Here is a 288,358-nt window from a genome sequence, read left to right on the forward strand (position 1 = left end):
CTCCCACAGCGGCCTGTTCACTCTGTAGCTCAGGAGAACATGGATTGGGTCACCCAGGGGCTGGTCAGTCAGGTAGCCCGGGCAAATGGTAGCACACACACAGAAACCACGTTGCCCCGAGCGATTCTTCTTTCTTCTGGTTAGTGTGGGTAAGGGGTTGTCAATCTTGTTAACTTTTTCAAACAGTTAACCCTTTAATTGGTTGATGTTGCATATTGTACTTTTAATCTCTATTTAAGTAATTTCACCCCAATCTTAGTTTGTTCATCTACTGGGTTTGGGACTTGCATCTTGTTTTTGTAGTACCTTAAGTTGCGCTATTAGAATTAATATGTGTACTTGTGGCTATAAAGCTTCCTCTTAGGCCCACCATGACTGTATTCCTGAGGCCCTAGTAGGTTGTTTTGTCATTTCCATTCATGTCTAGAAAAGTTTCAATTTATTTACTAATTTCTTCAATGGCTAACTATTGATTCAAAAATGGATTTTTCAGTCTCCAAATATTTGTATAGTTGCTGAAGTTTCTCTTGCTGTTGATTTCTAGTTGTATGCTACTGTAATCTGATACAATAAAAGGGATTATCTCATAGTTTTGCATTTGTCAAGGGTTGTTTTGTGGCCTATGATGTTTCCACCTTTGGAGAAGCCTCTGTGTGCTGCTGAGAAGAATGTGCATTACTTATCACTTGGGTGGAATATTTGGTAGGTACTTATTTAATCCAGCTAGTTTGTGGCATAATTTAGCTCTGAAGTATCTTTGTTGATTTTTAATTTGGAAGATGCAAATATATGAATGTCATATTGAAGTCTCCTACTATTACTGGGTTTGGACCTATGTAACTTTTAATATTTGTTTTATGAAGTTGGGAGCCCCAATATTTTGAGGTATGAATGTTTATAATTGTTATATCCTCTTGATGAATTGTTTCCGTTGTTAATATATAGTGCATCTCTTGGTTTCTTCTGATTGGCTTCGGCTTGAAGTCTACTTTATCAGACAGATATAGGAATAGCCATGCCTACTTGTCTTCTGCTTTCACTGGCCTGGTCAGTCTTTTGTACTGGTGCACTGAGGCCATTTACATTTACAGATATGATGGAGAAAGAAGGGCTTTCCCATGATCTTGCTGGGTGAAGGTTTGACTGGCTGGGTTGTTGGTTTTGGAAGTGTGCTGCTGTGGTACATATGAGCCTTTCATTTCCAGTGTTCTTTCGTTCCTCTGTTCCTTTCTTGGTGGGCACACTTGCACATGCTCAGAAGGGTGAGATTGTTAATCTTTTCCTTTCGATATGGTAATCCTTTAAGATTTCTCTGCAGTGCTGGATTTGTTGCTGTGAATTGCCTTAACCCATGTGTGTGTGTTTGCAAAATTTTTTATTTATTTCTTAATTTTAAAAGATGATTTTGCTGAGTCTAGCACACTTGGTTGGAAGTTGCTTACTTTAAGGTCCTGAAATATATCATTCCCTGCTTTTCTATCTTTTAGGGTTACTTAGAAAAGACCCGAAGTTATTCTGATGTTGTTGGCTAACTATGTAAGTTGGGAAATTTTACCTAAACTTTTAGTATCATTTCTCTACTTTATTATGTTTTTGTCTATTCTTGTCCTATGGAGAGGTTCTCCTCTGGTCATGCATGTTTGACTTTTTTTTTTTTTTCGAGGTAGGGTCTCACTCTAGCTCAGGCTGACCTGGAATTCACTATGTAGTCTCAGGATGGCCTCGAATTAATGGTGATTCTCCTACCTCTGCCTCTCGAGTACTGGGATTAAAGGCATATGCCACCATGCCCGGTTTATGTATGATTGACTTTTTGAGGTTTTTTTTTTTTTGTGCTGTGGGGGTGTTCTCCTCTGGTTGTGTATATTTGGGGCGTTGAAGCTTCCTCTATTGACTTCTCTCTGAGTTTGGGAACTTTTCTGCTATGATTTCATTGAATACCCCTTGAATTTCTCTACATGTTGTCTCAGCTCCTTCTACTGCCCTGTGAATTCTAATGTTTGTACTCTTAATGTATCTCAGACATCTTAGAACTAGTGTTCATGTTCCTTCACTTTTTCCTTTATATGTCTCTGTGTTAATTACTGCCTGGGCTGTCCTCCATCTCTGAAGTTAAATCTTCTGCATGGTCTTGCCATTGGTGATGCTCTCTGTTGTGTGCATTGAGCAATTCTCTCTTTCATTTCTAGAATGCCTGTGTGATTCCCTTTCACATTTAAATTTCCTTGTTGAATGTGTCCTTCATATTTTGGACCTTCTTTTCCAGTATTATTATTATTATTTTTTTATATTTTCTTTCCCTTTGGAGGTCCTAGCATATTTTTTTCTCAATTTTTTTTAAATTTTTTATTTCTTTATTTCAGAGCGACAGACACAGAGAGAAAGACAGATAGAGGGAGAGAGAGAGAATGGGCGCGCCAGGGCTTCCAGCCTCTGCAAACGAACTCCAGACGCATGCGCCCCCTTGTGCATCTGGCTAACGTGGGACCTGGGGAACTGAGCTTCGAACCGGGGTCCTTAGGCTTCACAGGCAGGCGCTTAACCACTAAGCCATCTCTCCAGCCCTTTTTCTCAATTTTTATTAACATTTTCTATGATTATTATAAGTATCCCATGGTAATACCCTCCCCCCACACTTTTCCCTTTGAAATTCCATTCTCCATCATATCCTCTCCCCATCTCAATCAGTCTCTCTTTTATTTTGATGTCATGATCTTTTCCTCCTCTTATGATGGTCTTGTGTAGGTAGTGTCAGGCACTATGAGGTCATGGATATCCAGGCCATTTTGTGTCTGGAGGAGGATGTTGTAAGGAGTCCTACCCTTCCTTTGGCTCTTACCTTCTTTCTACCACCTCTTCTGCATTAGACCCTGAGCCTGGGAAGGTGTGATCAAGATGTTACTCAGTAATCCAGGCACTTCTTTCTAGCACTATGTTACCTTCTGAGTCGTCCCAAGGTCACTGCCATCTGAAAAGAGAGGATTCTCTACCCAAAGTGAGAGTAGCATTAATATAAGTGTATGAATATTAAGAGAAGTGCTTACTGGGCAGTTTGATAAGCATAGTATATACATTTTTCCAGACATCAGCAGATGTTACACACCCAGGGCTCATGACTACCCCTGTTTTAAGTTTTAAGTATCAGGGATATATTCCCCCCCCATGGAGCAGGCCTCCAGTCCAATTGGAGGGCAGTTGGTTTCCACCTTGACAGACATGACACTATTGCACCCGTTGGCTCATTTGGCCTGGCCGGCCAATTATAAGTCTTGCAGTGTCCACTGTTGAGTATCTTCACTGGTGGTATCTCTTTCTCCAATTGAAGTACATGTCATGTAGAATGGCTTCTTCCAGCTTTCTGTCAGCTGGTCTACATGGAAGAGGTTATCAGCTCAGTTCCAGCAGGATTTCTCAGTGGCCTTGCAGCCCAAGTATGTGGAGTCTTCAGCAACAGGGTCTTACCATCTATTCCTGGTGGGAAACCAAGGGCCTCAGCAATGGCCTATAATGTTTTGGGGGCATCAGGGACCTCCCTGGCCAACAACTCACTGGAGGTATCCCATCCCTGGCACTGAAAATTTTCTAACAACGATCTATGGCTCCTGAGTGTTCCATGACCGATTCCATATGATTTATTTGCATCCTCTTAGATTTTGATTAGCCCTCCCTCCACCTTCCCTTTACTCAGTCTGTTCCCCTGACCTCACTTTGGGCCTTTTCACCCCCATTAATCTATTCTTCTACCTACATATATACAATACCAACCTATTAACAAGGCCTTTTCACTATTCTCTTAATGCTTACACTTTATTTATTTATTTATTATTATTATTATTTATTTATTAGAGACAGAGAGAGTTTGGAGTGCAGCAGTCAGTCATTTAGGGGCATTTTGAATGGACTCCGTAGTTGTCTGCCTGCCTTCTATGTGGTCATTGATCGTTTTTAGAGTTAGTATTCTCAATTCTTTTTCTGATATTTTCCCTGCTTGGTGGTTATGGTGTGAGGATGATAATAGGTTGAGATCTGTTGATCTCTAATATTCTTTATTTTTCTTTGCTATGTTTTTCATATTTACTCCAAATTTCACTTCCCTTTTTCAGTCCTGTTTCGTAGTTTGTTCTGGCTTTTATTTTTGGGACCTCCCCTCTATGGCCACTCTACTAACGAATACAGTGCTCACATTTTTTACCAGTCACTCTGATTGTGCTTAGCTGTAGATGATACTGTTATATTACCGTTTGTATTTAACAGAGGGAGATGACTGTGTTTCTCCTGCGTGGGACAGGTGGGTGGGCTGGGTGCCAAGGCCTTCCTTGCCCAGGTAGGGTGGTCTGGAATCCCCCTTGCTCACTGGTGCGGAGGCCTGCCTTCCCCTGCCTGCCCGCACAGGAGGAACCGCTGTGCTCACTGTGGTGGGGGCTCCAGGGGTCTGTGTGGCCCAGGGAGCCAGGCTGGGCTGCCTACTTCCTCTGCGTCCCAAAGGTCTGTGTGGACTAGGACGTGCAGGGGAAAAAGTCTTTAAAATATTTTGAATAGTTTTGAATATTTTGAAGTCATTCAGGAGCAAAAGAAAGAAAATAAAGGAAATAATTGAAGGTTACTTTGGGGTATGTTGTTTTGGTTTTGGGATAAGTAAATATATCTCATCTAAAAACTGAACATGTTTTGAGGGGCATTCAGGTCCAATGTTTGTGTTTTCCATGACATTCTAAAACCATTTCTACCCAGGTAAGGTGATCTTGGACTGGCATGCAGAAAATATTTCCAACTAATCATTGCATTTGCTGTCTTGAGTTCTCTGTGCAGAACCGGGAGTGGAAAGAAGGTCATGAGTGGATCTCTGAGTGTCTTGCAATGCATCACAGATGCTTATCAGAGCCACACAAGCTAGGAATCTGGGGTAGAAATCTAAGAATAACCAGTCTCACGAAATTTCCAGTCCCTCTTGTTTTTGGCAGAAACCAAAATTCTGTGGAGATGGCTCATGTTGCAAGACTTGTGTGTGGTGCTGGCCAGGCCCTGGGAAGGAGAGTGGCCCAGGAAAAGAAATCCAGACCAGGGTGGCTGCATGTTTTCACGCCTTTGAAAAGGTCTGGATCTGGCTCCAACCAGGAAAGAGCACTTGGGGTTTTTATTCTGTGCCAGCTTTTTCAAATGCCATTCACCTGACTCATGAGACACTGAACACCAGGAGGAAACAAGGGAGTGAATAAATTGTGAATATTCTTAGTGTTCAAACAAGTCTTTGAACAAGACTTCTTGCTGGGAGAGAGAACAGAATATCACTGGGGCAGGATATTCTCAGCTGCCCCTTGCTGAGGGACAGAGCAGTGGTCAGTTCACCGCTCATCAGTCCTCTAGGTACTAGTGATGTAGGAAAGATGAATATGAAAAGGGAGTTTTATATGGTTGAGCAAGGGCTGAAGGTTAGATCAAATTATCCAGTGGAATATTAGAATCCAATCAGTTCATTTAAAGAAAATAACATTTTGTTAATTTACAAGTAGGCAGCGAGAGAAAGAGATAATGAGTGTCCTAAGGCCTCTAGTCACTGCAAACAAACTCCAGAGACATGCACCACTTTGTGCATCTGGCTTTATGTGGGTACTGAGAAATAAAACCTGGGTTGTTAGGCATTGCAGGCAAGCGCCTTTAACTGCTGAGCCATCTGTCCAGCTCCAATCAATGTATTTTTTAATGGATGTTCATGTGTGTGTGTGTGTGCATATGCCTGTGTGTGTGCCTACAGGTGAAAGGCAAAAGACAACCCCAGATACCATCCTCAGGAATACTATCCATTTTTGTTTGGTGATAGTGTCTCTCATTGGCCTGGAACTCACCAATTTGGCTAGAGTGCAGTGAGCCCCGAGGATCTTACTCTCTCTACCACCCCAGCCTGGAGATCAGGTACATATGACCGCACAGACATTTTACATGCACTTATTAGGGATCAAACTCAGGTTCTCATGCTTGTGAGGCAAAACCTTTACTGACTGAGTCGCCTTCCCAAGTTTAGTGCCCTTCATTTTCAGAATAACTGGCATTTACTCTTCTTTTAAAAGATGTTTTATTTATTTACTTATTTATTTGTAAGAAGATGAGAGAGTGAAAGAAAGCCTCTTACCACTGCAGATGAACTCCAGGTGCATGTGCCTTTTTTATTTTTGTTTTTCGAGGTAGGGTCTCGCTCTAGCCCAGGCTGACCTGGAATTCACTATGCAGTCTCAGGGTGCCTTGAAGTCATGGCGATCCTCTTACCTCTGCCTCCCAAGTGCTGGGATTAAAGGCGTGCACCACCACGCCCAGCTTGCATGTGCCATTTTTGTGCATCTGGCTTTATGTGTGTACTGAGGACTTGGATTTGGGCTATCAGGCTTTGCAGGCAAGTGCCTTTAACTGCTGAGCTATAACTACAGCTACTCAGATGCACAAAGTGGTACATGTCTCTGGAGTTTGTTTGCAGTGACTAGAGGCCTTAGGACACTCATTATCTCTTTCTCTCGCTGCCTACTTGTAAATTAACAAAATGTTATTTTCTTTAAATGAACTGATTGGATTCTAATATTCCACTGGATAATTTGATCTAACCTTCAGCCCTTGCTCAACCATATAAAAATCCCTGTTCATATTCATCTCACCTACATCACTAGTAACTGGTGGACTGATGGAAACTACTCTGGAGTTTACTCTTCTAACATTGCATGTCTATCCTATTGTCTGAAATATTCTTCCACTTCTTACCTCTTAGGAGTTCCTCTTGTTGACTAAACTGAGCCCAAACACTCATCTTCATCTTGCCAAACACACTGAACTACTTCCTTATCTTTCTCATATATTTACATTATTGCATAGCCTACACAGTTATGTTCTTAGTGTATTGCCTATGATATTGAAGATACTTGATGAGTGGAAATGGACCACATGACACAATATGCAAATATTTCCCTTTTGGGGAGCTGGAGAGATGGTGCATCATTTGAAGTACTTGCTTGTAAAGCTTGACGGCCCCGGTTCAATTCCCCATTGTCCATGAAAGGTTAGATGAACAAAACAGAACTTGCATCTGAAGTTCATTTGCATGGCAAAGAGCCCTAGCACATTCATTCCTGTTCTCTCACTCTCTCTGCTTGCAAATACAATAAAGATATAGAAAGTGGTTTCCTTTCTGTACCATACGGTGCCCTCCATCAATACCAGGCTCGTCCGTACCTCTCAATCCCGTGTGAATAAATTACTTGTTACTGTCAGAATGACTCGTGTTCCAGAAGTTTTCACACACTTCATGTGCAATTATAAAATTTCAGCAAGTGGCCATGGGGTGAGTGCTTCCCATCAACAGTCTTTTTCTTAGGTGCTAATTTATAGAGATCTGAGCTTCTTAGTCCAGCATTGAATTATTTGATGGCTGATATATTATGGTAGCATTTGAAATGGAAATGCAGAAACCTTTCCCATGATGCTCTAACAGATGAGGATAATCTGATTTTGTTTAGTCTTAGCTTGCCAGTGGCTGGGGACTTCATCAGATTATATCATGAGCCCGCACTGAGGCAAAGGTCAGGGGTTCATGCTCTGTCTGCTCCAATCAACATGATTATTTGTCACATTCCCTCTTCTATTCCCCCCGACTTTAGCCAAGTTCCTATAATTCAAAGCACTTCAGCAGAAGGTGTTCAGGATGGAGAGCAGAGGAAGCTTAGTGAAAATCCACTCTTACTTTTGGAAAGCTCAGCTGATCATTTATGTATTGCAACTGTAGGTGTGCATGTTTGCACACACGGGTGCACAAAAGACACTTAAAGTGTGAATAAAAATAGCACATTTTTCTTGCAAGAAAGATTCAAAAGCGTTCATTGTTGCAGTCAGATGGAAGGATTAAGTTACTTAATGCTGGTATTTAATGTATATTATCACATTTATTACCATATCGGGACCAGATGTTTAGGATTTGGGCTGGAAACTTCACAACACAGACTGCTTGACCCCAGGGTCACCTACTGTCTCATGCTCACTACTCAGCTGTATTTTGTTACGGCTTTAATAGAGCAATAATGTGTTTCCACAAGTCTTAGTCTGGTATTAGACGACATGCGGGCTAATTTTGGTGGGCTGAGCAGACTGGTAGGGGGTTATACAAACCAGAGCAATTTGCTTTCCCAACAATAAGAAAGTATGTTAGGAATGACTGCCAATAGTCATCCACCTCTCTCACACACACTCTCTCTTTCTCTCTCTTTTGATGTCCCTTTCTTTCTGTCCTCTCTTCTCTCTCTCTCTTTCATTCTTTATCTTCCACTACTTTATTTAAAGTTTGCCATCATTTTATGGTCTCCAAATATCACTCAAGCTCCTTCCAGGAGCATCTATCTTTAGTTGTTTTCTTAGCTCAACAAATGCTACTTGAAACCTCCCACTTACATTTTGCTTTTCTTATATCACTTCTCTACTGATACGATACAAAGAAACTCATTTAGAAACTCATTTACATTCCTTATTAAAAATAATCATAATCAGTGAAATCTAGATACAATGACTAAGAGAAATTAAAGCCTTTATGGAACCTAGCCAACGACTCCTCTGTTTGTATTAATAGGTTCCAGCATTGGTACGCCAGGCACAGAAAGTCTGCTTGCCACTGCACTTAGCAAGCACATGAGCTTAAAAATAAACTTTGACAATGTAGATCTCTTTGTCCTTTTAGGAATGGAAAGCATTATGTACTTCAAAGCACACTAAGCCTGATTTGAAAATATAGTGGGGATTGTGTTACTGTGGCAATTGGGAGGGTCTTTAAACAGCACACAGCACATGGATGGTTTGGGCTCAAGTAGTATGCCAGCCACAAGCAAGCAAGAATGAGTGATGCCAGCAGCCTTGAGATCCTCACTCACAAGGAAGAAGCGCCTGTCTCTCAAGTTCTCTGGATCAACTTGGATATGATTTCTCATTTTAATCAGGAATTTCCTTCCTGGATCAAACCGTAAGAAAAGGGTTTGATTAGCCCATCTCACTAAAGAGCAGCGTTTGTTCATTTTGAGCGTTTTTGGACAGGAAATCGATCTACAGGATAACATTTTCAGAAAGGAAAACAGTATGGGACGATGGCTTGTTGGTACAAGTGACTCTGTTTGGGAAATTGTAAACACGAAACCTTGGAGGAAGAACAGTGTTCAAGATCAAAAGCATGATGACTCCCGATGAAAACACCACCAAATGATGAACCCACGAGCCAAGAGGAACTTCTACTGTAAGTCCCTTTGCAGTAATGTCTTCATTTGTTTTCAAAACTTCTAGAGCATGCTGAGTAGATTTTCAAACAGGTATTTGAGGTAGAGTTTTCATTATAGACAAGTCCATAATTAAACTGACTGCATGTTCCTGTGGAAGGTTAGTTTCTGGAGTGTTCTCCGTGACTTTGCAACAGTGGAATAAATTGCACATTAGCTTGGGAATGCTTTGCATGACAGGCGTGCTATATCAGGCTGTTGGTTATTGTGTGATATGTTACTTCTGGCAGTGCAAAACTGACCAACCTATGTATCTATGAACTCCATTGCTTTTGGATGCTGCTAAGTTAACTGTTTGCTTTGGTTTCATGAGGTTCATCCTCTAATCAAGATGCTCATGCACAGATGCACATGTGTGTTTATAAGTTAGAGAGACACTTAACTATTTCCTTAGTGAATCTTGCTGGCAATGTGCAGGGAGAGGAACTTTGATAACTTAAATGAAAATTTTGGGATTAAACCTGGGGTTCCTTTTGCATTTGCACAGTTTATTTCCATAGTTTCAAACAATTAATTTGTTTGAAAATTATGTATCTGTATAAGACTTCATACCACATACAAATATTGTTGTGGCCTTAGAAATGTCAGTTGAGCTTATCAAAAGCACTATCCTGCAAATATTAAAGATAGCAAGGTCTATTTTAGTGTGCAGCATTAATTAATTAATTAACTGGTATTTCTGAGTGCTGAATGGATTCAGCTGATGAGTAATAGGACAAAGATGGCTGCACAATCATCATTTTACATTAGGACTTTGCTTTTCACGTTTATCCATAGGTGTGACTGCCGTGCATGCACCTAAGGATGATGTGCTCTTGGAATTATGTTGCATTGCTTTTTTCAACAAGGAATTTCTTCAAAAGTCAAATTGTTAATTAATCTCTACTCTTGCTTTTGGAATTATGAGTTTATTTGGCTTATTGTTTACTTGGAAGGGCATAATATACTCTGGGGAGCAATTCAGTATATAAAACAGCCATCCAGTACCAGCTTGTTTCTGATTACTATGGTGTCCTCTTGAGCACTAGAATGTGGAGTTAGCCCTTTAGGAGCCCTCTTTGCTGAGGATGGACAGAGAGGCTGAGAGGCTGGCCATGTCCGCCACTGGAGAGATCATCTTTCAGGTGTTAGGAGCATGAACATACACCAAGAAATGAGCGAATGAAAAGACCCCTGGAGTCCAGTAGAATATTTCCACAGTGACAAGTGTGGCAGAGTGGGACAGCCTCAGAAAACTTATCAGTGACGCTGTCTCCTTCTTTCAATTGCCACATAGCACCATTCTACTGTGCCAACCTATCATCTGGAATACTTGGTACTTGGTACAGACCTTGTAGACTGACCTTGCCTTTCTCCTACCACAAGTAGGAAACAAGAATCCTGTGTGTGTGACTTCACTGCGCCTATTGAGAAGTGGTGGTGGGATCCTTTGTGTAGGAACTAACAGAAGCTGTAACCAAGCAGCAATTATCACCAAGGTACAATGCTTTGGGATAATTACATGTAGTTTTTGGGTAAGCTTAAATTATATCGTATAAAAATCATATGTAAAAATGGCATAAACTTTCCTTTTCACAGTTTAGTCAAGTCTTCTGCAGCTACTTTTTCCAGGCAGAGATTTTCACAAGAATAACAGCCTGTAGGAATTGCTTGGAATTTTTTTTTTAAGAATTAGAAGAGTGGTGGATATCATCTGCATGAAACTTTTTTAGGCTAAAATCATCTGGAAGAGTTAGACAGCATTCTGGGACCTCATTCAAAAATGATGTAACATTTGAGAAGTTCTAGCAGTATTTTATTTAAGAGAAAGGAAGATGTTAGGTGGCTACATGGGGGTCAAGAGAACAGCAGACGCAGAAGGATAACTGTGGGATTACTATATGGGAGACTGAGGCAGGAGGACCATGACCATGGATTCAGGACCAGTCTGGGCTACGTAGTGAGACCCTGTCTCAAAAAAAACAAAAAAGACACCCACCAATATTCAGGATGATCTGGAAAAATAGGTATATACTCAAGAACAAGTATAGGATCAAGATGTGGTTGCTGATAACAAAAGATATCTTGGCTTATTTATAGTTCATTTTAATTTTTTGTAATTAGTGATTTGGAATCCAAATATTTTTATCCAGAGCTATCCAAAAATTTGTTGTACTAGGGCTCCCTGCCACATACAGCAGGTCATAGACAAGAAGAAGGAAAAAGCAGGTGGTTTGAGGAAGAATTCGGACCCAGTACTCATCAATTGCAGCAAGACATCAAGAGAATTGTTGAAATGCTATCTCCTGCTCCCCACATGTGGGATGGGTTAATAAGCTTTCTTCTTATAACTATAAATATTAAATGAGATCATTATAATAGTTGTCTAGCATATAGTAAGTATGTGATAGGATGTTTAAAGACATAGCCTTTAGGGACCTCTTAATTGAAGTTCTAATAATTCCATATATTTAATCCAAAAATTTTATTATACTAAATATTATTATTATTATTATTTTTGTTTTTTATGTAAAAACAAAGAGCATTTATTCTGAAGAATCAGCCAGCATGTGGGGGTCAACCATTCATACAAAATGGCGACCTATACTAAATATTATTTAAAGATGGATAGCAATACCTAATCTATTCACACTGGAATGATAAGGCAATAGAATTATAAAACAAAGTTAAAAATATAATGAAAGAAAGAGTAAGATAGGCGTGCTGATTCAAGTTTGTAGTTCCAGAAATTGAAAGGCTGAGGCAGGAGGATGGCCTTTAGTTTAAGACCAGCCTGTGTTACATAGCAAGTTCCAAGATAGCTTGGGCTACCAAGAAGGTCTCTGTATTAGAAAGTTGAAACCAAACCATAAAACAATGAGTATAAAAATTAAGATACATCATTCAAAGTACTGAAGAGGTTTTCATGTGTTTAATTTTGCTGTGAGGGCATGAAGTAAGGAGTGTGATGTACGGAGTAGATATATGGTCTGAGGAGTGTGATGTATGTGGTGCTGGGGTGTGATGGAAGGGGTGTGATTAAGGAATGTGATGTAAGAGGTGTGATGTGAGGGGCTCAGATGTACCAAGGAGTCTAAATACACTTGATTAACTATTCTATGGGTCTTGATTATTAGGGCAGTACAGATGCTCAGTTAGCCAATGTGAGTTCATTTCTCTTTGCATTTTGTGTTTTTATTACTTGTGACTAATCATTTCAGAAAGACCCCTGTACCTAGCAAAGGCATTCGCAGCAGAAGTGGCTGAATTTTAAGAACTGCAAGTCTTCATCATCAAAATGTTTTCTATGACATCTTTCTGTGGTGTGCCTGCAAAAACCAAAGCTTTCTGTGGATGGTGTATCTTGATGATTTAACTTGCTGTATCTGTTTGTTCCATCACACATGCAATGCACCAGGGCGGAACCACCGTTCCTACGCTACTGCTCACACTCTCCATCACAGTAGAAAATTACCTATCCATGGGATCTTCTGCTGGCATTTGAGAGTATCAGCAGTGTCTATTAAAAATATTATCTTAGGGTTGGCGAGATGGCTCCCTGGTTACGAGCACTTTCCATGCAAGCATGAGGACCTGAAATGATTTGAGTTCAGTCCCCTGCACCCATGTAAACAGCTGTGCATGGCCAGGCATGCCTGACTCTCAGACCTACAGGGAATGGAAACCCAGGAGAATGGCTGAGGCTTTCAGCTCAGCCAGTCTGACTGAAAACTCCCGCTCTGGATTCAGTGAGAATCACAAAGTGTGAGAATGACAGAGAAGGACACCCATGTTCAGCTCTGGCTTCCACATGCATGCACATGGGCACAGGCACCTGTTTACACACACATGCATGCTGCAACATACACTCAGTGCACTGCACACATGCCAAAAATATTATCTTGCATCTATGTAGTATCATTTTTTTCTAAACATTTCCACATTTATGAGTTCATTTTTTTCTCACCTCTGTAGTGGAAACAGAAATTATATTCACTCAGTCTCCTGCATAGTGGGAATAACAATCCCTGAAATTGGAAATAATTGTCTCATCAGATGGCTGAGGATAAAGAAATGAAGCCTTGCATAATTTGTGTATAATTTGTTTAATGCCTTCATCATTATCTCTGATTTCCATCCAGGAACACATGATTCATCCACTCTGCTCACACATTAATAGGGTCTTAAACTTGAGCACTAGTTGACACTTAAGCAGCGTTGTACCATCCACAGAGGCCCAGCCAGTCAGGCATCAAGAAGAAACAGCGTATCAGGCTTCAGCCTGTCAGCTGCACACCAATGCCTGCATGTCTGGAGCTCTCTGTGTCCAGTCTCCCGAGGAGAGGAGATGTACGGCGGAGGAGACTTAAAGGTGTTCATATCTCTTCATGTAAGTTTCTTGTTTCAAGATAGTCAAAGGCTCTACTGTGCCATCTTCCCTGGCTGCTGCCATGATATGAAGATGAGAAGTGCGAAGTAAGGATTCAAATATGGAACCAGAGTGGCATCAGTGAAGGCTCCGTGCCATAGCTCCGCACTGGCTGATAAACCACCTCTTATGGACCACAGACTTCAAAGATCATGTATAGCCCTGAGGATTTCATACTACTAAATCAGATGCCTTCCTCAGAGTGGCTGAAGGTTCTGGACTGTGGGCAGCACAGTTTACAGATGCAAGAGTAAAACAGAAAACCGTACAACATTAGGGACCCCAACAGCTCTTATGAAGGGATTGAGAAATGGATAGCTTGACAGTTTCCTGCTAGTTGCTTTGCACCATCTATATCCTTGTATTTCAGTTCCTAATTCTCTTTCCATTTACAGGCTGAACTTAATATATCCTGTGCAGTGCTTTCAGTGGGCGGCACTCTTTTTCTTAAAAGAAGTCCTGGGCTAGAGGGGGTGGGGGCACTCTGCACTTCATGGAATGGACCTTGGAGAAGTCTTTCTCTGTGCTCATCTCTGAGTGTGCTGTCCTTGCCATTTCTCCCTCTCGTGAGACAAGCCAACTCCGAGCTTAGGCAAGTGTAGCAGAGCTGATGGAACTGTGGTTGAGGGTCACGAGACAGCACAGGATCTAAGTGTTTGCAGCTCCCATTATGCTATTTTTGTGCTTTTGAAATCCTCGAGGCCAAGGTGAATTGAGTACTAATGTAGAAAGCCATCCAGCAACTTTTTCGAGGTCTAAATAGTGAAAGACTAAACGATACATCGTTATTTCTTTTCCTGTATGCTTGTAAAGCCTACTTATTGCAAAAAGATATAAGTTCCCTGTTCTTTGGGGTGTGATATACATACATACATATATACATATATATACGTATACATACATATAAATATATATGTATGTATACGTATATATATGTATATATATATATGTATATATTTGTTGGAATACTTTTATTAGTCATTTTAAGTTCACTTACAAAATGATGTATTTCCTTATGTCATTTTCATAAATTCAGGTCACTATATGCTTTGATATTTAGAGTTGTAACCCCAACCACAATCTAGATATAGAACAGATTCTTCACCCAAAAATATTCTATCCTGTGATCAATCTCCTACATCTGTCCCCCGGGCCTACTTATCTGTTTTTTTTCTTTGTTCTTGCTTTTTCCAGAATGTCATATTCATGAAACCACATGGCCAACAATCCTTTGTGTCTGGTTTCTTTCACTTGGATGAGACATTTGTGGTTCATGTGTGTGTCGATAATTCACTTCTTTTTATCACCAAGAAGTATTTTATTACCTTAAAGTTTGTTGATTCATTCACCATGGAAGAGCATTCAGGGTGCTTTCCATTTTTGGTAACTCTTGTAAATAGAATGTGCACTAAGCACCGATATTTGGGTGAATAAAAGATTTTTTTCTGGGCTGGAGAGATGGCTTATCGGTTAAGGCATTTTCATGTAAAGCCAATGGATCCCAGTTAGGTTCTCCAGGACCCACATAAGCCAGATGCACAAGGGGGCACATGCATCAGGAGTTCATTTGCAGTGGCTGGAAGCCCTGTTGTGCCCATTATCTCTCTCTCTCCCTCCCTCTTTCTCTCTCTCAAATAAATAAATAAATAAATAAAATATATATTTTTTAAAAAAATATTTTTTCCCCTCTAGGATGAATATGTAGCAAGTAGGATTGTAGATCAAATGGCAAATGTGTATTCAACTTTGTAAGAAATTTCCTGTTTGTTCCAGAATGGCTTTGCCATTTTGTATCCCCACCAACAGTGTATGGGAGCCCTAGTTAGACTCTTGCTAAAGCCTGCTGTTGTGAAAGGTTTGCTTGTTTTTGCTTTTATTTCTGGGCTATTATGATGTGCGAGATGGCTTCTCATTTTAAGATGTTAAACATCTTTTCATGGGCTTATATGACATGTACATTTTTACTGAAATATCTGCTCAAATCTTTATTGGTTTGTTTAAAAATGGATTTTCTAATTGGTGGTTCTGAGAATTCTTTTTAAATTAAAGATATAGGAATTCTGGATTTGTGATGCACAGGCGTTGTCTGTAGGTGGTCTGATTCTCTTTGCTACCTTTTATAGAGAAAAATTCAGCTCTGGTGAAGCATGGTTGATTGGTTTTTTTCTTGTAGATCAGGTTCATCATATCTTATGTAAGAATAGTTTTCCTAACCCCAAATCATGGAAATTCTCTTGTTTTCTTTTTTTTAAAAAATAATATGTGTAATTTTATATTTTACATTTAGGCCCTTGAACTACTTCAAGATAATTTTTGTATAAGATATGAGATATGGGTTAAAATTTTACACACACACACCACATAGAGAGAGAGAGAGGGAGAGAGAGAGAGAGGGAGAGATTATATCCATTAAATTGCCCTGCATTTGTACTGAAAGTCTGTCTACCATGTTTCTATTGGTCTACTTCTAGGCTAGTTTGTTCTATTATTTTGCAAGTGTGACTTCACTCACACCATACTGCCATACTCTAGATAGCTCCAGGGTAATTCATGGAGTCAGATAGTGTGAGTTCTCTCAATTGTTCTTCTTTTTCAACATTGTTTTTCAGGTCATTTGCTTTCCACATAAAATTTAGAATTAGCCTAACATTTATTTACAAAATTCCTGCTGAGCTGTTGATTGGGATATGTTTTTTTTTTTTTTTTTTTTTTTTTTTTTTTTAGGTAGGGTCTCACTCTGGTCCAGGCTGACCTGGAATTAACTCTGTAGTCTCAGGGTGGCCTTGAACTCATGGCGATCCTCCTACCTCTGCCTCCCGAGTGCTGGGATAAAAGGCATGCGCCACCACGCCCAGCTCTGGGATATGTTTTGATTCCACCCATCAACTTGGGGACAGTTGGTAAGTTCAAAATTCTAGATCTCTGACTCACTTAGGTAGCTCCCCTTTCACTCCTCACTCCCATGTTTTGGGGTTCCAGCCTGTATGTTTGTTAGGTTCAACCTGGGGTGTATATAATATTTTAGAGCCATCGTAAATGGCTCCTTACATTATCTGTGTCCAGTGTTCATGGCTAGCATGCAGGTATGCTGCGTTGCTTCTTGTGCATAGACACATGCCTCACAGCTTTGCTCGCTCCTCACTTTCAGGGGCTTCTTTTGATAAGTCCCTCGGGGTAGTTTTGATGCAGACCAGGACCCTTGGGCACGGCAGCTTTGCCTCTGCTCCGAGCGCTCACGTGCTTGTCCTCCGGCACTGGCTGGAGCTCTGTACTCCACTGAGCAGGAGAGGAGAGTGGAGAGCCCTGCCTTCTTACTGATCCCTGTGGAAAAAATATAACAGTCTCCTTACTAAATATGGTGACAGTTTCAGATTCTTATATACGTACTCTACTAGGTTAAGGGAACTCTGTTCTGGCCCCGGTTTGCTGGGACTTTTATTATGGATAGACTTCAATGTTTCAAATGCTTTTCCTACATCCATTTGTAAGGTCATGTGTTTTCTCCCTCTAACATGTTAATAGGGAAAATTATATTGTTTGATTAAATTTTTGATCTTTCATAAGCCCTGCATTTCCAGCACTAATTCCATATTATCTGTGAGGCCTCTTTCTTCTTTGTTTGTGGTTGTATTAATTTTATTGAGGATTTTACACATAGGATCCCAAGAAGTACTTGTCTGTAACTTTCCTTCCTTGCACTTTCTTTCCCTCTGTTGCTCGGTGTCAGGATAATGCTGCCTCCAAAACTTAGAGAAGTTTTCCTTCCAAGGCCCTTATACTGCACTGATAGAAATAGCTTGTTTTATTTAAATCATAGAAATTAATCATCAGCTGTGGAAAATACCATTCCATCAAGAGGTGCTGCTCTAGAGAATGTCTAATAAAAAAAAAATCTGAATAAGACGCATATCTGATCGCATTCAACGGGTTGTCTCAGCAAACAGATTGGTTGGTAATGCTAACCCAGGTATGTGAGTTCAGAGGCTATGTCTGGCCAGGAGCACTGCTCATTTTAGCCTCTCTGCCACAAATGGTTTATTTATGCACAAAAGGCATCAGTTAGTTTCTCCATCAATTGACAAGTGTGTGGTCATCTGGCATTTCCTTTCCATCCTGAAGTGTGCTGCATATAAGCCCCACAGAGGGACTCATACTTGTCTCCCTGACCTATGGATGGTACAGATTTATGTTGCCTTTATGGCATTGTGGTACCAGAGAGGACCTCCAGGAAGGTGGCCTACATTCTGGAAGAAGAGCGACCTAGACTGCTAAGGTAGATTTAATGCCCTTCAACGGAGCACAATGTAAGAAGTCAGTGATTAAGGAAGTAGCCCTGCACGTGGATTGCTTGGCATGAACTTCTCAGTTGGATGGCTCAGGCCAACCATTTGCTTCCATTTGGTCTATTCAAAGTTTGCTAATTCAAACTTCCTTTCCATTTCTCTCCCTTCATACAGCATCTCAGGCATAAACTCTCAAGGGAGGGGCAGAGTCCTTGGAATATTTGGACTGTATTTGATTGTCTTACATTATATCCTCAAATTATTCTCCTTGCCATGAACAATTTCCTGCTTCAGTTCCTCCTGTGCCCTATGTTGTGATTGTCACTAGGGCCAGCTTTTGATTGCCTCAGTTCATATCCCATAGAAGTCCATGGTTCTAAACCATTTTTTTCTTTCTTTATAAAACCTCCCTCTCTGTGTGTATATGTCTGTGTGCATGTATGTGCACATTTGTGTGTGGGTGTGGTGCCTGAGTGTCACAGCACATATGTGGAGGTCACAGCACAATCTTGGTGTTGCCTTCACCTCTTTTTTAAAAAAGTTTTTTAAAAATTTTTTTGTTTATTTTTATTTACTTATTTGATAGTGACAGAGAGAGAAAGAGGCAGATAGGGAGAGAAGAGAGAGAATGGGCACGCCAGGGCCTCCAGCCACTGCAAACGAACTCCAGATGCTTGCGCCCCTTGTGCATCTGGCTAACGTGGGACCTGGGGAACCGAGCCTCAAACTGGGATCCTTAGGCTTCACAGGCAAACACTTAACTGCTAAGCCATCTCTCCAGCCCCCTTCACACCTCTTTTGAGACGGTCTCTCTTTGCTGTTTGACAGGCTAACTGGCTTGTTAGCTTCTGGCAATTCTTCTGTTTCTGCCTTACTGTGGGAAGCTGGGATTACAGAAGTGCACAGCTGTGTCTGATTTCCCATAGGTGCTGTGAACCTGAACTCAGCTCCTCATGCTTGTGTAGCAAGCACCTTCCTCCCTGAGTTATCCTCCCAACCCCCTAAACCATTTTCACACTAGATTTTAGCTTAATGTTTTGGGGATGCTATAAATTCATAGTTACAAATAGACTATACAGCTCTGGAATATTTGGCAGACAATGTCACATTCACTCATGACCTCGGGTGGATAACTCACTTCTGAAGGAGCTGCTGGTGAGCGTGTGGAAAGTTTCTCTCCTCCGTTTGAACCTTTGCAAAGGCCTGTGCTGCTGGTCATTTGACCTTGGAACTTCCAGGTTTCTTCTTTCTCTCCCTTTCTTTTTTCATTTAACCACCACTGCCTCTTTCTCTCTCAGAGACCTAGTTTTGAGGGGGGAGGTGGATCTGAATCAGTTGCCACAAAGATATTTAAGGTACTGATGGATTAGCATAGCTAGATAAGATCCAGTGGTAAATAACGTAGAAATAAACGTGCTATAAGCTGAAACTAGAACACTAAGGAAATGTAAGTGAGCTTGGAGACAAACGCACATACAGTGCTGAGTCCTGGCCTGCCTGCCTCTTAGCTGGGAGTGTCACCTCTAGGTGGCGCCGCTCACGGAAGCCAGCGTGCCTCCAGGTCAGCAGCTCTTGTCAGTTGGCACACAGCAGTCTTCTCAGCTCCAGGATCCAAATATGATCCAAATACAAAAGTGCGACTCAAACCTAACTCAAGGAAACACAGCACATGAGATGCAAAAGCAAACCAAAATTATTCTGCATGCCAGCTAAAACCAGACTAAAACTTGTGGAAACATTACTGCAACTATGAGTTGACCATCTACCAGTGAAAAATATAACCACTGAAGCACAAAGTTCAGCTCATAGATTGAAAAGTGGGGCTAGGGCTGGAGAGATGGCTTAGCGGTTAAGCGCTCGCCTGTGAAGCCTAAGGACCCCGGTTCAAGGCTCGGTTCCCCAGGTCCCACGTTAGCCAGATGCACAAGGGCGTGCACGCGTCTGGAGTTCGTTTGCAGAGGCTGGAAGCCCTGGTGCGCCCATTCTCTCTCTCTCCCTCTATCTGTCTTTCTCTCTGTCTCTGTCGCTCTCAAATAAATAAATAAAATATTTAAAAAAAAAAAAAAAAAAAGAAAAGTGGGGCTAGAGGGATGGCTTACCAGCTGAGGTATCCACCTACAAAACCTCACAACCCGGGTTTGATTCCTCAGTACCCACACAAAGCCAGATGCATAAAATGGCACATGTGTTTAAAGTTGGTTTGTAGTGGGTAGATGCCCTGGCATGCCCATTCTCTCTCTTGCTTACGCTGTCTCTGTCTCATTGCATATCACTTTTTCTCTCTCTCTCTGCTTGCAAATATATAGGCAAATAAAAAAATGTGCCAGGCATGGTGGTGCACGCCTTTAATCCCAGCACTCAGGAGGCAGAGGTAGGGGGATCACCATGAGTTCGAGGCTACCCTGAGACTACATAGTGAATTCCAGGTCAACCTGGGCCAGAGTAAGACCCTTCTTCAAAAAAATAAATAAATAAAAATAAAAATAAAATAAAAATAAATAAAAATGAGAAAAGTAAAAGAGCATTAACAGGTTAAAATATAACTCTAAAATTACTGCAGCTGGAGAGATTTCTCAGTGCCTAAGGCACTTGCCTGCAATACCTAATGACTTGGGTTCACTTGCCCAATATCCATGTAAAGCCAGATAAACAAAGTGGTGCATGCATCCAGCGTTTGTTTGCAGTGGCTAGAGGCCCTGGCATACTCATTCTCTCTCTCCCTCCTTCCCTTCTTCCCTCCCTCCCTCCCTTCCTCTTTCTCTCTATCTCTTCCTAAAATAACTAAAATATATTTTTAAAATTATTGAGAGTATGATGTGAAAAATACAAAAGAGTGGCAAGATGTGGAAAACACAATAAAAATATGATACAAAGGTGGAGTCAAAATATACTACAAAACTATAATAATCAAAACCACATGGAGCTGGGCATGGTGGTGGATGCTTATAATCCAAGCCCTTGGGAGAAAGGCAGGAGAATCAGAGAAGCCCAAGGTTATTCTCAGCTACAGGATGAGTTTAAGGGCATCCTGGAATATGTGAATTCTGTCTCAAAAGAAAGAAAGAAACAGTAGGGCATGGTGGTGCACACCTTTAATCCCCAGCACTCAGGATGCAGAGGTAGGAGGATTGCTGTGAGTTCAAGGCCACCCAGCAAACAAAGAGTGAATTCCAGGTCAGTCTGGGCTAGAGTGAGACCCTACCTCAAAAAACAAAGAAAAAAGGAAACAAACTAATGGAACCAGATAGCCCAGAAAGAAACCTGCCTATTCATGGTCATTTGAGGCACGACACAGTGGGACCAGGGCCTGCCTTTCACTGTTGGGTCTTAAGAAAATGGACATCTACATGTTAAAGAAATTAAACCTTCACACCATGTAAAATATCAATTCAGAATGGATTAAAGATGTCAACATAAAACTTGAAACTACAATCCATCAAGGAAAGCATAGAGTAAAAACTCCATGACATTGGCCTGTGCAATTATTTCTGAACAGGAAACAGAAACAGCATAGGAAACAAAAGCTAACCTAGTCAAAGCAGCACCATGTAAAACAAAAACTCCTGATCAGTGAAGGAAACAGCCAGTAGAGTGATGGACAGAATGGGAGCTGGCCAGGGTTCCAAGAAGGGATTAGTGTCCACCTAACTGCATAAGGAATTCATCCTAGTAGCAAGAAATAAACAATCCAATTAAAATGGGCAAAGGCCTGAGGGGATATATTCATTACTTTTATTGTTTCTATGACAGAATGCCTAACAAAATGAACTTAAGGAAAGAAGGGTTCAATTGGAATCACGGCAGGAGGAGCAGGGGACAGCTGGTCAATCACGTCCACACTCAGGACATAAAGACATGAATGTGAGTGCTGGTGCTCAGCTCTCTTGTTCCTTTTTATCCAGGACCCCAGTCGATGAGATGGTTCTTCCCACATTCAGAGTGGCTCTTTCCTCTCTAGTTAAATCTCTCTGGAAACACTCTCATAGACACAAGCAGAGGTGTGTCTACATGGTGACTCAAAATCTAGTCAAGTTAACAATAATTAGTCATTGCAATAGACATTTGCCAAAAAGGTGATGGACCACACATATGTGGAAAAATGCTCAACATGAGTCACCATTAGGGACATGCAAATCAAATCCATGAGATAAGAGTTTAGACCTATGAGAATGGCTATTAATGAAATGAGAAATAAGCATTAGTTATAATGTGGCAAAAGAAATGACACAGTGCTGGTGAGACTTTAAACTAATACAGAGTTTATGACTATAGAGCAGAAATTCTTCAAAATTTAAAACTAGCTATACCATATGATTGAGCAATCCCACCCCTAGTGATATACCCAGAAGGTTTAATATAAGCATGTGGAAAACATATCTACATTCCAAAAATTTTTTCAGCATTATTGCAATAGCTCAGATACAGTTAACCCATAAACGAAAGGGTAAAGAAAATGTAAAATACACATGTATATGAATATATACATACATATATATATTTCTACCATATGTAAATGTATGTACATGCATAGATATGATAGATACTCTTCAGCTTCAGGAAGAGGGAAATACTGGCATTTGTGGCAGTGTGAGTAGACTTGGAGGACATTAAGAAATAAACAGGCATGGAGGTTCACACCTTTAATCCCAGAACTCTGGACACAGAGGTAGGAGAATTGTTGTGAGTTCAAGGCCACTCTGAGACTACATAGAAAATCCCAGGTCAGCCTTGGATAGAGTGAAACCTACCTCAAAAAACTGGAAAAGAAAAATTAGTCTTGGGGCTGGAGAGATGGCCAAGTGCTCAAGCCACTTGTCTGTGAAACCCAAGGACCCAGGTTTGATTCTCTAGTACCCACATAAGTCATGATGCTCAAGCATCTGGAGTTTGTTTGCAGAGGCTAGAGGCCCTGGTGCACCCATTTAAAAAGAGAAAAAGAAAAAAGAAAAAGAAAAGAAATAAACAGGGCACAGAAATGCAAACACCACATGATTCCACTTATATGCACAATCTACAAACATCAAAGAAAAGCAGAAAATAGGGGCTGGGATTGTCAGACTCATGGAGAAGCTGGTGAAATAACAGAAAGTTTCAGTTAGGAAGAGTGAGTTTCTGAGATCTGATGCAGATCATGGTGACTGTCACTACCATCAAATCACCTAGAAAGTAGATCTAGATGTCCTCATTACAAGAAAGTAAGTATATGAGATGCTAGCTAATAATCTTTATTTTTATCACTCCACAATGCATATGTATCATACATGATATTATAAGTATATATAATTTTTCCTTTTATTATAATATATGAATAGTATCTAATAGATGAATTGTGAAATGAAAAAATAAAATTAAAAGGAAACTGTGGGGCACTTTTCATAATGAAACTTGTATTGAAGGTTCAGTTGGACCTTCAGTTTGTTTAGTCAGTGGAAGATATTATTTAAATAAGTAACGACTGGGAAATTTCCAGAAATAATAACTGCTATGTCACAACAGATGCAGAACACATTAAACAGGCCAATAAAAAGAAATACACACCTTTAAAATTTTGTAGTAAGTCTATAAAACATCAAAGATAAATTGAAGATCATAGGATCAGCCTGAGGGGGAAAATGATTACTTCCAAATTTTAGTTAGCTAATTTACATGTAAATATTTGGGAAATCAAATGATATTTTTTAAATATTTTATTTTTACTTACAGAAAGAGGAATAGAGAGGGAGAGAATGGGCACACCAGGGCATCCACCCATTGTAACCATACCCTAGACACATGTACCACCTTGTCCATCTGGCTTATCTGGATCCTGGGGAATCAAACCTAGGTCCTTAGGCCTTGAAGGCAAGTACCTTAACCACAAAGCCATCTCTACAGCTCTAGAAAACATTCTGCTATCTATTTTGTCAAAGGTGTAGGGAGACATGCTCATAAGTTAATTGGTGCAGCTAAAACTGGTGCAACTTTTATGAAACCTAACTTTGAATGTCTATAGATATTATAGGTATACACAGCCCCAGATCTAACCATTATGCTTCCAGTGGACAGCTTCAGGTATACTGAGATGAACTTCCAGAGCAGGCACAGTTATGGAGAAAGGGATTTTGAAGCTCACAGATCTAGAGATGGTTTAGTGGGCCATGGTGTATGCGTCATTATGTAGAAATTCGGAGTATTCATTGCATTACACCTTGGAGATACCTGCTGTGGCTTGAAAATGAAATAATGCACAGGTAATTCCCAGCTTGCTTCACTGGCTGGGAAAATTGCAGAGCTTTAGAAAGCAGAGCCTTGCTAGAAAAAGTGGGTTGTTGTGGGTGGTCCTTGAGGTCACATTGCTCCACCTCCTTCCTGCTCTCTGTTTGCTGACTGAGGGTGGTGTGACCAGCCAGCCGCTTGCTCTTGCTGCCAGTCAGTCCTTCCTAGATTGCCAGGGTAGAATGTGTACCCTTAAAAATGTAAGCTAGAATAAAACTTTCCTTCCTTGGAATTTCTTTTTTTCCTTTTCAGGGGTTTGGTTAGAGTAACATGATATGATCGTGTCTATGGGGGACATTGTACAGTCAAACCATAGGGCCTTAGGAGGGGACAGTGGGCCCTGGCTCATCCTCGCTCTCTCGCTTTCTGATACTCGTATAAGTAGTTGGGCTGCACTAGGGACTCTGCCAAGATGTTTTAGATAAACCAGGACCGTGGAACAGCTGCCATGGATTGCTGCTGGTGCAAGGTGGAATTTTCCCTGGGCTGCTTATGCCAGCTGAAGGGGCAGAATTAAAACCCAGGGACGGTAATCACTGGTTACAGATGGCGTACCTGAACTAAAGATGTTTCATGTTTGCCTGCTGATAATTGATTTTGCATTGGTCCAGTCTCTCCTTGTTATGCCTTTTTGCAATGAGAATGTTTATTCTGTGCCATTATGTCTTGGAAGTATGCAACCTGCGATTTGATTTATGCAGAGCTCACAGTGAAAAGACAGTCTCAGATGAGACGCGGGGCTTTTGATAAAGTTAAAGTTGATAAAGGTTGTGGGAGTCAATGACGGAATGAGGCTGTGTGAATGTAAATGCATGTCCTTCCTAGCCTGTTAAAGTTGATAAAGGTTGTGGGAGTCAATGACGGAATGAGGCTGTGTGAATGTAAATGCATGTCCTTCCTAGCCTGAGGCATTTGTGATTGAGCTGCACAGCCCTGCAGGAGGGTGTGTCACTAGGGAGTGAATCTCAAGTGCAGCCCTAAGGTGTGTAAAGAGCCAGTCTGAGCTCCAGCTTTCATGACGGCTGGCCGCTTGGTGGTGGTTCTGTGATATCCATCTACAAAAGTGAGCCAGCTTCTTCCACCATTGATGGCGTTTCTTCTGGATTCTGTAAACCTGAAATAACCTATTTCCTCCCCTAAGCTGCTTCTGGGCAGTTGTTTGTCCTAACATCAAGAAAGTAACTACGGGGCTGGAGAGATGGCTTAGCGGTTAAGCGCTTGCCTGTGAAGCCTAAGGACCCCAGTTCAAGGCTCGATTCCCCAGGACCCACGTTAGCCAGATGCACAAGGGGGCGCACATGTCTGGAGTTCGTTTGCAGAGGCTGGAAGCCCTGGCACGCCCATTCTTTCTTTCTCTCTCTCTCTCAGTCTCTCTCTCCTCCTCCTCTCTGTCACTCTCAAATAAATAAATAAATAAACAAAAAAATTTAAAAAAAAAAGAAAGTAACTGCGATAGACCTATTTTGAAGATTCAGAATGTTGAATAAAGTATACTTGTAACATGTATGTTATAGATACAAATGTATAGCTATTTCCAAGATACAGCCCCAGAGAGCTGGGCGTGTTGGTGCATGCCTTTAATCCTAGCACTTGGGAAGCAGAGGTAGGTAGATCACCATGAGTTCAATGCCACCCTGAGACTACATCATGAGTTCCAGGTCATCCTGAACTAGAGTAAGACTCTACCTCAAAAAAACCAAAAAAAAAAAAAAAAAAAAAAAAAAAAAAAAGATACAGCCCCTGAAAAGGTCTAGATCATTGTCAGCCACCCTATAGCACTGAAAATGTGTAGTCCTGAACTTAAGGTTTTGGTCATTTTTCCACTAAAACAAGCCAAGATATATTTGAGAACTAAATGGGCCCAAATGTAGGTCAAGATACTCCCAAGATGAGCTAGAGTATCGCATAAAGGCTGAGCATTTAATTTAATTATAATTTTAAAAACCGAAGCCAAATTGTTCCATTTTCTACAACACTTTGAGCCAATATGATACCACTAAGAGAAAACACAACATGTGACCTCATGTGCTAGGTCTCAGTTACAACAAACACACTAAACGAGATCAATAAAAATACCTTCAGACTATGTTATGAGCTATGTATAAAATATAAGTGAATTTTATATGTAGATTTGGACCCTTCCCCAAGATATCTCATTTTGTAAATGTAAATATTCCAAAATCTGAAAAAATTCCCCCCAAAATCCAATATTTAAACACTTTAGTCCCAAGTGCTTAAAGCAAATTAATACTTAATCTGTTTCAGATAGTTAAGAAGCTTTGGAGTTTAATAACAGAGCAAATCACTGGCTAATGAATATGGAACTGATTTTAAAGGCTACTATTATAAAAAATGGAGTGAAACCCATCAAATATTTACACCCATGAGTTCATAATTATAAAGAAAAAATAACTAAAGATTCAGGGATGTTTCTTTAAAAATGATAGTTGAGGCTGGAGGGATGGCTTAGCAGTTAAGGTGTTTGTCTGCAAAGCCAAAGGACCCAGGTTTTATTCCCCAGGACCCATGTTAGTCAGATGAACAAGGGGGCACACACATCTGGAATTTGTTTGCAGTGGCTGGAGGCCTTGGTGTGCCCATTCTTTCTCTCTCTCCCTCTTTCTCTGTCGAATAAATAAAAATAAAAAAATATTTAAAAAATGATAGTTGAGGGCTGGAGAGATGGCTTAGCGGTTAAAGTGCTTGCCTATGAAGCGTAAAGACCCAGGTTCGATTCTCCAGGCCCCACAAAAGCCAGATGCCCAAGGTGGCACATGTGTCTGGAATTCATTTGCAGTGGCTAGAGGCCTTGGTGTGCCTATTCTCTCTCTCTATCTCAAATAAAAATAAATAAATAAAATTAATTAAATAAATGATAGTTGAACTGAAATTGTAGGATAAAAGGGGAGGAGCCCAAAACCCTCACACAGAATGAATGCTCTCAACCAGGAGATGGCAGAGCTCATTTCTGTGTGGCCTGAGGACAGTGGAAAGGAGAGCTGCCATCGTGAGGTTGGGGAATTATGTAGTGCTGATGATTTCAGATCATGTAGTTATGCCAAGGAATCAGTTTTTCAATTTCAGGCACAAGGGTATCTTTATGAAAGGTTTTGTACAAGGAAAGGACATGCTTGGACTTGTATTACAAAAAAAAACAATTCCCTGTGGCTACTACTTGTTCCAAAAGCTAAGACAGAAAGATGAGGAAGAGAGGGAAGAGAGAGGAACAAGAGACAGAAAGAGGAGAGAGAGAGAGGAGAGTGGAAGGAGTGCTGGTTTGAAGCTACCTGGGCTCTGAAACACCTAGTGTATGCATCTGTCTCTCTCTCTCTCTCAAGGTAGAAAAAAGCCACCTAGCAAAGACGGCTGGCTCTCTAGAGCGATACTGTAACTCCTGCTGACTATATGAAGCCATGAGCCTGCTACTTTTGTTCTGCTAGTAAGCATTACTGGATGTGGCATAGTTCCTTCTAATGGAACCTAAATTCCATATAATTTTCTATTTATAAAAAAGCAGGAGGCCTCCCTCCTTTTATCATTTTTTTTTAAGACAGGTTCTCACTATATTGCCCAAGATACCCCTGGACCCGCACGCAGTCTCCAGTCTTCCTTCCTCAACTTCAGGGGTTGGACGTACGCGCAGGCCACTGTGCCTGGTTTAGGAGACCCTCTGCAATGCAGTGATCTCGTTTTCCTTTTAGTCTTTTGGACAAAATTTATTCATATTTATACTTGTTACTCTTTCTGAAGCATATGATTCTTTAAGACATAAGTTTAATAGATACTCTTTCTTATTGAGTGCATATGACAAGGGAATAAACACTTTGATGTGAGGCAGACATGATTTTTCTTTTGAAGACACCCATGAGTGGAGCTCACAGCTGAAACGGCCAGCAGAGCCACGGCAGTTTGGGGTAGGTGCCCTTTGGTCAACTCTGTTCTGATTGGTTGGTGCCCACGTACTAAAGTTTGTTAAATATTTAAAATAGCATAGCGAAATCAAATTTCCTGTCCTTGTTGGGAGCACATGTTTTAGGCAATTCACCTTCAATGTGGTGGGAATTGGAGGCTAAGGAGAGTTGACATTCAGGCATACTGCCACCCACCCTGATTCTTCTGGAAGCGTGAGGGAAGAGGCTTGCTGTAGAGCAGCATGGCGCGTGTGGCTGTCTTTTCACGCTGTCCGCTCATCACGCGAGACGGCTCTCCACAGAGCACCGGCTGTGTCACGTCTCCGCCTTTGCACACTTTATTGTGTGTGTGTGCACATGTGTGTGTGGTGGAAAGGCACAGGTAGATGCTTGTTTGCATGTAGGCGCGCATGTACATGTTTGCATGCAGGTAGAGACCAGAGGCAGACGTCGAGTGTCTTCCTCAGTTGCTGTTGCGGTCAGGTTCGTATTGCTGGCAGAAAACACCTGACCAGGAGTAGCTACGAGGAAGCTCCATGATGGCAAGGGAAAATGACGGCATGAGCACAGGGTGGACGTCACCTCCTGGCCAACATTAGATGGACAACAGCAACAGGAGAGTGCGCCCAACACTGACAAGAGGAAGCTGGCTCTAACACCCATAAGCCCACCCCTAACAATGCACTGCCTCCAGGAGTGCTTAATTCCCAAGTTGTCATCAGGTGGGGACCTAGCATTGAGAACTCCTAAGTTTATGGGGGGACACCAGAATCAAACCACTACAGCTGCTCTCCACCTGGTACTTTTTTAGACTGGCTCTTTCACTGAGCCTAGAGTTCAACAACTTAGCTAGACCAGCTAGCCAGCAATCCACAAGGAACCTCCAGTTTCTGCCTCACAGTGTGATCCTGTGAGCAGATTTTTTACGTACATGCTGAAGATGTGCTCAGGGCCTCCCGCTTTCAAGGCAAGCAGTTTACCAACGGAGCCATCTTCCAACCACTGTTGTTTTGTATTTATTAAGAATACCACAAGGGGCTGGAGAGATGGCTTAGCGGTTAAGCGCTTGCCTGTGAAGCCTAAGGACCCCGGTTCAAGGCTCAGTTCCCCAGGTCCCACGTTAGCCAGATGCACAAGGGGGCGCACGCGTCTGGAGTTCGTTTGCAGAGGCTGGAGGCCCTGGTGCGCCCATTCTCTCTCTCTCCCTCTGTCTGTCTTTCTCTCTGTGTCTGTCGCTCTCAGATAAATAAATTAAAAATTAAAAAAAAAGAATACCACAGGGTTTTTAAAATTTTTATTTATTTACTTATTTGAGAGAAAGAGAGAGAGAGAGAAAGGGCACGCCAGGGCCTCTAGCTACTGCAAACGAACTCCAGACATGTGCGCTCCCTTGTGCATCTGGCTAACATGGGTCCTAGGGAATAGAATCTGGGTCCTTTGGCTTTGTAGGCAGATACCTTAACTGCTAAGCCATCCCTCCAGCCCACAGGGTTTTTTGACTGTACTATGTTTAGGGAAAAAAAAAAATCTAGGCTAATTTAGTTTACCATTAGGTTTTATAGCCTGATCGCTCAAAATTTGCAGGGATTTTTTTTTTTGGCAGGTTTGTGGTAAACTTAATTTTTTATTAGCTATGTACACAGTGTATATAGTCATATTGGTACCATCATTAGCCTCCTCCATGTCCTCCCCCTCTGCAGGGACCCTCCTTGTTGGGGAATATGGGTTGTGCATTGTGGGGTTAGCCATCAGTGATGGGTAGGAGGCAGTGTCTCTGTTTCATGACTCAATGTGTGGCTCTGACATCCTTTTCTCCCCTTCTTCCTCAAAATTCCCTGAACCATGTTGGGTTTGTTTTAGGTCGGTTTCAGTGATGAGATCTTGGGAGCCCCTGTGTCTTTGGATCTCTGGTTTGGTAGGAGTTGAGTGTCCTCTGTGTCTATCTCCTTCACCCTTTTGATTACCCTTCCAACCATGTTCCAATGAGAATGCATTTTCTACATTTTGTCACCCTTTGGTAACTTGCTAGACACTGTTCAAAAGTGTGATGTTTTGGATATTTTCAGTGGGACAGTTCTGTAAAGATGGCTTTGTTCTGTGAACTCTGGTAATAATGTTTCTGACCAAATCTGTTGAGTAAATGTATCAAACTTGGGAGAATTATGAAAATAATTATGAAGATAAACTCTAACTACAAGGACATTTAGCCTGCTTTTTCTTGAATAGTCTGTAAATTGGACAAGACCTAGTGATAACACTTATTCCTCTCAGGGGCCTCATATACCATCTTAGAAACCAGATTCAAAAGATAGATGCTAACAATATTTCAACATCAGTGTTTTTGAAACTCAGTGGTTCCTCAGTGTGAGCTTTGAAGAATAATATTAATTTGGATGTGTCACTTCTAGAAAGTTTGTTTTGTGCTTTATGCTAAAGTTCCCACTAATTGTTCTTAGATACATCACTGGCAGTGTACAATGTCCAATTCAAGTATCCATGTAAGACAGTACCCCTGAATTTCATTTTATGAGTATTCAGGTCTACTTAATTCAAATCTTCTAGTGTAATAAAATAATTTTATATATTGTCTGGAAAATATAATCACTTCAATAATTTTCAGTGATTTTATATTTTGAAATAACCACAGAACATGTGCTTTCAGTGAGGCATGATGGTTGCTATCCAGATATGAAGAACCGTTTCTTTTAAATTTTATAGCAATTTTCATCTGTGATTCAACAGTGAAAAAAATTTACTTGAGGTAGTCATGAAAAATACTTATGATTCTCTTACAAATTCAACTGTTTCAGAAAAATGGCTTGATTTCCTGGAAAGTAGATTTAAGTTTTCTTTCAACTTTCCTATTCCACCTGGTAAAAATTTAATCTTGGTCACTGTACTTGTTAATGTTAGGGATCACTTTAATTGGGTTGTATGACACTCAGTTCAAAAGTGTTGCTTCTGGATATGTCTATGAAGGTGTCTTGGAAAGAGAGTGCTGTTTGAATCAAGGGGCTGGTAGGGAATGCCCACTGGTACCCATGGGTATGGGCACATCCTATGTGCTGAGGTTTAGTCAGGATGAAGCAGAAGGCAGAGGAAAGCTGAGGCTACTTTGTCTCTGGCAACGAGACAAACATCTTCTTCAGTCTTTTAAACACTGGGGCCTCCGGCTCAGAGGCTTACAACCATCTGCCCTCCAGTTCTCAGGCTATGAGCTTCAGACAGAATTATACCGGTGACCCTCAGGTTCTCTAGTCTCCAGATGCAGACTGAAGGTCAGCATTGGCTTCCTTGGCACTCCAATGATCATATGTCATACCATGGGACTCCTTAAACCTTAATACTCTCCCACGAGAAAGTTCTCGAGACACATAAGCTCCCCTCTCTGTCTCTTCCACATCTATCTATTATCTATCTATCAATCGTCTAGTCTTCTATCTCTATATCATCTGTTATCTATCTATATATCTAACTATCTATCTATCTATCAACTATCTATCTAATCTATCTAGTCTTCTTTCTATGTCTGTCTATCTATCTATCTATCTATCTATCTATCTATCTATCTATCTATCTATCTATCATCTATCTGTTGATTTATCTATCATCTTTCCAATTCTATTCTATTGGACGCTGGTTAGAAGATCCCTGACTGATGCAGCCATCTTGGGGTTCATCTTCCAGTGTTTTAGGTGGTTTACAAATCATTTTGTCTTCACACATCCCAGGTCAGCCTAGCCTCCATGGTCTCGGGCATTCAGAGCATCTGCTTAGATGACATTTGTGTGACAGTTTAGTCACTGAGCCCTGTTATTCTTGTCTTCCTTACTGGGTGTGTCATCTCTTCAAGGCAATTTCTGAGTCTCCCTCATGAGACAGCGTGTGGCTGTTCCCCTATGCAACACCGGCTCAACAGAGGATTTTCTGACAGTGTCACACACTTATTTTGGTTGGATACTGTAGCAGGCCATTGATATTCAATTACTATGTTGTGGCGAGGGACTTAGGATTTTTGGGGGGATTGCATTCTGTCACTAAGATGGGCTGAAGCAAGTTGAAGCCATAGTTCCTGTGCCATCCTCCCCATGCCTGACTTGGCCTAGGGCTGGGGGAAGGTGCAGGCACCTTTCTACCAAAGAACTAATACTTTAATTTAATTTTCTACCAAATCAGAGAGCCAGAGCCCCAGAGGCCCCCAACACCTCATCACTGAAGCAGACCAAAAATGAACCCAACATGGCTCAGGGAAATTTTGCAGAAAGAATGTCAGAGCTGCATGTTGGGGCTTGATATGCAGAGACATTTATTGTACCAATAACTGTGGGCTGACTCCACAATGCACGACCTATATACATCAACAAGGAGTGGCCAATGGGGAGGTGGTAGGCCACGGATGAGCCTAATTATGGTACCAAACTGCCTGTATATGTTGAATAGAAAACTAAAAAAAAAAAAAGAAAAAAAAAAGACAGTCTATTGGGATTGCCTCCAAATAAATAAATAAATAAATAACCTCACTGTTGCCATTTTCAGTTGTCTATTTCAGGTGTTTGTTCAGTGGTAGATAGCTGACCATCGCAGATGTGATGAAAATGTTCATAACAGATTATGCTGATGATTCTACAACTCTGTTAGTATGCTAACACTTCTGAATTTCCCACCTTAAACAAGTGAATTGTATCATAGGTGGATTATATCTCAATAAAAGTGTTAAAACAGTCCTATTTTAAAAATTACCCAATATAACTTAGTATTGAGAAGTTCACTTCTCTTAATCCCAAGAAAGTGTTATTGTTCAAAACAAATTAAAGATTTCTCTGTGAGAAATTTAAAAGTAGCATACTAGCCATGTTCATCTTGCAGAATGTAATCTCCTTAGCTTGCATATTTTGCCCCAAACATCTCTATGTCTGATGAATTTTTCAGTTTTGCTAGCTCAGTAGGAGGGATTTGACAATGTAAATATATCATTGGTGAAAGTTATAAGAGTGACTATTTTGAAATATTATAAAAAATACTTTTGCCTGTTGCTATTCAGAACCCAATTCATTTCCATGTATAAATATCATTTTGTTAACTCTCATACGCCCTGCATTTTTTTATTAAAACTAAGATATCTCAAACAAACATGCCTACTTTTAAAAATTATAACTTATAAAACAAGATGCTTGACAACATGTAATAAAAGTGCTATTTATATGCCATATTTAATATGGTTATGTCATACTTGTAGTTCCAATAAAGCATATAGAAAAAAATTAAATAACTTGAAAATATGTATATTCTATGTTGAATTTTGTCTTTATTTTTATTTTTTGCTACTGTTATTCTGGGGATATTTCCAGAAATAAAAGAAATAGAAGAAGATTTACATCTTTTTAATGTAGAAACACCTTGAGTATTTTGAATAATTAATACCAGTATAAATTTCATATGATTGTGGATCTCACAGCAACTAATGCATTGTAAAGTGAAATCGAATAAACTTTTGTTAGAGTCTAAAATGATTAATTTAATAAATGAGTCATTGTAGTCATGTAGTACAGTTAACTTACAAATAGTAAAAAATATATAATTCTAGGGTCTAACCATAGATTTTCTAATATACACTTATCAATTCTTTGGAGTTTTTTCCTGATACTGAATATTTTAATGTCAGTTATATTTTTACCATAAAAGCTTGCACAATGCCAAAATAATTTGAAAACATAATATATTTTATACTAATATACATGAGTTATTCATTTAAGTAAATATATAATTTATATCTTCTAAAAACAGCATATCTCTATATTTTTACTGTATTTTTTAATACAGGAGAAAAATCTCAGCATAATCATGGAAGAGTCAAATCACTCTAAAATAACTTTGATATCTTTATAAGTACTTCTCCATATCATTTACAGCCCTACATAACTAAGAAACCATTGATATGGTTTTTTTTTATTTATTTTTATTTTTTTTTTTTTTGAGGTAGGGTCTCACTCTGGTCCAGGCTGATCTGGAATTAATTCTGTAGTCTCAGGGTGGCCTTGAACTCACAGTGATCCTCCTACCTCTGCCTCCCGATTGCTGGGATTAAAGGCGTGTGCCACCACGCCTGGCACTGATATGTTTTCACTATTGAATTGTAAGCCTTTTCTAGGTAAAGATTATAAAGTAATTATTCTTTTTTGTCAGTGTTGTGTATTGAGAATTTTAGCATAACTAAAAAATCCACACGCCCCAAGAAGATCTAAATAAAACATAAAAATGAGTACATACATTCAGTGCACACTTTCCAGTTTTGGAAAATTAAATTAAGGTATTAGTACTTTGGCACTCTTCACAAGGATCTAATATCTCTCTTCTTGTTTTTCTCCTCTTCTAATCAAGATTATCCTTAGCTTTGTTTGTACTGGGAAAGAAAGGAAGATAACTACAGCTTTCAAACAGTGTTCTTTTCAACCTGATGTTTGTATAAGGACCAACTTTCAAGTCAATTACTTACTTATTTCTTAGTCTTTCCTCCCTGGGGTTCCTGAGCCTGTAAGGAGCATTATTAATTGGGGTGGGTCATGTGAGTTAAAAAGAATTGCTAGGAATGAAAAGAGAAATCACTGGGTTGTGCAATATCCAAGCCAGGACGGCCTGGATGTGAATGCTTGCATCTCCATAGCCTGCAGCTCTGGAGCTGGAAGGTGTGGCCAGACAGTGGCAGCTCTCCATCTGAGTGGATCCATCATCACTGTGGGAAGTGTGGAAATCCCTTCAGGAAAAATCTCTTCTTGCAGTTTAGCAACTTCCTCTAATGCTTAGTGGCTCTCCCCCATACGGTCAGATAGAAATACAAGTTTATTCTTAGAAAGACATGAGCTCTTTGGGCACCAGGCAGCCCTGTCCTGTAGACGCTTCCTGCCCGCCCTCCTGACAGGCGGGACTCTGCTGTGTGACCCAGCTGAGTGTCACCGAGTGCCAGCCCACTGACCCTTTTGTGAACCATCTTTTAAAATCTGTCCCCTGGCTAAACATATGTCAAGTTCAGCATCATTTTTTAGTTTGAATGGATCCCCATTGAAGCAGTTAGATAATGAAAAGGGATGGGAACATTTACATTAAATGACCACAAAGCAATCATGGCCAATATCTGAGTGAATGCCCTAGTTAGCAAGCCTGGCCATGCCACAGACAGATTTGTCATCTTGAGACGGTTACAACTCAGGTTCACCAAGCAGTGAGTATCTCATTAAGGAATACCTTCTTAAATATGGGTTGGTGTCTAGTTTAACCAACAATGGAAATGACCCAGCATCATTACTGCTTTTAAAAAAGTCTTTATTAGCAAAGCACTTTATTTTACAAAGTTAAAAAAAAAGAAAAGAAAGAAGTGGAGGCATGTCTTGACACTATGTTGATTTTGATGTGGTGGATGTCTTAGATACAACCACCCCGAGTTTTACATCACACTCTGTTTGGTTTGTGTTTTCTGCCATCTAATACCCATGGCTGCCTATGGCCTTCCTGTACTAGGAGGTAAGGGCCTGGATATTTCCCTAGCTTAACTGACAGAAGGTGGGAGGGTGAACGACTTAACAGCTACCAAGAAATGGGGAGATGAATAGAGACGTGGCCCCTATGTGGCTGGGGTCTTTATTTTCTGTCAGCAAGAAGATGGCATCAATCTACCACAAGTGCAGGAACCCAAATGGGACACGTGCTCTATAAGGAGTAGTGCTGCCCTCACACCCGCCGCTTCAATGGAGCCACCAGGCACCTATGAGAAAAAAGAGCCACCTGGGCTCTGGAAGTTTCTGGATGGGTCCTAGCCTAGATAAGGATTGTGAAGTTGGAGCCAAGGAAGGGGCGATGTCAGGGGTCAGGACCTCTCCTCAGAGTGTCTGTGAGAAGAGCCCCACGGTGGCAGCAGCCCTGTCCACAGTAACAGAGGGTCTGTTCTTTGTGGCATGCAGGACGGTAAGCCCCCACACTCTTCCTGTTTAGAAGTCCGTTTCCATGCAGAGGAGCTGACCTGAGCCATATGCTTCAGGAGACCCTGCGCTGTATTGCTCTGAGCCTTTCCCCCTTATTCCCCTGACTCCTCAAAACCTTTCTCATGTGCCTCTTCATAAAGGGTTCTGTGCCTACCTGCAATTCCTGTTGAATAAATGCTGCTTTAAGTTCAAAGAGGCCTAACCAAGAAAAACTTCAACAATTGATTGATTATTTTGGAGGGGGGGATACACTATGTAAGATAAGCTGCTTCTCAAATGTGTTTCAGGAATACATGAAAACTAAACAAATCAGGGACTAGAGATGTGGCTCAGTTGGTGGAGAGCTTGCTTGATACCCCATAAACCAGGTGTGGTGGGGCACACCTGTAATCCCAGCACTTGGGGCATGGAGACAAGATCAGGAACTTAAGGTCATCTGTGGTTATGTAACAAGTTTAAGGCCATCCCAAGATACAGGAAACCTTTTTTTCATATAAAAACAAAACAAAACATAAAAACCCTTCATTGTTTCTGTATTTATCCCCACCTTCCTAAGCTAAAAAAATCAGGCAGTTCATATTGAAGTATGATATAGTTGTATATATTTTAAGTATGCTATACATGCAGACATATATATGGGAGTTTATATTTTTTCCCTGATAACAAAACATACTGTATGCATTATATTCCAACTTACTTAGCTAATGCTCTATCCTAAATACAGACTGCCTAAAAGTTAATGTGTCTATTGATTATGGGTTAATGTTGCAGGGTGACCCCTCCTGAGTTCAAATTCAAGACCTAGAGCAGAGCTAAGTAATTGTGTAACTTTTAAAAGGTTACTTAACCTCTTACTTTTCTCCTTTGCTAAGTGCAGATAATAATAGTTGATGGGGTGGTGGGAAAGGTTAAATAAATGAGTGCAGGTAAAGTGCTGGGAACAGTGCATTGCAATCAAGGTTGTTATCCGTTCAAACCAGAAGATGTGCATGCACACAGACTTTCATACTTTTTTTTTTTTTTTTTCTTGAGGTAGGGTCTTATTCTAGCCCAGGCTGACCTGGAATTCACTCTGTAGTCTCAAGGTGGCCTTGAACTCACATCAGTCCTCCTACCTCCGCCTCCCAAGTGCTTAAAGGCATGAGCCACCACACCTGGCTCAGACTTTTATGCTTTTATGTGAGATTACTGGAATGATTTGTTGTGTGTTCCGTGCTTTCTTTTTTGTTTCTTTCTTTGTTCCTTACTCCCCCTCTTCTTTCATCTGTATTTGCCTCTCTTATTCCAACCACTTTACCCTGCAGCGCATGTTGCTGTGTGTAAACCTCTTGGCTAATGTACACGTGCTCTTCTGTACTGTCTCAAATGGTCACCGACTCGCATCTTACACATCCATGTACAATATATATCCATGCTGTTCTCTAAACACATGCGGGTATGTGCTCGTGGTTTGAACGTAAAACAGCCCTCATGGCTCATGCATCTGAACACTCTGTCCCCTGGCTGGTAGTTCTGTTCTGGAAGGCTGTGGAACCTTCAGGAAGTGAAGTGCGGGAGAGGTGGGTCACTGGGTGTGAGCCTTGACCTTATGTAGCTGGGCCGCATTCAGTGTTGGTCCTCTGCTTCTGGACTGGGGCTGAAATGTGACCCGGAAGTCTATCAGGCCTTCACCCTGAAACTTCCCCTAGAACCTGTAAGCTGAAAACAAACCCTTTTCTTTCCTCAAATTGAGGTGTTTTGCTCTAGCAACAAGAAAGCCAAGTGTTGGTCATTTCCCCACTATAAAAGTGATATCATATTGTGCATAATTTTCTTCTGCATCTTGTTTTTCACATTCAGTAATGACTTTTGTTAGTCTTTCCAGGTCAGCAGGTATGGCTGAAAAAGACTGAGGTTCTGCAGATTCACAAAATTTATCCTCTGCGTGCGCATCTTTGCCAGTCAGTACTCAGTGCAGTAATAAACATCTGGAGTCACACATTTTTGCTACTGCAGGGTGTTTTTCTGTGGTATATGTCCAGGAAGGAGATTGAAAAGGTTCCGAAGGCTTATGTATTTTTTCATCTTAATGAATGTCCCCAGACTGCTCTCTGAAAAAGCTTCACCAATACACATTTCTAACAACAATGCTTAAAATATTTTCCAGATATTCTCACTCACAGTATTAGTATTAGCCTATATATTTTTGCCAGCTATTAGATTTAATGACATTTTACTTCGGCTACTATTTTCCTGTTAGTAAATACATAGATAATATTTACATGTGTTTGCTGACCATGTGATTGGCCCATCAGTAAATTTCATATATATTGCTCATCTTTCTGTTAGGTTTCTGTCTGTCACTTATTAACTTGTAAAGCTTTCTCCACACAATTATAGCTTTTAAACCCTTATCTGTCATCTATATCATGAACATGTTTTCTGAATCTACCATTTGTTTAATATCTTTGTTTGTACCACCTTCTGCCACACAATGGTTATTTATGAGCATTTATCTAGGCCTTCCCAGCAATCCTAGTAAAATAACAATATTATCTTTATATTTAACAACTTGATCCATCTGGATGTTTGGCATCTGACATGAGACAGGATTATTATGTTGACTGCTTCAGGATGGACACCCAGTGCAGGGGAAATTTTGTTAAATGGATATCGTTTTTTCTCTTCAAAATTGGATTACACTCTGCTCATTGACCTCTCATGTGTACATTACCTCCTGGATCCTCTCAGCATGATCTACTTTTTTTTAAAATTTTTTTTTAAATATTTTTTTGTTCATTTTTTATTTATTTATTTGAGAGCGACAGACACAGAGAGAAAGACAGATAGAGGGAGAGGGAGAGAATGGGCGCGCCAGGGCTTCCAGCCTCTGCAAACGAACTCCAGACGCGTGCGCCCCCTTGTGCATCTGGCTAACGTGGGACCTGGGGAACCGAGCCTCCCTGGGGTCCTTAGGCTTCACAGACAAGCGCTTAACTGCTAAGCCATCTCTCCAGCCCAGTGATCTACTTTTTTACACCTATGCCATCTTCATATTATTTTTATTTCAGTAACCTTGTAGAATATTCTGATGTCTGATTAGGATAAAATTTTCCTCTTATTTTTGTTTTAGTTTATTCTTGGCTATTCTTATTCCATAGTAAAATTTAAGGTTTCATGAAATCTAAAACAATTTATACTACTATGACATACTATTATCATTACAATATATTGCTAATACTATTATCATATATGACATTAAACAAGAGACTCACATTTTATTGGGAATGGTACTGTCTCTGTGTGTGTGTGTGTGTGTGTGTGTGTGTGTGTGTGTGTGTGCAGTTACTAATGAATATAGACACTGTAGCTGTCAGCGTCCCATCACCGGGATGAGCCTCCATACCACAGGCAGTTTATGGGAGGAAGAAGGGATTTATCAGAAGCTTACAGATCGGGGGAATTCCATACTGGTGGAAGAAGTTGGCCCCCTCTTACAGGACCAAGCAGAGAGAGAGAGAAAAGCCACCACAAACACACCACCATAAGCAAGCACACTTAGGAATACCAGGCAAAGCCTCAGGCACTTTGCATATCTTTGGACTGGAATTCCAAATCCACCCCTGTACCTTAGGGCTGGACCCTAGGATCAGCTCTGTAGCACCTCTTCCAGACAGGTAGCTGGAGATCTAAATAACAAGCTTTAATAAAATCCTGACTATACTGGGGGACATCCATTCAAACTACCTTCTGTATATATTCTTACATCAGGTAAATTAATTTTTATATTAATTTATCCAATCTGTATTCACTTCAATAAAATTCATATTTATAGACTTCATGAATTAAAGCTTTTGTTATTTTAATTTACATTGTTATTTTAAAAGAGATTTTTTTCCTCTTTACTTTTGAAGTATATGTTTCCAGAGAAATAAAAATCTATTGGCTTACTGGGCTTAATTTACATCTGGTCATTCTATCAAATATTTTATCAGTATGAATAGTTTTCTTCTTTTTAAGCTCTTTAGTTTGTGCCAATAATGGTTTCATCTTTTCATTTCTATTGTTCACACCAACAATTTAATTTATTGATCTCATTGTTTTCACCACATTTCCTAAGTTAAAATAAAATAAACATGATTAAAATTCTCAGTCCTTGAAACCTCTTACCTGTCTTCCCTTTGTATAAAACTACCTTCTAATGAATGCCATGGGACTGAAGTTATACCTGTGTATTCTTTTGGTCTGGCTCTATCATCTAGCAAGAAGCTTTTAAGATTCACCCATAATGCAGCATCAGTCAGCTGAGTGGCACCAGCTGTTGCACAGGCATCTCATGGGTTGTTCATTCATTCTCCTGTTGAATGGCTTCCTGTTTGGGGAGATGATTAAAAAAATCTACTAGAGACCAGAAATTTTTGTTAAGAACTTGAGTTTTGGCCTGGAGAGATGGCTTAATGGTTAAGGTACTTGCTGGCACAGTCAAAGGACCCAGGTTTGATTCCAAATACCCATGTAAAGCCAGATGTACATGGTAGCACATATAACCTGAGTTTGTTTGCAGTGGCTATAGACCCTGGTGTGCCCATTCTCTCTCTATATATGTTTTTTTTCTCTCTCTGTCTAAAATAATTATTTATTTGAAAGTGACGGACAGAGAAAGAAAGGCAGATAGAGATAGAAGGTGGGGAGGGGAATGGGTGTGCCAGGGCCTCCAGCCACTGCAAATGAACTTCAGACATGTGCGCCCCCTTGTGCATCTTAACGTGGGTCCTGGGGAATTGAGTCTTGAACCGGGGTCCTTAGGCTTCACAGGCAAGCACTTAACTGCTAAGCCATCTCTCCAGCCCGAACTTGAGTTTTTATTTCAGTCATGTGGATACTTAGAAGTGATAGCACTGCTTTCTATGGTCAATTTTTGCTTACTTTAAATTTTTTGTTGTTTATTTTTATTTATTTATTTGGGAGTGACAGACAGACAGAGAGAAAGAGGGAGGAGGAGAGAAAGAGAGAGAGAGAGAGAGAGAGAGAGAGAGAGTGAGAGAGAGAGAGAAAGAGAGAGAGAGAGAGAGGAAGAGAGAGGGAGAGAATGGGCATGCCAGGACCTCCAGCTGCTGTAAATGAACTCCAGATGCATGTGCCAACTTGTGCATCTGGCTTACATGGGTCCTAGGGAATCAAGCTTCAAACTGGGGTCCTTAGGCTTCACAGGAAAGTGCTTAACTGCTAAGTCATCCCTCCAGCCCTTACCTTTACTTTTTAAAAACAGTCAGACTACTTTCTAATCTGAGTGCAGTTTGCATTCCGAGAAGCTGTGGATAAGAGTTCCTCTCCCTCCACCCCCTCGTCAGCATTGGTGTAGTTTTTATTTTTTATTGGTTTCAGTAATTCGTTATATATTCTGGACATATCTTTTGTGAGATACATGGAGAGTGAATTTTCTTTCCCTATTCGCTGATTGTCTCTTTGTTATCTGAGAAATGACCTTTAAAAACAGAAGGTTTTAATTTGTCTGAATTCCAATTATTAAATTTTGCAGTATTTGAGGGTGTAGTATGTGTGATCTTGTATGTATGTATATGTGGTGAGTGTGTGGTGTGCGCACATGTGTGAGTGGACATCCGAACCCCATGTGCTTATGCAAAGGCCAGAGGAGGACGTTGGGTGCCCTCCTCTATCACTCACCCACATTATTCCTGAGGCTTCTGCTTTCAACTAGACTTATTGACCAGTGAGCCCTAGTGAGTCTATGTTCTCCACTCCCCAGAGGGCTAGGGTGACATGCACACAGGGCTATACCCAGCTTTTTACTAGGGTGCTATGGAATAACTCAGGGACAATTAGACCCTTGTGGTTGCATGACAAGTGCTATCAATCACTGAGCCATCACCAAGCCCCAATTTATTAACTTTATTGTTAATGTCTATTGTGTAAAAATCTTTGTTTCAAGTTTGTGATGACATTTTCCTATGTTATGTTTTCTGGAAAATATTACATTTTAGTTTTGAGTCTGTTTTCAACCCAAGCTGATTTTTTGTGAGTGGTGAGATAAGAATCATGGTTCATTTGTTTTCCATATGGATAGTTTGTTGTTCCAGCACCATTTGTTGGAAAGACATTCCTTCTTCCTATTGAAATAGTTTTGGGCCTTTGTTGAAAAGCAGTTGTCTACATATGTGGAAATCCACATTTGGACTTTTAATTTTGTCCTATTGATCTATTTTCCATCTTTACATCAATATCACATTGTCTTAATAACAATAGTCTTTTAGAAATCATTAAATACTTGCTTTTCTTTTCCAATGGTATTCCTCTTTTTCAACATTGCCGTAGCTATTTTATAATTCTTCATAATGCTTGTTTAGATTTTAAAATGCATTGACTTAGATATATAGATCAATTTGTGGAGAACTTTAATCCAAAAGGATTGAATCTTATGATCCTTGAACACATGACAGTTTTTCCCTTAAGTCCTTTTTAAAATATCAACAATGTATTAAGTATTCAATGTATTAAAATTTTATTACTTATTTTATTAAATTTACCCTTTAACATTTTGTAGAATTTGATGCTATTATACATAGTATTGCCCTCTTAATTTAATTTTATAATTGCCTGTTGATAATGTATAAGAACAAAACTGGCTTTGAGTATTGATGTATTGACTATGTATCCTCTAGCCTTGGTCAACATACTCATTTTCTCTAATATTTGCTTTGCTTCTGGAATATGATCTGAATAGAGACTTGGTTTGCACTTTCTCATTCTCAATTCCTTTTGTTCTCCTTTTTCTTGTCTTACTGACTTTGCTAGGACTCTGGTTTAATAATAAATTGGTATAAACAGGTCTTCTGATCTTAGAAAGGCAAACAGGGCTGGGGATATAGCTAGGTGAAAGCGAGTTTACCTAGCTAGAATGCATTAAGTCTTTGCAAGGGGGAAAGGGCACACTCATCAATGGTTACTATTTCATTGTTACAAATACTGCTAGCCACAGGGCTTTGCTGTTTATTATTTTAGTTTTTGGTAGCCAACCTTTATTGAGTCCATAAATTTACTGAAGCATTTCCACTTTGAATGAGCATAGAAGTTTCAATTTTTTATTGAGAAGTTTAATATTTGAACATGCAGTAATTTAGTCATGTTCTTGTCTCATTATCCTCTTCTGTCCCTCTCTCTTGTTGACCCCATACCTCGAGGACCCTCTTCTTACAAGGTTCCTTTTGCCTTCCTCCATCTTCCATGTCAAAATGTTGATGAGCTTAGAACTGCGCTGGTCATATGGGGGTATAAACAACCTCTGTGAGGTCACGACTGTCTCGAGGACAGTGCCAAAAGTACACCTACACACCCCATGGCCCTTATATTCTTTCCATCCCCTCTTCCTCAATGTTTGTTGAGCCTTGGAGGCCATAATAGAAGTCTCCTTAATGTTGAGCTCTCAACAGCCCCTTGTTTTCTGCTTTGATGAGTTTTGAGTCTCCTCAGTGTCTGTCACCATCTCATAGAGAATGTCCTCTGGCTAGCAGTGCGAAGAACTCTAATATTCCTTCTGCCACTATCTCTGCCATGCTTCCTAAGCCTGGGTGGGTTACCCCATAGCTTACGTGCACTATTGCATCCTTGCGTACACTTGTCTGGCTGACTGATTGTGTAGCTTGTAGGATCCGCTGCTTGTTCAGACTGTAGATGACTTTTCTCCTCCAGAAGCTCATCCGGCACTGTGCAGCTCTGTGCTAGCTGTCCATCGGGGAACTGCTTTCCTTGTCAGTTCCGCGTGACTTCTCAGTGTCCTTCATGCAGCCTGTGCTGCCGTCAGCAGTGCGGTTCTACCACATAGCTCTGGTAGGTCACCAAGTGCTTTGACAACGGCTCACGTTGTTGAGGGGGCTTCATGGGCTTCCCTGCTGAGGGAAGGGAGGAGTGTGATCCATCTCCAGAACTGGAATTTAAAGGCAACAACTTATGGCTTCAAGGTAAAGCTTTATCCATTCCCAGTTATTTCCACCCAATCTCTCTGTATCTCTTTTTATAAATATGCATTCAAGTGAGCTAATGAAGTAGGCTTCCATGGTACTTATTCATCCATCCTTACACTTTGTACCCTTCCCCCCTTCCTCGACCTTCCCTCCCCCACTTGCCTGTCTACTATTCCCTAATTACTCCCCACTTCTCATCTATCCAAGCCTCAATGAATAAGTATACAATTTAATTTTGATAAAGTATTTTTCTGTCTCTTATGGTAATAATCACATGGTCTGAATTTTAACCATTTTTATTTTAATGTGGTGCATCAGGCTGATTGATTTTAGAATGTTAAGGCAATTTCATATTCCTTTGAATTTTTAAAATATTTTATATATTTATATAGTTTATGCATATTTTATTTTGCATAGCTATACATTTTACTTATTGTTTTTAAGGATTTATATGTCAAAGTTCATGCAGAATATTTATTTGCTCCTTCTTTTCTTCTTCTTTCCCTCCCTTTCTTCTTTCTTTCCTCCCTTTGTTCTTTCCTTCTTTCCTTCCTTCTCTCCCTCACTTCCTTCCTTTTCTTTCTTGGAACCAATGAGTTTATTGTGCATGGAGCATGGGTGATGGGTGCTCACAAAGTTGCATCACTGACAAGTCCCACCCAGCATTGATGAAGACTTCCCTATTACTACATAGATTGAGTCCACTTCCCCTTCCAGGTTCAGAATACTGCATCTACCAAGACCACATTCCCTGGGGTGAAACTACATACAGCTGACCTAGGTGGGTACAGGAAGTATGGTTGGGATCCCAGATGAGCAAGAGTCCTTAATAACCTTTGCCTCCTATGAGGGATTGTCAACAAACCAATCATTTTCCTTTCTGCTTTCCTCCCTTCCTCCCTCCCTTTCTTCCTTCTTTCCCCTCCCGCCTATCCTTCTCTCTCTTACTTCTCTTTCTCTTCCTAGATTTGTAATACCATTTCCAGATTTTTAGATTAAAGCCTGGATGAACTCTTAATGCATGTTTAAAAGAGCTTCCTGGGATAGAGAGATTGCTTAGTGGTTAAGGTGCTTGCCTGCAAAGCCAAAAGACCTAGGTTGGATGCCCTGGGACCTATGTAAACCATCTGGCACACAAGAGGGCACATGCATCTGGTGTTCATTTGCAGAGGCTAGAGGCCCTGGTGCACCCATTTTCCCTACCTGCCCATTTCTCTCTCAAATAAATAAATAAAAATAAAATTTGAAAATAAAAGTTTTTAAAATATTTCCTTTTCATTACTTTCTAAGATTATATTATCTCTTATTTAAATGTTTGGTAAAATTTGTTAATTAAGTTATTTTTACCTTATAAAAATTTTGCATGTGGGAAGTTTATAAGTTAAGAATTCAATTATTTGATAGTCAATATTAAAATATTAACATGATGAATATAGTAATCTGGTTTTATTATAAAATAGTATAAATTTCCCTGTTATTTTTGATCATTTATAGTACTCGGAAACCTAATCAATTTCATAAATTTAAAAAGTAAGCTCTTAATGTCTTCTTAACATTCGGAGAATCTGCTGTGGCCACCGTCACTACTACTTGTGGGCATTTGCGTCATCTCCTTTTCTTTTCTTTTAGTTGTTGTTTGAGAGGAACTCCAGGAGGTAGAAGGTAGCTGTGTGTACTCAGAGACGTAGATTGATTTTCCTCTTCTGAGATGGGGGAAGAAGCTTCCAGCCTCCCCATCTGCTTGCATTCTCCTAATCATGCTAGAGGGGAGATAATTCATTCCATGTATTCATAGGAATTAGATTTTTGACATTTTGCAGACCAGAGACCCTTCATCTTCCCAGGGACGTTACATGCACATTGACCTCATCCTGGCATTTGAGGATCTCTGAAGGCTAGCTTCCCTAGCATCTTTCTCCTTCATTCCTTTGCCTCTGGGCTGTCCTTGTTTTCCTCTGGGCTTAACTGGCTCACATGTTGAAGGTTCAGTCTTTAGCACTTGTCCCCTGGGCACACCTTGCTTGCTGGCTCAAGTAGTTGTGGGACCCTCCAGATATGGATGGTTGTAGTATGAATTAAGTGTGAATGCAAATACCATGTTCTCTTTTAGTATTTATTAATTTAATTGAGAAAGAAAGGCAGAGAGAGAGAGAGAGAGAGAGAGAGAGAAGAGGGAGAGGGAGAGGGAGAGAGAGAGGGAGAATGGGCATGACAGAACCTTTAGCCACTACAAACAAACTCCGGGTGCATGAGCCACCTTGGGTATCTGGCTTATGTGGGTACTGTGGAATCAAAACCAGGGTCCTGAGGCTTTGCAGACAAACCCCTTAATGGCTAAGGCATCTCTCCAGCCCTTAAACATGATGTTCTAAGGGAGAAATCCTTCCATTGTAGGACTCAAGCTTTAGCTTTTAAATTTACACTTACAGACATTGTCTGAAAAACTAACATAACATTCATAATATTGAAAATAAGTTGTGGAATCACCTTAGTTTTATCTACATGAATCTCATTTTGTCTCTAATAATTTGCAGATGAGGATAAAAACTGAATTAATTGATTGAACACTTAAAGAAAGTGATCCTATGCCTTTTATCCTCAGTAACTTTAAGGAAATGGTGTTTGTGAGCAATTCCTAGTCTAAAGGTATGCCTAGTTGAAATTCTCTCTCATTGTGCCACTTCTTTCAACATCACTGAAAAAACATTTTTTTCCCATCACTTCTGCTTTCTGAATGGCATTTTGCTTCTCTTCCTTCCCCCTTCCATCAGGTCATTTACATGAAAATGGTATCTGAAGAGGGTTTATCAATATTTTATGATTATTTTCACCTGCAGCAGAGAATCCTCACTTCTTTTGTAGTTGCCATGGAAACATTTATCCTACCAAAAAAAGAAGAGAGAATTAGGCTTTCAGGTAGGGTAGAAATTAGGTTGGACAGAAATGTTGAAAAGATCCAGGTTGTTTGTACCTTACAGCAAACAGGATATAAGCCATTCACCAGCCACTGTGTTTGGCGATGACAAGAATGCAGGTTCAAGTCCAGAGCTGCCTCTACATTTTGCTTCTACATTAAAGCCTGCCAGAGCGTCATTTTGTGCTGATGGTCTTCTGTTGACTCTCACCTGAGTATACCTCTGTTTTCACAAGCTTTCTAACAAACAGACCACAGCCTTTCCAGTTAAGTGGGCCAAGAATATCTTTCAATCAAGCTCACTTAAAGCATAAAAATTCTTTTGAAGGATACAGGGCAGCTCAGTCCGCCACTATTATGGATGCCACTGAGTTGTGTTGTGAATTCCCACATCTTCACTTGGGACATTACTTTTTCTTCAGTCTTAGTAGGCTACACCCATAGTTTTTATGTTTAGAAATAGAAATCAACCACTCAAATAATTCAGTGTTACATGTTGAAGAAACATGGTTTGAAGTTAAATGACTTTCTAAGTTGATAGAAATCAACTTAAATATAAAGGCAATCACATTTAAGCTGGAGAGGAGACAGTAGGAACCACTTAGAACATCAGATTTTTTTAAATTACTGCATGAAATAAGTATAGTTGTATCTAATGGAACCTGTACATCTCTTTAAACTCTCCTTCTGCAGTTTTTTTTTTCTGTTAAACTTTAGATTCATCAGTTCTTGGATCTTTGCCTTTTAATTATTTTTATTTACTCTCCAGAGGACTCTTCTACTTTGGGCATTCTGAAGTTTGGTGTTTGGGACAAGGAATGAATGAATAAATAAATGAAGGCATTTTCTATCATTTTTTACTGACTCCTAGTAAGGAAGATTGTGTCTAGTAGATTGTAATCAATCAGGAATGGAGCCATGCCACTGCATATGACAGTACCAAGTGTCATGCTCTGCATTTTTAGTAAGCCTGTTATCATAGATACTACCTTGCGTTGAGTTTTTATTGTAGATCAAACCTCATGTTAAGCACCTGAAACTACAGGACTATGGAGGTCAATGGCTTTTGAGTAATGAAATCGTCGGTTGAATCTGAACACCCCATTTACTGTGAGGGAATAGTAGACAATGACTTAACCTATTCTGACTTGTGATCTTATCTACTCAGGAAGTACTAATCCATCTCCCTTAGAGATTTGTTGTATGGTACAGAATTAGTGCTACAGAATACTCATGATTACCTATAATTCTTAAAATACCCTATAAGTAAAGTGTTATTTTATTACCATTTGCAGATAACAAAAAGATGGTTGGAAAGTTTATATAACATACCAGGGTCAGCCCTGCAATTTAATAGCAAAACTGAATTTTAGCCTAGGCCCTTTTGACTATAAATAAATACCTTATTCATATAAAAGACAAGCCTTGCTTCTAAGTAACTGTGGTGTTTGGAAGGATAGGTAAGCCATAACGCCCCAGTCTGCTCCTGAGGTTGAATGTGACTGGAGTATCAGTCAGGAAGTAGGAAAATTGTCTCTGGAAGGAAGGGTGATCTCTGTGAGCTGGCAGGAAGTGCTTTCAGGTTTTAGGCACAGTGTAGGTGCTTCTAGTTAGAATGTCCTGTGCGAATCAGTGTTCTGGTTTTCAATTAGAACTTAGCCAACAACCTTCCATTTCCATCAGTATGACACCAAGTCACAGTACAGCCCTGAAAGGCCACGAGGGGATTGGTTAGGGTGTTGTGTCTGACACTGCTTACCTGCATGGTGTCGGTGCTCTCCAGGAGCAAAGGGCCTTGCTCTGGGTGGATGGCTCTTTTGGACTCCCAGAGTCAGAGGCAGTCAAGTCAAATGAGTCTGAACAGGACCTCTGGGCCATGGATTGGAAGCACAGTGGCTCATCTTGACTCCCTTTTGCTTTCTCATGTCTCACTGCTGTTCTCTGGCATGACCTTCTCATTTCTAGCTAGAGTGAGGCATTCCATCAGATGCCCGGCATGAGCATGCCGTGTTTGGGGAATAAAGTATCAACTCGGTTATGCCTCGTCTCATCTGTCCCTTGCATCATATGCTCATAGCCTAAGTGACTTTGCTACTTCTGGGCAGTTTATTTTGAGTGAATTTCAGCTTTTTTGTCTGTTACCTGAGGAAAATAAAGCTAACTCCCAAAGTTATAAGTAAAGAGAATTAAACTGTAATGTTACAGATAAAGTGTTTAACAGAGTGCCCTGCTTACAGACTGTGCAATGTAGAAGTTGACCAGTTAGGAGAGATGACTGATAAATTGAGATAAAACTGCAATGTTGGGCTGGAGAGATGGCTTAGCGGTTAAGACACATGCCTGTGAAGCCTAAGGACCCCAGTTTGATTCTCCAGGTCCCACATTAGCCAGATGCACATGGTGGCACATGCATCTGGAGTTCGTTTGCAATGGCTAGAGGTCCTGGTGTGCCCATTCTCACTTTCTCTCTCTCCCCCTTCCTCTCTCTGCCTCTAATAAATAAATAAATAAAAGTAAAATCTAAAAAAACAAAAGTCCAGTGTTAAGTTTTCTCTTATAATTCAGATCCAAGTTGGTAGGAAAGGACAACTTTGAGTTTTCCTAAAATGAGAGTTGGAAATATCTTATGTCTCTGTGTACCACTAGGGAGGCAGAGGCAGGAGTTCAAGGCCAGCCTGAGATTACAGAGTGAGTTCTAAGTCAGCCTGGGCTAGAGTGAGACGCTGCCTTGTAAAATCATGCAAGCAAGCAAGCAAGCAAACAAAAAGAAAATCATAGCTAATCATAATTTAATGTTACTTTACTGAAAATGTTGGGATTTATACTTGGCTATTTGTCCATGAGTATGTGAGAAGTTTTTATGTGTGCCAGGAGAAGATTCACATCCTTCTCGCCCTTGGTGATTTTGGATCGCACCAAGGACTTGAGGGAGCAGAAGTCATGGTGGGCCACAGCTTGTCACAGCGTCCCGTCATGGACAACCCGGGTCTCAGATGAGATCCACTGCTACACTGGAGGAGCTGCTTCTCTTGGTCTTGTATCACTAAATACTCTTGTACGGAATGTCAAAAGGATCTAATCTCTTCTCTGAATATGACAATTTTCTGTCATAATCTATAATTTAAATAGAACTTTGATCTTGCTTTTCATCAAAGATGGTTTGTGAAGAATAATGAGAGAAGGACTTTTGAAAGGACATTTAAGTCTTGGATTTTTTTTTCTAAAAAATACTAAAATATCCCTAAATATACAGTGTTTTGCATCTGCAAGTTCTATCCTTGGATTATTATCTCCAAACCCTCATCTTCAATCTGTGTATAATCTGGCCTGGAGCACTTTTTAAAAAAATAAAACAATGTCTTTGGATAGTTATCCAAAGTATATGTATGTGTGTGAAGTAGGTATTGCAAAACTCTCACCTAGAAATAAAAATTTCCATTCTATTGCCCCCTAGTTTTGCCCTGCTTACAACTGCTTCTGGTGTGTGCAGTATGGAGGTGTTCCTGATGATGGTATTGCTACAGCTAACTTGTACTCATCATCTGCTGAAGGACCTGACACAGGAAGTCCATTATATTGTTATTATTTATTATGTTGTTAAAACAGCTCTAGAATATGCCATGTAGAATTCTACAGCTTTCTGTGGGACAGAAATGCACATCTAAGTAGTTCAAGTGATTATGGCAAATCTGACATAGCAAGAACGTGTTACAATAGGGGAGTCATTCATAAATATGAACCAAGAGGATACATTGTGAAGAAGGAGTTGAGTGAGAATGGGAAGGAGTCAGAGAGCGAAATGGGGGTTGGATATGGTCAAAATACATAATATTAAGTATGATATTGGCAAAATATAACAAATAGGAGGAGAAAAGCCCATGTTTTTGACTTCAGTGAGGCCAGTCTTGTTTTGCTGACTTGTCACCAGCTTTTGACCCAAGGAAATATTGGGAATGTTAATGCTTATGCAGTATGTGGGTCACTTTTGATTATGCATCTTATTAAAAGCAACTCTATCCATAAAAATGGGTTGCTGGACTAGAGAGATGACTTAGCAGTTAAGTGCTTGCCAATGAAGCCTAAGGACCCCAATTTGAGGCTCGATTCCTCAGGACCCACGTTAGCCAGAGATGCACAAGGGGGCATCTGGAGTTCATTTGCAGTGGCTGGCAGCCCTGGCATGTCCATTCTCTCTCTTTATCTGCCTCTTTCTCTCTGCCTGTCATTCTCAAATAGATAATAAATAAAAATAAACAAAAAAGATATTTAAAATGGATACTTGCCTTATGTGTTCTTCTGGGGTGATGAAATTTTCTAAACGCTACCTAAGACGATGAAGCCAAGCTGGGCTCCAGAACTTCTTAGACAGAAGACTGTTCCTCTCGCTACACTTCAAAGGAGGCATTTCACGACATTAAAATGTGCCCTGGGTTCAACTTGCAGAAAAGTGACATATAACTTAACCTTGTTATTGAAAAGATATTTTTTCTTCAGAAAATGGACAGATACATTAACACCAACTTTCTTAGTAATACTGGATTTGGGGTAACTTATATAAGAACATCTCATTGAGTACTGACTAAGCACTTTGCATAAAAAATTTTAAAGGCAGAATTCAGCAAGACGTTCTAGGTAGCAGTTAGAGCCATATTAGAAACCAGTCACCCTTCAGTTGACAAATGCTTGAGGCCCGAGCATGGACACATCCTTAGTGCAGACATTGGGAACAGTGCAGAACGAGTCACCAGTCAGCAAGCGGACAAATGAATGGAGAAACAGCAAAGTGGAGATGCAAACTAAAAGACTGAGGAAGATGTTAAGTACATAGAATATTAAACAATTTCTAACCTTTTTGAATTCTGTGGAAAGTGATGTTTCTCCACTTGAACTTAAATCACAACTGTAGCCAGAAAACTTGAGAAAACTGAATGGAAGTGTGAATGTTTGGCGTCTCTCCTATTCACTGTGTTTCGAGTTTATAATGGTGGAAGTAAAGTGTTAGATATTTTTTAATTGACATAAGAATTGTAAACATTTATGGGGCACAGTGGATGTTTTGTGACGTGCAGACAGCAGGTAATACTCAAACCAGACCAACTGATGTATCCATCGCTCCATTGACGTACCTTTGTGTTAGGAACATTCAGAATTCTCTCTTTAGCTATTGTGAAATGCACAATGAATGTTGTCTTCCCTAGTTATCCCATGGGCATCCTTCTTCCTGGAGCCAGGTGTGGTGGCACACACCCGTTGTATTGGCACTCAGGGGTGGAGGAGGATCTGGAGTCCGAGGCAGCCAGCCTCAACTACATCGCACTTGATGTCAGCATGGACGACATGATACCCACTCTCAGAAAACCAAGAAGAAAAGAATGCATTCTTCCCACCCACCTGTGCTCTCTTATTGCTAACCATATTTTGCAGTATCTGTCCATCCCGCCCAGTCCTCTCCAGCTCTGAAACCACTACTCTTATAGATCCATTTGACATAAGTATGAGCCTCTGCTGCTGTGACCTGATTTTGCTGTGGAAACTTTGAAGGCTGTCTATTCTTAGTTATCACAATGGGCTTCCACTTTAAACATGTGACAGCATAGATATTATAAGGGACAAGAGTATAATTTTTGAGCTGTGACTATAATTTTTGAGTTTGGTTCATTTTAGAAGTATTAACTCCATGACTAAAGAAAGGCATGGCTTTGATATTTCTCTCAGTTTGGAGTTGTCACTGTCACGGGCTTTGGTAGAAACTGTCAAAGGGAGTTTGGCGTCATTCTACTCCAAGTCAGAGAGGATTACACACAGATGTTTTCCACTGTTGTCTTTGCCTACTGAGGACCTTGGGCCAGGGTGAACACTGCTGAGAAGTCTCCAAGGCCACTTTGTTCCCATGCTCTCCCTGCACCAGGAACACATCACTTATCACTCAAGTGTCAAAGGTGCTATTTTCTGCTCAGTGTGGTTCCCAAAGACACCAAGCACACACTTGAAGTGGTTGATTCTCCCTGCGGCTGCTTCATAGACCCACCAGTGTCCTGAGCAGAGGTGGGGAGAAGCGGGAACAGCCTGAGTGTCAGCCTGCAGCGGGACAAGGGCAAGTGGAGTGTCAGGAAAGCCTGAGTGTCTTCCCATAAGTAGGAAGTGATACTGCAAGCCACAGATATCTACAGAGATAGGGAAATAGTCCCGGTTAGGTTCAGGACCCTAGCCCATGGAATGGGACTGCTCACAAGTAGACTATATCTTTCCACCTCAATTAAGATGATATAGAAATTCTGTCACAAACATGCCCAGAGATTTACTTCCTAGGTTATTCTAGGTCCAACCTAGTGGAAAGTTGAGAGTGGCCATCATATTGTCCTTGAACTCAGGTCTATGAATTTGAATGTATAGCACACAGTTCAAGTGTGAGATTACATATTTGAATTTTGAATATGAAGTTAAAATTTCATGATAGTTGGAGATTTCCGAGTTGTTGTCTATAATGGAGCCTGACTCTTAGGGTGTCTGTTTTCCCCTGTTCCTCACAGGATTAGTTGCACTGTATCCTCAGTGCTTCGATTTCAGATAAGCAGCACACGTTTCAGCTCCTTCTAGGTAGGAAAGAAGCTATGGGAATGAACTGTGCTAGGTTTTAAACAAGACATAGTAAGGCCTTTTCAAAACACTACTTGGGTAGTAATTTTTGGAAGCTTTTATAGGGTCCAGAAGAATGAGACATATTCTGTCTCCAGGTTGAAGCTTTCTCCATCTATTATGTGGAGGAAAAATTGGCGCCCAGCATCCTCTACAGCATGAAAACAGAGAAACACCATTCAATGCTTTCCTTACATGTCTTCTTCTCAGCCTCCATTCATTTCAGTTTAAATTCTTTGCCTCGGGCTGGAGAGATGGCATAGCGGTTAAGTGCTTGCCTGTGAAGCCTAAGGACCCCGGTTCGAGGCTCGGTTCCCCAGGTCCCACGTTAGCCAGATGCACAAGGGGGCGCACGCGTCTGGAGTTCGTTTGCAGTGGCTGGAAGCCCTGGCGCGCCCATTCTCTCTCTCACTCTCTATCTGCCTCTTTCTCTCTCTGTCACTCTCAAATAATCAAATAAATAAATAAAAATCTTTAAAAAAAAAATTCTTTGCCTCCAGATTGGGTTTCTGTACTTAGAAGGAATGCATGCTGGGATGATGGTATGAAGTGATATAGCTGATCAAGTCTGCATAAGAAATGTCTATGACCAACTGCTGTCAACTAAAAGTCCGGTGATCACACATAGTTAAGTTCTTGAAGCTCACTGTCTAGTGTCTGAGCAAATCACTAGAAATCTTGCTTTTGTACGTACAATGACTTGTGTGTTGCATGTCCTCAAACACAGACTTCAAACTTAAGATCACCTCAAAGGACAGAGGCCTAAAAAACAAAAATACAAGCAAGATAGCTGTAGGGATAAATTACTCTGTGTTTAATTTTTTAAAAATGTGTTTATACTACTCGAAGGAGGGACTTGTAAATGTACTTAAACATGGAAGACTAGGGGTCCTCTGTCATCTTTCTATGGACATCTACAGGTATTCATAGCTGTGATGGTTTATATTGATTGTCAATATCACCTAGGAAACTAGCCTCTGGACATGCCCCTGAGGGATTGCCCAGGGTAGGTTAATTGAGGTGAGAAGACACATCGTAACTGTGGGCGGTGCCGTTTTGCATGGACCGAGGAGTGGGGCAGCTGTACACAGGGAGAGAGGTGACTGGGCAGCGGCATTCACTGCCCTCGGGTTACTCGCTGTGGACACAACGCGGCCGGTTGCCTCCAGCTCCTGCCACTATGCCTTTGTGGCTATGAAGGATTGCGACCTCAAACTGTGAGCCAACAGAAACATTTCTTGTTTTAAGCTGCTCCTTGTCACTTATTTGGTCACAGTGATCATTAAACTAACTGACACACTAGTGTTACCAGAAATGCTGAATAATGATGAGGTTCTAATGTAGCGACCATCCCAAAACTTGTTTCCCAAAAGAAAAATGGGTTAAGATAATAATATCATAGTTTTCTAAATGTCTTAACATATAAAATTTGCAAATCCAGTATCCATATTATGCTTTCAAGGCAGGGGGTGGAAGTTCACTGAGGCTGGGGAGATGGCAGAATTATGTCCAAATTCCTGAAAATTTGTTGCTTTCCCAGGAACTTAACTGCCTCAGTTGAATAAGAATAACATTACTAATTGTCTAAAACATTTCTTGTAAGACCTTCATGTGGTCCAGCAGGGGCCATGTACGTTTATTACTTAATCCTATTACTGCTTTTAAGTTTGCACACCACTGCTAATTTCCTCACCCTGCCCCTAGCCATTTCCAATTATATTCATCACACAGCTGCATAACCCCGTCATTAGATTAAGCCTGCACTTAGAGCAACTGCAAACCAGAGGTGTGAATACTGCTTTCTGAATGGAGTCGAAACATGCCCATGACAGCTAATCTGCATTGTTGACTTGATTGGATTGAGAAGTGCCTGGAGATCAGTAAAGAGTATGAGTGTGTCTGTGAAGGCATTTGAGAAAGGACTCAATAAGTGGGAAGACCTGCCCAGACTGTGAGCAGCACTGTCCAATAGGCTAGAGGTCAGAATGGCATAAAAGGGAAAGACAAAAGCTTGGTGGAATAGGAATTCTCTCTAGTTCTCTATCTCCCTCCCTCCATCCTTCCCATCCGTTCCTTCACTTCCTCCTTCTTCTTCCTCTTTCTTTCATATCTCAGATATGAGATATCTGAAACCTTGGTTGAAAACAAATCCTTTCTTCCTTAGTTGTTACCGTAGATATTTCCTCCCTGGTGATAAAAGGCCTACACAATGCATGCTTAAGCATGGAGGTATTATAGGATAATCTTATTTTAAAACTTTTTTTTTTTTTTTTGCATTTTGGCTTAGTATTGCTTTTATTTGAATTATGTCTGGGAAGCAAAGTGGAGAGATGCAAGGTGATCTTTCAAGTGCATATAATCCTTGGGCATGTGACAAAAGCTCACAAATGCAGAGGGACAGGGTTTGAGGTCAGAGCAGCAAGAGCAGGGTGCACGCCCACAGCATAATGGAAAAAACCATGGCCCCTGTCCTGGTCCCTGTACGTCAGGAGCTGGGATTCTGGACACTGACAACCACAGCAACCTATTCTCCTCCCTATTTGTAGTAATATCGGATTTCATTGGTCAAAGCAAAATAGGAGACAGGGGCCAGGCCACGGTCCTCTGAATAGGCAGAAGAGCCAGTGCAAACAGAGGAAGAGAGTCAAGCGAGGGCGAGATAAGGAAACAGGGGGAGCATGAGGAGCGAGAAGGCAGTGAGGGTGAGCACGGGCAGCAGGTGACAGAGCGGTGACGGGCAGGATGAAGACGTGGGCTTCAGAATCAGATAAACCTGCTTCCACATCTTGGCTCTGATCCTTCCGGACCTGGAAACTTGGGCAAGAAAGTTAATCATAGCTTCCTCCCAGGAAGGTTGTAAGAAGTTATTCAGACTACAGATGAGTGCCAATAAATAAGATTAGTGCAACTGGAGTTTTAAGGCAAAAGCCCTGGCTGTGGCCGCCCCAAAGGCTTGGCACTCATCCCAGTGCACCAGTTAAAGAGACCAGTAAAGGTGAAGGGCAGAGAGGAGATTCAATAAACATGGGGAGAAGAACGGGGACCAATGACCCCAGGGTTGTCCTCAGGATGCTGATCTGAGCCTTTAGATTTAGATAGAGAGAGAATCGGGGTCAAATAATTAAGAGGTTCTAGTCAAGGTGTGGCTCCACCCACCACTGCCTCAGCTCCCGAGGTCCCGTCAATTTTCCTTCTGTTCATTGCTGTCACTGTCAAGGTGTCAGTCTGGTCCCTTACAAAATGCCTGCTCCACGGTGAACTGCCTCTTTCACAGATCATTGTGCTCATCTTGTGGAAGCTCTATCCTGAGTGCCATAACTTGCAGTTCCTGGAATCCAAAATGACTGCAGATTTAGGACAATGACTCCCTGTGCCCTCATCCTGGAAGGAGGTTGAGATAGGCTAGTGGCCGCTGTGTTCTTTTTTTTTTTAATTTTATTTATTTATTTGAGAGCGACAGACACAGAGAGAAAGACAGATAAAGGGGGAGAGAGAGAGAGAGAATGGGAGAGAGAGAATGGGCGTGCCAGGGCTTCCAGCCTCTGCAAACGAACTCCAGACGCGTGCGCCCCCTTTTGCATCTGGCTAACGTGGGACCTGGGGAACCGAGCCTCGAACCAGGGTCCTTAGGCTTCACAGGCAAGCGCTTAACCGCTAAGCCATCTCTCCAGCCCAGCCGCTGTGTTCTTAAAGTGACTCCCCTAGTGATTAACATGCACATACGGAGGTCTGTCCCAGCACGAAGAGACAGACACAGCGTGCAGGCAGAGATGCTCGGCTTGATCCTGCTTTCAGTTGCCATGCTCTTAGGAGAAGCTCGTTCATGTGCCAGGAGGAAGGTGGTGATGCTGAAAATGTTTTGACGATGATGAAGATACAATCAGAAATAAGATAAATGAAGAGAGAAGATGCTTGGGGTGTGGGGAGTGGAATAGAAGGATGTGAAGCATAAGAGGCAAGGTAAAGGTGAAAAGAACTTTTGTTATAAATGCCAGACACAACGCCCCCATGGCTCTGCCCTTGGCCGTCTTCCATGATGCTTTCTCTCCCCTAGCCATGCCCCAGGTGAGCTGATGCTTTATCCTTGGCCATGTCCTCTGGTGAGCCAGTGGTTTCTCTTGCCCTGGCCATGCTTACTGGTAAGCCGATGGTTTCTCTTCCCCTGGCCATGCCCCCTGGTGAACCTTTCCCTTAAGCACAGAGCCATTGCCTCTCCTGCTTCCTGTCTAGCAGAGAGAAGGTGGCTTTCACTTCTCAGCAGGAGCTGAAGCCTTGCTGAAGGCAGAGTCATTAGTCATGAGATGGGAAATGGATTCATGCTATCCTTTTCAATATTGCTTCTTGAAGAATACCTAAACCAATAAGCTATTTCTGATTCCTTTTTTGTCATAGCCATCAGAAAGTTCTATTCATCTTACTTCCCAAACTTTCACTGAATTCACTGCTCTATCACCGCTGCACGGATTCCTACAAAGAGCCTCAATTTTTGCCTTTTTCCATCTTTCTTCACAGATGAAGTCACTGGTCTCCTCCTCTCCACTAAACGTCCCCAGGGCTTTTCACGTGCAGGGCATGCGCACAATGCCCCCATAGCTGCCCCACCGGCCTTGGCAGAACTGTTCCTCTTTCTCTTGCCATTCACCCCGGAGCCACAGTGAAGATGCTGGCCTTTCTTCTTGATTTGCCAATGTTTGTTACTTTTCACTTTAAGGGCTTCTTGAAAGGATGTTTCTTTTCTTTCTTGTCTTCATATGCTAGGCCCTTTCTTACCTCTTGTCTTGTCTTGAGTGGCTTTAATTGAAAAGTCACCCTCCGAGGGACTCGAGATCTCACCGCTTTGTACAGAAGTCGCCCATGGTTTGGATCACAGAACAGCCTTGTTTCTCTACCTGGATGTTGCTCACTCCTGTTTTTCTGATGTGTATTTTTATCTACGTGTTTATGTCTCTCTGACCTGAAAATTTTGGCTGCAGAAGATAAAGGCTTTGCCTATTTCATTCACAAAAGCTTTCCCTAATGCCAAGAACTTTGTCCAGTACGTAATAGGAACTCAAAATGAGTGCTGCTTAATCAACAATTCAATTTCTGAATAAGACTCCTTGTTAGCAATTGATGTTTGAAATAAATAATTCAGCCAATGATTATGAAAGTCTTTCTAAGATTCCACCAATGTGGTTAGTCATGACCAGATTTTGCTAAGTCAATAGTGATAAAAATCACATTAAATTTAGAAAGTCTAGAATTTAGGAAACTTTTGATGATTTTTTAAATTACTTAATTAATATTAATTTAATATGCTACTTTCTTTGCAATGATTCTCCTAAGGTGCATGTCTTGAGATGAAGTTGGTATAAGATTGTAAAGGAAAGCAAAAAACATCACTTATATTATGACTTTTAAAACAGGATCATAAAACAAAACAGTGGCTTTTAAAAGGCAAAAAGAGGTTATTGGTATTTGTTGTGGGTCCCAGAGTCAGTTTCTATGTGGGAGGGCACAGTACTCAGTCTAATCCCACCCACCATGAGGAACTTATAATATTTCTGCCCCTTCTCCCGTAATGTTCCTTGAGCCTTGGTGGGCATGTTAGAAATCTGAATTCGTGTTGAATTCTCTGTGGTCTCTGGATCTCTGTTCTGATGTGATTTGCGTGACCACAGTGTCTGTCACCATCTCCCTGGAGCTGGGTTCCGGCTAGCAGTGAGAGCAGTCCTCATGCTGCCATGTCCTCCTCAGCGTCTCCTGGCACCCGCAGGTTTAGGAGAGGTGACCTAGCTTGTGGGAGGCAGCCGGCTGTCTTTTCTCGTGGTTGTGATGGATCCTGGATCTCCCCAGTATTCTTTGCCATCTGTAAGATAAAACAGATTCTCCAACCAAAAACCCCATGAGGACGGCCCTCAGAGTGGGATTGGGGAGAAAGGAGATAACAGCATAAACTTTTTAAAAATAAGATTTAATAAAAATAAACAAATACATTAATATAAAAAGAACCACAGCCTAGAAAGATTTCTCTGGAATTGTGTGAAGTATGTATATTCTTGGTATGAGTGAAGAGATGGTGAGAATTGTGGCCTATGTTCTTCCTGGCTTGATATCCTTCCCCCCCACCCCCAAAATAGCCTCTCTAACTTCCTAGCTTCCCTTGAGAAATGTTCTAACTTCTTCTTTTTTTTTATTTTTTATTTATTTATTTGAGAGCGATAGACACAGAGAGAACGACAGATAGAGGGAGAGAGAGAGAATGGGCGCGCCAGGGCCTCCAGCCTCTGCAAACGAACTCCAGACGCGTGCGCCCCCTTGTGCATCTGGCTAACGTGGGACCTGGGGAACCGAGCCTCAAACCGGGGTCCTTAGGCTTCACAGGCAAGCGCTTAACTGCTAAGCCATCTCTCCAGCCCTGTTCTAACTTCTTTAGGAAGATTAAAACTCACCGAAAACAAAACAAAAAGACAAATAGCCTGTCATGGTGACAAAGACCTTTAATGTAGCACTCAGTTGGCAGAGGTAGGAGGCTCACTGTGAATTTGAGGTCAGCCTAGGACTACATAGTGAATTCCAGGACAGTGTGGGTTAGAGTAAGACCCTACCTCAAACCCACCCACTGCCAAAAGGCAAAAAGATTGGTGAGAGAGAAAGGGTTGTCACAATGTTTATAGCTTGGGCTGGGGAGATGGCTCAGTTGGTTCTTACCTTGCAAGTGTGAGGATTGAGTTTGCACCCCAGAAGCTACGTAAGATCTTGGGCATGGTGGTGCTTGCCTGCAATCCCAGTAATGGGGAGGTGGAGTTAGGAAGACTCCTGGAACTTGCTGGCTAGCTAGCCTAACCTAGTTGGTGAGCTCCTGGCCAATGAGAGACTGCCTCAAAGAGAGGTAGAGGGTGTTCCTGAGGATATTTCCAAGGTTGTTCTCTGACCTGCGTATGCCCACATACACATACACTTGTGCACATGCATGTGCACCTGCATGCACATGTGTCCACACACATGCAAAGATGTGTACCCACATGCATGCTACATACACACATACTAAAAATGTCTAGAACTCTAGTTTAAAATGTTCTTCCTGACCAAGCTATGTCACAGAATTTTTCTTTATGGCTAATCTGTGAGAGACAGGAGAAGTACAAGGTGAGTCTTATGGGCTGAAACAACAGGGAGAAAGACAAGAGGAACAAAAAGAGGCAGAAAGGCTATACCCTGTGCCCAGTGCCAGCTGTGTGTGTTACTTCCACCTGGGTCACGGTGGCACTCTCTCTGGCACTTGCTCTTATACTGTGAGTCATCTCATGCAGGACGGTGTCAAGGCCGCAGGGAGGGTAGACTTGAGGGATCCCAAGAGCACAGTGCGTCTGGTGTCCACGCTGCAGTGGAAGCCTGCTTCTGCACCCCTGGAACACAGCTGCAGAGTAAGGCCCTGCAGTCCTACAGACTGGACAGACACTCCAAGAGTCCGCAGAGGTAGCCCACTGGAGATGAGAGGGGGCAGAATAAGGAGGGAGGATTAGTCGATAGCTCAACAGATAGAAAAGACTCCAAGCAAAGTGGCCAGAAAGGTCAAGAGTGTGTGCTAGGAGAATATTCCAGGCTGCTCCTAGTTGAGGGTCATCGTTAATGCCCATCAGAGGAGCCCATAGCCTCAGGCTCTGCCTTCCTGCTAATGGCAAGAGAGGCTGTGAAGATTCACTCACAGGCAGAGACTTTGAAAACACCCAGCAGAAAGGGGTGCAAACATTGCCAAACAATAGGAACACCTGGAATAAATTTGTTGTTATTCAAATGGACTTTTAAACTAACTAGACCCTATTTTCTTAAAAAAAAAAAAATCCACGCACGCCTTTAATCCCAGCACTCAGGAGGCAGAGGTAGGAGGGTTGCCATGAGTTCGAGGTCACCCTGAGACTCCATAGTGAATTCTAGGACAGCCTGGGCTAGAGTGAGACCCTACCTCGAAAAACCAAAAAAAAAAAAAAAAAAAAAAAAATCCATACCATGTAGCAGATGGGAGCTTTAAGGAAAATCAACTATTTTAAGCAAAATTTTGAATCTACATTTATGTACATATCATAAGCAAATAACAAATCTTGCAACTTATTGTGTAGCATGTAGGACCCTTGACAATTTCTCTGTGGATCCAATTCTGTCCCTCTAGGTGGGCTGCCGGGAGCCTGGGGAACAATCCTTCCTAAGCCATCGGATATGTACATTTCACAGCAGAGTATCATGCAATTTACCTTTGTAACCTCTTTTACAGTGTTGAGCTGATACTCCTTCATGACATCTTCAGTGTTCATTGAATGCAAATTACCTATCTTAGAGAATATTACATCAATAATGTTATCACATAATTTGATGATTAAAGGTCATTAATACATGTGTAGATATAAATATATGAAAGAATACATTTAGAAGCATATTTTGCTGAGTCCGATAAACATCAAAGAATATGTAATTGGGGAAAGAAGACATGGCTCAGCAGTTAAAGGTTTTTGATTGCAAAGCCTGGTGACCTGAATTTGATACCCCAGAACTCATGTAAAGCCAGATGCACAACCTGGTACGTGTGTTTGGAGTTCACTTGCAGTGGCAGGAGGCCCTAGCACACTCATAACTCACTGCCTGCCTTTTTCTCTTTGTCTCTCTCTCAAATAAATAAAAAATTAAAAAAAGAATATGTAATTGTACAACTACAAGGATTTATGTGTGTGTGTGTGTGTATGTGTATATATATGTGTATATATATATCCTTGTATATATTATACAAAGTACATATAATATACAAAATACATATATATATACATATATATATAATATACAAAATATACAAAATACATATACATATAAAATATACAAAATACAAATAATATACAAAATATATATATAACATACAAAATACATATATAATATAATATATAATATACAATATATGTATATAATATATAATATATAAAATACATATGCACTATGACTTTTTGACTGTAACTGATAATAGACATAAACGTAGAACTTTATTGTGTTGGCAATACTTCTGCTCATCCACAGAATGTTGTATCTATTCCCAGTCAGTCAAATAACGGCCACATGTGCTTATATGGCGATGGAGGATGGACGCTTAGACAGGCAGATGCTGCCATGCTCGGTCTACGAGGCGTTGTGGACCAGAGCTAGCGGTTTGTACACACTGGGCAAGCACTATACAGACTTGCTACACCTCCAACCCATTTTTAAGTTTTATTATTCTATTATCTACTGACTTAACAATTTTGCTTTCATATATGAATCACTTTAATACTTCAAATTACATAAAAACTAAAATTAAAAATTAAAGCCAAATCAAAACATTAAGTATGACTCCCAGTACACATTCCAATAAGCTCCTCTTGTAAAAACATTACTTTTTGGTTTTGATTTTGTTATAGTAAACTTTTCCACTACAAACCTTGATACAGCAAAGATGTCCCAAGGACAAGTGTAACAGGATTGATAAAATTCAAAATATGCCCTCACAGTAAAAACTAGCATAACATAAATAAAACTCTTTTTCTTTTACAAAAATAAAGTTTAATATTAATAGATTTGTCATTGTTACCTACTATCAACTCCAGACAATGTAGCATTTGCATATTTTCAAAAATATTTTTAAGTCATTTTTTCTTTCAGCTTCCATGGAAAAAGAATGAGATGTGGTATCTTTTAAAATTAGTTCTTACTATGAAGCTTTCTAGTACTTATGTTGCCCATTTCTCTAAATTTTATTCCAATATATACAAGAGGAAGGTTTTGCTTTTGGCTTGTATTTTATTTGCCTTTAATTCAGAAATAAGCTTGTCACCTGTTTCTACATTTAAAGCATAAACAAAGAAAAAGTGTTTGAATTGCTTTACTGGTATCATAATTTTATGGCTCAAATATTTTTCATTCAAATTAAAAAAAATTCTAAAGCTATTACAATCTATCTAATATGCAAATAGTCTTAGGGATTAGATGTTAATCAATTCACAAGCAGTAACTCTTGGAGCCTTCATATAAAAATACTTTAACAGTTACTGTGGCCAAACATGTGAATTTGAGAAGGAAGTAAATTTCTTTAAAAGGATTCCAGCAGTATTATTTTTCTCTAATAAAAACAGTTGTCCTTGGAATAAGTTTTAACGACTGAGGGGAAGCCTGAGACCCTGTGGCTCAGCTTTTCCTCCAGAGAGGATAAATTAGGAGACCAGTCAAGGGGGAGGTGGATCAAGGAAAATTGTCTGTGGATCTTACTGGTTTTATTTTTAAAAGAAAGACATCTTGGAGTTGGAGAAATTTTAATTAAAAACTCACTTTAATGTGCAAAATTATTAAATTATTAATAATTTATAACAATAGTTTAAAGAATTGTACACTCCAACCACTACCACCCTCCCAGGACATAATTATACTGGTAGCATGTTCCCTTTCTGCTCCAGCCAGGGATGGCTTTCACTGAATCCTACACAGGGCTCTGACTGAGTTAATTGCCTAAACCAATTCAAAAGGCCAGAAATTACTCTCAGGAAATAAAAATATATGCCTGAAACCAAAGGCACAGATAAGAGTTGGGCTTTAATTTGAAGAGATGAATGTTATGCAGCAAACAAAGACAGTCAGTCTTAGTTTGAATAGCTACAACATTATTTTTTTTTTTAGTGTACCACTTGGTATCAATTTAAACCCCTTGAAATATAAACACGGCATGCAGTGAGCTCTGAAGCCTGATGAATCCTGCAGTTCTCATAGCACTGGAGACTGACGTGTGCATGGTACTCACCCTGGCAGACACATAGGGTCAGCCTCCACGGCAGACAGCTGGAAGGGGCAAAAAGCCCTCGCTGGATGAGTAGAATGGGTGTATATCATCAGCCTGGTATGTATTCCTGGCACCTAGACTTGGACTAAAGTTTATCTTATCACTACTAAAAGAAATTTGGTTGGGCTACTGTGCTAATAAAATCATAGATCAAAGTTCCTCTTTACAGATCGCTGATTCTGTTTGAAGTTTTGGGATGGAATTCTGTCACTTTGTATTTATAAAAACTTTTGTGCTATGAATAACTCTATGCGGTGTGTGTGTGTGTGTGTGTGTGTGTGTGTGTGTGTGTGTGTGTGTGTTTCACAGGAGAACAACAAAAAAGCAACTATTCAAAGAGTTCAGAAAATATAGAAACGTCCAAGTTTTGGACCCAGGTGGTCGGATGCATTACCTTGGAGACAAGGTTGCAAAATGTGTGTGTGTGTGCATGTGTAGAACACTTTGCCTTCCCGGGTTATTACAGCAGGCTTGGACTTGCTCGGGATTTCCGAGGGCGCTCACCCTGACAGCACAGGACTGCTCCAGAGAGAGGTGGGTTACAGAACCCGTGGCCGCTGGCGCCTCTGCACGCTGGTCGGGGATGAAGGGGCAGCCCTCCTCAAGAGGCCCGTCTCCAGGGCGCTGAGGTCAGGCTCGCTCTCTGTTCGCCATCAAGACCACTCTTCATGCAGGGCAACTCTGTCTAATAGACAAGTACCAGGGTCAAGTCTTTCTCTCATGATGATGTTATTTGCACTTAAATTCCTTCATAACTTCCAAGAAGCACAATTTTCTCTTCTTAGCACACTCCCACCCCTCTTTATTTCTTGTTTCTAAGGCTGTTGCAGTATTGCAGCATTGTACATGTTAACTGTCTTTTGTCAAATGGTGTGATGGTTAATTTTGATCTCTAATTTGATGCATTAACAAATGCCTAGGAGGTCCGGAGAGGTGACTTAGTGGGTTAAGACACTTACCTACGAAGCCTAAGGACCGGAGTTCAACTTCCCAGAACCCACATAAGCCAGATGTACAAGATGGCACATGCATCTGGAGTTTGTTTTCAGTGGCTAGAGGCCCTGGTGTGCCAATTCTCTCTCTCTCTCTTTCTCTCTCTCTCTGTCAAATAAATAAATTAAAACAAAATATCCCAGGGAATAGAGAAACTTATCCCTGACTCTATCCTGTAAGGAGGGTGTTTAGAGAGACAATTAGATCACAGTACTCTGACCTAGGCAATGGAGTCATCTCTTGATGGATTCATCATATGATGTCCTTGGGCAGTATCTCACCCTGGCCGGTTGGCAAGAACCCTGTTTCTCTCACTCTCCTGTTGCCATGATGCTCTGCTTCAAAACGGGCTCATAAACATGGAGCCAAGTGGCCATGGATTGAACCCATGAAACACATGGATCACAACAGAACCTTCCTGCTTAAAGTTGTTTCAAAAATTTTTCCAATACACCATTTATTTAAAGTGGTTTTAAATTGAGAAATTAGATTATTAAGTCTTTTTTAAAAAAAATCCATACAAATTTATCTAAATACAGCAAGCATTTTTTAAAACCTTTTCAGTAAAGAGAATTTTGAAATTTTGAAAATGTAAGTATATTTTTATGGGCAATCCTAATTTGTACAATCCTCTATATAAATCCTCTTACAAATTTAAATGTTTTCCATTTGTTTTGTTTCTTTTCAAAGTAAATATCTTTAAATCCATACAGATGGAAACCAGATATTACAGGGGACTCATATTCTCTTTAAATTTCCCCAGATAACTTTTGATTTGTCTTCAGCCTTAGTGAAATTTACAGGAAGTAAAGAAAATCAAGAAATGGACATAAACATTACATTTATAAATTAAGTAATATAAAAATATTTATTGGACTATTTAAGATCATAAAACTAAAGGTTTTTCCTTCATAGTGGCCATCTGGTTACTTACTAAAGGTAAATTATGACTTCTTAATGTTTTAATTTCACAGTAAATGAGAATAAGTCTCCCAGAAGCCAAATGGTAAAAGGGAATTTGTCTAGACAAATGATTTTAGGAACTTGCTCATAAAATTAAGTAACAAGTTTCTCTTTCCAACTCACTAATTTGTTTTTACAAATAGTATACTTTTTTTTTTCTGGTAGCAAAATCTGGGCATCCTTCACTGGCAGTCTTTGCACTGGTTGCTCTGCTAAGCACAAGTTTTATGCCTTTGGAGGACAACTTGGGAAGAAAGGAAGGAAGGATAGCTCCTTGAAATTTCAAATCAATGATGCCCACACCCTTTTCCTGTGGCTTGTAGACTGTTTGGGTGTGGCTCTGAGGGCCACTGTGCATAGTGCAAGCTTTGTCTGATGCCCCTGAATCTGCCCATGGACGTTGCTTCAGTACGGTGGTCAGTGAGCTGACCAATGTGACCTGACACCCTGGGAGGAGATGACAGAGTCTCTTTCCCCCTCTTTTTGCCTTATATACATAGAACATTTTTTATTTTAACAACTTTAGGATAATTAGTAAATTTTAGAAGATACATATTTTTATTCCAATTTTTTGTTGTACATGTGTGTGTGTGTGTATGTATGTATATTTCTTAGTTCATGTGTGTGTGTATGTATGATGTGAATTTGTGGGACATCTATGTTGAGGCCAGTGATTGTGGTCCAATGCCTTTCTTGACCATGCTCCACCTTAATTATGGAGACAGGGTCTCTCACTTGAACTCACCACTTTCACTACCGTAGCCAGTGAGCCTGCTCTGTGGACCCTTCTTTCCACCTTCCTAGCGCTGGATTACATGCTGGCTACCATGCCTGACCACCAGTGACATGGTTTCTGGGGATCTGAACTCAGGTCTGCATTCTGTTTTTACTTATCTGTTTGTTTGAATAATTTTATTTGGAACTTTAACATATGAACACATGGCAAATTGGCCATCTTGCTGTTGGGTTATCCCTCTTTTGTACTCTCTTCAGCACCCTCAGTCCCCTCAGTGGGAGGATCAGCAATCGCTGTGCCGTGAACGCAGCTGTCAGGTCCTGTGGGCAGGACAAGGCCTTTCTGTCAGGTACTGGTAAGCCATGTTCCTAACTCTTACTGCAGTGTCACACCGAGAAATCTCTGCACGTTTCATCGTGACTGTCTAATCGTCACCACATAGATGGAGAAAGTTGAAAGGATTCCTATATTATGACACATTGTTTTACAGATTTTAAAACACATTATGTGTTTGTACTTCCAGAAAGACTCATTTACACTCACAGGAGGCTAGATGCCAACTCCAGGTGAGAGACAGGGAAGGCGGGAACAGGTGAGCTGGGATGAATTTGCTCTTTTTCAACAAAAAAAGGACAAACATCTATCTGAAGCAAATCTGACAAATGCTAGCATTTTTTATAATCAAGATTTGTGTTCCTTTCAGTTCAGTTACATACTTCTGAAACGAACTAACTTAACAATTAAAAATTTGTAAAACCAACTTACATTTTTCCAGGTTATCCATATTGCTGCAAGTGATGGAACTCCATTCTTTTTGTGGCTGAATAATATTTGATTGCATCTTTATACCACATTTTCTTCTTCCATTTGTTCCATTAATAAGTAAGTTTCTAGGACTGTTAAAATAGTTGAGTTAATTTCAGGAAGACTTTGTTGAGAATCTACCACAAGATTATCACACTCATTTTAGATACAACATTTCCTAAATAGAATGATTGAAGCTCTGTTGACTTTTTCCAAGAAAATTTTGAGGAATGTGGATCAGATTCACGGCAAAAAAGTTATATTTGTTGATTAAAAAATGACTTCATGATTAATACTTCCATTAGTTGTAAACAAAATAATCTTGAAGATAGACCTTCAAAATAATTTATTCGAATAATGATTATGTAGCTCAATAGATGTTCATTACATGGCTCCTTTCAAATTCACCTTTGTATTTCATTTTGGGTTTTTCGTGAACATCTGTTCTTTCACATGCAGTAATCAACATTTTAAAATAATGGACTTATTGCCCAATCTGGAGTGTGTAGTATAGTCCTATGTAAACAATATCAATGGTGAACATTTTATTGAATTCCCGCCATGTGTCAGGGTCAGAGACACCAGGACAGATGCCTGGAGTTGAGGTCTGTGTTGCCAGAATCATACAGCTGGAGCCTGAGAGTGCACGTGGCACAACCAAGATGGCCGGAGACACCCACTGCTGCAGGGAAGAAGCTCTGCCCTCAGTTACCAAGAGTCTCCAGTCAGTGTGGAATCTGAGCAATGCGCTGTTGGCTCTCCTTCCTGAGGAAATATCAATGGAAAGCACCAAACAAGTTGTTTTTTATTCTCCACCCAACTTTCATCCAAAGAAAAATCTCCACAGCATTTAGCATTCCACTGTTGTGGTAAATACAAAAACAGGAAAAAAAGAGTCTATCCTATTAATAGCTACGCTTAGTGGCTAACAGATTTTCACCAATTGTTAAAAATAGAACAGTAAATATTTGACCACTCCGTTCTAATTAAAATGAGCATAATGTGATAGTGAGGTGATAAGAGCGATCTGTGGCAGATCTACAAAGACAGCAAGAGCAGCACAAAGCACGAGCCTCAGTGGTGAGCACACCTCACACCTGCTGCCTCCTAGCCACCCAGCCGCCTCTGGGGTTTCATTATGTTTATATGCTGCTTGCATGTGTCGGGCCTCTTAGCAACCAACAGCTTGAGGTTTATAAAAGTTTTACTTTAACCAGATAATGTTTGTGGAAGAGTTTGATCTATTTCCAAAAAACCAATGTTGATAAAAAGTAAAAGGATATCTAGCAAATCTAGAAGATTGAAAGCAATTATAATCATAATTATAATTGAAAGGAGCTCGAAAGTAAGGTGGACACAAGGTAAGGGACAGTTTCAGAGAGCGACAAGTTAAAATGCTGGGGCCGCAGCCAAGGGGCATTCAAGTGGCTGCATGGCGAGGGTGATGACCACTCCCAGAATGCTGGGCACAGAACCCTGTGTATGGGGGAGCCCCTGCAGCCCACAGTCTCCTTTTCTGGGTGAGTTAGTGTGCATCTACCCACCCTCTGTATCCTGCCAATGATTCCTCTATGCCAGGGAGTGCTGCAAAGGCTTCCTGCCCAGGGAAGCGGCTCCCAGAGTTATAGACCTTTCTAGAACTCAGGGGCTAGTTTTCACTTCCTCTTTGGAAACCTGGACTATCTGATTATATCCGTTATCACAACTGCTTATTTGTTTCCTAATATGCTTCCAGGAACAAGCCCTAAAGTAAATTGGCCTCTTTGTGTTGTGTTGTATTGTGTTGTGTTGTGTTGTGTGTGTGTGTGTGTGTGTGTGTGTGCATGCGTGTGGAGGTCTAAAATGACATTGAGTGTCTTCCTCTGTGCTTCTTCACTTTACTTAAAGGTCAAAGTTTCTCTGAGCAGAGAGCTCTCTGGTTTGGCTTATCTAGCTACCAGCTTGCCCTGTCTTTGCCTCTAAGTGTTGGGGTTGTAGGCAGGCGACCAAGCTTGCTTTGTATTTCCCTGGGTTCTGGAGAGCCAGATTTTCCAGAAGTCCTCCTACTTTCTCTGGCAAGCACTTTCTCCACCGAGCCACCTCCACCACCATGGACTATCAGTAACAATGAGAAGTGAAAGCTTATTTCCCACCCATCTCCATTCTCCGTCCTAGCCCGAGCTGCCAGCGGTCATGGTGGTGGCTCACGTTTGCTGAGCTCTTCCTGCACTTCAGGTACTCTGAGACTTGTTTAAATATTAACTCTAATGTCTCATTAACAAACTGATAGATTTTTTATACCCATTCCACAGATGGGGTAGCTAAGGCACAGCAAACAACTGGTGGGGCCTGGATTTAAATCTGGAAAGCTCACAATCTTTACCCAGTAAGCTGTGCTGATTTTCACAAGAACCTGGCTTGGGGTAATGAAGAAGTGGGAAGAGACGCCTTGATTTCCACGTCTCCTAAGTGCTTTGCAGGGAGTTAAAATGCTTTCTGATGATGAATACCATGGGTACAATTGTGGTAAAAGGGGTGTGGTGCTGGGGTAAGGCCCCTCACAGAACAGAGAAGGCGGCTCCATGCCTGAAGAATGGGCACAGCCTCGGGGCCGGTGTGAGCTGAAGAAGGGGAGCTGGAGAAAAGAGAAGCAATGAGCCCTGTGCACAGGCTGGTCAGCGTCCTCCAGCCGGCATGCCCCTGCCTCCCCTGGGAGCCCTGCCATGCCTAGAGACAGGAGTCACCAATCATGGATTGCCAAATAGGAGCAACATGACAGTGTGTTGTTTTCATGGTAAAAAGTGGAAAACCCTGGAATCCGGGCTCGGGCTTTGAAAGGTTACTCCACCCGAGTCTTAGCCAGGTAATAAAGCTGTTTCCTTGGTCTTTATTCCATGACACAATGGGTTCCTTCTGAGGTTGGGGTAAGAGCTGATTTTGCGTATGTTGGACATGGTGGTGTTTTTTGACATCCACTCAGTAAATACTCAAATGCCCATAATATGTACTGAGATCACTAAAAAGAATTCGAAAGAGATTCTTGTCCTCAGCCCTCCTGTTAGCTTTGAGTCTAGCAGAGGAAGGCAGGGTCCACACAAGGGTAAACGTTTTGATGAGTGCATTTCAGAAACTGAGACATGGTGACCAGATTCATTAGATGTGAAGATCAGAGATAATTTCACAGAGTAATATACTCAGAATATGCTATCAGACAACTGACTGGAGTAACCGAATTGATAATGTACCTGTTTTTAAATCTCAAATTTGATATTTTTCATCCCCAAGTGTATGAAGCAGTAGCTGTCATAGGGTCAAGCTAAGCTCTTTTCATCACATTTTATTCCGAACCATGGTTTCTAGGATTTGATTGCAGTGATGTTTCTGTGCTAGTTCCAATCATTTTCCTAACGGGTGTTTGATTGAGTGTGATGTTGACATGTCGTGTGTTTCTCACATGGTCTGAGAGAGGCTTGTGACAACCCTGAATCAACAGTTGTGCCCTCAGCTATTACCAGCTCACACCCATTACCGGTGGAAGTGGGCAGCACGGTGACAGCTGAGAAAGCCTGCGTCCTGAGTGGCTGCTTAGGAAAGGTCAGAGTGCCTGCTGCCTCGGCGAGCCTCAGACCCTCCGGAGAGATTGCAAGCTGACTGCGGCATCTGCGTAAGAGCATCCGCGCCTCTGACTCCAGGAGCAGCTGCTGAAGGCTACTGGCACAGCCCCCTCGGGAGCACCTAGCAGTGTGGTGGACGTGAGTAGTGACCCAGCAGGAACTTGGGAGAAAACATTTAAGTTAAGGCAATGTTATCAGAATGGAGCACCACCAGCTTTTAGGAGAAGAGACTATCCATTGTTTCAGAGAAAGGAGATGAGAGGGGGAGCGTGCAGAAGCTGTGACTCCGCTCACAACAGTGACAGAGGGGCGTGTTTGGGTAGAGAAGGTTGGTTGAGCACGTCATTTGTGGCATCGTATTGAAGGTCCAGGAAGTGAAAACTGATGTAGTATAAAAACTCTGATCTCGAGCTGGAGAAAGGGCTTAGAGGTTAATTTAAGGCACTTGCCTCCCAAGCCAAAGGTTCGATTCCCAAGGACCCATGTAAGCTGGATGCACAGGAAGTGCCTGCATCTGGAGTTCGTTTGAAGCAGCTGAAGGCCCTGGCATGCCCATTCTCTCTCTATGTGCTTCTTTATCTCGCTAATAAATAAAATAAAAAAAAAAGATTTTTTTAAAAAAAGGTAGATCTCACAGACAGTGGACCATCCTCCAAGGGCCCAGGGAGTGAAGGTTTGGTCCCTAGAATGATACTATTTGGGAGATGAGGGAACCTTTAAAGGGTGGGGCTTTATTAGTGATCTTAGGTCATTGGAGGTATGCCCATGAAAGGAATAATGGGACTCTAGACTCTCCACTCCTCTCCCCCCACCTCGTGCTTCCTGATAGTGAAGGGAATGGTTCTGTTCCCCCCATGACAGACTCCCACAGGGCCCAGTCCATCATGGAGTCATGGACTTCAACATCCAAACCGTGAGACAAAATGAGCCCTTTGTATGTGTAAGGTGATTTTCCTCAGGTGTTCGTTTGAGCCAGGGAAGGCTCGCTCACGGTGAATAGCCGCAGAAGCCTGGTGAAGCTGGCAAGGGAGGCCAGCAGCCAGGTGGGGGCGGGAGGGGCCGCGGAGTAGGTGAGGGCTTGGATCCGATCTTTGCTTACTGTGAATCTTCGCCATTGATGAGGATTTTTCAAAATATCACATGTTTTGATGATTGTTTTGTGTTTTGTGCCAGAGGGAGACCTTAGCACTAGCCCTGAGTGATGGGGTCAAGGCGGGAAGTTTCGGGACGCTGTACCTCAGTACAGAGCTGCTGCATTTCCCTGGGGACGGGCCACGGGGCATCCGAGGTCATCTTTGCACAGAGGCTGCCGCCAGGTGGTTTAGGGACCATCTTTAGCCTGCAGATGTGTTTCTTATTTTCTTTTGGGTCAGGAACCTTGTTCATTTTGAAAACTAATTTACTTCTCCCATTTGAAAATTAGAAGATTTTCTTCTAAAAAAATTTGAATATCTGGCTTCTCCTGAAAGATTATAAAGCCTCCCACACAGGTTCTCATGACAAAAAGCTGCAAAAGCTGACTGGAAGATTTTCTCCAGTTCCTGGCACCGTTTTGTATACGCATGTACCTATGTGGTACTGCGGGCATTGAGATTTGGAGCCCTGATTAACTACAGAGTTTCTCTATCACATAGCTTGTGTGTGTGTGTGTGTGTGTGTGTGTGTGTTTACTCATTTAGCAAGCATTGATTTTTGTATTTACTATGCATAAGACCCCATGCTGAGAAATAAGATCACATGGTGGCTCCTTTTCTTTTGAGTTTAAATGTTATAGGCAATGTTATAGATTTAATCATATTTCACCACAATATTTTTTTTTAAAAAGTTGAAGTCCTAATTTTATTACCTGAGAATGTAAACTTACTGGGAAATAATGTCTTTGCAGAGGTAACTAAGTGAGGTCATTATTGTGGGTGTGATTAATATGACTAGGCTCCTTTCAAAAGTGAAAACTTGGTGGCTACGTAAATAGTGCAGATTGGTAAAACGCTCATCTTCCCAGTGTTAAGACCTGAGTTCAATCCCCAAAACTCATGTTAAAATGTTGGGCACGGTCATATACACCTGTAACAACACTAGGAAGTGGGACAGGTTGATTATTGGGGTTCACTAGCCAGCCAGGCTAGCCTTGTTGATGAGCTCTGGGTTAATGAAAACTGTCTCTAGCTTCCACGTGCACACATGTGTACACAGACCTGAATACACATGTGTTCCCATATTCAAACAAACATGGATACGCACACACACACACGCGCACACACACACATGGGGAAATTTTGTGCATAGAGGTAGACCCATCAGAAAGAACATGCTGTCTATCTACACCAGGAGAAGGCTGCCAGGGCGCAGACAGGATGCAGCCCCAAGCCAAGAAACACCACACAGCTGCCAGAGTTTGCCTCAAAGCTGGAAGCATCACAAGACTCACCCCTCAGGGCTGTGGTGGATCCATGGCCCTGGGACACCTTGGTTTCTGACCTCAGGTTGCCAGAACACAGACCACACATTTCTATTGTTTGTAGCCACCCAAGGATTTGGTCCACCAGGAACAGAGGAGGGTTTGGATAACTGTTTCATGATAACAAAGAGGCGGTGCTTGTAGGAGATTGGGGAGGGCCGTACGAGCTCATGACCAGTCGGTGGGCTGGACTGAAGCAGGTTTAGCTGAGGTCTGATGGATGCATTGGACAGCATGTCTTAGTAATGAAGGAGATAGGAACAGTCCTGGGTGGACTGGTGTGTGTGTGTGTGTGTGTGTGTGTGTGTGTGTGTGTGTGTGAAGGCTCTAAAGCTAGAAAGGCTCTAAAGCAAAAACTTGGAATTTAGTTGGTGGCTGAAATACATAGAGAAAACTGGTAAGCCTGGTAAAGTGGGTCCTATAGGTCAGAGATGTTAATGTCTCATAGATGTTATTTTGGGGAAAAAATTATTTAACTTCTGTGTACATAACAGTGTCTGCCTCATATAGTCCTAATGAGGATTAAATGAAGTGGTAAGTAAAAGGGTCTGGAGGGTCTGGTTCATAGTCAGCCCTTGGGAGATGTTGCCTAAGTTACATTTCTTCTTCTTCCTCTCATTGGTAGAACAAGGATACTCAGGACCCTGGGATGCTCCTTCCACTGTGGTCTGCCTTCTGAGTGTGACAGGAAATAAGAGCATGGTGAGGGTCTCAGATGTTACATTTTCAAAGTTTCGTGTGGCTGTGGTGTAGAAGCCAGTGAGGACAAGACCACTGGTGAAAGGCTCCGAGAAGATGACCAAGAAGGTGGGGCGGAAGCCTTGCCTTGGTCAGCTAGTAGAAAATGGGACAGATTCATAAGTGTTTTAACAGATCCTGAAATTCAATAGAAAGCAGTTTCTGGGGCTGGAGAGATGGCTTAGAGGTTTAGGTGCATGCCTGAGAAGCCTAAGGACCCAGGTTCGATTCTCCAGGTCCCACGTAAGCCAGATGCACATGGTAGTGCATGCGTTTGGAGTTTGTTGAGGCCCTGGCATGTGCATTCTCATACACACAATCTCTCTCTCCCTCTCTGTGTCTACTAAATAAATAAATTAAATAAAGCTTTAAAACTAAAAAAGAAAGAAAGTCATTTCTGTAGTTTGATCTTTTTATTTATTTTTTTCCTAGAACAAACATGGCCTAGGGTGATACGTGGAATTTTAATCTTAATCCTTCCATAAACCCAGCAAGCAGCCCTGGGCAAGTCCCCAGTGTGCTCATTCAATCACAGGTACCAAACGGTGCAAGAGAAAAGTAGACTGTCTAGGTGCTGCCATATCAGCATTTTTGATTTCTAGACACATCTCAATGTATTTATGTTAACAGAGTATCACTTTATAAGGCTTTCCTCTTTACAATGACCTTATTAAATGTCACATTCTCTGTGAGACAAAATCATATATGAACATTAGCTTATTTTCAATAATGAAACACAGCGTTTACGTTAATTAAACCATTGGTTTTTGTATGAAGTAAATGAAAGTTTTTGGCTTACATGTATTTTCAAAATTAAAATGAGATAGTGATGGAACATTATTATAAAGGGACCATATTGGACCATCATTATAAAAATGATTCTTGTTTGTGCAAAACCTATCTTTATATTCTGTATGTATCTGTCTTAAAGTAGGCAAACATATAAAGCCATCACATTACTGTGTTGCCAATTTTAGGATATGCTTTTATTTTGATGGTGTCGGCCAGCAAACTTTGATGAATTTTAGTTTTTCAGGGTGAAGTATTTTAATATGAAACCCTGTCAATAGCTCAGTGATATTTTACTGAATAGATAAGGACATTGTTTGTCTGCATTAGTTCTTTCTTTAGCATGTTGAAGTTTGACTTTACTACTATCTGCCTTCAAATGCTGGGGAGAGACATATCTTGTTATAGTAGGCATTTAATTAATTTTAGTTGGCTATTTCAATAACTGAATAAATCTACTTGTTGAATAATAATGGTCTAAATATGTATATTGTGTTGCAAATTGAAAAAAAACTTTGAACTTCATACCTTTGTTTTTGTGTGGTATGTGTAGTATATACATGTGTGCAGATGTGTATGTCTTGTGCACACATGTGCAAAGGCCAAAGGAGGATGTTGGTGTACTTCTCTATAATTTTTTACCTTAGTTCCTTGGGACAGACTCTCACTGAACATGGGACTGTTTTTACATTAGACTTGCTGACCAGTGAGTCCCAGCAATTTCCCTGTCTCTCAGCACCAGGTTTATAAGCATGTGTGACTACACCTGGATATTTTTAAAGTTTATTATTTTTATTTATTTATGAGAGAGACAGAGAAAGAGAAAGAGAGAGGGGGGGGAGGCACAGAGCGACAATGGGCATTCTAGGGCCTCAGCTACTGCAAATGAACTCCAGATGCATGTGCCACCTTGTGCATCTGGCTTATGTGGGTCCTGGGAAATTGAACCTAGGTTCTTTCACTTTGCAGGCAAGTGCCTTAACGACTAAACCATCTCTCCAGCCCACTCCTGTCTTTGTATGTGGGTGCTGGGGATCAAACTCAGGTTTCTATGCTTGCATAGTGAGTGCTCTTACATGTTAAGCAATCCCCTCAGCTCATGAAGTTGAGGATTGATGGTATGTCAGTGTCCACCATAATTTGCCAACTTTGTTGTCATTGAGCTCAATTTCTCACAGTGTGCTTTGAGTTACCACAGCAGGAAGATGGGGTTTGAATCCTGCTTGTTATTGAACGGTTCTCAAAGTGTCCTTGGATTAGTCATGTTGACCTTCTGTGGAGACTTGTTATTGGTGCCAATTCTCAGGCCCTGCCCTATACACAATGTGTCTGAAGGTCTGGGTGCAGATTCAGTAATCTGGGTTCTACCAAGTCCTCCAGCTGATTGTGGTGCCTGCTCAAGCTGAGACACTCTGCTGCTCACAGCTGGCGTAGATGCTGAGGGCATCCATCTCTGCTCCCTTCCTATTCTTCCAGTGCTTTCCACCTTCCCTTCTGATGGACACAGCATGTTTTTGATCATGTGAGTTCTTCACAATGAATGAATCATTCATTATTGTCTTTGAGGAGCTGTGTTTTTAAATTAATTTGCGCAGCTCAGTTCTGATTGACATGTTATGCTTGGGGGGATTTGACCTTTAGAGGCCATGGTAGTGTGTGTTCTTGCTGTGTAGCTGTCATCTCTGACAGTCCACCTCTATGAGCTCCCTAGATGTGTCCAAATGCTCTTCCAAAAATCTATGGACCTGGTTTCCTGCTGGGAAGGCTCTTCCCTTACATTATGTTTCTTCCTAATGCTCAAGGTCCAGCTTTAATGTCATTTTAATGGAGAAGTTTCCTCTGAGATTCCCACATAAAATAGTGCCTAGCAACTTAAGTAAGGAAAGGGTTTATTTTTGGCTTACACTTTTAAAGGAAAGTTTTCCTGTGGGGAAGGTGCGGTAGTGGGTGCATGAAGCAGAGCTGGTCACATTACAGTCAGAAAGCAGAGTGAGAACAGAAAGTGAAGTCAGGGTATGAAACCTCAAATCCTGCTCTCTGCTATCCACCCTTCTCAAATGGCACTACTAGCTGCGGATCAAGTGTTCAACATTGACAGTGATAGAACCTTACAATGATACTTTTCTAGCACTGACCCCGTCTAGACCAAATGGTTCTGAATGTATACTCTTTGCTCTACTATAGACATCCTGTTTGGCATTTAGTAGGTACTCAGTAAACATTTGATGAGTATGGCTTATGTTCCCTCATATCTGTGCAATGATGTTACCTAGAAGACTAAACAAATGGCAACATGCATTGTCCAGTTGGGATTTGTTGGTGATCTGGCTTGGTTAGGAGTTCCTTGACTTATGGGGTTAGGCTAAGCATAGGGGAGACTGAAGTTCTTTGGGAAATTATAATATTAAATATATGTATGCTGTAGTATTTGAATACAGAATATTTCCTGGAGGCAAGGTCCTCGATGTGGCAGAATTGGGAAATGCTATGAACCTTTAAGTGATGGGACCCAGTGGATGGTCCTTGGATCACTGGAGGCCTGGCCCCAAAGGGGACTGTGAGCACCTCACTGTCCAGGTTATCTCCTTTAATTCTCTGCCCGGGGTATAAGTGTCTTACTCTGCCATGCTCTTCCTCCATGGTGTGCTGCTTCTGCTTCAGTCTCATGTCAGCCTTTCCCCTTCTTAGGTTAGTTGCCTTGTTCCCATAACATGAAGCTGGTGCCTCACTCTGATTCTCCTAATACTCTCTTGTCAGGCCAGGGCATTATCTCTAGTTTTTAGATTAGGAAACTGATGGTCAAAAACATAAAGCTACTTCCTTTACTTCACACAGTTTGGAAGTGGTAGAAGCAGGATGTGAAGGATATGAGGAAGAAAATATTATATTTAGTATTTACTGAGATTTGTAGATATAGCAAGGAAATGGCTGTGGAGGTTGCTTAATGGGTAAAGTATTTGCTGTGGACGTGTGAGGTGAAGATGTGAGTTTAGATTCTCATAACCCACGTGGATGCTGGGCATGGTGGCATGCTCTACCATGTCATCCCAGCCCTCAGCAGACAGAGACAGAGAATCTCCTGGGCAAGGTGCTAGTTAGACTAGCTGAAAGTGTTCAATGAGATGCTGGGTTGTACAGGGAGACATCTGACCTTGGCCTCTGGCTTACACATGCACACACATGCATGTGCACACATACAAATGCACACCTGCACACATGCACATACAGAAATGTTTAAACAGATATGACATGGGCACAGAATTCCTTTGACATTGTCAAGAATAGTGGGAAAAGACAGAAGTATACTCATTTCTTTTCTATGGCAATTCGTTTTTTTTTTTTACTTTATTCATTTATTTGAGAAGGAGAGATGGAGAAAGAGAGTGAGAGAAAGAAAGACAGAGAGACAGAGAGAGAGAGAGAGAGAGAGAGAGAAAGAGAGAGAAAGAGAGAGAGAGAGGTGTGTTCTTAGGCTTTGCAGGTAGCGCCTTAACTGTTAACCCATCTCTCCAGTCCCCCTATGGCATTTTTCAGTAGGTCAAGGTCAAGGAAGCAAAATAAACATGAAAGTGAAGTTTGGTTGAGTTCATGATTCTACTGGGAATAGAAAAAAAGAAAGAAAGAAAGAAAGAAAGAAAGAAAGAAAGAAAGAAAGAAGAAAGAAAGAAAGAAAGAAAGAAAGAAAGAAAGAAAGAAAGAAAGAAAAAACAACCATTCTCAAAGTGCCAGAATGAGGAATCTTGGGAGCCTTTTCATTTTATATTTCAGATTACACAATCTATTAAAATAAAATTAAGGGATGCTGAGCACTCCTGCAGTGTGGAAGAGACAGAATATCCCTCCCTTCACGTCACACTTCTGATGAGATCTGTGAGTGTTGAGTGAGGTGGGCATAGAATTACACAGGATAAGCCACCCCGGTTCCTCCTCTGTCTCTCTGTGTCTCTCTCTGGTCTCAGTGCTACACAAGGGTTCTGCTCCCTCGTCACCCACTCAGTTCAAACACTGTTTGTGAGTGTCTGGTTTAAGAAGGCTCTTGCAGGAGGGAGCTATGTGGCTGGCATGGAAACAGGACTAGAGTCACTGGGCTGGGCTGAGGGCATTCTTGGTTCTTTTAAATCACTTGTGAGGCTTCGCTCTCAGCTTGTTGAAGGAAGTCCTGTTGGTCTGTTTTGGAATAGCTTTTCCTTTTGTCTTTTCTTATTTTATCCTGTCAGACACATGTACCCTCACCCCACCCAAGCACCATACCCACGTAGGACACCTAATGGAGGACAGCTCCTACCCATGAGTTGACAGGGAAAATGGCAATGTGGCATTTGGGATTGGGGGTGAGCCTCTTGTTTATGTATGGGCACCTCCAGACTGTGCGTCAAGGCCTCACTGTACTGTCTCTTATTCAACAGCGGGCACGTGCACGAACCTCCAGACAGGGGCAAGGGTCACCAAGGATTAAACGAAACAGGACAAGTAAAGAAAGGGAGGGAGAAGGAGGAAGGGAAGTTTGGTATCATTTCATCTGGGGAAAGAAGCCAGTCTCAGGTAGAAAATGACTTTGAAAATGGAGGCTGCCTTGTAAGCTGGCTGTACTTGTTCCCAATGCTTGGAGGGAGACCAAGTGCGTGACAAAACCGTCTGTTTAGCAGTCGGCCTTCATTCTGATACTCGCCCAACATGTATTCAGCACTTCTCACTAGATATTGAACAGACACTCACTCAGGGTTTAAACCCACCCTGAGCTCTTGTCCGACGTAGTCTGAAGACAGCTGGATGTGACACATACAAAGCTGACCTGTGAACGAGTGTCCTGCCATTCAACCAAGACTCTGGAAACTTCTGACAGCATGGAACCTTCTGCGTCTGGTTGGTCAGGGCACAGCGCAGTGATTTTGTCCCACAGAAATTTCGCAGGCGACTGTGAAGATACCCTACCCATGCTGCTAGCTCAGGGAGATCACTCCAGACTAGATCATGAAGGTGGCTCTCATCCAGTCCCTCAGGAGCAAATACTGAGGAGTTCTGGAAACAATGCAATTGTGCCTGACATCTAATGCATCAACTCTTGACTGAGTGTCTACCTACCTAAGCTGCTGTACTGAGTCCCAAGGGACCTGCCAGTCCCCATATTATGTGAGCTAATTCTCTAAAATGAATCCTTTATCGAGTGTGTGTGTGTGTGTGTGTGTGTGTGTGTGTGTGTGTGCGCGCGCGCGCGCGCACATGCATGCACATCTATACATGTGCATGTATGCATGCAAATCTGGCTAGAAACTGTGTTGATTCAATACTTTTAGTAATGGAAAGTGTAGGGACTGTGTATGGTTGGAGTGTAACCTAGACAATTTGGAAGAGTTGTAAATCTGGGAATGAGATGAGCTTTATATTGTAGGAATGACTTGTGTTTCTTTTAATGGCAGAAGTCAACAAAAACTTGCTTATATTTGAACAAATGAATATTAAAGAGTATTTTTTAGTAGAGGAAAGAGGCATTGACTCTTCTCGAATCTAAAATAAAACTTGACATTAAAAAAAAAGAAATCATTGATGGGGGGACAGTATTGCCAAAGGGTTACAAGGTTCATTTTCCAGTGTCCACTCGCAAAGGGGAAAATACCAGCGAAGCTGCCCTTGGGACTTAGGGCAAGTGCGGGGTGGAAAGGCTGTGGTCAGCAGGGAATTCCTGCCACAAAAGTGGTTCAGAAAGGAAAGTTTACAAACCCCACTGACGTCCTCCACATCACGTGTGTGGTGACAGGATTCCCCCGACTTCAAGGGCAGGATCTATACCTTTCTCCCTTCCGAACCCTAACCAGCTGACAGCTCAGATGCTCACAGCGCTGCCCTCATGGAGTCTGGGGGCGGGTAGGTATCTGCCCAACTTGGTTTCCCATGGTGGGTTGGGGGCGGAGAGCAAGCTGCGAGTTCAGCCTGAGGCCAAGGTCTCCCCTGGGCAGTGTTCAGCAAGTGTTTTGTCCCAGAGGACCCGGTCACTTTCCTCCATTCCCCTGCATCCCTAGCCCTCCTCGCTTCCCACGCCCGCTCCCAAGCCCCTCCTGGTTCAGAACTGCAGGTCCGAGTCCCGTCACCCCCGGGGCGCATGGAGGCTGCTGGTGACACGCGTGGAGTCTTCCCCCGCGGAGTGGCTATCAGAGGCCAGCTTCCTCTTGCTACCCCAAACCCAGGGGTCCCAGGGCCCCAGCGGGGTCTTGCTTTGATTGAACCCTGGTCTTGGTGGTTGGCGGGTGGTGGGGTGTCCTCCGTCGACAAGTGATCCCAAGCTGGGTCCCCACACCCGGACTTCAAAAGAGGTGGGATCTTCAAAAGAGGTGGGATGGAGGGAGCCTGGAGGAAGATGTTCGCCGGGCAGCAGGAGCGAGCGCGGAGGAGAAGGAGGTGGACGGGGCAGCCGGGTGGCCCGGCCGGCAGGTGAACCTCGGGGCCGTGCCCCTCTGTCGAGGACCCCGCGGGCACCGGGGAGGAGGAGGAGGAGGAGCGCGGACGGGGCGGGGCGGGGACCCCGCGCGTGGGGAGGGAGACCCGCCCGAGGGCCGCGGAGCCCGGCGAGCGGAGCCCACAGCGGAGGCCGGGCCGCGGGCACCCTCGGGGCCACACCCCCGCCGCCGCGGGGCGCCCGGCTCCCGCCCGCTCCGGGGTCCCCGCCGCCCGCCCGCCCGCCCGCCGTCCTCGCGGGGGACCCGGCCCGGGCGGCTGCAGGCGCGCGCGGCGCGGGCTGCGCGGGGGCGGCGGCGTCCGAGCACGACTCGGCCTCGCTCTGGCCTCGCCCTCGGCCCGGCCCGGCGGCGGCGGCGTCCCCTCCTTCCCGCGATCCCGTCTCTTCTCACGCTCCCCCCCCCCCCCCGGCCCTCCCGCCTCCAGCCCCGCGCTCCCCACCTTGTAAAACAAAGCCGGGGAAAATGCCCGCCCGTGCCGCCAGCAGCGCGCAGCCCGCCTCGGAATAAGGAGTGAGTACAATGGCCTGTTTGTGGAAAGAAAAAAAATAATAAGCGTCAAGTCCATCCTCTTTTTTTTTTTTTTTAATTTTTTCCTTCCCTAAAAATAAACGCATTTTCAATGCTGCATGCCTCATGCTTCCCGGCGCCTCGCGGGAGAGACGGCGGCGGAGCGGGAGGTGAGAGCCGGGACCGGGCGGCGCACGGCGCTCCCACCCGCCCTCGCCCCCCCCCCCCCGCCGGGCGGCCGCGATCCGGCCTCCGAGGCAGCCCCGTCCCAGGTCCGCGCGCTCGCGGCCAGCCGCGGCCCCCTGCCCGCTCTCCGCCGGCGCCCGGGGCTTTGCCCCCTCTCCCCCCGCCTCCCGGGTGTGGGTTTGGAACACCTCCGGAGAGTTTCCGAGGGAGGGAAAGGGTCAGCCCTGGAGAGTGGCCCACGGGTAGGTGGCCTGGTGACCCTGGTCACACTTGTTGCCCATTGCATGGTGGGACGCGCAGTGGTGCTGAAAAAAAAAAGCAAGCTTATTTCTACAGCGTCTGGTGGGTACTTGTGGCGGGATCCAGGACCTATCAGGGGTGTTGAGGGGGAGGGGTAAGGATGGTGCTGGTAGTGTGTGGCATGGTCAGCTTGGCGCCCTGACCTATTATCAAAGGGGGAGCTGGGAACCCAGAGGTTCCCATGTTAGATCAAAAGAAATGACTGGTTTTTATTTTTTTCTTGGTGTGTGTGTGTGTGTGTGTGTGTGTGTGTGTGTATCTCACCAGATTCTGTCCATTCTGTCTGCCAAATATGATATATATGCATCATATATATATATATATATATATATATATATATATATACACACACACATACATACACACATACATACATACATATGTGTATGTGTATATGTGTGTGTGTGTGTATGTATGTATGTATGTATATATATATATATCCTACTAATTAAAAATAAGGCAGCTGCTTGGAGGAATTAAACTCCTTCAGGAAATGTGTCTGCACAATGCACACATCATCTTCAGGTCTATCCTCTTCGCCCCAAAGCACAGGATGGCAATGCCTTAGAGGGATCTCAGGTTAGCATTCGGTCGCCTCACGGTAGACAGCATTGGTGCTGGCTTCCATTCTGCAGGGAAGAGAGCAGGGGCACTCTGAAATAGAGAAGCACACACAGGGAGCTCTCCTCAGGGACACGGCGTGGGACTCTCCGTGATGCTCTGCTTTTTAATTCAAAAGATGGCTAAACGTTGCAGCATTTTATTTTCCACTCTGTCGCTGAGCAGTTGGGGAGGTAGAGCAGGTAGCTAGAGCAGCAGGGAAGTGTGTGCTCGCTGTGGGGAGTGGGCTGAGCTCAGTGCGGGTGGCTGTGGGCTCTCCACTGGGGACCAGGTCCTCAAGACTGCTCGGGTTTCAGCTCTTCAAAGTCAGCCTGCTCTAAGCTTGCTGCCCTGGGGGCGCCCCTGCCCCCTCCCCATCTGCCATCATTTCACAACGCTACTTTCTTCTAGCGCTTCCAATAGCTTTGTTTGGAAAGCCTGCTTTTCATGGGCACCTGGAGACGTATTTTGTGAATTCAAGCTATGGTAGCCTGCATCTAACCCACAGTGTTAGGCAAGAGGGCAGGGAAAATGAACGCTTTTTATGAGCGTCTCCTCCTCAAGTAATTTTAGGTGGCTGTAGGATATTTGCACGTAATGCCATGGAGATTTCTTAATGCTCACCTAAAAGTATGTTTTAGGTTAAGTTATCAATTTATGAAACCTACACTATATACATGACACCAATTTGGCTTCTATCTACAGCAATGGCAGACTTCAATTTGATGATAGGAGTTGGTGTTTATGTCAGCTCTTTCATCAAGTCTATTAACCCCCTTTGGGTCAGTGCTTCCAGCCGAATGAATGTGCTGCCATACATGGTTTGTCTTTCCCTCCGCAAGTGGAAGTCTGGTTGGTGTTTCATGTTCTAAAAAGAAATCCATTAATGATAATTTTGAAGAACTGAGATAAATAATAAATGGACCCAGAGTCACCTCAGAGTAGCAGAGAGTTTAGAAGTGAACATAAAATACACTCTAATGGAGCAATTAGCTTTGTTCAGAGAGTGGAGGGTCTAAGGCATGAGCCAAGGTGCTAATTTTCTTCTTTTTTTCTTGATGTTTGCTGTTGACATGGAAGAAATTGTCTTTTCTTGACTGAACCTAGGATTGTGACCCAAGGGTTATCCAGAACTTGTTTTTAAAACTATTAGAGATTGAATAGCAATTTTTCCTCATGGTCCCACTTTGGAAAATAGATGAAAGCCATTAGACAGAGTAGTTTATCTACACCATGCTTTAAAACATAAAATTGTGAATAATTTCTTTTGAGCAACACTGGGTCACAGATCTTCTTATGCAATTATAATATAATTCCTTTACTATAATGAATTTTAAAGCCAAGAAATAGAGGAAGTTCATTTGATTGCTCGACTGCAACACATAGACTCCAGTGAACAGGAGGAGACCATGAGCCCTTTCCATGAACACGTATCTTACTCAGTACCATCAACTCTTAGGAGTTCAGCACATCTCTGTTAACACACACATGCCTAGAAATTAATTAGGAATCCCTTAGGCATTCTTTCATTTTGTTTCTTGGTTTGAATTCCAATTTTTTTCCCTTCCACTTGGACCTCCAATAGCAGCAGAGCGCAAAGGCCCACCCCCTTTTTGTTTAATCTATATATATGGTCCTGCACGTTCTCTAGAAAAGCCTCCTGGGCTGGTTCCTCTCCTAGTAGGAGAGAGCCCTGAACACAGCAACACAGCTAGCCTTTGCTGACCCTTTAAAGCAGCTAGCCTGTTTCCCTCAGTCTAACCTGTGTTCTCTGTTATGGCCAGTGGCAGCCCCTGACTTGCTGGATCCTAAATCTGCTGCTCAGAACTCCAAACCGAGGCTCTCGTTCTCCACGAAACCCACCGTGCTTGCTTCCCGGGTAGAGAGTGACACGGCCATTAATGTTATGAAATGGAAGACGGTCTCCACAATCTTTCTGGTGGTCGTCCTCTACCTGATCATCGGAGCCACCGTGTTCAAGGCACTGGAGCAACCCCAGGAGATCTCTCACAGGACCACCATTGTGATCCAGAAGCAAAGTTTCCTATCCCAGCATGCCTGTATCAACTCCTCCGAGCTGGACCAGCTCATCCAGGTAACGTCTCCAGTGCATCGCTACTGCTCCTTCTCCCAAAGGAAAGACAAGGTTAGGACAGGGGAGACCGCACGGCAGGCAGGGTCCTGGGTGTCCCTCTCAGCTGAACCCCCATCCCCAGTTTCTTCTCCTCTGTTCTGCTGGATTCCATCTTTCCTCACCTCTGCCATCTTGTCTCCTCTTCTTTTTTCTCCTTCTCATTCTCTCTGCTTCTGCTCATCTATATCCCTTCCTGTTTTCTTTTCTTTTCTTTTTCTTATTAGAACTGGCAGGGGCTTCCTCTTGTGGAGGCCCTCATAGTGGAGAGGCCATCTGAGTCCACTGGGAAGTTATGCTGGCATGAGAGGGAAAACAGGACTTTGCTGTTGGGGTGGTGTCCATGCTAGGAAGGTGGTGTGACCTTATGGAGCTGGGTTGCCCTCGTGTTTATTAAGCTGGTCAGTTCTATAATCTCCTGAAGGTATAGCTGCACGAACTAGCTAGTTACTGCTTCTCTGCACTTCAACTAAAAGCAGTTATTACTACACAAAAGCAGGGTTTTGTTGTTGTTGTTGTTGAGATAGGGTTTCACTCTGGTCCAGGCTGACCTGGAACTCACTATGTAGTCTCAGGGTGGCCTTGAACTCATGGTGATCCTCCTACCTCTGCCTCCCAAGTGCTGGGATTAAAGGCGTGCGCCACCACGCCTGGCACAAAAGTAGTTTTGAATAAAAACTAAGCCTTCATTTACTCTGACATAGAACGCTGACCCTGTTTTCAAACATTTTTGTTTTAAATATTAATTCCAATATGATTTGTAAGTTCCAGTTAACCTCCATAGACATGTCTGCATTTTCTTTTGTATAAAATAATTCATTGACCAAACCAAGAGTATGAGGTGAGAATAAAACCTTAGGCCTTTTCTTATAAGAAGAGGTCTGACTGGTTGTGAAGAACGTTTTAACTGTGCACACATTTATTTTCCTAGACAGCCAACTTTTCTTGCTTAGTTTAATTCAGATTGGACTGAAAATTCCCTGTGAGTCATCATCTGGATGTGCTCCTTCTCATTTCATGTTCGGTTTTATATCATTTGAATGAGCTGGGATAGTAGATTCATGGCATGATTATTATTGGATTTAATCCTGTTTTTTATTCTAGGCCCTTGACTCTAGTTTCTTCCTGTGCAGACACCTCTGCCAGCCACAGCTCTGTTCCTGGCGTACGTACGCAAGTCCTCATTCGCGCGTATTGACGGTTATCGGAGCTGGCATTGCTGATCCCTAATCTAGCTCCTATTCCATTCCCACCCTCAGGCATTTCTGTACCTCACACATTTGATTTAATTTTTTTTTCTAGGTAGGGTCTCACTGTAGCCCAGGCTGACCTGGAATTCACTATGGAATCTCAGGGTGGCCTCCAACTCACAGAGATCCTCCTTCCTCTGCCCCCCTCCTTGTGCTGGAACTAAAGCACACCTGGCTTAATTTAAATTTTTGATCAGTATAATTTTACCTTTTTTCGATACCTGAACTTAAATTTTGAAAATCCTCTTCATATGCTTATATATTAAGTTTCCTACTCCTTTTACATAATAATGATGTGTTGCATGTCGAACAGTCAAACTGTCAACTGATCTTACTGTCTCAGCTACCCCTTCCTTGGCCTTATGTAAGAGAATTTTCATCGCACCGGTTTCTTTGTGCCCCAGGAGCCTTGGTCCGCTTCTGCTGGGGTTTGGAGGCAGAGCTCTGTCTGGCTGGAGAAAGGATGGGCCGGGGTCAGACTGTCGCTCAGAGCCTGCTGGATGTGTTGATGTTCTTTCCCACAGGTGTCTTCTTAAACAGGCAGTGTACAAGCCACGTCTCTGGAATGAGGAAGTGCTTTCAGCCCAGAAGGGCTGTTTAAAAGCAGGGAGCTAATCCGCCTGCAGTCCCAGGGCGCTTAAGAAGGGCTGGGTTTGTTTGCTACTGGAATTTTTTCCCTCACTTAATTCTTTTGCTGGGTTGTAGCATTCACGGAGGCAACCACATCCTGAGCAGCTGGAGGAAAGGATTGATTTGGGGTGTGTGTGTGGGGAAACAGTGAAATTTCAGGATAGTGCTGGAGGAAGCTCCTCTGTGTGAATGTGAAAATGAACTCACTGTTCTAGCCTGCTCAGAACTCTGGAAATGACTTGAAGGTCATGGCAGGTACGGTAATTGAGTGATGGCTACTGATACTCACTTTTTGCTACATTGTGTTTGAAATGGGCCTAAACAGCTCAAAATATGACCTGATATTTTTTCATTTCTTTTCTGCCTATGGAGTCCATTTTAGCTTTTTATTTAATCTTATTATCGTTTGTTGGTGTTGATATGTGTTATGTAGGTGGGTAGGTAATGTGTGCATATGATGTTTGTGTATGTGTGTACATGGGAGTGGGTGTGTAATGGGTGTCTGTGGGGGTTCAGATGTCAACTTCTGGGTGTCAGTTTTCAACTGCTGTTTCCTTTGAGGCAGGTTCTATGTTGTCTTTGACTATTTTCCCCTGGATGGCCAGCCCTCAGGGTTCTGGTGGAGACTCCTTTCTCTGTCTCTCCTCACCCCTAGGCATTGCTGGGATTACAAATACCAGCCATAGCATCTGGTTCCATGCACACTCATAAATGTGTGGCAAGTACTTTAACGGCTGAGCCATGTACCCAGTCCCCATTTGAAGCTGACTAGTAATTATGGCTGATGATTTCTCGTCTAAAAATCTTTTTGTACGTGTTCAGTGATTTTCACCATAGACGTTGCCTGTTGTTTACTGCTGTGCCGCTTACTTTTGTAAACAGGTGGTTTTAGTGAATTAGTTTTCTTCTCCTTAAATATCATTTCTTTTGATATAAGAAACTAATGTCCTGGATTCAAGGATAAAGATCAGGGTGTAACAGCGAGAGGGGCAGATGAGCCAATAATTGTTTATGAAAACAGCATTTCATTCATATGATGGTGGTAAGTTTCCAAGTGCCTTCCCTGCACTTATTTCCCCATTTCTTCACTCCCAGAAGCCTCATGTGTAGGTCTACTGGGCGGTAGTGTCACACTGCTAAGGACTGGGAAACCAAGGCATAGAAAGTGCAGGTGACCTTCACCAACGGCATTAAAGGATGAGAGTTCTGGTCCCAGGTCAGACACAAGTCTCTTTGCTGAGCTGAGGTTTATGGAGCAGTGCGATTTTCAACTCTTGTGACATTTGAACTAAGGTGATGTCAGTACAGAAACATACATGGGAATGTATTTGCTTCAGTCCCCTAAATATTATCAACAATAGACAAAGCATAATGAGCACTTACTGTATGTGTGGCATTGTTCTAACCCTTCCCATGTGTGATCTCTCTTCATTCATTATTGCATGCGGCAGATAGATGCCTTCTATTCACAGTTAGCTTCTGTGGAAACTGAGGCAGGGGAAGGTTAATTCTCCAAGACTGTTCAGTGGAGTTGTTAACCAAAACCAACATGGACAGGCTCAGTTATTTGGGCGCTTAGATTCAGTATTCACTGCCTTTAAAGATACTTCGTATATGTTTTCTGTGAAGCCCTCTGTTAATTGCATTAATGTGTGATAAATATTAAATTATCACCCTTTGTACATAGTGATGTATGTAAGACACCTTTGTTTCTAACATGAAGAGAACATTATCTAGAGGCTAATGTTCGTCTGGACAACACATTATGCCTGTGTTCTGTTTGAACATGGCGACCAGCAGAGGCGAGGCTGCATTAGACACACATCATCTTCAATCCAGCTCTTTCCATGTTTGCTGAATCAATTGTGGGATTTAACAGATAGGGAAAAATATATGACCTATGCATTGGTAACAAATATATCTTATGCAATGTTTATTTTTCTTTTGTTTTCTAGTTTGAGCCCCATTCCACCTAAACTAGGGAGGGAAGATAGTCTGTCTGTTGGCATAAATAATCTATCAGGTTTATTCAAGGGCATCTGGTGGCCCAGGTCTAGATCTTTGGAGTCTTTCTGCTGATAGGATTAAGTTCTCTTTGCATTTCTCCTTTCTTAACTTTTGGTTCTTCTGGTGGCTTTTTATTTATTTGGTTTTCTTGAGGTAGAGTCTTGCTCTAGCCCAGGCTGACCCAGGATTCACTATGTAGTCTCAGGCTAGCCTTGAACTCACAAGGATCCTCCTACCTCTGCCTCCCAAGTGCTGGGATTAAAGGTGTGCACCACCACACCTGGCTGATAGCCTTTTGTGAAGATCTCCAATATGTTGGCTTCTCTGTGGGGATAATGAGCCAAGTAAAACAATGGAACTAACCCTCTATATAAATGCCCCCTCCAATGCAGTCAAGCAGGGCCACTTTAAACATGGTTGCCATGTAAATTCTTGCAGAGTGGAGTTGGGAGTGGTCACATTGGAAGAGGAAGAATTGATTTTAAGGAGCACCAAAGTGCTGTGGGGAGAGAAAAGGAGATCAGAGATCACACTGAGTGGCCCGTGGGAAGTAACACTTAGGCAGAGGGCTGAATGCATGCAGATCCCTGGCTGAGATGGAAGTTCCTGGCAAACAGAGTAGTGCTTGGAGGAAACTGGAAAAGATGGTGCATCCGGCACGTGATGGGCTGTACTGTATCTGAACTCGTAAGTTCAAAATGAGGAGTTTGGGGTTGGAGAGATTGCCCAATGGTTAAAGAGTTTGCTTGCAAAGCCTGACAGCCCAGGTTTGATTCCAAGTACCCATGTAAAGCCAGACCCACAAAGTGGTGCATGCATCTGGAGTTTGTTTGCAGGAGCAGCAAGTCCTAGAGGGCCCATTAATACCCCCCCCCCACTTGTCAGTAACAAATAAAAAACATTTTAAATAAGGAATTTGCCTTTTTGGTGCAAATACATACCTATCTCTGGGCATGTTTCAGTAGGATCACCCTGGCTACTTTTCTTAGAGCACATTGCACAAATGGGGACTGCATAATAAGATGGGGACCTCCATTTTATTGAGACAGGGAAGGGAGTAGAAACTGTGGGGACGGCTGATGGGGTCAGAAGTTTAGTTCTGGAAATAGCACTGATGGTGTCAGTCATTGAAGATTCACGAGATACTGAACAGTGTTTGTAGACCCATAGCTGATGGCAGGAAAATGATACCATACAGCTTAGCTAGGCAAGTGCTTCATGGCAGTAATGCACCTGGAGAGGTTGGGCACCAGCCAACTTGTCCTCCCTCCTCAAGGCCATATCAAGACACACTTCTGTCTTGGACCAGAAAACACTGATATACTTACTCCTGGACGCTTTTGTTAGCCAGGGCTCTTCGACAGTGCTGGTCACACACTTTCTTACGATGCCAGTCCTGAGAGAGAGCTTTGTGGTAGTCTCATCAAGGCCGGGAACAAGCCTCTACACCAGTATCCATGAGTAATGTGGCTAAGGTCATTCCAAGCTCTCTGAAGTTTCTCTAGCCATCTTTACAAAGCACCGTGCTTGATGAACAAGTCCTTTTGCCCCAGAGCAGAGCCGGGGTGGTACTCTGGCAAAGCAGCCCAGGCTGATCCCAGGCCAGCATGACCATAGTGACTTAGAGATGGTTATTGGGATATGCCAGTGGAGAAACTGCCAGTGAGTGAGAAGCGTGGAGAAGGTGCCGGCCTGAAAGTGCCTTTGTGGAACTCATGGTTATGTAGAAAGATCACAGCTGGGATGCCAGGTGAAATCTCCGTGAGGAGAAGTGCAAGTGGAGATGAACAGAGGTTTACTGAAACCCAGGACACTTTACGATCTACATGTTACTAAGGAACAGAATCCAAGGTGCAAGTGAACAGCTGATTTATGACCTAAGATATCAAAGAGACCTTTCGCTTTAGGGAATTGTACCACTCTATGTCCCAAGATCTCCACAAGTGTTACTTTCTTTTTTAAAACCTCAGACATGCATGCTGTAATTCATGTTTATAAAGCCAAGAAATTGAAGCAAAATGTCTTAGAAGGTGCATATTCATATTTCATAATTTTATATATGGACACAATAACACATTGGTCAGAAAATATCTCAAATCACTTACATTTCATACCAACAGTTTTGTTCCTTTTGTTTAAAGTTTTAAAAAATATTTTATTTATTTGAGAGAGAGAGAGAGAAAGGCAGATAGAGAGAGAGAGAGAGAGAGAGAGAGAGAGAGAAAATAAGCAGGCCAGGGCCTTCAGCCGCTGCAGACTCTAGACAGACGCATGCACCACCTTGTGCCTCAGGCTTATGTGGGTCCTGGGGAATTGAACCTGAGTCCTTTGGCTTGGCAGGCAAGCACCTCAATCACTGAACCATTTCTCCAGCCCTAATTTTTTTTTTTTATTCAGTAGAAACTTTGTATGGAGACTATGTATTGGTACCATCATTTCCCTCCTCCCTAGCCCCAGTCCACGGAGGGCCCTCATTAGTGGCATTGCTAGTGGTCACCATGTGGTCGTGGGTTATGAGTTGTGAGAACAGCAGGCAGTTATTATGGGTGGGGGCGGTGCCTCTGGATAGCCCCTCCCGCCCTGCGGCTCTTATATTCTTTCTGCCTCCTCTTCTGCAGAGTTCTCTGAGCTTTGCTGGGTGTGCTTTAAGTCTACTTTAGTGTTGAGCTCTCAGCAGTTTTTGGGTTTCTGCCTCAGTGTCTGTCTCCATCACGCCAGCACAGGTTGTCAGGTTCTCCATGGAAGCAGCACTCTTGCTCTTCCCACCAGTTCCTCTGTGGTTTCCCCTGGGTCCTCACTGCTGTGTGAGGGGCGGTTCATCTCCTGCCAGGGAGTCAGCTGTCCATTCTTGTCTTGTTGATAGATTTTGGTTGTCCTTGGTTCTAGCCGCTTTCTGAAAAAGAAAAACAGTTTCTCCAATGGAGAGTGAGATCAGAATATGTGAAAGGGGATAAGCATTGTTAATTTAGAGAAATTTTGATGGGTGTAGCCTCAGTTTTGGTCAAATACTAGTGAGAGTCTCTCACTGGAGTACATAATCCTGGTCTCTATAGGATTCGGACTTCATTCTAAGTACCAGGTATGGCTTCCTTTCCACTGAGTGGACCTCTTAGCCAATCAGAGAGCCATTGGTTACCTGCCCAGGCTACATGCCACTATTGCAAGTTGTGCCAGGCTGGTTGCCTGTGGATAGCTGTGGCCCCTACTTGCTCACAATGATGTGGTTGGACATTTTTACCCCGCAGCTCATGTCATGTTTTTCAGCACGATATGGGCTAACCATCTAGAAACTGGTTACCTTCAGGAGTCAACCAGATCTTTCTATGCTCTGTGTCAGCAGCATCTGGTGTATTCAGCAACAGGGTCTTACCTTCTCCCTCAGGTGGGTAGTTAAGTGCTGTTACAGAAGCCTGTCCCATTTTGGGGACTGTGTTGGTCTCTCCAATCAACAGCTCAATGAAGGTTGCAACCAATTTCTGATACTGCAATTTTGGATGAAAGGATATATTTCAGGACATAAAACATACCTTGCAAAGTGTTTTTTTTTAATATCCTTAGAATACTTTCTGTCCTCTGGTTAACTTTGGGAAATGCCATTTCAGGGACTCTCCTGGGTAAACCTTCCTGGGCACCTAGAACTTTCACTTGGTTTGACGGACTCCTTAGGAGCCACATGCTGACATGCTTCAAAGAGGAGGAGTAGGGCTAACAAATGGGGGCACAGAAGTTCTAGGGTTCCCCGGGACTCGCCTATGGGGCATGTTTTTAGTGGAATGACCCATTTTTGCAATAACTCCCTGTCCATGTGTTCATGCTGCGTGAGGGTATGACTGAGACATACACACTTTTCTTCGTGCACCAGGAAATAGTTGAGATATTTTCATATATTGGTTCCCAACAAGTCTTAGGTTTTGATGATAAAACATGAAAGTAGTTTGTTCAGGAAATGATTTTACCTATAAAGAATATATGATGGTTAGTTGCACAAAAATGGTAAGAACTAGAAATGTGTTACATGAGTGTCATGTACCAGTAAACTATCACTGAAACAGATGTAGCTAGAAAGGAATGTTATTTGGAAAAGTGGTTAGGAAGCTATTTGATAGATGAAATAGTTATTTGAGGATGAGGGGAACTATTTTGCATATACATTGTAACATATGTTAAAACCATTTTTGTCTATTTATAAAGTTGTAGCTAAAAATAAGTCTTGTGTGGAGTGCTCAGTCAAGTAGATGCGTTAGTATGAGAGTCCGTCTGTGTGGCTCTCAGTGACGACTGGGGTAAAGGCTCACGAGCTCCTACAAGTGCACACGATGTCTCTATCACATACACATACGTCACTTCCCACTTTAAGAAATGTTGCTTTGCTAATTTTCCCACATCCTCAGACATTCATATTGTACTTCATGTGTGTAAAGCCAGGAAGCCTAAGCAAAATGTCACATGGCTCAGAGAGAGGCAAAATGGTCCTGGGATCATATTGTCCATGGACCAACTCTAGTGATTTCCTGTCACACAGTGATGCAGGAATGTGGGCTGTCTAGTGTCTAGTTGGCTCTCATCTGTGAACTTCCCATTGCTTAAATGAAATTGTTCCATCAGGCCACTTAAGAAGAACAGAGGTTATGAGTTCTGAGAGCAGCATGGACAATACCAGCAATCCCACTGAGGGGGGACCTCAGTGGAATGGCGGAGCGGGGGAGGGAAATGATGGTACTAACACATGATGTGTCTATACAAAGTTTTGCTTAATTAAAAAATGGAAGAAGACGGGCATGGTGGCACATGACTTTAATCCCAGCACCTGGGAGGCAGAGGTAAGAATGAGGCTATACCTAAAAAAAAAAAAAAAAAAAAAGGAAGAACAGAGCAGAGGTTGTAGGTTCAGGGAATGTTCCTCTCATTTCTGGTGAGGCCTCTATGCTATACCAGATCATAGCAGGGAGCAGTCATATGTTTATGAGAGAGAAAAAGACAGCTGAGGGAAGAGAGAGAGAGAGAGATGGATGATCACTGGTAGAATAGAAAGCCAGCTAAAGCCAGAGAGGGTCAGGTTTCCTTGGGAGCAATAAAGAGGAAACCATCACACTTCCTCAGTCTGTTTTAAGGTCAGTGTCTCCAGTGGATTCCCCCACTGGACACTGGCTCTTACAGGCCCTTCTCTTGCCTTAACTCTGAGGACTGGGTCTTGAACACATGGACTCTGGAGGAAAACTCGAGACTGAGCCACAGCACTGCTCAGTAAACACTCAGCCCAAGACTATATCTTAGCAGTGCCTTTGTGAATGTTTGCTGTGGCTTGGTCAGGACATGGAGAGCTTTCCCAGCATTGTCCTCATGTTTCAGATGAGTAAACTGAGGCACCGCGTGTTTAACTCAAGCCACTGTGTCTTTTAAAGCCTCAGATGTGGAACGCGGCACAGCAAGGGTGAATGCTGTAGGTCTGCCGTTCAGGAGAGACTTGCGTGCTTTCTTCCCTGTGATCTTATTTTGCTGTGTTTTCTTACCCCGGGCTCCTCCTTCCTAACTCTACAACCAAATCAGGCTTAGGAGCTGTGTGTTCGGGACACACTCCCTTCATTTCACATGTCTGGAGGACTGTAAAGCCAGGACAGCCCGTGGAAGGCATCTGCATGCTTCCTGCTGCCCTGGCAGAGAGAATTAGCAAAGGTTCCAGCAGCTCTGCGGCCCTGTGGGAGATGTACACTCGTGGGACGCCCAGTGCCGTCGCAAGGCCACGAAAGGGCACCTGTGGCATTCTGTAAAGCTGGTGCGGCTCAGTTCTAGGCAAGCTGAAGCATGACCGTGACCGGGTGCTGGACAGCAGCCGAGGCAGTCGCAGCTGCGAGCTCGTTGCCCGGCCTCAGTTATAGGACTTTACACTTTTGCTTTCTAATGCTCATAAAGTAATCAGAGACTCTTGTTGAAAACTCAAAAGAGGCATAACCAACAAAGAAACACGCCATCCGAAAGCTGCTCCTGAACTGATCATGTCCTCTCTTTAGACACAAAAACCAAGCAGGCATACCAAGGAAGGTAAGGGTGTGTGTGCGTGTGTGTGTTGCATATTTCCACACATAATTTTGTACACAGGAGATCACGGCTGCATGCCATTTTGCTGTTTTCCACTTCCCACTACATATGGGATGATGCTGGAATATTCTAAGTCTCGCTTTTACTTATATTACGTGCTGGGTCTTGAACCTTTGCACATGATAAACAAGAGATTTTACCATGAAACTATCCCTGCCAGCCTTTAGGCTTTGATTTTAGATATACTGCTGTGAGCATTTTACCAGAGCAGACCTGAAGCAGAGGGTTCCAGCTCCTAAGAGACCCCAGGGGCCAGGGAAGGGTGCTGAGCCAGAAACCTCACACAGTAGCTCTAAGAAGGCCTCACAATGGGGTTACTTTGAATTTACATACTTTGATAGGCAACCCGATTGCAAACTGGCCATAAACTACAATGTACATTTTTGTGAAATACATTGGCGTAAAGTCAAACTAGAATATGGACCTTAGGATTTACTCAATTACACAGCTTCCTCATCAGATGTCCAGTGTTCCATCCATACTCCTGATTTCCTGTGCTGGTGGGGTCTATCAGAGCTCTCCTGGTCTATGAGCCTTGCCTCAACACTTTTAATCTTTGAAGATTAAAGAGAAAAGTTTATTTGGGTCACAGTTTTGGGGATTCCAGCCATGACTGATAGGCCCATTGCTTTAGGGACTGTGATGAGCCAGCTCGTCTTGGCAGGAAATGACAGAGAAGCAAAACTACTCACCTCATTGCCTTCCTTCCCCTCCTCTTTTTCCACTTCCTCTGTCCTCTCTTCTTTCTGTTTAAAGTAATGTTTAAACAGCCATTCTGCCATTGTCTATTTCTCTTCCTTTGGGGTGAATGTTTATCAAGAAAAGCGTGTTTCATTTATTTGACAGTATCTGAAATCACCACTGCCTTGCTGAGTTCTGGGGTTTCATTCTGGACAGGTGTAAGACCAAGACTGCACTCATTTCAATCTGACCGGGCTGTCTAATCCATGGAGGCTCGTGGACTTAAACAAAGTTCTGTAGATGGTATCGGTTCCTTTGTGAATGTGATTGGGATCGAGAAGGCTATTTATGCTAAATGTGTGTGCATGTGGTGTGGTGTGTGCATGCATAAGTCCATGCCCGTGCCGCCCCCGTGTGCTCCCCTGTAGAGGCCAGAGTGGAGAACCTGGTGTTCCTCTCCATGGCTGCTCCACCGGCTCTTCTTTGAACTGGAGTTGCCTACTCATTCCAGAGCTTACCATTTTTAAAGATTTTATTTATTTGTTTATTTATTATAGAGAGAGACAGCAAGTATGGGCATGCTAGGGCCTTCAGCCCCCTCAAATGAATTCCAGACGCATGTGCCACCTTATGTATCTGGCTTACGTGGGTCCTGGGGAATCAAACCTGTGTTCTTTGGCTTCGCAGGTGAAAGCCTTAACTGCTAAACCATCTCTCCAGCCCCAGAGCTATTACTATTTTACATGAGCTCTGGCACTTTTCAGGTCTCTGCTCCCCTGGGGTTACAGACACAGCTGATAATGCCCAGCTGTGTGTGTGGATTCTGGAGAACCCAGGCAATCTCTCGGGTGTCCTCAGGCCTTCCTGCTTGCACAGGAAGTGCTTTCAGTCTCTGAGCCATTGCTCCAGCCCACTCATGTGTGATTCATTGAAGTTCAGAATTTGATGACCAGTGAAATACAGTTAAATTACGTCATGGTCCCGTGATCCAAATGGCCTATTATAGTAAGCAATGTGGAGAGCAGTTGAACCCACTGCAGTGCAAAAGGGAGTTTCTGGCGAATGAGTGACAAAATGATAGCTTGTTTTTCACACGCTCTATCCGTAGGCATGACCAGGAGCTGTGGCTCATGTGTTAAAGGTGTGGTCCCTAGGTGGCGCCATTGAAAAGTGCTGGAACTTTCTATGGGTGGGGCCAATCATTAGTGATGTCCCTTTGAAAGAAACACTGGGACCTTAGGCTCTTTCTCTTTCTCCTTTGTTCTTGGAAATGAGGTGAGCAGTTTTACTTCTCTGTTCTGCCATAACATGCTACCCTACCACAGGCTGTAATGCAGTGGAGATCACCTGTCATGGAACTTCTGTCCTAAATAAAACTTTTTTTCTATACAAGTTGATTGGCTCTCATATGTGTTGCAGTGACACACACACACACACACACACACACACACACCCCAAAAAAAGACCCTGCCCACTCCTATTTTAGCATTGATTTGATTCCCTTGAAGTAAGGTAGCTTCTCTTTCAGTTATGAATCTGTCTGTCATTTTATGAACATGGGAAGAACGTTTCTGAGTCAAGAACAATAGTCCATCGAACTTGGCATTTTTGCCCTTAACACTGGTACCAAGAGACAAAGGACAGCGCCTTGGCTTTACAAGGGAATGCTGCACTCCAGACATGGTGATGCTATGAAAATTGTGACATGAGCCCAAGACTTGTGAACTTAGTTTACCTAATCACTTAGAACTGAGCTTCATTTCAGCCTGTTCTTTCTCCTGAGATAAATAACTCATTGTCCACTCAACCAAGTTTTCCATTTTCTTTGATCTTTTACAAGATGACATCTAAGTTGATGCAGTTTTTCTAGCGAGTTTTACAGTCATATAATTCACACTTAAAGTTAGGGACATTTCTTTTTAATATTTTTTCTCCCACTATATCTAAAATTTGTTCTTTAAACTTTTTTATAGCCCACAGTACTTTGTGTCTTGGATCTTCATTTTTTTTCTAGAACTTCTGTGTTTTAGCCACTTCCAGGCCAGGTGTGGTGTTCCTTGATTATTTTACTTTTTCTTGTTAGGATTACATTCTGTTCAATTAAAACTTGGTTCAGAGACACCAAGTGCAGTGGAGAGGGTTCCAAAGGAGGACCTATCATTGAGCAGGAGTGGCTGTTTCCTTCTTTTAAAAAAAAAAAAATATTTATTTGTTTGAGAGAGATACAAAAATAGGCAGGGAGGGGAGGAGAGAATGGGCAAGTCAGGGCCTCCAACCACTGCAAACGAGCTCCAGATGTGTGCGCCCCCTTGTGCATCTGGTTTATGTGGGTCCTGGGGAGTTGAACCTGGGACCTTTGGCTTTGTAGGCAAATGCCGTAACCACTGAGCCATCCCTCTAGCCTCTGCTGTTTCCTTCTTTAAAAAAATTTCTGTTATCTCTGGTTTTGCCTTGGTTTTCTGTGTGGTGCTGTTGACTGCTCCACAGATGGTCATGGAGTCTAAACCTTTCTTTTAGATGACCAAACTGACTATTTGACTTGGGTAGGCTAATTTTCTCCCAGATTTGCTCATTTTCACGTGGCCAGGATGAGCCTCAGCTCTTGTGTGTTGCTTCCTCCTGGGCTTGTGAAATTTTAAAGTTTCCTTGAGCATCGGGCATCCCACAGCCCTGGAGACACAGAAGTATTTCATGACTGGGATGGTTAGCTTGCTAATAGTAACTGAAAACTTGAGAGACTGGTATTCAAACATGCTTATTCGTTACATCTGATTTTTTTTTTTTTTTTTTTTTTTTGGCTGATGCTGGGATTGAACCCAGGTCCACATACCTGTTATACATCGTACTCTGCCACTGAGCTACAACCCAGCCTTGGATTAAACCCTTAAGATCCTGTCAAGCATGCTTATTACTACAAGGAAGCAACTTGTGTGTGTGTGGGCATGAGGGTGGTTGCGTGTGTACACACACGCATGGGTCTGTGTCTGCGTGTGCACGTTGGAAGCCGTAGGACAACCTTGGGTGTTGTTCCTCAGGAATATTATCCACCCTCTCTTTTTGAAATTGTTATTTATTTATTTATTTTGAGTAAAAATCTCCTACTGAGCTGCAGCTCACTAAGTAGGCCAGACAGGTTCCTCTGGACCCCGTCTCCCCAGTGCTGGGGTCACAGGCACACTCCACCATGCCTGGCATCTTTACATAGATTCTGGCAATTGACCTCGGCTCCTCATATTGGCAAGATGAGGACTTCCCCAGTGGAGCCATCTCCCTAGCCCCAAGGAATCGGTGTTCAGCGGGTGATCTTTTAGTGACCATTTGCATTTTGCAAATTGATTTTTCCCTGCCCCAGTTTACCCTCTCATATCATCTCTTTGGCCCCTGGACATGTCTTTTCTATTTATTTCCCTGAGGTCAGCTGGACTTGTGTCTGTGATCAAAAATGTGATTTTTTCTTTTTATTGATTTCACCCGGGTTTCTTTAGGATTTTCTGAGGAAGCTTCATACATTGCTGTAGGATTTATTGTTGTATGTAAGCAAGAAGGTCTACTTACCATGCCTGTATTGAATGAAAATGAAAATGCTAACATTTATGAAAATCTAGGTGAATTTTTTTATAAGTACCCAGGGCATCCGAATCTACCAGAGGTTTGTACAAGTGTGATGTATGATGTGCTCCCTGGTTTCTTCTCCATGAGGAAACCTTCAGCAAGTGAGTAACTGCACGTCACAGTGGAGGAACAGGGGAAACTCAGCCTACACCATCACAGGGCCATGTGGAACGACTTAAAGCACATTTTGGGGAAGAGTTTCTTAAATTCTTAAAGTGTCCTTTTTTTTAAGGTCCCAACCCAGTTTCTTAGCTCTTGTAAAGTTCCTGTTCTATAGTGCTATATCTGTTCTTATATTTTGTTAAGATCCTTGTGGAGGAAGGGGATTCATCAAGAACTCATAACTGCTGAGACAGGCCATGCTCCCTTGGATGGATGAGAAATTCTTCTTCCCATTTGCTATCGTTTAGGTGCTGTAAATATTCCACTGTCAGCAAGCTTGTTCTTCCTTGAATCTGACATGGCTTGTACTCCAGGATGTTCCTAATGGATCCAGGAAGTGGGCTCTGAGATCTGCAAGTAGATATGCATCAATGTGTGTGTGTCTTCTGAGACATTTGGCTGACAGCCCACAGAGCAGTCATCCTGTGTCCTCACACCTACTGGACAGGCCATCCAGAGCTTCTGTCTTGTTGACCCAAGAGTCCCCACACCAAGGCTGTTTGGTGGCATTATGGTCATGTTACCCAAACAGATTTCCTAGTCCCACAAGTCCAGAGGGACAAGATAGGAGAAGTAGGGTCATCACATGGTTCTACTCTGCCTATATTTTTATACCATAGGAAGTAAAAACAATGCCTTATTTTACTTAGAATAGCTACAAAAAGAGCTTGAAAATTATGTTTATCAGTGGGCAGCATTTTATTTATTTGCAAGCAGGGAGAGAGAGAGAGAGAAAGAAAGAGAGAGAGGAGACAGACAGAGAAGGAATGGGCATGCCAGGGCCTCTAGCCACTGGAAATGATCTCCAGACACATGTGCTACCTTGTGCATCTAGCTTACGTGGGTTCTGGGGAAATTGAATCTGGGTCCTTTGCAGGCAAGTGCCTTAACAGCGAAGCCATCTCTCCAGTCTCAAATACAAGGTTCCCCCCTCCCCCTGAGGTAGGGTCTCACTCTAGTCCAGGCTGAGCTGGAATTCACTATGTAGTCTCAGGGTGGCCTCGAACTAGAGGCGATCCTCCTACATCTGCTTCACAAGTGCTGGGATTAAAGGTATGCGTCACCACATCCGGCTTAGCATTATTTATTTATTTTTGTCTTGCTGCAGCATTTCATGTGTCCAGGACTCGGGCACTTCTTGGTCAAAGAAGCCCAGAAACATGGCAGAGGTCAGGCTGTCCTGACTTTGAAGGTCATGGCTGGGGTCAGGCTGCCCTGATATTGAAGGTCATGGCTGGGGTCAGGCTGCCCTGACTGAAGCTTGTGAGTGCTTCTGGTTCTTTCAGCTGAAATAAAACCCACAATGTTAATTGCATAATTGTTCACATAAAAACGTCAAGATTTCTGGGTATAATTTGAGCTTCCTGTCATCCTAGAGTTTGGTGATGGTTTCCCAGAGCACCTGTTCTAGTCTGCTACTCAGAAGGTGAGGCACGTGGCCGCTCTTTCTCCTCACACATGTATAACTGAACATAGATAAGTATTTCTAGTTATTGCCAAGTAAAATTTTGTAAATCAAAGTTACATTGAGTCATTGCTCAAAATAGCATCATTCATGTAAAAAAAGGAGGGATTGATTAGTATAATTTTGAGAAACTAAGTTTTTGGGGCATTTGGACAGACACTGACCATTTTCAGTTCTCTTTCTGAGCTCTCAGAAATATCTTCTGCATTTGTCTACCATGTTCAGATAGCACGTCAGCTGCTCTACAGACGTGAGGTGGGATATCTGGTGGCAACATCTACTTGCTGAAAGCCAGAAAGAACAGGAATACTCATTCACTCGTTCACGATGCATTTCTGTGTTCTGAAAGGCCTTATTGTAAGAGTGGAGTCTAACAGAATGAAACTGTGGTTCCCACGCAGCTGCTTTGCTACTGGGGAGCTACTAAAATTTAACATAAGTACCGGATCACACTCATTTCAAGAACTGCTATGGTTGTGAATGGCCCAGTGGGTTGGAATGGGAGTGGGAGGTGAGCTTCCTTTACATGGGCCAAGTTCTGAAAACTTTTCTCCCTGTGACTTTGGACTTGCAACTTGGAGAGAGAGAGGAAAGAGAGAGAGAGAGGAAAGAGAGAGAGAGAGTCATGTAACAATTCTCTGGGGGAGCATTCCAGGAAGAGAAGGAAGCCATAGCACCTTGGCACATTCTTGCCTTGCTTCAGGACCCGTACAAAGCTTATATGCTTTGGGCCACTGTCTGACCAGAGTAGGCCAGCAGAGAGGTGAGGGAGTTAGACCACAGCCTTACAGACTTTGGTAAATGGCCCATGTTTCAGGACAGTGGGAGGTAGATACAGAGAAATCTTCAGAAAGATACAGACACTTTACACTGTGATGGCTTCAGACAAACAGAATGTGGGCCATTGGGAATAATGGAATAAAACTAGAAAGACTAATTGGAGAAATTTTAATGAAAGTTTATTGTGTGAAGAATTTTTAAGTTGGGGGAGCTGCTGAGAGGGGATAGACAGGTTTGGGGCTAATCGGAGAGGAAAGAACTTTCTGGAAGAGGTATTAGAGGTGATGTGTCTTTCTGGGGAAGATTCAAAAACAAAGGAGACAGCTGGCGAAGGGCTCAGGAGCTGGTTGTAGATGTTGAGTTCATTTCCAAGATTTCTGAAGAACAAATAAGTTTTTATGAGCAGTGGATAATTACATAATCTTTTTTCTTTCTTTTCATGACTCTGGGTGGCAGAGTCTTTCCCACATTTTTATTTTCTCAAAATAAATTCTGACATCTGTTTTGGGATAAAAGATGCATATTTCACCTTCTAAGGTCATTTTTATTCAAATATCTCTACAGAATTAATACTTCTGGATATGCTAAAGCTTACAAACCACCAAAAGATGGCACATTATTTTAGCCTTAACAAATATACATTTATTTTCTCTGTTGATCAGGTTCCAAGGTTTCACACCAGTTCTCATTTCTAAATTTAATTTTTCAGAAAATGACATTTGGTTCTTGATGTGAGTAGGAAAATATCTATTTCATAAGGTTAATTTTAAATAATTTGGTTTAATTAAAATTGTAAATGATGTTATTTTACAATAATGATATTAATCCCAAGGCATATTTTTCCTAGGCAGCTGTTCTGTGTTACTGTGCTAGTTGGCAGTTTTTGACAGGACAAGAAGTGCTGCTCTCTTCTCTGTTACTCAGGACTCCGATGCCATATTATTTCCTGATCCACAGATGTTGGTGTGCATATGTGTGTGTGTGCATTTGTGTGTGCGTGCATTTGTGTGTGTCTGTCTCATTCACTTATCCCCTGATATAACACTGAGTCACTTCAGACAAGTTTTCATGAAGGAACCTAATGAGAATCCTTGTTCTGGAAGAAGACAGTCAGTTAATCTTAGGCATCCACAGCTGTTGGTGTGTGTGTGTGTGTGTGTGTGTGTGTGTCTGTCTCATTCACTTATCCCCTGATATAACACTGAGTCACTTCAGACAAGTTTTCATGAAGGAACCTAATGAGAATCCTTGTTCTGGAAGAAGACAGTCAGTTAATCTTAGGCATAAGCCAGGATGAAATGTGTGCCATTGAACTGAGAAGAAAATGTAAAACACAGGCAAAGATAGCATTTACATCTGAAAGGCAGATTGATAAGAAGAAAAAGAGCTTTTTAAGCAAGATTTTATTGTAAATATTTTGAGTTAATTGGATATGGCATTGGAAGAAGTATGTTTGAAATTTGGTATGTACAGTAAATATGACCTATTCAAACCCCGTCCCTTTATAATTGAGGAAACAAACACTGGGATGGTTTCCCCTTGAGCATGTAACTAGTGAGTGACAGGGGAAAAACAGATCCATCACTTTCAGTTTCCTAAGCTCGCTCTCTCCATTTCTCCTCTTTTTTTTTTTTTTCTGTCACAAATAGCATCATCATTCTAGGAGCTCAGATGGCTATTTCACATATCTTTTTCTTTGAATCAAGTAATTGGTACCTGTCATTCCTCCTTCTGAGAAGTAGTCTATCCCAAACTACACACAAATGGGACATGCTATGATTTATGATTTTTCTTGTCATGTTGCTTGCTACATTCTCTGTGTTGCTGATGGATGAATGAATGAAAGGCAGAGTCTTAGTATCCTGGGGAATCCCAAATCCCAAGAGAAGTAAAGATGTGTAGTATTTTAAAGAAGTGTCTTATTTCCAAATCACTAAATGAAGCTACAAACAGTTATTTTTTTAAAGACTTCATAAATTAAAGGAGATATTTATAAGTCAAATCTTATCATTTTATTTTTTAAATATTTTATTTATTCATTTATTTGAGAGTGAGAGAAAGAGGGAAGGAGAAGGAGAGAGAGAGAGAGAGACAGAGATAGAGAGAGAGAGGGAGGGAGAGAGAGGGAGAGAGAGAAAGAGGGAGAGAAAGGGCATGCCAGGGCCTCTAGCCACTGCAAATGAACTCCAGATACATGCACCACCTTGTGCATCTGACTTATATGGATCCTGGGGAATTGAACCTGGGTTTGCAGGCAAGTGCCTTAACCACTAGGCCATTTCTCCAGCCCCAAACCTTATCATTTTAGAGAAAAATTCACCATGCATTAGTAAAGAGAAGTGAGGCAACCTAGAAAGGTTTGTCTGGAAAATAAATGAAAATCTCATGAACTAAAGTGTTGTTGGCATAGATGGTGTACACTGGTCCTCTCAGCTCTCAAGACTGAGGCTGGAGGATCTTGAGTTCCCGGTCAGTCTGTGCTGTATAGTGATGTCCAGACACCCTGAGCTATATAATGAACCCCAGTCTAAAGAGAAAAAAAATCAGAGGCTGGGGACATAATCTGTGGGTACAACACTTGCCAAGCATGGTCAAGATCCTGGGTTTACTTGAGTCACTGTTACTAGGAAGGAAAAAAAAAAAAGTCTACATTTATACAATCTTTCTAATGGCTCTGTGGTAGGTCAGTAGGTAAAGGTACTAAATTTTTTCATAAAATAGTGGTCTTATTTAGACACAATAAATTTTAGAAAAATGTGATTGAAAACACCATAAGAGTTCAATCCTGTTAAGTATTCTTAAGACTGTGGTATAATATTATTATGTGCACACTGCTATATGGTAGATCTCTAAGCATTGTTTTTCACATTGCATGTACCTGCTCGTAGACCTATGGAACAGAAACTTCTCCATGTCTTCCTTCCCCCACATCTTCAAAACTGCCATTGTACTTTTGTGAATTCGATCATTTTGGGCATCTTGTATAAACCGTAGCAGCAGGGTGCACGTGACCTGGCTTCCTACTTTTGATGACTCAGGAGAATTCTATGCTATGCGTGCACTCCATCTTCTTCTCCCATCCACTAGTGGACGGTGATGTTATTTACACTTGCTTTGAGAGTTGTGAATCATGCTGCAGTGAACGCAAGACAGTGCATTCTTCTTTAAGAGCCTCTTAGTTCTTCTGAGCCAGCCTAGAGGAGCAGGATGTCATTGTCACATGGTATTGCTATCTGAAATTGATTGAGACAGCCATCCTCTTCTGCAGCAGCTGCTCCATTGACTTTCCCACCCACGGTGCACCCAGCTTCCGATTTCCAGTCCCCTTGCCAGCGCTGGTACTTGCCAAGGACAGCTGCGGGAGCTCTCCCGCAAGCGTCTCCTCGTGATGGTGACTCACGCTTTCCTGACGACTAGTGAGGCTGGACACGTGTTCATATTCCTTTGTCCATCCATGTCTTCTACGGAGACCACTTTTGTTCATACGAATAAAGCTTTATTTATTTATTTTGCTGTTGAGTTGTATGGGTTTCTCCTATACGGTGGATGTACAAGACTTAGCAAACATGTAATTTGCCAGTATTTTTATCCATTTTGTTTTAATTTTGTGATGATTCTTTTGTGGCTTTAGAAGCTTTGTCAGAGTTTGATGTTGTCCTCTTGTGTTTGCTTTCTGCCTGGGCTTTCGGAGTTATGTCCAAGAAAATTCTGTCAAGACTGTATGTTTTTATTTTAAGTTTTCTTTTAAAATTTTATGTCTTAAATATAACAGCATGCAAGAGAAGGGCATAACTTCATTCTTTTGCTTGTCGATACCCGTCTATTGAAGTGATTGCATGTTCTTCTGACAGATGCGTATGGGATTATTTGGGGGCTCTTGATTTTGCTTCTATCAGTTCATATGCCTATCTTTACATCAGTACACATAGTGTGATTGTTCTACAAATATTTATTGTTTTGTTCCATAAGGTATTTACTTTTTGGACTATTTAATAGACCTTAGATTTGAAATTTTGGTCATTTTGATGCTCATCTCAGACTAAGCAGAAGGGAAAAGATTTCCTTCAGAACCCTTGCCTTACATGGACATAGCCTCCTTCAAAGAACATGTTTACCATAATGGAGTCCATCAATGCATCTTTATTATTGAAAGTCCATTGCTTATATCAGATGATTCTGGTGAACAGCAATGGGTTCAGATAGGGTTCAGTGCCACATATCCCCCATGACACTGTCACACAGAAAAGTTTCACTGCCTTAAAATCCTCTGACTTGTCACTTCTCAGCACCCTTAATTCCTGGCAGCTGCTGATCTCTTTACATGTCCACATTTTGGCCTTTTCCAAAGTGTCATACAGTTGGCATCATACATGATGCAAGAGGCCTTTGCACTGTCTTCTTTCCTCTAGTAATAGGCACTTTGGTTTCCTTCATGTCTTTCCATGGCTGGACAGCTCATTTCTTTTCGTTGTTATTCCATTATGTGAATGTACCACAGTCTGTATATCCATTTACTTACTGAAGGACACTGTGCCCTCACATCTTGGAAATTATGAGTAAAGCTGCAAACTGTCTGTGTTTCCATTAGTATGTGAACATGATTTCCTCTCAGTAGAGCAAATATCAAGGAGTATGATCATTGGGTTTTATGGTAAAATTAAGCTTATTTTATAAGGAATTTCCAGCTAGTTTTCAAAGTGATGGTACCATCTTGCATGCACTCAGGTATGAACTAGATGCCTGTTTCCTCACACTCACCAACATTTGGTATTTCTGGGGTTTGGATTCAGGTGTGCAGTGGCTGCTCATTGTTACAATCTGAATTTCCCTGGTACATATTCTGAGGAGCATCTATTGTGTGTGCATCTCCACTGCTTTGATTACTAGAACTTTGCAACAGGTTGTGAAGTCAGGAAGCATGAAGCTTTTACCTGTCCCAGTTTCCAAAAATGCTTTGGTTACTTTTTGGTTCTTTGTGGCTCCATATGGATTTTCAGACTTTTTTGTTTCTGTAGAAGAAAAAAACATTGGGATATTTATGAAGATTGCATTGAATCTATAGATGATATAGACATTTTAATAATTTTAAGGCTCCTACATTATGAACATGAGCTATATTTTCATTTGTTTGTGTCATATTTACTTTCTGCCAGCAATGTTATATATTTCATTTTATACATTCACTTCTGGGTTTGAGTTTCTTCCTAAGCATTTAATTCAATACTTATATCAATAGGATGGTTTCCTTAATATCATTTTGGGTGCTCTTTATCAGAACAGCAGAAAAGAATAATTTTGCACATTTGCTTTATATCCTTTAGCTCTAGTGATTCATATATTGGTATTAACAGTAATTTTAAGAGCCTTTAGGGTTTTCTGTAAATGAGAGATCAAGAGTAGATGTTGCAGTCAGGTTCACATTGCTGGTAGAAATTACTTGGCCAAGAGCAACTTTTGGGAAAAAAAATGTTTATTTTGGCTTATAGATTCAAGGGAAAGCTCCATTATGGCAGAGGAAAACAATGGCATGAGCAGAGGGTGGACATTACCCCAGGCCAACATAAGGTGGACAATAGCAACATGAGAGTGTGCCAAACACTGGCAAGGGAAAAGTGGCTATAATACTAATGATGGTTTGATTCAGGTGTTCCCCCCTAAACTTAGGTGTTCTGAGTACTAGGTCCCCAGCTGATGGAGATTTGGAAATTAATGCTTCTTGGAGGTAGTGTATTGTTGGGGGCAGCCTTATGGGTGTTGTAGCCAGCTCCCCCTTGTTAGTGTTTGGCACACTCTCCTATTGCTGTTGTCCACCTGATGTTGGTGAGGAGGTGATGTCCACTCTCTGCTCATGTCATTTCCCCTGCCATTGTGGAGCTTCCCCCTCGAGTGTGTTGGCCAGAATAAACTGCTTTTACCCACAAGCTGCTCTTGGTTGGGTGATTTCTACCAGCAATATGAAGCTGACTCCAACAGTAATATTGGTACTGAGAATGGCATTGCTAAATATACCTAAATGTGTGGCTTTGGCTTTTTGGAGCTGATTTTCAAGAGGAATGTGGAAAGACTTGAAACCTTGGCCTAAGAGACACCTTACAGCGCTGTAAGTACAGCTTGATGGACTATTGTGGTCAGAGTTGAAAGACCTGAATGCAGTAAGAACTAAGGACTGTGAGGTTTGGCTCATGAGAGTGAAAAGGAGTTTTGTCTGGACTGGGCTAGAAGCAGTTTGTGTGAAAGGCTTGCTGTTATGCCTGAGAAGTTGTGCAGGGTTGCTTTGCATACAAAGAGTCTGATGTGAGCAGAGGGATATAGCACAAAAAAATTGAAATCTTTGGGTGAACTGATGCCCATTCAGCTGCAATTGAGAGATTACAAACTGAGATTGGGCCAGTTGACCCGCAGTGGGCAATAGGAAGAATGTAGATTCTTTTGAAGGGGCCTGAGTGCTCAAAGAGTGTCCTGTTCTTCAAAGTCCACTTTATTCCCCCTGGATTAACAAATTGGCACCCTACCTGGTATTGTGGAGTCTAAGAAATACAGGAAAGAGAGGGTCATTGAGTTTGCAACATGGTCTCATGTTTTGGAAATAGCCATGGGCAATGTGAAGCAGCATTGCCTGTATGGAGACCTGATGGTGCTGTGAGGATAAACTGTGGCTTGCAGTGGAGACCCAGTGGAGATGCCGGGACCACGAGATGGCTGCTGAGGAAAGCTGCCAGCCCAGAAGAAGTTTCCCAGGACTGTGAGTAGCCTAGCTGGAGGGGCGGAATTGGAACTCCAGAGATTTGTTGCTGGTTAGAATTATCAGACTTGGTGATTTGTCACTGAGCAGAGTTTGATGTTTGCTTTGGTTGTTTTAAATTGTGTATTGACTGAATATTTCTTTGCTGTACCCAGTGCCATATTTTGCAGTGTGATTGTTTTCTATGTCATTGTGGGATTTTTGAGGTTATTTTTTGATATTATGCCTCAGTTAAAAGACCTTGAACTATGTGGATGTATGAAAATCACTGGACTTGATTAAAAACTATGAAGACTTTTTTTAGGGGTTTGATAATATATTTGTATTTTATTTTATTTTTAAATATTTTTTTTCTTATTGACAGTTTCCATATTGTAAACAATATCCCATGGTAATTCCGTCCCTCCCCCCACTTTCCCCTTTGAAATTCCAATCTCCATCATATCCCCTCCCCCTCTCAATCAGTCTCTCTTTTATTTTGATGTCATGATCTTTTCCTCCTATTTTGATGGTCCTGTGTAGGTAGTGTCAGGCACTGTGAGGTCATGGATATCCAGGCCATTTGTGTCTTGAGGAGCACGTTGTAAGGAGTCCTACCCTTCCTTTGGCTCTTACATTCTTTCTGCCACCTCTTCTGAAGTGGACCCTGAGCATGGAAGGTGTTATAGACATATTTAAGTCCTGAACACTCCTCTGTCACTTCTTCTCAGCACCATGGTGCTTTCTGAGTCATCCTAAGGTCACTGCCATCTGAAAAGAGAAGCTTCTCTAATCAAAAGTGAGAGTAACATTAATATATGGGTATAGACATTAAGATAAGTGTCTACTGGGCAGTTTGGTGAGCATAGTATATACATTTAGCCAGACAGCAGCAAACGTTACACTCCTAGGACTCATGACTACCCCTGGTGTAGGTTTTCAGTCTCAGAGTTATATTCCCTCTCATGGAGCAGGCCTCTAGTCAAATAAGAGAATGGTTGGTTTCCCCTACAATAGACGAGCCACTATTGCACCCATTGGCTCATTTGGCCCAGCTGGCCAAATATAAGGCTTGCAGTGTCAGCTGCTGGGTATTTTCACTGGTGATTTCTCTGTCTCCCATTGAGCAGCATGCAGCATGGCTTTTTCCAGCTTTCTGTCAGCTGGTCTTCATGGAGGAGGTTTTCAGCTCAGCTCTAGCAGGGTTTCTCAGTGACCTTGGAGCCCAAGTATATGGAGTCATCAGCAATAGGGTGTTATCATCTATTCCTGGTGGGAAACCAAGGGCCTTGGCAGTAGCCTGTAATGTTTGGGGGGTGTTAAGGACTTACTTTGCCAACAACTCACTGGAAAGTATCCCATTCTTGGCTCCTGTGTGTTCCATTGTCTAAAAAAGTAGGTTTCCATATGACTTATTTATATCCTCTTAGATTTTGATTAGCCCTCTCTCCACCTTTCCTTACTCAAATGCTTCCTCTGACCTCACTTAGGCCTTTTCACTCCCATTAATCTGATCTTCTACTTACATATACACAATCCCAACCTATTAGGTCCCCTCTCCCACCCTTTCTATTGCCTTTATATCTCCTTTCTACCTTACTGGCCTATGAGTTGGATGAATGCATTGCCTTTTACATCATGTATGGTTATCAGTTTATGGGGGCCAGAGGCAGCATGATTCAAGTGTCCCCAATAAACTTAGGTGTTCTGAATGCTAGGTTCCCAATTGATGAAGATTTGGGAATTAATACCTCTTTGAAGCAGTGTATTGTTGGGGGTGGGATTATGGGTGCTATAGCCAGCTCTCCCTTGCTAGTGTTTGGTACACTCTCCTATTGCTGTTGTCCACTTGATGGTGCTGAGGGGGTGATGTCCACCCTCTGCTTATGCTGTCATTTTCCCTTGCCATCATGGAGCTTCCCCCTCGAGCCTGTAAGCCAAAATAAACCTTTTTTTCCTACAAGCTGCTGTTGGTCAATTGATTTCTGCCAGCAACATGAATCTGACTACAACAATACATGTAAGTCTGCCCCCAACTACATACTGCTTCCAGCAGCTCTCCTTAGCAGCCAGCTTGTGGTCACAGCATCTCTAGAGGGTCTTCACTACTACCCATGGTTCATCCTCATGGCCCTATGGGGTCTCCATGCAGGCATGCAGCAAACATGCTTCACAATGCCCATGGCCATTTTCAAAACACAAGACCGTGTTGCAAATTAAATGACCCTCTCTTTTCTGCTTTTGTTACACTCCATAATACTAGGTTGGGTGCCAATTTGTTAATCCAGGGAGGAATAGAGCAGACTTTGAATAACAGGGCACTCCTTTAGCTTTCAGACCCCTTCAAAAAAGTCTACATTCTTCCTGGTGCTCCAGTGCAGGTCAACTGGTCCAAACTAAAAAGTTGTAATCTCTCATATAATTGCAGCTGAATGGGCAGAAATATCAGGCCAAAGATTTAATTTCTGTGCCAAATCCCTCTGCTCACACAAGTCCATTTCTATGCAAAGCAGCCCTGTACAAGTTCTTAGGACACAGTCATAACAGCAAGCTTCTCACACAAACTGCTTCTTTCCCAGTCCAGGCAAAACTCTTTCTCACCATCATGAGCCAAACCTCACAGTCCATAGTTATTGCATTTAGGTCTTCCAACTCTGACTAGAATAGTCCATCAAGCTGTACTTACAGCACTGTAAGGCATCTCTTAGGCCAGGGTTTTAAATCCTTTCACATTCCTTTTGAAATCAGCTCCAAAAGGCTAAAGCTCCATAGTCAGGTGTCTAGTAGCAAATGACATCACACCTCAGTAACAACTGTACTGTTGCAGTCAGGTTTACATTGCTGGTAGAAATCACCCAACCCAGAGCAGCTTGTTGGAAAAAGGGTCTTTTAGGCTTATAGACTTGAGTAGAAGCTCCATGATGGGAAAATGACAGCATGAGCAGATAGTGGACATCACCTCCTGGACAACATCATGTGGATAAGAGGAATAGGAGATTGTGTCAAACACTGGCAGGAGGGAGCTGGCTGTAACATCCATAAGCCTGTTCCCAACAATATACTTCCTCCAGGAGGTGGTGATTCTCAAATCTCCATCAGCTAGGAACCTAGCATTCAGAACTCCTAAGTTTATGGGGTACACCTGGATCAAACCACCACTGTAGAAGTAGCTTTGCCATTTTATTTCTGATTTAGATATTTTACTTCCTTCTTCCATGATTTCTGTAGGTAGAGACTTCATTACTCTCTGAATATAAGCAGTAATGTAGTTAGCTTTGTATTGCTGGACAAACATCTGAACAAAAACACCTTATGGGAGGAAATGGTTTATTTCAGGCTTACAGAGTCCAGAGGAAGCTCCCTCAGTGGTGGAAGAAGCTGCCTCACTCCAGCATCCTCAGCAGAGTGAAACAGCTGCCAGCATCAGCAAGCTTATCAGCCAGAGCTCACAATTCCTCTTTATACACCTTATGGCTGGAATTAAACATCCACCCCCAAGTGACTCACCCTCCACCAGGCTTCTGGAGACTTAAGATCCAACTTAATCAAAACTACCTCTGGCTATGGGGACACATGTTCACACTGAAACCACCACAAGTGGTTAATAGTACGCCTCCTTGTCCTGTTCCTAATTTTAGTGGAAAAGCTTTTTTCCCCACTCTTTTGTTAAAAAAATTATTTTTGAGAAAGAGAAACAGAGACAGGAAGGAGAGGGAGAGGATGGTCATGCCAGGCCTTTCAGCCGCTGTGAATGAACGTCAGACCTTGTGCACATGTGCAGCATTACATACTCATGCCATTATGTGTCTGGCTGTAGGGACCTGGAGATTTGAACATGCAGTTTTAGGCCTCCCAGGCAAGCTGTCTCTCTAGGCCTTTTTTCCACTCTTGAGTATAATCTTGTCAGTTTTTCCCAGTGGCCTTATGTTGCATAATTCATCCTCTTGGTGTTTTCTCCTTTCTTCCTACACTGAGCATCTTTCCTCAGTTTCTCTCCATCTAATTTACCAAGTCACTTGAACAGATAACTCATGGATTTGGCTAGTTTAGCAAACAACAGTTTGCCCTGGGATCCCCAGTGTCCACTGAGTACTGAGATTACAGAAGGCAGCCATACTTGCTTGCCATTTATGTGGGTTCTGAGGATCGGACCTCAGGTTATCACAGCTGCCCAGCAAGTACTTTATCCAGAGTACCCTCTCCAGCCTCTTCATTTGAATCTTTCTCAGGTAATTAATATCTATCAGTTGCTTTAGCATCAGTTTCTGGCCATTTAGTGTGTGTATGGGGGGGGTATATGTGGGTATGTAGGGTGTGTATGCATGTGTGTGTTTAATTGAACCATGTTTCCCAATTTCTTTATATACTTTGTAACTTTATGATGACCCTACAAATTTGAAACATCAGTTACCTCAATTTTTAATGGCTTGGAAAGATTCTCTCATATAAGCCTACCTAGTGATTCTGGTGATTATTCACACCTTTTTAGTGGATACTTTTTTCTGTACTGGCATAAGTTACCAACTGGAGACTTCCCTCATGCCCACACCCCAGCTGGTAGTCTCTTGTTCCCTCTAGTGTCTGTCTGTAGGACTACAATTTCTCTGGCATCACTACATGTTAGGCCCAGCAGTCTTTTGTTCTCAGGGGGTCATCAAGCCTTTGGACTCCCTGCTGAGTCAGAGCTGGGTGAGAGAGAATCTAGTCCTGTCAGCTTCCTGAAAACTCAACATATACTTGAGTCTTCTCACTCTGTCCCCATGGAACAGTCTTTCTGTTAAGGCAATGCTGAGCTGGGAGTGTGTGTTTGGTGAGCCTTGGGAGACGAATATGCCAAATCGTCCTGCTGTCTTTGCTTCGTCTGGTTTCTTGTGTGACTGAAGTGCAGAATAGAGGCTCCTAGCTTGCTCCTGTTTTCAGCAAGGGAGTTGATGTGTGTTGTTGAGTCCATTTCTCTGTGAGGGGAAGAGAGAGCCTGAGGCTTCCTTTTCCACAGTCTTGCGGATACCACCCCACTTGATGCTTTGGTTGATAAAGCCATGTGCAACTCAGGTCATTTTTCTTATAATTATAGAACAACATATGAGTAATCTGATTACTAATAAATGCAAAAGACAATTTTAAATGATGCCTGTGTGTCTGTGGTGTATGTGCATGTGTGTGCATGCTCTCATTTGTGAGGAGGGCAGAGACAACCTTGAGTTTTAACTTCAGGAACACTGTCCATCTCTTATTTTAATATTTTTATTTTTATTTATTTGAGAAAGAAAGAGGCAGAGATAGGAGGAGGTTGGGAGAGAGAATGGGTGTGCCAGGGACTCTGGCCACTACAAATGAACTCCGACACATGTGCCACTTTGTGCCCGTAGCTTAGGTGGGTCCTGGGGAATCAATTCTGGGTCCTTTGGCTTTGCAGATAAGTGCCACTGCTAAGCCATCTCTCCAGTCCTATACTTTGAGAAAGGGTTTCTCATTGGCTTGGAGCTCACCAATTAGGCTAGACCATTTAGCTAGATCACCAGGGATTCATCCTCCTATCTCTGCTTCCCCAGTGCTGGGGTCACAGGCACCTTCCTCCATTCCTGGCATGTGCATGGTGCTGGAGATGGAACTCAGATCACCATTTTTGTGAGGTAAGCACTTTACCCACTAAGCTATTCACTCAGCATTCAAATCATTTTAAGCGTCTGACAAAAATAAATATGGGGCCTGGATACATGGCTTAGGGTTAAAGTGCTTGCCTGCAAAGCCCCTAAGGACCTATGTTTGACTCTCCAGGTCCCACGTTAGCCAGACACACAAGGTGATGCAAGCGTGCAAGATTGCACATGGGGACAAGATGATGCACATGTCTGGAGTTTGATTGCAGTGACTGGAGGCCCTGGAACACCAATTCTTTCTCTCAAAAAAAATAAATAAAAAGACTCTTGGGGGGCTGGAGAGATGGCGTAGTGGTTAAATGCTTGCCTGTGAAGCCTAGGGTCCCCAGTTCAAGGCTCGATTCCCCAGTACCCATGTTAGCCAGATGCACAATGGGGAGCATGCATCTGGAGTTCATTTGCAGTGGCTGGAGGCCCTGGTGCGCCCTCTCTCTCTCTCTCTCTCTATTGGCCTCATTCTCTCTCTGTCTGTCCCTCTCAAGTAAATAAGTAAAACAGAAAAAAAAATTAAAAAAAAAAAGACTCTTGGGCTTGCCGCAAAAATCAATCAATCAATCAATCAATAAATATGGGTTGTGTGTTCATCAGGGCCAGATCTTTTAAAGTGGCTGAGCAGACAGTTTAAATATTTTGGGCCAGATCTGAGCATCACAGTGGTCCTTGATCTCCTGGGGGCAGAGTCAGTTCTTGTAGTTTCCTGCTGTGTGTTCAAAGATGCTTAGACTAAGGAAGGCTATGAAAAGGTCATCTAGGTACTCTCGAGAGCAGTTCAGCACTTCAGGCCTCACTCCTTCAGGTGAGGCTTCTCATTATAAGTCAGAATGCTAGGACAATGAGAGGCCCACAAGGATCGGGGCAATCTTGTGGAAGAAGTTAGGCTGGGGAAGTGATAGTAACTTTGTCAAGGACAACTCCAGAGGAGAGGCAGGTTTCACCTCTGGGTGCTCAAGAGACCACACATTCTCTTGAGAATTTTCATCCTCCACTTTCACTCCACCCAGAATTTTTTATTAATATTTGAGAGAGAGAAAGAGAGAAGAAGAGAGAGAAAGAGAATGTGTGTGTGGGGGGGGGGGGGGGGAGAATGGGTGTGCCAGGGCCCTCAGCCATTGCAAATGAACTCCAGATACTTTCACCACCTAGTGGGTATGTGAAACCATGTGCTTGTCTCACCTTTGTGTGTCTGGCTTATGTGGGATCTGTAGAGTCAAACATTGGTCCTTAGGCTTCTCAGGCTAGTGTCCCAACCACTCAGCCATCTCTCCAGCCCTGTGAACAGTTTTGTAAGACTTTTTTTCCTCTTCTGCATAATGTAAGGAAGTTGTTAGCAGACGTCCTCTTTAGGGAATTGTTTGACTTGAAATTTGAAAACACAGAAATTTCTTGTATGCTTAGTAATGGCAATGAGTCAACTTAGTTAAAGTGCCCTAAAACAAGATGGGTTGATTAGAATATTATGGGAATGGTTTTGTGGTGCAATATTGTTTTTATTGATGATTAATTAGGATTTTGGGAAGCTTGTCGATTCAAAAACAATTTTATGTTAATAGGTCCCTTTGCTATTTGCATCTGTCTATATATATGTGGAATTTGAAAGTATGTAGTTTTTAGTTACATATTCAAGAATAGGCAACATCCAGTTTTTTAAACTTATAATGAGAAAAGATTGTTCTTTTGTAGAAATTTGAAGGTTTCCCCTATGATTATTTTTTATATTAAAAAGGACACTTGTTTGTTATTTAAACTTAAGTCTGCAGTAGATACAGTCTTAAGTGTATTGGAAAATCAAATGAGTACAGACCAGTGAATTTCCGTTGGAAAGAAATAAGATATTTTTCCAGATTTGAGAATACTGTGGATTTTAGTAACTGATGGAGCAAAACCCCCTTTGTCACAATTTAGCAACTGCTATTTCTTCCTCTTCCTCCCCTCCTCTTCCTCTTCCTTCTTTTCCCCTTTTCTTCCTCTTCTTCTCTTCTCAGACCTCCTCCTTTTCTTTTCCTTCCCCTGTCTTCCTTCTCCTCTTCTTCCTTCTCTTCCTCCTCCCCCTCCTTTTCCTTATTCTTTATCATGGAGCCCTGGAGGTTTTAAACTCATTGGGTAGCTCAGGATGGCCTCGAACTCCTTCCCTTAGTCTCGACCTCCCAAGCGCTGGCATTGCAGGCATGCACCACCACTCCCCATCATTTCTTACCATTTCTTACCAGTTTAGAAACTGAGGCTGTAGAAACATAATATGTGGATATATATTGGTTACTGTACCAGATGTTAGGTAAAATAGTATAAAAACGCTATCTTAGGTGCTGCCTCCTGATTTCATTTTCCGTTCTGCCCAAATCCTAGTTAAAGAGAGCCTCTTTTAAAGAAGCTCCTAGCTTAGTCCACTGATGACAGTGTGCTGTTATTCTTCTGAACTGTTTTTTTTTTCCTCTGTGCAATTTATGATTCTGTCTGTTTTCCTTCTACTTGTTCTTTCATGTTCCCACCCTCTTCCTCTATCTTCTTCTTGCTCTGTAGTTTTTGTTTCCTTATTAACTCCCACCACACACTCATGATGAGATAGGTGAGAGTTTTTCAGAAAGACAAAGATCATATTTTCTATAAAATTGTATTATCTTATGCAACCATGTGGTATTTGGACAAACTGAGGGACATGCACACGGGGGCAAGGTGGGGTGCAATGTACCTGCTCCACATGCATTTTTTTCTGGATCCTCCAGGCTCCCAAACACTCACAGTCTTGGCTGTATCTTAACCTTTCTATCTATGCTGTAATCCATTATTCATGCCCCAAGACGACAAGAATTTTAGTGGTCAAGTTCAACTCTGCAGATCGTCACTGGCGTGGGGAACCACTGAAGGACTGTCGTGGTGTTAGAGCGACACATGGGAAGTGTAGCGCAGGCTGGTGCTGAGCCAGTTACTGTGCTCATTGAGGTGGTGGCTCTGCTGGGGCGACGGCTCAGGGGATGAAGTCTCCCCAGAGCCCACGTGTAAAATGGGAGTGTTCTGGCATGCACTTTAAACTCCAGCACTGGGGAGCCAGAGATAGGTTGTTTCCCAGGCGGCCAGTCTAGCATAATTGGTGAATTATAGGCCAGTGAGAAACTCTGTCTCCAAAAAAGGTGGATGGCACCTGATGACTGACACGGGAGCTTGTCCTCTGCCAGATGTATGCATGCACACGTATGCGCATGTGCACTTGTGCACAAATATATACCTGTATGTGTGCAGTCACACACGTATGAATACACACACACACACACACCTTAGCACACATCTATGAACACACACATACACACATGCACCAAAAATTGGTGGCTCTGAAGACTTCAGAATGTCTAAGAACATGCTTATTCCTTGTACTGTGTGTCATACTTAAAGAAAGGTTTAAATACCCCTATTTGGTGTAGAGACTACGAGTGGTATTTTTCCTTTTAGCATTGTATTTTCTTATGCCCACTTAGATTTGTTTATTTCTGCTATTAAGTTGCATATGTCCAGGAAAGTCAGTTCAAATACCAGCAGTGTGCCTATTTCTTGTGGCCTTTTGATGCCAGCCACACCAAATTCTGTTGTCCCTGCTGACTTTTAATGTTTTGTTTCTACTTATAGGACATAAGTTTACACTTTCAAGAGAGCAAAAAGAAGCTGTATACTCTATTAGCTTGGGTAAAAATAGCTTTGACATGCAGCTGCATAATCCCAGAATAGAAGACAAGTGAGAAGGTGGGAAGAGTTTAGATGCCATTTATAAGGCCTGGTGTGCAGAGCCTTCATCCCCAAACAGACAGGACTCCTTGTAACTTACAAAAATTAGATTTCACTTTTCATAAAAGGATAGATCTTTATAAGAAGTGTACAATTAATGTGTGGTCACACCTAGGTCATGTCTTGCTTGATAGTATGCTCAAGGAATTTGAAAGCCTTTATAAGAAAGCACAAAATATCTTTGGCTCAGATTGTTTCTAACAAAAACAATAAATTAAAAACATTTTTGCAAGCTGGAGAGATGTCTTAGTGGTTAAGGTGCTTGCCTGTGAAGCCTAAGGACTCAGGTTGGATTCTCCAGATCCCACATAAGCCAGATGCACAAGGTGGCACATGTGTCTGGAATTTGGTTACAGTGGCTACAGGCCCTGGTGTGTCCATTCTCTCTCTCTAGCAGAGAAATAACTAAAGAAAATATTTTAACAAAAGTATGGGACTCATTTCTTATTTGTTTTTAAATTTATGTAGGTGCTTCTCTTTTCCCTGAGGTGAGTGGCTGGTTTGGCCAGGTCAGTGCCATGTGCACCTAGCTGTGCAATTTCTGAAATGCATACCTTTATTTTATTTTTATTTTTCGAGGCAGGGTCTCGCTGTAGCCCAGACCAACCTGGAATTCTCTATGTAGCCTCAGGGTGGCCTTGAACTCATGGTAATCCTCCTACCTTTGCTTCCTGAGTGCTGGGATTAAAGGTATGGCCACCATACCCGACTTGAAAAGCACACTTTTATGCAGTGAACTAGGGGTTCATTTCTGCCATTAAAGGCTAGAATGTATGTTAATTAGAATGGAACGGTTGATGTCAAGTCATGAATGTGCAATTTTATTTCTACAAACAGTTTGATTGTGTTAGATATCCAGGGTATCTGGGTTGCTCAGATATATGTATAAACATCAACACAATTTGAATTAACATATATTTAGAAAACAATATTCTCACAAAATGATGTTTAACTTTAATAAGTACATACTGTTCAAGCAAGATCATGACACATTGACTTGATGATGGTAATTTTCTGCTTATGGAAATTAGCTTTAATTCTATAGAGATGAATATCATAGCACTGTGAAATTTAGTGGTTATTTCACATTGCTCATTGAAACACAAATGTCACTCTTGTGTGTGTGTTGATATTAACTTGTAATTTTGTGTGTCAGAAATGTTCACATACTGACAATTTTTATATCTTTTCAACCTAGAATTATTAGCTGTGCTGATGGAAACCACAATGTCACTGATATTTGTAAATAACATTCCAGACCAGCTATGATGGTTTGAATGCAGGATATCATTAATAACATAGCCTCATGTGTTCATGATTGAAATCCTAGCCCATGGAGCAACTATGAGGTAGGGCCAGCAGAGGTCTGCCACTGGGGCTGGGTCTTGGGGTGCTGTAGCCCAGACTTGAAAAAGGTTTACATCACCTGCAATCAGATTATCATACTGTTAGCCAGATGTTAACACTGAGATGCAGATCAATTCTGTGTCCTCTGACAACTGTATCACACCTGATTGTGTGTTTGGGATAAGTGGTGATTATTTTTGTACTGCCTTGACAAATTGTAATGAGACCAACCGTCATCTTCTAAATGGTCCTTTGACACTGAATACATCATTTATTATTGTGCATTTCTTGTTTTGAAATTCTTTGTTTTTCAAAACATCCTTGCTTACAGGGTTGAAGTGGCCAGTTACAGTACTATAAACATGTGATTTGATTTCTTTTCTAAAGACTAGCCTCCTCTCAAGGTGGGACTGATTCCTCACAAGGAAATAGCTACAAATACAGATGTGTAATTATACCTTATAGAAATTTGCCAAGAGAAGGCATTTTACTCTTGAAGGAACAGTACAATTTTGTAGATTCAAGGATAATTATAACTGGATTGGAGCAGTGTAATAATTTATTGGAAATGATGGATTTATAGTAAAAGAACAAATCAGAGTACTCCTAAATATCTACTTAAGAACAGTTTCTGTTATCCATGTGCCATTGGTATAATTTAATAAGGTATCTAGGGTTTGGAATTGTTAAAAAATGACCTGAAGTGTTCAAATTATTAATGTGACCTTACCTTTAGTATTTTAGGCATAATAGTATATTTTAATGAAATATTGATTATGATATTTGCTGGAGGAATTCTCAGAAAGCTTCCAGAGCATTAAGAATTGTTTGAAGGGCTGGAGAGATGGCTTAGCGGTTAAGTGCTTGCCTGTGAAGCCTAATGACCCTGGTTCGAGGCTCGGTTCCCCAGGTCCCACGTTAGCCAGATGCACAAGGGGGCGCACGCGTCTGGAGTTCGTTTGCAGAGGCTGGAAGCCCTGGCGCGCCCATTCTCTCTCTCTCCCTCTATCTGTCTTTCTCTCTGTGTCTATCGCTCTCAAATAAATAAATAAAATTAAAAAAAAAAAGAATTGTTTGAAGCTGGGCGTGGTGGCCCACACCTTTAATCCTAGCACCCGGAAGGCAGAGATAGGAGGATCACCGTGAGTTCAAGGCCACCCTGAGACTACATAGTGAATTCCAGGTCAGCTTGAGCCAGAGTGAGACCCTACCTCAAAAAAAAAAAAAAATTGTTTGAGGGACACACACACATCTGAGTATAAGGGTGAAAAGAGATATCAGAGCCTCTCATGTCAATCGCATTTTCAGATCCAAATTAAAACAAGCCTAAATAAAATACATTCTTTGGGCTGTTGGCAAGTGGCTCAATGTTTAGTATCTTTTAGTAAAGAATAGTTATTCTAGCAAGTTTCTGGACTGTTGGTTCTTTCTCTGGATTTCAAGTCTGTGTTGACCTCATGGAATTGTCAAGACGAGTGTCTTAACGATGTTTGATGACATGGTGATATCACCCTTTTACAACTCAGGAATGGACGCATTCACACTAGAACTCTATGCACTTTGGTTCTAAAGCTGTTGTCATGGAAACTAAGATCTTCTGTCATTACATTTATGAGTAATTATGTTCAGCATCTGTGGCATATAAGCCTTGTAGAGTTCTGTTCATTAACTTTGGCTGTGACTCCTTAACCAGAACCTGTTGTGGTTTGAACGTAACGTGCCCCTCTCAGCTCATGTGTTGAGCACTTCGCCCCCAGCTGGTGGCGCTGTGTGAGAAGGCTGTAGAACCTTCAGGAGGTGGAGGCATGCTGGAGGAAGAGGGTCACTGGGGTGGCGGGAGGTTTTATAGCTAATCCCTATTTTCTGTTTGCTGTCTGTTTCCTTAGCGTGCTACAATATGCTTCCAGCCCCTGCCGTCTCTACCATGAATGGGCTCTATATAGCACCCTGGGGATATTAGCCAAATTAAATCCTTTTCTTCCTTAACTTGCTCCTGTATTTTTCCTAGCAATGAGAAAGGAATTAATACAAACTCTTTTAAAAAATATTTTACTAATTTAAGAGAGAGAGAGGGGGGCAGATAGAGAGACAATCACCACACCAGGGCCTTCAGCTGCTGCAAACTAACTCCAGACACATGCTCCACCCTGTGCATCTGGCTTTTTGTGGGTCCTGAGGAATCGAACATGGGTTCTTTGGTTTTGTAGGCAAGCACTTTAACTGGTAAGCCATCCCTCCATCCCCCAACTTTATTTTACTTCTTGCACATTCTAGACATTTGTGTAAACTGAAGAGAAAAAATGAAGTGTGAATCCAGTGAAGATTATCACTTAATATTTGGAGGTTTAAGTTTGGAAGACAATACTTCATTAATCCCACTTGTGCTCACATATTAGGATTAGAGACATACAGTGAGGTGTTCTCTTCATCTTACCCTACACAGTTTAGCCTATTCACAAATTGACAATAGGAGTTGATTTTCCATCAACGTTGTTCTTAGTGGAAATGTGAATTTTCTTATCCATAAACAGTCATGTCACTTTCACTCAACAGCATGAGTCCTAAGGAAGGTATTTGTTGAGTGCCTAGATGACCTGAATTGAGGATGAAATCACAGAGACTCAAAGATCTATGTCAGTGTGTTCAAGGGCACCCAGTTGTTTCCTGGCAATGTTGACCAACAGGCTTCGTGCAAGAATATTGATAAAATTTCCAGGATCTAGAGAAGAGGTTTCATGGAAGACTCATCCTCATAGTGATTTGTTATGTTTTCAGTTTGATCTCAAGCCTCTGCTTCAATGATCACAGCTCTGTGATTGCCAGACACTCCTCTTTCTGATTATACCTCAGCATTTGCTTCTTCTGAATTTACATAATTCATACAAGGGTCTGATTGACCTTAATATTGATAAGAAAAGAATAAAGTAAAATGATGGTGCTGATCATGAAGCATATATCACATGAATTGTTGGAGGAATTAGCTTGCTCTGGTCAATAAATTAACAAATATTATTTAACTGGATAAAATCTGAAGTCTTACTTTTTCTTCTGCATAACCATAGTACCTACATTTTTACTTTGCTATTGTATCTTTATTGGCTAGCACTACAAACTTAAAATTATTCTTTAAATAAATTGAAGAAATGTCTAGAAAAATAAATATATAACTTGTCTGTGATTGTAATGTATAAATCTCTTCCCTGTTTTTTTTTTTTAACTGAAAGTGTTATTTTTATGTGGGAGTTGCAAGCCTAGAATTCTTGTTGTCTATGCCTACAGTGCTGTGAGCTTGGGAATCAGTGTGGTAACCTGTGTTTATTCTCTGTAAAATATTCCCTCCTGAGTAGCCTACTGTGGGCCAGGTTATTAGTGGAAATGTTTTCACTGTAGCCCCAGCACGTCAGAGGTCGAGGCAGGAGGATTAGGCTCTCAGGGTCCAACCTTAGCTGCATGCTGAGACCAGTCTGGGCTGCATGACACCCTCTTGCAAACAGCAGTAACAACATAGTCTTCAGATTTATGATGTTCTGATTTTTTTTAAACTATACAGTCTTCGAGTTCGCTAGTGTTGAAGTATATGAACCAACAACTGCTTGTTTGACTTATGCTACCAAATATGTTACTAATAATAATCAATTTTAATTCATACAGTTTCTTTGTCATTACCACATTGTTATAATTAAGTGTAAATAACTAAAATGGAGAATAAAATGCTTAATTTATAAACCTATATGTATGTGTGTGTGTGTGTGTGTGTGTGTGTGTGTGTGTGTGTGTGTGTATGATACTATGGGTGTATATATGTGTATATGGGTAGACCCATATGTATGTATATTGCTGGGAGTAATACCTTAATGCATTAATAGGTTATCTCTGGATTCTGTAATTATATATAAGTTGAATTATCTTTTTAATGTCGTTCCTTATTTTCCTAATTTTTTGTAAGACACACATCAGTGATAAGGTAAATAAAAAACAATAAAGTTGACTTTGCACACAACTATTGAAGTTTCAAGTTATAGATTAAAACAAGTTAGAGAGGTATTCTAAGCGTCATCTTAGAAATGGGATTGGAAATTCCATTTCGGCTCCTGGTTGTCTGGTCCTTCCTATCTGCCTGTCATTCCCTGAGCAGGTCTTCATTTTCAAAATGTACATGCTCTCCATTTGACAATAAATTATGTTAACTTTAACAAGTCACTCTTCCCTTGTTGTTTAGTTTCCTTACCTAGAAAATAACATTCTTTTTTTTTTTTTCAAGGTAGGGTCTCACTCTGGTCCAGGCTGACTTGGAATTAATTATGTAGTCTCAGGGTGGCCTAGAACTCTCAGTGACCCTCCTGCCTCGGCCTCCCAAGTGCTGGAATTGAAGGTGTGCGCCACCACGCCCACCTTATGACATTCTTTCTCAGCTTTTAAAAGTCTGAAAATGAAGAGGTATAGATTTCTACAGTACATTTCCACCTGAAACCTGTTGACTTCTGTGTGCTTGTCCCTGACTGCTCATCTTTTATTGCAGTCTCATGTCTTTGTGGTTTCACATCTTCCTTTCATCTGATAGCTGAAAAGGGGATTGCAACATCATCTTTCAGCTATCCTCCCTACATGGAGAGCATGCAGATCCTGCGAGAACGCTGCAGATGACAATTTCTGGTGTTCTTCCTTGTTACAGAATTTACTAGAATCTGTAGCAGTTCTAAGTCTAAGGGGACTAGCTTCTGTCTGGCAATGAATTGCTGTGGTCTTTCTTTTATACCTTAATATATTTTGTTAAATATTTCTGATATATGCTGTCTTTTCCTATAGAAAATCCAGACTTGGATGTATATATTTAACATTTGAAATAATGAACACTGTGGATATACTTCAATGACACTGCTATGTATTGTTTGTTTAAACTGTATTATGTAACCTAATATTTAAATCTATAACCAATGTGGTATGCTTATTGGAGAGGCTTGCTACGCTTACTTAATTCAAATAGGCTACTGAATATTCAAATAGGGATTATATGAATATACAGTAGTTACTTCATGTCATTCCATTCTCTTGGATACTAAATAGAAATTTCTTATTAAGTGGTATCAAAATTTTCATTGTAAATTTCTAATCTATCTCATATTTTTAAGTAGAAAATCAAAACTTTAGAATTGAGTCTCTTTGTGTAATTCATCATCCTTAGGTGGGAGTTGAGATGTTTGATACCTACATATGATTGATATGTGCTGATAAATTTCTTTTTAAACTTGCAGCAAATAGTGGCAGCAATAAATGCAGGGATTCTACCCCTGGGAAACACCTCCAATCAAATCAGTCACTGGGACTTGGGAAGCTCCTTCTTCTTTGCTGGCACGGTTATCACCACCATAGGTAGGAGACAACCTCGATTTTTATTTTGGTATATTTCGTGACCTAAATTCATTTGTTTGAGTTCACTTGATATAGTTGGTCAAGATGGTCTGCTTAAGGAAGAAACTCACTTATAATAAGCTGATTTTGAAAAGGAGGCCTAAAATTTGGAATAGAAGAATGATAGTGAGTTAGCTATTGCTTCAGAGTGCACTTGCTTTACACACACACACACACACACACACACACACACATGCACAGTGTGTGTGCCACATGCACGCGTGTATATGTGTGTGTAGTTTTAGAGTAATATAGTGGGGTCATTTGTTGAATGGTAGTGTCAAAATCAACTTGAAATGATGATTTTCTTGTGTGGGAGTGTAGACTAATACCTGATTGCAACTGTAGTGTTTTTTTTTTTTTCACAATGTTTTTATTGGATAACACCTCTTCCGGTTTACAAATCTTTAAGTACATTTCACATGTTGTGCTCATGGACTATGATTACGTCTGGGTTTGTGTCTAGTGTGTTAAATTTTGGTGGTAAACAGTCACATAAAATGGTAACCATGCAGAATGAGGGTTACAAGAAGCAGGAAAGGCCCTTGATGTATTGCCTGATCCCATTGTCTGCTGTGAAGTGGGGCAGGGTGTCGTAATGCAGCCATCTGTCATGTGTGAGCTTGCCATGAGTGTGTTCAGTACCTCCTAGGCAGAATGGGTCCATGCAGATGTCCCTATAGCCATGAAGATGTCCCCCAGCCCGCCCTTTGATACTCATGACCTATCTCGGGGCAAACTCTACCGTGAAAGTCATGTTTGGCATTGTGTGAGACCTGCAAGGATAGCACTTCCTGTCACGCAGGTGGTACATCTCAAGCAGAAGTTTTAAGAAAGGGAAGGAAGTGGACTTGTCACAGGTGGAGAAAGTATACATGCAGAGGGGAGCTCTTCCCTTCCATGTAAGCTTGCAGTGAGATTTCCTCTTATGAGAGTGGTCTCTGGTTACTGGTTGGGCTAAGGTCTCATTTTTATTCTTCATTGTCATCAATAAATAACAATACATGTGGCATGTTATGCCACAGTCCTTAGATGACATGGGAATTCTGCGGATGAATTCTTGTTTAACGTTCTCCCTTGCACAGGAGGCCATAATGTCCTACCATGTGAATTCAGGCCAGTCTGTTTGTGCTGGAGCGCTGGCTGGCAAAATAAATATGTTCTTGTGTTGATTTTTGCCTTTGTTAGGAGGCCAAGGATTGATGTTTATACTTACATTTCCATTGCTGGTTCCAAAGTTCTGTGTGTGAAACTCTGGAAGAATGGCAACCTTGATTTCTAACCATAATAATAGGTTCACTCTGAGGCTTAGACATGTTGGCCTTTTCTATCATGGCAATCACTATGTATTGTATAAACTACTAAGGTCTGCAAGGGGAAAGAAGTACTCACAGACTGAGTGAGAGTGGTTTGTTTCTGCCCCAGGAAAACTCCCAAGTCCAGGTTATAACTCATCATGACCTCCACTCAATTGTTTTGCAGGAGAAATGTTCATTATACCCACAGATACTGCACCATATGTTTATAAACTGTCTCATTTTTTTGAGTTCCAAAATTCACTATTTCACAGACACATACTTCGTCACATGAAAAAAATAAACTATTATTACTAGCTTTACCCAAAATTATAGCCATTAAGCACAATAACTCATAATTTCTGCTCCCCAGGGAGGAAGCTGCCTTATGGCCTAGTCTCCTGTTGCCCCATCTCCCAGGTAGTCTTCGGGGTCTTAAGTCATCCTGACTCACTCACGTGGGGACCTTCCCTGGATGGCATTTTATTCTTCCAAACCTTGTGCCAGAGGAAGAGCTAGGACAAGGTGAAGCATCGGCCTCTCTCCTAAGTGTCCATGTGACATCCAAATTTGGAATCTGTATAATAAATCAAAGCCTTATTTGCTTTGTATATTTTATTTGTATAATAAATCAAAGCATTATTGTTGTTGCTGATGCTAATTGTTGTGTGAGCTTTCAGTATTAGCAACTAGGGACTTGTAACCCGCTGTCCATTGCTTTGGTCATTTTGAAAGCCCAACTTGTGAAAGTTTTGGGAAACTACATGCAATGACTTTTTGTTTTTTTATAGAGTGCTAGATATAGGCAGTACTTTGTTGCACTATGAAGGGTGTTGTTACCCAAAGATTTTCTACTTCATTTTATCTAAGGAACATCCATGATTCAATGTTATTAATCAGCAAGATGTTCAAGGGAGGTTGAGCTATATGATATAGCATATGAATATTTATATTACAATCAGATAATTGCTTCATAGAACTTCTCTCATCCTTCCAAATCTTCCAGAAATTTTACTCCATGGGTGCAAACACTGAAATCTATCCCTGGCCATTGTTAGTTTTTTTCATACCTTCCTTCCAATCCATCAGGCTCTGCTTTGAAGTCCATCCATACTTTCCCGTCCACCTTTCAAACTGAATCAGCTTCATCTCACATCAGCACCATAGAAGAGTCCTATTTAGAACTCCTCTGAGGTCTGCAACTCAGAACTAAGGCCTTTCAGGGTTCCTTGCCTGTCTCTGTAATTAAGATGTAAGCTCTATGAGGCTAGGGATTTTTATATTTCATTTTTCTATATCATCCAATGCCTGAATCATAGTAGGTGCTTAAGGATGGTTTGGGGAATTACAAAGCTGTCATTTAAAGTGGTCTGAGCTGTGGCATAGTGGACATTATTTACTACTAAATCGAGAGCCATGATGCTACATTTGGAGATCATTCGCTCGACTTCATTACCGGTGTGCTTGCTTGCTAATTTATTTGTTCAAGAGACACTCCAATCCTATTGCTATGCTCCCATGAAGACAAAAGCCAAATTCCTTGACCCTGGGTGGCATAGTGACCAGTCAGGGAGACTGGTGAGCAGACAGGCATTTTCAGTGCAGCGTGCTGGGTGCTGTAAGCCCAGAGCACTGATGGGAGCTTACAGGAGTGCTGCTTCCCACAGGTACTAGGGCCCACGGGTGGGGGCGGAAGGGGCAAAGGGCACTTACTTTTCATTAGTAGATGTCCTGAGCCTGCAAAGAGAATCAGTGACTTGTGGAACAAGAGCACTGGCTTGGGGAGGCCACAGGCCAGAGGAGGCATAGGAGGCCGCAGGGGCTGGTCAGGTACTGCGGCTGTCTGGATGGCTGCCAGCAGTGGGAGGGGCTCATCCTTAGGATCCTGTATGTCACTGTGGGAGTAGGTGGCTCTGGCTGGGTCATTGCTACTCTTGCCCCTGCAGGGAGTGTAAGGAAGTGAGGACATGGGCCCTGCCTGCAGTTTCGTTAAATAGAAATTTATGTATATAAGCAACTATAGAGCAAAAACAACAGTTCTCATATGGTCAAATATGGAAGTGTGATGTAAGTGTATTGAGAACTAGGAGAGGAGAAGAGAATAGGTGGGCCACGCTGAGTAGACTTTGAGATGAGGCGTGGCCGAGGTGACACTGGATCTGAACTGCGCTTTGAAGACTGTCTCATTTATGTGGATGGGGAACAACAACAAAAACAAAAATAAACACGGAAAAACAAAAAAAACCAATAGTCTTTGGAAGAACTAAGTAAAACTCCAAAGACAGTAATGATCTCGACCTGCTTAAGTGATAGAAAGGTAAACATTTGAGTGGGCCAGAGGGAAGGCACCACTTAAGGGTGTGGTTGGAGGCTTAACTGCATTAGGTGGGAAAAATGCAGTTGAATGATTTCTGAAGATTTTGCACCTGCTAGAATAAGACAGAATGTGGATGGTTTTCCCATTTTGAAAGTGAAAGGTTACCGTGACACTAGAAGGCGTATCTGGCTGTTGGTCAGCCAGAGAGCAACTAGGCGGCTGTGGTTGTGACCCCCAGGAGGAGTCACAAGAGTTACTTTGAGTGACAAGGTTTGGTATTAAAGGAAGTGAGGACGGCAAAATGTTGAAAGAATTAGATGCAGGAAGCACCAGTTTTGGTGACTAATAGACTGATGAGAGAGGAGTCAAAATGTTGAAAATGAAATGAATATTTAGGCAACATTCTTGAAACTCATTGGGAATGCCAGTTGAGCCTATTAAGAAAACTGAGTGAAAAAACCAGGCAAGGATTTTTATGTTGTGTTATTCCAGGAAGCTCTATTTTAGTGCCATTTGTTGCCCTTCCTCATTTCTTTTATTCGCTTACTCTTTGATTTACCTGGGCTCGTCATGCCCCTTACTGCAGTGTGCATTGGGAGGGGGTCCATGGCCAGCTCGAGCTTTAGCAAACAAGGCTGTGAATGGCTGCTGCAAGCGCTTCGGGACCAGCTGATGTGCAGCGATGGAGAGGAGCCGGAGCAGAGTGTGGGAGGTGTTCTAAAGAGGCTGTTGAAGCTCTTTCTGAGGGGGCGACATCTCACCTGAAGCCTCAAAGATGAAAAGAAATCAGCTAGCTAAAGAACGTGGAGAGATGAGTTCAACCAGAGGGCACAGCAGTGGCGCAGGTCCTGAGTGGGATGGGCTCCCGCGTGCTCCGGGAAGGCAGCGAGGCTGTGTCGCAGGCCCGGAGGCCTGGGGAAAGGGCGGCAGCATGCGTATGTGCGTGCCCAAGGCAGCAGGCGCTGGAGCACGGGAACTGGGAGCGTCCCCGTAACAGTCTGAATGCAGTGTGGAGCCACTGAAAGATCTCACCCCGTGAGCAGGGGCATGATGCCAGCTCCATTTGCAGGGAAAATGCAAGAAGCAAGGTGACCAATGAGAAATGTGGTCCCTTTTTTATGAGTTCTATGTGTTCCTCAAAGTTCATGTTAATGCCAGTGCAGCAGGACCTGGAAGAAATGATCAACCTTGCAGGCTTTCTAGCCTTCGCTTTCTGTCATCGGATGACTACGGAGCAGGGCCTTGATGTATGTCCAGAAGGTGTTCTTGCCACATTTCTGGGCTTCTGAGCTTCCAGTTCTTTGAGCCAAATAAAATTTTGTAAAATCACCCAATTAGTGATACTCTACTAAAGCAGTCCAGAGTAGAGTAAGATGGGTAATAGTAAAATATATTTGAGCTGTGTCCCAGTCTGGGCACAGAATTCCTAAAACCCTTAGGATTCTTGAATGCTAAGAGTGTCTTTGGTATCCATCTTGAAGTGTTTCAATCATACTATTTGTAACAATGAGATGACTGTCTATGGGTTTCTAGATAACTTTAACAGGGGGCTGCCAGGCAGGAGAAGTTCATGTGGTTTTTGGTGTTATAACAGTATAATTTATAACAGATAATTGATGAGCAATGTGACTCTTAGCTCTAGAGGCTTGGAGAGAAGTCTAAGGTCAAAGAATGTGTCTGGTGGTGGCTTTCATGATTGGTTATGCCATTTCAGAAACAACAGCAACAGGAGAGAGAGGGATGGAGGAGGAAGAGGAAGGGAAGCAGAAACAGTGTACGTGTGAGAATGCTGACCTCACCCATTTGTCAGGGGCTTATCTCCATCATGATGACAGTCCAGGGAAACAGAGTTCTCATGGTCTCGTCACTGGCTCACTGGGGACTAAGTTATCCACACATGAAGGCGGGAAGATGGATGCCCAACATAACAGAAAGCAATCATGTGCCTGGAGGTATAAATTTGAGTCCCTAGGTTTCCAGGGAGGGAAGAGTGTCCAATATTGAGTTCAGTCACTAGTGTTCAGATATTTAATCAAGCATTCCTATGTAATGGATTCTTCATGAAGTACTTTAAGCAGGGCTCAGAGAGCTCCTGGCTTAGATAATACAGTGAGGTGGGGAGAGGTGGTATGCGGGGGTCATGGGAATTCGAAAGTCCCTTTCCCCTACTCGTACTTCTGTGCCCAGCCTGGACATCTTCTCTGCGAGCTGTCCTCAACTTGTTTTCCTTATTACAAACCAGTCAGCAAGGGCAGAGCTTTCCTCTGTGGATCCATCCATCTCGAGAATCCGTACTTGGCAGAGCAGTTGTGTGGGCAGGCCGGGCATGTTATTTCCTGCTGGGTCTAATGTGAGACCAGTTCTGTGGGCTTGAGCCCTCAACCTGCATTTCTGGACCAACAACGTTGATTTGCTGGAAATCAGCTTGTGTCAGAGTCAGAGAGCTGGGTGGAGACACCAATAGGGATGCCATTACTGTCACATGTATTAGAGATGATGTTACTTAACTAGGAAGGTGGCATCAAGGAACATGAATGGTGGGCAAACAAATGAATTTTAAAACATTTACAGGTAGAGACAAGCTTATCTCTCAGAATACTGCCTTATAGGGGTTGGAGTTTAAAATTTAAGTTCTGGGGAGGTTAGTATTTTAAAATTCAAAGGTAATATGAAATCAATTAGACTTTTGGAAATACAGTTTGCAGAAATGATGTAATGGGCAAGACATGGTGGCACATGCCTGTAATTCTATCACTTGGGAGGCTGAGGCAGGAGGATCAAAAGTTTGTGTCTATCCTGGGCTACATAGAGAGTTCTTGTCTCATAAACAAACAAAACTGATAGAATTCCATATTAATATGCAATGAAAAGTTTATATTAATATTTGCTTATAATTAATGTAATTTAATACATCTGCAGCTAGGATACTAAACTTTTCCCCAGTTGGAAATAAAGTTGGATGCCAGGGTCAGTATTGCTTTTATGTCTCAGTTGTCATGACTTTTGGATGTCACAATGAAGATAGTGAGGACACCATCCTCTCTGCAGTGACTTTAAGGTCTGCAAGCATTCCTTGGGGTCACACTCATTCTTTGAGGTTGAGGTTTAATTCTGTTATAAAGCTTTGAGGCTTTTCTTCTGTTACTTTCACACCTTGGTCCCCTTTCTGGGTGTCTGTCTAAGCGTTTACACAGACTTGGAGTTGTCATGATAGTGGTCACAGAGTTATTGCAAACTTTCATTTTGTCTGTTTGGCATGATCGTTAATAGATAAAAAATGAGAAAAACTAAAGATTTGGAGTAATGTTAATAAATAATTCTAACTAAAAATCAATGCATTTTGGAAATGCAGAAAGTACATTTAGAGCTAAGCACCTGGAGCTTGTTTCCAGCAAAAAGCCCATTACCCTTTCTCCTGTGTGGTAGAAATAACAGAGCGGAAAAAAGCTAGCTTTGAGTGTTTCTGTTCAATGTTGTGCCCACAGGAGTCATTACCTTTACTCGGAGGGGAGGGACTTGAAGCCGTGGTGCAGAATTTGACAGAAGGCCTTTTCCCAGGGGCGATGTCCCCGTGGCCTTGGGTGTTGAGTGCTAACTTTCAAGTCTAATGCGTTAGTGTTCTGTGGCATTTCACGCGTGTCTTAGAAACCTGAATTTTGGAAACCTGTCTTATTTGTGTATATAGTCCAGTGCAGTGGTGCGTCTAGTGTGTGTATATATAATGCATGTTCACGTATGTACAGAGGCATGTGCACCACACATACATGTGCAGAGGCCAAAGGAGAACACTAGTGTGCTCCTCTACTGTTCTTCCACGTGGTTTCCTTGAGGTGGAGTCTCTCTCTGAACCCACAGCTGCTGTCTTCAGTGACTCTCCTGTTTCCGCCCCACCCCTCCCAAAGGACTGGGGTTACAGCTATGTATAGCCATGTCTGACTTAAAAAGTTGACTATCTTGGGTGTATATCATACTGGGGATCTAACCCAGGGTATTTATTTTATTTTATTTTTCTTAAACTTTTTTATTGACAACTTCCATAATTATATATAATAAATAATAATTCCTTCCCCTCCCCTGATTTCCCCTTCACAAATCTACTTTCCATCATATCACCTCCCTCTCAATTAATCTCTCTTTTATTTTGGTGTAATTGTCTTTTCTTCCTATTATGAGAGTCTTGTATAAGGAGTGCCAGGTATTGTGAGGTCGTGGATATCCAAGCTTTTTGTGTCTGGAAGATTGCATTGTAAGCAGTCCTACCCTTCCTTTGGCTCACATAAGCCTCTTGATGGGAGTGTACATCTTTAGGATGAAACTGTATGAGTTTGGCTGTTTTAGCTTGACTGATTTCTCCCTCAGTGCCCCAAACCTTGGGATAACGTTCATAAAAGATAAACACTTCAGAAAAGCATTGAAATTATCATCAAGTCAGTAAAAGATTTAGGTCCTGTAGGAAGGAGGCATACGTCGACATAAGAGCCCAATATGGTAAGTCTAAAACACAGGACCAAGAAAACTGGATGTCTGTATTCAAAGTCAAGCACTGATGCCTGTAGGCCAAAGTCTTGGTTACATTATAATACTTTTGGGTATACGCTGATCTCTGAGCATTTAAGAGCAAGGAGGTAGCCAGGATTAATCCGTGGCTCTAGGAGGACTCTCGGGACCTGGGAGCTTCTCCGTGACTCGCAGCGTTGGGCCGTCTGTCTGCACGCATCCGGGGCATGCTGACCACGAGGCTCCCTGGCAGCCTCTGCTTTGGCTCTTCTCTCACAGGTTGTGCCCTGCTTGGGGTTCAATTTCTGGTGTGCCCATGATCTCTCTGACAAGAGAACAGGGGACACCAGAGTCACTGGACAAGCGGGGGAGTGTCCCCTCTCCCGACAACCATTGCTATCACTAGACAGCTGTTTTTGAGGTTGGGGTCTCATGTTTCCTTCCTCCTCCACAGTGAAGTATTGACAGGCTCATGGGAATGCAGGCTGACACAGATGCTATGGAAATCAGTGTGGAGAATTCTCAAAAAGCTAAAAATAGAACTACCTTATATAGCCCAGTTAGACCATTCCTACACATATGCCCCCAAAGCTCTGCATTTTCATTAGAGATACTTGCCCAACTGTTTTTTTTTTTTTCCGTATTCACAATACGTAGGAAATGGAATAAGCCTACATGCCTATCAACTGACAAATGGATTATGAAGTTGTGGTACATATATATGATGGAGATTTATTCAACCGTAAATCATGCTTGGATTTTTACATAGGTACTAGGGATCAAACTTGGGCTCCCTCAGGGCCTCACGAGACCCCACACCTCCCAGAGTAGCTAATGACCAAATGCTTATACAGCAAGTGTTCTTCTTGAGCCTATCATTATGCCCTGAAATCCCACTTTAAATGCAAATTAAGTTTCTCTCAGGTAATCTAAGAGACAAATAATATAACAAACTGACTTCAAACTCTTGACACATTGCATTTCCCTTATATCAGTTTGTTAAACAAAATGGGTATTTTTATTTTGTTTTTTGAACTTTTTTGGGGGGGTGGTTCTCACTTCAGCTCAGGCTGACCTGGAATCCACTTATGGTGAGCTTCTTACCTCTGCCTCCCGAGTGCTGGGATTAAAGACATGCGCCACCATACTTGGCTCAAACTTTTTAAATTTTTTATTGACAAATACCATAAGTATAGATAATAAACCATGGAAGTTTCCTCCAACCACCCCAGTTTTTCCCTCCCAAGTCCTCCCTCCATTGAATCTACATGCCTGGTACTGAAGAACTAGTAAAAACCTATGGCTTAAAAGATGACTATTTAAAAAAATATTTTGTTCTAGTTTTGTTCAATTAAAATACAGAAGTTAAAGCTAAATGGTTTTTTGGTGTCTGATTTTATTACTTTGCCCATTGTGGTGATTTGATTCAGGTATCTCTCCTGCTGCTTTTGTCCACCTGATCTCCCACCTGGGAGGTGATGCCTAGCCTCTGCTCATGTAATGCTTTCCCTGCCGTTATGGAGCTTCCCCTCGAGTCTATAAGCTGAAATAAACCCTTTCTTCCCACAAGCTGCCCTTGGTAGGATGGTTTCTGCCAGAAACATGAAGCTATGTACAACAGTACTATGAGGTTTGGCTTATGAGAGGAAGAAAGAGCTATGTCCAGATTTGGCTAAAGGCAGTTTGTGTGAGAATCTTGCTATTATGCCTCTGCCCCAATAACATATGCATGGTTGCTTTGCATAGAAATGGACTAGTGTGTGCAGAAGGACATGGCAAGAATGAAATGAAATCTTTGGGCTGAAGCTGCTGCCTGTTCAGATGCAATTGTTTGAGAGATCACAACTATTGAGATTGGGCCAGCTAATCTGCACTGGGACAAGAGGAATAATGTCAACTCTTCTGAAGGGTCTGAATTCTGAAGGAGGGTCCTATTCTTTAAAGTATGCTTTATTCCCTGCTGGATTAACAGATTGGTATCCCACCTGGTACTATGGAGTATAACGAATGCAGGAAGGAGAGGGTCGTTGAATTTGTAACATGGTTTTGTATTTTGGATATAGCCACGGGCAGTGTGAGGCAAGCTTGTTGGATTACCTGCGTGGAGGCCTGATGGAGCCATGAGGAATGGCTGCCAAGGAGAATTGCTGGCCCAGGATGAAGTTTTCTGGGACTGTGAGTAGCCTAGCTGGAGGGGCTGGATTGGAACTCCAGAGACTCGTCACTGGTTAGAATAATTGGGTTTAGAGACTGAGTTGTCGGGTTTGGAGTTACAGAATTTAATGTTTTCTCTCTTTCTTTTAAATCTTGCATTGGTTCTATCTTTCTTTGGTATGTGGTGTGAATGTTTATTCTGTGTCCTTCCTCCCTCCCTTCCTTCCTTCCTTCCTTCCTTCCTTCCTTCCTTCCTTCCTTCCTTCCTTCCTTCCTTCCTTCCTTCCTTCCTTCCTCTCATATTACAGCTCAGTTAAAAGACCTTGAACTATGGAGGTATTTGAACAGCATTGGAACTGATAAAAACTATGGGGACTTTTAAAGTTGAACTGAATGCATTGCATTTTACATCACGGATGGTTATCAGTTTATGGGGGCTAGGGACGGAATGTGGTGGTTTGATTCAGGTGTCCCCCATGAACTTGTGTGTTGTGAATGCTAGGTACCCAGCTGGTGGCAATTTGAGAATTGAAGCCTCCTGGAGGTAATGTTTCATTGGGGGTAGGTTATGAGTGCTATAACCAGCTTCCCCTTGCTGGTGTTTGGCACATTCCCCTGCAGCTGTTGTCTACCTGATGCTGGCTGGGAGGTGATGTCCAGCCTCTGCTCATGCCATCATTTTCTCTTTCACTATGAAGTTTCCCCTTGATTCTGTAAGCTGAAACAAACCTTTTCCTCCCACAAGCTACTCTAGGTTGGGTATTTTCTGCTAGCCACACAATGCTAACTTCAACACTGGTACACCTAGATTAGTGAAAACAAAACTCATTCCACTATGTTTATATATGTTCCTGCCACTCAGAATCTGCAGGCTGATGCATTTTCTAAATAGAAATGTATTTGTTGCATACATACAATGCATACAAATGGTAGTTGTTTGAAGAGGACAGATTTACTGTGGCTGGACCATAATGCTGAATTGTTGCATAAATAATATGGTAGACCTAAGTAGTAATGGAGTTGATTAGACACTCTCTCTTCTCATTGCAGATATGTGACATCAGGCAAGAGGAGGCTCACATTGGAACACCTAGTGCTTGTCAGCTTATTGGTTACAAAGGGGTTTGGGAATGTTAGGGAGCAGTCTTGTAAGGAGCTAGCTCTTTTTGCTTTTGGTTACAGGCAAATATAAAATTGTTTAGTATAGATCTAACAGAAGTTCTAGCAAGAGGAGAACAGGTTATCATAGTCATTGATGGCTATGGTGTAAGTTGTGTTTGAATCAAGAATTGCTGGCATTCTTGAAACTAAACAGACTTTCCTTTACTTCTGCACACTTTTGCAAAGTCTTAACAGCATATTTCTAACATTCTGCAAAGACGATGCTGTAAATTGTTGTGATTTTGAAATTACCCAATAAATTGGAAACAGAGAATTGTCATGCCCTAGATGAACACTGGATCCATTTCTTCTTGTCCTTTCCCTTCTCTGCCTCTGAACCACAGAGCTGTGTGTCCTAGAACATCCTACAGACCATTTGATGAGCAGATATTTCTTGGGGTATGCTTAATACTAGAAGACTTGATTATGAACAAAATATTTTTCTTAAGGGTTTTCTTTTATATGGAAGCTCTGTCTTGGCTTGACTATTTTAAGTCAGTAATTAATGCTTTCTTTTTATTATTTTGGCTTTTTTTTAGACATGTGAAGTCTTACTCTGGCAAAATTGTTGTGTGGTACGTGAAGTATTGTATGATAGTTACCAAAGAGGTACCTATGCCAAATGAGGGTCATGTGTAACCATTGTGATTAAAGTGCATGAAAATTACAATGCAGAGATTCTGAGTGGAAAGGAACCACCCAGGCCCTGGCCCTAACACAGTGTTGGAGGGAGAGTGATACTGCAAACAGCCGAAGTCACAGGTCATGAAAGAATACATATCAATCACTAATCTTAAATCACTCGTTCTCTACAGTGTCCTTTTGAAAATGAACATATAGGCAGGCTTAGTTGCTATAGCATACCTTCCTGAGAATTCTAAGAAAAAGCATGATTATCAAAGACAAACAGCAAGGATGAAGAGGAGTGAGGAGGGTAAAGAAACAATGCCGACTTTCTCCCTTCTGCCCTCACAGCCCAGCAAAACCTCTCCACAGCACACAAGAGCTGTCTCCCCCTCACGCTAAGCAGTTTCCAGTGGGTGTCTGCTGGAGACACCCAGCAGGGTGTTCCCTACAATTCCCACCAGGAGTTCTGGTGCTGCCTACCTGGAGTTAAAGTCACATTTCACAAGTCAAGGACTCCGTTGTACAAGACCGCCCCCACTTCAGTCCAGCCTCCTCTACTTCTCACCTACTGGCCCTGAACTTGAGGTCTCCAAGAGCACTGGTACTCCCAGGACTCAGGGAAGCAGTTCCCACTTACCCGTTTATCACAGAGAATGTCACAGAAGGCAGCTCATGCAGTCAGATATACATGTACAAGCTTTATGGAAAGGAGTGTGATGCTTCTGTGGCCTGTATTCCACTCTCCAGGCACTGCCATATGGACATGGAAGCAACCAGAAGCTTCCAGAGCCCTGTTAGTCCATGGAATTTCACGGCGGCTTCATGGGTGTGCATGATTAGCTCAGTCTCCAACTTCTCTTCTCTGCCCAGAAGACAGGGACAGGGCTGCAGGTGCCTAGCTTCCCATCATGGGTCGGACACTGTGTGACCAGCCTCCGTTCAGGAGCCCCTCTAGAGCCTTCTTACTAGAATCAAACACGCTTCTGTCACCCAGGAAGTAACAGGCAACTGGGACTCTATGTCAGGAACCAGATCAAACTGCAAATCTTAAAATGAAAGATTCTCTGGGCAAGCTATTGCTTAAGAAATTAGAAGGGTTTGGGGGCCTTGGTGCTAGGAACCATAGATGAAGATATAACTTGGAAAATATTTCTTATTATAAATTTCAATATCATGAGGGGATGAAATAAGGCATAATCACTTAAATAGGTACTGTTCAGAGTGGATGTATTGGGGATAATTTCAGTGGTACCTGAGTCTAGGGTGTAATTTTATTTGATGCCTCAAAAGGAGTGTTGGCATGATCTCATTAACACCATACTACCACCCAGTACCGTGCTGCTCACATTGCAGACTACGTGTCCTTAGGCCAGTGCAAAACACATCCCTCTCCTCAAAGTGAAGAAACAACATTTGACTCTTAAGACAAACACAGGTGACCATGACCTGGAGCACAGATTCAGGCTGCCCTGAATAGCATGCTCCAGTGCAGGCGAAGGTTTGTGAAGCTGTGATGGTACCGGAACACGAGTCACAAATCCATGTGTTTCGCACATGCACTTGTGGGAACATGAGGTGGTCGGGCTGCTGCAAAGCAGGGGCGTCTCTGTTGAGTCTGCAGTACCATAGGGTGATGGTCTCAGGTGCTGGGTTCCTGAGAAGGAAGGGGAGAGCAGAGAGGAAAGAGGGAGAGTGAGTGAGAATGCCTACACTAGCAGCTTTCTCCTTGTTCTTTTTATTCCTGTTCCCCCAGTCTAGGGGTCGGCGCCATCCACATGCAGGGAAGTGTCCACACGGGGTGTGCATCACACACTCCCTAGCTGCTTCCCATCTGGTCAAGTTGATGCAACTAACCACGAGCCATGAGCGGGGTTAGACTCATTGGCTGAATAACTTCTATCTATAGTTAAGTCTTATTAAAAATGTAATTTTTGTGGCACCTCAAAACCTGAGAGAAGGTAGCATACTCAAAATAGCAGCTGTGTGCTAGGGAAGATGTTAGCTAACTGCAGCATTTCTGGGACAATGGCTCAGGAAGAAGCCATGTGGGCAAGTACCTCCTCGCAAGGAAGTCCTATTTCACTGAGCAGCTCTGAGGAATGAAGGGTTGGATATGTTTAGTGTTCACAGACTCCTGGAGTTTCTGAGATTTTTTTTTCTATAAGCATGATGGGAAATAGTATTTCATTTTTTTAAAAAAGAAAAGTATGGGCTGGAGAGATGGCTTAGCAGTTAAGCGCTTGCCTGTAAAGCCTAAGGACCCTGGTTCAAGGCTGGATTCCTTAGGACCCACATTAGCCAGGTGCACAAGGGGGTGCACGCATCTGGAGTTCGTTTGCAGTGGTTGAAGGCCCTGGTGTACCCATTCTCCCTCTCTCTCTGCCTCTTTCTCTGTCTGTCACTTTCAAATAAATAAATAAAAATAAACAAAAATAATTTAAGAAAACTAGAAGGCTGCTAATCTCAATCCACAAAATTTTTAGTTGAAAAAAAATCAGATTTGGGAAAAAAATAAAACTAAGTCTAAGTTCCAGAAAAAGAAGTCAGTGTATTCTTTTAGAGTTATTCAGGGGGTAGAAATTATAGATTTATTATAATAAAAGGGACCTTCTTATGACAGAAACACTGTCAATGATGGTATCAAAAAACAACATGAGGGTTGGAGAGATGGCTTAGCAGTTAGGGTGCTTGCCTGTGAGGCCTAAGGATCCAGGTTCAATTCCTGAGTACCCACATAAGATAGATGCACAGATGGCACATGTATATTTGCAGTGATGAGAGGTGCTGGCATGCCCATTCTCTCCCTGTCTATCTACCTCTCTTCCTTTCTCTCTCAAATAGATAAATAACTAAAATATATTTTAAAACAACATATATTTGTGATTATAAATTGTAATTTGTAAACTGACTTGTCACAGTGTCTTCTGGCTGATGTTTATAAATGTTTGCTGAAAGTTAAAAAATGTGGAGTGCTAACTGCTTTTGAAAATCCGTGCAAACGCTGGGAAGCACATATACATCCAGGCAACCAGCACAGATGTTTTGCTTTTGTCAGCACAGAAAGGAAATAACCTTTGTTGGCAGCACTGAGTGGGGTTAGTGGGGTACGCCACAAACAGAATTCTGTGCGCTCGAGTCTAAAACACAGACAGGGAACCTGGGGGCACTTTCCTATGCTGTCTTGTCATTGTTACTACCACAGCATAGTCACGGACATAGATAGGTATAAAATGAAAGCCTTCTTAGTCTGTGGATGTTAGAAACTTGGGCTTGTTGGCATATCCATCATTGGATGCTGTTCTTCTTTCAAAACAATAAAGAGAAAACAATCACTTAATGCTTTCATTCATTCGTGTGTGTGTGTGTGTGTGTGTGTGTGTGTATAGACACACATATATATGTCTATATAAAATTTATTTTCAAGCACAGAGAGTGAGAACAGAGACTGAGAGAATGGGTGCACCAGGACCTCCTCTAGCCTCTGCAAACAGACTTCAGATGTATGCACTAATTTTTGCATCTGGCTTTATGTATATATGTGGAATTGAACTTGGGTTGTTAGGCTTTTTAGGCAAGTGCCCTAACAGCTGAGCCATCCTTTCCAACCCTGCTTTCTTATTTTATTTATGTATTTATTAATTTTTTCCATGTATGTTTGTGGTTTGTGCACATGCATGTGGCCATGTGCACCCCATGTGTGTACCTGGGGTGGGGTGCACTTGCCCGCAGTGGCCAGGACAGGAGTTTGGGTCCAGCTCCATCATTCCTCTGTCAGTTCTTGTTTTTTATCTTCTTGATTGCCAACTTCCATAGATGGAAGCAATGTGCTGTGATCATAATCCCCTCACACAGCCCTCCCTTTTTCTTCTTTCAAGATCCCCCCCCTTTACTGAACCCCTTCTTCTTTCTAACTAGTTGCTCTTCCATTTCGGCATCATCAGCTTTTATTTCTCCCCTTTATAGAATGCAAATCTTGTGTAGGTAGAATCAGCCACTGTGAAGTCATGGGTCCACAGCCATTTTGTGTGTGGAAGACAGAATTGCAAGCACTTCCCATCCTTCCTTTGGCTCTGACATTCTTCCTGCCATTTCTTCCACAGTGGTCTCTGAGCCTTGGAAGGTGTGATGGAGATGTCTCATCTAGTGCTGAATACCCCATTGTCACTTCTTCTCAGCACTTTGGTGAGTTTTGAGTTCACCCCAGTGGTCACCACCATCTGAAAAGAGAAGCTTCTCTAATCAGAAGTGATGATAGCATTCATATATGGGCCTAAACCAAAGTACTTAGAAGCAGTGTGATGAGTGTAGCACTTTCATTTAGCCAGACAGCATGGAAGCGGCTCTCTCAGGGCTGCTGGCTCCCCTCCCCCCAGCCACAGGCTTCTCATTAGGGTTCAGTACCAGGCAGGAAGGCCTCAAGTCCAGTCAGAGAGCAGCTGGTTTCTCCCATAACAGACTTGCCAGCGTTGCACTAGTTGGTACATTTGGTCTGGCTGGCCAGCCATAAATCTTGCAGGGTCCACTGCTGGTTAACACCATTGATGATTTTTCTCCCACAGCAGCTGCATAAGTCTTTCCAGCACTGTGACAGCTAGTCACAATCAGCTTTAGCATGATTTCTCAGTGACCTGCAGCTCAGGCATGTGGAGTCTTCAGAAATAGGGTGTTACCATCTAATTCTGATGGGCAGCCTTAGCAATAGCCTGCAGTATCTTGGGAACATCAGGGACCACCCTGGCCAACAACTCACTGGCAAGTTTCCCACATTGGTACTGAATTTTTTCTAATGATAATATATGGCTTCTGGGTGTGACATATCCATATCCACAAGGTGCTTCTGTCCATACTTTCTCCTTTTTAACACACACACACACACACACACACACATCACTTAGGAAATTGGCCCAGTGTTAAAGGCAGTTGTTTGCTTCTGCTCATTCTTATTTGAGCCAGAGATTCTTACTGAGAAATTGCATCCAGGCCAACAGGCTTTGCCAGCAAGCAGCTTTGACCACTGAGCCATCTCTCCATTACAAACCTTGATGTTTCTTTTCCAGTTTTCTACATTAGCCATTTTCCCTTTGGATTTGCTTTTCTAAACTGTGGACATGAAGTTGAGTTGAGTCCTCAGAAGTCTCCCCCCACCCCCGTCAGTCTATAGAGTGGACAGGGTCCCTGGTGACATAGCACAGGAGAAATGCATTCCTGAATCATGCATGCTGGCGCACTGCCCACTTCGGAGTGGAAAATCCTCCCAGGTTGTCTCCTGATAGACTCTGAATGGTGATGAATGAGGGAAATCGCATTTTTCTTGGTATTGTTGTGAGCTGACTTCAGAGATTATCTTGTCTGCTCACTAAGGCCCCTAGTTTCAGGTTGAGGTTTTGAGAGGGCTAAGTTCAGAGTAAGGCACTTAACCTGAGGCGTTCTCATCATTTTGACCAGATTATGGACCGAGGAGGAATTCATCAGGAGTCTGCACTTAGGACAAGAGCAAGCTTTTTGTCATTCTCTTTTTTGAGCTTCCCCTCTGTTTCAAGGTTAAATGAGACATATGTAAGGAACAAGTTATGAGACAGGGGAGGTGTGACAGTGTGGTTCTCATACTCGTTCACTTCCCACCTTCCTGGAATCTTTTCTTTAAGTTAAAATATATCAATTTCTAACACATTTAAAGTAAGTTAGAGCCTCTCTCCCTCCCTCCCTCCCTCCCTCCCTCCCTCCCTCCCTCCCTCCCTCCCTCCCTCCCTCCCTCTCTCTCTCTCTCTCTCTCTCTCATGTGAGGATGGAGTTAACTTCTGTTTCCAGAGACAAGACTTTGATGTGAGACAGAGCTGCTTTTAAACCCTGGCTGTGCCACTTTTAAGTTTTTCTGAGCTTTGGTGTTATTTTAATTAACTGGGAAGCTAAACCCAAGGCGTGTAGCATACCACAGTGCCTTCCTCAGTGTAGATTCTCGCTGGTGTTCAGTCCCTTCTGCTCATTCTTCCAGAGCCAGTGTTCCCCATTAGAGCACGTGGGGTGGACATGTCTCCTGTCATCCTCTCCCAGTCCCAAGGCTTAAGCACCCATTCTACTCTCTGTGGGGAACTGAAGCAAAGAAATCCCTCACACATAAAAACTCTGACTTAGGCAGGGTAAAACCAATAATGTAGTTTATGATGTAATTGCCAATAGCCACCAACAGTTATTGGATGGATTATTTGTACTTTTTGATTGATCTTTGCTCAATAGAAGTACAAATACAGTATGTATAATACTAAAGGCTATAGAATCCAAGAGCCATTGGAAGGTCAAGAAAATCATAGCATCAGAATAAGAAATTTGCCTTTTGTATGGTCCCTTGTAATAATATATGCAGTTCATACTACGCGGTGCGTAATGCATGCCGGGGACTGTTTCATGCGTGTTACGTAACCAGTAGTCCCTTCTTACCTGTCTAAGGCCTGTCTTCCAGCAGCTTCTGTAACCAACCATGGTGTGAAACAATTAAATGGGATATCTCACACAATCAATGTGCAAGTTTTAAATAACTTTTATGGCAACACATTGTTCTAATTCTATTTTTGCTGTTAGATATTATTGTTAATTTCTTTATCATAGATATGTATATATTTATAGGAAATAGATTAGATAAGACTTGGATTAAGGCATAAACTGGGAAGAGGATCATGAAATGTATACCCTTTGTTTAGGGTGGTCTACTTTTTTTTTTTTTTAATTTGAGAGCAACAGACACAGAGAGAAAGACAGATAGAGGGAGAGAGAGAGAATGGGCGCACCAGGGCTTCCAGCCTCTGCAAACGAACTCCAGATGCGTGTGCCCCCTTGTGCATCAGGCTAACGTGGGACCTGGGAACCGAGCCTCGAACTGGGGTCCTTAGGCTTCACAGGCAAGTGCTTAACCGCTAAGCCATCTCTCCAGCCCCTAGGGTGGTCTACTTTATTAAAATATTTCATCCTTACAACAACTCTATGAGGTATTTATGCTATTATTGTCACAGTTTGATAATTAATCAAATTGAGGCATTGAGAGATTAAATAGCTTGCCTGAACCATGCAATGAGTATGTGATTGTGTCTGTTACCTTCCTTTTGCTGGGACAGAACACCTCACAAAAATCAGTGTAAGGGAGCAAGAGTTCCCTTAATGTATAATTTCAGGTCACAGACCATCCTGATGGGAAGGCATGCCAATAGGAGCTTGAGGCAGATGGCCATGATCAGTCCACAGTGAAGATGCAGAGAGAGATGAAGGTTCAGTTACCTTCCTTTTTACACAGTCCAGGGACCCAGCCCATGGGGGGGGGGTGCCACCCACAATTAGGGTGAGTCCTTCCACCTCAAGTAACCTAATCTAGAAAATCCCTCATAGACATGACCAGAGATTTGTTTCCATGGTGATTCTAAATCCTGTAAAGTTAACAACTAGAGATTGACCATCACAAATGGCATCATTTTAAGCCCTCGGGGCTTGGCTGTAATGCTGCTACTTGTAACCCCTTCCCTCTGCCTCTAGTAGCCAGGTAAGGCAGATCCATACTGCATCATGTGTAGTGAGGAGAAATGAAGAGGCATATGCTTTGAATGAAGTGACAGTGTTTATGTGTATCTTCTTCCAAACAGATTAGAGACTTGCTTCTGAACTGCCACCTTTCTAAGTAAAAGGGCTATTCTGTTTTGCATTTGGAAAATAGTTTCTACAAAACTGCTATCTTTTGAAAAATTATTTTCTACAAGTAATTGATAGAAATATGTATGCAAGGCACCAGATTATATCTCTGATATGTCTCTCAACACTCTTTTACTTGAAAATATTCATTGACATAAATATATTTGCATTTGCCATGTATGAGAAAATAATCCTATTGAAACTTAATGGCATTACTCTGTATCTAGTAACTAGAGTGCTTAATGTGTATGTAAGTGAATATAGGGCATAGCATATGAGAAACCAATAGGCTTTTTGCAAAAATTTAATTTATTAAAATCAAAGTAGATGGTGAGTCCAAGCTCATACCAGAGATAGATGCTAAAAACGCTAGTGGCTATTGTGCTTAAGCCGATCTTAGTGGGTTGTGCCCTTGATTACTTCAGTTATGTGCACCGTGTCTGAATGACTGAACTGCCATTGCTCTAGGTCAAGATCTGCTTAGTTACGCGTATACGTTAGTTACTTCTGACGCTGTGACCAGATCCCTGAGAGGAGCAATTGAAGGGAGGAGAGAATTTGTTTTCGCTCACGGTTTCCATCCCTCATGGTTGCTGGGTCTGCTGTGCTCCTGACATGGGAACTTCCAGTGTTGCTTGTTGGTGACGCCAAAGGAGATCTGGCACCAGGAGCAGGGCCAGGCTGTAACCCTGAAGGCCTGTCCTGGCAGATGATGTCTGTAAGGTAGGTCCTATGCCCCAAAGGTGCCCAATTGCCCATAAGACTGTAGTTGGCAGGTGCCATGTTACAGATACTGTGTTGTGGTCTGTGTTGAGCCCTGCATGCATGGCGCTCTGTACTCCTCAAGGGACCTGGGGTGGGAGTGTGTTTCATTTTTGGTAACTTTACTACTGACAGTTGCAGAGACTTGGGTTCTAGAGCCTGCATTGTGATATGTTACCTTCTATAAATGATCTCAAGTGTGTTTGCAATGGAGGAGCATTGGTGTCCATCAAAGTAGCATAGATTATTTACATTCATCATGTTCGAAGTTTCTTTTGTGTGTGTGTGCGTGTATGTATTCATATGTGTGTGGGCATGCATGTGCAGGCACATGTGGGTACACATGCAAGTACGTGTGTGTGTGCGTGTGGAGGCCAGAGACTGACATCAGGTGTATTACATTGTTCTTGGTTCTTCTCCACCTTATTTTTTTCAGAGTGGTTTCCACCAAGCTTGTAGCTTATCAATTAGACTAGACTAGCTGGCCAGCTAACTCCAGTCATCCTCCCACTGCCAACCCCAGTGCTGGGCGCTGGGCTCTTTTAGCTCCGTGCTGGGGATTCAAATCCAAGTCCTCATGCGGCACAGCAAGCACCTTTACTGACTGAGTCATCTCTCCAAGTTTCTGAAATGAGAATAATTAAAGGTTTGCATTTATTACTATCTAATGATTTTCAGGGCAAGTTGCAATCGTATCATTTTAATGTTTATAGGCAAAAAACTTTAATTGGCTTTATGGCTTATTGTTCAATGCTTAAGTCAGAATATGTCAAATTATTCTAAAGTTCCTGTAGGAAAAATCTTTTTATGATGTTTTTAAGTGGGACTTTGAGGAAATCCATTCTATGGAGGTTCAAATTCCTGATATAGGAAGCTCAAGCTATTCAAAGTTCTTGCTAACAGATACTTACCCATTTCCATGATGTTGTTGGATCATCTCCCCTCCTTGGATAAGATGAAAGTCAAGTCACTGGGCTTTTAAATAGCACATGCATTTAAGACCATTGATAGTGCAATTTTATTTCACTTGGAACAGATATCCATTTATTGGCTTGTGATTCAGACAGAGTGACTGGCCAGTAGTTAGAGTTCCTGTTTGATCCAAAGTACGGGTTGTTAAACAGAGAGTCCAATGTCAAGCAGCTGGATGCTCTTGCTGTGGAAGGCATGTGGGGACTGGGGACTCGGGAGCTATGGGCAGCGTCGCATATCCAGGAGATCAGTTAGGGACGTTAGCAAACAGTGTGCAGACAGGTAAGTGTTAATCTGTAGCAGACTTCCTTTGCAAGCGAGTTCCTTTAAACTTTATATTTTCTTCTTCTTATTGGCATGTGCATGTATGTATGTGGTATATGGGCATGTCCATATGTGTGTGAGCACACATGAGTGCACATGAATGAGGAGGCCAGAAGTGGATGTCACGTGTCTTCCTCAGGTACTCCCCACTATATTTCTTAGGTGGGTTCTCTCAGTTGGACCTAGAACTTGCTGCTTCAGCTGGTCTTGCTGGCTAGCCTGCGCTGGAGTCCTGCCTCCAGCTCTGAGCACTAGGAATGTAGGTGGGGCACCATGTTGGTCATTTGGGTGTTGAGGATCCAATAGTTTCTTATTCTTGTGTGATAAGTGTTTTATCCACTGGCCGTCTCCATGACCTCCTCAGCACTTATAACTACAGTTGTAGGCTGTGTAAACGTATCTTTTGCAAAATAAAATAAAATTTTTGGAAGAAAGGCTTACTAAAAAATAAAAAGAAGTTCCAGGCTTTCTGTAGATATGAAGCTTGAAATCATGGTTGAATTGTTATGTAAGTTGCACCTAAAAGTAGCAAGAGAGCCATCTTGTGAAATACTGTTTAAACTGTAGGCACCGGGCCTACAGGAAGTTTGGTGACAGTAAAATCACAACAGCCTTTGTCACACTGACACACTAACTCGTCAAGTTTCTTTAATTTTGGTGTGTGTGTGTGTGTGTGTGTGTGCACACGCGCATGTGTATGTGGTTCTCTGTGTGGTATATGCATGGTGTGTGTAAGGATATCTGCTAGCCATGAGCGTGCATACGGAGGAAGTATTAACTGGCTCTCCTTCCCGCTCACTCGTCTGACTCATTTCCCTAAGACAGAGTCTCTCACTGAACTTGGAGCCTCTCATTGAATTTGGAACTCCCTCTTTCTGGGTTAGCCTGGCTGACCGGGGAGCCGCAGCCCTCCTCCATGACCAGCTCAGGTCTGAATTGTGCACAGAGAGCGCTGTTACTTGCTGAGTCATCTCCCCAGCCATAATGCACTATTTTGGATGTGACTGTACATTCTTTCCCGTCTGGACCAATTTAAAACCCAGATGTTGGAAGCATAGCACATCAAGGTATGGATCTTTACCCTGTGATTACATAAAAAGAAAAACCTCAAACAGCCTCTGTGGCCGTACACACACGTCACACACACACAAACATAAATAATAATAATAATAATAATAATAATAATAATAATAGATGAGGTAGCTGGCTATGATGACATATATTTGCCTTCCCAGCATTTAGGAGGCAGAGGCTGGATGATCTTGAGTCCAAAGCCTCAGGTCAGCCTGGGCTGCACTGCGCACCTGACTTTGTCTCTCTTGCTCTCTCTAGATTGGTAATCAAGCTATATCAGAATTTGCCTGTTCTTCTCATCATTTCCATCTCTGCAATCTCGCTCTAAAGTGTCAATCTTAATTTTCTGTATCTAAAATGATTTATATTGCTGAGTATTCAAGTATTTATTTTGTTTTTATTTTTTCAAGGTAGGGTCTTACTCTAGTCCAGGCTAATTCACTTAAGTTCAGGGTGGCCTTGAACTCACCATAATTGTCCTACCTCTGCCTCCTGAGTGCTGGGATTAAAGGTGTGTGCACCACACTCAGCTCAGATAATATCTTATGTTAATTAATTAACTTATTTGTTTGAAAGAGAGAGAGAGGCATAGGGGTACCAGGACCTTTTGCTACTGCAAATGAAGTCCAGACACATATGACACTTTGTGCACCTGTCTTTATATGGGGTAATGGGTAATCAAACCCATGCCATCAGGTTTGGCAAGCAAGTGCCTTGAACTGCTGAATCATCACCCCAACCCCTTAAACAATATTTCATTCACTTTTAGCAGTGGTTGCCATAATTTGTATTTATCAAAACTTAGCTTTTTGTTGTTGACCCTGAGTAAGATAAAAACAGTAGAAATGATTGGGGCAGTAGAATTACCTGATTCATTTCGAGCCTTTTGCTGTAACAGAAATAAATAGCATTGATAAAAACCTGTTCCTCATGTTTGCTTGAATGTCATTGAGCATGTCCTCACATGCAAAGACAGTGACTGTAGCTAGCTGTGGCTCCAAGAAAGGATCAGCTAGAGGAAAAACATGGACATGCAGCCAAATGACAAGAATCTGGGGGGGCTAGAGAGATTGCCTAGTGGTTAAGGTAATTGCCTGCAAAGCCTAAGGACCCAGGATAGCCTCCTCAGAACCCACATAAGCCAGCTGCACACGGTGACTCATGTGTCTTGAGTTTATTTGCAATGTCTTGAGGCTCTGGCATGCCCATTTTCTCTATCACATTTAAATAAGTAAATGAAAACTTTTTAAATAAAAATAATCCAATGGGGCGATGCCAGCACATTGAAGGGAATTAGGCCATACTATAGTTATAGACTGAACATGACCCAATTTGTTCGTGTGTTTGAACATTTGGCCACCAGCTGGAGTTACTGTTTTAGAGCTTGTGGAACCTTTAAGAGGTGAAGCTTAGATGGAGAAAGTAGGTCCCTGGGGAGTGTGGAGCTCAGGAATTATAGACTGACACTGGCTGGAATTTGATCTCTTTCTGCTTCCTGACCACAGAGGTGATGTAGACAGTCACCTTGATCCCTCCCAGGGTCATGCATCCCAGCCATTATGGTCTGTGTCCCTTCAAACCATGGGCCAAAACAAACCTCTCTTCAAATGGATTCTTGTCATGTATTTGCACATAGCAATGAGGAAAATAATTAATACTTAATGTATAGGCTGGGTTTCGGGAAAGGAAGGCAGTTTTAAAGAACAGGTGAGATTTCAGCTTGGCAATGGAAGGCCCATGCTGTGCTAACTGGAAGGAGAAAATGGCATAAAAGGTCAAGGAATCAGGCTAGCTCAGTTTATTTTTCTCAGTGAGGAGTGATGGCTCTGGTATTACAGGAAGGGAGAGCAATTAATCAGGGTGTAATTACCTAGGTGTTGGGACAGAAATAGTGGTGACTTGTACTTCAAAATTGTGGAATACTTTGGAGTTTTGCAACTGCGGAATAATGAGACTGAAGCTGTGCTTTAGGAAGAGTTCTCTCTTCTGAGATGGGTTCGGGCTGGTTTGCAGTGCTAGGGAATGGCAAGGGGCTGTGGAGAGGGAGAGAGCTGAAGGCTGTGGTGCCAAGGGGCTCTGCTTCACTGCGGGCAAGGCCCTGTGGCCTCTGCTGACTGGTTTGTGTTTAACAGAACATGGTTGAGCCTGAGGGGAAAGCAGAGGGCGTTGCTCAGTGGACTGCAGAGTCCGAGGTGCTGGTGGGGACGTAGCTGCTGGAAATAGACAGCCTTTATGAGAAGGGTGACACCATCTGTGGACGTTGGCTTCATTTTCTCTGCCGATTAAAACATTCAAGGGCAGCAAAGGGTTTGGAAGAGTAAAGCTCACTTCATGGTAAGGGGCAAAGAAGCCCAGAGAATGGACTCCTCTGGGAGGAGGGGATTCCAGAGCTGGAAAGTCCCAGCCTGAATGGGAGGTGGACCTTTATGAAATGAGGGAAGCCAGCTCACCCAGGGCCCATCACTGGTTAGCTTGAATGAGGGAGAGGGTGCTGGTTGGTCCAGGGTGCAGCTAATACTGTGCTGGGCTCGGAAACTCACCACGCCAGCCCGAGAGTAGGAAAAGCTCACTCAGGCCAGAAAAAAAGAAGTGGTGACAAGCCCCCTGGCCGTCTTGAGTGAGACTGTAGCCATCTATCAAGGGCCCTTCTTCTCTGTCTAGCCAAGGAAACTGCCTATTTCCTGTAGTGTTTCAATAGTCCTTAGTGACAAAAAAGTGTTTTGCAGTCCAAGCCATGGGTAAAAGGTCACTAAAGGGCTCGGCAAGACAAAGTAAGTTACCGTTATCACTAGTGCTCACTAACGAGGAGACTTTCGAATGCCATACAAAGGGGTAATGGTTGCTTCTCAAGGAAATATACCCACCAGAAGTTTGTCAGTATACAGGGAAACAAGTGTATTTGTCCTTTGGTTTGTCTAATGATGCATGGAAAAGTCGGCAATGTCCCGCTCTTCCCTTTCTGCTCTCCCCCTGCTCCATCGCTTGCTACTCTACAGGAGCCCAAGCTATTCTCCGAAGCTCGTGCATATGTCTTGAGGCTTCTTCTATATTTATCTTAATGTTGTAAATAAGTATTTTTCTATTTCATTTAGCATGTCTAGGCGAATGTGAAAATATTCTAATGTGTTTGTTTCTTCATATTATCATGCATTCAGCTATTTTACTGAGTTTTCTTGATTTAAATTTTTTGAATAGTCTTTTGCATTTACAAGATATCTAATTCCACCCACAACTGATATATTTATCTTCTCTTTTATAGTAGTTTTTCCTTTTATTTCTGGCTGCCACTGCATCTGCTAGAATATTCAGAATGATAAATAATTGCTAGATATCATTTCCTTAATCCCAAGTTTTAAGGGAACTCTTCTCCTTTCTTTTAATATTAGGCATGATAATGAATGGATGAAATGGATATGCCTTGTCATGATGACAGTGATTTTATATTTCTAGTTTCTAAAGAAGTTTAGGAAATGTTACAGAATATTATCCCATGTCTTTTTGACCTGTTAATGCAATGCCTTTTTTCCTTGTAACTATCATGATATATTCTAGAAATGTAGAAGTTATATTGTGAAATATTCTAAATTTGTGGGAGATGGGGTACATCCACCTTTACCCAATCTTAACACTGCTTCGTGCTGATTTTGTTATTTTCATTAAATAAAAAGTGATGGAAAAAGTTGAAGATAGTCAGAATCTCAGCACACCACCTCAGTTCTCAGTACTGGGTCCTCAGTCCACAGTGCTGAGTCCTCGGTCCTCAATTCTCCCAGGTGCATTGACTAGTTATCTTCTTCCCACATGGGTTAGCTGTTGCTGTTTCCAGATGTGCTCAGGTCTGCTCCTGGGATCGCTATTACTTTGACTAATATCTGTCTCTATGTCTTAATTTCCTGCCTAGTACTATGTTATATAAATCATATACAATTTTAATATCTAGAGTTCAGCTTTATCCCATTTGAGACAAATCCTTCTGCCTCATTTGTTAAGTTTTCCAAATGTTTCTTAGCTATCATTGTTCTTTTAGCTCGAAAAGTGATTTCTGTATAGGTTGGCCAAGTTCTACTGCAAACCCTTTCAAATTCTTTGTTGCAGATACATTATAATTACATATAACTTTAGTAGAAATGGATATTTGTATATGTCTATTCTTTCCAGTCTTAGTTTGTGTTTTGTGTAACATTTTTGTAATTTTACCCATAAGGTACTGAGAAACCATCACATTTGTCATTAGAGATCTTTGTTGTTGTTGTGGATGGCCTTTGCTTTGTATCACGTCTACACTCTGGGAGTACAGAAGGTTTTTCTGTGGGAACACAGAGTCCAGACACTTTAGCCAACAGGCTTACTTAGAAATATCTACCTGAGATTGGGGAGATGGCTCAGTAGTTGAAGTGTTTCCTGAGTTCAGATATTCAGCACCACGTGCAATGCCAGGCACAGTGATATGCACCTGCAATGTCAGCACTGGAGAAACAGAACTAGGGTTCCCGGGGCTCATTGGCTAGCTGGTGTAGATGAATAAATGACCTCTAGGTTCAGGAAGAAATACTATCTCAAAGATGCCAACCTCTGGCCTCCACAGGTATGAGCCCCTGAACCCAGGTGCTCACCGCCCATGTTCCAGACATATGTGCATATGTACATGCAAAAATAACATAAATAACTCTTAATCTTGTACTCTTGTCTCTCTCAGTTCAGACTGTGCTGTGAAAGCATGTATCTACGGAGTGGATTCCTGCTGGAAGAGTGGGGTGTTTTACATTTTCTAGCACTTGATTTTTTCATAAAAATTGGTTAGAGCCTTGAGTAAGAAGGCTGTCATTCCACTCTTGTCTGAACCTCCCCTTATAATCTTGGTTTTGTGCAGAATTTCCTGGTGCAGTGCATTGAGACTGTGGTCCCATAAGACAACTATTCCAATGTTATGTTGGTCCTGTCCCATCAGTGGGTATGGTGGTCTGAATGCCAAAGCCCCCCACCAGCCTCAAGTGTTTATGTTTAAGCTTCCTTCTTGTACCCATCTGGTGGAGCCTTTAGGAGGTAGAGTCCTGCTGGACGACCCTGAGTGGATTTTGAGTTCAGCTCTACTGTGCATTGAGCCAGCTTGCTCTGGCTGTTGTTTGCTGTGATGTGTTGTGAATTGAGCGAGCTTCTTCCTCCACCAAGATGAAGATTTTCCTGGAAACTATAAGCCTGATATATATGTTCTTTCCTTCCCTAAGTTGTTTCTGGTACGTTACTTTTGTCCCAGCAAGGACAAGCTAACTGCTGCAGCATGTAAGTCCTGTACACTGAAACAGCTGTGGCCAGTGAGTAGATGCATGTTTACCTACTCTTAATGTAGGGGTAAATGATTATGTAAACAGAATAGAAAAAATAGATGGCCTGTGGCGGTGTGATTCAGGTATCCCCTATAAAATTAGGTGGCCTGAATGCTAGATCCCCAGCTGATGGAGATCTGGGAATTAACGCCTCCTGGAGGCAGTGTATTGTTAAAGGGCTTGTGGGTGTTATAGCCAGTTTTCCCATGCCAGTGTTTGGCACACTCTCCTGTTGCTTTTGTCCACGTGATGTTGGTAAGGGGGTGATGTCCACCCTCTGCTCATGCCGTTGTTTTCCCTGCCATCATGGAGCTTCCCATCAAGTCTGTAAACCAAAATAAACTATTCCCCCCCCCCCCCCCCGGCACAAGCTGCTCTTGGTTGGGTGATTTCTGCCAGCAATGTGAGCCTGATTGCAACATGGCCCTACCAGAAAATGCAGGACCCACACACTATGACTGACAGCAGAGAAATGCAAAACACATTTTTCGCACTGCCAACAAGTTAGCTCTTGCAGTTTGCAGATTAAAGTAAACATGGACTCTTGCTCTCCCAGCTGTTTGAGTGTGGCTGACGGCAGAGTTCCTACGCATAGCTGTCATTCTTGGCTTTGGGCAGCAAGTCTTTGTTGGTTTATCTGCCTTCCTTAATGATTCAAGAAAATCTGGTGGATGGCATACTTCATCTAGGTTTTAATAATGTGCAAACTTTTGGCATAGTGTTTTGTTCTTCTCTGTGTGCTCACCATATAACATTGATTTAGGAGTTTTGGGGCAAAAGCTGTAGCTCCTGGCTTCCCAATGGCCTAGGCTCACCCTTCCATCCCAGTATGCCAGTTGAAGATGGGTAATGGGGAAAAGCAGAGAGGAGATTTATTAAGTGTGAAAAGGAATGGGTGAAAGGGACTTAGTGACCCCCAAGCCCATCTTTGAGGCACTGATATAAAGTTTACTTAAACAAAGGAAGAGCTGAGCAGAAGACAGCCTAAGGGGGAAGGTTTTATTTTGGATCACAGCTCCAAGTGACAGTCCATCATGGTAGGTGAGGCATGACAGCAGGAAAACGAGGCAGCTGGTCACATTTGTCACTCGAGAAGCAGAGAGCAACGCAGGTTGCCACCAGGCCAGCTTTCTCCTCTTTTTGCAGCTCAGGATGCCTTGCCCATGGAATGGCATTGTCCACAGTTTGGTGGGTCTTCCTGCCTCAGTTAACCTAATACAGATCATCTCTCATAGATATGTCCAGAGATTTCTTTCTATGGTGGTTTTAAATCCCGACAAATTGATAAAATGAACCATCATAAGGAATGCTTGATTTCATCTTTCATATGCATAGCCTGTTTGGTTATCATATGAAAGTGATCACTGAAAATGTGTATTCTTGTCTTTGATTTGGTTTGTTTGTTTGCTTGCTAGCCTTTTAGTCAGTCTCCCCTTGTAGTTCAAGCTAAACTCCACCTCTTCATCCTCCTGAATGCTTGAAATCAGGTGTATCATGGCCTACTCTACTTTTTTGTTCTTGCCTTATTTTGTTCTGCTATGATTGTAGTATAGGCCTATATCCTAAATTTTGGGTCAGAATTGTTTAGTTACAATACAATCTCAATTTATTACAGCTTTAAACACTGCTGTTGCCAATAAATATAAAGTCCTTTTATATTAGAAGCTTTATATTAGAGACTTGAGACTTTCGTGGCCTGCTTATTAGTCAAGTAAAGTGGTCGACTCAGAACTCAGTGTGGTCAACAAGTGAACGCTTTTCCTATATTACCTCATTTCAGATGTCACTCACTGAGGTGGAGAGGCTATAGTGATCCAAAACCACATTTTTTTCCCCATGGAGGTGAGCTTTTTGCACAATTACACTAACTCAGAGGCTTTCTTTAATTAACTAATAATATATTCAGTGTTTACTGATTTATCATGATAAACATTTGAAATTTCCAAGGTACTTTCTATAATCTAAAATAGGGATCCAAGGTGGTGGTAGCTGTGGTAGATTGTTAAATCAAAAGAGCATTACCAGGGCAGTAATCCTTATCTTCCTTTAGTCTTCTCTTCAAAATTATTTTAGAGTGGTATTCTAAAATGTTCCTAAAACTATGGAATTTTATTAGAAAGTTAACATGTCTGTTAATTATTCAAGGAAAGATTTATTTTCCTAGGAATCTTCAGAGAAATATTGCATCTCTTCATATAGGTTTCCCTTCCATCCTTCTCCCTTTCTTTTTCTTTTTTGATTCTGGGCTCCTTACCCCTTCTCCAACTATTTGAGGTGTTTGCCTTGTGACAATCATGGAAGAAATACCTATTTGTTGTCAGTCATACACTAGTTAACCCATTCCTACTCAAGGAGGTTCTGATGCTTCCCACTTCTCTCCCATCTCTCTGTCTCCAATAATACTTGAGGTTCTCATGTTTAAGTAGGGAAGATAGATGCTAAAAGAAAGATGGGCAGTTGTTGCCAGTTATTCCGTAATTACAGGTGGACACAGTGCTTGGAGTCGTCTTCCCTTTTATTAAAAATAAGTTCTGAACAGAAAATGGCCTATGCCTTTGGAACTGTTCAGTTAACTGCAGCATATATGGCCTGGTGGGTGGTGATCCAGGTATGGTGAACTTACAGAATCTGTCCCTGAAAACCTCCCCTGAAGGTAGTGTGGAGAACACGTGGCTGCTGTTCTGCATGGTGTAGTCACAGAAGTGTTGAAGGTGACCTACAGGTTCTAGATTGGCTTCGGGTCAGATCTCTGCCTCCGAGGATCCCCAGTCCCTATTGTATTTTGGGCTGACTTGTATGCTGTGGTGTGAGTGTGACATGCCCCCTCCAGGCTGATGTGGACACTTGGTTCCTAGCTGGTAGCGCTGTTTGGGAAGACTGTGGAACCTTTGTGAGGTGGGGCCTTGCTGGGGGACAGGATACATGGATGGCTCTCGAGGCTTTACAGTCCTGCTCCATTTCTGTCTACTTGCTAATCCTGACTTTGGGTGTGATGTGTCAGCCACCACTTGCTCCTGCCACCATGTCTTCCCTGCCAAGATGGGCTTTTCACCCCGAAACTTCCAGCCGCAATGAACCCCTTCTTTACGTTGCTTCTTGTCATGCATTTGGTCACAGTGTCATGTAAAGTAACTAGTTCACTGAGCGACGGTAAAAGCACATACATTCCAGTGCTTGCCGGTTTCTGTGGTGAAAATATTCCCACTACGGACAGTTTTCAGGTGTCAATGTAAAATCAGCTGACTTAGCAATTTCTTAAAAATGTAACTGTTCTTGTCATAGGCAGTTCCGGTGTCCCGCAGAGCCTCGCTCCCCGCATTCCCGGGTGCTGTCCTCACCGCATCCCAGACCCCACCTGGTCACCCAGTCACCCGCCATCTGCCCCGTCTCCTGTGCTCTCTGGGAGCTGGGTAAACTGTCACCATTCACACTCTTATCAAGTCTCATGCCACACTGAAAACCTTTCCGCAAGGACACACTCTTCCCGGGATGCCGTACTTTAGGATTTAAAGCTAATTACTCTTGTTTTGTTGTTCTTTTGTCTTCTTCTGACAGTACTAGTTTACCCAGCGGCAGCAGCTGTACTGCTGAGCGATAAGGGGGAGGGCCAGAAGTGGAGGCAATCACAAATCAGGTATTTTCAGTTTAAGCTGCCTATAGCCAATGATGGCTTTCATCTGAAGCTCTTAAATCTACTAAGAGTACTTTATAGATTTGTCATTTAACTGGATTTTAGTCACTGGCTAGAACTTGTGGAAAAATCTGTGTGTGGGAGGATTGTTTTTATATCGTGCAGGGATGAGAAGGAAGAAGACCCCAGGTAACCTCCCAGGAACAATCACTTGATTCTGTCACCCAGGGAACTGTTTGGGGAGCTCTAGGCATGCTCATGTGTGAGGAAGCCATTAGGTCACTTTTTGTGTTTGCACACTGGGCTGTGGTCACCTGTGAGAGGTCCCTCCTTGTAGGCACAGACTCAGCCGTTGAACTCAGTATCATGATAGCTAGAGAAGGGTCTGGAAGGTGAAACATTGAGAGAAGGGTTGTATCAAGATGCCTCAGTCTTGTTCCTATGGGTCTGCCTTCTGTTGACGTTGTCACAGACACAATGAAACGGAAGTACAGAGGTGCCACATGGGACTGAATCATCTCATTTTCTATTAGGGAAGGTAGGTTGCCTTTTTCCCTTAGGATGTGTGAGCCATTTCATTGATTATGTAAGCAGACTTCATGAAGAAATCCTTACAGTTTCTCTTTCTTTTCTTTTGATGTGTGTGTGCTTTGCATGCACATGTGTATATGCATGTGTGTGGGTGCATGTGGGTATGGGTGCACTTGCATAAATATGCATGTGCATGTGGAGGCCAGAGGCGGATGTTGGGCGCCTTCCTGAATTCGTCTTCACCTTACTTTTTGGGACAGTCTCCCACTAAAGTCAAGGATCACAAATTCAGCTAGACTAATTAGCCAGCAAGCCCTGGGATCTCCTGTTTCTCTCTCCCCCATGCTGGGGGATTACAGGGACTGCCACTATGCCTGGCTGTTATGCATGCCTGGCTTTTACATGGGTGTTGGGGCATCTGAGCTCAAGTCCTCATGATTGTGTGGCAAGTACTTTATCCACTGAGCTATCTGCCCAGCCCCTTGCTGGCTCTTTTTCTTTAAGGCATGTGCCACCACTCCCAGCTTTGAGATGTGTTTTATTTTTGTTTTTATTTCTTGAGAGAAAGAGAGAAAGTGAGAGAGAGAGAGGAAGAATTGGCCCACCATGGCCGTAGCCGCTGAAATTGAACTCCAGGTGCTTGTGCCATTTAGAGAGCATGTGTGACCTTGCACTTGCCTCATCTTTGTGCATCTGGCTTACATGGGATCTAGAGTTGAACATGGGTCCTTAGGCTTCCCAGGCAAGTGCCTTAACTGCTTAGCCGTCTCTTCAGACCCCTTGCTGGATTATTTTTGACGATCTTCCATGAGAACCTCCAGATTGGGTCTGAGTTGCTGGCAGGGGATGACACAGAGCTGCCACATGGGCAGTTTATACATGTGTGGGGGTAGATGGTAGGTCTGAATAGCTCTGTGTTCATCCCACATAGTAAACCTACTGACAGTGACCCCCTCACCCAGCAAATCAAAAGCTAAAAGGTAATAGCTGCATTCTTTGTTTTTGTTGCCTCATATTCCCAGATATTGGTTAATTCTCTTTTAAAATTTTATTTTTATCTATTATATGAGAGACAGAGAGAAAAAAAGAGAGAGAGAGAATGGGTGTGCCAGGGCCTTCAGCTGCTAAAAATGAACTCCAGACACATGTGCCACTTTGTGCATCTGGCTTACATGGGTCCTGGGGAATCAAACTTAGGTCCGCAGGCTTCACAGGCAATGCCTTAACCACTAAGCCATCTCTCCAGCCCTGGTTAATTCTTATGAATAGAACTTTAAAGACATTGTGTTCTTATGCAAAGCAAGAGCAGGGGATGTTCTAGGAGAGCCAGGCGCCTGCCCTGCCCTACCCTGCCCTGCCCTGCCCCAGCCTAGACAGAGATGGCCCTTCCTGAGATTTTGTGGAATGTCCAGGGAACCATTTCAAAGTATTGCATGCTATAGACTCACGAGACCGTCACAATCTGGGTGCTCAGCTTATTGGTGCTAGAATCGTACGTGGGCAAGAAGTAGCTGGACCCCGTTTTTAGGTAGTGTACAAACGGGTGCAGTGTCCAGAGGTCACTTTAAACCGGCTTCGGCTTTCTACTCTGTGAGGTGCTCTTATTCCTCTTCAAATTCTTTTGTTGCAAGCTTTCTGGCCTTTTGTTGCTCTTGCTCCAAATGGATCTTTTACTCCATTTCTCTGCTCTAGTACATTCCATGGCCTTAGTAAGCAAGATTGAATGGGAGACATGAATTCAGTGCCTGGATCTGGACTCAGACCCTGCAATCCTAAGAGACCTCCTCGTGTTGTAACCACCATGGCAGACCTCAGTATTCCAGATGCATTCCAGGCTCCCCCCTCCCCCACTATTCTTAGAGTGAAGCAGAGCAGACCAGGCCCTCTGGTTCTTTGCAAATTGAGAAACAGTTTCTGCAGCTCCATCCCACCAAAGGGACCTTGGGTAGAGAACTCTTCTTGTTTCTGCCCTGAAGTCTTAATTCTCCCTTATAGGAGGAGCCTCCCTGAATCAGAAAAGGAGTGGTGCTGGGCCTCTTCGTTGTACAAAACTGGAAAAGCACACACACACGCACACATATATTATAAAGAATCCCCTTCTGTTATGTGTAGCATGTTCTGTGGTGTTTCGAGTGATTGTCTGGAATGTGTAATGCTTTTGTTTCATCTCCATCATGGTCTCTTTTCCAGCCCTGTGTGCGTGTTTGCTCATTCCTGATATACTGCTAGTGGGGAGCAGTGTGGGGGCAGAAGCCTGTGTATCCTACGAGCATTTCACCATACATCACTTATTGACTATAAAAGAAACTAATAGTGGCATCTTGATGGATGTGCTTAAGCAGCTGCTCATGCTCAATACCACCATTATTATAATAAAAGAACAGCATGTGGCTCTGGGTGTAATGTGTTTGAGAAGGCTGGGCTCTCCCTGCAAACAGTGCAGGACCTGACTCTGCTGGTGAGGCAAGGTCAGGCACAGTTAAACTGAAGAACATATTTAATATTCCTTAGCGGTTTTACTAATTTTTTTTTAAAAATGTTTTTATTATATTTGAGAAAGGCAAAATGTGGGTATGCCATGACCTCTTGCCACTACAAATGAACTCCAGATGCATGCGCTACTCTGTGTATCTGGTTTTACATGGGTGTTGGGAACTAAACCCAGGCTCTGCAAGCAAGTGAATTCTTTGTATTGAGGGTAATTTGATAAGAATCCCTTCCTGATAACTTCCTTTGTTTCCTCTTTCCAAGCCCTTCCACTGAACTCCCTCTTCTATCTAATTAGTTCCTCTTCTATTTGGTGACTCCCCCAACCACATCATCCATATCAAAATGGTGCACGTGCAGATGCAGAGTCTCCAGGGTGCATGGAGGCCAAAGGAGAATGATAGTGCCCCTCCCTTGCTCATCTGCTTGCTTCCTTGATGTGCAGTCTCTTCACCAACTCCAGAGCTTGCTTTGTTTGTGAATCATCCCAGGGATTCTCCAAGCTCTACTTCCTACAAGAATGGCTGGGGTTACAGCATGTGGCTGCTTCCCACAGACTGGAGTTGTAGGCATAAGTGGCCATGCCCAGCTATTTACATGGGTTCTGAAGAATCAAACCCAGCAGTCTCAGGCCCCCTCAGGGCCTTGTGCTTACCCTGGAAGCACCTTATCCACTGAGCAATATGTCCACAACCCTCTGAAATGATGTGATTATATTTGTCACCCTCTACTCGTGAGACTGGCTTTTCCTGTCAGCTTCCAGAAAGCATATGTAGTATCACCCTGTCAACCAAGCTCTGTGATAGGCTCTGGGTCTTGCTATACATTTCAAATGTTGGCTTTTGTCTTGGCCCTCTGTTCTTTGAAGCCTGCAATTTTTCTTGGGATATTTCATCTACTCCATAACCCAGGCCACCCAACTTGGGTCTCTGCACCATCTGCTCCTGGGGTCAACCTCATGCATGTACTGTGCAGTGGACTCTCCTCCAGCTATACTGCTGGCATTCAAAGTCAATGTGTTCCAGAGCTTTATTACCCTAGTGTCACAAAATATCTGAGAAAATTAATTTATAAAGAGAAAAGGTTTCTTAAGGCTCACAGTTTTGGAAGTTCCAGTCCAACATTGGATGGACATGCTACTTTGGACATCTGGTGTGGGTGGCAGATGATGATCTGTTAGGCCACCCTTCCTGAAGAGTCCACCAACTCCCTGTAGGCCTATCCTGATGATCACATCATCCCCTGGATCCTTGATGGACAGATATTTACCTAAGCCATTACACTTATTGTCCTTGACCCTGCCTTTGGTCTCTAAACCCAATCACGTTTCAGTTGTTCTATCTGCAAGAACTGTTCTCAAAATCACTATTATCCATTCCAGAATCTGAGTTTGACACTTTCCTTTTCGACACTTCTCCTTATAGGGAGCTATAAGCATCTGTGGTAGTTTCAATGTGCAGTGTCTCCCATGGCTCCTGTGTTTGTAACTAAGCCTCAGACTAAATCTCCAGCTGACAGAGGCTTTGGGAGATAGAGCCTTGCTGGTGGAGGCATGTCACTATAAGAACAGATTGTCCTTTGAACAAAGGAGGGTGTTTTGCTCAAGGTCACATAACTAATATGTGATGGGATAAGGAATGATAGTTCTGTATTGTTAAACTCAATTTTGACCCCGATGGACATATCTCTTAACAGGTTCATTTCAGATTTTGAAGGATCATGCTTTGCTTATCTTACTATAAACTTGTGTTTTTAAATGAGATAATCAATATTTAAGATCTTTAAAAATATTTATTTACTTATTTACTTGCAAGCAGAAAAAGAGAGGGAGAAGAGAGAATGATGAATGGGCACTCCAGGGCCTCTTGTGAATACAAATGAATATCAGAAACATGTGCCACTTTGTGCATCTGGCTGCACAATGGTACTGAGAAATTGAACCCAGGCAATCAGACTCTGTAAGAAAGCACATTTAACCACTGAACTATCTCTCCAGCCAGTATTTAAAAACTTAAGAGATAAGCCGGGCGTGGTGGCTCACGCCTTTAATCCCAGCACTTGGGAGGCAGAGGTAGGAGGATCACCGTGAGTTCGAGGCCACCCTGAGACTACATAGTAAATTCCAGGAGAGCCTGAGCTAGAGTGAAACCCTACCTTGAAAAATCAAAAAAAAAAAAAAAAAAAAAAAAACATTAAGAGATAATTATATCACAGATTACATTCCTAGTGTGATGTAAATATGCATTTATTTTATTTAAAAGAATGTTTATTCATTTATCTAGAGAGAAAGAGAGAGAGAGAGAGAGGCAGATAGCTAATGGGCATGCCAGGACCTCTAGCCACTGAAAATGAACTCCAGACACATGTGCCACCTTGTGCATCTGGCTTTACATAGGCACTGGGAAACTGATCAAGATTCCTTGGGCTTTGTAGGCAAGTGCCTTAACTGCTAAGCCATCTCTCCAGCCCAGCATGCATTTACTTATATCACCAAATCGTTACATGGAGATAGCCAAAAGCATAAAAAATATTTTTACAAAGATACTTTATTGTTTGCCTGAAAGCAAACATTAGGGTTCTCCAGAGGAACAGAAGCAATGTAGTATGTGTGTATATTACAAAAGAGATCATTACATTTGCATCAGGCATCCAATAATGACCAATGTCAGCAGGCTGGAAAGGTTAAGAATCTGGTAGCTACTGGATGCCTCAGCCTCCCCTCTGGTGCTGAAAGCCTGGAGGATCCCTGGAGATCACTGGTATTCAGGCCACATTGGAAGGTTGAAGAAGCTGGGTTCTAATGTTAGCCACAAGTAGATGCACTCACCAGCAAGACACAATGCAGACAGACAAAAACACTGCTTTTTCTTGGGGTCTTATATATAGGTTGCTGTCAGGCCACAATGTATAGGCCTGTCCACTCCAGGGGAGGGGCTTCCTCCCTCAGGTAGCCTGTCCTGGAAGGCCTCAGGCTCGCCCAAGAGGCATGCCTCTTACTTGATTCTTGATCTTGGCAGTTTGACAATCAGGCAAGGTGTTTTGCGGGAACTCCAGTGAGCATGGATTTGGGAAGGGTATAAAGAATATCTATTTAGATGATAGTGAAATCCTTTTGAGGCTAAGGGTCCTCATTTCCCATGGAAGCAAAATACAAGAGTCCAAATTGAATTTTCTCTTCTCAGGAAACCTCATAAAGTGGCTACAGTTAGAAGCAGAAGCAGATCTCTGGGCAGTCGGCCTGTGAATTAGTTAGTGTTCTGTGAAACTGATAATCAAAACATTTGCAGTAGCTATATCTAGTCATTGCCTCTGAATAAAGGGTTCCAAAGAGAGTTGTGTACAAGCTCTCTCAGAACACTGGGCCCAAGAAAGTAATGCGGCTGTGACTGGTGGCTGTCAGGAAGAACTGGAGTGTGCTCCTGAGAGTCCCCTGGTGGGAATACGTACATGGAAAGCCCACTACATGCCTGACCACTCTCCATGACCACCGAAACTACCTGAGCAACTTGAGCCAGGATCTTCCACAAGCTGTGGATCCTCCATAATTCTGAGGCCATAGAAGGCATCTCAGATATGAATACTAACCAATCTAGCATGACATCGGTTTGCATGTTTGAGTATATGACTAGGGATTTTTAACAACTTATAAGGAAGTAAAGGGCTTATCTCAAAGAACTGAACAATGAAGAAATGAGTATAATCAATTTCATGACATGAAATGGCTCATGGCAATGAGTCAAAATTGTTGAACATTAGAGATGTTTTAGAAAAATCCCTCAGTGGTTGAGTTTATTAGCAATGGATGGGAAACAGAGGATAACTTTGTCCTTGTCATTCAGGCTACACAAGGAGAGCTGTAACTTAGGAGGAAGATGGATAAGTGCTAGGGGAGATAGAAACCAAATACAATGCCATCTTATCCCCACAGAGATGTACCTTTTTTGTATCCAACAAGTACAATGTCTATAATCCCTTTTATTTTATTTTTTATCTTTAAAGGTTTTTGTAGACATTTGTGGTTATTTATGAGAGGGAGAATGAGAGAATATATGAATGAGTGTGCCAGGGATTCATGCTGTTACAAGCTCCAGGCACATGTGCCACTTTGTACATTTGGCTTTACATGGGTATTGGGAAATCAAAGCTAGGCCACAAGACTTTACAAGTAAGCACTTTTAACCACTGAGCCACCTCTCCCGCCCTATAATCCCTTTTAAATAACATTGAAAGGCTGGAGAATTGGCTCAGTGGGTGAAAGTGATTGCCATTCAAGCATGAAGTCCTAAGTTCAGATCCCCACATTAAATGCCTAGTGTGGATACCTGAGGACTTAACTTTGGACTCAGTGAAGGAAACAACAATAATAACAGAAAAATAAATAATGAGACAAATATAAAAATTTGTTATCCCATAAAAAAAATTTCAATAGATTTCAAAAGGCAAAAATCACACAGATCATGATCTTTAAGTTTAATAATAAAAAAGCTAGAAATTAGCCACAAAAAGTCAGCCATCAAGTATCTATTCACATTGTTGAGTAAGAGACATTTGGAACAAGACATTCTAGATTAATTACCTGGAAGATAGTGAAAAGAATGGATTGTCTGTCCAAGAGTTGCTCTGAGTCCGTCTGGGACTGTGTGTCCTTAACCTCAAGTGTGTATGGACAACCTGTCTCTGACTCTGCAACAGGTGACATCAACCTGCTTCATTCATAGCAGGTAGATTGCCTACAGTAAAGTGGGAAGCCTCAAAGTCTTTTGAACTTTAAGTTTGTTTTTAGTTCTTGTGTTTGGAGGGTATTTGAATTAAAAAGAATTAAACATTGCTATATATTTTTAGCCCTTAAGTAATGTGGGCATATCTGGACACCCCACGCTCTTCTCGGGGTAACCCAGGTGCTAGTTTTACAGTCAGTGGGACTGTCAGTGCCTGAGAGATGCAAGGAAATTTGGTGAAATACTGATGTTTGTCCAGGTGTTAGCACCTTACTCTCCATCACCTTATCAAAGTGTAATAAAAGCATTAGTTACATGTTGTATTCTAAGGGAATATTTACTTTCAGAGTTTTATAATACAACCCATGAAGAGTTACTATATAAAATGAGCCTTTCCTAGTTGTATTTAGTAATCCATATCTTATGATACTTAAAGATGTCTGGATTAATCTTGGAGTGAGATATTTTAAAGTATCAGTCATTTATAAACACCTGAAATTATTCCCTTTTGTCTTTCAGGGTTTGGAAACATCTCACCTCGCACAGAAGGTGGGAAAATCTTCTGCATCATCTATGCCTTACTGGGGATTCCCCTCTTTGGTTTTCTGCTGGCTGGAGTTGGAGATCAACTAGGAACCATCTTTGGAAAAGGAATTGCCAAAGTGGAAGATACCTTTATTGTGAGTAGCACAGACATCTACCTACAACTATTGATTGTTTAATTTTCAAAGTATATACCAACTTTGGCATATTAGAAATTTAGTTATTGTGGTTTCCATAACAATTTTATATGCATTATTAACACATGACTAACTGTATTTCAATTGTTTGTATAGTTATCTTTGTTTTAATTGTTTGTATACATACCTGAGAAAACCTCAGATTTACTGTGCAGAGAAAAAGAATTCCAACATTCTTGGGTTTCAGTTACAGATATATTTACTGCCTTCTTACTCTATTCTTTAACAGTAGTAATCTTCCCTACGAGCATCCATTTTCCTCTTTACATAACGTGAATAATGGTACCAGATGATCACTGTATGAGGTTGGTAGCAGAATTCTCTATCCTTACACTGGAAGAAAGTGGTTGACAAGAACACACACACACACACACACACACACACACACACACACACACACATATATATATATATAATTTGTTTTTTGAGGTAGGGTCTCACTCTAGCCCACGCTAACCTGGAATTCACTCTGTAGTTGCAGGGTGGCCTTGAACTCATGGTGATCCTCATACCTCTGCCTCCCAAGTGCTGGGATTAAAGGCGTGCACCACCACACCTGGCAATATATATATATATATATATATATATATATATTGAGGTAAGGTCTCACCGTAGTCCATGCTGACAGGCTAATCTGGAATTCACTGTGTACTCTCAGGCTGGCTTTGACCTCATTGTGATCCTCCTAAACCAGTCTCTAAGTACTGGGATTAAAGGCTTGTACCCCCAAACCCAGTCATTGATATCGTTCTTAATTGCTGTTGACATTGTTATCTTGGGGAAGATTGTAATAAAAAAATTGCGAACTCAAAAAGTGTGGCTGTCGCACCCACTTCGTGAGCAGTAGTGCAGAGCTTGCCCGTGGAGCGGAGTGCAGTGGGCCTGAGGTGGCGTCCACGACAGTGTCGTCCAAGAGCAAAACCAAAAAAAAAGATGCTTCAATGGAAGACTTAATTGAAAAGCGATCTATCTATGATTATAAGCTTGTATTCCTAAAAAATAAAAATTATGGGAGAGTGGGCTGGAGAGATGGCTTAGCGGTTAAGCGCTTGCCTGTGAAGCCTAAGGACCCCGGTTCGAGGCTCGGTTCCCCAGGTCCCACGTTAGCCAGATGCACAAGGGGACGCATGCGTCTGGAGTTCGTTTGCAGAGGCTGGAAGCCCTGGCGCACCCATTCTCTCTCTCTCCCTCTATCTGTCTTTCTCTCTGTGTCTGTCACTCTCAATTAAATAAATAAAAAAATAAAAATAAATAAAAAGAATGCCATGGTCATTTAAAAAAAAAAATTATGGGAGAGTAAAAGTACTGAACCATGGGATAGAGGTACACAGTTGATTGTGGGCCAAAAGCAACCTTGGAATATTAGATTAGGGTTTTTCTAATTAGAAATATTACAACACCAGCACTACAAATGCATCGTATTATATAGTAATGTTTTATGTTTTCACACAAATTTCAACAAGCTATGTATAGTTAACTCCAATGAGGAAATAACACAGGTGGATTTCATTACTTAGTTTCTGTTTAAATTTTAGCATTAATGATTTTTTATACTTAAGAAAATGATAGCTTTCAGATATTTTTACTATTATAGTGGAATAAGAAATAGCCATAATGACTTTTATTCTCTTTGTTGGTTTGACACTTTAATTAAACACATTTCAAAGTAGTTTGTACTATATTTATCAAGAAGGTAGGCTCATGGTATAAACTTGGCAATGCTGAATTGCTCAAACATGCAACAGAATTTTTGTTGCCTACTTGATGCTATGGACAGTTGATCATGCATTCATGTCAGACATTTAAATAAATCTCACACCCTTTTTGGTGATAACATTCCTGTGACTATGGCACGGCAGTTAGTACATGAGCGATGTCCCAGTCATGCATGAGATTCAGGTGTGGATGAGGGAGCCTCCAGTGGTCTGTACTGCGACTTTAGAAGCTCTCGCTCTGCGTTACTCTGCGACTTTCATGTGGCATGGGCTCTAGTCTGTGATCTTACAGTGCATAGGACAGAGGCAAGTGGTGAATAAAAACATGTGGCTAAGCCAGGTTTGGCACTTGGGAGGCTGAGGCAGGACGTGTGTGAAGTTTCATGTGACCCTATTGTAGTCAGCTCCGCACTGCTGGCAGAAATCACCTGACCAAGAGCAGCTTGTGGGAAAACAGATTTATTTGGGCTTACAGACCTGAGGGGAAGCTCCATGATGGCAGGGGGAAATGATGGTTTGAGCAGAAGGTGGGCATCACCCCCTGGCCAACATCAGGTGGACAACAGCCACAGGAGAGCACACCAAACACTGGCAAGGGGAAACAGGCTATAATACCCATAAGCCTGCTCCCAACAATGCACTGCTTCCAGGAGGTGTTAATTCCCAAATCTCCATCAGCTGAGAATCCAGCATTCAGAACCCCCTAAGTTTATGGGGGACATCTGAATCAAGCCACCACATTCTTCTCCTGGCCCCCATAAACTGATAACCATCCATGATGTAAAATACAGTGCATTCAGTCCAACATTAAAAGTCCTCATAGTTTTTATCAATCCCAGTGATGTTAAAACATCCCCATAATCCAAGGTCTTTTAACTGAGCCATAATACTAAACAATCCCCCCCAAAACCATAATGGCACAGAATAAACATTCACACTGCACAAAATGGCATTGGGCATAGCAAAGAAATATTTAACCAATACACAGTTTAGCCAGGGCAAACATCAAACTCTGTAGCTCCAAGTCCAGCAACTCTAGTCAGTGACAAATGTCCAAGTCCAATAATTCTAATCTGCAACAAGTCTTTGGTGTTCCAATTCCACCCCTCCAGCTAGGCTGCTGACAGTCCTGGAAAACATCACTGGGGCCAGCAGCTTTCCTTAACTGCCATCTCGTGGTCTGGGCATCTCCACTGGGTCTCCACTGCAATCCACAGTTCATCTTTATGGCTCCATGGGGTCTCCATGCAGGCATCCAGCAAACCTGCTTCACACTGCCCATGGCCATTTCCAAAACACAAGACCATGTTGCAAACTCAATGACCCTCTCTTTCCTGCATTTCTTGTACCCCATAATACCAGTTGGGGTGCCAATTTGTTATTCCAGGGGGGACTAAAGCAGACTTTGACATTCAGGCTCCTTCAAAAGAGTCTTCATTCTTCCTGTTGCCCCAATGTAGGTCAGCTGGCCCAATCTTAATGGTTGTAGTTTCTCATACAATTTTAGCTGGACAGGCAGCAGTTTTATTCAAAGATTTCATTTTTTATGTTCCATATCCCTTTGCTCATACCAGTCCATTTCTATGTAATGCAATCATGAACAAATTCTCAGGACAGACATAACACCAAGCCTCACACAAACTGCTTCTAGCCCAGTCTATGCAAAGCTCTTTCTTACTCTCATAAGCCAAACCTCATAGTCCATAGTTCTTACTGCATTCAGTTCTTTTGACTCTGACCAGAAGAGTCCATCAAGCTGTACTTACAGCACTGCAAGGTGTCTCTGAAGCCAAGACTTCAAATTCATCCACATTCCTCTTGAAAATCATCTCCAAAGGTCAAAGACACACAGTCAGGTGTTACACAGTAATGATATCACTCTCAGTACCAACTTTACTGTTGCAGTCAGGTTCGCATTGCTGGAAGAAACCACCTGACCAAGAGCTGCTTGTGGGGAAAAAGGCTTATTCAGCTTACAGACTCTAGGGGAAGTTCTATAATGGCCAGGGAAAATGATGGCATGAGCATAGTGTCGATATCACCTCCTAGCCAACATCAGGTGAACAACAGCAACAGGAGAGTGTGCCAAACACTGGCAAGGGGAAACTGGCTATAACACCCATAAGCCTGCCTCCAACAATTCACTGCCTCCAGGAGCCATTAATTCTCAAATCTCCATCAGCTGGGACACTAGCATTCAGAACACCTTAAGTAACCACTAAAAAAGTGAATATCATTTGAGAAAGACACCCAAAGTCACTCCCTGGCCTCCACATGCACACACACATATGTGCACACACACATATATGTGCACACACACGTCAACATACATATAAACACATACATGCTCATGCCAAAGTCAAAACAAAACACAAAATAAGAAGCATAATTATGACCAGACTGATAACATTGGCTGTTTCTTAACAGCTTATTTTTGCCTGGCAGTGTTTGGAATTTATCATTTGTTAATACCTATATACTTTAAAAGGCAGAAGAGGAAAGCATGTATATTGTTCACACATGCACACACATCATCATCATCATCACCATCAGAGAGAAGAAAACTATCAAACTGTCACCCACACTCGAGGTGGCAAGAGACGTAGACACTCCCCACTCCACACATTCCATTACAGTGGCTTCTTACTGGAGGACAATGTTGAAAACCCTACAGATTTTCTTTTTTTAAAATTTATTTATTTGTTTTATTTATTTGAGAGAGACAGCAGCAGATAGAAACAAGACCCTCATAGTAGGAGAAAAAAATGATGACATAAAATTAAAAGAGAAACTAATGGATAGAGGAGATATGATGAAGAGCAGAGTTATGAAGGGGAAAGTGGGAGAGGGGAAGGAAATACCATGGTTTATTATCTATAAGCATAGAAGTCATCAAACAAAGTATAGAAGTCGTCAAACACACACACACACACACACACACACACACACACACACACACACACACATATATATATATATATATATATACACACACACACAGACATACACACACACACACACACACATTTTTTTCCTAGCAATCAGAACACACACATACACACACATATTTTTAAAAAGAAAGAGAATGGGCACACCAGGGCCTTCAGCTGCTGCAAATGAAATCCAGAAACATGTGCCACCTTGTGCATCTGGCTTACGTGGGTACTGGGGAATTGAACCTGGGTCCTTTGGCTTTGTAGGCAAACACCTTAACTGCTAAGCCAGATTTTCTATTTGAGCTCTGCTCAAGCCTGTTAAATCTGCTTTGTATATACAAAACAAGGTCCAAAACTCTTGGGCTGATAGCCATAGTGTGTTTGAATTGACTTCCAATAAATCTAACTTCAAATAAAAAAAAGCACAGCCAACAGGTAGGCGCCCCCATGGCAGCTGTGATTTGGGGTGGCTGAAGACGCCACTCACTGTGGATCCTGCAGAGTCCTGTGTACTCTGAGAACACAGAAGGGACTGGTCACCTGACTCCTGTGGAGATCACGCTGCAACCTTTGTTGGTGCTGTGTCTTGGTCCATTGATCTAACTTTATCGTCAGTGTTTCCCAGTTCTCAGCTGTAAATAGTAATTGTTATTTCACTTTGGTCTGCTGTTGTATATTTCTAGATTGCATTTGGCCCTCAGTCAGCTTACAGCATTGAAACATTTCAGAAGTGTTTCAGGTAAATAAATGGTGGCACACATCTGCAATCATACTGTAAGAGCAAAGGTAATATAAATTTGACAACCATTTTCCCTGTTACGAGGTTATATAGTGAAAAGTAGCATTCTTTATGAACATTGGCTGCAGCGGTTTATAGTAAAGCAGACTTTCATAAGGGAAGCTGGTCGGATCTGGAGAAAGGAAGCAAGACGACATGCTCCTTGCAGAGAGCACGGTAGCTTAGCTTTATGAGCACACAGATAACCCGTCTCCCTCCCTCTCACCCCTAGAAGTGGAATGTCAGTCAGACCAAGACCCGCATCATCTCCACCATCATCTTCATCCTGTTCGGCTGCGTCCTCTTCGTGGCTCTTCCTGCGGTCATTTTCAAGCACATAGAAGGCTGGAGCGCCCTGGATGCCATCTACTTTGTGGTCATCACCCTGACAACCATTGGGTTTGGTGACTACGTGGCAGGTAAGCCTGCTGACTTAAGAGCAAGCTGCTCTCCTATCTGTGCACTTGTAGTTAAAGACACTTCACTCGGGTTTATAATGGGACTAATGACCGCGTGATCTTCCTGGGGTTGCCAAACTGAAGTACCACAGGCTGGGAAGCTTTTTTCTCAGATTCTGAAAATTGAGGTGTCAGTGGGACCACAGGCCCTTGGGACACTGGATAGAAATTTTATTTGCACCTTGCTAGGAAAGGGTGTCAGGTCCTACAACCTTTAGCTCTCAGCAGCATTATTCCTGCCTCTGCTTGCATGGTACACATGTTCTCCTCTGCCTGGATGGTACACATATTATCCTCTGCCTGGCTGGTACACATGCTCTCCTCTGCCTGGCTGGTACACATGCTCTCCTCTGCCTGGCTGGTACACATGTTCTTCTCTGCTTGGATGCTACACTTGCTCTCCTCTACCTGGCTGGTACACATGCTGTCCTCTGTCTGGCTGGTACACATGTTCTCCTCTGCTTGGCTGGAGCACATGTTCTCCTCTGCATGGATGGTACACATGCTCTCCTCTGCCTGGCTGGTACAAGCGTTCTCCTCTACCTAGCTTGTACACACGTCTCCCTCTGCCTGGCTGGTACAAGCGTTCTCCTCTACCTAGCTGGTCCATATGCTCCCCTCTGCCTAGATTTTGTACATGTTCTTCTCTAACTAGCTGGTACTAGTGTTCTACTCTGCTATATGGTACACGTGTTCTCCTCTGCCTGGCTGGTGGACATCTTCTTTGCCTGGTGAGCACACACATTCTCCTTGCATTTGTATATCCAAGACCAAATCCCCCTGTTTCTCCAAGGACACAGTCGTATGTACTTAGGAGCCCACTCCACTCATTTTACCTAGTGACACTTATAAGGACTGTGTTTCCAGGTAGGGTCACATTCTGTGGCAGTTGGGGTTCAACACATCCTTTTGGAGGACATCATCCAGCCCTCACAGTAGCATGGACAGGTTCTGCTTCCGTAATGCTGGAGGGAAACAGAAGAAGCAGTGAAAAAGAATAAAGATAATAAAGAATTTTACATTACCACTCTAATTTCAGAAACCAAATATCTACCTTTTAATTTTTCCCCCAGTGGCCAAAGTACTCAAGTTGAACTAATATTTTTATTTCTTTCTTTATTTCACCTTAGTTTTAGAAACAGTTACAAACTTGGATATTCTTGCCTGTTTAAAACCGTCTCTTGTCTATAACACTCATTTAATTTGTGGTTCTTAGCATAATATTTTTGACCTTAGCTAAAGTACATAATACAGTGTCTGAATTTGTCTAACTAATATTTTTGGTTTGTTATTTAATTTCTTTCTTTTCTGAGCGCACATATGGCATATGTATGTTTCCCTATGTAAGTGGGCGTGTGTGCATGTGTGGGTGTGGGTGTGGCCCAGGGGTTCATGCTGGAGGTCTTCTTTGACTGTGTTCCTCTTTAGTTTATTGAGGCAAGTCTCTCACCGGAGCCCAGAGCTCACTGCTTCCATTCCAGGGGCCTGGCTAGCCCGTTCGCCCATGGGCACTCCCTGTTCCTTCCTCCCTTGTGCTGGGGTTCCAGGCAGGTGGCCACACACCCAGGCTGCTGGGGTTTTGACCTCTGTCCTCAGGCCTGCACAGAGGGCGCCTTGTCCGCTGAGCCGTATCCGCCCCAGGCCTGGGTGTGCTCCGTCCTTCTGTTACTCTTAACTGATCCTTGCTTGCCTGTATCTCTCCCTTCCTTATCGACTCAAGCCTCACTTTTACCATTAGATTACTCAATGGTATTGTTCCGACTCCATCTTCAATAAACTATAATATTGGTGGAAAAATAGTGCATGGGTGGCCCATAAAGGATCATTTTGATCAGTTCTCCACTATTGTTTTTTAATTCTGTCTGAAGTAATAGAAACATGGTATGCATCTTAGGTCACCATAACGACAGGGCAACACACTGTAGTTAAACATTTCAGAATAAGTTAGCTTGTCAGCCTAGTTTAGTTTCAAGCTTCTGTTCATACTGGGCCTAAATATCTTACTTAAATATCTCCAGAGAAGCAGTCTGTTGTGCAGGTTTATAACATCTTGACAAGGGTTGGGAGTTAATCTCTTTCTGTTGATGGTTAATGAAGGTTGAATTTGTCAGAGCCTCCTTGGTGAGGAATGTGGAATATTCTTGAAAACCAAGGTCATTTTCAGAAATGTCATATACACAGCTATGTAGCAGGTTGAGAAGTTGGGAAGGGAGGCCACACCTCTCTAGTGGATATCTTTTAGTTTGTAGCTAATAAAAATGAAGGGAAGAATTCAGACATTTGCAAGTCCATATAAGAACACAGACTACTGTCCTAAAATACCCATTTTTCATACTTCCCTTTGAAGATGTAGCATTGACACAAACAGAAGTAGAAAGTGCTAACAAATAGAAAGTGAGGCCCAGTGATAACCACAAAAGAGACTTATGCATATTAATCATGGGTGGTCTTACAATTTTGTAGACATAAGTCACAAGGTCTAACAAAAAGGGAGGGATGGATAGGCATTGTGTGATGAGTCTTACATTTATAGGCCGACAGCCTCATATGGCATGGGTTATTTTAAAAAACCGACAGACTATGTCAATCTGGTATGTGGCCTTCATGGCCCAGAAGTCTTTAAAAATACAAAATTATAAATAAAGAAAACTGTGGGTGGAATCCTAAAACAACATTGTATTTGTGACCACTAGATAAACTGACTTAGGTTGGAAACCCCAAATATTACTTTATAGACTTGGAGAACATGAAAAAAAAGGTGTTTTTTTTTTTTTTTTTTTTTTTTTTTAAACTCACCTTAAGAGGTCAGTGCTGTGAAACTGGCAAGATCATGTGTGTTCCAGCGGGGACCTCAGTCCTGAGTTGTGGCAAGTGTGAAGGAAGAAGAAGGTGACTTCTGTGCCATAAATAATTTATGATACAACTTCATAGTTACTAAAATATTGTGGTATTGTACCCTTCATTAAATGCATTACTTAACATTGTACTTAAAATTTATTTATTTGTGAAAGAGAGAGAGAGAGATACAGAAATAGGCAGGGAGAGAGAGAGGGAGAGAGAGAGAATTGGTGCACCAGGGCCTCCAGCCATTACAAACAAATTCCAGATGCACACACCCTCTTGTACATCTGGTTTACATGGGTCCTGGGGAATTGAAGCTGGGTCCTTTGGCTTTGCAGGCAAGTCTCTTAACCGCTAAGCCATCTCTCCAGTCCCTCACTGTATTTTTATTTCATAGGGAAATTAATTTAAAATGGTAGAAATGTGTCCTGCTAATTATTGGCACTAACTTGAACAAGATTAAATTAGAATGAGCACGCTGAGTAGAATGGGGCGGGGAGAGGGCAGCCTGATGTTTTGCTGACTCATCGTGCTCCGAATTTGTGTTGCTCTTTGTGAAACTGCAGAACCCTGTCCCTGGGCCTGCCTCTTTGACACGCCAGGGCCTCATGTCCAGCAAGAAGTTTTGGAATGAGAATGTGGCCAAGGGGGCAGATGTGGTAAGGTTTGGGTAGGAAACTTGTACCCTTTATAAGAATATTTGGAAAAACACAAATTCTGAGTTTGTTTTTAAAGGATCTTGGAAAAGAATTGCCTCATATAATTCAGTAGAGTACACCAAATTAGCCTTGGCTTCTGGGGACTTGATGGTTATAAAATTAGCCGTTGAACTAGGGTGAGTTTCCTAACTGTCAACATTAGCTATTTACTTTGTGGAATCTTCCCTTCTTACTACTAGATGTCCTGGTAGATGGTGTTCTCACTGATTTATTTTTCTTTTCATGCAAAACATCAAGAGACGTTACTCTAGCCTAAGGTGGTCATTTTTCTGTTAGGACATCAATGTCAAAACCTGGCTTTACTGCCGCAGTGCACACCCAGGAGCCGGGACCCCTGCTGGAGCTGGAGCACCTGTTCTGAGGAGGATTCAGATTCAGTCATGTTGCCATCCTCACTCCCTCTGAAGATAGCTTAAACTCTGTTTTTTAAACTCATGTCAGTAACCCTAGTACTTTGGAGGTTGAGGCTCAGAGATTACTGTAGTCCCAGACCAATTTAGACCACACAGTGAGTTCCAGGACGGGCTGGGCTACAGTGTGAGATTCTCTCCAAAAGCGAAACAGAAGCAAGCATCTATTTATTAAAGAGAATGGGCGGGGCTAGAAAGTGATTCCAAGCGCTCAGGAGGCAGGGTGCGGTCTTTTCTTACTACTCACGTTGGAGTGCCTCAAGCAGGTGACGCTGGGGTGCGGGGGCCAGGCCCCTGGAGCCCAGTCCATCCCCAGGGAACGAGCAGAGCGCCTGTGCAGGTAGACTTCCCCAGGCAGAAAATACAGTTCTTATAATTTCCATGTACTTTCAGCTTTATGAGACAGGGTCTTGCTATGTAGCCCAGGCTGGCCTTGACCTTGACCCCTGCCTGCATCAACCTCCTTATTTGAAGGACTGCTGGCATGTGCCACCACACCAGACTTTCCGAGTACTTTTAAGGCCCATTCCTTGCATTTTAATTGTCCAGGTGGTCATGCTTGAGATAGACCACTTTAAAGAACCCTGAGCTTCTGATTCATGAATGAACAAGACTTGAGCTTCCTGTGCGTGGTGTTTTCCCATAGCTGGCCAAATTGCATCTACAGCATTTAACCTGGGTGTGGTGGCGCACACCAATAATTCTAAGATTTGGGAGGCTGAGGCAGAAAGATTGCCATGAGCTCTAGACCAGTCTGCCTTCAAGTAAGCTCCAGGCTAGTCTGTACAGTAGAATAAGACTCTGTATAACACAACCCCCACCTCCCCGCACTGTGTACAGAGAGACAGACTTCTAGGTGTGCGTGTTTCTAATCTCTTGTCAACTTGACAGCATTTAGGATCACCATGAGCACCAATCTCTGGTCACGTCTGTGAGGAATACAATTTTAGATTAGATTAGTTGAGGTGGAATTACCCACCCAGACTGTGGACATCTCATGGGCTGAGTTTTTGGACTGTATTAAAAAGGAGATGCACCCGTTGCTGCCCTGCTCCTCCCTGCGGACGGCTCTGGCTTCCTCCACGCTTTCTTTGCCATGATAGGCTTTTCCTTGGGACTTTAAGCCGAAAATATACCCTTTTCTTTCCTAAGATGCTTCTTCCGGTTAGGTATTTTCCCAGCTATGAGAAAGTAACTGACACAGCATGTGACTATATATAGTAATCCAGTTTTTCATCCTTTCTCTGCAGGAAAAGATATGCCAGCACATTTCACTTTTATATTTCTGTTTCTGTGCATATAAGGGGCACACTCTGTAGTGGCTTTTAGTAACCATGGTGATTGGTGTCTGATCTTCCTGCTGGTGTCCTCACCATTGCTTAGTGTCCTGGGGCTGAGAAGGTTGAAAAGGACCTGGAGGCCACAGGGTTTCACATAACACAAAAATAATTTGGCCCCCACTACTCAGGGTAGTAGTGCAGAGAAACTTCCTCCAAGTGAGAAGAGTTGAGAAAGGAAATGAATTAGGTGAGATATAGATGCTGTGTTTCTTATTGGAAGCGTCCATAATTTAGAGTGACATTTGTAAGGAAGTTAAAATAAATGGAAAAATTGTATTTAAGAATTCATGTTGATGTCTTTTCTTCTGATTCTTAACTCTTGTCTGTTGCTTTTCATTTCACTGGACACATGATGTTTGCTCGTGTCTGCCTTATACACTGAGAGTTAAATCAGTCTTTCTTCCTTAAAATCTAAACAGTCATATTAATCATATAGCAATGTACAAAAAGTGTCTTTTACTTATTCAGCCTTACTTTCACAACTTGTTTCCTTGGTCCATGACTGAAAAAGAAAATGACCAAAAATTAGTTGGCTGGGCTGGGGAGATAGCTCAGTCAATAAAGGGCTTGCCTGGCAAGCATGATAACCTGAGTTTGATCGCCAAAATCCATGTAAAAAGTTAGGTTTGGGGGCTGTAGAGATGACCCAGTGGTTAAAGGTGCTTGCTTGCTGACTAGAAAACTTAGTCAGTGATTCTCTCATAGTGAAGAAAAGCCAAACTAATATAACCCAGTTTAAATGAGTTTGACTCATTAGCACCCATGTTTAAAGCTGGAGGTGGCATGGCACTCCCACCAGAAGCTCACAAGCAGCAGAGGCCCAAAGACCTCATCTCAAGAGGGTGGAAAGGGAGAAGAATCACCCTGAGGTGGTCCTCTCTCTGACCACCACCCATGTGCACATATGCATGCCACACACACACACATTTACGCATACACACAAATGAAATTTTAACAAGTGACCTGCGTGCCGGCGCATGGGTATAATCCCAGAACTGGGAAAGCAGAGCCAGGCAAGGCCCTGTGAGCCCCAGGCCAGGGAGGGACCCTGCCTCAAGAAAGGTGGGTGGGGGTCCTGAGGCTCTCCTCTGACCACCTACCCCCACTCCCACACATACATAACAATAATAAATAGCAATTCTCTAGTAGTGAAAAAAAGCCAAACTCTTTCATCCCAATGTAAAATTACTTTTTTGTTGTATTTTTTAATTGTTTTTGTTTTGAGGTAAGCCCAATAGTCCGGCCCCCCTCTCTCTCTTTTCATGCGAGAGAAGAAGAGTGAGAGAGAGAAAGAGAGACAGAAGAGAATTGGAGCGCCAGGGCCTCCAGCCAGGGTCATTGAGCTCCAGACGTGTGTGCCGCCTTGTGCGCATGTGTGACCTTGTGAGCTTACGTCACCTCGTGTGCCTGCCTTATGTGGGATCTGGAGTAGAACGTGGGTCGTTAGGCTTCACAGGCAGGCGTGTTAACCACTGAGCCACCTCTCCAGCCCTAAAACTCCTTTTCAGCGACGGTGGCTTCTTGGGGAGCTGCTAGGCGTGGGGCACGCCGGCCGAGGCACGGGTTTCCGCGTGTGTTCAGCAGCTTCCACGTGAAGTCCTGGGAGACGCCTCTCTAATCAGCTTAGCTTGGCTCAGTGGATGCGGCCAGGGATGAGGAAAGACCCAGTCACTCGAGGGTTTAGCAGAGCAGTGGCCACACAGTCCACATTTTTCTAAAAACACCCAAGAGGTTTAGCTGAAAATTCAGGCATCACCGGGACTCCTCATGGCCGGTGCTCTAGAGACACATATTTATCTGACCAAAGCATGTTTCGGCATCTGAGCACATCTTCTTGGGGTTTTGAGCACTGAAACAGTGTATTTGGCTAAATGATGGAACTTGTGCACCACAAATATAGCTGCTGAGTGCTTGCTGGCTAAGTCAGGTATCTACGTGTGCTTTGTGTTTGGTTCCCCGTTATAGGAAACATAATTCGGGACGCCCCAGGTGGAATTCTTCTCCCTCTGACACATGTACCTTTACTACATTGTTTTCAAATTTTTGTTTCAAATTCTGCAATCTTTTGTTACAATTTTTTTTTTTTGACTTGGGAAAGACATTTGTATGTCTCTCTTACTAATAATTAAATTTTCCTGGAATTACGTTCTATTGGAAATGCAGTTTTTAGAAACCAGACGTTTCTTTCCTGTGTAACTGAACATGTGACACCCTCTGGGAAAGCTTGCTTAAAGATCGAGGGAAATTCTGTCACGAGAACGCACAAGCGTTGTTGACCAGCCAGGCAAGACTCTTGTTGTTCAGAGTAATGGCTGTAGTAGTTTTCTAAGAAACAGTGCCAGGAGTTTTGCAACTGTGTCAGAGGCCGGTCAGTAAAACTGCTACCATTGAGCCGATTGCCGAGAAACATGTTGCTGGGAATTGAACAGACATCAAAGCAAGCACCTGACAGGGAGGAAGCTACTGACCCAGGGTGACCACCACCATCCCAGGAAGAGCTCAGGAACCTGCTCTGATCAGAAGAAGAGAGTTCAAGTGTGTGCTGGAAAGACACACCATAGTGTCTGTTCGCTCATTCACTCACTCTCAGGTGGGCAGTGAGCTTACACTGCGTGGGAGATCCTGAGCTCAGCCCTGACTACCGTGGTATTTGGTCCCTATGCCAATGGGACAAAATGTGTGAACTCCAGGAAGCCGTCTTTCTGCTTTATACTGTACCTGTGTGGAGAGGAGAGTGGTGAATGCTCATCCCGCTTTAGCCAGCCACAAGAGACTTGCATGACTGATTGATGGAACTGGCCCAAGGGGTTCTGGAGAAGCCTAGAAGGTTCCTTCAGTGGTGGGGATGGGGGCATACGGAGCACTGTGAAGGAAGCACTGGGGAACCGCACAGGGGCCCCTTCAAGAGCGAAGATTTTGCTTCTGGAGCCGGCAGCAGGCAGCCCTACCTTCAGGGGGGCTCCGAGCTGCTGCCTGTGTTTAATGGGAATCCAAGGGATGTGGTGGTGCATGCCCTGCCCCTGCACACGGTCGCCTTTGCAGAGGACTCGACACAATGTGTTCTCCCCTCTTCATGATCAGGAGAGTCCCGGTCTCCTAATGGCAGCTTGCCTCATTTGATGCCAAGTGCCTGGAAGGAGATGGCTGATTTCTGATTCTAAATGCTGATATTTAAAACCCCAAAATATAGGTTCAAATGTTAGGAATGTTTAATGACCATGTTTTGTCCTTACATTTTTCTGACTCAATAGCATATGAGAAGTTTGTTTAGGTAGATGGGTTACTGTTGGACTGAAGTCATCTTTCTCCTTGTAGGAAAGAACAGAAAATTATAATATCATTGAAAGAGTACTTTAGTTCTTCAAGCAATTTACTATCACAAAAACTATATAAGAAAATAAAAACATACTGTCCCCAACGTATTAGATCCAGATAGATGTTAGAAAGAAACTAAAGTTAAAGCAAAAATTGAAACTAATGTTTGATATCTAAACTAAAATATAGGCCAAGTGCAAAAAATGTCCTACATTGCTAGGGTTTGGATGCATGTCTCCCAAAATGTGTCAGGACTGGGAGGAACTACCTCAGGCTTTTAGATGGAATAGTTCTACGTAGGTAATTAATAAGGCTTAGTTCTTTCTCCTCTCTCCCAACTGGGTTGTGTGTATTCTATAAATCGATTGAAAAGAGCATCTTGACTAGATAGTATGGGACTTCCAGGACCAGAAGGTGCCTGTCGGCCCCTCCCACCCTGGCCATTGGACTCTTAGTCAACGACTTTTAGGGACCCAGTAGGAGGGCGCTGTCTCACTAGCGGGTGCAGGGACTGTGTCTAGCAAAGTCACGTTATGAAGAGCATTGGTTCTCAGCAGTGCTGCGTGAACAACGTGAATTTCCCTGAGCTGCATTTGTATTTGTAGTACTCTGGTCTGCTAGACTAGGTTAGGCGACTGATGAGTTCCTTTTACAGACACCAGGAGAAGGGATCCACAGAGAGACGGCCCCAATGGAAAGCAGCTGCCCGAGTCTGGAAGAGACTCAGAAAGATCAAGTTTCTTTAAGTGTTTGGAAAAGTTTGTAAGATTCCCAACAACTACTTCTACCCTCTTTGCTATTTTTATTACTGTCTGTATGTCCTCTAATAATAAGCCAGAAAGCTCTTAAAGTGGAAAGAAGTTCTGTGTACATGTTTTTATGGAATCAGAGAAAAAGCAGCGGGGTAACTGTGTCTGCTAGCTAGTGGGGCTAATGGGGAACCCAGCAAGGGAGGGAGGTCGTAGCATCCTTCCTGTGGTCTGCAGCTCAGAAAAAAGAGAAATGGAAAAAGAAATAGACACTTAGGCGGATTCCATTTCCTAGCTACTGTGACTACAGCAGCAATAAATGTAAATGAGCAGTGAGGTGTGCTCCGTGGGACATATGTCTAGGAGTGGCATCGCTGAGTCACATGGTAGATCTATTTTTTAACTTTTTGAGAAATGCCCACGCTGATTTCTATAACAGCTGCACCACTTTCCACTTCTGCCAACAGCCCCTGCTAGCTTCTGGGTATGAAGTGGCCATGGCCTGGCCTTCGTGACCCTGCAGCAACTGTTGTTACCTGCCCCAGACCTGAGCAATATTGAGCCCAGCACATTTTGACTTTCATGAAAAAGGAGGGCCAAAACTGGCATTGAAATAACAGAGAGATTAGTTGGAAAGAAGGGGTTCAGTGGAGGGGTGTGAGTAGGGGAACAAAAGAAGGCAATGGGACAGGAATATAATCAAAATATTTTATGTACATGTATGAAAATGTTCATAAAAATGGAGTGGTTAAGACACTAGTGAGGATGACATAGGAACTCAATCTAGGATGGAGAAATTACTTTGTGCACCTGTTTATTCATTTATTGACAGAGTCTTACCACGCACTCTAGGCTGACACTGAACTCTCAATTCCCTTGCTTCAGCCTCTGGAGTACAAGAATCACAAAAAAAATTTCATTTATTTATTTGAGAGAGAGCAAGAAAGAGAGAGAAATAAAAAGAGGCAGAGGTGGGGGGAGAGGGAGAGAGAATGGGTGTGTCAGGCCTCTGGCCACTGCAAACGAATTGCAGACACATGCACCACCTTGTGTATCTAGTTTACATAGGTTCTTAGGCTTTGCAGGCAAACACCTTAACTGCTGAGTCATCTCTCCAGCTCTACCTTACTTTTCTAGTGAGAAAGAGCATCTATACAAACTTCCTAAACATAGAAAATTAGTACTTCTAAGAGTGAAGAATTAAAAAAATCATCTAATTTTAAGATAAAAGCTACATGCCAGTTTGGAAAAGATTCTTGGTTAAAGTGAATTGATTAGCGTGTAAATGAACTTGTAAGTTTTAGGTGTGAGCAAGTGGACAGGGTGTGAGTTGGTTAGAAATGCTCATTGCATACTAATGTCTCCTAGATTGTTTGGCTGCCAGTACTTCATTTTAAGACTGGCAAATAAAAAGGGAAAACTTTCTGCAGGGCTTAGAACCCATTAAAACTTGTAGGTTGAACACTTTACCCAAATACAAGCCTCTGAGTGATTAAGATAAGTCACTCTCTTCCAACTGTAGCATCCTGTTTATAAGAAAAAGACACACAGGGCTGGAGAGATGGCTTAGCGGTTAAGCGCTTGCCTGTGAAGCTAAGAACCCTGGTTCGAGGCTCGGTTCCCCAGGTCCCACGTTAGCCAGATGCACAAGGGGGCGCACGCGTCTGGAGTTCGTTTGCAGAGGCTGGAAGCCCTGGCGTGCCCATTCTCTCTGTCCCTCTATCTGTCTCTCTCTCTGTGTCTGTCGCTCTCAAATAAATAAATTTTTAAAAAAAAAAAAGAAAGAAAAAGACACACAAACCATCTTGCGCTTGATGAACTTTTCTACAATCAGCATCTTGGTGAACCTGGGTGTCAGTGAGTCACAACTTTTGGGAGGAAGTTTGTTTTTCTCAGTTTTGAAAGAGAAAGTGCTCAGAAAAAAGGTCCTTTTGGTTTCACTGAAATAGAAACATTTGAAAAGTGGAATTTGCTGGCAAGGCTTTCATAATATAGGATTTTATATGTCTAAGTGCAGTCAGTTCTGCGGCTGTGTTGAGCTGCACCCTGGGAGCCAAGTCTTAACCATCAGGACGATCTTCACACCCCTGTTCCCTCCAGTAATTGAATTTTTATATTTTAAAATATTTCATTTTTATTTATTGATTTACTTGAGAGAGAGGGAAAGTGGGGGGGAGAGAGAGAGGGAGGGAGAGAGAGAGAGACAGAGAGAGAGAGGGAGGGAGGGAGGGAGGGAGGGAGGGAGTGCTCCAGGACCTGCAACCATTGCAAATGAACTCCAGACACATGCACCACCTTGTGCATCTGGCCTATGTGGGTCCTGGGGAATTGAACCTGGGCCCTTTAACTGCTCAGCCATCTCTCCAGTGATTTTTTAAAATAAAATCATATGTAAGTTTAAAAAAAATCTTGCCGGGCATGGTGGCAAGCACATGCCTTTAATTCCAGCATTCTGGAGGCAGAGATAGGAGGATTGCCATGAATTCAAGGCCATCCTGGGAATACAGAGTGAATTCTAGGTCAGCCTGGGCTAGAGTGAGACCCTACCTTGGAAAAAAAAAATCTCAACATTTAGGAGGTAAAATTTTTCTCTTTGTATAAACTGTATTCTTAGAGTTATTACATTGCTCAAAAGAAAGCTAAACTTACTTCTATTCACATTATTTACCTGATAAAAAAGCCCTCTTCCATCTAAAAAAAAAAAGTCTTTGAATCTTGAAAATGTCATTGTGGACTATCCCAGGTCTAATTAATCAAAAGGAGTACGTGCTAAATATTTGATATTTTAATGTATCCATGATATTTATTAGCTCTTCTTCTCAGTGTATGGGTTGAAGTTTTGTGATGGAAGTAATCCTGAGTCCTGTATCTAGGCATGAGTGTGCCATCATGACAAGATGGTTTTCTCCCACTTGCCCTGTGTTGTGTGAGTCCAGCTGTGCTGCACCTTGTCTATCCCTTATCCCCTGTCTGGCCTTTCAGTTCCCAGTCTGAATAACTTCTCTTCATTTTGGACTCTATCTCATGCCTCCACCCCATTTAGTCACTATGTCATCGCCCAGGTGAGGGACAGTGGGCATCAGTACTTCCTGCTGCTGCTGCGTCAGTGCCCCTGCTGATACAGCATCTATGCCTCCCCTCTTTCCTATACCTTCCCTAACTCGGCACAATCATGTCCCAGCTGCTTCGGAATGAAAGCTACCCTTAGGACTTCTCACCACCCCATTCCTTCTCCACTTCTGAGATCCTTCTGATCAGAATCCCATGTACCAGTGAGTGCAGGACCTCTTTCCCTACCAATATGATCCCGTTCAGTTAGAATGTATTCTTTGATGTGATGCAACCTCGCTCTCTAGATTCCTGGCTCGGCCCACTTGCTCCCTGGCCTTCATGCTCATGGTTCCTAGTCTACTACCTGGATGATTTGTGTAGAACATGCATTTTCACATGAATTACTACACAACCTGAGACTCAGACTTAAACATCACTTTCTTCCTTCTCACTGCCCTCCTTTCTGAAGTAAAAGTCCTTTCTTCTCTGTTCTCTCACATTTTTTTTTCATTATTTTATTCTCTTTGCTGTTACTCAATATAGTCCCTGGTTAATTGTCTACATGAGGCTTTCTTGGGTTATTGCATGAATTTTCTCAGAGAAGGACTAATTTTCTTATTTGTAAAAATAGTAATAATTTCAGTGTAGAGTACCTGATAAACATCACAATTTGTTTGCACTGAAATGTGTGCAAAAGATTCTCACAGGTGTAGTGATTTATATAACATAGATGGAGAAGTATTTCAAGAATCAGACTGCCAGCTTATTTTTCTTGAGACCTAGGGGTTAAATTTGTGAGATATGTGGAGATTCCTGTGGGAAGTCAGAAGAGATTGAGCAATATCACCTACACATTGCCATCAGTTTTCTTTAGACCCATCATGGCTTTGTCTCTAGGTAGCAATCCATCACATTGATGACTTGACAGCTACAATCATTCTGGTCAGTTTTGATATTAACTCAATTGGGTAGCATGCATTGGCTGACCATAAGGTAAATATACAAAGTTAAATATAAAAATACAAAATACAAAGTTAAAATAAAATTATAATCTCTAACTTCTATCTTTTACAGTAGCGATGGAAAGAGACATTTGGTATTCATGGAATAAATAAGTATAAAGCTAAAACAGATTGTCATAGGAAAATTAGAGTCATGAAACAGGAAAACACCATGACCTGGAAAAGTCCCATTATTACATTTTTAACTTGCTCTTGAAAAACAGATAAGAATTACGTAAATGAAAATGAGAACTTCACTGTGGAGAGGAAACAATTGAATGGAAGAGATTATTGTATTTCTAGGTCATGCTAACCAAAATTCAGTGGATAATTTTAGAAAATATCTAGATCGTTTACTTTTGGGACTCTGAACTTCTGTCCTGCATTGCTTGCCTCTGGCAGGTGGATCAGACATCGAGTACCTGGACTTCTACAAGCCCGTGGTGTGGTTTTGGATCCTCGTAGGACTTGCTTACTTCGCCGCTGTTCTGAGCATGATTGGAGACTGGCTGCGGGTGATCTCTAAAAAGACGAAGGAGGAGGTGAGAACTAGGGGTACACAAGAGCGCCCGCAGTGGGGAATGCAGGACGGGGTTTTCAAACTAGGTTTTCATAATTTACAGTTCAAATATTCTAAAGTTACTTAACATTTTTAACAGTTGCATTAGGCATAAATCTGCTGTATGAGATAATGGGAAATCTCTGTCATATCAGCTATAATTCAGTCAATCACAACAATTACTAAAACTCAGTCACGCACTCTAAAAACTCAGGTTTTTACAGTGTTTTCAAATACAATTTGTTTTTGTTGATTTCCATCACTTCTATGAACCCTTGCCTTTCTTCCCTCATTCCTCCCCCTATATTTTTCTTCCTTCTGTTTACAGGTTTTAAATATCTTTTTGACCATCCTTCCCTGTCTTCCAGCTCAACTCTTTATATTCACTTTTGGTTACAATGTTTATGAAAAAGATACAAGTTAACGTATGTTTTTCATTATGTAACTTTTTCCTTTTTGTGCCATTTTTTTTAAGCTCAAGGGCACCAAGTGAAATTTATTCTGGAAAGAAAAATACAATAGAAAATATTTGTATCAAACTTACAGTAGCATGAAGTAGTTGTGTATTTTAATGAGTACTGTATATTTTCTCCTAATCTTGTCCACTTTTCTATTTCTTTAAAGGAATAACATAGCTGTAATATCTGCCCTGTGTGCTCATTATCTTCCTTTAATTACTGTCTCTATGATATTATCTGATGGTCACGGGCCAGTGTCAAGTCTTTGGTTGCTAGAAGAATAGGTTCTTCAATCGTATTTCCAAAAGAAATGAAATATGATAAAAAGTGATAGAATTAATTTCCCTACAAATGTAGTTTTTATTCTCAAACCTATCAAGTCATACTTTTTTTTTAATTGATACTCAAGGTTATTGTGGTAACTAGCAAGGGCATCAGTTTTCCACACTAGATTTTGTGAGTACTGTATTTCCATTCACACACTTGGTCTGCATGTGTTACTCTACATATTAATTATACCATAATACCAGAATATTTTTATCATGAGCAAATCATCAATTCATTATGCTTAATGTGCTAATATAAATTGAGTTAAATTCCCTTTTTAAATGGTATTTGAATGGCTTTTTCTCAGTGTTAGGCTCAATGTATGTGCTTGTGTGAGAAAGAGAGGTGGAGAGAGATAGTGGGGGAAAAAGAGAGAGAGAGAGAGAGAGAGAGAGAGGAAGAGAGAAAGATATAACTTCATGTTTACTTTTAAAGACTTTCCGATGTTATGGTAGAATTTAATGGGCCAGGAGGAGAGTGCGGTAGCTTGAATGTAGCATATCACCTATGTCCTCGTGTCCTTACCTGTGACTCAGCCTCGTGCTCAGCCCCCGCTGGTGGAGTGTCTGGAAGGAAAAGCCTGCTGGAGGAGGAGTTGCACTGGCGGTGGGTCTTGAAGTTGACTATCACAGCCCCCGGACATTCGCAGCTCACTCCCTACTCCCTGCCTGCCATGGGAAGGGATGTCTGCCCTGTCCACGCTTTCCCTGTATTGAGTAAACCTCCCCTTAAAAATGTAAGCCAGGGCTGCAGAGATGGTGTAGCAGTTAAGCGCTTGCCTGTGAAGCCTAGGGACCCCAGTTCGAGGCTTGATTCCCCAAGACCCACGTTAGCCAGATGCACAAGAGGGTGCACGCATCTGGAGTTCGTTTGCAGTGGCTGGAGGCCCTGGCGTGCCCATTCTCTCTCTCTCTCTCTCTATCTGCCTCTTTCTGTCTGTTGCTCTCAAATAAATAAAAAAATAAACAAAAAATTTTTTTTTAAATGTAAACCAGAATCAACCCTTTCCTTTCATAAATTGTTTCTTCTTGGATTTTTTTTTTTTGCAACAGTAGTAGCCAGATGGAAAAAAGAAAAGCAGTTTTATTGAATTATGAATCCACCCTTACGATTCCCGTAGTTGTCTTCTTAAAAGTCCTCTCTCCAAATCCAGTGGCCTTGAGAGTTAGGTCCTCAATGTAGAAATTCAGGGAGGACAGAGTGCAGGCCACAAAACTGCTTTTTAAAAGTAAATTTGTATCTTTGTGTAGAAAACAAGCTTGTGTGCCTTCCTGTGGATCTCCTGGGCTCAGAGCTGGAACTATACGTGTTTCAGGCTAATTAAACACGGAGAAGGAGAAAACGTCTTATTTTTCCCCTTACCTTCTGGTTTCTATTTACCATTTTGAGAAACATGGACTTTCTGGAAAGTTGCATCTGTAGAGATCTCACATGAGTCAGGCTGTGACCAGAAGTTCATCTGAGCCCTCTGGAGCTGCAGTTGCTCTGCATAGCTGAGCCAGTTGGAAAAGAATTGCCAATTTAAGCAAAATGTGTATTTTCTGATTTATAATGTAGTTTAAGAAAATGCAGAATAGAGTCATAAATTTCAGAAAATGTGGAAAAAAGAAAGGAGGGCAATGTATGATTTATCTGAACAATATCAGAAACCAGGCTTTTATAAATGAAATATTACTTAAGTGCCTATTGCAATGGGGAAAAGATTATTAGATAATTTTAATTTTGAAATAATTTACTAAAGGATATGATTAAACTAAAATCAATGAAATATATTTTAGTTGTCATCTTTAAGTATATGATCCAATGCCAGGGGACTGATCAATATGTGTTCCTTACTGTCTACACTCCAGCTATTCTATGTATTCCAACTTTTAAAATCTTCAAGGAAGATCAGAGTAAGTAATGCTACAACTGCTCTTCTCCCTTCTCTCCTCCCTCTTCTTTTCCATTCCTTTTCATGCTGGAGACATATCCAAAACACACATGTGAATTAAACCCCCATCCCAACAAAGTATTTTTAATATTTGATTTATTTATTTATTTATTTATGTGAGAGAGACAGAGGAAGAGGCAGAGAGAAAGACAGAATAGGCATGCCAGGTCCTCCAGCTACTGCAAACAAACTCCAGATGCATGCACCCCCTTGTGCATTTGACCTATGTGGATCCTGGGGAATCAAACTGGGATCTTTAGACTTTGCAGGCAAATGCCTTAGCTGCTAAGCCATTTTCCTAGTCCCAACAAAGTTAATTAAACAAAGTTTAATTTTTATGACTCATGAACAAAAGTGCCCAACACTTTTAGTAACTGAGATTCTTCTTCAAGAAAAATATTAATATAGAAAATAAATATAGAATCAAATATGGAGTCAGATTTGCAAGTGATAATACTAAACCATCCTACATCCCATGAGTAAAGATATAAGATTTTATCCAATAATAAATCCCGGGCTTATACTATTACTTTGAAATATGATTAAACCACATTGTTAAATATAGACATATTAAGACATATGTGGTCTTGTTTCATTTTTCAATATTAAAGCATATGCTATTTTCAATGGAGAATAATTTTCATGACATGTTGTTTGGAAATAAGGGAAATCGGTTTCCCTCAATATGCTGAAATGAAGATGCTGGTGAATCTAATCTCCTAGGATATTTGGCAATGAAAGGATTGGTTGGAACAATGGTATATTCTTTCAGAAATGTTGCCTGTGATTATTATAGATCCACACTTCTCAATGAAGGCAAGAATGAGCTCAATAATTGATCTTTGGAGATATATGCATGTGTGAAAAATGTTTGCTTATTTAATTAAGTTTTAAGTTCTAATGGAAAGTAGGCACATAACTTAACATTAAACATTACTATGACTAAATATCCAATTGACTGAGGAAACGATGCTTCCACGTAGGAAATAAAGATTGTTTAGACTTTCAGCATAAGGCAATGTGAATGCCACCTGAGGCAAGGGCACTCTATCTAATAAGCTGCTTCCATGACACCTAGGAGGTAAGATCTGTGCTTGCTTAGGAAACAAGCAGAGAAGAGTGTACCAGTGTCAGCTACCTTCTCATTGTTAGGGAAAATATCTAACCAGAAGCATCTTATGGAAGGAAGCATGTTTCATTTGGCCTATAGTTCCGGAAAGTAGAGTCCATCATGGCAATAAAGGCGTGGCAGGTGGGAAAGGGAAGGCTGCATCATGTCACACTGGCAGCCAGGAAGCAGAGAGAGCAGCAAGTGAGGCTGTGCTAGAAAACTTCGAGGCTGCCCTCAGTGACCCGCTTCCATCCATGCTCAGCCTTCTTAGGGTTCCACAACCTTCCCAAAGAGCACTATCAGCTGAGAATTAACTCTTTGAGCTTACAAGCCTGTGGGAAACATTTTACATTAAAACCAGTGATTCTATCCCATACTCAGAGGCTGCATGAGCCCATCATCACTTCATTGTGCAAAATGCATTCAGTCCCAGTTTTGTAGTCACCATAGTGTTTACCAGTTCCAACACTGTTCTGAAGTCCAAAGTCTCATCTGAGATTCAAAGTAGTCTGTTAATTGTGAGCCCAGTAAAATGAAAACACATGTTACATATTTCTAAAATTAGTGGCACAGAATAAACATTTGCATTCCAAAAGGGAGGAATAGGGGTATGGCAAGGAATCACTGGACCAAAGCAGGACCAAAACTCAGCAGGGCAAACACCAAATCCTGTAGCTCCATTCTCTGTATCTAGAATTACTGATGAAATCTTTGGAGGAAAGGTCTTAGGTAGCTCCACCCCTCAACTTCTGCTGCCTGCAGCCTCTCTCCTGAGCCCAATCCATCTTAGCAGGCAGCTTTCCATGACTGATGTCCCAGGGTCCCATTAGCCTCCAAAATGTGGGGTCTTCCTTCAGGGGTTGTCTTTATGGTTCAACACAGTGGCCTCTTGGGGCCTCCGTGCAGGGATGTTGACTGCATCACATCAGCTCACTAAAAGCATAATGAAATACACCATGACCCCTTCATCGTGCATTGTTCATGCCTCTAAAACCACATGGACCCATGTTGCCAAGTTCTGCTGCCAACTAGGGGGTAAACCTTGGCACCTGTGGCACACAGCCACAGCAGCCTCTGTATGCTGACTTTGGGGAGCAGGGACATCATTCAGCATTTTTCCTTCAGTCCCTTTCCTTGCAAAATAATTCACATTCTTTTAGCCAGAGCCTTCAATGTGTTGGGTAGTGCCCTCAGGGCATTCTTCAGTCCTATTCTTCAAATGCAGGACAGTAGATATGCTTTTAATGGCATTAATTTCCTTCATAGTTACAACTAAAGTGGCTGTAACCTGTGCCCAACACTTGAAACGTGTTTTCTTTCCATGCTAAACTTCACATTTACCCTATCTTCCTGCTGTATATTTTCCTGTCTTGAATAGGTAAGAGAAGCCATAGCAAAGAATCAATGATATTCTGCCTTGGAATTTCCTGACAAACACACTAGTCCATTCTTTTTAAATTTAGAGTCACTCAAGTTCTCAAGATCCAAGCATAATACAGCCAGCTTCATTGCCAGAATGTCACACAGGAACAGCCTCTAGCCCAATTCTCAACAGAATCCTGCTTCCCTTTGAAACTTCTTGAGCCCTCCCCCTCCATTGTCCTCATTTTCTGGGCCTTCTGGTCTTCCTTCTCGAAACTTCCAACAGAATGGCTCATTAAGTTCTGCTTACAGTGTTGAAAGGCTTCTCTAGTCCAGAGTTCCAAACTCTTCCACATTCTTCCTGCAAACCAGCTCCAAAAGACAAAGAACCATGTGGTCAGGTTTATTGTACCAACAGCTCCAAAAGACAAAGAACCATGTGGTCAGGTTTATTGTACCAACAGCCCCACTTGGTGCGAGTTTTCTGTATTGGTTGCTGTTTTGTTGCTGGGACAAAATATCTGACCAGAAGCATCTTATGGGGGTAAAGGGGTTTAACTCCTTTCATAGTTCCAGAGGGTAGGGTCCATAGTGGCCCACCTCCTAAAAGTTCCTTATCCTTCCTGAACAGTACCACCAGCCAGGTATTAAGTCTTCAAGTGCATGAGCTTATGGGTACCATTTTATAGTCAAACCACCACAGCATCCTTACACATGTAAATTACTTAGTCACTTACTATTTATATCTTGTACATGAATGCTGTGATTTCTATGCCTTCTTAGTACAATTGATATCAGTGTTAGGTAAATACCAGTGCTGACCCTACCATAGCATAGCAGTGTGGTTAAGACTTGTGGCAGTACAGCCAGCCATTGGGAATGCAGAGCCAAGCAACATCGCTTTGAAAATACCATTTATTTAATCTCTGTGATGTTTATGTAAACTAGAGGCACTTACTTTAATGAGTTGTCATTAAATCACTAATAAAACACCATCTTGGTAAGTCATTTCTGAAGTGGCTCCAGTATCAGGAGTGACCCAAGTATGTGGACGAAAGGGACTAAGTTTTTTCTGCTGCTCACCAGTGGCATCATCGTCCTCCTTTGCATTTCTTGAGGTGTGACAGTGAACCTTTCAATGAAGTAACTCAAGGGCTCGTTATTGTGGCTAAAAGTAGGCACTGAAGGAACAGGTGTAGGCTGAGTCCTGGGAATTTTTCACTAGAGCTTATTATCAGCATTTCTTGCATCAATGATTTTAACTTGAACAGTTTTAACATTCCATTTTATAGCAGTTTGGGCTTCATCCTGAAGACCTCAGGTAGCCATTGAAGGATTGTAAAATGTGAAATGAGTACTTTTGGCAACAGTTAGCAAGGTAGGTTAGAAGAGGAAGCTGAGAGACTGAATTTCGTGGAGATTGTTCCAGGTGCCACTGAGTAGAGGCCTGTGGTGACAGTGGAATGGAGACCAGAGAATGAGGCTAGAAGGAACTGAGCTGGGTAACCTCTTAGTTTGTGGGTAGAAAGGAGAGAATGGTATCTATGGCTATAACTTGGGTGAGTTTACCCAACACTGGGGAGAATAGAAAAAAATGAGAGAGGTTGAGTAGTTGGGACAAATGAGATAACTTTACTTTGACATGTTTTGATTGGCAGACTGATGGATATCTAGGTGATTACCTCAAGTCCTAGAAAATTGGATCTGCATGCCTGCACATCGGGAAAGTGGAAGCTGGGAAGGTGGTTTGAGGGTCATGGTGTTATATGTGATGCTAGGAGTTGTGAGTCGAGATGACTGTCCTTACAAATATTTGTAGAGTGAGCCAACCAGAGAGCTAGAGGTGGAGCCTGGAGCAGAACCTTCCTCTGAGGGCTGCTTAGCAAATCATGCTGTTCAATGAACCAGGTGGTGATGGGTTCTCGTGGAGAGAGGGAGTGAGTTTTCAGGGAATGGTCAAAGTGATGGGTCACATTGCCTGAAGACTGTGCTGAAGAAAACAGATCACAGGAGAGGCTGACGTAACCAAGATGAATAGTCAGTCATTCAGAGTCTCCCAAGGTTCTGTCCTGGGAATGTCACTTGTGTATATAGCACCCTATATTCTAAGACTAATCCTTGGGCATACCAGACTCAGTTCCAAAGGCAATAGTGACAATGCTTTTATGAAATGGGAACCCTTGAAACCCCACTACTGGAAACCTGAGCCCCGTGGGAAGTAGCAGTGAGCTCCTTGTTCCTAGGTGTTCTGGGATGCACGTGCGTGGTAGACAGGGATGGTGTAGGAGTGGGAGGTGAGTCGTGGGTGACAGAAGCACCGTGGCAGCAGGAAGGAGGCTGGAGCCAGTCAGGAAGCAGAATTGGGTAATGCTAATTCATTCCTAGTCATTGACTCCTTCATCCAGAAACATTTATTGAGCATTCAGGGCCGAATGAATGCTGTGTTGGATGTGGGAAAGTCCTGTGTCTGAGGTATTTGGGGCCATCTCCTGCTTGGAAGGTGTCTGTAGGTGGTCGTTTTCTTCCTGAAATTCATAGTATTTGCTTTGACTGATCTTTTAGAGATGGAAATGGATTTAGAAATGAGAAGACAATTAGTGTTTGATCAGTGCTCAGTTCTTAAAATAGACTTTTACATTTTGTGTTGTTTTTCTTTTTCCTTCTCATTCATCCTTGCCTACTCCCTACTTCCTTTCATCTATGGACTGTATTTCTGACTTTGTACCTATTAGTTTTATTTCTAGTGTATTATATGGGAAGGAAAATTTGTTTGTTTTTTTTTGTTGTTGTTGTTGTTTGTTTTTGTTTTTCAAGGTAGGATATCACCCTAGCCCAGGCTGACCTGGAATTTGCTATGTGGTCTCAGGCTGGCCTCAAATTCATACTGATCCTTCTGCTTTTGCTTCCCAAGTGTTGCGATTAAAGGTGTGTGCCACCATGCCTGGATGTTTCCCCCTCCCCCTCTTTTATTTCTGTTATTTTTCTCTTATGGAAAAACTAAAATACTTTAAGTGACCACTTGAAATTAGACTATAGACAATAATACAGAGTGGTCAGAGCAATTTTAAGAATAAAATAAAACAGGCAGGTAGTAATAGGCTCTTCAATTTTGTACTCAGAAATTTTCTGTGGTTCTAAGGATTGAACTCAGGTCCTCATGCCTACAAGGCACTTTACCACAGAACTATCTCCCCAGCCTCCAGAGGTATTTTTAAGTTCATTTGTACAAATTAGGAAAGTGAGTTAATAGCCTTTCTTCAACATTTTATGAGTAATTTCATTTTCATTAGTTAGAGATCACATTAAAGAATTTAGTGCATCAAAATATAATACTATTTGTCTGTTTTGATTGTTTAATAAGTGCCATTTATGCTGAGACTTTGTATTCAGAAAGTAGCCTCCATTAACTTTCAAAATTGCTTATGGACTTTCTTCATATAACCCCAAAATATTGTGTTTGCCTATATTCAGAGACAAAATTAACCACATTTCACATTTTAAAAATTAGCCCATGTTTGCTCAGAACATGGACATGAACGTTTTCCAAGGTGCACTGCCAATAAATGAACTGGGCATTTGTTCCTCATCCTGGCTAATTATTTCTAGATGAATATTTGTTTGTGGTTGATTGGTGCTATAAGTAGGAGGGACTGTGGATTAAAATTGTAATTATTTGATCATAATTTGTACAAACATATGGTGATCTGTTTAGTGTGCAGTGATTGGCATCCTAATTGTAGTAAGGGAATTTATCTTTTCCTATTTCAAATTTAATTTGAAATGAAAGTATAGCTTCCCATCAGTGATGTATGTGTGCATGCCTGCTTGTGCATTTGGTTGTGTGAGTGTGTTTTTATGTGTGTGTGTCTGTGTGTGTGCATATGTATACACATGAGTATGTGCTCACACAGACATCTCAAGTTTCAGGATTCCTGTTCCTTTTCCAGTAGGAATCTTGGGCACCAGTATTGTTAGTGAAGTATTTTCATTTGTCTTCCCTTTTAGGTAGATGTTAGGTCCTCATCTTCTCTTCCCCTTGTGGTTGGCAAGTCACAGGAATCAAGCCAGTCTGAGTGGGTAGAATGATGCAGGCCAATGGGAAGGTTTAATTTTTCCTCGGGCTCTCTGGTTTCACTTGTCTTTGATACAGTCATCACTGAGAGACTCAGTACCTGCCAGCTCAGGTCCCTGAGTAACTACAATGAACAGAAGCCCCTCCACAAGGAAAGAATTAAGACCATGATCATTGCTTGAACTATTTAGATGGCATGCGCCATGTTCACGTTGGTATTTGCACTGGGGCTCAGCTGTCTGACAAGGCTAGGGCGCAGTGTCTGCATTCACTGCCTTCAGAACTCAGTGCTGGTTTACTAAAATAGAAACGTCCAGATAAGATTGCAATGAAACAGACGGTCTTGCTTCTTACAGAAACCACAGGTGGGCCTTAAAGGGAATGGAGATTGGGTATTCTCATTGGTAAGGGACAGCCCTTCTTAGTTGTCCTACATCTATGACTGGCTGTGTCTGCCCAGTCTGTATGGACTCCAAGGGCACAAAATCTGTTTAGCATGTAAACTTTCTTTAAGAATTCTTGTGCCAATGTCTTACCAAAACATTGCAAAATAACAATGTAATCAGTTATAAAAGAATATGATAACTTCATATAATAGTTTTGAAGTGTATTAGGTTGAACTGCATTTTGTTGCCAACACAAAGTGTTTTTAATATAAAACATCATGGTTTTATATGATTCATCTTGAGAACTATATTTACAAATATTAAAAATTTCATGCTGGGAATGGTTATGCATGCCATCCAATTCAGCACTTGAGAGAGGCAGATGCAAGAAGGTCAGGAGTTGAAGGTCGTTCTAGGCTGTATAGCAAGTTCAGGGTAAGGGCGGGATAGATTGTAAGCTATTAGCAAAAAAAAAAAAAATAATAACAATAACATTTAGCAAGAAGTCTGTGCCATTTTTTATTTGCCAGTTGAGTAGAACTTTTCAGAAGGTCTGTTTGGGTTATATGCACCCGTGACCTGATTGTATCACCTCAACTAGAAGACAGGGTGACATGCCATTCTTACACAGCCCTCTCACGATTATAATCATCTCTGCCTGCAGCTTATTCCAGGTTCCCCTTTCTGCTCACCTGGCTGGTCAGAGCTGCTTCTCTTGAGCTAAAGCGCGCGCGCGCTCTCTCTCTCTACCTCCCTCCCTCTCTCTCTCTCTCTCTCTCTTGTCCACCACACCCCTCATGAGTGATTCTTCATGATTTCCCCCACAGCATAGTGAACATTAGACAGAACAACTACCATTTTGGAAGGCTTGAGGTACTCGAGGGAATTCCCATGTAGGAAAGGAAAGTGCCATGTGGGATAATCACAGCCCAATATCTTTTGCGTTCTTCCTAGCTCCTCAGCTATTAGGAATATAAATTTGAAGTTGCGTCTAAATATTTTACCTTACCACTAAACCCTAGGCTTCGGGATAAGTGTAGGTTCTATAAGTTGAAAGTCACTCATTCAAAGGTGTTGTTTTTGAAAGAACTTGCACAGCATCGAAACTCTAGAATTGGGCTGGAGAGCTGGCTTAGAGCTTAAGGCACTTGCCTGGGAAGCCTGAGTACCTATATTTGACTCTCCAGATCCAACACAAGCCAGACGCACAAGGTGATACAAGCGCACAAGTTCACACAGGTGCACAAGACAGCACACGCGTTTGGAGTTTATTGCAGTAGCTGGAGGCCCCAACATGCCCATTCTCTCTCACATGCATGTGCCATGGGTTCTCTCTCTCTCTCTCATAAAAAAATTACAAAAAAATATTTTTAAAAACCTCTAAAAATTTAATTTGGTAACTGCAGTTTTAATTATATTTCCTCTTGTCCATATGTGAGCCTACATTCATCCTTTGCTAGACATGGCTTATTGCAAACACCTTTAGACATATCTTTCTAAATATTTAATTAATTAATTTGACAGAGAAAGAGGGAGAGGGAGAGCGAGAGAGTGAGAGCAAGTGAGAGCAAGCGAGAGAGAATAGACACACTAGGGCCTCCAGCCACTGCAAACAAACTCCAGACACATGAGCTTCCTTGTGCATCTGGCTAACGTGGGTCCTGGTGAATCGAACTTGGTTCCTTTGGCTTTGCAGGCAAACACCTTAATTACTTAGCCATCCCTCAGCCCTAGATGCATCTTTCTATACTGCTGCCTATAAACTCTTTAGTGCTGCAGATGTGTTTCATTTGTCCCTGTTTGTCATCCACATGTAACATTATCATGTTTGATGTGTTACAGCTCTCAGCTCACAATTGTCCTCCACTAGAGAAAATGGTAGTTTGAAGAGATTTTTAGACTCTATGAACATTAATCTGTTATTTCAAATTTCTTTCTCCCTGTAACTTTTCACTCCCATTAGGCAAATTTCAAGACAACCGTCTTTCACATCTGAAGGAGGTTAGTGATATTATATGCCTAGAGATGCTAAAATCAAACACAGGCAAAATGTCCATCAATTCAACTCACTCCAAGCAGTGATTTCAGGTGAGAGAGAATAGAACAAAGCTGGGCTTATTTTCATCAATGCCAAATAAGTAGCAATAGATAGGAACAACAAGGTCCCAGAGAGATAATTGGATTTGTGATTTATCCTCTCAGCTTTCTCTCACCTTTCCGAATATCCCTTGCTCATGTTGTTCTCTAAATAATAATCCAGTTTTCATTAAATAAGCACAGAAAAGTATAACATAGACCTTTCATCACACAGCTCTCTGTTTTGTGGGCGCAAAAATAGGTAAAATTATGTTTTCCAAAGCATTACAGTGACACTTATGTATGATATAGGATTTGTCATGTTGAAGAAGATGGTAGTGGGTGTGAAGGGCTCCATCTTGGCACATCTATTTTCAAGGCATGTTGGTGGCTGCTGTGGACAGGTTGGGTTGCTCTTTGAGCTCTCATCATGTTATCTTTGAGATAACAGAGACATGTTCTTTGGAAGGATACACAGTACCCAAGCCTTTTGGCTTAGCACTCACAGTGGAAATATCATGCATACATACAGAGATATGTATGTATGTATATATTTATTAAGAACATACTTTGTATGGACACATCATATGTTGGTACCATCTTTTCTCTCCTCCCTGCCCCTATTCCACAGGGGGCCTCCTCAGTGGAGTCGCAGGTATTCCCCATGGGGTTGTGGGTTATGCATTGTGGGAACAGCAGTCAGTTATTGGAGGAAGGCAGTGCCCTGACTTGTGGCTCTAACAATCTTTCTGCCCCTCCTTCCACTAAATTCCTTGAGCCATGATGAGGGTGTTTTAAGTTACTTCAGTGATGAGCTCTTAGAAGCTTCTAGATTTATGCTTTGATATGTGCTAAGTATCCTCAGCGTCTGTCTCCTTCACCCTGGTGCTGATTGTCAGGAACCATGAAAGCAACATTCTTGCTCATCTTCCCACTTCCTCTGGGGTTTCAGCTGAGGCTTGACTGAGATGAGAGGGGTGGTTTATTTCCTCAGGTCTCACTACCTGGGAAAAACAGATTCTCCAGTGGAGGGGGAAGTCAGCATAGGGTAAAATGGATAAGTGTTACTAATTTAGGGAGAGTGTAGTGGACGTAGCCCCTCTTCTTGCCAAAGACTAGTGGGAGCTTCACACTGGAGAGCATAATCTCTGTCCCCATAGCATTCTGACCTGGTTGCCAGTTTCAGATATGCATTCCTCTCCACCGAGCAAATCTCCTAGCCAATTATAAAGCCACTGGTTACCACCAAGGCTGTGGGCCACCACTGCACTGGCGTGTACTTCCTGTCCGGCTGGTTACTTCTGAGCAGCTAAGACCCCTGCTTGCTCACACCGTTGTTGGTCACTTTCCCCCAGTAGCTCATGTAGCGCTTTCCAGCACCTGGTGGGCTAGCTGTCTGGACTGTTTCTCTTCCAGATTCCAGCAGGTCTCTCCATGTTCTGTATCAGCAGCATATGGTGTGTTCACTAATGGGGTCTACTTTTTACCTCAGGCAGGCAATCAAGTGCTGTGACAGAAGTCAATCTTATTTTGGGTTGGGCGTGGTGGTGCACACCTTTAATCCCAGCACTCAGGAGGCAGAGATAGGAGGATTTCTGTGAGTTGGAGGCCACCCTGAGACTCCATAGTGAATTCCAGGTCAGCCTGGGCTAGAGTGAGACCCTGCCTTGAAAACACAAAAGCAAACAAAACAAAGAAGTCAGTCTTACTTTGGATCGTGGGTCTCTGCAGTCAACAGCTCAATGGGGGTAGCACCTGTTTCTGGTACTGCAAGTTACAGGCCAGAGCCAAAACTTTTTAATGTTAGGCTTCATCCCATTATTCTCCAGGGTCCTTATTTTTGGGCACTCCCCATATACTCCTGTTGAGGCTTTTAGTCTACCTTCAAGGAGAAAGGTTTCTATGGTACCAGTACATTTTGGATTTAGTTTTGTGTTTACTTCCTCCCAGTTTTACCTCCTCCTTCCCCCAAACCCTTACATCCTTATTGTCTGGGCCTCAAGTTGCCTGTCTAGTATGCCAGCAACTCAAGTTGACCCAGGTTAGGAACCACAGATGAGTGAAAACGTGCAGCATTTGTCTTTCTGTGATTGTGTGTGTTCACTGAGTATGTTCTGTTCTAAGTCCATCCATGTTGCTACAAATTTCATTGTATCATTTTTTTCTTACCGCTGAGTAGAATTCCATTGTGTATATGTGCTACAACTTTGTATCCATCTCATCAATGATGGGCACTTCGGTAGATTCCAGTTCTTAGCTATTATGAATTGAGCATCTATAAACATTGCTGAAGAAATATCTTTGTAGTGAAGCACGAAGTGTTTAGAGTAAATGACCAGTAAAGGAATAACAAGGTCTGTTGGTATCTCTATATTCATCTTTTTCAAGAAGTCCCATAATGATTTCCATACTGGTTGTACAAGTTTCATTCTCATCAACACTGAATGAGGGTTCCTCTTAACCCACATCCTCACCAACATTTCTTGTCATTTGATTTTTATTTTTAATGATTGCCACCCTAACTGGAGTAAGATGTAATCTCCTAGTAGTTTTAATTTGTATTTTACTGATGGCTAGGGATGTTGAACTTTTTCTTAAGTGTGTGTTAGCCATTTGTATTTCTTCCTCTGAGAACTGCCTATTTAATTCTCTATTTCATTTTAAATTTTTCCTTATTTTGAGAAATGCCACTTTAATTAAGCAATAATCTCTTTTCACTTTTTCTTAATGACAATTTCCATAATTATAGACAATGAACCCATTTTTGAGTGGGTTTGATTTTTTTCTTTATTAGTTATGTACATACTGAGTATGTAAACAGCCATGTTGGTACCATTGTTATCCTCCTCCCTGTCCTCCTTCCTCTGAAAGGACCCTCTTTGTTGGGGATTGTGGGTTATGTATTGTGGGATAGCCATCAGTTATGGGTAGAGGCAATATGTCTGTGCATAATGTCCCCGATTGTGGCTCTAACAATCTTTCCACCCCGTCTTCCATGAATTTCCCTGAGCTATGTTGAGTTCATTTTAGGTCTACTTCAGTGATGTGGTCTTGGGAGCCTCTGTGTCTCTGGATATCTGGCTTGGTAGGAGTTGAGTGTTCTCTGTATCTATCTCCTTTGCCCTTGTGCTGATGCCAGGTTCACCAAGAAAGCAGCACGCTTACTCATGTCCCCAATTACTCTATGCTTTCAGCTGGGGCCCTGGTGAGGTGTGATGGGCTGATTCTGTCCTCAGGTTCTGCATCCATCTGAAAAAGAGAAGCAGATTCTTCAACAAAGAAAGTGAAATCAGCACTGGATAAATGGAATAACCATTATTATTTTAGAGGGAATTTAATAGATGTAGGCCCTCTTGTTTATTGTTTAATTTTTAGAGTTCTTTGGAGATTCTATATATATAGGCCTTTGTCAGTGGTATAGTTGGTAGAAATTTTCTACAATTCTGTGGGTAATCTACTGGATCTGCTTATGATATGTTTGTCTGCATTTTTTTTTTTACTTTAATAAGATCCCCTTGGTTGAGAGATTGTTTAATTTCCTGGGCTACTGGGGTATTGTTCAGAAAGCCCTTCCCCACTCCTGTATCCTGGAAAGTTCCTTCCATTTTTTTCTAAGAGTTGAAAAGTTTCAAGTCATATGTTGAGGTCTTTAATCCATTTGGAGTTGATTTTGTATACAGTGAGATGAATGGGTTTAGTTTCATTTTTTCTATATGTAATTATTCAATTTGCCCAGCACCTTTTGCTAAAGTTTTTTTCTCCACCTTAGTCAAAGATCAAGTAGCTATAGCTACTTGACCTAAGATCTGGGTCTTCAATTCAGTTCCATTGGTATATATTTCTGTTTTTATACCGGTGCCATGCTTTTTTTTGTTTGTTTGTTTGTTTTTGTTTTGTTACTATGGCTTTGTAATACAGCTTTAGGTCAGGTATGTTGATACCTCCAGAGGTGTTGCTTTTCCTGAGGATGTATTTGGATATCCAAGGCCTGCTGCCATTCCATATGAATTTTAAGATGATTTTTTTTTTATCTATGTGAAGAATGATGCTGGAATAGTTTTTATATTGCATTAAATATAAATTTTGCTTTTGGTAGCATGTCCATTTTCATAATATTAATTCTACCCATCCAGTAGCATGGGAGGACTTTCATCTGCTCAAGTCCTCCTCAGTTTCGTTCTTGAGTGTTCCTATGTTTTCATCATATAGGTCTTTCATATCACTGGTTAGTGTTATCCCAAGGTATTGAATTTTGGGGGTATTGAAAATGGAACAGCCTTGCTACTTTCTATGCATATTTTTCTTTGCATATAAAAAGGCTACTGATTTTTATGTGTTGATTTTGTATCCTGCCACTTTGCTGAAAGAATTGATCACCTTTAGAAGTTTTGAGATGGAGACTTTCAGTTCACTTATGTATAGGATCATGTTGTCTGCAAATTGGGGTAATTTGACTTTTTCTTTTCCGATTTGTATCCCTTATATTTCTTTCTCTTGTCTTATTGCTTGGGCTAGGTCTTCTAGTACTATGTTGAAGAGCAGCGTTGAGAGGGGGTGCCTATGTCTTATTCCTGATCTCAATGGAACTCCTTGAGTGTTTCCCCATTAAGTATTATTTTGGCTTGAGGTACTTTATATAAAGCTTTTTATTGTGTTAAGATATAAATTGTTCATTTTTATTCTCTCCAGAATTTTCATCATGAAGTGATGTTGTATTTTGTCAAAGGCCTTTTCTGCATCTATTGAAGTGATCATATGGTTCTTGTGATTAAGTTTATTTTTGTGGTGTTTCACACTGACTATTTCTGTATGTTGAGCCGTCCCTGCATACCTGGGATAAGCCTTGCTTGATCAAGGTGGACAAAGCTTCTGCTGTGATGTTGAATTCAGTTTGTGAGGACTTTGCTCAGGATCTTTGCTTCTAAGTTCATCAGGGACATAGGCCTATAATTTCCTTTTCTTTTTGCATCTCTGTCTGGTTTTAGTATTAGGGTGATGATAGCTTCATAAAAGGAGTTGAGAAGTATTCCTTGTTCTCAGATTGTGTGAAACAGTTTGAGAAAAAATGGTTTCAGTTCTTCCATGAAGGTTTGATAGAATTTGGCTGAGAAGCCATGCAGTCCTGGATTTTCTTTTTTGGGAGGTTTTTGATTACCTTTTCAATCTAGATGAATGAGGTAGGTTTGTTTAGGAGGTTAATCAACTCTGAGTTTCGTTTTGGTAGGTGGTTATGTGTCTAGAAATTCATTAATTTATTCTATATTTATCCATTTTTTTGGAGTAGAGGTTTTAGAAGTAGATTGTGATAACTCTTCCAATTTCATTGATGTCTGTGTGGCCTCTCCCTTTTCATTTCTGATTTTGTTAATTTGAGACTTTTCTGTTCAATTTGATCAAATTGGCCAAGGGTTTATCAATCTTTTATTTTTTTCAAAGAAGCAGCTCTTTGTTTCATTGATTTTCATAATTGTTTTCTTAATTACCAGTTCATTTATTTCTGATCTGATCTTGATTATTTCTTTCCATCTGGAGCTCTTAGGGTTGGATTCTTCTTTTCTTTCTAATGCCTTTAGGTGGATGGTTAGGTTATTAATTTGGGATCTCTCCATCTTTCTTATGCAGGCATTTACTGCTATGAATTTCACATTAGGACTGCCTTTATTGTGTCCTATAAGTTTGGGTAAGCTGTGTTTTCATTTTCATTCAATTATATAACTTTTACAATTTCTTCATTGATTTCTTTTATAACCCATTCATTGTTTAAAAGTGAGTTTTTTAGTGACCAGAAGCTGGTAGAATCCCTGATATGTCTTTTGTTGTTAATTTCGAGCTGTAAAGCATTGTGATCTGACATGATGCAGGAAATTATGTCAATTTTCTTGAGTTTATGGCCTAATGTATGATCCATTTCCAAGAAGATTCTATAGGCTGCTGAGAATAATGTGTATTCTGTAGAGTTGGGATGGAAAGTTCTGTAGATGTCCATTAAGTCCAGTCGATTATTGGTATTGTTGAGACCTGTTATTTCCTTGTTAATTTTATGCTTAGATGATGTGTCTAATGAAGTCTCCAACTATGATAGTATTGGTGGTTCTCTTTTGTTGTCAAGTAGGTTTTGTTTTATAAACTGTTGTGCACCCACGTTTGGTGCGTATACATTTATGATTGTGGTGTCCTCAGGTTTTATCATTCCCTTGATAAGAAGTGGCCATCTTTATACCTTTTGATTACTTTTGATTTGAAATGTATTTTATCATATATTTGTATAGCATCATCTGTTTGTTTCTTACTTCCAGTTGCTTGGAATATCATTTTCCATCCTTTCATTCTGAGGAAGTGTCTATCTTCAGTAGTGAGGTGTAGTTCTTGAAGACAGTGGATGGAAGGGTCCAGTTTTTTGATTGACCAACCAGTGTTTTGCATTGATATCTTTCCTTTAGCAGCCCCCTAAACTCTATTGTTAATTCTGAAAGTAACGTATTTTGTTTTACTTCCTTGTGTGGGCCCAACCTGATTATTTGAACGATGTTTGCTTTTGCTCCCTAGTATTTCAGGATCCTTTTCTAGTAAGTCACCTGTACGTTCAGGAAATGTGCCCATTAATTCCTATAATCATAAGTAATGTTTTCGGAACAATTGGTAAGGCATGAGACACAGCACTAGATGAAATATACATTTGTGGTGCTAAGAAACTTTGTATATTCAAACTTGCAGTTTCAGAATCCATAATCTGTTTACCTCTTTAAACATTAAAGCCTCAGAAATTTCTATAGAAACATTATTTTCCTGTTTAACTGTATAAACACATCTGAATTGGATTCCCCTATTATTACTGAGAAGGGGAAAATGAATGCAAAAATAAACAGTCATAAACTTATAATAATTCCAAAAATTTCAAGGAAAAGATAGCAATAGTGCAAACTGTCAGACAATAGGTACTCCAGGAGGGCACAGAAAGACTTCTTGGTCCTGCAAAAGAATGTCTGGGATGCCACAGCCCTGCGGAATGGTGTCCAATCAGCATCTCACTCCAGAGATGATCGTTGCTGCCATTTCATTTATGCGATTGTTGGGTTTTTGGTCTTTTGCTTTCACTTCAGCAATTCTCTGGATCAGGGTCACATAGCTTGTTGTGTTTTCCTTGTGGGTTTCAATTTCTGTTGTTTTCTGTGTAATTTCATTGCAGGCTTCCATTGTGGGGCTGGGCATCCTTGGTGGAGAACTCTCAGACTTTTGTTGTTTTTTATTTGCTTTGTGGTCTACCCATCTTGGGGTAAAAGTCTTATTTTATTGAGGAGGAAGCAAGTATTTGCCTTGTAGGATCTTCAGTGGGTGTTCTGTTTTAAATGTGAACCAGATTGGAATAGGATTGGGATAGAACCACAGATGCGCAAATTGTGGAGACAGCAAGTACATCAAAGGTACCTGCGGGAGATCGAGACCTGGGGGCTCTTGTCTACTCAGTCTGCTTCCATGCACCCTTCAGCACAGGCAATCTGAGGTTGGGGAACCAGGAGCCAGGAAGCTGGAGAGCCAGGGGTGAGGGTTCAGCTCCCACAGTGGCCCATGCACCCTCTGGCTCAGGGAAACAGGGAATTGGGGACCCAGCAGCTGGTCAGTCCGGAAGGTAGACCAAAAGGTGTGCCTCAGAAGTACACAGGCAGGGACCAGATCACCCCAAGCCAGCTGCAGAGGTACTAGGACCAGGGAACTGGGAAGTGGGGTGGGAGCTGGGAGCGCTGGCCTACGGACTGTGTACACACACCCTCTATAGTAGGGGGTCGGAGAGGTGGAGACCCAGGGGCCATTTAATCAGGAAGGTGGAGCAAGGGGCTTGCTTCAGCCACACCCATGCAGGGCCCAGATTGCCCCATATACATACAGTTAATTCCTTGTCCTGGTACCCCATATGACTACATAATGTCCTATATTCTATGGTTGTGTTCAAATGTGCTGCCCCTCAGTTTGGAACTTGCAAGCCGGTAGTGGGTGTGGCTTGGGGAAGGGTCAAGTACCCATCAGGCTCAGGGTATGTGTATCTCTCCCCTCCAGGGTGGGAAGCTAGCCCTGCCTTCTGTCACATCTGCCACACACCCATCACCTCTTATGATGTTCTGAGCCTTGTGCTTCCTTTCTCAGGCAGCCTCATTGCAGCTTAGCCAAGGTGATGGAGACAGGCTGCATGCTTGTTAGACAGAGTGCGTCCTGCGCGATATTTCTGGAAGGCCAATTTCGTAGTGCTATATTTGGTCTGGGAAGGCAGCTGTGAGCTTGGCTCAGTATGCCTGAGCTCTTCACCCCACTAGACCCTCTCTGTGGCTCTTCTTTGTTAAAGTAGGCTGTGGGGGGGGGGGCACTTCTGGGCATGCATTATTTTCTGAACATGTATATCCTCTTACTTTTCTTCTGTGTTCTTGATTATTTCTGATTAGTTTTACACATTCATAAAAGACAAAAGATAACTTGCTGTCACACAATTTAAAGGTGATGATGAAAGGCAGTATTGGAGACTGACACTTCATGAAGATAATTCATGAGGTAGTTATACAATATGCAAACACATATAGTGCATTCTATATCGTACATCATATACAATAACAGTAATGCATGTATTAATACTATTCTGTAGAATACTTACTGAATATATGTAAAATGCTATATATTAATATATGGCATATTTTAACACAGTTATTTTGTACAGTGTACTATATACACTATATACTGCTGTGTATAGGAGTATAAATATTCTATATCTATTTCTAATCTACATTCTCCATATATACATTCTATATCTATTTCTAATCTATGCCATGTGCTCTATTTCTGTTTGAAATTGTAGCATCATCAAAAAGTTTAAAAACAAAGTGAAACTCATTTTAATATCATTTTATTGATTCATCTGAAATGTTATCATTTTGACGTGAAAGGTCAATGAAAAAATAATGGCATTTTATGATGAGGTTTCAAATTTCAGTGTATTTCACACTTGGAACATACCTCCTAGCAGAGAAACCTCCAGGTTGGAGGGCCTGATGGCCATATGGTGGCCATGGCTGCCCAGCCACAGTCTGAGAACAGCATCCCAGCAGTGACCTGCCTTACATAACACTGCTTCTTCTGTGAGAAGCAGAGTCTGGGGCTGGGGAGATGGCTGAGTGGGCAAGAGTGCTTGCTGCATAAGCTGGAGGGCCTGAGTTGATCCCCAAGCACATGTAATGAAAGCCGGACATACACTCTTGGCAGCCCACTGTGAGATAGGTGGAGACTCGGATGCCTGGATCAGCCAATCTGACCAAGAAATGGGAGCTACCATTTTTGAGAGACTCTGGCTCAGGGAACTAGGGCAGAAGAGTGATAGAGTGGGCACCTGGCATTTTCCACTGTCTTCCACATGCATGGGCAGAGAGAGGTGTATGCATCTGCACACACTTGGATTCACCATACACATCACATTGATTTTTCAAATAAAATGCTACAAGTTGTGTTTTCCCCCTAGATATTCTTTTGTCCTTAATCTTATTTCAAAGGAGTGAGAAAGGGGAAGCACTTAGGACAGCGCAGAGTGTGAAGTATAGGTGAGGGCCTTCATCACATAATCCGGGGCGATTCCTGGGGAACACTGTTCTTCAGTCTCCCCAGCGCTGATTCTACCTCTGCATGTCATCCAGTGTCTGAGCAGACTTCCATGGTCATCAGTTATTATGGAAGATTCCTGTGATTGCCTGCCACACCTTTATACAGTTGTACCTGGAGAGTTTATTTTTAAGAGAAATTTCTGGAAGCAATTTCTTCTTTGAAAAGGAAGTTTGGAAAATGCCTTTTTATTTCTGGATCTGACTAGATCATATGAGTATTTTCTTCAGCATTCCACTATGCAAAGTTTGAGCGTGGCAAAATATTTTTGACCTAGCAGAGCATGTATTCTTAGAGGAACATACGAACTTCTGGGAACAGCAGCGGGATGGTGACTCGCTCTGTTCTTGCTTCCTTACTATTCACTTCTTGTCCTGCTTTCCACCCTCAGACTCTCCAGCTGCTCGTCTGTAATTTGCATTGACACTATTCTGGTAAAGTCCTTGATCAGAGACTAGTTTAGCCAGGAAAGCAGAAATAATTTTTCCTGTGACTTCCATAGAGAAAAGGAATGCATATCTGGCATTTCTTAGAATAGAATTTCCAATATGCTCATGTTTAGTGACTACAAACTTTATCTTATGGCTTTAAATTTTAAAATAATTCCCTATAGTGGATCTTTTGGTTTTTAAGGCAATGATATATGTGTTAAATTACTTTTCTCTTTGCTGTGGCAAAATATCTGACAGGAAGCTTAAAGGAAGAAGGTTTATCTGGGCTCATGGTTTGATGGATATCCTGATGGGGAAGGCATGGAATACGGTTCGCTTCTGTCTATGGTGGGGAAGGCTGTTTCCAACACATTTTATGCAGTCTGTGATCCCAGCCCATGAAATGATTCTCCCCACATTCAGGGTAGATAATCCCTCTTCACATAAACCTCTCTGCAAATACCATCATATATATGCCCAAAGCTTTGACTCCTAAGTCCAGTCAAGTTAGCAGTGAAGCTTATCACAAGATGTTTTATTTATAGGACAGTGTACATTCATGGTGAATTGTGAGTTGTGAATGGTGAATTAAAGGCAAAACAGTTAATTTCATCTATATAATGGTAGTCCGCTCTTTACTGTTCTATCACGTAGCCACTGTACTTTAGACTTTGGGATTGGTCTGGGTAATGGAAAGGTAAATGACACCCAATATCAGCCTGCAAAGTAACAAGGAGCAGGGCAGCCTAGAGAATTAGCCAGTGTATAATGCAATTAATACAATAGGGTTAAGTATGCCAATTGCATTCGAGTATAGGGAAAATGTATAGGATGCTGGCAGGACATAGAATTGATGCTTCATGTCAAATAGAGTAATGAAGAAGCAAAAACAGAGGTCACCCTGAGAAAGGTACACGTATGCCAAGCGTCAGTCATAGCACAGGATGATGGTGGTAAAACCAAAGATCATTTGTTCAAAGGGAAGAAGGCATCTTTGAATTTGCCTCCCAAACAAAGCTGTCCTTACTTTCCAGTGCCATTCGCAACATGTGCAAATAGTTTTGTTGAGCAAAAGAAAAGAAAAAAAATCCACCTCTACTGGTATTGAACTGTTGCTTTTAAGCTCAGACCATGCTCAGTATCTACTGAAATTTTAGTTTGAACTACTTTAAATAGTTTAAAGTCCTTCTCTCATGCTTACTAAGGATGACTTGCTAAGTTGAATCCTCGTTATTGGGACACATGTAACAATGACAACATTTTTAAACACACAGATTTATTTATTAAAATAAATCCTTCCAAACATACACCGAAAAATTGGACAGAAATTGTCATTGCTCCTACCTCTTAAGGAGGAAAATTAGGTGAGTTTCTATTTTATAAAAGACTGTCCACATAACACCCTTGGGAAGAAATTGTCATCACAGCTTTGTTTAGGAGGCAAATTCAAAGGTGCCTTCTTCCACTTGAATAAATGATCTTTTGTTTCACCACCACCATTCTGTGCTGTGACTGTGAGCCCTGCAGATACTTGGCCTGCCTGTGCCTTTGTCGGGATGACCTCTCTTTCACCATTGAAGTTTGAGAAAGAAGAATGCATAGGCGGTAATCAGTATGCCGAGATTGTCAGTGTGCTGGCATGTGAAACTTCATGCTCACATCCTATCTTACTAGTATGTGACAAAATTCCATTTAGAATTCTATTTGGTTTTATGAAACTGATCCCCCTGCCTGCTCATAGTCTTTGGCTCATATGTTGTGAGAGTAGCAGACTCAGATTTCTGCTCTTATACATGGATATGTGGGTTGACTAACTCCTTTTCCTCTTTTTAAAGATATATGTATTTATTTATTTGTGAGAGAGAGAAAAAAAAAGGCAGATATATATACATACACACACACAGAGAGAGAAAGAATGGACACATCAGGGCCTCCAGCCACTACAGAAGCCTGTGCCACCTCGTGCATCTGGCTCATGTGGGTCTTGGGGAATTGAACCTGAGCCCTTAGGCTTCACAGACAAGCGCCTTAACCACTAAGCCATCTCTTTATGTTGATCCTTAAGTTGTCTGAGGCTTGGCCAGTAGGAACCTTTTCTCACTGTCCTTTATGTCTTCCTAAAATTCCACACAATTCTCTGAGCAATTATTGACACACAGTTACAACAAGGTACTCCATAGTACATGCAGTGCTTCTCTGACCAGCCCTGGAATCTCGCCGTTCTTCAAGCGCAGTAGTTTCTCTTGCTGTAAGGGGATAGTGGCATTCGAGATAAAGACTTGGTATTGATGGAAATGTCTCTACTCCCTGGTACTCTTTGTAGACAATGGCAAGGTATACATTTTACAGTCATGTGTACACATAGTTTCATGTTTGTTTCCTAACTCTCTATCTTGAAAATCATATTCCAACCTAATACAACAGAATTGCTCCTAGTTTTATGCCTTTTAAATTTTTGTAACTTTCTTGTCTAGAGTGGATATCTGATGCTTTTACTCAGCTTACTACTGAACTGGTGTTTGTATGCAGATCATCTTGAATTGCCTGTGGTATCACTCCCTGCAGGGATACCCTTCCCACCCTACAAGGTCTTTAACACTGTTTCAGGGGCACCCTGCATGAGTTGCTTTTGTCTCTCCTCTCTGACTGTGACACCCCACACTGGACGACCCTGGGGTGAGCACTCCCTCCATGCAGTGAAGCCCAGGTACTTCCACAATCCCAGTGCACTGATGTCTGCCCATTTCTCTTGACTAGGGATGATATGTATATGAAAGGAAGCAGAAGAGGAAATGACACATGCAAAAAAACATTAGTGGTCTGGAGATATATATATTTTTTGTTTGTTTGTTTGTTTGATTTTCAAGGTAGGGTCTCACTCTAGCTCAGGCTGACCTGGAATTCACTATGTAGTGTCAGGGTGGCCTTGAACTCATGGCGATCCTCCTACCTCTGCCTCCTGAGTGCTGGGATTAAAGGCGTGCGCCACCACGCCTGGCCGGTCATATATATTTTAAGTGAACATGAAATGCCATTTGGTTTGGGGGCAATTATTAAATCTGCATTTCCAAAATGAGTTTTGAAATGTAGTCAAATGCTTTGACTTCATGACATAGCGAAGTGCTCTGAGTCCCTTCACCAACATTAAGGCAAGGGATATCAGGCAACTCAAGCTCACGCACGTAGGCCATCATTGGATCCAAACTTATGCCAACCAATCAAATAAACTCTTGGAACCTCTTTCAACTGCAGGAGCTGCAGGGTTAAATCTAAAATCTCCGCTCAATGTACCCATTTTAATAAATTCAGCCTGATCTAATCTTATATTCCTTCCACCATCATCCCACATCCTTAAAATCCATTCCCACAAATATTCCCCATGCTTCTGCTTTTACAAGTTAGAGAGCTCCTGAAGTTATTTAGGGGTATACCTCACCTCCTCCTGAATCACACTTTCTAGCTCACCTTCAGGGCCCTGCCTAGCCTTCCACCTTGTTATAGGTCTAGAGGCAAAGATGTGGGCACTGAGGAGCATCAGCACCTCCTGCAGGGAGGGCCACTGATGGTTCCTCAGACTAAGAAGGAGCCCTCCCTCAGGCAAGAATGGAGAGGGCAAGACTTCAGGGTGTGGGGTGGTTTCTTCGCCAGTTCACTCAAGGGCATCAGGAGCCCAAAGTGGCCAGTGGGGGAAGTCTTAGCTGCCAGTTCAATGGAATGTTTTCTGTGCCTCTTAGAGAAAGCATTCTCCCCTCTGGAACCAAGACCTCCAGGCAGAGCATAGTGAATCTATTTTGAGATAGGTGCCTGTAAGTTTCTGGCCACTCCCTCATTGGGTAATTGTTTTTTATTTATTTATTTACCTTTATTTATTTGAGAGAGAAAGAGGGAGGGAGAGAGAGAGAATGGGCAGAGAATGGACACACCAGGGCCTCCAGCTACTGCAAATGAACTCCATATACATGTGCCACCTTGTGCATCTGGTGTACATGTGTCCTGGGCAATTGAACCGAGGTCCATTGGCTTTGCAGGCAAACGTCTTAACAGCTAAGCCATCTCTCCAGCCTAGGTAATTGTTTGTGATAGTTCTTAAAAAATGAAGAAATGATTTTCATTCACCCCACCATGATACAGTTGTGTTTATAGATTTTTTGCAATGACTGATGTTGAACAAATACGTAGTGGCAACAAGCCAATCATGAAACTGTGTAGAACTTTATTCAAAGAATACACATTACTATAAAAATATTTCATTTATTTTCAACTAGAGAGATACACAGAGAGAAGGAGAAAGAGTATGTGCGTACGGGTGCCCCAGGGTCTCCAGCCACTGCAAATGACCTCCTGATGCATGCACCACTCTGTGGGTCTGGCTTACATGGGTACTTGGTATCTGAACCAAGAACTCAACCAAAGTCTTTAGGCTTTATAGTTTAGTGCCTGACCACTGAACAATCTCTCCAGCCCTGATCTCACTTTTGTTGTTTCTTATTTATTTCTTATTGGGGAGAAATAAAGAGAAATAATGAACTTACCAGGGTCTCCTATTGCACATGAACTCCAGATTCACATGCCAGTTCTTGCATTTGCCTTTACATGGGTTCTGAAGCATTGAACCTGGGCTGGCTGACTTTGCAAGCAAGTACCTTTAATTGCTGAGCCATCTTTCCTGCCCACTTTAATTATTTGGTAAAGTTCAAAATCCTAGCCTTTACAATATGATGTGATATAAGTTGGATGGATTCTCGAAAATAGACTCTTTTAACCCCAATTCCAGAGCAGTGGGTATTCACTAATTTTTAAAAATCCACACTATTGTTCTTAATGTTTACTTGTTAGGCTAATGAGTATTGCATTAAAAAGCTTGGGAAATGCTAACTAAAACAGTAGTTCAGGTTAAGGAGACTTTATGAATATTGCATATACTTTTTGAAAACCATAGAAAAACATCACATACTATTCTGTCAAGATAATTTGCCAGTTAAGTAATCCTTTTGGGTTTTTATTTCTTTAACCTGATTGGTAAAGAGAATAAGTTAAATTATTCTTTTTAACAGTGCAGTTTAAAAATAGAAGGAAGTGCCAATTCTACCTCAGAAGATGTATAAATGCTAATTGTTAGGAATTCAGTCTCGGAATTCTCTTAAAATGGAATGCAAAGTAGGATTGGGGTTATTTTTACACATTTAACCAGAAGAATGTTTTCAGCTCAGCCAACTGCTTTTAATACTTAACTTTCCTCGATACATTACTGTCCACGTGTCGCTGAGCAAAGTGGGTTAAGACCTCACTGTCTAAGGAACAGAAGGAAAGCCCTACCAGAGGAAGAGGCAAGCCTCGTTAGTGAAGGTTACACAGAGGTCGTTATCGCATCCTGAATGTTCAGTCGCTCTTCCTTCAGGTTTCCTTGAAGACCTCCCGCAGGTAAACGTCTCACCATCTGTGTTGCTCTGTCCACACCGAGGTCAGGGATCATCTCTGCAGTAAACAGTCTTTTGTTGTTCTTAAGGAAAAGGCAGAGGTGACGCAGATTACCCTATATTTAATTGGATGCTGGTAACTAAACAAATCTTAAAGTTTCACAGAGAAATTCTTTGTCTAGTGATTGTCAAACAGGGTTGGAGGGGCTTATTATCCTGTGTGGTGTGTTGCTACTTGTGGTGGAGGATTGTTGAAGAAAATGAATCCCATTAGGATGAAATCCAGGTAAGGCAGTGTAGGCTGTGTAGGAAGGAAGTGACCTGGGTATGATTCTAGGGATTCTAGGACTATTAAAGAAGAAAAGAAAAAGGGAATAAAGGGGTAAAAAAGAAAAGTCATGTTCTTGTATATGAAGTGAAAGTAAGAAGGGTGATTGGCTTCTGGAAGGGGCTTTGAGGGAAAGAAAGTAAAAATTGTTTTGTGACCAAAATCTCTGGAGGAGTTGCTCCTGCCCTGTTTCCAAACACCCCCAAAACTCCATCACACAGTGACTGACTGACTGTACGTCACATGCTGTCATGAGGTGCTCGTCTTTTGGAGATAGGACATTTAGATTATTAGCCAGTCTGGATTTTCACTCTTCTTGACTTAATCTAAATTTCAGTAGTGCATTGCAGAACTTCAAAGCCAGCAGACAGGTGAGGAAATATACTGGATGACAACATCAAGCATAGAATACTGGGCTTTCCAAGTCAATGGAAAGTCCTAGAAGGGCCAAGCTAAAGACTTGCTAGGGATCAGGGTGGAGGGTAGTCAAAGCTTTGGATGGCTGTGGAGGTCAAATGGAAATAGTCTAGGCAACTACTAAAAATGTAATATGAAGTAAGCTTTGAATTACTCAGCTGTTATTACCTACATAAGACATATTAGCAGGAAATTTTCTTTAGAATTATTATTAGTTTGAGGGATTTCTCAAATTAATCTAGATAAATTAGGCATCAGATTTAAAAGGAAGTCATCTTTAGTTTCTTGATGATTATCTGCTGAATGTTATGGGAAACAGGACTCACATAACCACATGTTCAAAATTGGAAAGAGACTGACCTTCAAACTTTTGTACAATAACCAAGGCTTATAGCCAACAGACGGATTTCAGGCAGTCTGCACTGGTGTGGGTGGAGGAGGTGTTATGACTTCTGCTATGTGAAGAATATTTTTTTGTCTGTTAAGTTTTCCTTAGAAACTATTCTCATGTCAACAGTATGGCAAGGCCTGGGTTTTATGGGATGGTTGTTGTTTAGTATAAGTAAGGCCTTGCCTAGCACTGAAGAAGAAAGAGGAGAGAAGAGGGATGTCCTGGTGAGAGTACTCTTCTTATCAGAGAAACATGGGTAAAAATCACACAAGAGGGGCAGGGGAGATGGTTTAGTAAATACCTGCCACAAAATGTGAGGATCTGAGCTCAGGTCTCCAGAATCCACATAAATGGTGGATGTGGTATTGTGTGGTTGTAATTCCAATGCTTAGGATCCAGAAGCAGGAAGATTCCAAGAGCAAGCTAGCTAGCTTAACTAGTGGAAACAGTGACCTCTGGGTTCAATGAATTAATATGCTTACCACAGGTATACATTTGTGAACAAAACAGCAACCCCAACATATCAAAAGTAAAAAGAATATTATAAGGAGATATCTTCAACTCAAGAATTTACTTTGTGTTCTTGGAAAACATATGCAGCTGGCATTTTATAGTTGTTTAGAAAAAAAACCACTCTGTTGAGAAATGTACTTAAGAAAGAACAAGCTCACTTAAAGTTAAGAAAAAAAATATTTTAAAGTAGCTTTCAATATAGAAGGACTAAAAATATGTCGAAGTTTTGTCAGACTTTCTACTACCCCAGTGAAGACCAGCCTGGAGTAGAATAAGGATACTTTCCAAAGTGGATCTGTAAACAAATGTAAAAGTCAGAATAAGGAGTTACCTTCATAGTACTTTGATATAAAGTGTAATAAATTGTTCTTTTGTAAATAAGGTTGAGTTATAACTTAAAAATGTAGACTCCTGTAGTTGGAGTCATCATTTATTTTCTTTATAACATTAAAATGAAAAAAGCTCTGAAGCAATATTTTTTACTTTGATATTTGGCAAGCAAGGATTCCAGTCTGATTCTAGTTACACCCCTATGCTTAGATTGTGTTGCACAAAGAAATATCCTTTGGAAACTCTGCCTGGCAAGATGTATTTAATGCTGTGGTGCTGTATTTTAAATTTTCCCAGATAATAACAGCAATAAGGGGAGAGATGGCAAAGATAAAATACCACCAGCAAATTTGTTTACTTTATAAAAGAAAACATTGATTGCAGAGCCTACCATATAATATATGCATAATTGTTAAAATCCATAATGTTCATTTTATACATATTTACTGTCCTTATTTATATCCATTATTTGTTGCTGATAGTTGTGATTAGCTACATGAAATATAATTTTATTTCCCTTATCACTTAATATAGTCATACTAGTAGTATATAGTTCCTAGAACTGATAAACTTCTCAAAACCTTGTGACATACTTACTTTTTCCTTTGCTAGAAATTCTTGGCCAGAGTAAGTTTCTATAAATTACTGAATTTTATTAGAGCAGGTTAATATTCTTGTTGTATTAATTTGGCTTGTAAATCTCTCTCTCACTCTCCTCACTCTGGGCTATACCAACACACATGGTACAGAAGTAATATATCAAAGGTCAGCTTCTTGAGATAGTTCCTGAGGGTGTTTTCATGGGAAGGTGGTATTGTCAGACAATAGTCAGAGTTTCTCACTAGTTATTCACTTTGCCACATTTGCTATTTTTATAAGAAGAATAAATAAACAGAATGCATAACCCCCTAAAATTAATGACCAGGGTGGGAAGCAGATGTATTTCATTGAGTTCCTACTTTTTATCCAACTGAGCTAAGCAGCCCCACTCTGAGCTCTTACTTTTCTATTTATTTATTTATTTAAGCGAGAGAGAGAGAGAGAGAGAGGGAGGGAGAGAGAGAGAGAGAAAGAAAGAAAGAAAGAAAGAAAGAAAGAAAGAAAGAAAGAAAGAAAGAAAGGGCACTCCAAGATCTCTAGCCACTGCAAACAGACTCCAGATACACATGCTGAAGGAAAAAAAACCCAGTAGGGGGTCCCCATGCTCTGCCCGGATATGGTGACACCCCAAATCACTCATGAGAAGTGGTCTTGATGCAAACTGCAAGAGGATTTTATTCCAAGCACGCTGGGGCCCACAGTAGTACACCTCACAGGGGTAGAGGACTGCAGAGCCCCGAATGCAGGAACAGGACAGTTTTTATAGGGTTTCTAACAAAGCCTGTGCATTAGACCAATCATTTTTTTAATATCAGGAGCCCGCAGGGTGTTAGCCAGTCAGTTTGTGCCACCCCATAGTTTCTGACCCAATTAGTTTAATTTGTTCAAGCCCCTCGTGGACCAATCATTCTCTTATGACCTTGGTGGTCAGCATTTGCGCAGGTCCTTGGATGGGAGTAGCAGAGTGTGGTACCAGTCTCCTGTGACCTTGGAGGTCAGCATTTGCGCAGTTCCTTAGGTGGGGGTAGCAGAGTATGGTATCAGCCTCCTATGACCTTGGTGGTCTGAGGCAGGCTGCTACAGCTTATGGTGCGAGCTACTAAGGCTTACAGTGTGGGCTATTAAGGCTTATGGTGCAGGCTATTTACAGAAACCAAATAAATGGTTCACTTCATTACTCATTTCCCATCCTTGAGGGCTATCTCATGCCCTTTTTACCTAGTTTTATATTAGGAGCGGGCTCTGATATAATGAGAAGAGGGATTCTTTACTTGCTTCCAACAGAGAGTAAAGCCTGGAGTTTGAGGTATGCAGGGGGCCCGCTTAAGCTCCCCTTGAAGCGTGATAATATTTCTGGGCTTCTGAATTCTTGGGCCTTTCAGTGCCACCATGTACATCTGGCTTAAGTGGGTAGTGGAGAATCAAACCTGGTTCTTTAGTTTAGGCTTTGCAGGCAAAAGTGTTAAGTGTTAAGCCATTTCTCCAGACCAGAGTTCTTACTTTTCAAACACAGTATAAGATATTATCATGTAGAGTACATGAAAAGTTGGGCTCAGTAAGAACTTTGGCTATGACCTTTACCCTCAGGGAATCTACCACAGAGTCGATCAGAGCCAATGGAGTGTCATATGCTCCTAGGATCATAAATGAGTTTACTGTAAATGTTCCAAATTTCAGACTTCCAGAGGAGTGAGCACTCACCCTTCTTACTCCACTGTATAAGTTATTTTGTTATTGCTGGGACAAAATACCCAAAGCTGACCAGACTGACCAGACTGATTTAGAGGGGATGTTTCATCATGCCAAGGAAGGCATTGCAGGAGTGAACAGGAAGACTGTGTCACATCTTTGCATTAGCAGGGAGAAAGTAATAGGAGCAAGCAGGGCTGGGCTGTAATACATCAAGGCCCCTCTCCAATGACACTTCCTCCAGCAAATCTCTACATATAAACAATTCCATAAACCTCCCAAACAGTGTCACTAACTAGAGCTTAAGTCTTTAAACTCATGTGTCTGTTGGGGACATTTTTTTTTTAATTTTTTATTTATTTATTTGAGAGCAACAGACACAGAGAGAAAGACAGATAGAGGGAGAGAGAGAGAATGGGCGCGCCAGGGCTTCCAGCCTCTGCAAACGAACTCCAGACACATGCACCCCCTTGTGCATCTGGCTAACGTGGGACCTGGGGAACCGAGCCTCGAACCGGGGTCCTTAGGCTTCACAGGCAAGCGCTTAACTGCTAAGCCATCTCTCCAGCCCCTGTTGGGGACATTTTACATTCAAGCCACCTCACCCACCTGATCAACCACGTGATTTATGAAAATTTGTCTGAAATGTTGAAATATAGCAAGTGATTATTGTAAAAGTATGTTCGTTGTCTCTGATACAGGTCCTTCCTACTGATATTTGTGGTAACATGAAGAACGAGAGGCTTAGGCCACTATTGGGGAGACAATCCTAGTAATTCAGGGGATCAGAAAATAACCCCATGAGGATGTCCATTTAAACATGAGCAGAGAATGTCCCAGAAAGAATGGGAAACATTATTCTGGACAGAGAAAATGACAAGTTGTGGAGGTGATAGCAAGGGTGGTATTTTTAGGGAAATAAAAGAAATGTGAAGGTTGACTCCTGAGAGTGCAGCGTGAGGGAGGAGGTGGTTAGAGTTTAGGCTAGATCAATAGATCCAGGCCCTGGATCCCACGAGCTTATTGGATGAGCTGGAATTTTATTACAGGCGAAGTGGGGATTGGACTGTTGTCTGCAGGGAAAGTACTTGGCTGGGTGGTATATGTGGCTGGCATGGTGGGTGTTTTGCAGAGAATGTTGGAAGGGAGGGGGAAATGTTGAGGTAATCTGGGCAGGACAGCACAGTAGATGGACCAAAGTGAAGGAACTGAGAAGAAATAGGTCAAATCTGCAAAGTTTTGGGGTGGGTCTGAGAGTCTTCAGGAAGTAGATGGAAATTAATACAGGTTGAAGAATGTGACGATCCAGGGATACAGAGGCCAGAGCCCTGAGGGACAGAGAATGGTAAGATGAGAGGAAAAGAAAACAAATTTGCAAAGTTGATGAAGAAAAAGTGAACTATAGAGCAGTAGCCATGACTTTAGATTTAGAAACTATGAACAAACACAGATTGGCAGGCAGACTGATAGAGGAGGACAGACAGACTGATGGGGAAAGACAGGCAGACTGATGGAGGAGGAAAGGCAGACTGATGGGGGAGGACAGACAGACTGATGGAGGACAGGCAGACTGATGGAGGAGGACAGGAAGAGACTGATGGGGAAGGGCAGGCAGACTGATGAGGAGGACAACAGACTGATGGAGGAAGCAAGACTGGCTTCAGTGCAGTTTGCAGCTGTGAAGCTCAGGTAAGCTAAGGTCAGGGGTCAGACCACTAATTTAGACAGGAGGGATAGTTTCTTCAATAGCCCCACGGCCCTTTACTTCCTTAATCTTCTTTTCAGATGCCTGGGAGAATAGGGCAAAAGCTAGGGGTATCTGAAATGCAGGGTAAGCTCTCTTTCTTCAGTAAAGTGTGTGAGCTGAGGAACATGTGTTGTGACCCACCAGAACCACTATTAGGTTTTCAGTTTTGTCACTAAATGAGGTAGATGACTTAATCATAGAGAGATGAAGTGCTACTTAAGTTTCTGATTACATTTTTAAATTAAAATACAATTAAACACAAATATTTTAATGCACAAGGATTAAGTTTAATTATTACAAAATAAAAATGTTACATGTCTATACATACGTATTTGTATGATATTCTCAGGAACTTATGTCTAAATTTTTTTAACTGCATTTTCATGAATTTATTTTGTTGCTATTATGAGGTGATTCTTTAGGATATTACATGTTATTTTATGATTCATGATACATTGCGGCAGACAACTGTACATAGTCAGGTATATTTATTTATTTATTTATTAGAGGTAGAGGGAGAGAGAGAGAGAATGAGAATGGGTACATCGGGGTCTTTAGCCACTGCAAATGAACTACAGATGAATGAGCCACCATGTGTATCTGGCTCATGTGGGTTCTGGGAAATTGAACCTGGGTCCTTAGGCTTCACAGGCAATTACTTTAACTGCTAAGCCATCTCTCCAGCCCAAGTTGGGTTATATTTTTTTAAAAAGAATTTGGAATAAATAATATATTTTTTTTGTGTTTGCCTGGGCTTGGTTTCCAAGGGACGTTTTTCTCCTTATTCTCAAACTTTGAGATTGAGTAGTTTTGTTCCTCAGGCCCAGTATCATGACCAGTGGAAAGACAGAGCAGCAGAGGGAAGACATCCTGCCCGGGTGTGAAAAGTGGCCAGGGATGGTGAGTCAGCTTCCAGCATCTTTAGGAGATGAAGGCCACACATCTTTAGCCAATAACAGAATGTGCTGTGAGAGAATTTCCATACAGTTTGAATGTGCTTTACCTCTAGAAGATACTTAGAAGTAATAAATAGCGGCCGTGCCCATGGACTCTATATTGACACTGGTCTAGTCATTTTAGAAATTGTGTGGTCTTTGATTTTAAAAACACATATGTGCATGTGCACATGCACACATCTTAAGTTTTCCTCCTAAAGTAATTGATTACCCTTATTTTATATTAATGAATCTGAGTGTTAAATGGTGGCCCATGTGTAAATAGAAAATGCTTACAAGGCTGGGTTATCACCCTATGTCCCTGCTCCATTGTTGACTATTTTCACCTCAGCTTTTACAGCCTTTGGTGTTTTGTTTTGTTTTGTTTTTCCCACTCCTGGAAATTCTACTGAAAAAGAACATTTCCCACAGTGTCCAGAGATACCTGTTTCTGCCACAAATTAAGTCAATTAAAGTCAAGATGTTAAAGAAACTTATGGCCTCCAGCAAGTCTGAACTTTGCTTGAGTTTGACCTTCTCCTAATTGGCAGAAACCACACACTTGTTTGAGCTCTCGGCTCTGCAGAGTTTTCTGTGTGCACAAGCAGCCTGTGACGTGTGGGAACTTTATGAAATTTACTTCTTGAGAAAATTCACACAAAGGCCAAACAATAAGGAACTGTGTGTTCTTTTCCAATTTATCACAGCCATTTCAGTGTTAAGAATAGTGAAGAGCGATTGAGTTGCCAAACATTTTGTAGGGTGCCAGTCATCAGGTCTATTTTGGCCATGGAAAAGCAGAACTTCCATGTGACTATTCAGAGAAGCAATACTGACAGCTGCCAGGAATTCTGAGTCTGAAAATAATTCTCAATGAGCACCCTTATTAAGGAGGGCTCACCTCATTAACACAGGTATGTGGTGGAACCATGTGAAATTCTGCATGTGCTCAGAGTTACTCTCTTAGAAATACTATCTCAGAGCTGGGAGGTAGCTTGGTGGAGAAAACACAAGCATTAGCTGAATCCACATCCCCACACCTGATGTCAGAGCAGAAGCTGCAACGCCAGCACAGCTGTGGTGAGATGGGAGACAGACAGAAGAGTCTCCCGGAAGCTTGTGGGCCAGCTAATCTAGGGAATGAAGCCATGGTAAATAATGAGAAAACTTGCCTCAAAAATTTAGATGGGGGGCTGGAGAGATGGCTTAGCGGTTAAGCGCTTGCCTGTGAAGCCTAAGGACCCCGGTTCGAGGCTCGGTTCCCCAGGTCCCACGTTAGCCAGATGCACAAGGGGGCGCACGCGTCTGGAGTTCGTTTGCAGAGGCTGGAGGCCCTGTCACGCCCATTCTCTCTCTCTCCCTCTATCTGTCTTTCTCTCTGTGTCTGTCGCTCTTAAATAAATAAATAAATTAAAAAAAAATTTAGATGGGGCCTGGAGGGATGGCTTAACGGTTAAAGTGCTTGCCTGCCAAGCCAAAGGACCCAGGTTCGCCTCCCCATTAGTCATGTTAGCCAGATGCACAAGAGGATGCATGGATCTGGAGTTCATTTGCAGTGGCTGGAGGCTTTGGTGCATTCTCTCTCTCTCTCTTTCTCTCTCTCTCTCTACCTGCCTATTTCTGTATCCCTCTCTCTCTCTCTCAAGTAAATAAATAAAAATATCAAAAAAAATAATAAGATGGAAGGAAATGGGAGACCATAAAGTTGGTTTCTGACCTCAATACACAAGCTGTGGCATGCACATACTGAGACACACACATGAGACCCCCACCAAATATTAACCGATTTGATCTGTAGAATAACTGTACTGAGGGGTAGATTCTATCATGTCCCCCAGCTCATGGAGATGTTGTGGTGACCATGTGGTAGGTCATGCTTCCAGGCTTGGAGATTGAGCTCCAGCTAGTCTGCTTCCCCAGTAAAATCAGACAGAAATTCTAGTGTCTGCAAAATTGGAAAATATTCATGTCATTTGTCTGCGTTTTCAATAACAGTAATGACTCAAAAACCTTAGCAAAGGCAAGAATATTCACTGGAGTGTTATTTCTAACAGCTCAAACATACCAAAATAAAGAAGAAAGAAAGAGGGAGGAAAGAAGGAAGAAGGAAGGAAGGAAGGAAGGAAGGAAGGAAGGAAGGGAGCCACTCAAATTCCAGCAAGAGGGGAATGATGAAATCATACTTACCCATCTTCCTATGGATGCTAGGAGCTTACAGACATCACAAAAGAGTAATGAGCACTAACATGGAGATAGGGCTAAAGTTGGATTTTAAAAATCCATTTTCCCTATCTGTTTAATATATAACCATTGCTTTGAAATATATTAATGATAATAATGATTATAGAACACAGTGAGATTATCAAATATTGAAAGAAAGAAAATCATTGGTAACACATAGGCTGTATAACTACTAACTGTTACCAGGGAGGTGTGAGAATACAAAGTTTCATTTTTTAGTGAGATATTCATTCATTTCATAGATATTATTGGAAATCTGAGGGTCATCCCTATATGGGACATCTATTTCGTTACCTCCTAAGGCCCAGGAAACGCTGACAAGGCGAGGCAGAAAGAATGTAAGAGCCAGAGGGTGGGAGGAATGCTGTGGAGCTCTCTCTTGGTGAAACTTGCTATGGGCATTGCACTCACAAACTCAGAGAGCCCTGGTCACCTGCACGAGATAGGACCTGCCAACATTTTGTCATGGCTAGGGAAGGGTCTTTGAATTCCCACTCTCCTTGAGGAGCTATTGGCAGTCAATGGCTGCTAAGACATCTTTTCAATGATATATCCATTAGTATGTGGAGGAAAGGAAAAGGGATTCCATTGGACTCAAAATGGGATAAAAGAGATAATTAGGAGTCTATATGATTGTGGAGGTTTGATTCAGGTGTCCCCCATAAACTTAGGTGTTCTGAATGCTAGGTTCCCAGATGATGGAAATTTGGAAATTAAGGCCTTTAGGAGGCAGTGTATTGTTTGGTGGCAGGCTTATGACTGTTATGGCCAATTTCCCCTTGCCAGTGTTTGGTATACTCTCCTGTTGTTATGGTACACCTTATGTTGGCCAGGGGGTGACTTCCATGATATGCTCATTCCATCATTTTCCCTGCCATCATGGAGCTCCCCCCTTGTGCCTGTAAGCCAAAATAAAACTCTTTTCTTTCCACAAGCTGCTGTTGGTTGGGTGATTTCTATCAGCAATGCAAACCTGACTGCAATAATGATCAATCTATAGCATGCATATATGTATGAAATTATTTTAAAAAGAAAAAGAGAAAAAGGTATGTTGCATATCAGGTACCTGATGCTGAGGACATGTATACAGAGAGAGAGTGAGCAGAATAACATTTGAATTTTGATAGGCAAAGTGCAACTGTTATAATAAAAATACTTTCTAAATAAGTATGCAAGAGGATGTGACCATTACCAAAGGAAAGGGCAGTAAGTCCTGGGAGGGACAGAAGCCTTTCTGCTCATAGAGGTTAAGGGTTAATGAAGAGGCTGGTAACTGAAATGAAGGCAATTGCAAGATTAAGTTATGAGTCCATCAGCGCAGACTTGAGGCATGACCAAGCAACTGGCAAGATGATGTCCTATAGGCAAGCAATTCTTTTTGGTTCACCATTTGTCTATAGATGTTATACCTGATTCTTGCATTTTTTCACAGACATTAAAACAAATATATACATTGTTCTTCTGTCTTTATTACATTAAACATACCACTAGGGAAAGTTCATAAAAGGAATTGTGAAATGAAATGAGTGGATATCTTTTCTTTACACAATCATCAGTAACATAAGGGTAAAGATCGTGAGTCCCTGGATCCTGGGGGCCACAGTTCCTCAGAGACGTTCAGGCAACTTGCAGAGCAGGGTCTTGAGCAATCATGAGTGTGAGGGAAGAAGTACCCAGAAATTAGCTTCTAACAGTTCAGTTACGTGTCAGGGCACTGAGTTTGTTTTTCTTTGTTTCTTTCTTTATTTTTTATTAATTAGTTTTGTACTCAGTGAATACAGTCAAGTTGGTACCATTGTTAGCCTTCTCCCTGTCCTCCCCTCTCCCCCTGGCCCCTCCTTGTTGCGGTATATGGGTCATGCATTGTGGAGTTAGCCCTTAGTTATGGGTAGGAGGAAATGTGTCTGTGTATCATGACCCAATGTGTGGCTCTGACATTCCTTCTGCCCCCTCTTCCTCACAGTTGAGAGAGAGTGGGAAGAGGATCCTAAGGGTACTGGTGTGTTCAAAGGTTGCTTGGCGATGCCTAGTTGGCATATAGGGATGTTCATTCCAGAACGTAGGGAGAGAATCAGGTGATATATGTAGTGTATCTATAGTGGCAAGAAAAGGTATGGGTTGCAAGAGGATGGGCTGTGTGAAGGCTGCTTGCTGATACCATATAAGGAGTTGGCAACTGGCCAAAGGTCACAGGGCTGTGAAGCCTAAGTCTTATCAGGACATCCAGGTGTCCCGGGCTTGGAGAGGGAGTGTCCCTACTTCCTGCTAATCTCAGGGCTCAAGATTTTTGTCTGGGGGTCCAGGCTCACTGCAACCCCTGAAAATGGGGGAGAGGAGCTCCCCTGCCATTCTGGTACCTTAAATGTATCCATCAGTTCAGGCTGCTGTGACTCCTCTGCAGCCGGCAACCCTTAGTCAGGTCTGGCAGTTTAGGCTTGCCTTAATCCAGGTCCCTGCCTGTATCCAACAAAAATTAGGTGGAACCCTTTTAATTTTCATTAGTAATTATTGTTATATAATAAACTTTATGTTTTGCATTGAGCCAGGCCTGGTGACACATGTCTGTAGTCAATCCAGCAATTGGGAATCTGATGCAGGATGAACCAAGTTCAAGGACAGCCTGGGTTATACAGTGAAATTTTTTTTTTTACACTGATTAGAATGAATGGCTTATAAAGTAAGCTAGAATAGTAACTAATTAACAGGTTGGAATTGATAACTATTTTATTTGAGACAATATTATTAAAATTTTAAATTTATCAGCAATTTTTAAACCTGTTTGCAGTTTAAGTCTTTAAAATCCAGGTGAAATTGACAAACAACTAAATCTCTTAACTTTTTGTGTTAAAAGTATTATTTCAAACCTTGTGGATGTGAGCTCACTGAATATAGTTCAATATGTTTCTCTTGTGCCAGACTTTAGATGCCTTAGATATGTGTATAGATGGTTGCTAATCTGAACCACTCATAGTTTGACCATAAATTCTATGTAGGAAAAAGAAAAATAGATATAAACTATGGAAGATGATTTTTAAGTGTGTTTGGGATTAGTAGGGAATCAAATCTGTGTGAATTGGTTTCTATTGCCACTGATAGGTAGTGCCTGTGTCTTCCTGACCTGAGAGTAAAGCAGGGTAAATGTTTGATCATCTGTTCTCACTGGCCAGGAAGCCTTACGAGAGGGAGCCCTCCCCAGGCTATCCTGCAGCGAGCAGAGCACCTCCCTACCTGCAGGTTGCCTCTGACTTGCTCCAAGAGGAGGATATGTCGGGCCACTCCAATGGCTATGCCACAAAGTTTTTGCCTTTCTAGCTTGCCTTTCCTCAGAGACAGACCCATATAATAAGCAACTACTTCTTGTTAGGATTTTAAAACGAAAAGTAGATCATCAAAGGTGTGTGTGATGCATGAAATTGAGTTGATGTGCCATGTACTCCCATTCCCCAGTTCAGGTGAAGAACCCATTCTGTTTTTTTGTTTTTGTTTTTGTTTTTTTGCACACATATATATTAACGCCTATAGCTAGATAACTATATGCATCCATTAGCTTGTAGTATATGTCCATATTTATTCCTCCTTATCAGTTAGATATGTATAGAAATTTATAACCCATCAGTTATTTTTCTTATGTCAAAGTTAAAAATACAGAAAGAATAAATTAAAAAACAAAACAAAACAGAGCTACTGTGACATTCTTGCCAGACAAGTGCAAGACAAAAGCACAATAAGCCATGACTTCATTGGCTTTTCCCAGACAGGATTCAAGAATGCTGGGGGAGATTATTCTAGACTATTACCCATGATCAAATCCTGGTTATGAACATTAATTGTAAAGTTCCTGGTCCTTTTTTAGTGTAGGATACAACAAATACATAATTTTCAAAGGCCCTCTAAGGGGCTTACATCATGGATCAAGTTCTTTGTTCTGTGACTTCTTGAAACCTGGAAATTTTCTTTAACCCTCAAAAGAGAATGACATGACATAGAATCCATTAGTTCTTGCAATTTATGGAGTCCGTCAATCCAACCAGGCTTCCATGGAAACACAGGCTCTACAACCCAAACCACAGGCCACACAGGGCAATCAACTCACTAATTGCACAGAAGCTCGCTGGGAAACTGCCTCAGACCTCTCCGTTGTCCAATGGGACCTCAAAATAGACTTGCCTGTTCTCATTTTAATTTTTTTGCTTTTCCTAAAAACAGAAACAAAATACTTTATTGCCCACCCCTCTGCTAGAGAAAAGCTAGAAAGATGGTTTCAGCAGTTAAGGCACTAACTTGTAAAGCCTCTTGGCCGCAGGTTCCATTCCCCACTGTCCACATAAAGAAAGACGCACAAAGTGGCATATACATCTGGAGTTCATTTGCAATGGCAAGAGGCCCTGATGTGCCCATGTTCTCCCCCCTCCCCACTAGAAAAAAATATTTTATTGCTCACTTAGGAACTCAGGAACTCCTAAATGGCCAACTTGAGACGGATCCGTTTCTGAGCCCCAAAGCCCATGCTCACACTTTGAATGAACAGCATCACAGCTATAGGAACCCACCCAGGCCACCTGGGTTCACATTCCAGAGCTTTCCTTCTGCCATTTCTCTCCACCTTGCCTCCAAACCAGGTCTTGAAACATTACATGGTTGAAAACAGCACAGATACTGCAAATGTTTTTGAAAACATGTAGATATTTCCCTTGTATGATGTCTGAAGTTTCTGACAGAATTCATGGGCTAAAAGCAAGCACAGCCAGTGCCTCTGAAATATAACTTGATTTCTACAGCTTATATGCATACTAGATTGGTTGTTTTGCATGTATGTGTATGTGTGCACACGAGTGTGCATGTGTTCAGGTTCCTGTGTGCCTGTGTGTGAGTGCATGGGTGTGCAGGTGTAGGTGGGGCCAGTGGGTGATGCCAGGCGTTTTCCTCCATCACTCTACTGAGGCAGGGTCTCACTTAGTCAAGAGCTTGTGGATTCAGTTACTTTGGCCAGCTGTTTTCCTCCAGTGATCCCTTCTCTGCTTCCTGAATGCTGGGCTTTTAGGGGCCCCACTATGACCATCCCATTTTTATACGGGTGCTGAGGATCTGAACACCAGTCCTCACACTTGTGAGGTAGGAGCTTTACCTACTCAGCCATCTGAGTTCATACTAGCTTTTAGAGCCACGTCTGCGCTAAATAGACTTGCCCCAAGCAAGCTCCCTAAGTACACAGCTGTCAGGCCCCGCCATCTCCTGGGGAGGAGCCTAACCCAAATGAACAGAAGCACACAGGTGCAGCCCCCCATGCTGATCTCTCCTCCTCTTCTTATCCGCCTCTGTGCTCCAGGTGGGAGAGTTTAGAGCACATGCTGCGGAGTGGACAGCCAACGTCACGGCCGAGTTTAAAGAAACCCGGAGGCGGCTGAGCGTGGAGATCTATGACAAATTCCAGCGTGCCACCTCTGTGAAGCGGAAGCTGTCTGCGGAGCTGGCTGGGAACCACAGCCAGGAGCTGACTCCTTGCAGGAGGACCCTGTCAGTGAACCATCTGACCAGCGAGAGGGACGTCTTGCCTCCCCTACTGAAGACGGAAAGCATCTATCTGAACGGTCTGACGCCACACTGTGCTGGAGAAGAGATAGCCGTGATCGAAAACATTAAGTAGCTCTTCTGTGGAAGAGCCTGAGGCACAGCCATAGGGGAGGACTTCTCTAGGCTCTCTGTGACTGTTGCTGGTAGCATTTAAACCTTGTGCATGAGCTGGAAAGGGAAAGCAGATAGACACTCCTCCCATCCTGGTCACCTGCCACCCAGGGTGTTGGAGTCCTAAGCCAGCACTCTCTCTGAGGAGGCTGTGAGACATCCACTTTATTACAAGTGGAAGGCTAAGCAATGTCTGATGCCTTTTTTTGTGCCCAGACTGTTTCCCTGCCCCCACCTTTTACCCTGATGTGCCACGAGGCCTCAGAATGAGTGATGGTGACTGTTTTTGATGACAGCGTAGCTTGGAGGGATCAGTCCTTGACTTTTCAGGGTTTACCTAGCTGAGCCTGGATACGGACCATTTATAGATGACAACATTTCTATTTGTAAATGGCCAAGAAATTCTTATGCAGCCTTTTACCTAAGAAATTTTCTGACAGTGCCTTACCTTATGAAGAAACAGAACTTTCTCCAGCTGACACGTGGTTTCTCCCTCCCCGCCCCTTCCCCGAGGTGCACCTCTGCCGACTTTGTCCCCCCCCCCCCCCCCGCCGGGAGCAGTGTGTAGCGTGAGTGAGGTGCTGTCGGCATAGCAGCGGAGGGAAGGCCCCTGAAGCACCGCGCAGAAGCTGGAGGTGGAGGCACTGCAGAGAGGCGCAGGGATGGCCCTCTGAGGATTTATTTGACTCAGGTACCCACGGTACAATTCTACATAAGTACATACATAGCATAATTGTTACCAGGCTGGTAACACTGGCTGCTCCCCAACAGATCCCTCTTTCCTGGCAGTATTGGGAATTCATCATTTATTAGTAACTGAACCTTTTAAAGACAGAAAAGGAAATAAAGCTCATATGTATGAATAATCAGAACAAAACCGTTGAAATCAGAATCGCTGGAGGTGGTTTAGACCGTTTGCATGGGTCTGTTCTGATGAAGGAAGAGTGGCAAAGTGCCAGGAGAAGTCGCTACTAAACCTTACACTGCCAGCTTCGGATTGTTTGTTTGATGTATGAAAGGCTTATTTCCCTTTCTTGAGTGACTTTTGCCAAATTGGGGACTGGGGTGATGCCCAGGGAGAGGGAAAGCAGGGCTCTAGCCACCCACAGGTCCCTTTGGAGTTGTTAGTAGGTGTGAGAGCAGAGGCTGAGATTGGGGCCACTGTGATTTTGCACACGGATACTTGTACACTGCAGGCAGAATTCATCTCTGGCATTATAGAAAACGCTGTTATAGCACAAGTTAAACCTTGAGAGTTATTTTTTTTAAGATATAAAAGGCTGATAATCCTTCTGAGTTTAAATTTATATCCTGTAATTCCTCGGATGTTTCTGAGACTCAGAAAAGTTTCAGTAAATGAACCCAGTAAATTGCTACCCTCTCCTTTATTTTCATACTTAGATCTGCTGTACATTGTATATATATATAATTTTTAAAATGCAGAAAGGAAATTATCTCCTTAAAAATAATTGCAAAACTGATTTCTTCTATCTTTTGGGAGAGTAGTAGGCATATTTGAAAAGATGGTATTCAGATTAGGTCTTAAGAAATAAATCCAGGACCTTTAAAACAGACTAATAGATTATTTTCCAAAATTAAGCTAGACATGTAAATATTCAGTTAACTTGCTGAAAGTACTTTTATAAACCTAAAGAATTCTAACCAAAATTTTAGAAAGTCAGGCTGTTTTTAGGAAGAAAGCTACACCCGTTTCCTGAGTAACTGTCCTGCAGGCTCATGTGGTGGAACGCACCATGTATAAACTGTGAACTGTATCAGAAAATAAAGTTTATAACTAAAGTCAGCATTTCCAAAGTCTCCTGCTTGTGTGAAAATTTAGATCTGATTCCGGCTGAACAAAAATGGCTCCTTTCTGCATTAATGTTCAAGAAGGTGGTTTTTGGTCATATTGGAGATTGTACCCAAGGGCTTTGCATCTTAGCCAAACACTGCCGTTAATGTTTGGTTTTTGAGGCAAGGTCTTGTTATGTAGTCCAGGCTGGTCTTCAAATTATGATCCTTCTGCCTCAGCTTCGCAGGGAGTTCTGGGATGACAGATGTAGGACATCATTCCTGGCTCCCCGTTCATTATTAAATAATTTAATTCTGAATGAGCATTTGAAAACTGCCCCTAATGTTGTCCCTGGGGTTGGAGAAAATTTAACACAGCCTGCATGTTATACAAACTGACCAAAACTTACTTCTCAACCTTTATTTGGCTTATTCTTCTAGTTAGATCATTGGTAAAGATTTTGAAATTGTCTTGAATTTTCTAGTGAGGTATTTTTCTTTCAGAATAAGTTGTTTTTTCTTGAATAATTTTTCTTGAAAGGGAACATTAAGTCCTAGAATTTCAAAGTATCAGGAACTTCCAAGCTCTTATCTCAGACATGTACTAGGTGATGCTCTTTCATAAAGAGATTCCCTCGAGGTTATTTCTGCTCATTTACAGATTTCTGTGGATTGCTCTATAGGGTATGGCAGTAGTGCTTCACTCTTGCAGGGCAGGAAGCCATGAATCCTATGCCTCAGCCTATAAAAGGTATGTGAGGCTGGCACAGTGGGCAAAGCTTGGTTTCTTACTCAGATTTCAATGAACACATTATTATAGAAGGGAAACCAAATCCCACCAGCTCTGTGACAAATCCATATAGCTATTTGGTTCTTGAGTCTGGAAGCTTAAAAAGATGAAGGGAAATTTCAGATGAAATTTCAAATACCAAAGTTAGACATGCTGAAGAGTGGAGACAGATACTCATGACTCAGGACTTTCTTTGCATTTTTTTGCTCTTCTGATAAAATTATAACTTATCTGTGATTTCAATTTAAGCAAGTATGCATACATTTCTATATGAAGATGCCTCTACTTGACTCTTATAATTCCATTAAAATTAGTATATTATTGTTGTGCTATCATGAGTTCACTGATATGTTATTTTTATAATGAAGTTTACTGACCTTGAACATACTCAGGTGTTAGTTGGAAGGTAACATAGCATAACGTGATTATTTTGGTAGTAACACTGTTATCTTTCTAAGACTTTTTTGATGACAATTTTTATATACAGTACATTTTGATCATAGCTCCATTACTTCCTTTTGTTCCTCTCTCCCATCCCTTTCTACTTAACCCCTTATTTCCAAGTAACCTGTCTTCTATTTTGATGTACCTTTTGAACTCTGCTATCAACCATAATGGAATGTCTACAAGCCCAGTGCTGTGCAGGTAACGACAGGCACTGTGTGGTCACGAAAGCAGTGGCTATGTCTTGTCCAGAAGACCATGTTCCACAGCGCTCCTCCCCACCCACTGGTCCCTGTGGTTCGGCAGTGTTCTGTGAGCCTTGAAGGGCATGGCACAGATGTCTCGTTGTAGCAGACAGATTTAGGTTCGCTGAGATAAACTTTCAGACCAGGCACAGTTATGGAGGAAGGGATTTATTGAAGCTTATAGATCCAGGGGAAGTTCCATAATGGCAGAAGAAGCTGGCCTGCCTTCACAGGTCCAAACAGAGAGAGAGAGAGAGAGAAGTACAAGTCTAAAGGTCAAAAGCCACAGCACACTTCAGGAACTCCAGCGAGGCACACTTTGCATATCTTTAGATTGAAATCTGAAACCCACCACCACAATTTAAGATCCACCCAGTGACATTGCCTCCAGCCAGGTAGCCAGCAGATGTAAACTACAGCAAACAACTGAATATTTTGGGGGCATCTATTCTGTCCAAACCACTGCACTTGTTTAGCTCTGAGAACTATTGTCAGCACTTGATGAGTTTAGAGTCCCCCCGTGGTCATTGCCAACTGCAAAAGAGGAGAGCAACACTGATCTATGGGAATAAACATAAATATTTAGAGTGAAATTTGATGGGCACCATATCCATTTAGCCAAGCAATAGTAGCAACTTCCTTGACAGGGCCTATTACATTCTCAGCCATGGGTGTTTAAGTAGGTTTTCAGTACCAGTTATGAATTCCCTCCCATGGAGCAAGACTGAAATCCAATCAGAGACTAGTTGGTTAGCCCCATAACAGACATGTCACCATTGCACCAGTGGTGACGTCTTGCCTGGCAGGTTGGTTGTGTAGCTCACAGGGTCTGCTGCAGGTTAAGACTCTCCATGATGTTTCTCCCCCACCAGGCTGCGGAGCACTTTCCAGCGCTATGACGGCTTGCCATTGGGAAGGAGGCTTCTAAAACAGCACTGGCTTGATTCCTCTCTGCCCTGCCACTGAAGCATGTGATGTCTTCAGCAACAGGGTCCTGCCACATAGTGCCAGGTTGCAGCCCAAAGCCTTGGTAATAGCCTGTATTATTTGGGGGTGTCTCAGGGTCTTTTGGACCAACAACTCACTGGGAAGTATCTCTTCCCTGGCACTAGGGTTTTCCCTGTAACAACCTGTGGCTTCTTGGCCCAGCATTATCCACCCTACAAGGTACTTCTGCCCAAACTGCCTTTTTTAAAAAAACATGTATATTTTTAATTAGCTAACAAAGAAGGTAATAGCCATATGGCTTTTTCATAACAATTTTAGTTTAGGTTTTCCCTCCCCTAACCCCTCTCCCAGCCCCTTGTCATCGTAACAGACAGAACCATAAACTCTACCTCTTTTCTTCACCCAACCTCCCTCCAACTTCCAATACTGATAGCTTTTGTTTCATGATTCTTCCCCACCTGTCAGTCAGCTACTCTTTCCTGAAAAGTGGGGATAGATTCCAAAGACTAGCAGTTTTGACTCTGGTCTTTTGCTTTGATGCAATGCTGTTTATTAAACTCCAGGCTTTAATATTTCTAGTATTCAAAAGCATGTATTTTCCCTAGTATCTATGCAGGATTTGGGGGTTCAGGAGGGTTTCCCCAAATTTATAAACCTCAAGTTTAAATTTTGTTCTACATTTAACAAATAATTGATAAATATGGACTCAAAAATGATAAATTATGAATTATTGGGTTTATTCAGGGAGAAATCACAAATTATGGGGTTATTTTAATGGAGCGTGGGATGTAGGAAGGAAGGCTGGAGCAGAGTCATAAACGCGTGGGATGTAGAAAACACACAGTTAGATAGAAGTTCATAAGGTTCATTTAAGAGAAATAGAAGTTTTTAACTATTTATTTATTTATTTTTATTTGACATAGAAAGAGGGAGGGAGAAAGAGAGAGAGAATAGGTGCTCCAGGGCCTCCAGCCACTGCAAACAAACTCCAGACACTTGTGCCCCCTTGAGCATCTGACTAATATGGGTTCTGGGGAATTGAACCCGGGTCCTTTGGTTTTGCAGGTAAATGCCTTAACTGCTAAGCCATCCCTGCAGTCCAGAGAAATAGAAGTTTTTAAGGAAAGACTGGAATAGAGCCACAAACATGTGAAGGATAATTTATAAAGCTCCCCTAAGAGAACTTGAAGCTTTCTAAGAAAGACTGGAGTAGAGCCATGGGCGCATGGAGGACAGGATGTAGGAGCCTGTGTAAGGAGATCGAAAAGGGACGCCGCGGCATCAGCCATGTGCTTTCCCCATGGAAGAAAGCTAAAAGAGCAAATGGTGGTGACTTAAGAAAGAATTGCAGTGAGAAAATACAAAACTATAGATGAAGAAATTCAGAGGATAAATGAGTATGAAGAGAGTTACGCTCATGGATATCCCGAGTTTAAAAAAAATCACACAGGTAGCAGGTCTGGAGTTAGTGAGAGCACCCACTTGGTAGATCGAGAGTGTAAAGGAAATGTGCACGTGGCAGATGCATGTATCAAAATGAGAAGTTACCCCAAATTGTAAAGCAGAAGCAAGCAGAAAAGTTCCTGCCTGGCTAGACTGACATGCATTCAAGCAGAGATGAGAAGGAATCCAGAGACAGCTCAGTAAAGAGGAAAAAGGCAAGGCAGGATGAAGATGAGACCCTTTATAATAAAGGGCAAGATCCCATTGGTTTGAAGATTTATAGGGTGGACCCCAGCGCCAGCCCATCTGGGCCTGCCCACCTCGGCCATCTGTCTAGGTAGCATGCTAGGCTGTTGGCAACAGAGGGCGCTGTAGAACAGTCTTAATCAGACATGACTTTCATTCCTGCCAAGAGATCCGTTCTTGTGTCAGGGTGGGGTGGCATGTGAGGTGGCATCTCTTGGTTCTGTCTGGGCCTCAGTCATAACTGAAGCTACCTAGATAGTGTTCTCCTATCTCCCTTCAGTATTAACTTCATAAGATATTTTCACTTTATCAGGCATAACTCAATTTACACTTTTTCTTTGATCTGGTATATATAAGCATGTCTGTACCACTTAAATCACTGTCTGGTCTTCATTCTGTTACTCTGCACTCGTAGTCTTGATTTTTTTTCCCCTCTGGGTTACGTATTCACTTAGCTTACTCATTGGATAGCTCTAATTTTTTCTTGCATGTGTATTTGTGTGTGGAGTGCATGCATGTGTGTATGTATGTTCATGTGTGTGGGTGCAAGTGTGTGTGCATGTGTATATGGATATCAGATGCTATCCTCAGTCAATCCCTGCAAGTTACAGGGGTCATCTTGTTTCTGCCACCGCAGTGCTGGGATGACAGGTGTGAGTCGCCACACCCAGCTCCTGCATGCGCCCTGGGGATGCAAACGAGATGCCCATGCTTGGGCGGCAGGTTCATTGCCCACTGTGCCATCGCTCATGCCTCCAGGTGGTTCTGCTTCTGAATGAGAACTCATGCCTAAGACTCCTTTCTCCTTCTCCTGCATGTGGCCCTCTTCGAGCACCTCTGGTTCAGCCAGTGCCTCGTGTCCAGCCAAGCCAGCCACCTGTGACATTTTCATCCTCGGCTTTGTACCTACCTGTCATCGCTTCTAGTGACGTGTAGCCCAAAGAAGCCATGGACGTGTGCCAAACACTGCTCTCAGCCTATCCATCTTCCTCTTCCTGTAACTGGCTTTAGATTGTTGGCTGATTTGTTGTCAATGGTGTAATGACCTTTATTAAAATATTTTATTTATTTATGAGAGAGGAAGAGAGAGAAGCAAATAAAGACAGAATGGCACACACGGAAAATGAACTCCAGACACATGTGCCAACTTGTGCATCTGGGTTTTGTGGGTCCTGGGCTAAGCCATCTCTCCAGCCCTTTAATGACATTTTAATGTGCAAATATACCCATATAACCCTCCAGGTTAAAACAATGACCTGTCTTTTATTAGTTTAGGAGTAAGGCCTGAACCCTCAGCCGGCCCATAAGGTCTTCTTGTAGTCCACTCTATTCCTTCTCCCTGTGCATATCCTCTCACGTCCACTGCCCTGCATCCTGCTCACTGAACAAGTCTGTTATGTCACAAGCTTCTTCAGATGACATTTTGTTTGTGTGGAATGTTCACTCTCTTTTATTCCTCAACCCTTTCACCTCACACATTTCTAAGAATCCCTCAGAACCCAGCTCAAGGACCACTTTCTCTGATAAACCTTCCCTGACACCATTTAAAATTTTGTTCCTTAAGATCAGTTATTCCATTTATTATTTGTATTTCTAGAATATAAATCATTTCCTTCTGCTTACTATTTCTCTCCCAGAATCTAGCATATTATACTTAGTAGACACTCATAAATACATGATAAATAATTAAAGATAAAAACAGGGATATCGGCTAGAGAGATGGCTTATTGGTTAAGACGTTTGCCTGTGAAGCCTAAGTACCCAGGTTCGATTCTCTAGGTCCCACGTAATCCCGATGTACGTGTCTGGAGTTCTTTTACAATGGCTAGAGGACCTGGCCCACCCATTCTCTCCCTCCATCTCTTGCTGTCTCTCTCTCCTTTTCTCTTTGTCTCAAAATAAAAACAAACAAACAAACTGAGTTACAAGAATTAGAGATTTAGGGCTGGAGAGATGGCTTGGTGGTTAAGCGCTTGCCTGTGAAGCCTAAGGACCCCGGTTCAAGGCTCAATTCCCTAGGACCCACATTAGCCAGATGCCCAAGGGGGTGCACGCGTCTGGAGTTTGTTTGCAGCAGCTTGAGGCCCTGGCATACCCATTCTCTCTATCCCTCTCTTTCTCTCTGTCCATCGCTTTCAAATAAATAAACAAAAACCTTTAATCCCAGCACTTGAGAGGCAGAGGTAGGAGGATCACCCTGAGACTACATAGTGAATTCCAGGTCAGCCTGGGCTAGAGTGAGACCTTACCTCGAAAAGCCAAAATAAATAAATAAATAAATAATTTTTAAAAAGGAATTAGAGATATAGCTCAGTGGTAGAACATTTGTCAAACAAGTGTGAAACCTGGAATTTGATTCTCAGCATCAAAAACATAAACAACCAAACAATGATGACAGTAAGACCACCCAAGGATTTTAATATTGTACTAGTTTGAAGCACCCAGCCCACGTTTATACCAATTTAGGTTTTTAGTACTCTAAAATTACTAATTTTCCCTCCTCTGTGGGCTTACTTGTAATTGATACAAGTAAAGTAATTTGCACATGTATACAAAAGCCAACTCTGCAACTAGAGAGACTTAAAATTTACTTGTTATTACCTGTTCTTACTCCTGTCAACAGGGTTTTATTATTTTCATTTCTATGTCACAGGAGGGTTTTCATTATAATTATTTTTTAAAATGTGTTTAGAAATTAACTTCAAAACATATTTCTAATACTAATAAATGGGTGCATTTTATTGATATTAGTTAAATGCACATTGATTATCCTTGCCAAATAGAATTCAATTTTTTTCATGCTTTAGACAACTTCATAAGCAGTCTGGGAATTAATCCAATATTTGGCACATTTAAACTCTTTCCAGTAGGGAATATTAGTCACTTGCATGGTATAATTTTTAAATTATTTTAGAATAAATATTATTTTTCACTAAGTAGATGACTGGCTTTTGTAAGCGTTGTCCCTTTTTACACTACAAAATAGTACTGTGTACATGGTTTTGTACCATCTACTTTGTTTAAAAACCACCTTAGACTTTTAAGTTATATTCCCATTAGGGTTCTTAAAAAAAACATTTTAAAACATTTTCTGGACCACACTGAAATATTAAGACTGTGTCTGAAGAGGTGGCTTAGGAGTTAAGGCACTTGCTGGTAAAGCCAAAGGACACAGGTTCAATTCTCTAGTAAAGCTAGATGTACAAGGAGGCAAACATGTCTGGAGTTTATTTGTAGTGGCTAGAGGCCCTGGCATGCCCATTCTCTCTCTGAAATAAACAATTAATGTTTTTAAAAAGTAAGAATGACAAAGTGTTCCAGAGTTGAGACAATATTGCATGTAAATATGGTCAAGATATTAAACAAGTCCATGTTTTTTTCTCCATCGGATGGGGGAAGTCTGTAAGCACACTGACCAAGTTGACCCTGACATCACCAAGGTCTCCAAGCACATGAGCCAAATATAGGAATCTCATCCATGGCTTCAAAGTGTGGGCTAAGTAAACAGTACTGTGGTCTTGTTGGTGCTTATTGAGAACCTTTAATGTGTCAATCTTCAGACGTTCTAGGCTGAGTGAATGTCCACTTTTAGGGAATAGCACGTCATGGAAAAGACAGAAGTGAAACTGAAGCACAAGGGTAAATGTTGCCGAGCAATGTGTGAAGAGCTGGCAGTGCCAGGCTTCGCCACCCCCACCCTGCCTACATTCTCCACTTGGCAAGGTTAACTTCTATGTGCATTTCCAGGACTCGTGCATTACACTGAAAAAGACAAACAAACAAGAGCTTCATGATGCCGGCAGACTGAGTTAGACCACCTTTGCTGGACTGTTGTCCCCATTACTAGCTGCTCAGTGTACTTCCGGAGGATGACAATTCAGGGCTGACCTCTTTCCTGGAGAGAGCCCTCTAAAGATCAGAAGCTACTTGGCCCTCACCTGCGTGTGGATAACCCACAGCCTCCTGACAGGTGGCTAATGAACCACAGGGAACTCTGACTTCCTGAGTCATGACCTCTGTGCCAGTAGCTTATGCTCCAGATGATTCTGTGGGATGAGAATGAGCTTAGGCTCCAGCTAAGGCCACATTCTTGCCCACGTCCTTCCTCTTCCCTCATCTCTTGCCATCACCCCTTTACTCCTTGATGCATACCCCCCAATATCACATCTACTGGAATCCCAGGCTAAGGTTCTATCTTTAAGACAACTGTAGATGTGGCATATTGGAACAAATGGTGGTCCATGGTGACGAAAATTAAACCATATTCTAGAAAACAGAGAAATGCTGTCTCAGTCATTTATGTGGCCCTTAGCTTTTGGACAGCCAAAGCATAACATTTGTCAATGACATAGTCCTCACTGGCCATGAAGAGGAAGGGTGTCCATGTCATCTAAAAGAAGAGCCACTCTAAGACAGAATCCTAGCAACCAATACAAACAGAGTGGTAATTGAGAACTACATGAAAGATTCTCAGAGAAAAATACCACAGTAGTTTCCACAACACTAGGTCCTAGGCCAGTTCTACACATATAGTCAAAGTATAGCACAAATTTAGCTTTGCAGAAGCCTTTCTGAATCAGAAACCTCAACACTGCATCTTTATAGCATCTGCCTTTGCAAAGCCCTAAATTTCCATGGTTCTATTTTGGAAGCTCTAGTGTCTCTAAGAAGACCAAATAATCAGTACATTTGAAATTTATGTAGAAATTTGTTAATCGTTCTTACTTTTGATTTATAATTAAAAATAAACTTTTAGGACCAGGGAGATGATTCAGAGGTCAAAGGCTCTTGCTTACAAAGCCTGCTGGCCTGAGTTCAATTCCCCAGCACCCACATAAAGCAAGATGGTACATGTGTGGCACACATGTGCCAATATTAACACATATAAATAAGTAAAAATAAAATAAATTTTCCTTTGAGAATGTTTGGTCCCTTTATATTTGGGAAAATTTATTTTTTGAGTATAATCCTCAAAAAAAAAAAAAAATACAAAATCCTCCAAAAGACACAGGCCATGTGGCATGCATCAAAGTGCTAGTTCTCTGACAGAAGCTGGACAGGCTTAAAGTTTTCTACTTACCTTACACATTTCAACAGTGGCTGCAAAGAGAAGCAAGCCAGAATAACCAATCACAGATAGCTAATGAAAATTAACCATGAGTTTATTGTGGCCATGGAAGAGTGACTAACAGTTAAATATGACATAAGACTTAGAAATGTATAACTTGTTTTAAAAAGTCAATTTCTCAACTTTTGTGCTGCTCTGAGCATCATAAAGGATTCAGTAGCACAAAGGATGTCTGCCTACTCTATATTAGTATTAGTATGATGGTTACTTTCATCAGCTTGATAGGATTTAGAATCAATATGAAAACATTTCTGCCATGTCTGTGAGGGATTATCTACCTTAGATTATTTAAGGTGTGAAGAACCAGCAGAAATGTAGGTGGTGACATTCTGTGAGCTGGGGTTATGGACTGTATAGAAAGGAGAAAGATCGCTGAGTGAAAGCATTCTTCTCTCTCTGCCTATTGCTGTATATGGATATGATTAGCCTCCTCATGATGCTGCCTCTGTGCCTTATCTGCCATGGTAGACTATAACATTGGGCGGTAAGCAAAAATAAACCCCTCTTTCCTTGAGATATTTTTGTCAAGTATTTTATTACAGCAACAAGGAAAGTAACTAGCATGACCCCCAAGCTATGGCAATCAAAAATATTTCCAGACATTGCTAAATGTCCCCAGCAGTGCAAAATAACTCATAGTTTAAAAAAAGATCATGGACTTACTTCCAGTCAAGATGGAAGATTTTTAACCAAGCTAAAACTCCAGGGGTGAAATAGGCAAGATTTAGGGGGCTCAAGTACTTTAAGAGGTATAGCAGACTCCTACTGGGTGAGTCCAGAACTTTCCACCACCATTCTACAGAATAAACATTCTTCTACCCACAGAACCTTCTCCAAAACTGACCATATATTAAGCCAGAAAGCATGCCTTAATACAGTCAGGAAAATTGACATAACTTCATGCATCATGTCAGATCACAATGCTTTAAAACTAGAAATAAACAACAAAAGGCACATAAAGAACTCCACCAGCTCATGGAGACTAAACAACACACTTTTTTAAAAATATTTTTTGTTCATTTTTTATTTATTTGAAAACGACAGACACAGAGAGAAAGACAGAGGGAGAGAAAGAATGGGCACACCAGGGCTTCCAGCCTCTGCAAACGAACTCCAGACGCGTGTGCCCCCTTGTGCATCTGGCTAACGTGGGACCTGGGGAACCGAGCCTCGAACCGGGGTCCTTAGGCTTCACAGGCAAGCGCTTAACCACTAAGCCATCTCTCCAGCCCTAAACAACACACTTTTAAACTATGAATAGATTATGTAAGAAATCAAAAAAGAAATTATAAAATTCCTAGAATTGAATGATGATGAAAACCCAACCTACCAAAACTTATGAGACAAAATGAAGGCAGCCCTATGTGGGAAATTCATAGCCCTAAATGCCTTCATTACAAAGACAGAGAGATCTCATGAAGCTAAAAATGTTTTCCACACATGAAGATACCATAAGCAGAGCCAATAGATTACCCATTGAATGGGAGCAAATCTTCACCAGCTATACCACTGACAGGAGCCTAATATCTAGAATCTACAAAGAACTCAAAAATCTAAACAATAGGACTGGAGAGATGGCTTAGCGGTTAAGCGCTTGCCTGTGAAGCCTAAGGACCCCAGTTCAAGGCTCGGTTCCCCAGGTCCCACGTTAGCCAGATGCACAAGGGGGCGCACGTGTCTGGAGTTTGTTTGCAGAGGCTGGAAGCCCTGGAGCGCCCATTCTCTCTCTCTCCCTCTATCTGTCTTTCTCTCTGTGTCTGGTGCTTTCAAACAAATAAATTTAAAAAAAAGAAATCAAAAAAGAAATTATAAAATTCCTAGAATTGAATGATGATGAAAACCCAATCTACCAAAACTTATGAGACAAAATGAAGGCAGCCCTAAGTGGGAAATTCATAGCCCTAAATGCCTTCATTACAAAGACAGAGAGATCTCATGAAGCTAAAAATGTTTTCCACACATGAAGATACCATAAGCAGAGCAGAATAGATTACCCACTGAATGGGAGCAAATCTTCACCAGCTATACCACTGACAGGAGCCAAATATCTAGAATCTACAAAGAACTCAAAAATCTAAACAATAGGGCTGAAGAGATGGCTTAGCGGTTAAGTGCTTGCCTGTGAAGCCTAAGGACCCCAGTTCAAGGCTCGGTTCCCGAGGACCCACGTTAGCCAGATGCACAAGGGGACGCACGTGTCTGGAGTTCGTTTGCAGTGGCTGGAGGCCCCGGCGTGCCCATTCTCTCTTTCTCTCTCTGCCTTTCTCTCTGTGTTTGTCTCAAATAGATAAATAAAAAAATTAAAAAAATATATATATATAAAATCTAAACCATAAAAATTCAAACAACCCACTTGAAAATCAGGACATAGAACTGAATAAGTTCTTAGAGGAAGAATTACAAATGGCTAACACACACTGAAGAAAATATTCAACACCCCTACCTTTAAGGAAATGCAAATTAAAACAACTATGAGATTCCACCTTACCCCAGTAAGGATATCAAACAACAAAAATATTAAATGAAAACAAATGTTGACAAGGATGTGGAGATATAGGATCCCTCATTCACTGTTGGTGGGAATGTAAGCTGGTACAACCACTATGGAAATCCATATGGAAAATCAATATGGAAACTACTAAAAGGGATGAATATAGAGCTACAAACAGACTCTATTATTCCTTCATTGGGCATTTACCCTAAAATCTCCACATCTCAGCTCACAGGTATTTGCTCACCCATTATTTATAGCTTCAGAATTCATAATAGCTAAGAACTGGAATCAACCCAGGTGCCTACAATTGGATGAATGGATAACCAAGATGTGGTATATCTACATGTTGGAATTCTATTCAGCAGTAAGAAAAAAATGACACAATGAAATTTGTAGAAAAATGCTTGAACTTGAAACAGATCATTCTAAGCAAATTCGCATAGTAAAGAATGACAACAGTCACATGGTCTCACTCCTCTGTGGTTCCTGACATGGATCAACCAGAGTTGCTAACCTACCTGAATGGCATCATGAGTCTTGGGCAATGAGGAGGGGAAGGCATGGGGGAAGTGAGAAGATGGGGAGGGAACACAAAACTGAACCCAAACTGAACTGGTACCATAGAATCCTGTATCCTGTAAGTTATACTAAAAGGAGGAACCCTTAAGAGGACCCTAGGGGGAGCAACTGAATTAAGGGGTGCTGGACAGGGTGAGATGAAACCTAACCTTAAATTTCTCCTGTTTCTTTCCTCTCTTTTTCTTTTTTCTTTTCCATTGGCACTAGCCTGTAATTCCTTGTACCAGGATGTCGTTTATATCCACAATGAGCTGTTGATTAGAGAGACCTCCCAAAACAAACAAGACATACTTCTGTCGAGCACTTGATTACCCACCAGAGCTTAATGGTAACACCCTACTGCTGAACAGACTGTTGGCATGGACCATGGAGAAACCTGGCTAGAATCCGGAAGAGAGCCAGTACTCAGACTGAATTAGCCCTCTAGTGCTTGAAGGCACTACATGAGCTACCATGGAAAAATGGCCAACATCTGTCTCAGCAACTCAAAGTCTAAACAATTCAGAAGCAAACAACCTGATGTGATGCTCACACAAGTGGAATAGTGGCAAACAGCCATGGTGGGAAAACAACTCCTCTTGGTTTGGCTAACAGATCCACTCAGTGGAAAGGAAACCATATCTGAAACTGGGAAACTAGTCAGAATCATATCAAGATCCTACTAACCTTGGCGTATAAGAGGGTACACACCCTTTAAATTCTCTCTAAATTAATAATAGTTATCTTATTTAACCAGTGATGATTTCACTCCCAATAGAAGATTCTGCATCTCCTTTGCAGATGGGAGAAGGATCTGAGGAAATAAATGACCCAGCGTACTTCAGCCTGGCCCCAACTGAAACCACAGAGGAACTGGGGAAATAAGCCAGATTGCTGCTTTCTTGGTGAACCTGATATTATCAACACAAGAGTGAAGGAGATAGACACTGAGGACACTCAACACCTACCAAAACAGATATCCAGAGGCTCCTAAAAGCCCATCACTGAAGTAGATTAAAAATGCACCCAGCATTGCTCAGGGAATTTTGCGGAAGAGGGGATGGAAAGATTGTTAGAGCCACAGGTTGAGACATTTTGCACAGAGACATCGCCTCTCCCCTAACTGACTGCTGTCCTCATAATGCATGATCCACAATCCCCAAAGGGGTTGACCTGCATCCCCAATGAGGAAGGCCTCTTCAGTAAAAGTGCAGGGAGGAGGGAAAGGATGGTACCAACATTTGTTTTTTGCATACTAAATATGTCTATATGTAATAAAAATAAATTTAAAAAACAGACAAACATAAGTCATGTCAAGAAGAAGTTGATTGAGGGACTGTCCTTTCTACAGAGACTAGTGGAAGTATCCATGACACCACCGTGAATACCAGTGACCCCACCAAGGAGAGCCCTCAGTAGAATGGGGAGGAGAAGAGGGGAGAGAGGAGGCTTATTATGCTCATACAATGACGTGCATAATTAATAAAAGAAAAAATTTAAAACAAAGAAAAAGAAATTAATAAGAGAAATAGAGAAAGTCCACCAGCTCCTGTATAGTGAACAACACACTATTCAAAAAAGAATGTATCATGGAAGAAATCAAAATGGAAATTTTAAATTTTCTATAGTTGAATGATAATGAAAACACTACATACCAAAACTTATGGGACACAATGAAGGCAAGTTCTAAGAGGAAAGTTTACAGCACTAAATGCCTTCATAACAAATACAAGGAAATCTCAAATTAGTAACTTAACTATCCACCTGAAGACACAAAAACAGACACATAGATAAATGGAACAGAATAGAGGACCCAAATATAAGTCCAGGAAGCTACAACAATCTGACTTTCAACAAAAATGCCAAAAATATTCATTGGCGAAAAGACAGCCTCTTCAACAAATGGTGGTGGAAAAACTGGATATCTATATGTAGAGGAATGAAAATAGATCCTTATATCTCTCATGCACAAGAATTAAGTCCAAATGGATCAAAGACCTTAATATCAGACATGAAACTCTGAAATTGCTAAAGGAAAAAGTAGCTGAAACCTTTCAACATATTGGCATAAGCAATCACTTTCTGAATAAAACCCTACTTGCTCAGGAAATAAAACCACTAATCAACTGCTGGGACCTCATGAAATTACAAACGTTGTGTACAGTAAAGGACACTGTGAAAAGAGCAAAGACCTACAGAATGGGAGTAAATCTTTGCCATCTGACAGATGACTAATATCCAGGATATGCAAAGGACTAAAAAAACTAAATAATAAGAAATCAAACAACCCAATTAAAAATAGACAGTTTGCAAAAGAAGAAGTACAGATGGCTTATAAGCATCTAAAAATGTTCTACATGCTTATCCATCAGGGTAACGCAAATTGAAACTACTTTGAGATTCCATCTCACTCTTGTCAGAATGGCTATCATCAAGAAAACAAATGATAATAAATGATGGTGCAGATGCAAACACAGAGGAACACTTCTACAGTGTTGGTGGGAATGTAGTCTGGTATAGTCATTGTGGAAATCAGTGTGGAGGTTCCTGAGACAGCTAAAAATAGATTTACTATATGATCCAGCTATACCACAACCTAGGGTTGTGGGCAATCTTTTGGCCCAGGTGAACCAGAAGACCAGCTGGTTGGTTAGGGCTAGAGACTGTCTCAGAAGAGAATATATTATGCTCACCATACTGCCTCTAAGCACTCTTTTTAACATGCATACCCATATATTAATGCTACTCTGATTTTTGGTTAAAGATGCTTCTCTTTTCAGATGGTGTTGACCATTGGGATGAGTCAAAGGGCATTTTAATGCCAAGAAGATGTGACAGAGAAGTATTCAGCACTGAAATATCTCTATTACACTTTTAAAAGCTCTATTGCAAACCAGGTGGTGGAAAGAATATAAGAGCCAAAGGAAGAGTAGGACTGTTTACAATGCAGTCTTTCAGTCATAATTTGGCCTTGATATCCATGACCTCACAGTGCCTAGTACTACCTACAGAAAGCTCTCATAATAGGAGGAGAAAGTGAGGACATCAAAATAATAGGGAGACTAATTGAGACGGGGAGGGTATATGATGGAGAGTGGATTTGTGAAGGGAAAAGTGGGGGAGGGGAGGGAATTATCATGGTTTATTGTCTGTTATTATGGAAGTTGTCAACATAAAATAGGAGCATACAAGCTGGGTGTGGTGGTGTATGCCTTTAGTCCCAGCACTCGGGAGGCAGAGGTAGGAGGATTGCTGTGAGTTCGAGGCCACTTTGAGAATACAGAGTGAATTCCAGGTCAGGCTAGACTAGAGTAAAGCCCTATCTAGAAAAAACAAAAAATAAAAAATATATAAATAAATAAAATAAAATAGGAGCATAAAAAATGGGGCAGAAACATAATGCTGAGAAGAAGGAACAGAGGAGTTTCCAGCACTGAAACATCTCACACCCTACAAGGCTCAGGAAGAGATTGTGGAAGAGGTGGCAGAGAGAATGTAAGAGCCAAAGGAAGGGTACCACTCCTTACATACAACTGTCTGAACAGCTTGGCTTCAATATCCAAGACTTCGCAGCGTGTAGCAATACCTACACTAGACCCTCATAATAGGAGAAAAAGATGATAACATCAAATTAAAAGAGAGACTAATGGAGAGAAGGAGGGGATATGATGGAGAGCAGAGTTATGAAAAGGAAGTGGGGAATGGGAGGAAAATAACATGGTTTGTTGTCTATAAGTACAGAAGTTGTTGGTAAAAATACATACAAAAATAACCCAAGAGGAAACAAACAAAGAACAGTGTTCAATGAAAAAAGCATATTAAATTCTATGTAGCTGCATTTGGATTAAATACTCAAATATTCACCTCTTAGAAATATATTATTTATGGATTCACACATACATGTATGCATATGGATATATATGTAGTAAATTTATTTTAAAAATGAAAAAAAGTACTAAACACACACAGACACACACACACAAAAAAAAAAAAAAACAACAAATGGGGCAGAGACCTAAATAGAGAATTCTCAAAGGAATAAATACAAATGGTTAGTACTTACCTAAAGGAATGTTCAATATCCTTAGCCATTAGGGAAACACAAATTAAAACATCTAGGAGATTCCACAATATTCCAGCAGGGACAGCAATCACTAAAACATCAAAATGACAGTAAGTGTTGGGAGGATGTGGGAAAAGAGGACCCTTTATTTACTGCTGGTAGGAGTTCAAGCTTGTCCACCCACTATGGAAATCAGTATGAGACTCCTGAAAGAGATGAAAACAGACCTGTCATCTGACCCGGCTATTCCTCTCCTGGGCATTTGTCCTCAACTCCACACTCTTCACTTCAGAGATACTTGTTCAACCATGCCTATAGCTGCTCTCTTTACAATAGCCAGGAATTGGCTCACCAATGCCCATCATCTGACAAGTGGACAATGAAGCTGTGGTACACATATGCAATGGAATTTTACTCAGCAGTAATGGAAAGTGAAGTAATGAAATGTGTAAGAAAATTAACAAACTTGGAACAAATCATACTAAGTGAAATCACACAAGCACAGAAAGAGAAATGTTGCATGTTCTCCCTCAAATGTGGTTCCTAACCTGGAGCAACTTGAGTTGCAGGCATACCTCACAGGCAACTCAAGGGATTGGTCATAGGGATGGAAGGGTTTGGGGAAAGGGGAATTTGAGGGTAGGAGAAGTTATACACAAAACTAAAGCCAAAGTGAATTAGTATCATAGAACCCTTTCTCCTGGCTGGTCGTGGTGGCGCATGCCTGTAATCCCAGCACTCAGGGGGCAAGGATATGTGGATCACCCCTAGTTCTAGGTCACCCTGGGATTACGTAATGAATTCCAGGTCAGCCTGTGCTACAGTAAGACCCTGCCTCAAAAAAAAAGAAAAGAAAAGAAAAAGAAACCTTTCTCCTGGATAGCAGAATTGGTGAGGTGAGCAAGAGTTCTGTTCTCAAGATCAGCCTGACAGCCTGCACCGTGTTGATGGCGATAGACGCTGAGAACACACAAAATACCCCGAAGCAGAAATCCAGAAGTTGCTGAGAGCTCCGCACTAGAGTGGGCTTACCACACTCCTGCCAAGGTGCAGAGAACATTGTGGAAGAGCTGACGGAAAGATTGTAAGAGCCACAAAGAGGGAAGGAATATCCAGAGACATTCCCCTCCCCCTACAATGACTAACTGCTGCTCTCACAACCCATAACAACTCCATGGGGATACCGTAACCCCACCGACAAGGGCTCTGGGTGGAATGGGGTCATGGAGAAGGGAAATGGTGCCAACACATGGTGTGCCCTACTAAGTTTCTACTTGATGAAAACAAAGACAGAAACAAAAAAAAATCCATAGACTCAATTGTGCATGCTGTCATAAGGAGTTCACTTATGTCCACCAAGAAGAAACTTCATGCTTTAGAGAAAAATGTTAATATCTAATTCAACACTTGCTTGAGAGATCCTCACTCACTCAGTAGAGAACAGCATGGGCCATTGTTTCAGAGGCAAGCCTCATTTACTCCAGGGGAATGAAACTGAGAAAGGAGAATGCTAGCTGAGCCACCTGCACTTGTATCTGAGCTGACTCAACTCAAGTGCTAAGTACAGAGCTGCTTGGACATGTTCAGATCTTGAGATCCTGTGGAATGAAAGCTCACTGGAGCCACTGTGGTTTGATATCTGTATGCTGCCCTCCACATACAGCCATGATAACCAAGAGAAGTGATCAGACTGTGAGCTGTCCCCTCTGCAATGTCTGCCATGTGCCTTGTACTGATTGATAGAATTGTAGAGGTAAGTGTCCTAGGAACAGACTTTGCTAAAAACCTTTTTATCCAGACAGACCTGTAGCTCTTCTCCAAGCCTTCCCTTTGTGTTCTCTGAATATATATGCTAGGATAAGTTTAAATTCTGAAAAGGTCTGAAATTTATCTAAATTCAAGCAGAGATTTTCTCCAGCAAAATGTCTTTTCAGGTTTCAGTGAAGGGAGGAAAGACATACCTCCTACTAGTGGGTAAGGCTCTGTCTGTGGTGGCCCTGAGTCACAGGAAGGCAGTGCTCATTTCTTACAGCCACACTATGCACACGGCAAACATCACAATAAAGTATACTGAATTTCATTATTTTGGCAATGTCCTTTTGTTTTTATTAAGTAGGAACGTTGTAAGGACACATCATGTGTTGGTACTATCATTTCCCTCCTCCCTGGCCCCATTCACTGAGGGCCCTTCTCAGTGGGATTTCTGGCAGTCACCGTGGGACTGTGGATTATGAGTTGTGAGAGCAGCAGTCAGTGCCTCTGGATATTCCCTCTTACTCTATGGCTCTGAGAATCCTTCCTCGTCCTCTTCCACAAAGTTTCCTGAGCCATGGTGGATGTATTTCAACTCTCCATTAGTGTTCAGCTCTTAGCAGCTTCTGGATTTCTGCTGTGGTACGTTTTGAGTATCCGCGTTGTCTGTCTCCATCACTGTGGTGCAGGTTGTCAGGCTCTCCATGGAGGCAGTGCTCTTGCTCATCTCACCAATTCCTCTGTGGTTTCACCTGGGCCTTAGCTAATGTGTAAGGGATGGTTCATCTCCTGCCAGAGAGTCAGCTATCTTTTCTTGTATTGATAAATTTTTGTTGTGCAGTGTCTTTTTAGCAGAAACATATCTACTTAATCAAATCTTGACAATTTTCTGTCAATTTGGTGCGGCCATGCGTGCTGCATGCTAGGGTGGGGGAAGCACCAAAGATCAGAAAAGTGGGACCATTTTTGACCTACGAGTCCTCTTTAGCTAAGGGTAGCTGGGCTTTTCAGGATGCCTCTACTTCTAGGAAATTGTTCCAAAGGAAGCAAGTATGGCTTCTCGTTGATATGACAGGAACTAAAGTGTCAAAATGCCATGGCTGTTGCTCCTGAAATTATTTAATGAAACATTATCCTTCAGTGTTCCTTAGGTAAAACAAAATGTTTCATGGTTGAAAAATATATAATGCATATAGCATATCCTTTCATCTTAAACACTCACGACAGCCTCAGTAAGTTTAAATTAGAAGTGAGGTCCTGTAGTGAAGTCTGTTGAGTGAGCCCAGACTGAAGGAACTTAAACAGACAGTTTTATCTCACAATGATTCTAAGGATTGTGGAATGAGGAGATTGCTCAGTAGTTAAAGGTGCTTGATTACCAAGTCTACTATTTGATTCCCCGGCAACCACGTAAAACTTGATGCACATAGCGGTGCAGGCATCTGGAGTTTGGAGCAGCAAGAGACCCTGGTGTATCCATATTCTCTCTTTCCTTCTCCCTTTCTCTTCGTGTGTGTGTGTGTGTGTGTGTTTAAAGTAATAGTAAAGGACTTTTATTTAAAAAAAAAAAAAAAAAGAAGATTCTAAGCAGGATCAGGGCTCTGGGAGTGACTTGGCTGCGATGTGCATATGACTGAGGTCTTTCATGAGGTTGCACAGGCACTGCTGGCCAGGACCTCTGCCACATGAAGGCTTACTTGGTATGAGACAGCCTCAAAGATAGTGCACCACATGGCTGTGGGAAAGAGGCTTACGTGCTTCACCATGTGGCTCTCCACAAGCGCCTGAGCAACTTGCAGCAGGACAGCTGTCTTCCTACCAATGAGTGACCTGAGAACAAGAAAGACAGGGAGCACAGTGCTTCCTGTGAGCTCGATTTGAAGTCTCATAGGGTCACTTCCACTTAAATTCAGTTCATGGAAAGTGAATCTCTAGGCCAAGCTGTATTCAAAGATCAGGGAAGTAGATGGCACACCAACGCAGGAATAGTGAAACTCTAAATCAAACCAACTAGCCTTTATTCTACATTTAAGAAAATCACAGTTAATTTCAGGCTTGATGATATTAGCTAATAAAATTACTTTTGGATAAATCACCACTCAAGCAGCTCACAACACTCCATCTGTTCCTTAAAATGAATGTCCTGTAAAAGAAAAAGAGAACTTGGTGTTAGAGGTATGAAGTTTATTAGTTTTCATAAATAAAATACATTCCATCTTGCCCCATACTGAAGTATGCTGGATTGCCTCCTATTTTTACCTTATCACCAGAAAATGTTTTCATAGAAATCATAGTTCCACAAAACTTTTGTGTCTAATATGACAGTGTGTTGGTGACCCATGATAGTTGGAAAGGGTTGCTATATACTACAAGCATATCTATCCACATGTTCATACTTGGTGCAAAGCTATCCATCAGTGATGTGTTATAGTGTATACCTAAGCTGACACCATTCTTTTGTTCTTAGGTGAGCATGCCACTCAAAGAACTACAAGCACAATTAAGTTCACTTTGTTTGGGTGAGATTGCTCACTTGGTGGACAGCAGTGTAAATGTCCCTATTTGCCAAGAAATACCCCTGACACACTGTGGGGTTCCATTCTGTTCATTTCACATGTTTGTGCAAACAACTAAGAAATGATGTGGAAGAACATGGATAGCGTAATGAAAACTACATGGCAAAGCAGGTCATACCTTCATTAGATGAGACCAGTGCATTATTTTAATAGAATATTTATATCCTTTTCAGTTCTTCAGTTTGTCTGAGAACATTGCAGTGCTGGGATTGAATCTAACCTCTGTAACTTATTTTGAAGAGTCTATAAATTCATCACCGAACAGTCTAATGAATCTACCACATCACATCACACCAAAGATTTAAACAGATAATTGCTCCTCAAGCTTAAATAGCTTCTCACCTCAGAATCCTTCATGCTCATGTATTTAAGAACAAAATGAAACTTGTGTAAGCTGGAAGCCTGAAGCATGAAGTACTGAGAAAAATGATGTTAAAGACTCTAGTATCAGTTTTGAATTAAAAATTAGAAGCTCATAAATGGAATTTCATTCATGTATACATTGGGAAGAACACATAGTGTGAGCAACACATGCCTCAGAGAAATGAAGACACTGCTGGATTAGCAGGAGAAAGGCCTTCACCTGAGGTCCACAGAAGACTTTGGTTCCTTCACGTGAGGTCCATAAAAGACTCCATGGGGCCTTCACATTGATTCCCCGGCTCCTCCACCTGAATTCCACAGAAGACTCTGTGGAAGAGCTGGTGTGGGAGATATAATCAGCAATGTTGTCATGATTTTGACATTAAGGGGAAGGTGATAATTTTTTGAACCTTTGATTCCATTCTCTTTTTCTGCCCCTACATCTATGCCAGGATGTGTTTATCTCCAAACCACAGGATAAGTCTCACTATTAAGATTTGCCTAGTCTCAGCTATAAAAGCAGGGTTAACTATGTAAGATATATTTATGGAAATATTTGAATTAATGTATCAGGCCTCCCACCACAAAGTATCACAAGATTAATTGTTTTAGGGCTGGAGAGATTGCTTAGCGGTTAAGCGCTTGCCTGTGAAGCCTAAGGACCCTGGTTCAAGGCTCGGTTCTCCAGGTCCCACATTAGCCAGATGCACAAGGGGGCACACGCGTCTGGAGTTCGTTTGCAGAGGCTGGAAGCCCTGGTGCACCCATTCTCTCTTTCTTCCTCTATCTGTCGTTCTCTCTGTGTCTGTTGCTCTCAAATAAATAAATAAATAATTTTAAAAAAAAAGATTAATTGTTTCAGACAACATACCTCTCAATGTTCTGGAGTCTGTATGTCTGAAGTCAAGATGCCATGTCCTCTAAGGATACGGTGGAAGACACTGCCTTCATTCTGTCTAGTTACTCCTAGCCATAGGCATTCTTGTATTTGTGGTGTTATAACTCCAATGTCTCTATCTTCACATGGACTTCTTTCCTTTGTGATTTCTAAATTTCTTTCTTATTATAAGACTAGCAGGAAGACTGGATTTAGGATCCATCTTGATTATGGAATCTTAACTCATTTTCATCTGCAGAGATGTAATTTCCAAATAGCTTCATATTTGCAGAACCCAGGGCATTAGAACGTCAATATATGTTGTTGGAAGATACAATCAAATTTATAACAAGACTTATGAAGATTAAAAGTGAGAGAAGAAGCATTTAAGAATATTCTTGTAGACAGCTTCACGTTGCTGGGATGAATATCCAAACCAGGCACACTTTAAGGGTGGAAGGAATTTATTTCAAACTTACAAATCCAGGAGAAGTTCTATCAATGGCAAAAGAAGCTGCTACCATACACCCAAGCAGAGGAAACCCCCTTCCTCATCATCAGCCAGAAAACACCAAAAGCAGTGATGCAGTCCGGTTCACATTGCTGGTAGAAATCACCCAACCAAGAGTAGCTTCTAGGAAAAAGAGGTTTATTTTGGCTTACAGGCTTGAGGGGAAGCTTCACGATGGCAGGGGAAAATGATGGCATGAGCAGAGGGTGGACATCACCCCCTGGCCAACATAAGATGGACCACAGCAACAGAAGGGTGTGCCAAACACTGGCAAGGGGAAAGTGGCTATAAAGCCCATAAGCCCGCTCCCAACAATACACTCCCTCCAGGAGACATTAATTCCCAAATATCCATCAGCTGGGAACCTAGCATTCAGAACACCTAAGTTTATGGGGGACACCTGAATCAAACCACCACAAGCAGCAAACACAAATGAGGAGCAAACAGCAGGGAAGCAGGCAGAATTCAAACTGATCTTCATGGCTTTGGGCTGGAAATCCATTGTGCCCCAAACACACCTTAGGTCTGGACCCCAGGATCTGCCCCCTAGTGATACTTCCTCTAGCCAGGCAGTTGGAGAGTCAAGTTACAAGCTTAAATAGAACACCTGAGTCTATGGGGGACAAAAATTCAAACTACTAAAATACTTTAAGGTACACTGTACTAAGATACTATAAAGGAAGGAAGGACAGATCAAGTAGAGAGAATGACAGATGTCAAGGCAGGGTGAAGGGGAATTTCCAGACAAAGATACCAGTGAAGGAGCTCCAAAGCAGGGAAGAAAATGCTCTAGTTTAAAAACCCCTTACATTTAGATGTTAGCTTGGAAAATCCGTCCCACACAAGCCCATGAAAGGAAGCAGGGTGTAGCCACTTCCCCATATACTCCTGGACAATAACTTGCCCATAATTCTTGTGGGCCTCCCTCGCTGTGAAGGAACTTAGAAGTAGGGTAAGAGGGCAACCTATGGCCCTCATTGCAAGAACTGATCTTGGGGCTACAACTGGCACTCATTGACTCCTCAATCTGCTGTTCGTATAGGCTTCCTTTCAGGGAGATCCAAACATTTATTCCAGGAGGTGCAAAATGCAAATGCTTGACAATTATCCCCATCTCTGTGTCCATTCCCAATCACGGTTGGGTAGGTAAACATCAAAAGACACCCATGCCTCACCTACGCTACACATCAATTGTGTATGCATGTGTGTGTGTGTGTGTGTGTGTGTGTGTGTGTGTGTACATTCATGTGTAAGAACAGGTATGCACATGCTATAGTAAGCAGGTGGAGAACAGAGGACACTCTTGGGTATTAGTTTTCCCTTCTTGCATGTTTGAGGTATAGTCTTTTGGATGTGTATGTGAGGTTCTCTGGGCCATGACCTACCAGATATTCTAATGTCTTCACCTTCCATCTCACCACAGGAGTACTGGGATTACAGGTGTGCTGCCACATCTGGTGTTTTCTGGGTTCAGATGATCTGAGCTCATGTACCCATGCTTGCATAGCAAGCATTTCACTCACTGAGAAATACACAGTCTTCATGCCTCCATTACATAAGGGCTAGCCAATGCTCCATTGTTGACTAGAATGACAAAATAATGCTTCCTGTTATTAGCTGATGGACCCTGCACCCAAAGAGCTCAAAGTGCTTGTGGGGGTTTGATTCAGGTGTCCCCCATAAACTTAGGTATTCTGAATGCTAGGTTCCCAGCTGATGGAGATTTGGGAATTAATGCCTCCTGGAGGGACTGTATTGTTGGGGGCGGGCTTAAGGGCTTTATTGCCAGTTTCCCCATGCCAGTGTTTGGCACACCCTCCTGTTGCTGTGTTCCACCTTACGTTGGCCAGGGGGTGATGTCCACCCTCTGCTCATGCCATCGTTTTTCCCTGCCATCGTGGAGCTTCCCCTTGAGCCTGTAAGCCAAAATAAATCTCTTTTTCCCAGAAGCTTCTCTTGGTTGGGTGATTTCTACCAGCAATGCGAACCGGACTGCAACAGTGCTCTAATACCAAACAAAGTCCAGTAGGAGGCTTGATGTGTGCCATTCAATGGCATGTCCCCCACCCCCATGGGAACTTGGAGGTGTGACTTGAAAGACCTCAGTAAGAAGCAGAACGCTTCTTATGCATTTGTGAAGATAGAAAATAGAACCTCAGTTCCCATCTCTTGGTTCCCTGAGTTACCTATCCTTCCTATTGGGGACCTAGAACTAAACACAGGGTTGTACAGGACATACTCTATATTCTGAAGAATAACACCTTATCCATGGAAAGTAATGCCTCTAAATTAGTTCTTTGGTTGTATTTTCAATGTTATTTATGAATGGGGCCATGTGTTATAGATGTGCATCTAAAGGTCGTGAAAGTGGACCTACTAACACACCTCCTTCACTGTGACATGGGTCCCTTGGCCAATGTTATGTGATTTAATAGTCTATGTTGGTGGGCTGGGCACTCCCTGAGCTGCACATGGAGATGCTTGCCAAGGTTCTGTTAATGGAAAATGCAAAGCCATGCCCGAAGGACACTGATGTCTACATAGACAAGCCCTGGGGATGACAAGCAAGGGTCTGAATCTAGTCAGTCTAAAACCAAGGGAATAATCGGACTTCTTGGCGCCTAGTGCCCAGGTATCAGTTACGTGTTTGTCCTTGTTACCTTCAGGGTCTCATCCCAACGCAGGATTAGCTGGGTTGACCCTTAGAGGGGAGCCCTCACATGAGGCTGCATGGGAGGAGTCCTGTCCTTAGCAAGCCTAGTCTGGTTCCTCTATGCCCACAACTCTACAGACATAGTCAAGTGCGAGTGGTGTGGTGGATCCAAGGTATATTGGTTAACCAGTGGCCCATTGGCTGTGTGTACTGTAGCAGGTGTCCTTGAGTGGAGATCTGAGTGTGCCTCCAGAGCTGCCACAGGCAGTCTGAGGGAACAGTGAAGAAATATGAGGTTTATATGGTTTCTTGTGTCTTGTTTTGTGGCAGTATTAGAGCAATGTATCTCAACACTGCCCATCCCCCCCTCTTTGCCCCATGCATTCTACAACAACAGATTTCTCTGTAAGCAGTGTGAGAGACTGCCAAACATTTCAACTAGTTTTATTTGCCCAGACCATCACTCACTAATAGTGCTGAGCACAGCAGACGTGACCACTGGGTCCTCATTCATATATGCACACAAAATTCAGCCAGTCTTATTCTCACCTCCCCTTAGTTATAATCCTACATAGACTCATGTCTCACTGTCAAGAGCCGAAGTAAATCTGTGATGAAGGGACCAGTCCGTGACATCCTGAGCCTGGGCTCTTTTGTCTTCATCCTGCTTACAGTTGTCATGGAATATTAATTATGGCTTCAGTGAAAGAGAATCACTTTACCACAGGCAAGAAATCATCACTTTAATATGAATCATGTCAGGAGTCTTATTTCTCTCAACTATTTCCCCCAAGAAAACTGGCTTTTTAAAAAAATCTCTCCCTTCTGGCCAGGTGTAGTGGAGCATGCCTTTAATCCTTACTTGTGAGGCAGATGTAGGAGGACCACTGTGAGTTCGAGGCAAGTCAGAGACTACATAGTAAATTTCAAGGTCTTCCTGGGCTAGGGCGTGACCCTACCTTGAAAAACCAAAAAAAAAAAAAAAAAAAAAAAAAAATCCCTTCTGTAGAAATAACACCTCATTCTCTAAAGATTTTAAGTGTGAAAAAGTATGCATGATTTCATACTTTCTATCTCTGTGTGTGTGTGTGTGTGTGTGTGTGACAAGTGTATGTGCAGCGTATGTACAGGCGCAGGCAGTTGCACACGTCCCATGCACACATGTGCGTTGGTGGAGGAGAGCGTCGGCAGCCCCGCTGTATCAACTCCTGCATAGTTTCCTTAGGGCTGACTCTCTCACTGAGCCTGAAGCTGCAGTCTGCAGTAGGACTGGCTGATCTTGATCCCCAACTCTTCTGTCTCCACCTGCGTAAGGCACGAATAGCCACAGCAAGCTTTCTCCATGGGTGCTGAGGATCAAACTCAGGACCTGATCAAATTCAAGCACTCCGACCTGCTGAGCCCTTTCTCAGGCCTCCATGACTCGCTTTCTTTATGTCATCTCAGTGGACATCTCTGTGGCTCTTTGTAGGGTTTTGCATCTGCTATCAAGAATCATTTCTTCAAGTAGACCTATTCTTGATTTTGTTGCCAATTTTGGAGAAGTGAATTGTTTTCCTTTAATATCCCAAGGGACTAGATTATTAGACAAAAAAAAAAAAAAACCAACTAAATGTGACATGACCCAAGGGTAAGGAAGATTCTGGAATAGCCTTGGGGTTATGTTGCAAATAAATGAAATATACCAGGCAATTGCCTATTAAATGAATATACATTCCTAATATCTCTTAAGCTAAATTAGATGCAATCATCTTAAATAGGTTGGTATAAGTGCAGCATATCCAATTACATTTGTTCAGAAACCATAGTTCTTTGGTCAGTTAAAGTGAGTGTGAAGAGATGTTAATGAGAGTGAGCTCTCTGAGGGCAAATTAGGAATGTGGAGATTTACAGAGCCTGTATTTGTGATTTCCAGAGTCTTATTTGCATTCAAATATTGTCCCCATTATTTTCCCAAAGGAAGCTGACTTTTAGAAATCCCATCAGATGCAAAATGTGTTTTGAAAGAGGCACAAATATTTCCCCAGGGTTTCCAACCTCAGAATCCTGAGAAGGAGCAGGCGCATCTTCCAGATGAGAGTCTCTTAGCTGTGTTACGTAACCAGACCTTCCCGAGGCAGCTGCACGTAACTAGAACTAAGGGGCTCCTCTGCTTGTTAAGAACACGGGGGCTGGGGGCTCGTCCTCACCTTCTAGTTCATGCTCTTTCCTCGGGTGTTCTTAGAGGTTCCGGAGGGCTCTACCAAGCGTCTACATGAAAGTTTGCTGGAGGGGCTGCCCTGGCTAGGCACTGCCCTCTCCTATCTCCTGTCGTTTATCTTGCTTTTAGGAAAGAGGCCACTGCCACTTAACCATGGCACTGTTGGAGGTGAATGATGCGAATATCTCCAGGAAATTTTGTTTCAAGACCTCAATCCTGAGAAACCGGATTTTTGCTTACAGTTCTTCACCTTGGGTACAGAAATGAGTCTGTGTGGCTGGACTAGGTACGTGTGGGCTTTAAATGGAAGCCACCATGCCAAACTTCAACTTACCATTCCTTCCTGGTCTTGGCATGTGGCTGCTATGCATCTGCTCAGCAAGCTGGGCCATAGTCTACCTAAGTTTCAGGTACGTTCAATGCTGAATCTCTGCTATGCTTTTCTTTTCCTTATCAAAAATGAGAAACAAGGTTAGGGAGATGGCTCCATGGTTAAAGGTGCTTACTTTGCAAGCCTGCCAGCCAAAGTATGATTCCCCAAAATGCAGGTAAAGCCAGATACAAAATGTTGCTTGAGTCTATAATCCCCTGTGCCATGGCAGTGGGAAACATAGTCAGGAGCTCATGAAGCTGGAGGGCCAACTTGTCTGCCAATTCCAGTTGCAAGCAGCAGCAAGAGACCCTAGCTCAGACAAAGGAGAAAGAGATGACTGATACCATGAAGCTGGCTTCTGACCTTCACGCATGCACCATGGCACATGCATGCCCATACACACCTCCCCACATACTGGAGAGATGGCTCAGTAGTTAAGGTACATGCCTGCAAAGCTTAGGGACTCAGGTTTGACTCTCCAAGTCCCACATGAGCCAGATGCACATGGTGGCACATGAGTCTGGAGTTCATTTACAGTGGCTATAGGCCTAGCATGACCATTGTCACTCTCCATCTCTCTCTCCCTCTCTCTGTCTCTAATAAATAAATAAAAATAAGTAAATCAAATTTAAAAATTACAAGAGAAAATATAATTAAATTATAATTCAAGCATATAAAAACATGGATTTGTACATATTCTAATTGTACCTCTATACTGTTTATGTTTTTAAATATTTTATTTATCTATTTATTTTAAAGCAGAGAGAGAGAATGAATGGGTGTACCAGAGCCTCTAGCAACTCAAACAAACTCCAGATCCCCATGTTACTTTGTGCATCTGGCTTTACATAGTTACTGGGGAATCAAACCTTGGTCATTAGGTTTCCAGGGAAACACCTTAAGCATCGACCCATCTCTCCAGCCCATTAAAAAGAAATCTTTTTATTTTAATATTTGTATTTACTTGCAAGGAGAAAGGGAGAGAGAGAGAGGATGAATGGGTGGGCAAGAACCTCCCTATCTGTTTTACTATTACCCAGCACTTCTCCTCTTCCTAGGGTGCTGGAATGTGCACCTCAAATGATGTCACAACAACTCACTCGGTTAAATATAGGAATCCTTGACTATGAAACTGAACCAGTGGAAATATTTATCAATGCCAACTAGATGTATGTCAGGTGCAGCCCTGGTGACCAGAATACAATGTTTAGAATAGGTTCAGGGTGTAATTTCTTTTCATGGCATGTTTTGAAATCACCATTTAGCAATCACACTTTACATGCAGAGATTACAATAAGGTTATATGAAAAATCAAATAGTGCTAATATCATGTACTTTCTCAAATCATGGTGTGAAGCAGAGAGAAACATATATAGTAACCTAGTGACATTTAAAAAATACAGCAAGAAGACCCAACTAGATTCCCAAAACAAAGGGAGAGTGATGGATTCTATATGTATGGAGGTAATTTAAGTCCGGAGAATGGGGGCTGGCTAAGGTGGGGCACAACGTGGTGTGGCCTCGGGCAGCAGAAATCTTGTCTTAGAAGGGAAAGCAACACAGGCTGTGATTTGTAGTGGAAGGAGGATATCACAAGGTATGTGAACCATTCTTTGGCTTTTCACTGGGCTAACCTGGATTACAGTAATTGTTTTGTCCTTGAGTATCTTAATGTAATGGCCTTAGGGCTAAAGCAAGTTTTTAAAGTTACATTGCATTTTGTGCTTGAGCTCACTTAAATTCTCACTTTCTCAAGGCTTTGATTTTTTTTTCCCTTCAAATACCTGTGTATTGATTACATTTGTACAACTTGAGGCAATTATGTAATTATATTTAATAAATGACATTAGAACTGCCTCAAAGGCCTGGTTTAAGTCACTCTTACCAATAAATGTTCATGTAAGATCAGAGACAAATCTTCTATCACCTAGAACAGCTCATCTCTGCACATCAAGTTCCAGAGTTGAAAGGTTCTCTGAAATTTTTCTGAAACATGAAGGAAAAACATGTCTGATCTAAAGCAGCTGAATGGAAGTATTGCTGGGCTGAAAATGTGTGCAGTGATGAAATGTTAGTGATTAAAATTTAAAGATGTGCCCATTAGAATGTTCCGAAGGAAGCCAGGACTGAGTAAATGTCTGTCCGTCTGTCTTTCTCCCCCCTTCCTTCCATTCTTCTTTTTCTTTCTTCTTTTATTTCTTTCATCTTTCTTTTCTGTTATCCTTTTCTTGGTGATGTTAAGGATTTAAGCCATCTAAGTGCTCTATTGCTAAGCTCTATCACGAGCTCTCTGTTCTTAATAATTATTCAGACCTCATCCAAAGAACAGAGCCAAGATTGAGTGGATGGCCTATGCATAAGCCATTGATCAGTTGTTTATATTAATGTACACAGAGATGAAAGGAAGTGGGACTTAGACCATAAAAATCTACTGAGGACTTGAAAGAATAGCTCCCAGTCTATTCAAAGAGAGCATATTTTCTTTTCTTGAGAATTCATGTATAATTCATATAATGCATATTTTCTTCAAGTGTTGAAGTAGAGCTCCTTGAAGAAAGGTTCTCTTTTATATCCATAATGCAAAAGATTTAAGCTTCTTCCACATGGACAATAATTTTGTGTGTGTATAAAAGATTGGGGTAGAAGAGAGGCAGGTGACTGTGATTTTTGTAGATTGAGATGCTTTGGGTGGGACTGTACCAGGGTATCTGGTTCTCTTATGCAAGTTGAGTTGAACACTTTTTTTTTCAAATTCCTGTTTCCTACTGGCATCAAATGGTACAGATTAGGTTTCTTCATTAACAATAGCCTGGTGTCTAGGCCATTGTCTCAGCACTAGGATTTTGTCCTTGCCAGCACATTAGTGGCCATCAAAGCAACAGTGACTCCCCAAGGTCTAAAATGCAGTAGAACAAGCCTATTCCCAAGTTGGGTCTGTCAGACTGCATCTGTGATGCATCTCCAGTGACTTTACTCGGGGTTCACAGCACCCTGCTGTAACTCACAGCCCCGGCGAATGCAGCAACACTGTCCTAGAGAGGTGCCGCCGAGAGTCCATCCACTGCCACCTTCACCTGAGCAAAGACTCCTGCTCTGTCTCCAGGGTACACAATACCCTTTATGAGTTCCAACAATGGGGCTGGAGAGATGGTTTAGCGGTTAAGGTGCTTGCCTTTGAAGCCTAAGGACTCAGGTTCAATTCTTCAGGTCCCACATAAGCCAAATACATGTATCAAATACACATGGTAGCACATGCGTCTGGAGTTCATGTGCAGTGGCTAAAGGCCTTGGCATGCCCATTCTCTCTCTCTTCTTCTCTCTCTCTCTCTCTTTGTCTCTAATAAATAAATAAAAATACATTTTTTTTTTTAAAGTTCCAATGCTGACAATCCTTCTCAAACTTCTTTAATCCTGTCCTTGGTCAGTGTATCAGTTATTTTCTCCTTGCTTGGACAAAGTAACTGACCAGAAGTTTCCTCATGGCAGGGAAATCACTTCAGGAGGAGGAAATTGAAAGAGCTTTAGCAAGTGGGGCTGGGCTGGAACTAACATCTCTGGACCTGCTCTGAGTGGCATAGTTCCTTCTGTAAGACTTCATCTCCTAAAGGTTCCACAGCCTTTCTGGACTCACCATCAGCTGGGAACCAAGTATTCAAGTGCATGAACCACTGAGGGACATTTTACAGGAAGAACCCTGACTTGAAACTGCAACATTAAATTCTGAGACTGTCCTCTCTTCTTTGCCCAGGTCCAGCTCATCACCTGGCACCAGAGCTGGCATTAGAGTTGCCATGGATTGCTGTTGCCAGAGCATGTATCTGGAACATGAAAGGGCGTATGTCTTTGATCCCATAAAGTCACTGTCACACCCATCCCAACCTTTCCTATACAAGCATGCTTTAACCACAATTATTAAAAAAAAAAAAAAAAAAAAAAAATGGAATCCTCCCTAGATTCTACATGTATTGGAGGTCAGAATAGCTAGATCTTTTGACTGCTACAAAAATATAAATGAGAAGGAAGAGTGACAAGATGGCGACCGCCTAGCTGCACTACAAACAACAAGGGGAAAAAAAGGTAAGTATTCAAGGGAAATTAGGAACTTTTTGAAGAGGGAGGGCACAGATCAGGGTCAAAGAGGGAAGCACACAACCCACGACCCACGCCCCGCCACCCCGCCCAAGCGCGCCCCTCCCCCCAAGCGCGCCCCACGCTCCCTATCCACACACAGAGGCACAGCCCAAGCGAACCGAAGCTTCCCGCCCCGGGCGACCAGGCCTGCCCCGCGCCCCCACGACCCCCCCCCCCCCGCAAGCCCCAGACCCCCCCCCCCGCGCCCCACCCTCGCGCGCCTCGAGACACCCCCGCCCCGCCCGCCCCAACCCCCGCGCGCCCCACCCCCCGCGCGCCCCACGCTCCCTATCCACACTCAGCAGGCGCGCCCCACGCTCCCTATCCACACTCAGCAGGCGCGCCCCACGCTCCCTATCCACACTCAGCAGGCGCGCCCCACGCCCCGGGCGCCCAGGAGTGCTCCGCACGCCTGCGCCCCCATGCGCCCTGAGACCCACGCGCCTCGAGCCCCCCCCACGCGCCCCGCCCCCGCCGCCCCAGCGCGCCCAAGGCTCCCTACCCACGCGCGGCAGGCGCGCTCCAAGCGCCCCTGAGCGTCCCGCGCCCCTGGCGCCCAGGTGTGCCCCGCGCCCCCCCGTGTGCCCCGAGACCCCCCGCGCCCCACCCCCGCGCTCCTCGAGCCCCCCGCCCCCGTGCGCCCCACCCCCGCGGCGCATCCAGAGTGCCCCGAGGTGTCCTGCAGCGTCCCCCAGAGTCCCACGCTCCATCTTACCTCAGCGTGCTCCACACCCCCTGCAAGACCCGCCACCCCCTTGACCCCCTCCCCCGCGCGACCCGCCCCTCCCCCGCCGCCCCCCCCACCCCCGCCGCCCCCCCCACCCCCGCGAGTCCAGAGCACCCCGCGGCTTCAGCGCCCCGCGCTCCTAGCCGTCCACCCTCCCCACGCGCTCTGCGCCCCCACCCCCACGTGCCCCAGAGCATCCGCCCCTGAGCCCCGTGAGCCCTGAATCGCTCCCTGCCCCCCCCCCCCCCCCCCCCCCGCGCCCTGCCCCGGCGCCTCCCGCCCCCCCACCCCGCAGGCCCCTCGTCCCCCCGCCGCACGCGGCCCAGGCGCCCCCGTAGTCCCAAGCGCGCCCCTGCGTGCCCAGGCGTGCCCCGTGCCCCCTGTGCCCCACCCCCACACGTCCTGCGCCCCTGAGTGCCTCAGCGTACCCCGCACCCCTTCACATCCCGCACCCGACACGCGACCCCCTCAACCCACCCCCGCAAGCCCCGCCCCCCCCCGCGCGTCCAGAGCACCCTGTGGCGTCCCTTGGCAACCCGCACCCCGGTGTGCCCCGCGCCCCCTCCCCCCACGTGCACCCTGCGGCCCCCTCGCACCCCCCAAGTGCCCTGTGCCCCTAGCCCCCCGCGCCTCCCACAAGCTTCTCCGCACCCCTTGCGCACCCCGTGACCCCCCGCGCCCCGCACTCCCCCCCCCCGCGCCTCCCAGGTGCCCCGCACCCTGCTGCGCCCTGCACACCCCCCCTGCATGCGCACCCCCCCCCCGCACCAACAGCGCGCCCCTTGCCCCCTAACTGATCAGAGCGCCCCACATCCCCCGCCCCTCCAGGGCACCCCACCCTGCGCCCCCTGAGCCCTGCCACCTCCCGCACACCCCACCCTGATTGCCCGGTGCCCCGGCGCACCCCGACCCCCTCCGCGCCGCGTGCCCCACTCGCTCCATACACACCATCGCACCCCGTGCCCCCTTCCGCCCACCCGCCCACGCACCCTCTGCACATCCCGCATGGCTGTGCTCTGATCGGGCACCCACCAGTCACGCCTGCCAGCCTGCTGCACTGAAGCTGAGACATCCTACCTCGCCCTTGTTCTCTGATCCTGCGAGTAGACCAGCCACGTGGTGCTTGGTTTGCAGGCCTGTGGGGACCACCCCTGCCGTGAATAGGTGGCTGCCAGATCCCCTGCTGCTGTGCTCACATCACTTGCCGCCGGTCAGCTTCTGCTGTGTCCTGATTCCGTACCCACATCATCTGCCTCTGCACTACAATTGCATGTGCAGCGGGCCCACCCCACAGCAAGAGCCACATAAGTCCACACTGAGTCACTAGCGCCAGCGCAGGTGCCATCCCCTACCTGTACATCGCCACCCAGCCCCCACTCCCCTGAGGCGGAAGAGCACAGACTGTTTACAGACCCCAGTGTACCCAGCCAGAATCTAGGCACCTTCAGGGCTTGCTACCTCAGTCTCCTTTCAAGCTCAAAGGCAGGCAGCTTAGGTGCATTACTGGGTGAGAATTCAGGCAACTTTGGTGCCCCTGCCAGGCTATAGGTAGGCGGCTTTAGCAAGACTGAGCAAAAACCCAGGCTGCTTACAACTGCCCCAGGCCGCCTTGGATTCGCATTAAGCTAGATCCCAGGCTGCTCCACCCACCTACCTGCCCATACACTGACATGGGTAGACCACAGCGCAAAAGAAATAACGTGAAAAATAAAATGCAAGAAAATCCAGACAGATCACCCAGTCCAACAAGGATCACAACCAACCAAAACATAGAAGAGTGTTTAGGATCAGAACATCAAGTGGAAGCAATGAACAATGCAACCCTGACCAAACTACTGCTAGAACTGACAGGAAAGCTACAAAGGATAGATAATCGTATGGATGCTACCATCACTAAGCTAGAGCAATATGATAAGACACTGGAAGGAATTCAAAGAGAGGTAAGAGAGTTGAGGGAGAGTGAATAAAAAGAGGACCTTAAAAATCAGCTGGCCACACTAAATGAAAACAAAGAAATGCAAGGATGATTTCCAAGAATCAGCAAGAAAATCAGAAAATGAGACAAAAAGGGAGCTGGACAAAGCGATGGAAGTGATACATAGGAAAGTAGTAGAAAATGCAAACTTAATTGAACAAGTCCAAAACTCACTAGAGGCTCTCAAGAATAGAGTCAGCGAAGTGGAAGATAGAAATTCTGATCTGGAAGACAGGATGGAAGAAACAGTTCGAGAATCCAAAAATTTCAGTAAGTTCAAAAGTTCCTGTGAACAGAACATGAGAGAATTGTGGGATACACTTAAACATCCTAATATCAGAATCATTGGAATACCAGAAGGAGAAGAATTTCAGACCAAAGGCATGGAGAACTTACTTAACACAATAATTGAAGAAAACTTCCCCCGTCTCTTAAAAGAAAGGCCCATCAAGATTCAAGAAGCAAACAGAACTCCTAACCGACTAGACCAAAGGAGAAACTCCCCAAGGCATATTATCATTAAGACTCTAAACATTGACACCAAGGAAAAAATCCTAAAAGCAGCTAGGGAAAAACAGCATACCACTTTCAAAGGAAACCCCATCAGAATTATTTCAGACTTCTCAATGGAAACCCTGAAAGCTAGAAGGGCCTGGAATGAAACTCTCCAAACTCTAAGAAACTATGGCTTTCAACCTAAACTACTCTACCCAGCAAAAGTCTCCCTTATAATAGATGGTGAAAGGAAAACTTTCCATGACAAACTCATCTTTACAATTATATGAACACAAAACCAAACCTACAGAAAGTACTCCAGGAAATTCTCCACAGAGAAGAAACAAATAACCAAACACAAATGCCTACAAGAAGAAGATCACAGAAACCAAACCCAGAGTAGATAGGAAAAAAAAAAAAAACCAAACAATTAAATTCCATGAAAATGCCAACACACCTCTACCACCACAACATGACAGGGATCAAAGCAAATCTCACAGTCATCACCCTAAACATTAATGGCCTTAATTCACCCATCAAGAGACATGGGCTAACAAGGTGGATCAAAAAATTAGACCCCTCAATCTGCTGCCTTCAAGAAACCCACCTTACCACTAAAGACAGAAACCTCCTCAGGGTGAAAGGGTGGAAAACAATATTCCAAGCAAATGGGAATAAGAAATAAGCAGGTGTAGCTATATTAATATCAAATAAAGTTGACTTCAAACCAAAAACAATCAAAAAAGACAAGGAAGGCTACTTCCTACTTGTAAAGGGAACATTCCATCAAGAGGATATTACAATCATAAATCTGTATGCACCAAACATAGGGGCACCGCAGTTCATAAAACAAAACCTACTTGACAATAAAACAGAAATAACCACCAACACCATCATAGCTGGGGACTTTAACACACCATTATCAGTAATAGACAGATCATCCAAACAGAAGCTCAACAGGGAAGTAAGAGAGCTCAACAAAACCATAGAGCACTTAGACCTAACAGACATCTACAGAACTTTCCATCCCAAATCCACAGACTACACATTCTTCTCAGCAGCCCATGGAACATTCTCTAAAATAGACCATATACTGAGTCACAAAGATAGCCTCCACATGTTTAGGAAAATCGACATAATTCCCTGCATGATATCAGATCATAATGCTATAGTCCTAGAAATCAACAACAAAAAAGCCAACAAGAGCCCCAACGGCAACTGAAAACTGAATAGCACACTCTTAAACAATAAATGGATAGTGGATGAAATAAAAAATGAAATTGCAAAATTCCTGGAATTGAATGACAATGAGAACACATCATACCAAAACTTGTGGGACACAATGAAGGCAGTCCTCAGGGGAAAATTCATAGCACTCAATGCCTTCATAAAAAAGACAGAAAGATCCCAAATCAATAGCCTAACCATCCACCTAAAGGCATTGGAAAAACAAGAAAAATCCAACCCAAAGAGCTCCAGAAGGAAATAAATAATTAAAATCAGAGCAGAAATTAATGAATTGGAAACCAAGGAAACAATTAAGGCAATTGACAAAACAAAGAGCTGGTTCTTTGAAAAAATAAACAAGATTGACAAACCTCTGGCCAATTTGATCAAGCAAAAAAAAGAGAGACTCCAAATTAACAAAATTCAAAATGGAAAAGGAGAGATCACAACAGACATCAGTGAAATTGGCAGAATCATCAGAACTTATTTCAAAAACCTCTACTCCACAAAACTGGAAAATGTGGAGGAGATGGATAAATTCCTGGATGCATATCATCTACCAAAACTAAACTCAGAGCAGATCAACCACCTCAATGAACCCATCACGCTCATGGAGATTGAAAAAGTAATAAAAAACCTCCCAAAAAAGAAGAGTCCAGGACCAGATGGATTCCCAGCCGAATTTTATCAAACCTTCATGGAAGAACTCAAACCAATCTTCCTAAAACTATGCCACACAATTGAAGAACAGGGAAAACTACCCAACTCCTTCTATGAAGCTAGTATCACCCTAATCCCAAAACCAGGCAGAGATGCCACAAGAAAAGAAAACTATTGGCCTATTTCCCTAATGAACATAGACGCAAAGATCCTCAACAAAATTCTCGCAAACCGAATCCAACAACACATCAAAAGCATTATCCACCTTGACCAAGTGGGATTTATCCCAGGAACACAAGGGTGGTTCAACATACGAAAATCTGTCAATGTAATACACCACATAAACAAGCTTAAACATAAAAATCACATGATCATTTCGATAGATGCAGAAAAGGCCTTTGACAAGATAGATGCAGATCCTAAGAAGAGAGCTGCCCCAACATACCTCAAAAGGGGCCCAACTGAAACTAAGGACAACTGGCGAAATAAGCAAGGGTGATGTTTTCCTGTGAACCGGATACCAGCACAAAGGGAAGGAGATCAACGCAGAGAAAAATCAACTCCTACCAAATCAGAGAGCCAAAGCCTCAGAGGCCCCCAACACCTCAGCACTGAAGCAGACCAAAAATGAACCCAACATGGCTCAGGGAAATCTTGCGGAAGAGGGGGTGGAAAGAATGTCAGAGTTACATGTTGGGTCATGATTTGCAGAGACATTTATCATACTAATAACTGGGGGCTAACTCCACAATGCACGACCCATTTTCATTAACAAGGAGGGTCTAATGGGAGGGGGTAGATCACAGATGAGCCTAAATAATGGTACCAAACTGCCTGTATTCACTGAAATGAAAACTAATAAATTAAATTAAAAAAATATATATATAAATGAATTGGTTCCTCAAACTAAAATATCATCAATCCAACATCTAAGTAAACCAACTGTTTACTCTTCACTGCATATTAACCAAAACTCTTATTGTGTGTGTGAATACATCTCACTCATGATGGCTTAGCAAGTTAACACATTATTAATTTTTGGTTGATAAATGTTTCTGAACATTAATGTGTTGCAAGAGGCTTCTGATCTAAAAAGTATTTTGACTCATCAACACATTGTAAAGACATGGAATGAAACTGGAACAAGTTCAGTGTCTTCCTGTACAGTAAACCAACTCCCAGATCTCCTGGTGGGCAAGAACAAATCATTCCCGAAAGTTCAACAAGGTGTTTACTTCCCACTGTTCCTGAAATACTGACATTCGAGTGATATTCATTAAATGTTGACTTAAGGACCTCTTGGGAAAATACTACTTCCTTAGGTTAGGAAATGTCCCTAGTGGTAATCGTTGCTGGAATCTGTCACACTAGAAAATAATTCTTAAACTGACCTTAGAACTATTCATATTGGAATGGAACATGCCCTAGTCTTGATGACAGTCCTTAAACTGTCACTGTGAGATGTCTGGTAAGTTCTCCCAGCTTATAATCAAAATGCTGGGGCTGAACACTCTCTGTAAGTTAAAATTTTCTGACGCTGTTAGTTAGCTCTTCAAGGTCAAGGTACCTTCCTTTTTAATCTCACAAGCCTTAGACAGCCATCTACCATGATGAGAAGTAGAAACAGGAATGGAAAAGGACCAAGGGCTGAGTGGCTGAGCCATGTGGACACGCTGCGTCTCCAGCAGAAGAGAAGGTGCCGGGCTGACCCAGTGCAGGGGGCTCTGCTTTCACTTGCTGCCCCTTTTCATCCCACCAGAATCCTGCTCTTCAAGACTGTGAGAGGAAAGTCCGGGGCACCCCAGCTGTCGACATGTGGGACAAAAGATGCTGTGGCCTATGTTCTGTGCGGGGAGGTATTTTGCTGGGTGGGGATTGTCAACATGTTTAGCATGCCTTAATTGTCACTTTGCTTCGGTGGAGTTTTAGACAGTATACTGGCAAGCTGCCACATAGGATATTTGTGTCTCTAATTTCTCACAGTAGCTATTCATCTATCTCCAAGGCAATCTGAACTGTAATGTCTCACAAGCATTAGAGGCATAGAAGCAGAAAAGAATGAGGGCCCTGTTGGAGCCATGTCATCAAAGGCCAGCAGAGAGTAAACATGAGCCAGAGCAAAGCAGATGAGAGACCTAACATCAGCTGAATAGAGGTGAATGGCTCCTCATGTTTTGCTTATTAAAATAATTTTTTCCCAGAATATACATCTCACAGTTAACTGTTGAAACTCTGTAGTGATTGCTTGGAAAGTGAACTTGAATTTTGAAATCTCGTGTTTCCAGTAAAGAATGTCCTGAGAAATAACAGTAATGTAGGTTAACAGCTTTGTAGAAAATACATGTTGATTGCTATTTTCCTAATCTTTTAATTCATAATCCAAATTTAGCTTACATTTAAGAATGTTAAAGAAGCTCACAGTCTCAGACACATCTGTAGAAATGTAAATTACCAAGATTCAAGTCCACACAGAAACAAATTTCTGATTAGGTTTCATGCTTGAAAATCTTACTGGTTTGAGCAATTTTATGTATGTGTGATTTCCAGGAAATATCTGGAGACACTGGGATGTGTTTAACTGCTTCTCTGTATACAGAAGGAAGCTGTACGTGTTATTGGACACTTACATAATAGGCACCACCAGGAGCTTTGCAAATAGACATTTAATCATCCCAGGGGCCCAAGAAGGTAGTTCATATTACTTTCATTTTTCACATAAGGAAGCTGTAACTATTAGGCACAACAAATGACTTATGAAATACGAGAGAGAATTCAGACCTTTGTTCTATATAAAATGCATCCTCCTCCCATTCCTGCCCAAATCAAATATAAGGGTTGAGGATTGACTGAGGTAGGAATATGTTAATAACATAACTACCTATAAGTTAATATAAATTTCATTTTCTCAATTGTTCTTATTTCATATGTATATATTATAAATTAACCTAAAACCTCATCCTTTTAATTTCATTCTTTAGCAGAAGAGACGTAGACGATGACACATTCATGACATGGGCTTGCTTAAGTTCCATTCTTGGATATATGATGTCAATTTTTAGTCTTCTATAGTTGATCCTGTATAAGGTCTATGCAAGCTCACAGATGTGGTCTGGAGAGATTTGTCAATGGATAAAGCCTGATGGCTCAGGTTCGATTTCCCAGTACCCACATAAAGCCAGAAGCACAAAGTGGTGGATGTGGCTGGACTTTGTTAGAAGTAACAAGAGACCCCAATGAACAAATAAACTCTTTCACAAGAAAGGTCACCAGGTCAGCAACGCCCCATCACAACAGACATGCTGTGTTGAACTCGCCTTACAGTCAGCCTATCTGTTTTTCACACTTCGGTTTTATTAGAGGCCAACCTTACGATGAGAACAACCTCAGCGTGGATTTGGAAAGATCGAGTTGAAGCTACTGCTAAGTGTCCCATGTTTGGGCCGCATATTCCACAGGCAGCCTCAGAGCATTGCTCTTGGGATGGTGTTTCTGGGTGTAACTGAAGCCATCAGAGTGACGTTCCCTAAGTTTGTTCTGGCTGAACCCCGTGGTGGTGACTCTCGTAGCCTGAACCAAGAATGTCTTTAACCCAAGTGTGTGGTCTGTTTAGAGCAGGTGAAGATATGCGTTACTGCACTTCTTGTGGCTTGCCTTTCGCCCTTTACAAATGATACAATCAGCATCTGTGGAGAAATCTTTATTGAAGAGCAGAATGAAGAATAAATAGCAATTTGGGCTGGAGAAATGGCTTAGTGGTTAAGTTGCTTGCCAGCAAAGCCAAAGGTCCCAGGTTCGATATCCAGGACCCATGTAAGCCAGACGTACAAGGTGGCACCTGGATCTGGAGTTTGTTTGCAGTGGCTAAATGCCCTGGCATGCCCTTTCTCTCTCTGCCTCTTTCTTTCTCAAATAAATAAAAATAAAATACTAAAAAAGAATAAATAGTAATTAGTGTCCTGACCCTTCAACAAAGGTGTGGCTTCTAAAGAGCTGATCAACTGTAACATGGGAAGGTGTCCTTATGGGGACATCCCCAGTTTAGGCACCATGAGCAGTGTTAGAAACACAGTGTTGTTACAGTCGCTGATGTTTTCTTAAAATATCACTTCAAAGAGAAAGAAAACTGATTATATATGTCTGTATCCATGATTGAATGCATGATTATAACTTAATCTAAAAAGCATTTAAAGTTACACATTAAACAGACATGCAGAATAAACTATTATACTCTGATACTAGCATTGCAGTTTTCCTTATTTGAACTTATTCACACATAATTGCCCATCTTTAGCATTTTGGAAGCTCTCGGAAGACTTATTGTTGGCATGTGCTCAGATGCCCAGACTTCCAGACAGACAGACCCTCTTTCACAGCTATGTTGAGCCGGGTCTGGCTCTGGAGGGGGCGAGATGTGTCCCTGCTTTCCTCTGCCTGTAGATGTTTACTCTCTCAAAAGCACCTGAGTCTGTAAGGTCTACACTTACTGCTGCTTGTGTTCTGTGCATCCAGGTGCCCTGCAACACCATCCAGAATGAACCAAAGCAGCTGAAGTCTTTGCCGCAACCTTGTGTGAAATGCCACAGGAATGACTTTGACTTTCACTTTCACGTCTGCCTTGAAGCAAAGCTCTGTAAAACCTTTCCATCTGCACGCTTCCTCTTTGCTCTCCTTAGCAGAAGTCTCCCACCTCCACATCTTCTCCTAACTGTTCCCAGTATGGCTGTTTTGGGCTCCTCTGCTCCAGCTTGTTTTCCTTCTCTGAGTGGCTTCCCTACTTTTCCTTCTGGAAAGCATTGCATACTTCCTAAGGCTTTGCATGAGCAGGAGTCAGTCAGCAGGCAAAACAAGAGTGGACTAGGAAAAATGTTGATGTCTAAAGGTGTGGAAACAAGAGGACTTTAAGATATCAAAGCATGTCGTAGAGTTACACTGGATATAGCCACTGTCCTGTGAAGAATCTACACACCTCAGTGAAGAAAACTTCCTGGTATGGCTCTCACAGAATGACAGACAAATAGCTATAGAATGTATACAGAAGAAACATGTGTCTTTATCCTATTTATTTCAAATTTATAATCTACGCTTAGACAATCATATGGCTAGAGCCTAACATAGAACCAGGTGTCAAAGGGGAAATGTCACACACATCCTCACAAAGTAGGTTGGGCATGTATGTATCTGTAATTGAGGCAAAATGACAATGTATTCTCCTTTGCCTACTTACAACAAATGCAGTCTTTTACAGACACAATGACACTTATATTAGGCAACAAAATGTGTATGTATGCCCATGATGATGTATTTATGGTTATTAAAAATGAAGATGTCATGTCCTTCTCCCACAATGAGAGTTCCACATTTTTAATAGATTTATTTTTAGTAGTTTTAAAAGTTTTTAACAGATTTTAATAGATTGTCATTTAATGTACTCATACTACTGTCAAAATATTGTTACCTTAAGATAACAGTACAATTAACACCCAGCAAAGCTTATCAAAATAATAATGAAAGGAAAATACTGAATCTATGCAAAAACACTTATAAACAAGCACACAAACAAAATGCAGGAGAAAGTTGCTTTTTCCAGGCATTTTGTCACAAGTGGAAAGTAACTAATGTAGAAATGGACCGAAGGTCATCCTGTTTTTCCTTTGAGATTCTACAGGCCTTGCAACCTGGAGGGGGCAGATCCATTGTCTTTCACCACATTTATCCCCCACTCATGATGAAGTATCTCATGAACTTGGGCTCTGTTTAGCAAAAGGATGTCAACATAATAGAATAACGTGGCTGTACATGAAAATTTCAAGGCCATTGGCCTCTTTGGTGAGTTTTTAAAAAGCAGGGCAAAGGTAGCATAGCCCCAAAGAAAGAGTGCTAATGCCTGCTGCTAGGCCTCCTGGGAAGAAAAGCAAATTAGTACCCAGGCGTGAAATTCAGCATGAAGAACAAAAGCATGAGTCCAGAGGGTCACTGCCCTCACTACTGTGCGCTGCTGGTGATGGTGGCTTGCCTTCACTTGCTTCCATAAAGATGCTACATATAAACTCAGTATGGTATAATCCCAGCACTTTGCAGGTGGATGCAGGAGGATCCCAAGTTAGAAGCCAGCCTGAAAGAACAGTCAGTCCCTGCTTACAGGGAATGTTCAGAGCCAGACTTGGACTGCATCCCACTGAGTGTTGGGTCAGAGAGGTCTGTGAGGTCCCCCAAGCAATACAAGCTCTGCCAAAGCTCTTTGTTGCCCACCAGGGCTAGATGGCAAGAACCTATTGCTAAAGATGCCACATGTTGCCACATACTCCCAACACAATGATGCTCTGCCCAAGTACTAGGGGCTGACCGAGGGAACTCTTCGGAATAATGGGACAAATAAATCCTTCCTTACATTGCTATGTCAGGTATTTGTTTACAGCCACATAGGGCTAACTAGTATAACATCCAATTGATAACATGGTTACAGTGGAGTAAATAATAGCAATCTTCATAACATTTTCTAAGAGAGCATTTCCATTGTAAACGCAACCATGTGAGGTGATCAATTAATCTATTGTAGTAATAATTTCAGTGTGCAATACCTATTTCAAAACTTTATCTTTTATACTATATGCACAATTTTAATTTGGGAATTATACCTCAATAAAACTGGACAAAATCCAGCCATGGTGGTGCACCCATTTAATCCGAGCACCCGGGGGACAGAGGTGGGAGGATCACTGTGAGTTCAAGGCCACCCTGAGACTGCAGAGTGAATTCCAGGTCAGCCTGAGCTAGAGAAATACCTGCTCTAAAAAGAAAAAAAGAAGAATAAAGCTGCAGAAAAATAAAAATAAACATCAAAGCACCTGTGCCATCAATTTACCTTTATGGCAAATACACCATCAAGTCAGGTGGTTTCTCTTTTCATTTGCTTTCAAAAGACTGAAGTACTTTTCCACAGGACTAAGCTCCTGAATAGCATAGTGGAAGAATTACTTTTGAACTCTTTTGGTAACAGAGTTGGAAGATGAGCACAGAGTTTGCATAGAAGACCACTCCCACATTCTTATCTCCTTCGGGTTCCTTCTACCTCATACTACTTCTGAGTCAAACTCCTTCCATCTTTATAGAATTAAACATAAGACTTGGCTGAGTCTAAAGTTTAGCTGATACAACAAAAATCCTGCTTAGAGTAAGTTCCAGTTTTATGGACTAACCGATTAAATGTAGAATATTTTGAAGTTGCACTGACATTAATATATTATACCTCATGCTATTTTATATTCCCTTGTATTTGTTCTAATTTCCCTTTATAATGGACTCCCAAACAATTTTTAGGCTTTTGTCAATATAATTTTCAAACTCTTTAGGAATATGAACTCATTCTTTCTGAGTTGGAGTATATGTTTGACCTTTGGAACTGATTTAATTCTGTTTGTAAGTCAGAGTAGCAGCAAGGCCAGTCTTGAGCAGAACACTTATTCTCAAAGCAAACAGCCTAGCCTTGGCCAGACACTTGCAAAGTAACTAGGCTTGCAAAGAGAAGGCCTGCATTCGCACACATAGGCACTCAGCTCTTATTTTCTGGGAAGGCACAGAGTGGCTTGGCACTGGGATTGCCAGCTTCATCTGAATCCAAGCTGATAGATCCTTTTCAGTTTCTGAGCTTCACTCCTTATTACCAGTGCCTTAATTTTCTTGTGAGATATTTAGTGAGGTTATGCATTCAATGCATACTATAATTCTGAAACCTGCACACAAGGTTTTGAGTCTAGGAGATGCAGTGAGGGTTGCTGTAGAAATTTTGTGTGGGTCTCACCATAACTTGAGCTGAGACTTTTAAAACTTGTGTTTATGATTTTCACTCTGTAGATATGGGAATTTCAAATGCCTTTGAGAGCAATGGAGCCTTTCTCAGCTTTTGGCTGGGCAGCAACTCGAGAGCTAAGGCCCCCGTAGACCACAATGCAGAGTTTATACTCAGTGGTCTTTCATGGTTCTTGTCTTATGAATTTGATAAATTAAATCCACAGACCAGAAGACAAGGTACAGAAAGATTTTCTTATTAGCTTAGTTTTAGGAGGAAGAGCTTTAAGAGAGAAGCTTAAGAGAAAGATTAATTCAGAGCATTTGCTCAAGAATGGGGTAAGAAGGGGTCCCCAGAAAATGAAAAACCCACCTAGAGGCCAGATTGAGGTCTTTTATGGGACTTTTAGTCAGGTTCTGATGTCAGATGTCTGGAGTAAGGTTTTCTGGGAAAGTACATGCTTCCTAAAAGTCTTAATCCTTTAGGAAGGACTTTCTCAGGAGGTGGATGATAATCTCATAAAGTGGAAGAACTCCCCAGGAGGACAGAGATAAGGATGGCCCAGACCCTTCTGACATCTCTGGCCCGTAGCAATGTGGGATGACATAGAATCTGCCCAACAGGCTCAGGAATCCTGACTTTTACTTTGGTTGGGAAGCTGTTACCCCTTGACTTCCTCAATTCCATCTGCTCCCCAATGAACTCGACAGCAGAAATCCAGCAAGGGTGTATGAATATTCATAGTGTGGGTCCATCTAGCTTCTGACGGGGCATCTCTGAGGAGTTCAGTGGAGATGTGAATAGTTACTGTATGAGTCCATGCAAGCTGTGACCGAGCCTTCTCCTTGGGCTGCTATGGAGATGTGAATAGTCATCGTTTAAGTCCATCTAGCTTCTTATAGGGCCATCTTCTAGGGATGTGGTGGGAATTTGATAAGTAAATGCTTGTAAGAATCCATCCTATATGATAGTCTGTGTAGTTTCTTTACTGCCTGTAACGTCAAGTAAAATAGCTGTTGAGGGTCTGGAGAAATTGCTCAGTGGTTAAGGTGCTTGCCTGCAAAGCCCAGCAACCTGGATTTGGTTCCCCAGAACCCACATAAAGCCAAATGCACAGGGTGGTGCATGCATCTGGAGTTTGTTTGCAGTGGCTAGAGGCTACCTGGCATGGCATTCTCTCTCTCTGCTTGCAAATGTGTTGAGTTCCCAAGACTCTTACTTCAGTAGACTCTCTACTGCAATTGATGAGAGTTAAGGTGATGATTGGCTAATTATTATGCAACTACATGCCATTAGTTATTAGTATGTTTTGTATAATTGGTAAGGAACCATCACTGTGTCACTCTCCAGGGTATGACCAAAAAATTCTCCAAATAGATGTGGGAATTTGTTCCTTGAAAACCTCTGTAGCCAGTTCCTTTGTAAGGGATTATTCAGGAGATAAATTCAGCAGTAGCTATTCGAACCAAGAAAAATCATAAAGAAGGGCTGGAGAGATGGTTAAGCACTTGCCTGTGAAGCCTAAGGACCCCAGTTCGAGGCTCGGTTCCCCAGGTCCCATGTTAGCCAGATGCACAGGGGGGCGCACACGTCTGGAGTTTGTTTGCAGAGGCTGGAAGCCCTGGCGCGCCCATTCTCTCTCTCTCCCTCTATCTGTCTTTCTCTCTGTGTCTGTCGCTCTCAAATAAATAAATAAATAAATTTTTAAAAAAATCATAACGAATTGTTAACTAGTTATAAAGTTCTTAATAAATGAGGGAAAACATAGCAAAAGGCCTACAAGACATCTAAGGTAGCAACTACAGGAAGTGGTTATGAGGGGAGGTGGGCATTATGAAATCTTAGAAGTTCTAAGTTACAGATACTCAGGGGGAGGAGGGGCTAGGAACACTGGCTCATCTGGTGCCAGTGTTGCTGAGGGACCTGTGCACTTGGAATCCACAACCCTGGAGAGGGTACCCAGACAGTTGATACTGGTGTTGATGGATAGAAAGACAATGAAGATGGTTCGACAAGTGTAGAAAAAATAACTACAAACGAATTTCAGCTGCTGGGGTCAACAGACACACATATGCACATGCATGCACACACACATGGGCTCTATTTATGTCTGTATATCTATATCATCTATATCTACATTATCTATTTATCATCTATCTATCTATGGTGAAGAAAACAATTCACAGTTTTGAAGGGCACTACTGCTGTGGTCTCTGCCCTCATTAACCAGTGAGTGCCTTGTTTCTTCTGAGCCAGGAGGTGCTGGGATGAAGGACTGTGCTGCATAGTATCTGCACTGTGGGGCAGGGTTTGGAGCTGGGACCATGGCTTAATAACCTGGCTTTTCCTGCTTCTGCTCTTATTCCCTTTTCTTTATCCAAATAGACCCTTCTAAGGGATCTACTCAGAAGGTCAACCAAGAGAGAAGCACTGTAGTAACATGACATTCTCTTCTCTATAGCTCGGATCTTAAGTGTCTTCCACATGCAGATATATTAAAAGCTAGTCTCCAACATGGTGCCCTTAAATCAGAGGGAAAACAAAAATTTCAAACCAACTTGGAGGTCTTTAGTTACTACCTGAAGGGGACGTGTCTTTGAAGGGAATGGTGGGATTGCAGCCACTCCCTCTGTTATTCGTGGCCAGGAAGTAGACAGGTTTGCTCCACCGCATTTCCCTACTAAGATGTGCCACCAGAGTGCCCCAGACAACAGCACTGGAACCTCCAACCCTGTGAGCCAGAGCAGACCTTTTCTCTGTCCGTGTTGATCTCAGTTGACTTGATACAGTAGTGAATATTTCACTAGCACACTATTTCAAATAATAAAACCATGTTGTTTCCATTCCAGATGCATTCAACATACTTGGAACCTCTCTACACTTGCTTTGGTGGCACCTCTGTCCCTGGCTTTTCTGCGGCTTCTCTGGTGGCTCCATCTTTGGACTCTTTGGAAGATTTTTAACCATCTTTTCCCCAAGCCTATCCATTCTTGTGTATTCTTTATCTCAATAAAAAACATTGTTTTGCAAATAGTTACCTACGTTAGGAACTGATGAGTCACTGTAACATCCCCATCTCACCCAGCCAGCCCCTCCAAATGGAGACTGCAATGTGTGCATCCTAACTCTAATCCATCATCTTTTGTATTTCACTCATTTCCTCCCATCCTCTTCCTACCTTGACTTGCATTCTCATTATTACCAATTATTACCAACCAGTCCTCTCTGTTTCTGTCAGGGCTCTCCTCTTCCAAATACCACATCACTCTGTGGAAACCCCCTCCTATCTCTTCAGACCCATGGCCTTCAAACAACACAGCACTTCTAGCCCCAGAGGATCCTTTAACAATGCTGAGGCCTGAAACCCACCACTCTAGTTACATGGACAAATCCCCTTGTGTACTTTTTAAACACTCCTCACCTGACTCTCCTATTAAGCCAGGGCAGAAGCCACTGTCTGTGCCTCATGATGCACATTATTTCTTATGATATGTCTCATTTCTGGGTTTCTAATGACCTCTCCAGTGTCTTTCTCCAAACCTTCCATGTGCCCTAATTATACTGAACCATCTGATTTATTGTCTTAAATGTCCTTCTTATTTGTTCTACTCCTAAAAAATTCAGTCATTCTCAAATCCTTAACATAGGCACCAATCCAGGAAGTGAGTAGGTCCCAACTTTGAAGCTACTGTGTATTGAATTACTAAGAGAACAGGTTTTTGAATCTGAAAGTTTTAATCTTAAACCTATTGTGTAAAATAGTTTTATGGTGTTGAGGATGTAGCTCAGTGGTAGAAAACTTGCCAGTATAGAAGATACTTGCAGTAAATCCCAACCATTACCAAAAGAAAGAAATAAAAGGGCTTTGTGAGCTTGAGTTGGTTGGCTTAGTTAAGGTTTACATCTGTATATAACACCTCAGAAGGTAAATACACAAATAAATACTCGTATTACCTAGAAGTTCCTGGCAGTAGATGTTATCTCATAATCATTAGCACCATAACCTTATACATGTCTTCCTTCCTATCTTTTCTCTTCTCCTCTTGCTTCCTTCCCTCATCCATCCCTTCCTTCCTCCCTTCCACACATGCATGTGTTATGTGCGCATGTGAGTGGAGGTCAAAGGACAACCTAGAGTGTCTTTTGGGAGACAAGGACTCTCATTGGTGTGGAGATAACTAGGACAGATTGGCTAGCCTCCCAGGATTTGTCTATTTCTGCCTCCCAGCACTGGACTTACAGCAACAGAAAGATAACAGTGAGACAAGGGATGTGGGACTGGGCCAGAAAAGTCCAAGACCCGCCCCTGGTGACCTACTTCCTTCAGCACAGTTTCATTTCTAAAGACTGCACAACTTTGCCAGTCAACATCATTGTGCTGAGAACCAGATGATCAACCACGTGAACCTGTAGGAAACATGTCACATTCAGACAACATGATGATGCAAGCCCATTCTACAAACTTTTACTGATTCTACATGGTATTGAAGATGGACAGTGATCACCTGTGAATCTTCTCATCTCCCAGATGACTCACCTGTACATCTTCACATCACCCAGAGGACTCACCTGTACATCACATCCTCCAGAGGGCTCACCTGTACATCTTCTCATCATCCAGAAGACTCACCTGAACATCTTCTCATCATCCAGAGGACTCATCTGTACATCTGCTTATTCTCCAGAGGGTCACCTGTACATCTGCTTATTCTCCAGAGGCCTCATCTGTACATCTTATTCTCCAGAGGACTCACCTGTACATCTTCTTATTCTCCAGAGGGCTCACCTGTACATCTGCTTATTCTCCAGAGGGTCACCTGTACATCTGCTTATTCTCCAGAGGCCTCATCTGTACATCTTCTTATTCTCCAGAGGCCTCACCTGTACATCTGCTTATTCTCCAGAGGGCTCATCTGTACATCTTATTCTCCAGAGGACTCACCTGTACATCTTCTCATCCCCTATGTTGCTCCCTCATTCACATTCTCATCCTCTGGAAGGCTCACCTGTTCATCTTCACATCCTCTACAGGTACAACTGACCCATACATTTTTACATCCTTCAAAGGGCTTATTCACATATCTGAATATTCCTCCCTTATGCATAACTCGATATATATGATAGTTATCCAACCACTATTTCTCAAAGCTATGATGTATATATCATTATGGGAAGGTTTCTTTTAAAATCACATAATTTCTTGCCCCTACATTCATTTGCTAGAATTCCTTTACGGCAGTCAATATGGTCACCACAGTCATTTTTTGTCATATAGAACTAACATTGTTATGATCAGAGAACCAAAACTGGGAAATATCAATTTCTTTTCTTAAACTTAATTAGAAAATACACAATCACAATGACACTTATCTTTAAAACTTCTGCAGCAAAGGTAGAGAAATGCCATAAAAATTATAACCTATTTCTGAAACCCCAGTTTCCTGTGAGTCACCCTCAGGGAAATGGGAAATGACAGGAGTCAGCATGGAGTGCAGATGGAAAGGCTCCTTGTGCCGCCCTCAGACCTGCACGAGGATGTTCCCTGCACTCACTTGTAATTCAGGAGTTGACACTGGCTCTAGTTACGGAACGTGTGATCAAGTCTTCCCTGACCCAAGTTCTCTAATCTCAAGTGCTTACTTTAAATTTGCCTAAAGAAGAGAACTGGGGGAGGTTACAGGGTTCAGTAGCCAACTCTGAGAACCTTCAAGTCACTTCAAGTCACTTATTTGAATTGGGAATAGATGGCCAGTCTTGTTGGCTAGTCTTGTTTTAATTTTTATGTACTCCCAACCAGAAGTAATGTGTGATGTTGTAATTAACATAAGCTGCACATTTGACTGAATATGAGTTAATACATTTAGAGTGTGACAAGTTGGTAGAAATGTGAATTATTTTTAATATTCCTAAGCAATTGTGGGTAAAACTTTATGTGATCAGGTTCAGTAAGTTAGTACGCTTGATGTTAGGAGTTATCTGGGTTAACTGTGGTTGCTTGGCCAAGTTTTCAACTCTTAAAAAAATCTGTTTCTCTCATCTATGTTTCTAACCTTTAATTTTGTATATTGGATTTATTCAAACTTAAAAAACCAGTATCTTGAGCTGAGGTGGACAAAATGTTTTAGCCCAACCATATTTACACAGCAGGCACTTCTGTCAGAATGGTGGTGAGAGCTGCTTGGGTAGAATCCTGACAGCTGATGACTGACTCCTGGCTGGGGGGGAATACTAACTGAGACTAGACTTCAGAGGTGGCCCACAGTGCAGATGGAAACCATCAAGAGTCCACTGCCACAGGAGGACAGAAGGCAGCTGCATCTCACTGCTGACCATAAGCTACTCAGGGGACACATGGGAACAAATGAGAACATGGCAGAAAGAATTGGACTTTCATATGGCCTCCGTTTTGCAGCACCATGGGCTATCTTCTTTGTTCGTAGTCATGACGTCTGTCAGTGAGTCCTGTTGTTGTGAATATGCTTAATTTTTACTGATAGAATAACTTGGATAGGAAGAGATGTTTGGTTTTCTAACAGTATTGCTTGGAGTCATGACTTTAAATGGACATCAATAATAGGTGATAAAAGAGTAGGATTCAATGCATAGGCATACTGCAAATGTTCCTAGTAAATGAAGATGCTGGAAGAACTTCACTATTTTGATAATGGTGTTTGGTCTTTTTGAGGGTGCAAAAATCACCATGGTGCTGTAAGGCAGGACAGACTTCTTGGTGTGTCTTAAGTTTTAGGACATAAACATGCACAAACCCAAAATAGTTACTTAGCAACCATGATCTTGAATATAGAATCTGTTATGGAACAGTGAATGCTCCAGGCTGCATGCTGGTCCATGGAGCTGCACAGTCCACAACATAAAGACTTTGTTCTCTTCTAGAGTTCTCCTCAAGCATTTTATTTACCAGTGTCTTGTATATTTGGAAGATCCCGGAATTATTACACACATCCATAGAATCGTTGGCAAAGCCTATAATATGATTCTTTCCCTGTTCAAAATTCCACGCAAATTAAAACCAGGAGTATGTGTGTTTTTCCAACCAAAATTAACTTTGCAACTGTGTTGTCCAGATGTACAAGGTCCTTGACAGCTGTTTGTGGACTGTTCACAAGTATGGCTTGGGGAAAGAGAGCTGTTGTTTTGGCAGCTGACTGTCAATATGCTGGGGAAGATGTTTATGGGGCTTTACTGGAAATTGGAACATCTGACTGACTCAGACGATGGATTCGTTTGGTTCTCAGCCAATCACTTTACTCTGAAACCTGCAAGGTCGCACATTCAGCTCAGTTTTCTGTTGTGGTCTGCTAATATACAGCTCTAGTTCAGAGGACTATTATTGTCTTTCAAATTATGTTCTTTAAGAATGGAATGTTCAAGAGAGTTGTCTATGATTCTCTACATTATTCAAAGTTTATATGATTATCTTGCATATAGAAGGAGAAATGTGTTTCCCATGATTTTTTTGCAGTTATGAGTTTGTCAATTGCATCTAAAGTCGGTTAAAGCCATCTTATTTTACTAGACTATACCTGCAATAGTGTATAATTCATAACAAGATATGCCTTCATATTCCCAAAATTTTAGTAAAATTGTACTTTAGAAAGCCAATCTGAGTCTGTATCTTTACAGAGAAAGTATGAGTGTTATGAGTGGAGATAAATAACTTATTCTAAAGTTTCATTTAAAAAATTTTCCCAGTTTTTTTTAGAAGAAGCAGCTATTGAAAAATACATGGGCAGAGTGGCTTAAAGAACATAACTGCCCTCCCCCCCCCCCCGCCTATTCTGGAGGATAGAGAGCCAAGAGAAAGGTGAAGTAGGGCTGGGTTTTCCTGAGGACCACCTTCATGACTGGCTGGTCTCCCAGTGGGGGTGAGGGGAAGGGGAGGTATGGAGACTGACAGAGGGCAGGACTAAGCTGTCCTCATGACCACCCGTCTCATACTCATGGTGAGGGTGTCAAGTGCAGTGTGCAGAATCACATGGGCAGAGCTACCGTCGTACCTGGCCTGTCTCACAGTGACGGTGAGGGTGTGAGGTGAGGTGTGGAGAATGACATAGGCAGAGAAAGAGCACTGCCTCTGTCTGTTTCTCCATAAGGGCAGGGACCACATGCTGAGGGCCCCTCTCTTCTGATGTCCCCTGAACTTAATACATTCCCAAAAGTCCCATCTCCAAGCACCCACCACGTGAGGAGTTGAAGCTTCCATGTAGGAGTTTGCAGGGGTTCATGACGCAGCCTAAAGTAGCCTGCTTTGCCACTGTGCCTGGAAGTCAGTGCGTCTTCCTCTGGATATATATGTTTTAAAATATAAAACATTTACACTCCAGATTCTCAGTTTTTTCAGTTATGTGATATTGATGTGATTTTATTTTAAATTAAATTATTAAATGATGTACAGTATGGCGACACTGAGAAACTAGCAAGGCACATACAGCCTATAAAATAATACATTAAGAATTACAAGTGAAATAAAAGGAATTATCAGTGAATTCAAAATAAGAAAAGACTTAAACAAAAATATGACATTCTCGCTTCAAAAAGTGGAGTGATTGCTACAAAGAAAGCCAAATCATTTGATTATTTGGGGACTGAACCTCATGAGCTGGAGGATTAACAGATCATGGATTTTTAGCTCAGTAGTGAGTGGAATTTACAATTAGGCTAATTCTACAGTGGTGGTTCAAGCAAGCCCATGCTAGATGTCTGTTGTATGCTGGCATTCTGGAAGCAGAACACCTGCATACCAACTTCAAGGAGCCCTGTGAAGAACCACCCATGCCTCCCTCAGTGCCCTCTTCCAGCTGGGCAAGGACAATGGAGAGAGCATGTTGCAACTCAGCTCTGTTGGAAATCCAGTCCCTGATTTCTCCTAAAAGCCAGTCTGGCAGATCATGATGGTTGACAGTACTCTTTGAACAACTCTTTGGCTTGTGTACAAGAAATACTTAGGATATGAGACCAGGGGAGTTTTCCAGAGGCATTCAGATATGTCATTGTACCTATCTCACAGAGAGTGACTAAGTGCTATGAACTGTAAGTACCCAAACATCTGCTGACTCATAGTTACCTGGGTTACGGAGACTGGTTTCAATATAAGCTTCCACTTCTCATAGTATTTAGACCCTTCCTTTGTGTGATCATGTATATTGATTGTCAACTTAACAGGGCTAGATTCACCTGTGAGGGATTATTTTGATTAGTTTAACTGGGGAGAGGTCTGAGCTGTATAAAGAGGAGAGAGCTGGCTGAGCAGCAGCACTCATCACTCTGCTCCCTGGCTAGTGACTGCATGTGAGCAGCTGCTGCAAGCTCCTACTGCCGTGCCTTCTCCTAACCCTCTCTGTCTTAGATTGATTTGTGTCAGGTAGTTTCAGGTATTTTATCCACCAATGAGAAGCAGCTCTTACTGTGGGACGATTTTGCTCAACTCCAGATCCTACTGCTCATGTACATATCACTTCTCTGAAGATCATGTAACTTTATGATTCTCATTTATTAATTATTGCTAGTTACTTTTTTTTTTTGGTTTTTCAAGGTAGGGTCTCACTCTGGTCCAGGCTGACCTGGAATTAACTCTGTCATCTCAGGGTGGCCTTGAACTCATGGCAATCCTCCCGAGTGCTGGGATTAAAGGCGTGCACCACCACACCCAGCTGCTAGTTACATTTTTAATTTGCTAGAGACTTGCTAGTTTCTGGGCAGAGTAGTAGAGTGCATATGATTTAACCCAATGTGTTAGTCATTACTTTTTAAATAACTCTAAGAGCAAAAATACCAGGCTTGCAGCATTAAGTATTATATGAAATATTTGATTTCAATTGAGTCAACCAGTTCATTCAACAGGAGTTTTATTTTCCATTAATATACCCTTCACTTACTGTAACAAGTAAGTCAACCTACTATCTTAGCTATATGTAGACACAATATACAGAATGAAATATACCTTGGAATATTCTACAGGCAAGAATATGTCCTCTATCCTGTGAAATTTTATTCACTTACATATGAATCCTTGATATTTAAATATGTGCCTTTTGATAGAATCACAATACCAACATCATATAGGAACTTGTTAGAAATGCAAACTTTGTGTGGGAGAGATAGTTGAGCAGTTAAGAACATTTCCCATACTATCTATCATGAGGGCCTGAGGAGGTATGAGAAACTGCTCGTGTTTTCTCCTCAGGACCCATACAAACAGCAGGGCATGGCCACCAGTGTCTATAATCCCAATCCCAGGATGCAGAGACCTGAGGATTCAGAGCTCATAAAAAAAAAAATAAAATAAAAAACAAATAAATAAAAGCTCCAGGATCAGTAAAAAACTCCAGCTCAAATAAGAACAGTTTGAAAAGTGGTGGAGTGAGACACACTATGTTTTCTTCCAGCCAGGTGAGGCGAGACTGTCCTGTTTCATGCACAGGTAAGTGTATAAAACGCCCCATGGACTCACACATATGCATATACCACACCACACACATTAAAGACACCAAGAAGAGAAATACGAAGAAGTCCCGCTCCAACCAAAACTATTAATTCAGTTACTTCTGGAGGGGAGCATAATAATGGTGTGAACTTGAGCAATCCTTCCAGGCTATTCTGATAAATGCTAATGTTGAATAGCACTGTCCTGGAATGTACGCTTCATGGAGATGATGGACAATATGTTTCCTGTTCATCCTAGCACCTACAATCAGTGCTTGCATTTTTCATAAACAGTCACTGGAGAAATGAATGAGTCATTTGGTCAATTAGAGAGAAAACTATGATGAAGTGCCTTTAATTGGCAAAGAAAAAGTGGGAGGAAAAAACACACATAATGGATGAGGATATATAAAATATACTAACTAATATAAAATGATATATAATGACCTTCAAGGATAGCCTGATAAATCTAGCAACAATAAATGCAACATGGCTAAGCATCAATTGCCATATTGTGTAAGGCAAAGAAACACTCTTCTTAGACACAAAGTCTAATATGTATTATGTAAGAAAATAATTTGGTTCTATTTTGTTTTCATTTTTGTTAATGGAGGTTAGCAGACAATTTAATGAGTTTGATCAGGGTGTCTTCATACATTTATGTCAGATTTTGCTCATTTGTTCTCTTCCCTAATGTCCTCCCTGCATCCCCTCCTTCCTCTAGCTGGTTCCCTTACTTAGCCCACTTAGATGCACTTTTGTATGAGCTGAGAGTGGGAGCCTTTGGGAAAAAGATGCACCTGTAACCAGAGCCTATATTTGAGGAGGTAGGACTATCTATTCTGAACGGGGAATACCCCCATCCTTAAACTACAGAATTTGCTCTGGAAAGGAAGAGACATACTTCAAACATTAGGAGGGGACTAAGTGGGACACACCCATTTATCTATTAGATTAGAAAGAACAGTTGAAGTGCTGGAAACCAGAAAAAGGCACCTGGGAAACAGGGATGGGAAGTCGCTGTCACTGACTGAAAGCTGCTCGCTAACAGGGCAGCCGTTAGGGCAGGGCAGCCCAGGCCTGTCGAGCAGTCTTCTGCAAAAGTACCATGATCAAGATAAGGAAGCCCTGGGGCTTAGGGAGACAACAGGTCTAAAAGTGCACTGTTTGGAAATGCCAAATTAGAGAAGAGTAGACACACTTATAGCTACTGTAAAATATTTGAAATGCTTTCAGAAGGAAGGAGGTTGAGCTCTTATCTTTAAGGGTCAGATGTGGTATATGTGGCATATGCCCCTGCAAATGAACTCCAGATGCATTCACCATTTTGTGAATGTGGGTACTGGGGAAACAAACCTGGGCTGTCAGGCTTTACAAGTAAGTGCCTTTAACCACTGTCCCATCTCTCCAAAACCTCCACCTTACGTTAAAGACCTTTTAAATGCCTTTAGACTGTGCTCCCCTAGTAATCCTAAACTCTACAGGGTGAGGAAAAAGAAGTTATGCAAAATAAGCTTGCAGGTAAGAGGGGAGAGGGTTGAACAGTGGAACTAAAGTGCAGAGAAAAGTTCATGATGGAGAGAGAGGTAATAGGTTCAGATTTAGGAGAATCTAGACTACTATATAAATCATACTAAAGAGTTCAATAATCTTGAGTGAGACTTTAGGGAGACTATGCTACCAGTCTAGATAGATGATAGATAGATAGATAGATAGATAGATAGATAGATAGATAGATAGATAGATAGTTAATAGATATATGGATGAATAGATAGGTGATAGATAGATAATAGATACATGAATAGATGATAGATAGATACATAGATAATGGATACATGAATGGATAGATAGATAGATGATAGATACATGATAAATACATGATAGATAATGATTGATGATAGATTGATAAATAGATAGATGGATAAATATCTACTGATAACAGATAGATAGATACATAGATAGATGGATAGGTAGATGGATGTATAGATAGATGATAGATGGAGAGTTCCAGTGCTCTCTCCTTTCTATTCAACCTGGGGCCCAAGCCCATGAAGGTGCCACCCACAGTTAGGAGGGTTCTTCCTCATCTCACTTAACCTAATCTGGAAACTCCCTCACAGTCATGCCAAGAGATTTGCATGATTTGCTGATTCTGACCCTTTATGTCATGTTAATAACATGAACCAGTACAGGCTCACATAGCGACAGCATCAGCCATGCATTCTCTTTGAGGTGTGTGCATGTCTGGATGCACTCTCATCAGGACTGGCATATCTGTGATGCTGTTTTGAGAACATGTCTGGCTTATTCGTGTTTATCTGTCACAGGGACAGTCTGTGGTGATCAGCATAGCACAGATCACATCGTTCTCTTGTGGTCATTGCCTTTTCCTACCAATCATGCAGCACTTTCCTAAGTTTATTTCACCATGTGAGGGCATGCATGTGCTGGCTTCTAGCTTTCTGCTTCTCCAGCAACTAATGTAGTTTATTCATTCCACATTTTTGGTTTTTTGTTTCTTTCATTTAATTTTATTTTATACATAATACGTCATACTCTTTTATCCAACGGTATTGGCTCTTATGACACTGTGGGCCCTCCCCAGCAGGGTTATGATATTCACTGTAGGGTCATGAAGGCCTCAGTTAGTCCCTGTAGGGTGGTAAGGGGACTGTGCCTCAGCATATTCCTACCCACTCTGTGGCTCTTACAATCTGTCCACCCTTTCTACAACTATGTTCCCTGAGCCATGGAAGACCTGTTGGCAGTCTGATTTAGAGCTGAGCTCTTTGTAGCCTCTGGATTTCTGCTTAGATAGGTTTTAGTTGATCATCATGTCTGTCACCATCACCCTGGAGCTGGTTGTCAGGCTAGCAGTAAGAGCAGTATTCATGTCACCTCTCCCTCTGTAATTTCTCCTGGCTCCTGGCAAATTTGGTAGACCACATGAATCAGCTCCATATAGCTCCTCATTTTGACTAGCATTCTACAAGATACAACCACTAATAAAGGTGGAGGAGGGGCATTCTAGACACAAGGTATAAAGAGCTTAACCTTAAAACCATGGACTCTGGCTGGTGATTCCCAGTCACAAAATTGGGTTGCTCCCATTACGAACTATTGGCCAGGGAGACCCATGAGATCCCCAAAATAATGTAGACCATTGACAAAACACTTGATTAGCTAACAGAGCTAAAAGGTAATACTTACTGTTGAGGACACCACAGGCTGAAGTCACAGGACATCAGAATTCTATGCTGGAAACAAAAGGTAAATTATCTCCTTCCTGGCCTGCCCTCATAATGCTGGAGAGCCTCGTGGGAGCCACTGGAGGATAATGGTCACCAACAGCATGAATAAGCCCAGGACCCTGGAGTCTACAAATCCACCAAACAAGAGGCACACACTTCTATAATAGTGGCAGGCAGCCTCCACAGGCAACCAACTGCTCTCTGATTGGACATGAGACTCGCTCAGTGGGAGGAAACTTATATCTGGCACTGGATTTTGCTTTATATTTTTAATCATCACATTTTTTTTTCATTTTAAGTTTGTCATTATTTTCCCATAGTTGGATTGCAGCTAGTGATACATTACTTCTCATAGGAAGAAATTTTTCTTTCTCTGAGGTCTCTAAAATTACTCTAGAGTATTCACTAGATAATTTAGCATGACTTTAGTATATTATTTTTTAAATGTTTATATTGAAGACAATGTGACAGAATGGATTCCTTTTATATGACTAGTTATACATCTTATAAAATAGTTAATATGGAGAGTTTCTTCAATAGAATAGAAAGAGAAGTACATGCTATTAATATTAAGTTGTCACCAGTCTTTATTATCTTTCCAACCCACTTAATTCCCACCTCAGATTATTCAAGTAATATCTAGAGATCACATTATGTCATATCTGATACTTCAGCATG

The 288,358-nt window shown here is 42.2% G+C and overlaps 1 protein-coding gene across 6 annotated transcripts; it reads left to right on the forward strand.

The window, feature by feature from the left end:
- The first annotated feature begins 8,994 nt into the window (after positions 1-8,994).
- Kcnk2 (potassium two pore domain channel subfamily K member 2) lies at positions 8,995-229,337 on the forward strand. 6 transcript variants are annotated; one of them, XM_045142321.1, is made up of 8 exons: positions 81,939-81,953; positions 82,404-82,489; positions 85,357-85,718; positions 125,138-125,255; positions 165,359-165,519; positions 171,241-171,427; positions 185,295-185,434; positions 227,175-229,337. In XM_045142321.1, coding segments are annotated over exons 2-8 (1,287 nt in total). In that variant the 5' UTR covers positions 81,939-81,953; positions 82,404-82,488; the 3' UTR covers positions 227,493-229,337. The 6 variants fall into 6 exon arrangements, with proteins under 6 accessions (XP_044998253.1, XP_044998252.1, XP_044998256.1 ...); XM_045142318.1 differs by lacking the exons at positions 81,939-81,953; positions 82,404-82,489 and adding an exon at positions 8,995-9,250; XM_045142317.1 differs by lacking the exons at positions 81,939-81,953; positions 82,404-82,489 and adding an exon at positions 81,270-81,389.
- The last annotated feature ends 59,021 nt before the right edge of the window (positions 229,338-288,358 follow it).

The sequence above is a fragment of the Jaculus jaculus genome, chromosome 1 (genome assembly GCF_020740685.1).
Source record: "Jaculus jaculus isolate mJacJac1 chromosome 1, mJacJac1.mat.Y.cur, whole genome shotgun sequence".
NCBI classification, from domain to species: domain Eukaryota; kingdom Metazoa; phylum Chordata; class Mammalia; order Rodentia; family Dipodidae; genus Jaculus; species Jaculus jaculus.

Coding starts and splice junctions, on each gene's coding strand:
- Kcnk2 (XM_045142316.1), top strand. CDS start 82,957: ATGGTGGGACGCGCAGTGGTGCTGAAAAAAAAAAGCAAGCTTATTTCT. Junction 83,015..85,356: donor GCTTATTTCTACAGCGTCTG/GTGGGTACTTGT, acceptor TGTTATGGCCAG/TGGCAGCCCCTGACTTGCTG. Junction 125,256..165,358: donor CACGGTTATCACCACCATAG/GTAGGAGACAAC, acceptor TTTGTCTTTCAG/GGTTTGGAAACATCTCACCT.